Genomic DNA, 280037 nt, shown 5'->3' with positions numbered 1-280037 from the left:
CAGGTCAGGCCAAACCAAGCAGGAGTCAACCTGCAAAACCCTGAGTTTACATGGCTTTATTACTTATAGGCTGAACTTCTCATTTGTACGAAGACTCCAATTCCACACAAATGATCAATTAAATGGGAAAATATTCATCAGAATTATAGATTATAACTAATCATGAACTGCAGCTAATTCTCCCAGTGGAAACACCAGTGCAGCCAGTTCTCCCATTCAACAATCAGCAGCACACAGACGTCCCCACATGACTCTGAGACTGAGACTCACACGTGTTTATCTGAACACCTGTGACATTAAAACATCAGATAGGACGGCTCGAATTAAAAATACCCCCAGACTGACAGACGCCGGCCCGTTTTCATCGTCAGCGAAAGCATCAGTTGACTGATGTGAGGTTGTGGTGGTGTGTCTGCTGCCGTCTGTCTGGGACGTCTGGCTGGATTCAGCACGTCAGAGCAGCGCGAGGAGGTTTCCCGCAACTGACAGATGCGTTAAAGCCGAATCGGCCCTGGAAACCCAGCCGTGTCACCTCCGACACGCCGCTGTCAGCTTCCCCCTGACAAGCTCTGGAAGTGAAATGTGTCTCTTGTTGAATTCAAAACAAAGCATCAGCTTCTCGGGCATTTTCACCTGTTTTTGTTGTGAGAGTGATTGGGAATTTTCACTGAAATTTCAAGAACTTTCATATTCTGTTTTCAGCAGGAAGGAATAATAAATTTGATATCTTGCGTTATCAAAGCACTGAGTAATTTGGGTGATTTAATGACACTGTTTTACTGACATATCCATGATACAGTTTCAGATCTTTACGGCTTTTGAAACTACAAAAACTCCTGACTCACCCTAAACTCTAAACCCAACATTGAACTTAGCATATACAGAATTTTATTATGAAAAATGGCTTCAGTTCAATAAATCAAAATATACTGGAGGCTAGAAACAGATTTCTTTAAATATGCACCTCTATGCTCCAATACTGGTTACATTAATGGTAATAAAATGATGAAATTATCTGTGATGTGATGAGATGAATCTTACATTTAAAAGAGGATAAGGCGGCCCACATGTGGTAATAAGATCTGCTGCAGAATATTAATAGTGTTTGCCTTGCTGACCCACAAGGATCCCCATACATTATTGTATTTTGGCTGATTTACATTTATAGCTGTGGAAAAACTAACCGTGACCATCTCGGGCCTCGTCTCAGTGTTACGTGGATGTCACAGTTACTGAACATGACTGGCTGTAAGAGGAAAGTGGAACAAAAGCTCAGTGAACAACAGTGCAACCACCATAAATACTGCAGGCTTTACGGTGCATGTGGGTTATCTGGGTTTTTAACTGCTGTGGGTACTTTTGATGGATGCATATCCCAGAGCATATACAAAAATATATATGCATGCACTTTCATGTTTATAACTACAAATACATGGCTGAAAGATTGAAGTTTTGGGCTCATTAAATAGCTGTGGAAGTACATAGGTTTCTATTTTTAATTACACAATTATGCATTCTGTTAGGACCTTTTCACACATATATATATATATATATATATATATATGGTTGCTGCAGAATCTATAACTAAAATGTTGGAGAGCTTCACGTCATGGAAGGAAATTCTGCACTGCATCTCTGTTGCTCTATGGCGCTTTCACTTCTAAAAGTGTTATTCTGCGTAATGTTTATCAGGATGTCTTGTGCATTTGAGCACGTCGCCATTCAGCTTTGAGCATGTAAGCATCCCCATCTCCCAGAAATGACATCTATATAAGCTGCAATCACTGTAATTTGCAACTGAAAGTATGTTTCTGGTAAAAAAAGTGAGGAGATGTTAATGTTAATTAAAATTTTGCATTTGGCAATTTGCAAAAAAAAAAAAAGTATTTCAGTTGTTTTCCGCCAAAATTTTCAACCTTGCTATACAACAAATGTTGTTTGTCAGCATGAATCAGGCAGCGATTACAGTAAGCAACATAATTTAACTGGGAAAACAAGTCAGTAATTATATGAATGGAATTTGGACAGTGTTGACGCAGTGGACCGCTCTCAGTTTGCACAGTGTATGAACTGAAAAGTGCCACATAATGTTAATCGTCAAAGTTGTGACAAAAGCGTTGCTAATGTCCAGATCGCATGTAAAACACTATCCACAGATCAAAATGATTCCACATCCTCTGATGCACAAGTTCGGCACATCCTGTTAGCGAATGTTCCGGCTCATCCTCCACTGATTTAGCAGCTAGCCAATGAGCAGAGAGGCAGACAGGGAAGAGAGGCGAGAATAAAGGGACACGTGGAAAGACAGGCAGACTTTTAACTCTTTTAATTCTGCTGGAGGAAGCTGGTTAACCCTTAAGTGTTTCGCCCTGAGGACATCCATGAAAACTTAATCAGCCCCACCTGGGATGGGCAACTCCATAACAATGGCTGCCTGTGTGTGTGTGTGTGTGTGTGTGTGTGTGTGTGTGTGTGTGTGTGTGTGTGTGTGTGTGAAGTGTGCATGCATGGAAAGGCTGTGAGCTGTGGTCAGTGAGGTATGCAGGTCTATTTCTTATTGATGAGCGGCTGGCAGTGGATGGGCGGAGTCTGTGGTGTGGTGGCAGCACCACAGAAGAAGAGGAGAGTGAATCAGGAGATGAAGGCATCCCGAGGACCATATGCAACCGTTCAGATCGGTTAGCATGCCCAAAGGCACGAGAGCTTTCATCTGAATATGCCAACTTTGTACTGCATGCAAAACCACCACAGTAGCTGCAGGTCAGTGCGGTCTGTTCAGTGTGTGTGTGTGTGTGTGTGTGTGTGTGTGTGTGTGTGTGTGTGTGTGTGTGTGTACATGCATGTGTGTCCTTACAACAATGCGTGTGTCTGCCTACAAGAGATCAATACTTTCGGTGTCTGATGGTCTGCTGCTCATCAAGAGCATTGATCACATCATATTGTATCTATTCTGTATGGTAATGCATTGAAGCTAATGAGACTGCACACACACGCACGCGCACACGCACGCGCACACGCACACACACACACACACACACACACACACAGCGCTCATCCCACCTGAGAGGTAATTTCTTTCTCTTGCTGAGAGGCACCAGAACAAAACATTCATTTATTATTCAGAAATATATTATTCATCTATTCAATTAGCTACTGTTCTCCTCAGCCAACCTAAAGAATCAATGTGGGCAACGGATATGATATGCACAGTCCGTCTTCTGACACACACACACACACACACACACACACACACACACACACACACACACACACACACACACACACACAGAGGGAGAGGTCAGTCAGACTGTGATTGGAATTTGTAATGGAGCCTCCAACCTGAAACCACAGACCAGACCAGCAGGCCAGCAACATGGATCCTCACACACACACACACACACACACACACACACACACACACACACACACACACACACACACACACACACGTGCACTAACAAATACTTTCACGTCCAGAAAACACACACAAGACACACAAAGAGGAGGCCTGACTGTAAACTAATAACCTATATGGACATTTCAGGGACACATGCAGGGTTTCAGTCATTTGACTGTCTTATATTTATACATGTTATTTCAGCAGGTTAAAGAACTGTTTCGGCTAAAAATGTCAGTTATTAGCTTAAATTATTAGCTCAATAGTAGCTTTCCAAAACTCATGTGAGCCAAACCTGCTATGATACAATATGTCACACACCTGCCTGCTTTTATGATGTCATGAGCAGAAGGACAACAACGTGATGAAGCTGAGCTTTGCTCTGTTGCCTTGTTCCACTCTTCTAACTGTGGCCATTTTTGTCTGAATATGAAGCCGGCGTTCTGCCCATATGGAGCTTTGCCTGACAAAGACCTTGAAGGTTGACACATTGCATCATTAAAAACAATTTTGGGGCTGATGGCTTCTCCTTTTCCTTTGTAGGAATGCCAACCCCAACCCTCACTTATTGATAAGCAAAGGAATACATACATAAAAATGTTTAAAAAGCAGTTACCTTCGAGAAGAGCCGTGTTCATGAAATGAGTCCATTCGAACGACCCACTGATGTGATATTCACAAATTTTAGCAGTTGAGAATTTGCTAAAAAATGCGCATGAAACATCCTTGAGTTGCTGTTTTTTAATGCTAATTTGCATCAAACACCTCATAATTTTTCATTTGTTTTCAGAAAGGGAACAAGCCAACATCCATTTTTGCTCCTGCATGCCTGTAACAATATTTCATGACTTAACCCATGAAAACCAGTATTTTCTTTAATCACCTTCCCACAGCGAAGAGGCCTCACAGCATGAAGGCGAGACATGTGAGCCATAAGTGACTAAACAGCCTCACTTTATTTAGGCAAAATTCACATATTTGTATATTTCTGTTGAAAATGCACCACGCAAGTCAGGATACGAGCATGTCAGGTGACAAGATTTACTATTAAATTGCTGTCAGTTTCTATAAAATTAACAGAAATCCAAGTTCAAGCTCTTGAAACTGAGAAAATGAAAAGGCTAAAAATGGTGACTGATATTAAACTTCCCATAAGCTCTACGGGTGATGATAAGTTGCTGCGTTGAGCCAGCAGGGACTCGGCTTACTTTCTCTGTTTACACAGTGAAGTGATGGCTCAGCGGATGAACGCGTGGTCGAGAAATCATCCCCAAAAAAAAGCCCATTTTCATTTCAGTTAGAACTCACTGCTGCAGCCAATGGGGAAGCAGTGATGGATTCTGGTGTGTCGACGGGACAAAAACTTATTTTAGCAGGTTAGTTTTTTTAAAATTCTCCTCCCACGGCTTTTTAACTTTAGAGCAAAATTTTTTCAGCAAAGGCTTCTGTGGAGCGAGCACACCAACGCTCTGACACTGACCTGTGTGTCAGCGTGCAATCGATGTCAGCCTCCACATCACTTTGGGGATAAAGTCTTGACAAAACAGAGCTGTTTCCAGTAGCAATTCGCCAGAGGTTATATCCCCATTTGTTCTACTCGTCAAAATAAAAGGGCTCATCCATTTAATATTGTGCATCGCTCAGAGCCACCCGTCATCAGAGTATGTTGAAGAGTAAAGAAAGAGGTACAGAGGGGCAAACAGGAAGAGAGAGATGGGAGATAGAAACAGAGCGAAGTGTGTGTTCATGGGTGTGTGTGTGCGTGCATGGTGGCAAGTTAGCTTCAGATAGAGACATTGGGCCATTTTTTTGTCCCTCCTCGGAGGGGATAATTATCTTTTGCATATTCATATATGCAAACACGCTATGAATAATTTCCCTCTCCATCTTCCTCTCTCTCTCTCCAAAGGTTAGCTCATTAATTACAGCCCAACAATTAGCAGGAAATATTTTTATAATTAATTATTTGGTGTTTCTTTGGTGCCAGCGTTCGTGCATAACTTACAGTGGGGTCAGAGCCCAGGACAGCTGTTGAGGGCGTCTGCAGCAAATGGCGTGCCCATGCAAATGCCGTATATGTTTGTCCTGTGCTGAGCTGTTAATGTTATGTGTGTGTGTATATGAGGATATGGAGTAAAACTATTTCAAAATAAAAGCACATCAGCATACGTACCGTCAAGGAAAAACCACACACAAGCAACTCGACGCACATGTCAAGACAAAAACATGCACACACAGACCAAATGCTCTCTCTCACTCTCCCTCACACTCACACTCACACACACACACACACACACACACACACACACACACACACACACACACACACACACACACACACAGGCAGCGCTCTGAGTGTTGGTTGTTGCCTGTGGGCCTGTGGTCTTTGAACTGCCTCTCAGACTCCAGTCTGTCCAAATTCACTATGAGGGATCCAGCTCCATGCCTGCCTGAACTACTGCAGCTCAAACACACACAAAGAAAGAAACACATGCACATACATAACCCAAAGACAGACAGACAGGCAAACACGTGCACTGAAGCGCACGCACGCACACACACACTGAGGGAAACACACTCCGAATCGCTGCACCTTAGCTTCCTGCAGAAGTTCTTGGAAAGTGGTTTTGGTTTCTACCTGGAGTCAAACATCAAACATTATCACCCAAAACTTCAGGTAGGAAATTATTTAGGAGATCATTTATCAGCCAAATGTTTTCCAGTTCTTGTTTACAGCACCATTACGAATTCTACTGTGTTCTCAAGTCTAGAGAAGAAGCAACAGTATCTGCACAAAACAGATATAGTGTTTCCATTTCTGACAAACAAAAACCACGCTGCCTCCTTTGCTTTGTTGCTTCTGATTGTACTATAGAATTGATGCTGATAAGGATGCTTCAACAGCTCCGTTTGAAGGTTTGAATGCAAAAGTAATTGAAATTTGTCATACTGATTGGCCAGACAGTGGTTACCAGTGGAAAAACTTGTTGTTTATGTTGCGTAATCTTTACCTGAAAAGGTGAGTTGTAGTGAAAACTTCATTGCATAGCATTGGACGTTTCATTCAGTAGAACAGGGTTGTGTAGAATTGGATGGTGTGACACAGTTAATACGATTGTTTCCTCTATTTTGGATTCTCTTAAAGGTCAACAATGTCAAGACAAAGTTGCAATTATTCAATGATGCAAACTTTAAGTGCACCAAAGTCAAGCAAAAAAAAAAAAAAAAAAACTCCTTTCATGGGTCTCCTTGAGCATGAAATGACAGTAGGTCACTGACACGCAATATTTTATTGTTCAAAGTTTTTCAAATTATAATGACGTGAAGTGAATTTTCAGAATTTCAAAATAAAGATTAGAATTCCCACCTCTAATATGTAGCCCAAAAAGGGATTAAGAGAGGACATGTCTTCATTTTCCACATAATATATTATAGAGGTGTAAAGTTCAGAAAATCAACCATGCAGTCTGCATGTAGAGACATTAGAGCAAGCTGTTATCTTCATTGTCTTCTCCACCACACGGAGGCAACAGGTGCTTAAGGTGATAAAAGCTGCAGTTTAGCTCACTGCGTTTAATGCAAAGTGAACAATACGACATGATGGTAACAGATTCCTTTGGTCAATATACCAAAGGCTGTAATACTTTACTGTCACTGCAGTGTACGGCAGATAATTTCCCTCCTCTCGCGTGAAGGCCTGGCATCTTCTCACTTTGATCCTCACTCTCTCCTCACGCTGTGAAATGAGAGGTGATGTGACTGCGCCGCCGTACGCCGTGTGTGTAGTTTGTCTCTCAGCTTTAAAGGAGTGTGTTTCGGCGCCGAGCAACCTGTCCTGTTCGCTTTCTCCTGAAGACTAATTTACCCACGCTGCCTCTCATGTCGATGCCACTCTTACACCGCAGCAAAGGAGTTGTTGACTTCCACAGAGGCGGGAAGGTGTGCATGTGTGCGCTCGTCAGTCAGTGTGTGTGTGTTTGTGTGTGTGTTTGAGAGAGAGAAATAGAGACAGGGATGACGCGTGGGCGTTTGAAGAGTGAAAGGAAACATTCTCCCGCTCTCTCCTCCCATTAAACATATTTGTACATTTCATCGCCAATAAAAACAGCAAATCAATCTCATCCAGCACTCTTCAGAGGGCCCTTTGAAGTCTTCTTAGTAAATGACCTCCCACTTTCCCCATCAAGCGCAACCCCCCACACCACCGAAAAAAAAAGACTAGTGCAATATTTATCTCACTTCACAAAATTTTTAAGTTTTTTTCTTTTTTTTTTAAGGAAAATCCTTGAAATTTTCATCAAAAGCATTCTAATCAGGCACTCCTCAGGTCAGCTAATGAGTTGGCAGGAGTGGGGCCCTCGCCGGGCGGTTCTCTTCAAAGGGCTAGCTCATTAGCGTTAGCGGCTCTGATTATGATACTTTCACATGCTCCCCCTCACACACTCCTGCACATACACACTCGCCAGCTCACTGACGCTGTCTCTCTTGCTTCCACACACACACACACACACACACACACACACACACACACACACACACACACACACACACACACACACACACACACACAGAGCTGTCATTAGCCCAGTTAGCATCATTAGCATCATTAGCAGCCAAGGTCAGTGTTTGAAGCGAGAGACAGATGAGTGACCTCCATCTTCCTTCAACCAGCCTTTCAAAATGTCTCCTGGCTACTTTAACAGCTCCAAAGTTACACAGCTACAATTAGGCCAGAGGAAAAGAGAAAGGAAAGGAAAGGAAAGGAAAGGAAAGGAAAGGAAAGGAAAGGAAAGGAAAGGAAAGGAAAGGAAGACAAAGTGTAAACTGAAACAATCTGGTTGGGTAAAGGAAAAAAAACAAAACATTTAAGCTTTGCCCTTTCTGCCCTTTAGCTTTCCAGGTTTTTAGAAGCGAGTGTTTCCCACCATCTTTCTTTGCCGGCAAAGACAGAGAAAAGTTCACATGTGATTTGCCACAACTCCACTGAGAATTAATTAAAAAAGATGAAAAAAGATGTCACCCCCTCGTGGATTATTCAGCCTCCCATTTACCTCTTGATAGCATCAGTCTCGGTCTGTGTGGTGACTCTTCGGGGAAGTTTTTCATGTTTGCTGACATTCATTGAATCGTCATGGTGAAAGCCTGATGAATGTGAATTATTAAGTAATTTTCCACTCGTATATAACATCTCCACTACTGGTTCTCAGGTTGGAGTTACATTTAAGACTGACCGTTTAATGGCTGCACAATTTTAAATCAAATTTCACCAAAATAATCAACAATTTTTATGCGTCTATGTTGCAGAAGATGTGACAAGATCACATAATTAAACACGAGTACCTCTGGTACATCAAAGCATTTCACTGCAGCTTCACACTTAAGATGGCTCTTGTATTTTCTCTAGTTTTTCTTTTTCTTTTGTAATACTTGCTCGCTGTAACGACTTAATTTCCCCAGAGTGGGATCAATAAAGTCTTATCTTATCTTATCTTATCTTATCTTATCTTATCTTATCTTATCTTATCTTATCTTATCGCCTTTATTTAACCAGAGGTCATTAGGAGGAAGCTCACTCTGTTGCAAAAATGCTGTGATAACAACAACACATCTAAAAGTGATCAGCTTGCTCAACGGTAGTCAACTCTACTCAACTCAGTACTGACATGGTGATCCTCGAGGACCACATAGTCTTGGGACCCAGTGCAGTGCAAACTTGATTTATAGCCAAGACGACATTAAGAGATACTCATGTGCTTCATAGATAAGTTCTCTTCTGACTGTTAACGACTGCCATCCGAACTTTCTCATATAGTGAACATTGGTGTGTTCTAACACCATCCCCAGATATGAACCCGAGGGCAGAATGATAGACTGCATCTAGAGCTTTAAGAGCAGAGGCAGAAAAATGTATATAAATTACAACGTTGACTGAACAATTTGTTTTGTGCAGTTTTGACTAATATAAATCCTGTTTATATAAAAAATGTGAGTTTTCCTTTTAAGGACTTTGTCAGTTGATGAATATATTCTTTTAAAGCACAGCTGGAAACCACAGTATTTATGGGGACTGTTAATCAGTTTTCTGGAGAACAACATTCATTTTGTTTCATCTTGGTTTAACAACAATTTAAGATTAATCCAAGTTTGCTGTACAGTACAGAAACCAAAATGCTAATTTTGAACTGCCTGGGCAACTGGGGGTGCTGTTAGAATAGAATGGCATCATCTGTATACAGATGAGTTGAATGAATTTTAGCTTTTTCATCTAATTCATTTCTAAAAATTGTAAATAAAAGAGAATAGAACCATGTGGCACACCTTTGTTAGCACACTAAAACTGGACTGATAGCCACAACAGCTTGTGTTCTACCACTGAGATCATTTGTAAATCCATTACACGACCTGTCATCAAATCCAAATTTCCAAATTTCAGGCGTTTCCAAAGTATTTGATGATTAACAGTATCTAAAACTTTAGAGAAGTCAATGAAAAGGGCTACACAATCCTGCTTATTATAACAATAATTCAGAAACTGAATATTTTCATGTTTTCTCCAATGGTATATCTCAGCTTCCCCGAAAAAGGCAGTTTACTATATATTTATCTGCATACATATCTATATTTATATGAATGAAATTAAAATTTAATTTATGGTATATACCTATATTTTGGCTGTTATAATGCCAAACCTATAGTTTGGCATTATATTGAGGCCATTTATCATATGTATCACTTCAAATTGTGTGTAATATCTTAATATCTCTGAAATCCTTTATTTAAGGCGTTGGAGCTTTAAATAAGCTATTGAAATGGCATATCGGCATGTTCAGAATTTCATTGGCTATTCAAGGCATCAGTCAACTGTAAATTGGTTCGGAAGAGCAGTGCCCTTTCTGTCCAGCTCAAATTGTTATTGGCTTCTTTAGTTGCTAGGCTTCATATGGCTGATCGTGATTGGTTGATCACGTGAGGCGGCATTTGAATTGTTTCCGGAAGTGATAATGACAAGACAATTTGGAAGAGGAAAACATTCTTCTGTGGAGTATTGTTTTCATGTTTTGGACTGAATATTTTTATTACAGTGGATCGTCTGGACCTTTGTCGATGATGCCAGACCGTTTTTGTGGGAGTGTTATCATCTGCAGATCTCAGAGAGACATAATTGGTGAGTGGCCTCAAATTTGTTTGATTAAAAAAACGGCTGTTGTTCTGCTGTTAGCATTTACTGTGCCTTCTGTTGTGGTTGTATCCTGAAATGGGTAAATGGGTTTGCATCAGTCAGTGTACGTGAATATTATCTTTCTAACGCTGTATAATATGAGTACAAATGTGAAAGGAGCGTTTGTGTCAAAAGACGGAGAGCAACTGGCGCGCGTGGACCGTTGGAGCACTGCGGGTTCTAGCTTTAATGTTAGGACGTTAGCAGGCAGGCTAACTTCAGTTGATTTGTTGGTGTGTGTGTTTCACTGAATGTGCCTGTAACATGACTATATCATTAAAAGTGAGTGGGAAACGTGTTCAACATCGCTTTGCTTTGAGCCGTTGACTAACAAAAGAGCACAGTAGTTGTTTTGTGAGCCTGTGCGTGTGTGGCTGCTAGCCTAGCAAGTGGCTGCTGCGCTGTTGCTGTTGACATGGTTACAGTCGTGAGTGACGTTAGCAGTGCCCCAAAGCTCTCACCTGATTGTTTACAGGTTTCTCTAACGCTCTACTTCTACAGAGCTTGGAAAGTGGTGGATAATTATACAGCTCCTTTGATGACCTTTATGTAAAGGTGGGGCGTGGGCTGGCATCCAGAAGTCAGGGATCCTCTCTGTTTCCACAGTCAGATTAAAAATACAAGAAAAAAACATTCAACTAAAAGATGCTGCTAACATTAACAACCTAACAGCTCTAACTGATCAGAATTTTTAGGATAAATAAGAACATTAAACACTTCAAGATTTATAAAATGCTTCATTGAATAGGTCTGAGCATTAGGTTGGTTTGCCCAACACGGTGCACCATGTTTAGAGCCAGAGAGGGGAGATCTGGCATTTTCAAATGTATAACCTGAAGAAATATAATATGCACTGAATGCATCAGGTGCAGCTGAGAACCTTGAACAGTTTCACTGGGTGTGGATGAAGCATAATTATGTGGTAATGATTTAACTGATTTCCAAAACTTTGCTGGGTTTCTTGGACTTTCAGAGAAAGCAGAGGCCTAAAATGATGATTTTGAGTAACAGTGACACCTCTATTATGCTGCTAAGCAGCTGTTGATGTAGTTACACACAATTTGCACCTGGCGGCATCTCTGGTACTTAACATAACTACAATTTCTGGACAGAACCAGGGATTGTTCCTGTTCTTAAAATGCTAGTCTGCATTGGAATTAATGGTATGATATTGTGGTGTATTGTGGTGGTAAACCCAGTATCGGTGTAGTACTGACTATAAGCGGCAGCGTGGCATGAATGTTTAATGTTGTCCAGGAAAGTAGCTTCAAACTTTTTTTTGGTGACCCCTTAAAATTAAGTAATGTCCACCCCTCACCACAGGTATATGGCCTTATAGTGTGGAGAATAGCAGTTCAACCAAAGAGTCATAATCCCTCTCTGATGATTTCATTTGAAGCATTTTCAAAAGTCCCAAGAAGGTAAAAGTGTCTGATATTCACATTAAGAAACAACAAAACTTGGAGAAAAGTAAGAAAAATGAACATAATCTATGTAACAGAAATATATGGCTTTGTTAACGGCTTTGTTGTCTCGTGACCCCTTGTGAGAGTTGAGACCCCCAGGCTGGGAACCACTGGGTTTAAAGCAGAGCAAGAAGAAGTAGGAACTGCACTGTGTCCATCAATCTTTATGGCATCTTGTCTTTTTTAAATATAATGCTGTTTAAATTGTTGAATTTTGAGGTGCTGTTAGCCAGAGCAGCAGCAGCAGCAGGAGTGAAAAGTAGCTGCTCTGAAGTGTATTATGTGTGTATTCTGGATATCATGATATCATGGATTTCAGACTGAGGAGCTGGCATTTGTTAAAACCGAGCTTTAACCCAAAATTAGCGTGAGGGTAGACTTGTCTTCCTCTCCAGCAGCCTCGCTCTCGTTATCCGTCCATTCCCCTCCTCCTCTCCCTCTTGTTCTCTGTGGTCAGTGTGTGACAGAGGCCCCGGGCTGACTAATGGCTGTGGGCGAGATGTCTGGGAGACGGATCTGCCCCTCTAATTCACTGGTGGTGGACACACTGGATTTAACCCGGACTGACTGTGAGTGTGTGTTTGAAGCAGTGTGTGTAAATGTGTTTGAAAGCTGGAAAGAGAGCGAGAATCAGTGCTGCTGCTGCTGGTGTGTGTGTGTGTGTGTGTGTGTGTGTGTGTGTGTGTGTGTGTGTGTGTGTGTGTGTGTGTGTGTGTGTGTGTGTGTGTGTGTGTGTGTGTGTGTGTGTGTGTGTGTTCCCAAAGAAAGGAGCCTATTGAAAAGCCCCTCTCCAGTCTATCAGATTAGCTCCATTAGTGGATTAGCCGGATTAGCGGGTTAATTGCACTCTGCTGCTGCGTTGGTGCGCAGAGGCTAATGACGGCTAACGCTGGTTAATCACACACACAGCCGCGTTAGCCAGCTACCGCCACGTCTGGCAACATGGCACACACATTGGGGAAGCCAGCGTGCACCAGCTTCCCATGAGGATTAGGAACAAGACATGTTGGGACCACACATCTTTTGCCAATAGCATACTCTGCTTTTTTTTTTTTTTTTTTTTTTTTTGGCAAGGTTATCTATTTTTCATCAACTTCTGTTGTGTAGGTTTGTCTTTTCTCTTAATTGGAAAGCATTTTAAACACTTAATCACATTGTTTTCATTATTTTCAGCTGCTGGTTTTAGGTTGTTTTTAGTGATGTATGAGTGGTTCAGTGCAGTAAAAAGAGGATTTTGAAGTTTTTGTATAAGGAAGGGGGTCATATGGCAGTGGGTGTTTTACTGTTTCTGAAGCAGAAAGATTGCAGGTTTGAATCCTAGGACAGGCTGAAAAAAGTCAGCTTACTACAATGTGCTCTTGAGCGAGGAGACCTACCTTTAAAAACCTACCTTAAATATCATTTTTTGACTCAGTTGAAAAGTTTTCTTTCTGTTAGTATAATTAACTCCTAGTTTAAGGAGGAGAGTGACATATGGACATTTCCTTTTCTCCATCCAAAACAAAGCTCCACACTCCTCTATAATTTCTTCCTATAGGAATAAATTGTGCTTCTACTCTGAAGAACTTCGGTCAATGTAATCAAATCAATGAGAATGAACAACTATCTCCCCTGCATGAATATATTTTCAGGAGCGTACGCTGCAACATGCCATCGTTATGAAGCCATGGGAATGGTTTGACTTAATTTGCTTTGCAAGGTGAACACTGTCCGCATGCAATCCGCCTCAAACGACCCCCTGCTTATTGTTTATTTTATCACAGACAAAAAATGAGGAGATAAATATGAATGTTGGAAACAGCATGGAGCTGTGGGAAAAAGATCAACTTTTTGAAACGAATACGAATTAATATTTACAACATGTGACAGTGAAACAGCCTTTTACTGAAAGTCTGATCTGGTCCAGGTGGTGTGGCTCACCTCCGATATGATGCAGTTTGTTTTAACTGAATATGCTGGATTAAAGCTTAAGCAACATTCTGACCAGGTTTTCCACAAATATGGCTGTTATTTAATGTTACTGGAAGGAGTCTTTGTAATAGTAGTACTACCAGTTACTGCAGTATCCTCAGTAACAGTGGTTACAAAGTTTTGACATCTCATTAAATGCTGTTTGAATAATGGGTTGCAGTAATATATTAAGGTTATAGACCTTGGATTATTTATTTCTGTAATGTTTATTTTTATAGGAAGTATATATGTAGCATGGACCAATATCACACATGACTGTGTTTCCACATGGCCTAAGGTAAAGCCCTGCATCCCCAGATCAGCCTTTATAGGAATAAAAATATTCACAAGACAGTGTTACAATAACAATACCATAAAACTCAATGAGAAGCACCAGATCACATTCATGACTACGTGATTTCTCTCTAAAAGCTGTTTCCACGTGAGATTTTATTTTTTATTAATCAGCATTGTGCAAATATTCAATGTGTTCTGATCATTTTTATGAGCATGAAAGATGAAAAAACACCTTCACAGTGCTGTTTCTTCTAATAAACTCTTATAATTTGACAGACAATGATTTGACTACGTGCAGTACTGTCTCCTTCAGGTTCAGTGCTTCATTTGCATTAAAACAATGTGTGGATGCATACAAATGATCAAAACATATCGAACAGCTGCGTGAAATATTGTCTAATCCAAAAAAATCAAACATCAAAATAATATAATTCATAATAATTCATAGTTAAATTCTTGTAAAGCCACCCACATGTGAAATGTGGTCCAGCCCTGAGCCCTGCTGGATCAACAGCGTGTAAACAAAACCCAAATCAACCCCAATCACCGACACTGCAGAAATGAAAAGAAAGAGGTAATCGGTCAAAGCGGCGGTACGTGATATGTTGCCGATGTGGTGTTGGGAGCTGAGTGAGTGCGGTGTTATTGATGCGGTAGCCAATGAGGTCTGACACATGGCTTCAGGACAGGAAATGCCAGGGGTTATGGGTAAAATGGGTGTTAGCGAGAGTGTGCAGAAAACCAGAAGCACACCCACACCTATGCACATCGCTCGCACGCAAAGACATAAGAAGCAGGAACGTGAGCGAGCACGGACACACACACACACACAAACTAAGACCTTCCATATATTCTGTGGGCACCTCGGCCTCATTAAGGGGAAGTGAAGGGCTCCCTGCTCATCTTTTAAAGATAAAACAAAGTGCTGTGATGTCATACCTCATCAGCCTTCGCCAAGGAGACGAGAAGCACTTTAGCAGAAAGAGCCGAGTGTGTGATCGCCTGAACGCACAGACCTCCCTCTGACACTCTCTTTCTTGCTTTCTTTCCCTCACTCACACACACACACACACACACACACACACACACACACACACACACACACACACACACACACACACACACACACACACACATTCACTCACGATTGTGGCAGCAGTGGATGGTGGATGAGGGATGCATGTTGGTTTGGGGCTAAACATGATATCTCCTTTCCCCAGGGCCAGCCAATCAGAACAACCTGCCAGGGAAAAACAGCAAAAGCACTCAAGACCGGCCAGAGGAAAACACACACACACACACATAAACACAGACACACACTAACAGGCACATAAACCTATAAAACACACACTCCCGTACTCCTGCGTGCACCAAAACTCCCTCTAAGCAAGCATCCATCCAGACAAAGAAACGCTTCGGCAGATACACACCCCAAGTGCCGGTTGAATGTTTTACAGCATTATAAGGTCTGAATCCACTTAATCTTCATCATCTCCAACATTATGAGACTCATCAATCGCCAAAATATCAGCAGCTAGATGCTATGAGCAGTACAAGCGAGTACAAAGCTGAGCCGAGCCGTCGATGTTCTTAGAGTTGCACCAGTGCCTGCGGGGGGTGGGACCTTAGGGTGGGAGCTAGGGGGTATGGGGCACAGGAAGTAAGTACCTGGGAGGCAGCAGTCAGGGGAAGTGCCTAGAGGTCCAGGGCCCAGGGAAGACAGAGTCACCGCTATCGGCTCTGTTAAGGGGGAAGGATCGGGGCTAAGTGTTTCCAGGGGAAGTGTAACAGTGGAGGAGATGTTGTTAGGAGGGTGAAACCAAGAAAACCAAACTGCCACGAAGAAGAAAAGGATGGCACGCAAAAGAGAGCTAAGAGGTGGTGAGTGTGTGTCAGCGGAAGAATTTCACTTTGTCTCCTGAGGCGTTTGTTGTTCCCCTGATCTGATTTTTAGAGGCTTGTTTGGGGCCCTTTTTGTCGCCGGGTTAGTTGAGCTATGAGATATCTGTGTTGAACATGGACCAGTAAATACTGAACTCTTTCCAGGCCTATGAGGGACAGTGGTTACACAGTGAGTCGAAATAACAAAAATAAATAAATAATGATAATAATAATAATAAAAATAATATATTTTCAATACAACTTCAGATGTAGTTCAAAGGCAGCTCTACTTACAACCGTTTTTAATATATTTACATTATCAGCTAGTCTATCAACAGTGTTATCTATTATTAATTATTATTGTTATTAATCTACTATTAATTGTTCAATCTACAAAATATCAAGAAGTCATGAAAAATATCACAAGTTCACAAATTGCTTGTTTTCTCTGACTGAAGTTTTTTAATTTCACCATTAAATAAAAAAAAGATGAAATTAAATAAAATAAAAATCTTATTTCACATGCTGGAAACGGCAAATGTTTGGTATTTCTGCTTGATAAATAACCAAAATGTTTTATTTATTGTCATTGTGGATTCATTTTCACTTTATCTACTTAATAAATCATCATGTTAGCACTGAGCACACGCTTTGAGAAGAGGAGCACATGTTGATACCATGCAAACAGCCTCACAGACGACAATATATTATTATAGCATCAGAGCTGGATGCACAGGTGAACCAGGTAAACGTGTACAGTGCGTCTCATAATTAGACTGACAATTAATAATATGCTGTTGATTAACTAGTTAATCAAAAGCACTTTTGCACTTCAATACATACTGAAACTGTTCTTCTATCTTCTATAAGCATGTCTAAATACATTTACTCAAATACTGGACTCAGTACAAACGAGGTATTTCTTTTATTTGAGTATTTCTTTTTTATGCATCTTCATACTCATACTGCACAGCACTTTTCATACTTTTTACTCTGGTACGTTTATCTGTAGTTAGCAGTCACTTTGCAAATATTTTACATGCAAAACATACGATCAATATATGTAAAATATGATTAATTATTAAGAATTAAATCGTTAAGATGACTTCCACCTTGACCAGCTACAGCATTGAAATTCCATTGATATATGTCATTTAATCAAATAATAAAATGTGTAATATAAAGCACTTTTCCTCAGTTAAGGATCTGAATAATTCTGAATATCCTGTGTCAATGTCCCGATGGCAAACTGTAGAAATACAGCAAGAAGAGCATAAAGTCTGACAGTAACGAGTCGAACCAGCTTTGCTCTCAGCTCTGTGACTTTTATTTGAACCTTTCCACTACTTGTCTGTAAACTCAGAGACACCCTGAAAACAGCCACACGCACACACGCACACACACACACACACACACACACACACACACACACACACACACACACACACACACACACCAGAGGGAAGGCCAGTTATGCAACGTGAGGGCCGAAGCCACAGTGTACAGCTGCAGCTACTTGCTGGGAAAAATGATCAAATTGTGACTGGGAAGCTTCAGATTTGCAAATGTATGAGCAGCCACAGCTCAGGTGGAGCTCGCTGACAGAGCATTAGATGGTGCGTCACTCTTTGGTTTGGCTGTGGGTCCCGCTGGGTTGTTGACCCCTCATAGATTTGGACTTTTCTCTCACTTTCTGTAACGTCACATGTGAAGACGACAACAAGTAAATAAAAACATCAGTTTCAGAGCATCAACAGATAAATTTTCTCTCTTTACTTTCTTTCCCCTTTTCTCTGACAATTACCAATAATTAGTCCCCACATCAAAAAATAAAATGAATAAAACAGCAGCGAGACCATGCACGGTGTGAAGAATGGGGAGGGGGTGAGGTGGGGTAGGGGTATTTGGCGATGGCAGGGTCATTATAGGGTGTAGAACAGTGTGGAAGAGGGGGCATCGGGGCAAGGAGGAGGGACAGTGGGGGTGACAGTTGAGGGGATTTGCGTGGGGTGAAGGCTGGGTGTGATGGGGGGGTGCAGCTTGGAGGCTGGTGTGCGGCGGGGGTGAGGGTTGGTGGAGGGGGGGGTATCAGTGGGGAATGGTGTCAGCTGCAGAGGCAGCAGGGAAAGCCGACATCTTAATAAAACAGCCTCGGGCTAAATCCCATTAAAGGCCTCAGAGCCTGTTACCACTGCTGGCCAGGTAGCGCACACACACGTAACACACATAACACACATACACACACATCTTATATTTCAGCCTGCCCATACACACACACATACACACACGAATATATTATATATGGATCCATGTGTCCGTCTCTCTGTCTGTTCCTGTCTGTCCATGTGTGGGGGTCTTTCTTTGTGCTTTTTGTGTGTGTGTGTGTGTGTGTGTGTGTGTGTGTGTGTGTGTGTGTGTGCGTGCGTGCGTGCGTGCGTGCGTGGTTTCACCATCTGACCAGCACGTAATTATACCCTCTAAATCACACAATACCACACACACAAACCACCAAAACACACCTTCTCTCGGCCATTGTTGTGCAAGGTGCACGGTTAAATCACCACCCGCTCGACTTGTCGTGAACCGACATCGTCAGCTACGATTTCCCGTCCCCATCTTTGCTTCCAAACCTCTCCTCTGATTAGAAGAAGCGAGGAAGAGGTGGCCAGAATGTTCTCCAGGAAAAAGTGTGGAGAAATTGGACCTTGTGCTGTCCCTGAACTCACCACCAGAAGAGATATTGTGGTTGTCGCTGCAGACGAGGTTTCTAGGCCTCATCGCTGCGTAGATGAAAGGGCAAATGTGATAAGTGAGAGGTTAAAGAACACAAGAAATAAGTAGTTGTAGCTCACTCATTAATTTTGCACATCTTGTTAGTCTACCTCCATATGCTGTAAATCATCGCAGGTTCAGTTGGTCCTATAATGGGGCAGCAGTGCGGCTGAGCAGCGCTCAGTCGATCCCTGCAGCAGCCATGTGTCCTGTCACAGCGTTCTTGAACGCCTGCCAGTTCACTCATTATAAATGGCTCGGCATCACACTAAAATATAACAAGTGAGAGGGTGGAGAAGGGACAAGCGGTGGCATTAAACCTGGTTAAATTCAGATTAGTGGCTGTTGCTTTCAAGGAGCATCGTGTTATATCTTTGAAACAACATCAGGCTTTCCTTCTGTTTGGAGAGGTCTGATTGACCCCCAGAGGTCAAGCTCTTTCTCTTGCACTGTCCAGGCTGAGGGGTGCACACCGGCGTGCATCCACTCTTCTGCACCTCGTTCTACAGCGCCCCTTGGTGGCTACAGGTCAGACCTGTCTGTCTTCATGGGGCAAGTGGGGCAACTTTCAGAGGAGCTGCAAAACAAAATGCTGCAGTTGGAAGCGTCTTTCAAAGCCTGATTCTTTGCCTTGTTTTGGAAATGTGGGGAATCCCGTCCTGCACAGGCGATCTCAAGGCACTTTTGTAACCCCTGTATAATGAAGAGGAGATAAATAAATGGCCTGTTTGTTAATCAGTCTCCTCTGGAAGATTGTTACTTTGTACTGGTAATGTGAGCTTATGTTACTTTAGTGCTTCCCAATCTGGGGGTCATGACTCACTCAGGGGTTGCAAAATAAATCTGAAGGATCTAAATCTGAAGAACTTTTTAAAAATTTTGCACACTTTTCTATGATTTTTTTTCCTGTGAAATACTATATAGCTCCACCTCTTTAGACCTTTAATTCTTAATAAGAAACCACCCAAGACGGGAAAAAGACTCTGAGCTCGAGGACATGTGCAGCATGTGACAGGCGGTCACTTTCAGCGAGTCACAAGCTGAAAAGGCTGAGAATCGCAGCTCTGCTCTACACAGCTGCAGTCAGCCACCTTCAGCTGCACGGCTGGGTATAAAGCAGAGATGCGAAGTTGTATTTTTGAAAGCGAGGAAAAGAAACGGCAGAGAAAATCTTCACCGGTGCAGATGAGCTCTGGAGGAGATTTGTCAACGATGGCAATTCCTCCCTGGAGCACTACAGACGCTTGTATGATGAACAGTATCTAAACTGTCCTCTGAGTTTTTAATCCACACACACACACTCTCTGATTCTGGGCTGGGATCCAAGCATACTGGCCCAAATGAAACACATGCTCACACACACACGCACACACACACGCACACACACACACACACACACACACACACACACACACACACACACACACACACACACACACACACAAAGTGGGGGGAGATCAATATGAAAGAGGAATCTATATGTCCCAAAGTTGAAGTTCAGCCTCTGTCTGACAGAACACACAAGTTCCTGTTGTAGTAAACTATTGTTTTGACAGGATGTCACTTCAGTTCTGCCGAGTGTGTGTGAGAGCGCCGAGCGCCGCGCGCCTCCTCTTTATCTCAGGCCTAAGGCTACTGTCACTGAGCCGGGGGGAGAGTGGGAGACCGAGGCAGACAGGCAGAGGGAGAGAGAGAGAGAGAGAGGCAGGGAGGGAGAGGGAGAGAGGCAGGGAAATAGGGAGGAAAAAGGGAGAGATAATTCACTTGTCAGCTGCCTGATGAAATGCCATTTTAACTGAAGCTGCTAATAGGAGCATTACGGGGGTTCAGCAAGCCCGAGACAACTTGCTGATAGTGAAGTGTGTGTGTGAGTGTGTGTGTGTAGTGCCAGTGCCGACGTACTTTTTTGCCTTCTTTTATATAAAATCTCTTGCTGCCAACCGCCAGCATATCTCATCTCTGACTGGGTCAATGTAGATTTTTGTTTTCCTTCTCCACCGCATCACAACAGCTGCTCCATCGACCCCGGTTATTAATTACTCGGCTCGTCGGCGCTCATGTGAAACGATGAAACTTTCAGCTTCATCCAAATGGCGTTTGAACCTCTCAGTGCGTTGTGGTCTGACTTTGTTTGTGTTTCTTCAAAGTTTTAGAGGATTTTATTGCTCAAGGTGAACATTAGATAACTCACTAAATTAGATTAGACTCGCATCAACTTTACTGTCATTGTACACAGGATGCACCAGTGCAAAAAACTGCAGTTTTAGCAGGTACAATCAAAGAATGTTATGTGCAAAATGAACAATAAATCAGTGAGGCAGTGATAGCAGGAAGGGCTGTGCAGATACTGTATGAATACAAAATTAACACACAAAAAAAGATGTACAGTACAAATTAATGCAGCTATGATATGTCAGTAGTGTAACTATAATATGAACAGTATGGACAGAGCCAATAAACATTACATACTGTAGAATAAGTCCAGTTATGTGATATGGAATATAAACAGCAGGTGTGTAATAGTTGTGGTGTAAAATTAAAATTATCCATCATATACAAATTTATTTGCAAAATTTGGTAAAACTTTACATTCAGATACTCATGTTCACAAGTTGCTTATTAGCATACATATTAGTGGCATACTGTCTCTTTATTATAACACACATTATTAACACTTTATTCTGCATGGCCATATTAAATAAATACAATTATATTAACTCAGAGTTTTTTTCTTCAATAACCTCCAAAGTACTGCTTATTGATAGCAAGGAAGGAAGTTGCTGTGCAGCTAACTTTAACCTCCAGAATAAGGAATTAATAAGGGCTTTATAAGAACTAATAAAGAGCCAGTATGCCGCTAATATGTATGCTCTGGAGCAGCTAGTTAATAGTGAATATGTGTACCTTAATTTAAAGTTTTACCCAAAATTTGAATACACATTTTCAGACAGACCTGTAATGCTGAGTCCTATCATTCAATTTGTGAGTTAAAACAAAGTAGAAGAGGATTATTTTCTGATGTAACGTTTAAATTAAATATGATTTTGATTGAATTCAATCATCGGTCTGGTTGTTTGACTGTAGGTAGGAGCTCGATCCACCTTCTGCTCTGAACCGTAGAAAGTTCAGGTGACATATCTGATGTCTGTAAGTTACTAAGATAAGATTCAATAATCATAAAACATTTAGATATTTGTTACATATTGTTTGAGAATGCCTCCACCATGTTTATATAGCAGGATAAATATATTGTTTGATCGGGAACCCTTTGGAAGCCATCTGATGAATGTAAATGTATAAATCTGGAAATATTTGATTATTTCCTCTGTAAATCCAGGTATTATTAGCAGGAATTGAATGTAAAAAATACAAGAACAAGAAGCACTAACATAAGGAAAAATAAAACAAACGGTAGATTTTAAATGTAAAAAAACAAATATAAAAAACTTAATATATTGCCTCTCTCCCCCTAAAAGACGCTGTCATCATATCAGACATCAGTTTGATCGTTCTTGTGATCAATTCAGGTCACAAACATTTTAATAAGTTAACTTGCAGTGCAGCTTTACACCTGACGAACACACACAATTCATGATAAATGCAAGCAAAGTTTTATCAGCAACAATTAAGTGCCCAAAAAAAGGGGAAGAAAAAAAAAGGTGATCGTCGCACAGCAAACAAACACAGATTTAAGGAAAATTCATTTCCATTTACAGGGTTACTTTCTCCTCCCTTGAGAGCGCATCAGTTGATTACACTTCTGTAGTTCTGTAGTTCTCTAACACACTTTTAGCTGTTTATTTGGGGCGACGGCGCTTCCACGTCTTGGTGACATGTAGTTTGAGTTTTAATGCACTTATTGTAAGTCACTTTAGATAAAAGCTGAGCAGGCAGATGAGCTCTCAGAACAATTATTTTGATTATTATAGATTTGACTCAGACATAAGCTTTAGACCCTGTGATATTTACTCGTGACTATCTCCCGTTAAAAACACTTTATCTTATATTCTCGACTAAATATGAGCGTATGTGGCATGAAGCCTTGCGTAAAACGAGTTTGCATGTTATTGCTGTGAACTAACTTCCCTCTGATGGTTATTTGTTGTGTGTGTTTTGGATCTTTGCCCAAACAGTTTTGTTGCTGCATTGGATTTCATACAGACGCACAGGAAGCGTATGCAGCATCATCACAGCAGCCGGTTAGACTGTCCAGCAGCATTACTGTTTTCAAAGGGACATCTAACACACACACACACACACACACACACACACAGAAAGAGAGAGAGAGAGAGAGAGGGTTAAGAGAGCCCTGAGGCCAAGTGATTTACGCAAGAATGGGCTGAATAGTTACTGTCTCTTTCTGCATGAGTGTGTGCAAATGTGTGCGTGTGTGTCTGTGTGTGGGCACTCAAGTACTGTATTTAAATGAAATACTCCCAACACACAACTGCAAGGCCCATCCTCTAGCTGTAGAATTTCAGAGACGGTTTGATGTCTTCCTTCTGTCCTTTCTTACTCCATTTCTTCCTGCTTTCCTTCAGTACAGTGGAGTGAAAACACACACACACACTGACACACAGATGCATGAGCAGACAGTGAAACAGATAATCTAATGCACAGATTTATTGTGCACGTTAAAAGCTGCATTGTTGCCCTTATTTTGAACAACTAATTGAATATATTTTCATCTTCTTTAAATGATTTCATAACGTTGATGCTTCTTTCATCATATCGAGTGTGACTTGTGTCTTAAACATTGCAATACAGTGAGTTTCAGGTGAATTTTCGTGCACGATATCTTGATTGCAGGGCATCACAAGCACCATCATTAACAAAAATCTATTTTTTCTCATGAAAATGTTATCTTTTATTTTTTTGTACATTGACAGACCCTATCGTCATGTGACTCACAAGACTTCATCACTACTTACTGCTGGGCTTTCAAAATTGACCTGAAGATATCAACATAAGAGGCAGGACTTTCATTTGCTTTGGTCTCAGTCTGTAAAGAGTCTGAATGCCATCTAGTGGCTGCAGCAGGAGGCCGCGCAGAAACGGTGCACACAGCATCAGGATCAGAGGTCACACATGAAGCAACGTCAATGTCAACAGCGCCCCCTGCAGGCTGAAGCTCGCGCTCCTTTTTCCACACAGATGATCAGCTTTAGTTGTTGCATTTTCAGTTTGACGAGGATGGAAATCTTGATTTTTCACTGGTTAAATATTTGCTGCATCGAGTAGAATTTGAGCTCACGCACTCCTGTGAGAGGCGCATGAAGAGTTTATCTCTTCCAAAACTTAAAAACATCATCAACTGTTCATTGTTCTCTTCTGTTGATTTCTTTGCGAGGCCATCTGTTGAGCTGCAGTCCAATACATTCAGGTTTAATTTCTGTATTCAGCAAATACTGTGCAGCCACTGAAATGATGCAGTGGAGCTTTTAGATAAGAACTGATGCATTAGTGGTTTGAGTCGAATGTTCACCGTCCGGCTTACAGCTCAGTTTACAGCAGCGAGCGGCTCCTTCACACAACCAAACAGAACGAGGACTGTTAGCAAACTACAAGAACGATTGTTGACCTCAGTTAGAGCAGGTGCACGGTGTGAGAACACTGACCTGAGCCTGCCGCCTGTTAAACAGTACTTTATTCAGGTATTATGTATGGTAAAATACACATAAATAAAAAGGTTTTTATTATTTTGATCCTGGAGTGAAGGGCTCTGGACACTCTGAGACGCCGTTTACATTTCTCTCTTTTCTGAGATACTGATAAGATAAGATGAGATAGATAACTGTATTAATCCCCCAGTGGGAAAATTATGCTGTTACAGACAGCACACAATAGTAGCAGGACTAAAAATGGAGACAAAGAAGAGAATAAAAAAATGCAAAATACAAAATGAAAATCAACAATATACATATAAAATACGTTGATGAACTGTGAGATTCTGCAGTTGCAGCTCATGTCGTCTGTTCAGCCACGATGGTGATCGACTCTCATAACAGCCATCATCAGTTTCTTCCAGTCAAACTGGAGTCTAAACGTGTAATTTCCGGTGTGTCAAAGTATTTTTCCGTAGTAGTTTTCCATTTTTGCACACCTGAGTATTTAAAACAAACAGATGTATAATACTGCTCTCCTGTATGAGCAGTATGTATGTAACGCTATATAAGCTTTCATGCCCTGTAACCTATCATAGGTTGGATCACAGAGAGAAACAAAGTGGAATTTATTTATCTAACATTGATTTATTTCAGTCTGGTTTGATCAGTAATTGTAGTAGAAAAGGCAACATAGTCAGAGTGTTGTGTCTAATGTGCCACATCTCCCACCACATTAATGTCCCAGTGGCCGTCAACATTGAGCTGGTGAAGGAAAAACACTGGATGGGCCCTCAGTGTCTGACTGTGGAGGAGACTGACATGACACACACACACACACACACACACACACACACACACACACACACACACACACACACACACACACACACACACACACGTTCATACACGACTGTGTGTATGCACCTTACAAAACTGTGTGAGTTTGTGTAAATGTGCATTCTCTTAAGGTTGTGCTTGTGTGTGTGTGTGTGTGTGTGTGTGTGTGTGTGTGTGTGTGTGTGTGTGTGTGTGTGTGTGAGGAGCTGTGGATCTCCTAATTTAGCCTCTAGAGAGCTGAGACGTCGGGGTGTCAATCTCACTGCGCTGCTTTTTTCCCCACTTAACTTTTTAACCGAGTTTCCTCCTCTTTGCAATCCTCTGTATTTATAGCTGCCAAGCCTGGAGCAGCCACGTATGTCTCTGTGTGTGTGTGCGTGTGTGTGTCTGCGGTATTTACCAACATTAAACTCTTTGTGCTGCGTGCGTGTGTGTAGCTGCACAGCTGTTGATATTGTGGGGTTAGGGGTTTGGTATTTCAGTCAATTTCCACAGAGACGCAGATGAAGCGCAACGTGAGAGAGACAGAGGAAGTGTGGAAATCGCTGGAGGAAAAAGAGAGAGCAGAGGAAGAAAGGGAAGGAGGTGAAAGGGATGAGGAGGGAGGGATGGTGGTGGGGTTTGAAGGGGGTAGAGGGATGGATGGAGGGATGAGGCAGACTTCTGGCCGGGCGAGCTGCTCTGAGACTAATTAAGGTGAGGGCAGTGGCAGAGACGAGGTAATGATGAAGAAAAGGATTTACTCCCTCCATCCCTTCGTCTAAGACACACACACCACCACCTCTCCACCCGTCACTCAGCCCCTCACCTCTCTTCCCTCGCCCCCCTCTCCTTCCTCATCCCCTGTCCACCTCCTCCTCTCCTTCCTCCTCTCGTCTTCCAGTCCTGTCCTCGTTCCTTAAACCGTCTTAGGACAACGCACAGCAGTGACTCAGCTACAAAAACTAACGCAAGCAGAGTGAACGTCAACAGAAAAGTTGACAGATTTATAAAAAACACAATGACAGGAGCATTAACATTTGACTTCAGGGGCGAGAACATTTGAGGCTGCCCGCTGCCATCAATGCTGCACAAGAGTTAAAAAGGAAATTAACATCAGGCTGAAAGAAAAACGCTCCTGCACAAGCTATCCCATCGTCTCAGACCAAGTTCAATCGAGTTACTTCCTGAGAAGCAGAAGTTGTTTGGGAGTTATTAAGCGTCTTCGACACTTGTCAGATTGTACTGGTTTTCCAGTCGTTCCATGACGGGCGTCCTGGTGGTGTCGTGGTTGTGGTGCTTGCCAGGCACTGTGAGGCCTGCAGGTAGAAAAAAAAAACAACAGAACTTTTAAGGCGATAGAAAGTCTTTCTCAGGGTTCATCTCTGTCTGTCTCGCTCTCAGTCTGCAGCTTTGTTCCTCTTTGTTTCCCTCTAATACACTGTACAGTAGCACCACTCTCTGCTGACACCCTCACATCTTCCACATGTCAACATTTATTTTACAAACTGTGAGGAACAGGCTTGGTTTTAGCTTGAAGGCTGTGCAGTTTTGTAATGTTATCAAAAGGGTTTCCTTTTACAGAGGGTGGTGGATTTTCCTTATATGCACATCACAACAGAAATATGTAAAGCACACACTGCCTGTGGTTTACTGCACGTCTTATCAGGAAATTATGACAGTATTTTTTGCAAAAAGATGGAAATGACACATGCTTTTCAAGAGAGAGGCTAATTTTTGGCACTAGTGGGAATAATACGAAAGTGTTTCAGTAAATGTCTTGTGTTTCACTTCAGCCCCTTTAAACATTTCTCTGCATGATTCTAAAAACTTTCTTGACATTTAGAATTTATAGACAAATAATATTCTGGGCTCTAATTTATTTTGATAGAAGAAAATATCATATAAATATTCTACCGCAGCACAATTATGTTTGTATGTTTGCATGTCTTTATTGAAACACGTTGACTCATTAAAAAAATGAATGGATTCTGATCACCCCCCCCCCAGTAACTATCATCAGAACAGAAGAAGAAAATAAAACTTTATTGTACAGCACAAGAGTATGTGACACACAAAACAACAGATATTCCTACATATTCATAAGTGTAGAATACACAACAGAGCACATGCAAAACATTCAAAGCAAAGCATAAAATGTTAAAATATAACATAATTTGTGATTCAGTTTGTCTGAGTTAAAAATTCTGATTACACCTAATAATGCAAATATTTTTGGAATATTTTGCAAAATTATTTCACAAAACATTTTTACGTTTCTAACCTGGTTGAAAAGCTGTTCGCAAATAACTCTTTTATTTCAAGTATCTGGTTTACTTTTTAAAATATTAGACTGTTTTTTATAATGTAAAAATGCAGATTTTCTCATATTTATCCTACACATTTTGCACTTTCTGAGCACATTAAATATTCAAAGGAAACAATCAGAAGTGTGAAATATTACTGCAACATGGATTCACTTCTAACAAGTCCAGTTCCACTCTGGTCTGACCCTCATTTTTTTGTCCTCCTCCCATCCTCCCTCCCTCCCTCCCTCCCTCCCTCCCTCCCTCCCCCCTCCCTGTCAGGCAGGTTGTGTGTCTGCTCGCTCACTCCAGCTGTGACTCTTCCACTAGTCTTCTCCTCCCTCCATCTTCCCCTCTCGTGCTCCTCAGGCGTCTTTCTGTGGGCAAACAGGAAGCTACAGCGCGGCTTGTCATGAGGCCTCCTGTTCCAGCTCCACCAACTGTGTTCCTGTCAACCGACGGCAATGCTTCCCCTCTCCAAACGTTCACTTCCACCCACACGTACCTACATCTGCTTCTCGCCGTGTTTAGGCGTCTTCTTGTTATATATTTGCATACGATTTCTTGTCTTATCTTTTCTGTACATCCTCTCCTGTTGTCTGCGCCTGTCACTCCCTGGCTGGAACTGGAACGACGAGGTGAAATGTCTCCTCGCTTTAGTCTGATGGCCTCGATGGAGTGAGTACACCACAAGCGTATATTGACCATTTTTACATGATTTTGTTTGACCTGCACTAAAACAGAGGCCCCACAGTTCTAGGAATATTAATTTATTCGAACGTGAACAGGAATCAGCCCTAAAACACAAATGTTTACAGGTCTGAGGATACGATGCTCACATCTGATAGCAAAACTGAAAGATTCTGTGCTAGAAATATGTGATTAAACTGGGTAGGCCCAAAGAATTATACTCTCAATACATAATTTATCTCCTTGAAAACAATAGTGTCCACAAACACAAGTGTGTGTTTGAACACATGCAAAAACGAGGCTTAAAAGGTCACATATGAAACTATTTTCACAAAGGAGAGGGACTCATTTTTAAAGTCTATCTTAAAACAATACTCGTGCCCGTGTGTATACTGAAACACTTTCTCATGCTGTAATCATCCCTCCTGTTCATACTGGCTATTAAAAGATCCCCTCTTAATGTACTTCCTGTGGAGGAGTTGAGGGACAAAACCCACAGTCCTTGCAAAAATGTATCGCAAAGTTTATCTGAAGTTAATGAGTCATCAAATCAAGCACATTATGATCCCTTTTAGTACAAAATTCCCTCTTTTTAATGGACAGAGTTTTATTCTCTTATTAACAATATTAACCGCTTCAGGCAGCCAGCTTATATCTGGATTTCTAATGTGAGTACAGAGTGGAGAAAGCTGATGTTTGGACCCTCGTGGACAGAAGAGATTGGGTTGAATTGAGTGAAAAGAATGAGCTTTGCTTGAATGGGACAGTCTCCCACGAAATGTTATGTAGTACTGGTAAACAGCAGATGTTTAGTAGATGAATGTAGACATGTAGCGGTAGACAAATGACTCAGAGAGAACGAGCTAGTTTTGGGAGTGACGAAGCTTCACACTGTAGTTTGTTTAAAGACTGTCAGACTTTAATGAGGCTGCAATGTGCACATGAAGAACGAACTGTGCTTTGTTTCTCTGCATTTATGCCTTTTATATACATTCAATCAGATCTTATGGACTGCGAGGAAAAAAGAAAAAAAAAATTGGATGGCTTGCCTGGTGTGCAAACATCAAATCCACTTCAGGCAAACTCTGATGAAGATTATTTAAATCTTTTCAAATCTAATGGATTTATCTGTTTCTTGCAAGAAAGTCTAATACCAGCTCAGTAAATCTTCATAATGTTTTCTGCTCCACAATGCTGGAGCACAGTGTGAAATACCTGCATCACTAATAGATGGCTTTTAAATCGCAGGATTTCAATGAAAATATAATTCCTCCTCGCTTCACTGTGCACTCTCTTTCTCGCTCATTTTCCTAAGGTAGGCAGTGAAATAACTAGACGGAAAAGAACAGCTGCTAAAAAGTGCAACCTCTGTTCTTTCACATATAATGACGGGAGGAAGCAGCATGAAGATAGCATGTTTGATCACTGCACACATCAGACGACGAAGAAAAGCATCTCAGAGGAACTTTGGTGTCGGCTTTTCTCACAGACTCTTTCTGTAAACTGCACCACCAAAGTCGCTGTAAAAATGTGAGAGATCGCAGGAAATAAAACTTGGACGTGGATGTAGCCACCGTGTCGTCACCGGTTGGTTTGTGAACTGCCGTTTTGAAGCCTTGAGTTGAGGAAGGTCTGATGAGGAGAAGCTGGAGCGTGTTCATTAGTGCACTGCCTGCATATTGCTGTGTCTGGAGCTTACGTAGGTGACGTACATTAAGCATGTTACGTAGCTAAGTATGTTGAGAAACTGTTTCGGTTTAAGCACCAAAATTTGCCGTGGTAGTGACTTGTCAACCAGAAGGTAGCCAATCCTTTAAGCATGTCTATTTTACTCTAAATGGGACCATAATTAACAAAATGACCATCATGCTGTGTTGAAGAGGACTTCAAACTACCATAAACTCATTAGGAAACTGTTTATTGAGGTAAGCATCTAGTAAGAATTTAAGTAATTTTCTCATTGACTTCCATACCATCTGACTTTTTTAGGATTATGATGAATGAAAATAGAGTCTAGTAAAGCGATTGTGTATTTTGATGACACAGACTGATGCATTAAAATATGTACCAGGAACTCTACAATACTGGCATATACTAGCCTCCATTGAAGTAATTTCAAGTGAGCGAATAATAGAAGTCATAAATGTTCAACGTTTTGAATGAGAATATGGAATATGTTGGATATTTCTGTCTGCATACAACCCTGCAAGTGGGCCAGTGGGACAGTCATCATGAAGTCATGCAGCGCAGAGAAACATTGTTCAAACACACAAAACTTTATTTTAAATTCTAGTTGAGATCCCAAAGTTTCCAAATGTAACAAATCTGTCAGGCTCAAAAAACAGTAAAACAGGCAGCTATGCAGGGACTTGTTGCACATACTGAGTGCCGTTTACAGCAGCCAGTAGCACTGAATGTGCTTTATGCCGCCCGGACGCAGCCTCTGAGGCTGATGGAGGCCAGTTTGATGACAGTTGGCACAGTACCGAGGTGATTTTCTTGCCGGGTTTGGCTCCTGGCATCCAGCGGCTGCATCAGCTAATGAGATGGCTAGCTGCATGGCATACTGAGCTAAGAAGCTAACAGCAGCTACAGGAAGCTAGCATCAGTTAGCATTTACTTTAGCAACATGTAAAGCTATCTGTCCATCAGAAAACTATAAATCACAGAGAGTTGAGGCAGAGCAGCTGGAGGATATCAGAAGGAAAAATTACCCAGTTTCACCCAAATCGGTGAATAAAGTTAGAAAGTCGTCTTTTTGTATAGAATCAGTGAAGCCCACCCCCTAAATCTGAGAATGGGATGGTCATGGGATGGGTGTCATTAGCATTTCTTGTTCATTTACCAGGACATAACAAACACTTTTCTATCAGATACTGGGGTGTTGGTGACAATCAGTGCCAGACACGTGACAAAAAACTTCTGTTTTGATGTCATGGGAGCTTTAAAGCTTCAAACTGAAAACTGTATGTTCAGAACTGCTACGCCAGCTGTCACCATTTTATCAAGTCATCTCATATTTAAGGAAGAGCTAACCATTTGGCTTAGACCCGAGGAAGATCTTTGTTGGATCAAAACGTTGTCGTTTCAACACAGTGTTCCCGCACACATTTTTGCCGTTTGCACCAGCGATCGCTCCGAAGGATCGTTCTCTCAGGACGTTTCCAAAAGTCTGCAGAGGGACCACCTTTGATGAGCTGAACACTGACTTCTCTTCCTGCAGAAAAAGTAAAAGTGCTAATTCTAGCAGCAGGTCTTTTTTTTTTTTTTTAATAAGATTTTACTGGTTTATTGCAGGTTATAGCAGGTTTAAACAGATTTCAGTGGGTTCAGTGGAGTAAATGAGAAAGCTTTTACGGTGCTGTAGATTTTCAAATACGTGTATTTGCTAACGTAACAAGTACAAATAAATCTCAAACCCCTTAAGCTGAAGTGAGTGTACTGAATCACTGCTGTCGCTGACTGACGAGAGGCTGCAAATCTTTAAAACCTAGAAACGTAATTTTGTACTGACCAGAGTCAAACAGTGTGAGATAGAAAAAGACTGAGCTGAAGGCAGTCGGGCCAGTGGCTGAGTTGGATTGTGGTATTACATGTATAACTTTGTGTTCAGGTACACTTTCTCCAAAAAAACAAAGCTGTCAAACTCCAGAAAACTTTCCAGATTCCTAAAGGACCTTGATGATTTGTGCATGGTCAGCAATCTGTCACGTCAACTCCCACCTGCTGCCCGCCCCTTTCCGCAGCACTGTCTGCTTCTGGGCTGATGGCCGTTTTAAACATCCCCTCCAGACATGTTTTAAGATGTATGTAAAGTACTCGTCTTTGAATAATAATGTGTCTCTGATAGAGTTTTTCCACAAAACAAATTAAATTATCTTGTTAAAATCCCTAAAATGACATATATTCCTTCTCTCTCATTAAAAAAAAAAGCTGAATCTATGAATATGTTAATATGTTTCATGTCAGAAGTTTAGCTGCTGGGCGCAAGATGCCTCCTACTTCACTGTAAAGTGTTTCAGTTTCCACAGCAAACTGAAACTGGACCAGGCTTCAAAACCCACCAGTGATGTCACTAATTATGGTTGTAGGCCCCCCTTTAAATCTGGATTTTTGGTTGGTGCAGAGAAACTTTCCAGTTTCAGCAGATGAATGTGAAAACAAGCTTAAAGTGTTAATATATATAAATTACTGTTTGTGCAGGTGAAGCCTGAAGAACTCTGAACCTCCAATCCCAATCCTTCAGGATGTTGTGGAGACAGGATAGTCTATAAACTCCCTGATGAGGGAATCACACACCCTTAAAATCATTTTACATGCGTAACATTCATTTGCAAACCTTAACCTGCAGCCAGCCTATTATTTTACCTGTGCACCACACGCTACGCCCTCCTTCAACCTAACCTCAGCTCACACTAATTCTAATCTTAATCCTTGTGAGGCCTTGAAAAGAGTGCCAAAAGAGGGACGAGACAAAAATATCTCACTTTGCAAAAGATATCCTTTTCCAAAGATCAGAAACTCAAAGCGAATCAAAGCACAAGGACACACACCTAGAAATCAGCAATGGAGCCCACGTTTCACGCCGTCAAACGGCTTTTTTTGTGAGAGGAGGGGTGAAAACAAGCCCCCGACAAACTGAGTTTTTATCTGCAAAATGGCGGGAGGACAACCTTTGACCCCTTTAGATTTCAGCGATGAAGGGGCGGGGCCCGCAGCCCAGCAGGCGCTCTCATTGGACAAGGTCGTTGGACATTTGAGCCCTGTGGGGGGACGCGATTGGAGCGCGAGCCTTATGCAGAGCGCAGGATGCGGGCGAGAACAAGAGACACCAACACAGCATGAGATACATGCAGAGAGAGAAGGAGGCTGAGACGAGAGAGATGGATGGATGGAAGGAGAGACGGGGAGGAAAGTGTGTGTGTGTGTGTGTGTGTGAGTGTGTGTGCAACAGAAAAGCCCGGATAGCAGTGTGTCAAGAGTGCTGTCAGTCACTCATCCATCCAGCTGGCTAATTGGCTCCTTACCCTCTCTCTCTCTTTCTCTTTCTCTCTCCCTCTCGTTCCCTCACTCCCTCTCTCTACCTCCCTCTCTGCATCCCTCCCTCCCGCACTTGCCCTCTCTCTCTCCCTCCATCAGGCGTTGCTCCTAACTGCGCGCCGGAGGCCAAAATGCAGATGAGCTCTGCCTCGCGTCAGGGGGAGCTTCTGCTCTGCTTAATTATCTGAATGTGTGTGTGTGTGTGTGTGTGTGTGTGTGTGTGTGTGTGTGTGTGAGAGAGAGAGAGAGAGAGAGAGAGAGAGAGATAGCTTATCAGCTTTACCGGCCCACACACACACACTTACACACACACAGTTCATGCTGCTGCTGCTGCTGTTGCTGCTATGCTAAACAGCAAGGCATCCTGGGAATTGCAGTGACAGCTCATTTTGGTTTTTTCGCAGTCTATGTATGAAAGCTGCTGAGAGACAACCCTTCCCTCCCCCTGCCTCCCCCCTTTCCCTCTCCCCTTACAACACACACACACACAAACACACGCACACACACACACTGACATATACACACACTCTCTTTCCCTGGTGCTCATGGGAACAGGTCCGGGGCCTGTCACTAACCCTCCCCCAACCCTCCCTCCCCTCACCACCCAACCCTCCCCTCATCGCCGCGGTGACAGGGCTTGTTGACAAACGCCAGCAGTCATCAGGGCACCATGGGAAATCTTCTGCCACCATTTTGTCAGCAGAATGACAGAAGTTGTTAATGTCTCGCCTCTCGCCCTGACACGAGACGCCGGGGCTGACAGACTCTGACACGCGCCATACACACATACACACACACACACACACACACACACACACACACACACACACACACACACACACACACACACTCTCCTTGAGATACGCACTTCGCGCAGCCGTGCACCGACACAAATGTCACGCTCGATACTGACACAAACACACACGTCCATGCACACTCACACACACACACTGACATGCTGCACACACACCATTCATGTCCACATTTTATGCCCCCCCATCCTTCACTCTCCCCCCCATCTCACTCTACTAAATCAGTCAGTGTGTGCAAGAGTGTGTGTGTGTGTGTGTGTGTGTGTGTGTGTGTGTGTTGTCTGACAACTAGATGTGTATGGATGTTTAGTGTGTATGACTCGGGATTGTTAATGAGGATATGTCTATGAGTGTGTATGGCTCCTAATGAGTTGTACTCCAGTGTACGTTTGTGTGTGAAAGAGAGAGAGAGAGAGAGAGAGAGGGAGTGTGTGTGAGAGCGTGTGTGTGTGTGTGTGTGTGTGTGTGTGTGTGTGGAAAACAGTGTCTCAGCTCTCGTTATGGATGCGGCGTATGCGTCTGATCAATAACATTTACAATCCCGACAGGAGATCGAGCCTGGCGGACAACCCTAACTGACCGTTATGAGAACATGATGAACTCCGGACAGAGCACGCACGCACACACACACACTTACACACACACACTCACACATACATATGGGCAGCTTCTCTGGACAGCCAATTACCGTTCCTCATAATCCACTTGCTCCACACACAGCCTCTGCCATCCACCTGTGTATAGTCGGTGTACAACCGACAGACGTCTAGATGTATTTGTGAGTGTGTGTTAATGTGTGTGTGCTGGTTGCTGAGGATGCCAAAGTTCCCTCCAGAATCCACAAAGATACAGCGTCTTAAGCACACAGGCCCCGGATCAGATCAACACCGGTAGTTTACCACATTTCGCTGCACCGGCTGCACCTGTTAGGAACTGAACCATCGAGTTAATGTCTCAGGATTTCATGGGGTCGTACCTGCAGGAACAAACACTGAAGAATGTGTTGAAGGTGGGAAAAGTTGTGTTTATGTGGCGCTTCAAAGTGTGAATTAGAATTAGTTTGGGTGATTCCAAAGGCGAGAGAGAAGCCCAGCTAGCAAGAAAGATGTGGCGAAGTTGTGCATAGAGGGATAACAAAATCAGCGTTTTTTAAAATACAGGAAGCAGTGATGGACGGCATCAGGTCACAGCTGTAAAAAATGAAAAAGACACACAGTCTAAAGAGGTAATGAAACCAGACCAAAGCTCTAATGAAACATATACCAGCAGTTATCAATCTTTTTCATGTCATGCATACATGTAACAGAAGGAGTGTCATTGTTGGCACGTCACATGTACGTGCAAGGCTGTTAGAAAAGAGCATTGATGAACAGAGTAGAGTGTGCACAATGACACCAAACCCCAAATTCATGTCTAGAGACGACTTTTGACACATTCATGTAATGCAACAACATGCATCTGATAAGATTTCGTCTGTGTAGCCCACATGAGCAGAGCTGTTGATCCAGTTGGGGGTTATAGTGAAGCTCTGATTGTAATAATCATTTATGCATGTGAGTTTAAGTCAAAGTCATCTTTCTGGGGACGCTTGAGAAGCCTTTCAACATGAGCACAGGCACATCTCTTTTATTAATTTAAATATTTTGTAGTTAAAATATACTATTGAAAAAAGACACTACTGTAAAATCAAATGTACATCAAATATCAGCATGTTATAATCATGTAGCCATTACATATGCAGAGTAAGCGAGTAAGTCCTCTAAAGGTGTGAGAAGTGACTCTTCTCAGCGAGGTCCTGTCCAACCTGTTTGTATATTATAGCACTGAGGAGTCTTGCATATTATATAATAATCAGTGCTGGTTCCACATGAATCCTGGTCAAAGTGTTTTTGGGTATTTTAAAAGCCATTCCTAAAGCTGGTTCGGTCCAGTCTGTAAAAGCTTTTAACTCAAAAGTTGCAGACAGCATTTACCAGGCCAGTTGAACAAATACTTTTCTCCAAACTTCGATGTGCAGGTAGAGTATTCCTCTTAGAGCCCTCCAGCCTGCAACATATAGAGTCAACAAAAAGTTAGTCTGTGGTCACGGTGCACAGAGCTTGCTTATGACGGCCATTTGTTTGTAAGTCTTGTATAACTGCCATAACTGTCGTTTCCTGTCTACTCGGACTGGAGTTCTGACTGGTAAACAAATCAAACTGGTTATATTATCTACACACACACACACACACACACACACTCTCACACACACTCTCTCTCTCTTTAACAAGAGCTCTGTCACTTGTACAGTAGAGATACCAAAACTTTTAACATCCCACCCACCCACTCACATTCATTTTGACACTCGTACAGTCAGAGGGCTATGTAGAAACCTGTTACGCATCACTCACAATCTCACTGGCTGTGTTTACGTGGACCCTAATACTCCAGAAAAAAATGCCTCATGTAACCACCGAGATCAGAGTTTACTGCTGACCAAGCTAGCTTTAGCCGTCTGAGGCTAACGTGTCGCTAATACAGCATCCTTGGTGTGCCTATTGCTTATTGTCATGTATTTCACTGTAACTCTTGTGGACTTTCCTGTATGTATACTTTTGCTAGCTTAATTATCGTGTTGTGCATCTGCTGTGGGATCTTAAAGGAATAGTTTGCCATTTTGGCTTCCTTGTAGTCATGGCAACCTGAGGAGTTTCCAGGAAGTTGCTGCTTCTGCCAAGAAACAGATTGGTGCACAAGCCCCTTTAAAACCATGTTTTTTTTACACTTCTGTTTTTGTTCTTATTAAACAAACCAGATGTAGCTTTAGACGTGCTGGTGGGTGGACTTTGTTGCCTTTTTCAGGCTTTAAGCTGGTGGCTTCAAGCTGTATTTAATGTACAATGGCCGGATTGATCAGCAGAAAAAGAAGGATAAGCTTATTTCCCAAAACTTCACACTGTTGCCTTAATGTTGCAGGAGCAACAATGTGAAGCATAAATTGCTTCCACTCAATACTTAAAGCCCGACTGCTGCACACATACAAACACAGTGAGCACAGTGAACACCTGATTTATGTCGCAGCCAGAATTTTATTTTAAAGGTATTTCCACAGACTTTTGTTTAAAAAAAAAAATTGGGAAAAGTCAAACCCTGACCCTTGACTCCACTATATTCATTACACACATTTCAGCGTATTATACTACAGCGCGCTGAAACTTGTTTAACATCACGCACACACACACGCTGAGCGCACGAGCAGGTGGAGGAAGCGCGAGTCAAGTGCAGCTTTCAGCAGGTGCCGCCCCGCGTGAGCCGGCTAGGACGAGATGAAAGACACCGCTGCACGTCGACCCCCTCCCCTCCTCCCTCCTCCCTCCCCATGAACACTCCGAACCCCCCCGCCCTCCCCTCCCCGCTCCCCCGCGCGCTCGGTGAGGTAGATTTGTAGTGACAGCAGCGGGTGCATTCGCCAGTCATTCCCCATAAAAGGTTCCGTCTGATCAAAGCCCCGCTGAGGCAGGGAGGCGGCCCGCTATGTCGGCGTGTGTCGGTGTGTGTCTGCGTGTCTCCGGTGTCTCGCAGGGTTGAGGCGGTTTTGAAGCTTTAAAAACACAAAAAAAAACCCCTCTCTGTCTCTCTCCCTGCTATTTACATTCGAGCTCCGTTTTTCCTTGGCAGTAAAACATTGGTTTTATTCCCTCCGCCTGTAGCCCGTGTGACAGGCTCGGCTGCATTAATCAACTCCTCCCGCTCAGAGTCAAGGATTTCTTAAGCTGGAAGAATTAAATCTTTAAATACATTTTAAACGGAAGTGTCTGACTGAAGTTATGTTAACAAGCCCCCAACCTGAGGTGTGTGTGTGATGAGCAGAGCAGATTCCCCGGTGAGCGCTGAGGGGATCGCAGGCACCAAAGCAGAGAGGAGGCAGAGTGTTGATATAAATTTACCCATCCGCTGTCAATTAGACAAACACTTTAGCGGGTGTAAAAGTTCGGGTTTTCCACAATGTGAACACCAGATACCAGGAAGACGGCAGCGCAGCCTGAACTTTTAAGTAACCTGCCAGCCGTATTCCCAATTTTCCACACCCATGTTGTCTTAAATCACCAGGAAGCCCGAGCATCCCTCTTTACCTCCTCATTAACATCAGTCGTCTCGTCAGGAGCAGACAGCGTTATTCACCATCAATTAAGCGCAGAGGAATCCAAAGCCAGTCTACTGCTGACACATCTTCATACAGGATGCAAAAAAAATTTTGGCAATGCAAATTTTGAAATCCGTTAAAGAGCAGACACCTCCTTTCCCCAAATTCGCTCTTGTTGTTGTTGTTATCCGCAGCACAAAGCTGTCTATACGTTGATCTTTTTCCTTGCAACGGTTCCAGTCCCTGCTGAATTAAACATAAGCCATCAGCGCCGCTTGAAGTTGTTGTCCAGGCTTCAAGGCCTTCCATCAGCGCAGAGTGGAAAGAAGCGGAGAGGAAATGCAGTGAATTACCAGCCTATGTAATAATTCAATCTCAGCCTGGTTACTGCAGACATAACTACTTGCATTTACACATGAATGCTGTGATATAATTATCTTTATTGAGCTCAAAACGTGGTTAAACCCGCCGTTTCTGCCAAATCCTTTGATTCATGAGAACCCCTTGAAAAGCAGTGAAAACCTGTTTTCCAGTCAGTTTCCTTGGGTTATTTCACATGACATGTGTGTTCGTCTCGCTGGTTTGAAGCAGTGCGATCACGGATAAGTTTAGCCACATTTCAATCAAAGTGTGTTGTTGTGGGGTTGTTTGTTCAGATTGTCAGAACACGGTTAGTCACGTGATCAAACCACACCCACACAGCGATGAAGCAGGCTCGTTTTTGACTGTTAAACTCCTCATTGTCTTATTTAGTCCTAAATATTTACTGTTATAGGAAAACACTTTTTTCATGGGCTCTAAAGTATTTTTTTCTGACAGATTAAAGCTGCAGCAAAGTATTTTCATTATTGTGTCACCTGCCAATAATTTACTCAATTAATTGTTTTGTCTGTAAAACAGCCATCAAATTAATCTTGTCTTCTCTTTCCGTCTTTCCCAATCTTATAAAAAATACTCTAATTTCTCACTGGTTTACTTTAAGGGCCTGCTTGAAAATGGAATAAAATGCATAAATGTAAATATCTTCAAATTGCTTGTTGCAACAGTCAAAAACCCAAAGGTCTACTCAAATCGCTCTCATGTAAGACTCGAAGAAAACCATCAAATTTTCACATTTCAGAAGCTGCAACCAGTGAATTCCTGACATTTCAGCTCCTGATAGTCACTACAGCTAATCCGTCCTTTTTAATGGAAGATGTGGTATAACAAAATGAATGAGGGCTAAATTCCATTTAGCTCCTGTGCTGTTCTTACTGTGACAAGTCAAAGTGTCTGCTGTGAAAAAGGCTTATCTCAGGGGCAAACAAAAGAAACACAAACCCAGAAATGAATGTCAGTGTGATTATCATCACAGCATTTAATTCCAACTGTTGGTAAGAAAAAAAATATTACAGCGTCTATAAACATTAGAATCACTCCCGCTCCTCCGAGTGCTTCAGTGTGGCTATGTTACATTCCAATCAATGACAACGCTGGCACAAAGTCCACAAAATCCAAGGCAACGTTCCTCAACGACATCAAGCTATTATTTACGAGCCTCTAAGCAAAGCTGAATGTACAAAAAGATTCCCCAGACACACTCACAGACTCTATCTGACTCCTCCCAATCAAGGCAAAGTGGTGCTTGTTTGTACACTCAGTTGTTAGTGTGTGTGTAGCCGTCGTAATCAACCTTCAGATGGGGTTACAGGTGCCGTTTCACTTTAATGGGGGTACGCCTCGATCACCATGGCGTGACCCTGGAAAACACAAGAATACAATCAGTTTATCAAACAAACAAAACAAAACTAAATCTGAGCTGCCCACAATCAAAATACTATCTTATAGGGTTCACACCATGCAAACATGTACTGAAGTCAACATTTCCCAAACCTTTAAGACCTTAATTAGACCAAACTTTTTAAAAATCTTAATTAAACTCTCTCGTTAACATGCCGGCCATGAATCACCTGTCCTCCTGCAGCACAAGCCGCCACCAGTCCGTACTGTCCTCCCTCCTTCTTCAGCCGGTGGGCCACTGTGGTCACCAGCCTGCAGCCTGTGGCACCGAACGGGTGACCCAGAGACAGAGAGCCTCCCCACAGGTTGAACTTCTCCATAGGAGGCGTTCCCACCTGCACACACACATCTGGTCAGGACTGATATGCACACGAGTATTTCTTTGTATGAAATCAAAATTCAGCATTTAAACATACATTATTATGTATATAAAACTAAGCAAAAACATCTGATTTCTCATGGCTGTTCATTGATTACGGTCATGTTAGGCATGACATTAAAGCTACAATGATTCGTTATTGATTAGAAATGAATAACCAGCTGTTAATCAAGTAACTCTTTCCAGTCATTTCTAACAAAAAAATGCAGATGTTTGCTGGCTCCAGCTTCCTACATGTGAGAGTTTGCTGCTTTTCATGGTCATTTCTGATAGTAAATGAGGAATGTTTAGTTTTCAACTGTTTGTTGGACAAAAGAAGCAACTTGAAGACATCACTTTGTGCTCTGGGAAACTGTGCTGATCATTTCTCACATTGGTTTTTTTGACATTTTACAGACTGAACGGTTAATCGTGCAAATAATTGGCAGATTTATCTATGATGAAAACAATCGTTAGTTACAGCCCGACAGTACATCCATATAAAACTGTGATTATACCAATACCAAATATACAATTTTCTTCATAAGACTTGATTCACTGTCCATCTCTTGCAGTATGTTGTACATCCATACCGTATGGATCCACTCTGAGAAAAAGCCAGCAGCTGAGCAGCAGCGATCTTACCTTCGATTTCCTGCCCAAGTATGTCTGGCCGAACCAATCTGAGTCCATAGCCTTCAGATTTGCCATTATCTGGCCCTGGAAAACACAGATATATCCACAACAGTTACCATAGATACCAGACAGAAAACACATTGATTTGTACTGATTCAACATCGCAGGATATGAAGCAGACCGGTCAAATCGTACTCCAGCATCGATGACCATGAATAACACAGCAGGGGTTCAAGGCGGGCAGAGAAATTGAGAAATTCTAGTTAAACTTAACTTAAAATATCTATGAGATTGACGGGATATTAATAGATCGCTGTGTACAATCATCCACCGCTGCACAAATTTCTTCCTCCAAATGTGAAAACTCACTGCGAACGCCTCGTGGAACTCAAAGACGTCGATGTCATTCAGGGACAAGCCAGCCCGTTCCAGGACCTTTGGTGTGCCGTACGTTGGCCTGGAAGAGTCAAACAGGACAGAGAATCACTTTTTTTTGGTCAAACGAGTGGCCTTCAAAAGAGCAAAAGTGTCTTTACACACCAGCACAAGTGTACTCACAAGTTTAGCTGCCACAGTGAATCACAAACTGGACTGTTTTGCAAACGTTTGTAGGTTTTTCAGCTAAGCTAAATTTTTGTCAGCTGACATTTCAACCGAGGGACTCACCCCAAAAGCAGCTGATCTTTGGGGTCCTGGGACACGTAGACAAAGTCTCTGTCGGGACGAGAACAGAATGTTATCAGCACCTCAACTGACACAGAAGGCAGCTCAACCAGACACAGACAGGGTGCAGGTACCTGAGGTAGGCTTTAGGCTTGTAACCCATAGCCAAGGCTTTCTCCTCCGACATGATGAGCACAGCAGAGGCGCCGTCAGTCTGCGGACACACACAAACCAGCAGTTTACTGATGGAGTTTATGAGAGGTGGCAGCGCTTCCACTTGTGAGCGAAATCAGGAGACGTAGTTTGGGCCCGGCCGTGCAGCGTGTTTCATCAGTGGGCCCAAAATGTTATTATGCTGCACAAATAAGATGATTAAAAAAGCCAAAAGTGCTTAACAGCATTTTGCTTCAGGTAATTTGCAGCTTTGCTTTTGCAGCCTAAAGTGTGTGTAGCTCTGTGTGTTTGTTTTACACACAGAGACAGATGCTGCGCTGAAGGTGTTTTTGAACCAAGGAGGAGGAATTAAGAGCACTGAGAGTGCTGCAGGGTCCGATGTGTGTGAGAGGGTGTGTGTGTGTTTACCAGGAAAGAGGAGTTGGCGGCGGTGACTGTGCCGTGAGGTTTAACGAAGGCGGGCTTCAGTTTGCTCATTTGCTCCATGGAGGATGGGCGGATGCCGTTGTCCTTGGAAACCATATCACGACCTGGCACAGACAAAAATACACGGTCATCATGTAGACAATAAAAAAAGCCTCTGTATTGCATGATGTTTTCTGTGAAGCAAAAATGTGTAATTGACAACAAAATACAACCTCGTGTTGTGTTAGTGTAACATTAAAAAATTGCAATATGTTGCAACTGCACGCAATCCCATGCATCTCTCCTGCAATCACCCTCTGAGCTCATCAGTTATAATGTATTCTGTAAATATAAATGCAGTAAGACTATTTATGGGGGGCAGACGGCTGCCTAAACACATTATTGTGTATGTTACGGGGATCAAATGACCACAAATTCAAATGATATCTACTACCAACCTTAAAATTCCTGAACACTAGCACACATAACCGTCCATAAGCCTTTCATGTGTGATGTCTTAGCAGTGTGAACCTGGCAGTGCTTACCTGGCACTTTAAAGGAGATGACATCCTGTAATAGGCCGGCGTCCTGGGCCTTTTTGGCCAGAGTGTGTGATCGTAGAGCGAACTCATCCTGCTCCACTCTGGAGACCCCAAACGCAGCAGCCAGACGGTCAGCGCTGTGGCCCATCGTTTCAGCTGTGGAGAACTCGGCCACAGCAGGAAGCTACACACCACACATGATCAAAGGTTACAGGAGGAAACGGTGCAAGTCCAAGAGAAGAACTTCACAAGCTGGAAGTGGTGCAGCTCTTGGAGACTTAAAGTGAACATAATATACCTCTGGGGAGAGGTGTGCCATCCGGATGCTGCCAATCAGACTGAGCCTCTGGCCGAGGGTCTTTGCCTTGTTGAGGGACAGCATGGTCTTCCTCATCTTACGGCTGTGACGGATGGGAACGTCGGACATGAACTCCACCCCTCCTGCCACAACGGCGTCGCACTGGCCTGCAGCAATCAGTCCGACGGCTGGAGAGAGGGAGGGTGGAGGAGGAGACAAAGGTCAAACAAAGAGCGGGACAACCAAACTTGCAGCATACAGCATCAGAATGACACCAAACATTTTTTGCATCCACAATAGTTCACTGAATAATGGCTTCATGTATAATGATAATTATCGCCCAGCCTGAAATATACAGTACTTGTCAGGTGGAGGACGCTTGGTGTGGAGATTTCTTAGTACCTGAGGTCATTGCCTGGTTGGAGGAGATGCAGGCCATGGTGACGGTGTGAGCTGGGATCTTGTCAGAGAAGCCTGCACCCAAGGCAGCCTGAAATCACAGTAAAGAAAATGGAGGAGAAGCACAACAGAACAGCAGCTCAAAAATGTTCCTTTGGTTAACATTACATCTCGTCTGATGCTGAGGATCAAGGCTTAAAGGTGCAATGTGTAAGAACTGACCACCTACAAGATGCTGTTAGCGTGGGAAACAGAACCAGGTCGGGCTGCAGCTAGCCGGTTAGCATGCTAACTTCAGAAGATATGTCTGACATATTCATCTTTGACGTGACATCAGAGCAGTCACCTCTTCACATTCTGTTGATGTTAGTTTATATTTTTGAACCTTTCAAACAAACCTCCTCGCCATATCTTGCACATTGCACCTTTAAAGAGAGCACATGAAACTTATGCAAGGCACCTGAAGCTCCAGACACTTTGACCGTTTTGTGGTGATATTACCTCTCTGGCTACATTGCTGGTTTTGACCTCCTGAATGACTGTTCCATAGATGATGTAGTCCACAGCATCTTTGGGAATGTTGGTCTTGTTCAGCAGACCCCTGCGGGAACCCAAATGAAATATTTTAAATCACAGCAGCATTAAAACAAAAAAGTCATTTCTGTTATACATGAGACTTTCAGGCTTGTGACAGGATAAGATCGTTTCAACTGATCATCGGAACAGCGACACGCTATGTCAGCAATTACCCCAACTCATGGTGTTAATAAAAACTCCAGTGGTGGACAAAAGACACAACCTCAGCACACACTTACTGCAGAGCTGCTCTGGCCAAGTCATGGGGCATCAGGTCAGCATACCTGTAAACACAAACCAGGAAGGCTTTAAAGTCAAGGCTATCTCTGCAAAGATCATTTAGCAATTCAACATTTAAGTGCACAAAATGGAACATTTTGTGCACAAAATGGAACAACGGATGTCTAAAAAAGGCCGGATGTCTAAAAAAGGCCGGTTCAAAGACCCTTTTCCGAGCATTATAAATCTCTGCTGGCAGCGGGCTCCAGCCAGTGAACTTAGCCACAGAAAAGAGCAGAGACGTACGTGGTTCCAGACATCAGGAACGGGGTTCGAACTCCTTCCACCAGAACTATGTTCTTCACGCCAGGCCGAGCCAGTGTCTTTTTGCTCTTTGTCTGAACTGAAAGAAAAGAAAGACAGTAACAGATACATCAAATCTGACAGCCGTGAGCTGACCTGAGGAATAAGGTTGAGGTCCATCTTAATAGCAGATCATTTTTTTGTGAATGTAAATGATATTAGTTAGAATAATGACTTACCCTGAGCCTGAAGCTGCACTGTCGTACTGAGAGAGCGAGCCCCTGAGACGCAGAGATAAAATGCTGCTAATCATCCTCAATTAAATAATGTAAAAGTACTTAAAAGTACTTAAGTTGGCTTAAACATGTCAAATGATTTACAGTATATACAGTGCAACAGCGTAAGCTGATAACAGTGGTGTAGCTGCACCAATTTGTATAAAAATACAAATGCAAAGGCTAAATAATAAAAAAAGCAACTGGCCAAAGATCAGATTCATAATGACACATAGAAAAAAATCTATTAGCTGTTAGTGTATCTTGCATATCTGACTACTCTCTTGTCTGGTAGAATGTTTTCCTTGTTGCTTTGACATATATTGGACTCTGTTAAACTGTTAAAAAAGTGAGTATGTAGACAGCTTACCAAACCTCATCGCCCATGAAGGGCTGACGGAGCAGCTCCGCACTGAGTTCAGCAACATGGAAGCCATTATGTTCTGCAGAGAAACAAAGGGGAACTGTATTGTTTATTTATTGTTCTTTGCATAACATTCCTGTGTTTCCAAATTTTTACTACTTTTGTGTTGTTTTTAGCAGGGCAGAAAAAAAAACAGATTTTAGCTTAAACTGGACTCCAAACTAACAGCTAATGCAATAAATAGAGTATGCAGAAAACCCCATTTCTATCAGTGAGGGTGGACGAAATAACAGAATCACCTCTCTGCATGAAAGGATCATTAAGTCGAATCAACACCTCTCTAAAACAGTTTCAACAAAGACTGAACAGCATAACCTTTGAGAAGGATTTATAGCAGGGCTGCTGTATTAGACAGCATTTAGTTTCAGCAAGTGTAGATAATGAATTAGTAAATGTGTACACAGTGACAGATTCCCTGCTCCTCAGAAATCTTAACTCTGCTAGTCTGATTTCACAGTGACTGTGATTTCTCGTTTAATTCCTGAATCTGAATGACCCATGAAGACTATATATATCACCATTACTGTCCTGTGACAGTGTGTCCTGGACTGACACCACCACACGGCATCTGCTCTCAGGTAGTAGATCTACATATGTAGGCAAAAGGTCAACCAGTGATTTGAACGTCTGAATCACACCAGACATGATAAACCTTCGTCCCACAGTCCCATACTGGCTTGACTGACGTATGGCTGTGCAGATGATGTGGTTGGAGATGAAAATAAAATATTTAATTCAGGATTCACATTCAGCTTGGACCCCCCGAATCAGCTTTAGTGCAGTGTCACCATGTTCATCAGCACACACAGTCTTTACTGACCATAAACCTAAAGACCTTGAACGTTTCATTATGAGGCTCTACTCTGTTCCACATTTGCCCATAATATTTTAATTTGTGCAGTTTTAAAGGGCTAGGATTTAATGTTTTATCTATATATAGAGAGAGATATTGAGAGATTCGTCTCCGTATATAACATGGATATATTCATATATATTGATGGCTCGAGAGAGTCAAATGGATATGTATGTCTTGTTCTATGTTTTATTTTGTGGGAATAATATGATATATCATTGACGGTCACTCGGCCCAACCCCCTTACCCTAGCCTGACCTTTCACCTAGATTCTTACCCTGGAGAATGACAGAGACGGAAATAAAAAATCACGGGACTCGGTCAGGGTCAGAAATGTTAACAGATCGACTTAGTGTTTGATTCCTTAAAGTAACGTTTACGTCAACCATAAAACTCATTATGGAAAAAAATCTTAGCAAAACGATGAAGCTCTAGTTAGATGAAAGCTAATAAAGCTAACGTTAGGTAGCTAGCTATTTGTTAGCTCAAGTGTCCACTCAGTTGTGATTCATTCCGCTTCCGATGAAGCACTTGCAGAATCCGGAGCATATTTCTTCTCTTTCTAGTTTCATTAACAGTAGTGGTGAGTAAGTTGAAGCTTACCTCTACTTGTACTTGTACTGCCGACACTGCTTCCCTGTCAAACGCTCGGCCAGACTCACAAGCGCAGCTGGACTACGCTTTCAAGGACCCACGGATGAGTTAGCTGACTAAACTAATGCCTGAAAAAAACACACGAGCAACCACAAACAATTATATAGCTGCTCTCGTTTGAAATATCTTTTGACTATAGATTATAATACCGACTTCATAAAGAAGTTGCTTACTGCAAATATAATTTGACTTTTTGAAACGTTTTGAGTAGAATAACATTTAGGCTACGGCAATATTTCAGTGTGTTTTGAGGTCCTTATTGCCGTTAGCCGTTCGGCACTCTTGCGCCCTCATTGGTCAGAATATGTTGAGTGGGCTGTGTGTGAACAGGTGAGATAGCGGTTTTTCGTTAAGTTTACAACCAACAAATGTCCCTTATTGTCTGATGTGCGATGCGAAAATAGGAACTCATTATCTGTTGAAGACAGTTATCATCGTCATGGCATAATGTGGCACTTTGCTGTCACAGAGTTTTTGTTAAAAGTGGGTGTGTAGCCCCCCCAGCCAATAACAGCACACAGGTGAGGTGCCAGAATGTTGTGTTTTCAAATAGAAACCTTTAAATTCCTGTATAGGGTACCATATTTATACTGTTCTGCCGGGCTGTAATAAGCCCATAAGTCAAATTTCAGCTCAAATGAGTCTTTGCATGATCAATATCTCCTAACACCTGACTTAAAGGGGCCCAAAGGAGTTTGGAAAACACACTGTTTGTATACATGAGGCCTAACAGATGGGGCTGTTAGACATGGGGATGCTTTTCCTTCCTCTTAAAACATTTGCAGAGCCATTTTTTTACGTTTTGAAAGCTGTATGATGCTGGCAGTTTTCTTCTTCTCTGTCTCTGTTGGCAGATTTCTGCTTATATTGACACATTACCACCACCTGCAGGTCAGTAGAGTGCCTTTTAAAATGTTCGATTTTTAACTAAAACCTCCGACCTGAAGTGTTTTGGTTACTCCAGACAAGAAGATGATGAGCATCATCATTGGTGCCATCTACCAGGGAGTGCTTCACCTGACTTTGAGGACCAGCAATAGCTGTGTGAGAGTTCAGCATCTGCTTTTTACTCTTAACTTTCTGACCACAAGCGGATTTGATTTTAGGGTTTTCAATACTTAAAAAAAAAAACATTCAATGTTCATGCAGTTGTGTTCCAGCTGCTGACAGGCTGGTTTGCGGGACCCTCGCAGCTCCCTGTATGCCTGAGTGTCCTTGAGCAAGGACACCATTCAAGTGCTGTTTATGCTAATATTCTCCAGGGATCACGTTAAAGCAGCTGAAATTAGCATAAAACAACATGGACATTCTCTCCTCTTTTGTGCTGATTTCTCCATCAAGCCTGAACACACGTCAAGCTCAATGATGCTGTGGCAGTTATATGACTCAATGATCCAACAGCCAAAGTGTGTGTGTGTGTGTGTGTGTGTGTGTGTGTGTGTGTGTGTGTGTGTGTGTGTGTGTGTGTGTGTATGTGTGTGTGTGTGCACACAGAGTGTGAGACAGTATACATGTCAGAGAGAGAGGTTGTGTTTGTGACAGATTTGACTACCTGCCTCTGCCTCTCACTGACAGATGTGACGAGACTAACCGGCGTGTGTGCATTTGCGTGTATGTGTTGTGTGTAGGTGTGTGCAGGTGGAGGCACTGTTGGTGCAGGTGCAGTCACAGGTGATGGAGGAGATCTGGTCGAACAGAGCTGTGAAAAGGGGTGTTTTCATCTCCAGCGAGCTCGGCTGCTTCATCACCGCAGCAAATATCACGTAGGTTTATTAGAGCTCGGACAAGAATTTCCAAAGAAAGAAAATCAACAAAAGTCAGTAATAAATTCAGTCAATGAAATATGTTTCCTCTGCTCAGTGTACGTTAAACCCTATTTCCTTACAGTCCCGTAAGAGCCGAGAGGAGCGAGTCGCCTGTCTGTCCAGCGCCATCTATGTCCACTGCCTCCTGGAGGCCTCCACCGTGCGTGCGCCCCTGACACCTCAAGCCAGATTAGGTGTGAAAAACGCTGAAGACTTGACCCCCAAGTCCCGATGTTGTGTCTTCTCTGTGGTTAACGAGAGCCTGCCAGTGCCGAATCGCCACAAAGAGCAAAAAGACGGTCCTGGGGGCACCGGGGGTCAAGCTGGGACCGCTGCCTGGAGCAGGCGGCACTGAGAGACTGCCTAAAATGGTATAAATACACACACTCATATTAATCAGTTTCTCACTTAATGCCTTGAAAGCGCTGCCACAGTCTTGTGCTAGTGGCGACTGAGTTACACTGGAGTATATTAAGGTCAAGAGCCTCACTGGGGGGGATATCTGCTCACAGTGTCTGAAACCCACCCTGTGCTTTTGTGCCTGTGTGCGTGTGTGTGTGTAGGTGGGTCTCCCTGGAGCGTTTGACGTGATGCTGACAGGCAGATCATCAGGGTGGATAAAGCCATGAAGATGGGTGCAGTGCACCAGCTTGTGGACCCTCTGGGTATGTTTTACGTGTGGCATTTCCTCATCGCTGTGCTTCATGAGGAAGACTGCTGTTGTCTTGCTGGAATCGTCTGCGGTTCGCTCCTCCAGGCAAAGGTGGGAGGGGATTAAACCCCTGCGTGTGTTTACTCCAGGTCCCGGTGTGAAGCCTGCGGAGACGAGGACTTTTGAATACCTTGAGGACGCTGCGGCGGGCATGGCCGAGGGAATCGCCAACAAGAAGGTTCCCCTTAAGAAAACAGAAGAGCCTCATGCAGAGTGAGTGACGCCTGGTTCGCACTAAATCTCACCAGATCTCGTGGCTCGACTTGTGGCTGCGCACAGACTTTCAATGATTGACGTGACAGGAAGTGATGCGCAGCCAGTCAGCAAATCGTATGTGTGGAAGTTTTATCCTGCAACAGGAAACACAGACACGGGAGAGAAATACTGGAGAGCATAAATTCATTCGCAGCTTTTAATAACACAAACAGAATAAATGCATTTCCTGAAGTAGACTTTAGTGTCATTTTGAGGTATTTGCACTCATCGTGTGGACTCTCTGCTGCTTTATACTTCTACTCCACTTCAATTCAGAGGTGAATATTGTACTTTTCACTGCAGAACCTTGATTAATTTAAGTTACTAGTCACTTGGCAGGTTCAGATTGCTAACAAAATATAATCAACAAGTATACAGTGATTATTTTAGATCAATACGAGACCTGACTGATCCTGGAGTGCCTAAAAATCTGATGATGATACATTGGTTAATATTTGTTTTTTATAAGGATCCCTTAAAGTATTGTTGTTGTTTTTTTTAATAATTGGGACCAATGACAAGAACAGGAAGTGGTCAGTGCTCTCTGCTGGACAAACTGTATAATGGCAACACAGTTTCTAAATTACAGCAGTCTTATTGGGTGAAAATAACTCGGTCAAGTCTTATTAGGGGCATCCTGGAAACGCTCAGTCGTTCACAAGCGAGAATGGAGCGAGGCCACTAATCTACAAGCTGAATCAATATCTTAAACCATTAAACCATCCCTCTAAAATCAGTAGCTTTCTCACTCGAGTGTGGGTCCTGAAGTTGAAGAAATGTTCAGGAAATCAAAAGTCTAAAGGCCCATTTATACCCTCCGTAAATAACGGATACGGACGCTTTCGTCCGTATCCGGAGGCTGTTTCATCCGTCAGTTTGTCCGTCGGCTCTGAGCTTAGCCATCCGGAGCTCTCCGGACGAAACCACTCGAAACCACCGGAAGTCGTGGGGGCAGTGTAGAGTCAAAATGAGCAAAATGAGTCAAACTAAAACCGACGAAGAAGAGAACCGGTTCTACGTCTAATCTTTTTTTCCTATTTCTCAGTACTGTCATTATAATAACCTCCTCTACTGACGCCATTACTGATGCCGGTATATGCTGACAGAAGCGTTGACAAGTCATCGGCTGCCATGACAACGGCTCTGTAATTTATGACTCGACATTGTCCCCTAGAGGACACACTGACAAAACGCTGAAAATGGACGGAGGTATGAAGGCCCCCTACGGAGGCAACGTGTGGGACGGACGGATGGATTTCATCCGGATCCGGAGGGTATAAATGGGCCTTTAGACGACGTCCTCTGATCTCTCTCTCTATAAATCGTGGTGTGTGTTTGTTGCAGTTCTCCAGACTCTGACATCCAGCTCCGGCTGCTGTCTCGCTCTGTAATGTTTCGCACTTCAGTGTCTCCAGCAGCTGAGAGCCCCAGCAGAGGGAGACATCGGAGGCCTGTTCGGACTCCCCTTCTGCTGTGGTGATAGGTCTCATACTTACACACACATTCTGAACTGAAGTACTGCCATAGACTACAGTTTTAAAGTACTTGTGCTTTACTTGAGTATTGTAGTTTTATGCTACTACGTCTATCAGAGGAGATGTCCCCAGTAGTGACTGGTTACTTTTCAGATTAAGATTACGTAAAAACACCTCATGATGAGCTTCTAAAATACAAAATAAAACCAGTCATTATGCAACTTTGTGACCTCTTCCAAAAAAGTCCGTTCCAGATGTTTAGGAGTTGTCAGCAGTTCCATCAAAGAAACATTTCACTGAACTTCTCACATGCTTTCAGTCATGTAACTGTGCCAGGCTCCAAAGGATAAAACGATTAAATGTTTCACAGAAAACAGATTGAAAATGTGAACACTTCTTTCTTCCCCATGAATCATTTCTGGAACTGTCAGTTTTATCTAGTGACCTTTTGGAGGGGCCCGACCTCGAGGTTGGAGACAACATTAAGTGTTTGTGAAGCTCTTTGTCTGCTGTCTGTGATGGAAAGTGGTCCAAACCAGCTCCGACAGCTGGCGCAGTAAAAGTGCAGTAAAAGTAAAAGAGAAAGTGGGCGAGTGAGTCATCAGCCGCCGTTTTGTGAGAGACGAGGGTTTATCCCCTCGTAGAGGTCATGTGATGTCTTCTTCTGGTCTTTGTTGTTTTTCACATCTGCTTCTGAATCCTCATCCCGTCACTTCTGGGCTCAGCTGAGAGAGTAAAACCCTTCATGTCTTGTTGAACATGAAAGCCGATTTGGTTCTGAACCCACAAACATGACAGTGAAATGTTTGAGCTGCGCTTGTTGTATCTGTACCTGAAGTAACGTATATACTTGAGATGTGCATTTGTACTGTAAACCGCTCTGTTGTGTCTGCAGCACTGCCCATGTGTGAGATAACGGGCTGATCCTGGATTATTTCATTATTTTCAGTAGCAGTGGTGCTGAATCGGGTCTTGAACCTCACTGGCTCCGGTGTGCACGCCGCTCCGCCTCCCCTAAACCACAAGGCAAAACAAAAGAGCGTAGCTAGATTCTCCGAGGTCATTACATTTCTATTTATTTCGTATTCTCTTATTTCTTCAGCGCTCTTCTTACAGTGGCCTTGCAGTTACATGATTACAGAGAGAGACAGAGAGGGTTCGTGGAGTGTCTGAGGCATCGTGAGAATCAGTTTGGAGAAACGTGGCATCAGTCGGCAGCCTCTGACCCGGCCGCGGCTTTAGCAAGTTTTGGGAACGTTCTGGAAGATTATTTCAGATGCGATGAGAGAACAGCAGCTTGTATGGCAACAAGAGAATCACAAGAACTAATACACACGGTTACTTTGACATTTACAACAACATAAATTGCATTTTCACAGTTATCTGGTGAACTTGGATGATCGTGCTTGTTGGAGGCTGCGGTCCTGGGTTACACAACGCTACTACCATCAGTACCTGTGTGAAGAAGTAGTTTGTACTTTGATTAAAGCTGGATGTTCGTGTTAAATTCTTAGTACATTGTTGAGTCCTTCTGGTCATTTTTACTCAAGTTTGTTGTGATTTTTGTATTTTAATGATTTTGGGTAGGGCCTTAAATGTTGGCTGCAACTCATGATGATTGATATTAGCAATTCAGTTAGTCAGTTAATCATTTGGTGCAGGAAATTTAAGAAAACGGTGAGAAATGCACACAGAAATTTCCCTCAGCTCACTTTGGTGAGTGATCTATGAAAGGCCAAATCTCCTATGAAAGATTCCTTTTTATTATTAGATAACGGGCCAGTTTCAACACTTCTTTAAACATCTGATGCAGCGTTTCCTGCGCTGTCTGCTTTTACTGGACCCCTTAGTTCCAGGCAGGTGTGTGATCAGTGTGTTTCTTCTCTAGTGCTGCATAATGAGGTGAAAACAAACAGCTATGTGAACATGCGATGCAGTGTCGTTTCATTTGTTAACTTGCATGGCTGCATCAAGCAAGATGGTCCAGTGAATCATGGATCAGTACCAGAAACTCAGTCATTACTTCACTGGGTGCATTTTTCTTTTCTTTCTAGCTCCTTCTTATCTGAGGATCGCTTTGCTTTCTGAGCCACTTACACTCAGTGAGGGAGCAGGTTCAGTGATACATCTGTGCTGTTACGTGTCAACAATAGAGGCTGTAAATTCCTTAATGCTCCTTATATTGCAAAAACTCACGTTAAAGGACCAGTGTGTTGGATTTAGTGGTGTCTAACACTGAGGTTGCAACCAACTGAAGACCCCTCACCTCACCTCTCAGCGGTGGCCTCTAAAAAGGCGAAAGGCGCTCTCCAGAGCCAGGGTTTGGTTTGTCTGTTCTGGGCTCCTGTAGAAACATGACAAACTCTGTGGAAGAGGACCCACTGCCTCTATTTTCAGAAGATTATGCACTGATGAAAACATAATTCTGAATATTACATTTCTGCCAATAAATCCAACACACTGGCCTTTGAACCTTTACTGTGGTGTGAATAACGAAATATGTAAAAACTGCAAAAATTCATTTGTGAAAATATTTTTTATGCAAAATGAAGCCGTGTTTTCCCCTAAAATCAGCTTTTATGTGGGACCGCAGTGTGAAGGCCACACAAGTCCATGTAGTGCCCAAATCCCTTCGCTGTCTCCAAGCATGATGACACGTTGTGGTTGATTATCTGCCCCAGAGACGAATTCAAACAGGGCGCTTTCATCGTGTAGCTCTCTGTCATAGCCATTTGTTAGTAAACTAGTCCCAGTCTGTGATTCAGACAGGAAATACGCAGTCGGTCTGTTGGACTCGACGTGAGAGACAGTCAAGTGTCAGTTCTATAGTTTGGCCACAGGGTGGCGTGGTTTCCTTCAGCAAAGTCTGAGCTGGAGTCAGTGGGGCTCAGCAGCCGGGTGGTCACAGTGGAAGGCACATTGAGGATGGCTCAGCAGCCAACAGGCACATTATCAGGACAGTGTGTGTGTGTGTGTGCGTGTGTGTGCTAAATCTTGGGCCTCCAGCCCTGTATGAACTGTGTGATCTTGGTGACGTGAAGTCGGCTCAGGTGGAAGTCATGTGACAGGATGTCCTCCGTCAGCTGCACCAGGAGGCTGCCGTCAATCCGCTCCCTCTGGAACACGGCCACCGCTGCCTCTGATAGGCCGATGAACCGCAGGCAGGCCGACACTTCCTCCAATGACAGCACGGACAGGTCGGCAGGAGGTCGCCAGGTGGGGTCAGGGGGCGGGGACAACCCTTCGGTGACCCCTGTGGACATCCCACCACCCTCTGCGCCTCTGGAGGAATCTGTTGTGGGATTGGCTGCAGGTTCAGGCGAGGGGCAAGGGGACTGACGGTTGAAGGGGTTCAGCGCCCCAAAAGGAGCAAAGCGACTCTGTGGAGGCGGTGGCCTCAGTCGGGGTCCAGAGGAGGTGAAGGAGTCTACCCACGGTTCCGCCCACGTGGCCTGTGCTGGCTGAGGATTGGCTGTGTTGTCTGCAGGCATGGCAGAGACTGGCTCAGGACTGGCCGGGTTAGGGGCGGGACAGTCCGCCCAGGAGCACGGGTAACAGTAGAGGGAAGCATCTGGAGAGGGCGAGCAGCTGGGACGGAGCAGGACAAAGTGACAGTCAGCACGACTCCAAACACCAGCAAACTCATACGCAATTTTTACTTCAGAGTCAAAACATCTTAAAGCCAGATTTTACACAGCAAAGTGTGCTCGCAGGTCTGAGGGTCAACAAATGGTTCACACTGTACCTGTCCTGAAGTCCAGAGGAGTAGAAGGAGAGGTTGGGTCTCGGGGAGGTGGAGGTTTTGGGGAAGCGAGGCGGGACGGGAGGGCTGGGGGCCGGACTGGAGATGGAGCCTCCTTTAGAGCAGCGAGGGGGAACCGGAGGGGCGATCAAGTAGCGACACTCCTCTCTCACCTACACACAAACACACACACACACACACACACACACACACACAGAAAAATGAGAACTACAGCAGCAAAAAGTTAACTCCAAAAACTTGACTTCTCAGGAGGCTTTATGGGAGTGTGTGTGTGTGTGTGTGTGTGTGTGTGTGTGTGTGTGTGTGTGTGTGTGTGTGTGTGTGTGTGTCTCTGCTCGCTGGTTTCAGTGTTCTGCTTGGTAAATGTCAAACTCGATGACCTTTACACCTCAAACAAACTCCTTCACACACAGTAGCAAGCTCTCTCTCACACACACACACTCACACACACACACACAGTGTCTTGGCAGGCTAAATATCAGGGAATGAAGAACGCTGTGTGTGACAGGGTATAATCCAGCCGCATAGCAGTCATCAACACCCACACACTCTGCACCGCTGCTAGCTGCATCACTTAGAAAGAAGAAAGTTCATTAAGCAGAACAAGAGCGATAATTTCCCCCTGACCAACGCAGACAGACATACAAACACGAGTGTTGGCGAACAACTTAATAACTCAGCTCAGCTACGAGAACAACCTTGTTTTCACCACACGACGGTGTCATACGCGCGCGTAGCGGTCGTCTTATAGAGGAAGATAAGAGCCTTCAGCTGAACAGCGTGTGGATCGAGCAGGATGTTTAGACTGAGTCAGTCCTCATACAACCCTGAACTCACAAGTCACAAAACAATAAACCAGATAGGAAAAGTCAGGCCACAGCAATCTGACAAAGCAAATGCAGTTACACATCGTATGTTTCACACTGTGCTTCAGCACAGTGAAAGAAATACTCCACAAGCTTTCCATGAATGCTAAAAAAAGAGGCACCTCTCTCTATCCTGTACCACCGTAATGTTTCGACCACATGCTGTTTCTGAAAGCCTGACCTTTTACACGTCTACAGTCTCCCTCTCTGGTTGCTACAGCGCGAACAGGAAGTGATGCATTGTACATAGTCCCCTTTCCCAGCTCGTCACTGCTCTGTTGGCATCATGGGAGCTTTGGTTGTTGAATATGACTAAAATTATTATTATTTTACTTTGTTGAAATTATGAGTCATAATTCATCACAACATTCAACAATATCACAACAGTCAAAGTTGTGATAGCTTTTGTTTTCTGCTCTGATCATCAGAAATGGGTCTGATGTTGCTTTGTGGCCACCTTTTGTCAAGTAATCAATAATAATTTGGTCATTCTTAAGACCAAAGACTGCCTCTGTGCTATTTACTGAATTATTGTATTCCAGCATCGAACACAATGTACCAACATCCTTGGTGATGACATATGTATTTATTCATGTGCTGTGAGTGTATGGCAGCCTTTCCAGGAAGTCACTGGGTGTGTGTGTGTGTGTGTGTGTGTGTGTGTGTGTGTGTGTGTTTAAATGTGGTCAGTGAGGTTTAAAAGCTGTAACGTATGAATAATGCAAGCCAGGCATCCTGACTTCTAACAGCCGGATGCTGCTGTGGACAGATAAGAAGAGGATGAGAGACAGAGGGTGAAGACAACTCACAGCATCAGATTTTGGAGGTACAGGTGGCGGGGTGGACACTCTTGTCAACACGGTACCAAGAGAGCCGTCCAACGAGGAAGACGAATGGAAGGAGATGAGGTTTGGCTCCTTCCCCAAGCCCTCTGCGTTCTGATTGGTCCACAGTTCCTCATAAGGGATTTCCTCACTGGTCCTCATTTCAGCCTCAGTCCACTCAGGAGTCACATACTCCCGTTCCTCACCCGGCCCCTCCCCCAGCCGCTCTCCTATGGAGTCCCTGCAGCGCTGTGATAGGCTGTCCGAAACCCCACCCCCGTACCCGCACATGGAGAGGCGCTGCAGTGCCGGTGCCAAGGAGTCCTGACCCGACACGCACACGCGAGAGTGCCGCGGGCTCACGCACTCCTCCGTCATACACTCCAGCTCTGGCCGGGTCTCTCTGACGGCACGAGAGTAGGCATCCGGGTCGAACGCATGTCGCAACAGGAGGCTCTCTAGTGCCGCCGTGTGGACGGAGGCCTCGGCCACGTTGAACCGTGGCATGCAACGCAGCAGCAGGAAGTGGGAGGGGGAGACTTCTTGTCGGCGGAGTACCATGCAGAGCACCACCGTCTTGCTGACGATGTTGAGCAGCTTGTAGCGGTGGCCCTCCCGGACCGCGTGACGATCGTAGGGGTTCCGCGGAGGTCGTGACGGCACGGACACATTGACAGGGAGGCGAACCCTCTCGATGATGCTGCGTACCGTGTGCTCCCCTCCCAGCATGCCTTGCTCCAGAGGGGAGCGTGTGCAAAAGCGTCCACGGCAGCCAAAGGGAAGGCTGACACTCTGATTGGTGCGGTGGTTCATGCAGACCAGGCAGGGAGTTTTACCTGAGGAAGCAGAGCCAGAAAGGTGGATGAAGGCATGAAAGCGGACGAAAACGTGGAGTAAAATCAGTCTGTCAACTTCCTGTTCAATAAAACTGATCTGCAGTCAGCCCTGAAAAAGGACTGATGGGTTATAAACACACATTTTGCACAAAATGTGTCCACAATATATATAAATACTGTTATTCTGCTGAAAGCAGACTCCTAGGATATAGAGCTGAAAAGACCTGAACCCTTTTGTGCTAGCTGGAATTTTTTACTTGAGGAAGAAATCTCAAAAATAGACAACACATAAGGAAGAGAGGAACTTCTCATCCCACACAGTCCTGACACAGAGACTGTTTGGCCTTACTTACTTCTCGGAGTCTTGCCCAGGCGTCTCAGGAGCGCGCTCAGTCCTGTTTTTTCCTTAGAGGGCGTGGCACAGAGAAGCTCCGCCTTCCCCATGAGTGACAGCTCATCTCCAGCCTGCAGAGTGAAGCTGTAGGGCTCACTGTCCTCGCTGAACTCACCTGAAACCACCTGCGGCACACACGTGTACGGACATGTGGACATGACATTGCAGACAAAGACGTGCTCAAGAATCACATCTGTGAGAAACACGAACCTTAACGCTAAACGTGATCATCTCCATGACAAAGACCCGGTCAGGGAAGACTCCAGCAACTTCCTCCACACTGGAAAAATACTGGACCGGGTCCCTGACGTCTCGGTCTTCATCCAACAACTTGAACTTCCCTACAGAGAAGATGGAGGCAGGACAGGACAAAGAGAAGAGATGAAGGTTTAAGATGGGAGGAGGAAGAGGAAGTCAGCCGGAAAAGGAAGTGGAGGAAAGCAGGAAAGAAGAGTAAGGTGGGGGGGACATGGTGGAGGGAAGTGGAGGAGATGAAAAGTTGTTTTTCTGTCTTTCTTTTCTTTTTTTTGACTCTCCACAGTGTTGCTGTAAAGACACACAAACACACGCACACACACACATCTGCAGTACTCACTGTTTGGACGAGAAGAACACAAAGACACCTCCGTGACCTGTGACCTGGCACCAGCTCCCGGCCAATCAACAGCCGACGGGGTTGGCATGGCAACCAATAAAGGACCCCCATTCTCACGCAGAGCAGAGGCACATCACCATGGCGACACTCACACATACACTCGCACACACACAACTCTCTCTCTCTCTTTCACCCCTGCTTCCCCGGCTCGCCCCCCCCCCTCCGGTTGCCGTCCACTGACTGCATTTGAGTCCTGGCCTCTTTAAACTGTAAATGTTCTCTGATGTTGTAAAGAGCCGTTCCGGGGCTGCACAGCAGACTCCAGATCAGCCTCGTTCGACTCACGTCGTCCTCATTGTGCTTTACACGTTTATCGGGTTGCATTTAACAACGAACCCTCGAAGGATCCTTTCGCTTTCTCGCAGTGTTTATGCGTGTGAGGCAAAGAGAGATGAGAAAGTTTTTGTGTCTGGGAGGCAGAGCAGAATACCAAACTCCACCAGTCCTCCTCGCCAGCACCTCCCTCCTTTTCTTCCCCCCTTTCTCTTCCTTCTCCAACCCCCCACCTTCCAATTCAAACAGAGCCCCCAGGATAAGGAGCTTCCACCCACCGAACAATACCAGCAAGTGCTACTTTTCAACATGACCCACCACCCCCCTCCTTAAAAAAAAGTGACAGACTGAGGATGAGTTTCGAATTGAACAGCTTTGCCAAACAAAACCCCGGCCACATCCCGGAAACTCTTGCAAGCGGGATAATTATTTAGCTAGAGGTGAAAGCAACAGAGCTGAGATGTGACAACATATTAACAAGCTGCTGTTACTCTGTGAGAAAGTGTTGTCCCAAGAAATAAAAATGGAGTCACTCTGAGGCTTTTAAACCCCCACACACTCGGCTTTGGCAGCTCACTCCACAACCCAAACCCGCTCATTCAGCTCCTCTGTCCTCCACCTTTCAGTCATCCTTGCCTCTCACTGATGGACAGAGGAGGATACAGACAGAGAGGATTAGCAGGAGGGAGCATCCTGTTGTCCTTCCCCAGGGGGAAACCTATATTACTCTCCTCCTAAGCTTATTTAGACTTCCTGTATGAAGTCATACACACAGACATGAGCTCATCGCTGGCGGTGGCCTCCGATTCTACAACATCTCACCTGTCATATTTAAAGAGACACAAAGGTAGTCCTTTAATGTATGCATGCATTGTAAGCAGCTTTGTCGGCTGGCTTTTTCCTCTACCGGAATGCATCGTTAAAATGGTCGTAACTGAAAAGGACGTCGAGTTGGTGTAATGCTGCAGGGTCCAGCAGCATATATCTCAAGGGATGAGATTTTGCTAGCGTAGGTATTCTGGTTTCCGTCTATAGTTCGTTTGTAGTCCAGGTAGTATTGACCCATCAGATTTGAGTGGCTTTGAGTCGGTGTGGAGAGCAAAAGAGGCGGATGCACTGGCTGAAATGCAATCTTGGGACTATTGTCTGTCAAGGTTGCTTGCTTTTTTTAAAACGTATCGTCATTCATATGCAGATATCTCTTTATAGAGATTAGCTGAAATGTCAGAAAGTGCCTCAAGTTGCTAATCAGACTGTAAACAATGACTGGCACACAGAACAGGAAGCCTTGGCCCTGATATCTGTTATGCGGATGTCCACTGGCTACATCCCAAAACATAGGCCGTTGCCCCCAAAGGCTAAATCATCGTCAGACGATGGCCAAAGGGTTCTGAGATTAGCCCTTACGAGGCTGTTACTCACAGTTACTCCTGCCTAAAAAGTCTTAACACTACATGCGTCAATGAACCGACCAGTCAGGACAGAACCCCAACTGGTTTTGTCCATTGTGAGTTCTAATAAAGTCTATTCAAACAAAACAAATGCATCCTTAACAACGTTGAGTAGCAGAAAGAAATGCAGTGAAAGGAAAGCGCAGAAACAGACCTTTTGACAGCAGCCATGTGGGAACCTGGACCACTGAACTGTAATCCACCATAACTGCGCTTCCTATCGCTTACTCTCTCTCAGTTGTTCTTTGCAGTTGCTGTGGTGTGGTGGGAAGGCCGAAATGTTGTGTTCAAGCAACTTTTGTCGTTTCCGACATTCTGCACATAAAGTTCAGTTCAGTTAACTTGTCATGGGGAGTAAAAGTCATCCTATGAGAACAGATATTTAATGTCTGGAAAGAGTTTTGAAAAAGTAGCTTCATGCTAATGAATGACACTGTTGAGCTGCATGATGGGAAATGTAGGATTCAGTGTTTGCTGAGGCTTGACGCAGACACTATAAATCTTAGTCTATCGTAGCTTCTGCTTCTGTCTCAGCCGTTGTTTTTCAGTGTGTCTCTTCTAATGTGCCTCTCTTTATGCAAGTTATTGCTGGAATATCCCTTTGGGAACACCTCGTACAGCCCATTGTTACACTAACACAGCACTTAACATACGTAATTAAAGTCCTTCAACAATAGTGTTTACTCAATACATCTGTTGTATTTATATTTCTGATTCGGTTACTACTGTCTGAGCGCTTGGACTTTGAGCTGCTGCTGTTGCCACTGTTGGCGGTCACATGCTTCCGATGTGAAATGCTGAAGTGTCTTAAATGACAATGATCTCAGCGAACCCCCCTCCCACCCAAATGTTCTTTCATTCTTCCGAAAAGGAGCCTGAGAGGCGTCGGCAGTGTGAGGTGACATCAGCAGTCCATCAGTGAAGGAAACAGCGAAGAGGAGGCATTAGGATCCAGTTACACACGGAATAATGTGACTGGTCGGACAGTCGGAACAATGGGATTGTGGGGATTGAGCTCTGGTGAGGTCATAATGACTAGACTCATTCAGCAGGAAGAGGACAGGTCAATGGACAGGGGGAGTCAGGGAAGGTCACGTCTCCAGAAGCTGGCTGGTTGGTTGTGTGAGTGTATTTGTCTGAAGATTAAGGTTTGAAGTGCCATTATTCAGTATTTGTAAATGTGATCACTGACAGTACACGTTGGAAAATGATCATTTCATTTAAGATTTTAAGATTTCACTCAAAATCCCCCTTTTGTTCAGCCTGAGTAGCTGTCAGGTGATTAAAACCTTTATTCTGTCTTCTTTGAAGCTGCTGTATATTACACTGAGTAAAACATCCAAACCTTACATGGCCTTATATTTGTCAGCACTGTTCAATCAAATGGAAATATTCAAGATGTCTTGTGCATTGTTTTATACTCAAATGGCCAAAATTCTGTCGGAAATACTACATTTCTTTGGAAACTTTAGGATCTTCCCTAGAATTTCCACTTTCTTTCTGTGTGATGGAACAAGGTTGACTGTCTGGCTCGAGGTAAAGGTTTAAACAAGATAAATGGCAGACATATTCCTAATGCTTGACATGCATGCCTTTTGGGAAGAGGCCACACGAACATGGAAATAACATGCACGCTCTACAAAGAAAGGTTCCAGGTTCGAACCCGCGACCCTGCAACACGCAGCACACATGCACCGTTTCACCATTAAAATCACAGTGAAATCGTGCTCCGCAGCTGCGACGATCATGTGAGACTCATCCACCTTCTCCCTAAAGAAATCCGTCTTCATTCTGGGAGTTTATAATCTGGCTCTGTGTTATGTCAAACTTGAAGGGTCTAAGCTTTTTCAATGTTCGTCGCCAAGTTCGTGATGAGTCACCAGATGCAAAAGAACTGGAGACTGTTCCGCTTCTATTGTAAATATGTGTTCCTGTTTTATCTGAGCTGGACCAAGACAAATCCTTATCATCTGTGTTCACATGAGAATCAAGTGTTGACCTTTAGCTTACTATATTCCATCTTTGGATCACGGTGACCCAGTGGATTTATTTATTTTTTTGTATATTGTTTTTCCCTCAACAAAAACAGAGCAAGTGGAAAATGTACTTGTCGCAAAAATGTGCATTTAGTTTTTTCTCCTTCCCAGAGGACGTGGACACTTTAGGGTGAAAATGAAGTTTAAGCCTGAAGACATTTTTTCGTGCTCTTGTAGAAATGTGTGCGTGAGTGTGTGCGCGTGTGTGCTCACCCTGGTACTGCAGAGGGATGTCTATCTTGGGTCCGATGACGTAATGTCCCTCCTCTAAGCTGTGGGCAGTCACTGTGGTCCACTGACGACAGGAGTGTAACAGCACCACATCCTCCTCCGACAGACCCTCCACACATTCACCTGGAACACACACATCAGCACAGAGAAGTGGATTAGGGATGAACAAATAGTCCAACAAAAAGTTTTTAAGGTCACACTAAGTAGCTCAGCAATGGAAAACACTATAACTCCCCCCCCCACACACACACACACACACTCGGGATTCAGCGTCCATAATTACCACCATCAGTGACGGCTCACCACCCCTCACCTACTCATCAAGACCCTGCTTTGCAACTGGCAACCCACTATTACACAGCCCCCATACACACACACACACACACACACACACACACACACACACACACACACACACACACACACACACACACACACACACACACAGCTTTCACTAGAGCCATCATGTCGCACAACAGCATTGATTTCTGCTGATAGCACAGTGGTACAATTCAATCACCACACACACACACACACACACACACACACACACACACACACACACACACACAGCTCGCTCTCACAGACTCACACACTGAACACATGGAAACACAGCTTTTTCTTCTCGCTGCTGATGGATGGCTGCTACCACCAGACCTTTTAATGCTACAATCATGTTGATGGATTGACTACAAACACGAGGCAGATGATGATTGTCAGCGGAAATATACAGTGCTTAAGGAAAGTTTTCTAACCCTCTCAAGTTCTCCACATTTCGCTCCACATCTTTGTGTCAGGGAACAGATCTGGGGAAGGATACAAAAACCTTTCTGCTGCTCATCATTCTCACATCACGTTCCACCCAGTCGCCACCCAGCCAGACTGAGCAATCAGGGATGAAGGGTAATCAAGGAACCAGTAGTCACTGTGAATGAGACCCAGAGCTCTTCATAGAGGGCCTGACAGAAGGGCAGCCATCAGTGCAGAAGACAGAAGTCATCCTTCATTAAAAGGCACATGATGGCAGGCAAAAGGGACCTGAAAGGGAAACCAGGGACTGAGCATCACCTCGTTAACACCACCCTTACAGCCCCGCGGGGTGGTGACAGCATCATGCTGTGGGGATGTTTTTATGTGACAGCGACTTGGAGACTGGTCAGGATAGTGGGCGCAGAAAACTACAGAGCAATCCTGAGTGAAACCCTTTTCCAGAGAGCTCAGGATCTCAGGCTGCGGCGAAGATTTAAATTTCAACAAGACAATGACGAAGCACACTGCCAAGAAAACACAGCACTGACTGCGGGAAAGCTCTGCCTGCAGTGGCCCAGCCAGAGTCCGGACATGAACCCAACAGAGCATCTCTGGAGAGCTCTGAAAATGGCTCCGCATCCACGCTCCCCATCCAACCTGATTCTGCCAAGAGGAATGGGAGAAACTCGCAAAAGAGTGCCAAGCTTGTACGATCATTTCCAAGGACTGGAGGCTGTCATCGCTGCCAAAGGTGCTTTCACCAAGAAAAAAGTGAAGGGTACTTCTGAAAATGGATATTTCAGTGTTTTATTTTTAATAAATGTACAAGACGCTCCAAAAACCTGTTTTCGCTTTGGGATTGTGGAGTATTGTACAAAGATTGATGAGAAAGCGAATCCATTTTAAGATGCGTCTGAAACATAACCAAATGTGGAAAACTTGAAAGGGTCTGAAAAACTTTCCGTGCCGTACGCGGCCCTCGGAAAATAATATTATCAGCAGAGGACCTCGCTTCCTTTTGGTGTTTGAATGATTGTCACCTTCGGCTTGATACCAAACTCCAACATCTGTGTGTCTCAGATCGCTCTGGCCGGAGAACATGCTGAAGGTGTTGCTGCGTGTTAACAGCTCAGTTCATCCAAATCAGAAAAAAACAGATTTCCTTGTTATCCTGCAGGTTATGGAGACATCCTTTCTTTGCTGTTCTCACAGTAAAAATTGTACATAAAAGCAACGAAAGCCACGTGGTGAGTGTATAACTCACAGATGTCCCTGTCAAAAGCTTTCATGGGGAGCTATTTTCCTAGGAGTTACCACAAAACACTGCCAGTTAAAAAGGTTCAGGATGTAAAAAGAGTCTATGAAAGGAAGTCAGCTGCACACACGTCTCCACGCACACACCCAATTTATTATCAAAGCTCTGACAAATGTCTGACACAAAACCCAAACGTTAAATTGGGTCAAAAATAGTCAAAATATGCAAACTGTTATCAGTGAAATGTACCTCAGGTAACAAAGGTGAAAGTACTCCTTCTGCAGAATGGCTCCTTTCAAAGTACTGTAGTTTATCATTTATATAAAGTATTATGTAAAGAATACTACAAAGTACCTTACCTACTGTAACAGAGCATCATATCTTTTAAACTGATCATGTGTTTTGTAAAACCTTAATCTGCAAAGTAAATAGAAACTGCAGCTGTCAAATAACTAGTGAGGTAAATGTGCTGGAGATGAAGTATAAAATAATGGGAATACTCGAGTGGAGTACCTCAAAATGCACTTAACTGCTAAGTGCATTTACAGTATGAGTGACTGTACCAGTTGCTTTCCACCACTTGTTACACCCACAGCTGATTCCACCAGGGTTACAGGAGGAAATGTTGTTTTTGTGTGATTTGGGTGAACTTCCACTTAACGCACAGACCTGTAGATTGAGCCTTTGCTGCAGTCGTGGCTGCATCTGTGAGGCGAGTAGTGTGGACTAGTGTGGAAAAAAAAAAGCCCCCATCATACTGAATCACACCCCCACACTCACATACCACTGAACCACAGTCCCTCCGTGCAGATAACACACTGCTGCTGTTTGATGGTGTTCATATGAAATGAACGGAGAGGAAAAAGCTCGCGCAGATCGCTGACATCATGCCCTGTTGTAAATAACTAACCACCATCTGGGTTGGCTGGCTGTGCAAACAAACAGGCATCTGTGGGGTAACTGAAGCGCGGTTAATAAACACCTACAGCTGACAACGCACACGCGCGCTTCCGCCGGCAAGGTGCGTAATTTTCGGGGACCAGTGACGCGGCTCGGGCGCGCGCCTCTGTCCGCGAGGGAAAGTTGGAGGTTTTCCTTCTCGTCGCCGCTCGTTAGTATTCACCACATTCATCGACAGATTACAGCATTTACATATGAAAAGAATTGAGCTGCACTTCAGCAGCACAACAGACACTTTGTGGCTTTCCGGGCCTGGCTGGACTGGAACAAGTTTGGCCGTGACACCCATCGACCGTTCCCAAAGTGAAGACACCAAAATCTGGTCACTCAGATAATCATGTTGATGGCGGCAAAACACAAAACAAATCAACAGAAAAGCGAGCACAGATGCTACATAACGACTCCTGAATGCAAGTCGGTGTGTTGGTGAGAACTAGTGAAGTCAGTGTCCGTGAATACATGCTGCAGCTGCATCAAGGTAGCCAGATTTAACCAAAATGACAACGGAAATACAGCGATATTGGTTTCAAAATAAGAGCACCGTGCGTGCATTGTAATAGTATGAATCCAGAGCAAATCAAGCTGGTCCTATTACAACACAGTGTATCTAAGACTGAAGCAGAGATTCACATTTTTGATGAAGTGATTTCTGCCATCTGTCACTTGAGGAAAGTGTTCTGTTTAATCAAATTACTTAAGTGTAATGTAGGCTTATAAACAGCAGAGAGAGTCTCTAATGTCTAGGTGTCATTGGGTATTAACTCAGAAGCTTCATTATAGCTTCCAACTTGTAATGATCTTGCCAAGAGTTGAATAACAACTTATAGTTAATGTTAGGCTGGTTACTCTTCAAATTTTGGGGATGTGACTAAAGCAAGAACCCTGGGACAGTTTAAATTGCCTAAATTACAGGGTAATTTAATTAGTTTTGCTAATAGAAGTTGTTTTTCTTTTTATCCAAGATTACCATCTAAAATACTAATAATTTGTTGCATTTATTAATTTGATTTATTGAAATTTAAATTAATTTCTTAAGTTTTTTCCTCTGTATAAAGTGACGATAAATGATTTATTTTGAAAGTTTTGACCGGAAGCCCTACTCTTTCCTCCCGATCTTGACACCGTTAAAATACTCACTAAATTGCTACACTCGTCCCTCCATCCCAGCGTCGTTAAACTCACAAAACCCCTTGAGAAACACAATTTCCTTGATAAATATTTAGTTTTTTTTTTTTTCTCTTTTCTTGGCTGAAAAAACATATTTATCGTCACTTCACATCATTACTGAGATGACTATCTTACCTCCGGTGACATGAAACGAAGCCCGAGCGTTAGAGTTAGCTAGCAGCCGTCGAAAGAAAGCTAAAAGTTTTGTTACAGCCGGGCTGTGAAGTCCAGCCACCTGGCAGAAGTTGTCTCTTACCGTGGGCCAGGCGGACCAGAGTGGGCAGACGGAACTTGCTGACCACCGCGTCCAACGGCAGCGCCAACGGGCTCCAAGTGATCTCCGACAGGCTCGCCGACAACTTCTCCATCCTCCCGGGTCATCACGGTACCGCGGATAATGGTGATGATGATGATGGCGAAGTTAACGACGGAGGCGATAGTAGTGACGAAGAAGCGGAGGAGGGCGAGGGTGATGGTGGAGGTATATTGTCAAAGAGTTTCGCCATGTTTGAATGTGGGAAAGAGGGAGCGCAGTCACAGTGGGTGCGCACGAGCGGTGGGAGGGAGGGAGCGCGAGCCCTCTCTCGTTCTCACCCTCTGTCAGTCAGTGTTTGTCCACACACACACACACACACACACACACACACACACACACACACACAGAGAGAGAGAAAAAGACACTCGAGAACAAAACAGCAAAGTCAGTCAAAGTTTAATTCTGGAGAGTTTGTCGGTCTGATAGAGCTCAAATATCAAACATAAAACCTCTCATTTATCTTTACAAGCTTAGACCTGCCTCGTGCTCTCTCCATCACTTACTGCAGCTTCGTCCTCAGAGGTTCATCTGAGGCCTGTAGCCACCTACGCACCTGCCTGGATAGATGCAGGGACTTTTTCGGGCAGGATTTCCCAACCTTTTCCCGGCCCGCTGCGGGATCATTGACAGATTCCAACATTCTCATGAGCCGAGCAATTAGAGATAATGTGCAGGTAATGTGAACTTGGCAGTTTCAGGCTGGAATGGAACTCCGATGAAACACTCCAACACTGCAGTTTTCAGGTGCAGCGCTTCGCTTGACTTACTTTATACCTCCACTACATTTGAAAGGCAATTGATATCCTTTTCAAACACAAAGCCAGTATGTAGTTAAAAGTGATTCGCTGCAGCAGTTCCCAAACTCGGGATCGTGACCCCCCCAGTTCATAAAATAAACTTGAGGGTCACAAGATGACCCACGTGACAGAAAAGTCATGTACAGATTTCTGTATTTTTTCTGGCTTCCCTCTAATCTTTGCTCATTGCTGGTGGAAAACGTGGTACTTTCACCTCTTCAAGCCTCTCAAAATGATCCAGATGAAAGAGTCTGAGGAGGAAACAGATTTCTCTTTGGTGGAAGTGCTCATACTTTGACATCATCACATGACATTTGCAGCATGCGATGAGGGGTTTTAAGTTGGCATCGCATCATTTTCTGAGGTTATAAACTAGAAAGGTTAGGAAGCACTGAGCCAAACTGCCAACAGTTTGCAGTAAAATTAGCTCCACCTTGGCCAGCTACAGCGCTGAAATGGTACCACAGGTTAGCATGTCAACAGAAATGTACTTTATCACACATTTTGCCGATTTAATTAAGATTTAGAGGCCAAAACATTTTCTGTGAAGGTTGTACTTTGTATGTCTAGGCATCTGTGGCATGATGACCTTGGCACAAGGAGCAGGAAGCAACCATGGCAGCTCCCCCAGCCTCTCAGACCAGACATTTATTTAACGATGTAGCATTACAGGAGAGCAAGTTCACAAACGCCTACACACTGGACCAGTATCTCATTCCTGCCGTCAAAAGCAATCGATTCATCTCAGTCCCAAGAGGGTAACTCTACAAAAGACTACTCCATCTGTGACGCAGTCAGTACACAAAGTTGTAGGTTTCTACTTTTGGAAGAGTAATCAAAATGATATTTTTGGAGGCACCTGAGGCTGTTCTTGGGGTTGGTTTTATGTTTGTGATAACACCACTAATGAGATGCTACAGAGATCAATCTGCTAGATGGTTTCTAACTTCATGTGTGGAAACTAGAGAAGTTTTCTGCAAGTTCAGAATATAGAATTTGACACAGCTTTGTTTTAATAAGAGAGGTAATAGCATCTTCTGTACACCGGTTGTGCAGGTGTACATGAAGTATTGACACGGTTCGTATCAGTCACAATCTTTCGTACATCCGCAGCAGTGAAGTAGTGACAGTGGAATCGGTTTGCCCTCCTCTTCATCCAGCACTAAACTTGTGGCCTCAGGCAGAACATGTTAACTCAGTCGCAGTTCAGTGAACCAAACTGTAAACAGAAACTAATTCATTTGTCATCGATTTTAGTCAACAGACCAGCTGCGATGCTACGGTCTTTTGTGCCACAACGCAGAGTGAGCAGTTCAGAAGAATTACATAACTGATGTTTAACAAATGTAAAGCACCATTCACAACACCTCATTAATAGGGTTGGGTGTGTAAGTGCAGATTAACATTATCTCATGGGCTCATGCCATCACAAATATTTGGTTAAATTTTTGATGAGTGGCACTTAACGACCAACCACACCCACACTTACGGAACACCAAATATGGCAGCGGCGGCGTTTATGCCGTCTGCGCTATTAAAGTGTAAACCCAAACTGTGATTCATTGGCTATTATTAGCTCACTCATCTGGATTTGGCAAACACTAAATAAGAGAAGATTAAAAACATAAACCAACTGAACCAACATGGGAAGCGGTAGTTATTTTAACTTTCCTTATCAGTGTGTAATATCTGTTGATAATGAGGAGTCAAAACATTAAAGGCTAAGTGTAAACTAGTGAGCATCCCTGTAAAGACAAGTGCCAGAAAATGTGGAAATATACAAAACATTGAGACTAAACATAGATGAATTTGTTGTGGAGACACTATAATCTGCTCCCTCTGACATTTTTCTGTCTACAGTCACCACTGCATACAAAATCTCACTCATGTGGCATGACTGTACACAGTAAAGTAAGAAACACCAACAATGAAATGATCAAAGTTTTGGATAGAAACTTTATTTGTTCCATATTAACATAAATTCTAATATGAAGCTGAACTTCCGGATAAACGAATGGGGCCTTATATCACAGCAGGTGGAGGGGTGGTCATCATGGTGGAGTACTCAATGGGCAGGCTCTGCAAAAACACCACAAAAAAGATAAATAAATAAAACAAGACACACATTTAATGACTTTCCAAAGGAGCATGGGTACACTGTAGTGGATATCTAAGAACGCCAGCAAAGTCAGCCAGCAGTGACTGGATGAGCCATCTGTCAGTGACATCTAGAGGAGAACATGTGTAGCTGCACATCTGACACATGAGCCTCTGACCTTCTTTCCTGCTGCATGGCTCATGTTCACAGCTACAACCTTTACCCACAAAAACTACAGAATCGATCACCATCAAGGGTGAAGACTGATGGCTTATCTAACGCCTGTGTTTAAAACACCTTTACTTCAGAGTTTAATGACCTGTGTAGGCAACATACAGTAGAGTGTGGACAATAAGTACCCATGCATGGTGCTGCTGCTAATGTCTCTTCAACACACTGAAATTAAAGACATCACTGTGGACTTTCTCCAGTCAGATCAGGACAAGACAAGATCTAGATGACGATGCAGTCAAGAACTTATCTTTGTATTTAACCCAGGTGGTACTATTATACACATTATAGCCAGGACATAATGTACATAATCTTCTGTCTATGTCACTCTATCCCTCTGTATGTACACAGATATACATCTACATCTACCCATGTCTATCTTTCTATCCATCTATGGATAAAATGTAGTATATCTTATATGTTTAACTGGAAAATAAGTTGCTTACAGATAAAAAGCCACACAGGAATAACTATTTAGCTCATGCAGCAAATTAAATAGCTGATACATTTGTGAAAAATTGCCATAAATCAGTCTCTCTCCTTGATTTGCAACATTTCTTTATGTATATTAAATATACATGAATAAATTGCTGAACTCACACCATATAGTAAGAAAAAAATGTAAGTTAACTTACTGTCCTTCACTGCCTTCTTGCCTGGAATGGAAAGAAACATTTTATTAGTCACATTAAACCATACCACTGAGACACCGTGCTTTTAAAAGGCATTTAAATAACTACCACTGCTTACATTTATGTTTAATTATTCAGCACCATGAAAACTAAATTTATTTCACACCTGTTCAAAACGTCAGTACTCTTATAAGACAACATGAGCAGATACATTACCATTACAGCTCCATTATCTCACAGACAAACACACAGTACAAAGCAGTAAGTCTTGAACTCACCCCCATAGGAGATTTTGTAGTACGCGTATGTCATGAGGGCAAGTCCAACCCACATCTCCTGGTGTACCTTCCCGTAGTAAGGCCTCATCTTGGTCCACCAATTTGAAAAAAACTGTCCAGCCATCTGTAAGACACAGCAACAGCATAGTTTCAAGACAGTGCTCATGTAGTCGGTCAGAGCAACGACACAACTTCGGATTAAAGTTATTTTCAGTAGAGACACGGCTGAACATCAGGAGACCTGTCATGCAGTGTCTGTAGGGAGCTTAGACTTAGACCTGGCAGGATATTAAATCAGTCAGGACAATCATACAGTCACACTTCAGGTGCAATCCAATTAATACACTAATGCTGACTGAAGCTACGTTTTACAAATTGTTTCCTTCATTCAGAAAATGTTGTTACTCAACATGGACTTAATGTGGTTGCCGAATGCTGTCATGACCCTTAGCAGCGGCGGGCCTAGCCACTTAGTGATCAAGGAGGTAAAAGCGCCATTTCAGTTATCAAACGTTAGTATTTAATGTTAGTGGGATAGCAGTCAGCGTTTTTCATTGCCATATTTAATGACTTATGTTTACAAAAAATAACTGACGATAACAAAAAAAATAGCTGGCTAACGCTAATGTCACTGCTAACATTACAAACTCGGATCTAGCAAAGTCGGCGTTGGCGTTAAACATACACCAGTCGGTTACACGAAGGAAGAGAAAGTGCACAAGGAGTCACAAACCTGATATCTATATTGCATTCATGTCACTTTAACTTCATATCTAACTACTGCAGTCAATGAATGGGTCCTGACAAGTATCTGCAGTACAACCAGCACAGAACGCTAACTAGCCTTAGCAAGAAGCTAACTAGCCTTAGCAAGACGCTAGCTAGCTAGATAAGTACACAAGCAAACGTATCACACACATCATAGTCTGATAGAAGTTACCTTCATTTTAAGTAGCTGTTGTGAGGCAAAACTTTTTTTTTCTTACGATTGCAGTGATATTACCAAAAATGCACAATACCTCTCTTCTTTTACCTTTCTGTTTGTCTCGCTACAGGGGGAAGGTCAGGACGACGCTGCTGCTAAACGTCAAAGTCGTGGGAGAAAGTCTTCTTCTACGCTCAATAGTGTAGTATGTCATTCATGTTTCGGTGTGCAGCGACACCAAATGGAGGTCCGCGATTAGCTTTTTTTGTGTGTCTTGGCTCCACCTTGAGGATTTGGCCATATCTACTAAACAGTGTAATGTGTGCCCCTTTGATTCGTTTTGGTTTTATATGAAATCTGTGCGTTATGTAGTGCTGTACACCATCACTTGTATATTCACAGATAGTCAATTAATAAAAGTATTTGCAATACGGTACAGTTGATAGATAGTGTAGATATACTGTTATAATCTAATGAGTCAATGGTTTTTAAGCATAGTTCTGTCAAAAAAATGTTGATAAGAACAAGAATCCTGAGTATGAAGGTTATTTAGGTTATTCTCAAGATTCCCTCTTTTAATGCTAATGATTACAGCACAAAGCCACTGCAGTTTGATGACTGTCACATACTTGTTCACACCATTAAACCTGATATTAGTTTCCTCTAATTTTTGCTTTTGCTTTTGTAATCTTGGCTCTGTGCCTGTGCCACCACCACAGCAGAGGGGAATGTGAGGTGAGGGTGCAGCTGCCATGTGGCACACAGGCTGTCCACCAGCTCTGTCTGCTCACCATAGTGAAACAACAAATAAAACGCTGGCACTGGTCTCAAGGGTAAAGATGGCATTATGTGACATGCTCTGCTTTTCGTGCACCTCTTTCTCTTCAGGTGAAGCACATAAATAAGATTAAAAAAGAGGTGTTTTGGATCTGAATTTAGCTTAAATGAGTATCCCTTTCAGCTCCAGTATTCAATAAACCTACTTTGAACTGTAATTCTAATGAAAAATCCTTTAAGTATCACTGTAACTCAGTATGAAACCAACTGAGAAAGTTAAAACGAACCACATTTTTATGAAGTCCATGTATATTTCACAGTCATGAGTTGAAATGACCCCTAAGAGGAACCTGAAACAGTTTCACATTAATGCATCAGCCTCCCGCTGCCCTTGTTGCTCAGCTGTTACATTACTCACAAGCGAATAGAAGAAAAGGAAGACAGAATAGTGGACGCTTGTTCTGTTTTTGTTTCCTGAAATATCAACAACAAGTGAAACTGAAACCCAAACTACATGACTCTGGGATTTGTGAGGATGTGTTTCTTTTTTAGCCAAAGGACATTAAGTTTGTATGTGAGCTTGCAGGAGTGATTGGGCCTGCAGTGAGCGTGGGCGGGATTTTCCACCCTCTTTTTGTCCTCATGCTCCAATAGGCAAGAGGCACCTTGTTTCATTTATGAGAACCTAAAGGCCAAGTCCTATTTGAAGGGACACAACACAGTGAATCCACGCAGAGTTGTGCCAATATCAAAGGACACAGCTGAGGACATTTACTGGACTCATTCTACCAGGTTCCACATTGTAATGCAATATGCTGCACTAGCTGTCTTCAGCCCTGCGACAGGTATGTTGCAGATTTGCGAGCAGGTCATCTATTTTAGTATGTCTACATTATGTCAGTGTGGTGCTGGTGCTTTCCATACAGCACGGTTATTCCTCCTCTTTGAGCTCTTTGTTAAAGCGTTTGCATGTGTCTACTTGCATCTGTGTGTGGTAACGTAAGGGTGTGGGTGGGTGCGTTCTTACTGTAACATGACTAATCAGGCAGTGGAGGCTGCTAACTTAAATGCTTTGGGGGAAAAAAAAACTTTTCCTTTGTTGCATTGTGGATTTCACTTGTGTGGACGGTGCACTAATCCATGTCTCCTGGATCTCTCTGAGGTTGATCTGGTGCCGCAGTTGGCGACTACATGGCCTCAGGTGGAGCAGAGGAAGACGATGGAGGCATTCCATTGGACATTGACAACGTGCACATGCTCCTCCAAGGTCAGTCTATTCCTGTACTTGTATAGATGTGATGAGTGACGTGCTGCGGTGGCCAAACTATGAACTGTGTTCAGGAGATACTATTTCAGTGTGTCTTACATCACTCTGATTCGCCATATAACAAATACTATGAATTCATGACCTGAAGAAATGCAATGGGAGTGGCAGAAAAGGATAACTGGACTTTTGCTGTTTCACATGTGTGAGGATCAGACTTTTTAGGGCTTTTCTGACATTTGGAGAAATCCAGGTCACGGCTGTGTCCTCACTCGCACTTGTACTTGTCAGATCCCAGTTCATAAAATACAGCTTGCTAATGAGGGGATTTTTGCAGATTCTTTTGAATTTGCCGCTGCTGTATATGAGGAGAATCATGGCCTGTGTTTGGTATGAAGTTGTAAACTCTAATGCACAGAAATAAGGCTGACACGTACCCTTCGTTCCATAGAACACATGTATTTTGGAGAGACGCTGAGTGATTTAGTTGTTTCTTCATGCTGAAGTCAGAAAACCTGAGACGTAAGCTCAACTGTTACCTTATCATGAATTAGATGACACATTTAATTTCCTGGTCAAACTGGTCTTAAATTACATCACAGCACTGATTGATGTCCACACGAATTGTTCTTGTTACTGCAGGCTGCAGATCTACTGAACAGTAAAGGTGTAATGATGGCCGTGAAAGTCACCATATCGATTACTCAAATGTTTAGTTACCAAACATGCTGATTTTGTTATCTCACAGTTGAAAACAGTGTGAATTTACTGCACTTCTATAAGCAGTGCACATATTCAGAAGAGATTAAATCTTGTCCATGTTTAATGCAATCTGAAAATATTCATTCTGATGGTGAGACGTGCAGAATTTTACAATAATGTGACGCTGTAAGGAGATGTTTTAAATACAGCTGTGGTTTCATCAGGGTCCAGTAAGGATTGTTCTGCGCATCAGGGAATATCAGATATAAACACCTTTGACGGCGCATTAGAATAAAGTGTAGACTTAAAGAAATTCACTTGGTAACTAAACTGATGCTAAAAGGTTGAGTTTAAAATCCTCCACATGTGCACGCTCTCACAGCACTGAACCATGTTGGCGTTGTGTTTGTTGTAAACTTTGACTGAAGCTTGACCTGACAAAACATATTTGTGCGATGGCGTCTGACGGCGGCCTGAAGCAGGATGTCATTATGAACGTGTTGAGGCCTCTTACCTCTGTTTGTATTGGACATGTCAGGTGAGCTGGGTGGAGATGAGCGCTTAGCTTTGTTCAGGAGCTGCCTGCCTTGGCTGGCTCCTAAACAAACAGCTGACTCAGAGCTGATCCGAACTACAAGCCTACAATCTGAAAGTGACTGCGTGCTTTTCTGATTGGCTCAGACAAAACATCGAGCTCCTCCGTTTACCACAGGCTGAGTCATAAAATAGTCTCATAGCAGCTTGTGTCTAACCATGTTTTAGTCTGCAGGAAAAGAAACTCAGATGTGCAATTTAGCAGTTTGAATGCAAAAATGGAAATCTAAGCCTAATCATCTAAATCCAAATGTCGTACCAGGCAGCTTTAATGTGAGAGGATTTCGCCTGTTTCAAGCTTTGGTCCTTAGTTATCTTAATAAGCTATTCCAACTTGTTACTGAGATTTTGTTACTAGTTCTGAGTTACTTAATGTAGCTCTGGGTCTTTGGGACAACATATTTTCATTTGTTTTAGCTCAGTTTTTGCAGTGTACAACATTGGACACAGATACAGAAATTCTTGGTTAAAGGTTTGTGAAATTAATGCATTCAGATTCATCTAATTATGGGCAACCTTCAACTTTTCATGGTGGAAGCAGTTATTAATATCCAACAAACCATTTAAATTTAAATAGTTAAATACTTGTGGATACCAAATTCCAGGGTGATCATTGGCTCCACTTCATCAAAGTGTCAATGTCCTCATTATACTAAAGCAGACAAACGGGTGATCCTCCAAACTGCTTTCATATGTCTTTAAGCTTCCTGTCGCTTCCATTATACTGTAACAAGGACAGTCTTTATGCTGTTAAATATAGCAAAAGTTCATGTTTTGGCAACAGAAGCTTAGGATCTGCTCTAGTACCACTCAAGAACCATGTATGATCAAAATCCACTCTCTGCGTGTGTGCATATGTCTGTGTTGGAGTTCATCATAGCTGTGAGTGTGTGTCTGTGTGTACTTGCTGTGTGTGTGTGTGTGTGTGTGTGTGTGTGTGTGTGTGTGGGTTAGGGTTAGGGTATCTATGTCTGTCGCTGTCTTGGAAACCGTCCCGTCTTGTAGCCAGATCCCAGCCGGCAGCCTTACTGCAGCCTAAAGAGGAAGTCTGCCGCTCTGGGTCGTCTTGTTAATGAAGGCAGTTTAACGTGGTTCAAAGTCTCCTCTTCGCTCATTACACATGGAGTTGTTGATTATTAGCTATAAGCATGGAGGGTGAGAAAGTTCTTCAGTCCTCTGATGTCGGTGAGTTGCTTGACCTGCCTGCTGCTCACATCAAAGCTCCCACTGCTGTTATGAAATGTCTGGATTATTGTGGACTTTAAAGCAGCGTAATCCAGACAGCGAAGGCCAGAGGAGGAGGAGGAGGAGGAGGAGGAGGAATGTACTCTGATGTGTTTGTGAGCATCTGTTTGCATCCGTTGTTCACTGAATTAGGAAACACGCTCCCATAAAGAATTGTAATTTTTCACTCAGATTTCTGTGTTTGTTTTCATTGAACAAAAGGATCCAGCACTTCATCTCGATGCCTGAATGTGTGCACATCATAGTTTTCTGTCTGTTTCCTCAACAGTGGAGCACGAACAGATTCAGAAAAGGACATTCACCAACTGGATAAATGCTCAGCTCTCTAAGGTACGGTGACGCATCATATTTATGCGTGACGCTAAATGAACACAAAGTTTTGTTGCATTTGTTGAAGGAAACCACAAATCTCTTGTCTGCTTCTCAAAGCAGCATTTCGACTAAATGAAGACCTACTTGAACGCAGACAGTCCCGCACAAAAGTTTACATCCAGCTGTCAAATAGGACGTATCTTTAGGACATTACCTCCATGACGGTTGGAGTAAATCAGTGAGTGTGTTTGAGAGAGGATGCAGAAAGAGACTGATGAGAAGATGTAGCACAAGGCTGCAGGTCTGTGTGCAGCATCAGTTCACATGTAGGAAACTTCCTGCATGTACTGCATAAATAGTTAACAGCTGTCTTATATAAGTTCTGATTTGATGTTTTGCTCAGACCTCAACTGCCTTTCCACATGCAATATGTGGGCAAGAGTGAGCTTTCGATATTTAAAAAGTGGTTTTGGAGAAAGTGGCGTGACGTCATGCCGTGGCGGGGCTGTAAGTAATGTGAAGCGAGCTGCAGACACGCTGACTCACTGCTCGCCGTGGGTCTCAGCGGAAAGAGACCTTGAGCTGCTCGTGACTCTCGCCTGGAGTATAAATAGTGCCTCAGTGAAGCAGAACAGCACGTAATCTGAGTCCAGCCGCCACACTATGACTGCACATTAAAATCACTGGCTCATAACCATTTGTCCACCAACGACCCCCAGCAGGAGAGACTTCCTCTATGTCCAGTGGACAGCGGTCACTGTGGCCGTTAAAGCTTTCACACACAGACGTTTGAATGAATCCACCACAGTTTCAGTTCGGCTCAGTTTTGGGTGCATTTGTGGGCTCTGACCTTTTGGCTTATGGGATATATTTGTAAAGGGGCTCACCATAAAATAAATGTTGACGTTAGTGTTTCCCACAAAGTGGATCACATTTCCCATAAACTCTTTTGCATCCTGTTGCACTTTTTTCTTTTTGGGTTCGCAGAAAGATAAACATGTCAGAAATTTATTTTTCCATCAGCCTTTTACTTTTTATCACATGACACGAGGAAACCCTGAACAACTTCCTGTTTTCCTTAAACTGATGCAGCAAACCGTGGCCCGGGGTTATTTAGATTCATTTATTTATACACAGCTGTTATCTGTTTGGTTTTTGTAAAAGCCCTGAATGATTGTGATCGCACGCCACTTTCAGCAGCACAGATTAGATGCCTTTGTAAGTGTTTCTGCTTCCTGTTTTGAGGTTTCAGTGCAGATTGAGAGCAGTTATTGTGCATAAGGCCTTTATCTCCAGAGTCATATCAGTAACGCGATACTTTCTGAAACCTGCTGAATGAATCCTCTATGATTGTAGTCGATGGAGCAGGTGAAATTAATGATGGATTCAGCTGAACTCACCCACTCCTTTATTTCGATGTACTGTGCAGCTGGACAGATGAATCAGAAAGACATAATTGTGTGCGTTGTTACAGAGATGCCCTCCCTCACTGGTGTCAGACCTCTTCTCAGACCTCAGAGACGGGTCGCAGCTGCTCAACCTGCTGGAGGTGATGAGTGGCCAAACTCTGGTGAGTTACCACAATGTGCTTCTGAGTAGATTTCAAGGATCAGAACAACACAAAAACGTGCTGAAATGAATATGACGATGACAATAAAGCTGATTTTGTCTTCTTCCTCCACAGAAAAGACAGAGGGGCCGTGGGGTTTTCCAGCAGAGGGCGAACATTGAGACAGCACTCAACTTTCTCAAGAAAAAATCAGTAAGTTTCCATAAAAAAACGACAAAGACGCATCTGAATCTACCGTTCTGAACATTTGTTGTGTTTGGTCGATGCAGATCAAACTGGTGAACATAAACATCTCAGATATCATAGACGGACGGCCCTCTATCATCCTCGGGCTCGTATGGACCATCATCCTCCACTGTCACGTAAGCACCAGTGGTGAAGTAATGCCACCACATATGATCCTGCTTCTGCTAATATGTGAAAGGAAGCAGGAGGAGAAACTGAAGCAACAGCATCTTGTGATCCATCAGTAATAATTTAGAGAATACTGTGACTGTAACTTTGTAAATATTGGTCAGATTTCACACGTGTGAACCATTTTAAAGACACTGCTCATTTGCTATCCAACACATCGTCTCTGGTTTAGATTGAGGAGCTGGCCAGCACTCTCTCCTTCAACTCGTGTCATTCCTCCCTCGACTCTCTGGCCAGCCTGGACTCCTGGTCTGGCAGCCCAGTCCCACCCAGTCCGGTCCCCGCAGGCCGGACTTCGCCTCTCCACAGGCGCTTCCGAGTGTCCGCCAAGAAGGCCCTGCTCATGTGGGTCAGGGACCAGTGCCAAAGGTGGGTTGGCTGCCGTACACTGTATGTGAATGCTTGAAAAAAAGGGGCCTGAAAGGTTTCTGGACAGCGTGTTGGTCCGAGGATGTTTCATCGCAGGAGGAATGAACACTAGTTTACACCTTTCTTTATTGGGTTTGCATGTTTTCCCTGAGTTTGCATGACTTTCCTCTTTATCACCCTTTGCCATCCCACAGCTCAAAGACATGCAAAACAGATGTAGAATGCCTTGGAGTGAAAGCAATAGCTGAACAATGATTGAAGTTTTGCTGTTGCTATGAGACAGACCGGCTCAGACTTTTTGTTTTTTCTTCTCCACCTGTCTTCCTCTCTCCAGGGTTGGTTGCTCTGTCAGTATGAGGGACTTTAAGTCCAGCTGGAGAAGTGGAGAGGCCTTCTTGGCCATCCTGTGCTCCCTCAGACCACAGCTGGTGGATCTCTCACTGGTGCGGTCCAGAAGCAACCAGGAGAACCTGGAGGAGGCGTTTCTGCTGGCCGAGAGGGAGCTCCACATCCCCCGCCTGCTGGATCCTCAGGGTGGGGCTCATTGAGTAGTATTATTGAGTAGTTCTAAGTAGTATTTCACAGTATGAGCATGACTAAGTACTAATTCCAATCAGAAAAATACTTTCCGTTGATTCTTCACTTATTGTCCACAGACATGACTGTAACCTTGATCTTTGTACACAGGAGAAGGTGCAGTCTGTGGCTTCAGTGGAGCAGTTAGGATAAGCAGAAGCACTTAGAAAAAGTAGTGTATTATTTCTCATTAAAGCCTTTCTGTGTATTCACCTGCGCCTCAGATGTTGATGTGAAAGAGCCTGATGAGAAGTCCATTATGACCTATGTGGCCCAGTTTCTACAGTACTCCAATGACATGCCAGCGCCTGATGACCACCTGCAGGTAGGGAACCAAACCTTTGCTGCAGAACCAGCGGCACTGCTTCCAGTCAGATCTGCATCTTCCTCTCTCGAAAGCTTAAATTGCAGAGTCGTAGCCCTGCTGTTTCTGCCCCTGCTGCCTCCCTTTGTTTCGAGCCTGAACCCACAATCCGCTGCATGAAACTGAAGGGTGTTAATGACTTTCCCTCTTCTCTTGTGGCGGCATTGGTGCAGCTGTTTCCTCTGGTCCAGCCCTCTTCTCTCTCGCCTGTCAACCTGCCTTCTCACTTCACTCCAGCAGCTGCCGTCTCACCCTTACGTCAGGTAGCCGTACACCAAGCAAAGAAGTCCTGCTGCTGTTTCTCACAGAGCTCGAAAATCGTGTTTCATGTCAGTTAGAACAGAAATCTTGTTGCGTTTGTGTTTTGTGAAAGGTCTCTCCAAGTGAGCGAGCCGTAGAGGTGACTTGCTGGCTGCAGGAAGCCTACCAGGAACTGTCACAAGCACGGACGGCAACGGAGAAGTCGAGCTTTGCAGAAAAATATCAGGTAAAATGAAGCACAGGAGCTGAGTGTGTTGTTTTGTGTCGTTGTGCTGCAGTTAGAAGTTGTTTCCCTGTTCATCAGGTGCTTCAGAACCTCACTGACTCCTTCACTGAGCAAAGGAGACCAGTGATGACCCTCCTTGCTGCCATAAGACGCCGCCCTGGGCTGAGCCAGGAGCAGGGTGCTCTCAGGACAGCGTGGGACCGTCTGGAAGAGGAGGTCAGGGTCACACTCTCAGCCCTCAGCGGGGTTTCAGTCACTTGGTGTTTTTTTTATATGTTTTTGGTGTTTGTGCATTTGTGAGGGCATTATTCATCACGATGCAACATGTAATAAGTGAGGACGAATGAGACGAACATTTGCTCTTGCTCATTCACTCCCTCTGTCTCTCTCCAGGTGAATTAGACAATGTTACGGTGAGGTTTTGTGCTCATACCGGGATGTGCATGTTGCGTGTCGTTCCTCAGCTGCAGAAATGTAAAGCAGACCTGGACTCCAGCCTTCCTCCTCCTCTGGACTCGGTTGTTGTGTGGCTGCAGCGTGCGGAGGCGGCACTGACAGACGACGGAGGAAGAGGGAGAGATCACGCAGATGCTGCCAAAGAAGCAAGAACTCAACAGGACACACTGAAGGTTCTTCTTATGATGAAACTGCAGAACAAATTTCAGCTTTTCTGTCCTCAAAAATCTGAAATACAAAAATAATGATAATGTTTTCTGTGTTTTTTAGACTTTAATTAAAGAGATGAGCCATTACGTCAATATACTAGACACCTACCACAACATGGATAATTCAGGGAACGTAGTTGTGCCTCTTGAAAAGTTTGATGAGATAAAAAGACGGTATGTGACATCACTCAACGTCTGTATCTAACAAATTTAATTAAATTCCCATAATGCTGTAACACCGTCTTTATTTAAAAACAGTTTAACTAATATCCGAGTCACCGCCAAGTATCAAGGGATCAAGCTGGAATTCCAGGAATCCCGCCACACTGTACTGGATCTCCTGAGCCGCATCAGTGCTAAGGTTCAGACCTGGAGAGCTCCCTACAGATCCCAGGAGGGAGTATTTGAGCTTCTGCAGGACTGGCATGTACGCATCTGAAAGCCTTGTTACACCCGTTTCATGCCAGCGGCATGATATCAAACTAACTTAGAAAGTATTCAGGAGAAACAAATTTTGCTTCCTGAAAAATCAGAAAAGTGATGACTTCTGTTGGTTTGCTGTGTAGGAAACAGTGGAGCGCCAGGGCCTGGTTTTGATTCTGACAGACGCCCTCCAAAACCTGAAGGAGAAGGCGAACGCTTACACCAGCAAGGCAGCGCTAGGTAAACCAGCTGAATGTGTGTCTGACAAGAGGCCTGTAGGCACAAAATCCCAGCTCAGTCTTTGACCTCCGCACACTCCCCAGGTGAAGGCTCCCAGCGTGTTACTCGTCAGGTGAAGGAAGCAGACAGTGAGGCTGAACTGGTCACACAGGCCGTGGCGGCTGTTAGAGGGACGATGGAGAGAGTCGCGTCTGCGTGGGAGACTTACAACAACTGCCTCACTTCTCTGCAGACATGGCTGGCACAGAGGACAGAATCACACGTCCAGTGTCCTGCTGCAGGGACGCAGGTGACCTCAGCTGACTCAAAACGATGCCTTCATGACTCTCACTGTGAAGCCTAGTGTTTGAAAGCTGCAGTTTAATGTGCTAATTAATGCATGTCTCCATGCGGTAAATCACAAATGAAGGCTGCAAAGAGAAGCTTCAGATTCACCTTCTTTTTCATCTCCTGGTTTGCTCGCTGTAGGATATGAGCGAGTGGACGTCATGTCAGGCTAAGTTGAACGAAGCGGGGAACTTGCTCATCGAAGTGACAGAATCATCTACCAGCCTCGCTCTGGCCGGGCAGCTCAGCAAGGTCAACATGCAGTGGGCCGAATGCATGAAGAGGACAATGTTCGTAAGTGTGCATGTTCTCACGGCTCTTCCCACAGTGAAGGTCCAGATACGATTAAATGAATGCAGAGGATTTTAGTCTACAAGTCTACAAATTTACAGCAAAACCTACTTACAATGTGATTTATTCAATACTGAATGTGACACAGAAGGTAACTTCAGTGGGACATAAAGATCAGTAAAGGTTGTCAGTCATGAAGCTGGTGTTTCTTAGGAAGTGGCATCGGAGCCCAGCGTTGGTCCTCTGTGTCTTCAAATGGTGCATTCACTGACCCAGGAGGCCAGTCGGCTACTGAGGCAGCCACTGGAGGTGGCCTCAGTCCCACTGAAGGCTAGCAGACATAAACTACAGGTGGGCAACGTTACAAATGCACGGATGGGTAAATCCAAAAACATAGACCTGATTTTTAAATCTTTCTATTCTCTCTCTCTCACTTCATCAGCTCCTGAGTAAAAAGATGGCCGACGTGGACGTTTCATCTCTCAGATCATCCCCAGACTTTCAAACAAGCCACATAGAGAAACTCCAGCAAACTCTCCCACAGGTACTCAGCTGCATTTCAACAGGCATCATCCCTTCTTCCACATTTAACTGAACCCACTCTGACGCTGGACTTTATTAATATGTTATTATATTGATATGTTATCCTGTGCACGCAGAGCTGCCCTCCTGTGTTGTAGTATGACAAACAGTCCTAATTGCTTGCCTCTGTAAACAGATGCTTGCTGAAGCAGAGAGGACCTGTGAGGAGCTGCAGAGGGCTGCGTCCAGGCTGGAGGGCCATCTGGCTGAGCTGGACCACTGGAGCACAGAGGCCCTGGACTGTCACCAGCACCTAAAGGAGAGGAAGAACAAAGGACGCCCTGCACTGCAATCTACAGCCAAAGTCAGCAAACCAAAGCTTTGTTCACCCTCTCGTTAGTTACAGTTACAGTTCACAAATTTCACCTAAGTTTTAGAGTGGTACAGGTCTCTCACCAATCATTGATCTAAAGTACAGTGTTTGTTTTGATAGTGAAACACATCAATATTAGCAAGGTAATTGAACTCATGTTGAAAATTAGAGCTTGCATGTTGTAGAGAAGATGAAACAGGCCCCACAGTTTTAACAATACTATTTATGATACACGTTTTTCCACGGTTGATCTCGTGAGCTCCTTGTTGTTTGTGTTTCCCAGTGAATTCTTGTAAATGATGTGGTTACTGTAATGTCTTCAAATGTAATATGCAAAACGTGTGGTGTGTGCACAAACCCTCTATGGGCCAGAGGAAATGTTGAAGAAGTGGCATCTCTTCCACATCCCATAACATTCTGAAATAGTACTAAAACCTGGCGAGGTCAGGCCAGTGAGCCACTTACGAGCGCCTTTTTGCTGTGAATTCAGTGACAAATATGAAGCATAAATGTGTCCTGTAAGGTTGTAAAACTGTGCCAGTGTTTGGTTTGTGTCCTTCAAATTAAACACTGCAGCACAGATAATAAAACATTGGCTATATGATCTTTTTTAGGTCCTGGTTTCCAGAGGCTTGCAGCTGGAGAACCAGGTTGTAACTGAGGGACAGGATCTGCAGGACCTCGTGCTACGAGTGCAGAAAACCTCTCCTCTGCAGCACCTCAGCACTTCTAGCTTGCAGGACAGGATCTCAGAGGCAGTTCATCACTGCCAGGTGAGTTAAATCAGTCTAAATAACCCCTTTCAGTTCTTCTCTCACATTTTTATGACCTTTTCTATATGTTTCATATTTTTAGGAGATTCTTGGAGTGTTTGGCTCGCTTGGGTTTCTGCAGCATGTTGAAGCGGTCCATCAGACACACGGGCAAACAGAGGCAGGGTTATATGTTGTGGCCAAAACCAAAAATGTCGACCAGGTTGAGAGCATTAAGCATCAGACCTGGGACCCAAATCAGGTTTCACAAAGGACAAGAGAGCTCCAGGATGGACCTAAAAACCAGCACCTGAACACACAGGATGAACCAGCCATTGTTCCACCCCACATCCCAGTCTGCATGCTGACTCTGCAGGAACCAGGACCTCACACTCGCTCTCTTCATGCTCAAAGTGCAGAAGAAGCTCAGTCTGAGCTCATGATCGAGCTGGGGTCAGTTTCTGAATCCCAAACTCAAGTTTCAAGGCCCAGTCAAAATGATCAACTTCTGCCTGCTTTGACCCAAACTCCGGTTGGACCAGAGCATCCAAAAAGTCCAGTTCTGTCTAAACATGCAGCAGGTCCCGTCTCAGAGGAGAGGGAAAGCTCCTCTCCCTCACAAACTCATGTGTCCAGAAGAAGAGGGCAGCCAAAGACTCTGCAGAGTAATAAAACATCTCCGCAGCCACCAGTGATGGTCCGCAGTGAGGTGCATTCAAAAGCTCAGTCAATGGCGAGGAGCAGACTGGAGAAGGCCAGGTTTCGCCTGCAAGGACGCATCCAGCAAGCCATCAAGTTATTTGGTGGGAGAGATATTTCAGAGCCACAAGCCAAAAGGAAACAGGTACAGTTTTAATTATACAGTTTATTCATACTGTGAAGTTTGTATTTGTAACTTTAAAAGTCTTTTAAAGTAGTAAATTTTAAAGTATTTTTCAACTTGCTGCTAAGTGTGAGACATTCAAAGTGACTGTAAATCCAGCTTCCTGCCCACTTGTTGCTGATCAGTCGCTTAAAGCGGAGCAAATGCTTTTCACGCTGAAACATTCAGACCTTGGAAGCTCAAAATGTAATTTCAGAGTTCAGACACATTCTTTAAAGGTCTGTGGTGTTTCTCGTTGCACTGCCACCAGTTTTGTCTGTGCATGTTTGTCCAGCTTTATGTCTTTCTGTGCAGAGGGCTTTAAAGATTCTGCAGCCTGCCGTCCTCGAGGAGTTCCTGGCTGCAGTGGAGGGTTTGGGGGCCTTTTGCACCGGGCCCCAACTGCAGGACTTGACGCTCCTCTCTGACACAGTCAGAAAGCAGTGGGAGGTATGACAGGGACTGTGCACAGAAGACTAGACGAGGAAGGGTTCTGTCGTAAAGAAAGGTTTCATTGTCTTTTAAAGCCAGTCTCAAGATTTAAACCATGCACTATTTTCAGACCTGAACCTGAACCTAAAGTTTACTGGGTTTCTACAAAAATTATAATACTCAGAGTTAGAGGAGAAGTTTGACACCAGTCTCGTGCCTGTCTGTCAAAAGTTAGCATAGCTTAGCTTAAAGACTGGAAACGGGGAACTGGCTGGCCTGGTTCTGTCCAAAGCACCTCTAAATCTAAAAACTAATTAACACGTTATGTCTAGATTATTTAATCTGTACAAAAAAGTAAGTATGAAAATGGCGATTTCCAGTCTTCATATTAAATGGACAAGTATGAGAGTGGTGTTGATCTTCTCATCTACCTCTCAGCAACAAAGCATATAAACGTATTTTCCCAAAAGGTCAATGTGGTGTCATTTAACTGTTTTACTTACAACCTCTTCCTTGTTGAGTTGTCCCACCTGTAACACTCATTCATAACTACAGAGCCCATTTAACTCAGTATTTTACTGGTTCCCTTCAGCTCACACAGCTATAATATACCATGATAACTTGGCACCTGCTCACATTTTCCTCACAAACTTTCATTAAACATTTAGGTTTGTGCTTATTTGTGTCAAACTCAGGATGTACGCAGAGAAATGGCCGCCTTTGTTCCCGTCTTATGGTCTAAGATCAGAGAGGGAGAGCAGTGTTTTTCTGTTGCGCGGTGTGAAACGCAAACTAACGCTCTGCACGAAGCCACTGACCACACTGACCTTGACTCTGTGCTGCAACAACAGGTATTTGCGTAATAACTCTGTAACATTTGCATTAACATTCGACTTGTCTTGTGTGTCAAACTGTTTGGGAAACGATCAGAAAAAAACTGGATTTCAGTTTCTCAGAGGTTCATGTTTGTCGCAGGCCGCCATGGACGGAGCTGCGTCTGTTGAGGAACGTGTTGAATCGCTCCAGGAACTGTGTGAAACTCTAACACCACATGAATCCTCCTGCCTGGCAACAGACCAGCTGAGGGAGTCGGATGAAGCACAGGAAGCACAGCCCAGTGACACAGACTGGTAAGATAATATAAACAGAGGCATCAGGAGGTTTGAAACATTAAGCATTTAAAAAGGAAGCTGTAGGATCAGCCTCTTTAAACTTTGGACTTTCACACACGCCTCATTTGGATTTGTGTTATGACGGAATCTCAAGTGTATTGTTTGCAATGAACAGGGCCTTGAATTGAGTGTTGACAGCTGTTTGGTGCTTGAAAACCTAAATTTCAGCTCAGATTTCAGATGTAATGTTTCAGAAAGGAAGCTAAAGCCACTAACTGGTACATTAAACATTAGGAAGAGCATCAGATTTTAGCTAGAGAGATGTTTATTTTGATTGGCTAAAGTTGGACAGAAGTGGAAGAAAGTTCTGTGGCTGTAGAATTTAGTGTGCAGCATCTATACACAGAGAACTGAAGTCAAGTTTTAACTGAAGCAGACAGCTTATTTATTAACAATCGTCACTCTGTAATCCTTCAAGTCTATTAATCTTAACGAGGCGCCTGTAGGACTGAGTGGTTCTAACTGACCGGCCCGACGTCCCACTGATGAGCACCTCTTAACTCAGCAGGGGGCAGCAGCTCCAGGGAAACGCCCCGCTGGGAGCGACTGGCATGTTGGCCGACAAACAGCCGAGCGACAGTCTCCCGCAGAAACAAAGCGCGGACGGACCACAACAACCTGCGGGCGGCGATGCGTCGGTGCAGCCTGGCGGCGACACCCTCCAGCTACGAGCTCAGGACGTCCCGGGGCAGAGCGGCGACGACCCGACGCAGCGTAGAGGCCGCGGGGCGGGCAAACACCTGAAGCCTTCACTTCGAGCCAAAGAGCAGCTGCTGAAAGCTCATCTGCTGCACGTCGCAGAGGGCAGTCAGCAAACACAAACTCACATTCAGGTATGAGGAGATCGTTGATTCTCTCAGCTCGGTTGTGAGAGAAACAGCTATTTGCATCACATTTGAAGAACTTTACTTTGTCCATGTATGAATCAGGTGGTGTGAAGTAAAAGTTAGCAGCTTCCTTGTACTCAGGATGGAGGATGGTGATGATGGTCCACTTCCCTATGGATGTAAACACACACTCGCTGCCATTTAGAAGTTTAGATTCCATACTTCAGCTTTATTTGCTACTCCATTTATGTAAACATCGCATTAAAAGTGCATTGTGTTTTATAGTTTGTGACTCGGCATGCATCGAAGAAAGAAGGGGAGTGTTTGCAGTCATAACTTGGATGCAGTCTTTTTATTTGCATGTTTCTGCACACCTTTCCTTCTGCAGGATGCTGATGCAGAGTTTAAGTTATGGCTAAGCTACTTTGCACCTTTGTCTTTGATTTCTTCATGTTTTCTTTACTTAAACGTTTTGCTCATGCAGCTTTGAATGTGAGACAGGTTTTGCTGTGTGTTGCCATTCCAGTGAAGTGGTGTGATGTGATTTGTGATATAAGGCAAATTTTTGTTCAATACTTTGCATTCAAAGTGCACTTTCCTTAAGTCTTCCTGTTCTGAGGAGAACTCGGCCGTTTCATTGGCTGGGGCTGACCTGTACATGACACAGCACCAGCTGCAGGGCTCTAATCCTCAGTAATTGGATAGGCTCGCCGCTCCATCTTTTCCTCTTTTCTTCACCGGGCTGTTACTATGCCACTCTCTCATCTCTCAGGCGGTTGTCAGGGGCAACACTGTGGAGACCAAGCAGGAGGCAGAGTGGACCGTCATCGCAGAGACAGCCGCCCCGCCCCAGGAAGAGCTCTCCTCGGACCAGGAAGTACTGCAAAGGTGTGGGTTAATGTCTCTTTTTTTTACATTTCTGTGTGTGTTTGAAGATATGACTGCATGTTGAATAAAGTTACAACTTAGACCTGACAGATTAGCACAGTAGAAGTGAAATTTCTTTGGCTTTAAGGAGACCTGACAGTGACCGTTGTCTAATTCTAGATTTTCAGTATATGCTGTATTGAAACAACGTGTGAATCTTTCACTGTAGGTACAGAAAGTCCTGCTTGGTATTTCAGTCTCAACTCCAGAAGAACAAGAAACATTTGGAGGAGTTCACCCCAGACCCAATCTCCATCTCCACCCTACAGAACCAAGAGCAGCAACTACAGGCAAGCTGAAGCATCACTTCACTGCTTCACGTTCATAATCAGGAATCATTAGTTAGAATTTCATCTTCAGATCTTGCTCTTAAGGCAGACTAAGTTGTGGATCTCTTGTGCTTCTCTGCTTCTTGGTGCATTCCTTCATCCTAAAAACCACTCGTCAGAGGTCAAACGTCACAAAATCAAATTGTTGCTGCGATTCTTTGTACTCGTCTCTCCTCGGCAGACTTTAAAACAGGAGACAGAGGCACTATGGTTTGAGTTTGAGCTCCAGTATGCCCAGCTGTCCCAATGCTCCCATCTGATGACCAGGGAAGAGAAGGGTGAAGTGGAGAGGGACCGGCAGCAGCTAAATCAGCAGTGGAGAGGCCAACAAATGTGTCTACAGCGCAGGTACGGTGCAGCTCAGGGGTTAATCAAGGCATATGCGAGCAACACTACAGTACATCAGTGTCTGACATAATAATTAGAAGACTTTGCTGGTGGTGGTATTAAATGATCTTTATCAGCAGATGGAGTTAACTAATATCCATGTTTTAGTGCTACACATCATAACAAAATGAGTTTTTAAATTTGCTTTGTGTCAGGATGGCATCTCTAGAGACCACTGCAGACCTGATGGAGTCCGCAGATGACCAGCTGACACTAATCACAGAAAAACTGGACCGGATCCTCAGACAGTCTGTGGACATCTCCTCCTTCACTTTGGCTGATCCTAGACTGATATCTGATTTAAAGGTACTTCTATGCTTTTTTTCAGACAATTTATCCCTTGTATCTGACAGTGACAGTGATTATTATTAATCCTCCGTGCATTACCCAGGAGATGGACGACAGAGTGCTGTCTGAAATGAGAAAGATATCAGACCGAGGCACTGAAGAGGAAAGACAAGGGCTGGACGCCACAACCCCTTCATGCCTCTGCCAGGCTCTGCACGGCAGTGTCCATCATCTCGAGCAGCTCAGACAGCAGCTGGAGAGGATTCAGTCAGCTGCAGAGGCTCTGGATCACTTCCTGACCGCAGTGAGGGAAGTCAAGGCTGAGATCCCAACACTGCTGGCAAACCAGGACCCCAGCAGACAGCAGACCGAGGCAGACTGGGAGCAGGGGGGACAGCCTTGGCAGGCAGCAGTGAGGCAGAAGTTGCAGACTGCTGCGGAACAATCTGATGGTGTTGACAGCACTTTAAAGGCGGCGGGGATGACTCTGACCATGGATGGTGCAACAGCGACGTGCCGGGATGTGGTGACATCATTATCCCAGCAAGCTGTGGACGCGGGGAAAGAGCTGATGAGAGCCAGGAAGAGAAAAGACGAGCTGTTTCCACTGGGAAAGGAGCAAACCCGGGAGAATGAAGAGCTGAACCCTAAAGAGATGTGTCAGTCAAAGGCTGGGGAGCAGGAGCACCCCACTCCAAAGGGGATGGAAGAGGAGGCACGGATGGAGGCCAAAAGGAGCAGGCTGGAAGGAGAAAATGATACACTGAGGGAGGAGGAGCACAAGGCCCAAACATGGAAGTCTGAAGGGGACGTCCTAGAAGCCAAAGGCCAGAGAAGAAGAAGAAGCAGCCAGGTTAAGAAAGAGGGTGAAGAGAAGGAGAGTGTTGTCCAGAGGAGAGTCGCCTTGTTAGGCACCATGAAGGAGATACAGGGAGCAGCTGAGCAGCTGGAGTTACAGGAGCCCACCCTGCCTGCTCTGCAGCAGAGGTACAGCACTGATCTAGGGTCTTAGTGTCCGTTATCCCCTCCTGGGATTCCTGATTGGTCATTGTTTACTACATCAGGTCAATGAAGACTGCATTGTGTAACTATATTATCACCGAGTGGAACATGATCCACACACTGTTTGCATTTAAACAGCACAGTTTAGAGTTCAGTCCATCATATTAAACCCATGAATCTCACTCAGTTTCCTTCCAAAACATATTTCTATACATTATGTCTCATACACACAGCAAATGCATGCCTGCATCTGCTTTTTGCAGCACTTCATTGCAGCTTTTCTAAGGTTTTCTCAGTGTGATATAGCAATAATAAGTTTAATGTCAATAATCTCCGTTCATGCGTCCCCTCATCCTGTGATGACTGTGTCATCTGCTGCAGGACTCGTGCTTTGACTGAGCTGGAAAGTCGTCTTGCCGGCCTCCTCGCTGAGCTGCAGAACATGCAAGATGCATCCTCAGCATCAGGAATCCCTGATATGAGTCAAACCAGAGAGGTGCAGGAAGTCTGGGAGGAGGCGGCAAAAGCTGTAGCCGAGCGGTAAAGAGAGCAGTTTCACTCCTTCTTGATTTGAGGCTGTGAGTCCTGCTCCTTTGCTGAGTGTGTGTGCGTTGTGTTGTGAATCACTTCCAGGCTGGAGCGGTGTGGCGTCCTCACAGAGCTGCTGAAGAGGTTTCAGAGCATTCGTGGTGAGCTGAGTGGGACACTGCAGAGGGCAGAAAGCACCATCAGTGAACAAGCCTCCTACATGGGCAAAGACAACCTGCACAGACTGAACACCAAGGTATAACACGCTGTTTAATGAAGATGATGGACTACAACACAGAGCAAATCTGAATCCTCTGGGGGTCCCCTGTAGATCATTGGCTGTGTGTGTGTGTGTGTGTGTGTGTGTGTGTGTGTGTGTGTGTGTGTGTGTGTGTGTGTGTGTGTGTGTGTGTGTGTGTGTGTGTGTGTGTGTGTGTGTGTGTGTCTGTGTGTGTTCTCCAGGTCCAGGAAACAAAAACAGAGCTGAACGGCCTCGGGGACGCCATAGAGGAGGTCCGCAGTGTCTGCAGGCAGCTTCACACTCACCTACGTCAGATCCCAGGATGCACCGTCATCCCGTTTGAGGGTGAAGCGGATGCTCTCATGGACCGCTGGCTGGACGTGAGTTTTAAAAGTTTTGACTCCCAGTTATCTACCGAACTTTATGCATATTAATTAATACAAAGATCTGGTCGGTTGTTTTTTTGTTTGTTTTGAGGATGAGCCAATACAGAATTTTAATTTTTATCGTTGTGTCACAGAAAATGTTAGTATTGCATTGCATTTTTTAATGGATTTTAAGACTTTCTCAGTAAGTGTGCAAGTATTATTTGTTATTTCTTTGCGTTATCACTGCAAATGTCTAATTTCTAAGGTCTCATGTTGAGTTGGGTTGTGTGTTGAAAGATGGGAGCTACAGTAGCTACAGTCATCGCAACTCCAAATCTTGCAGATATCAGAAAGAACAGATTCCCACATTGAAAACATACACCGTGGCCTGACTCTGTGGGATGGAGCCCTCCAGCTGGGAGCAGAGGTGGAGAGCTGGACTGCTGATAAACTGGCAGTATTTGCTCAGTCTCCGTCCTTTCAGACAGAGGAAGACATCAGGACCCTGCAGGTAAAACCGTCGTCCTGTTTCATCCTGTAATGCACAGGTTCACACCTGTCTGGGCCATGTTATGGGACTTTGAATGTTCTCTAGACCTCTACTTTAAACAGTCATATCCTCCAACTGTCTCCAGAATGAAATTGTGGCCCAGGAGGAGAATATGGAACGTTTCCACCGGAGAGCCGCTGAGATTCAGACGCTGCTTCAAAGCACAGAGCCTCCTCTGGAGCTGCAGGTACAGCATGTGATGTAGTTTTCTGTTTAGGAAGTTTCAGACTGAACTAAAGCTGCTAGAATGGACAGATACAGACATAATGTTGAGTTTAGCTGTTCAGTTATATAACCCTGTGTACAGCTATCAGGAGACATTTTACTTTTGCAGGTTTTGGCACCTTGCTGCAGTACATTTTGGCTGACTTTTGAGGCGTTTAAGTAGAACTTTGTTATTTGCAGTTCACAGTGTAGAGGCCCAGAACAGCCCCAGTATCCTGTCAGTGGTGGGTCCGATGGGCTGACAACAGGCCTGTTGATTGATGTGTTTCATTTAGGTTGTGGAGACCCAGATGAGGAAGAAGATAGAGCAGCTGAGGGAGCTCGTGTCTGAAGCTGAGGATGTTTACAGGCAGATGGTGGCTGCCAAGGGACAAATTACTGCCAGGATGGCTGAATGCTTTAACTCCCTCCAGAAGATTCAGGACTCCCTTCTCACCCTCAGTGGCTCAGATGTTACATCAGTCCTTGCAAAACTTAAGGTGAGTACTTAAATGAGATTGCTTTCATAGAGGCATACAAAATGAATCTGGATCAACCTGAATGATGAAGAGACGCTGTAACATGGAAGGGCTTCTTACTCTGCCTCATTTAGACTCTGTACATTAGGTTGATTTGCTTGTATTTTGGTGTCAGGTTGAGAAACAGGTGGGAAATCTTTACACAGGAAGTGAAGCCGGACTCACTGCTGTTGGTGTGATTTCCCTTTTTCCTGATATCTTGTTTGTGAAGTCTCAAGTTCCAAATGCAAAATATTCACAAACATGAAGGAAACGCAAAGGACAGCATACATTATTCTAGTTAAAACACACAGAAGTTTGTGGTCCAATCAGCAGCAGAGTCAGACATGGACTGTACCACATCACAGGGGGGGCTGTCTCTGTACAACCTTCAAACTGTAACACAACAACACACAACAACAGTAGCTACAGTCTCATTAGAAGACAGCATCATCCTAAATAACCTGAACATTTTGAGCACCTTAAATAGAAAAAACAACCCAAACACCAGCTTAAAGTGAAAAATAAAAACACCCCTCGCTGTCTGATCACTTGGTTCCTTCTTGAACCTTTAATTTGGTTTTTGAACAATATGGCGACTTTTTTTTTTTTTTTACCTGAACAACCAGGAGAGGAGAGATGAGACGTGACAGCAGAAGTGAGTGTGACAGAGCAAAGACATTGTGTTTTTATTTGTCCAACAAACATGAAATCATTCATCTAAGTTATTTGTGCCATTTGGTCCCCACAGTGAAAAGCTAGCTAAACAAATTAGCTAAACACACAGATGGTGTTGCTCCTCCAGGCCCTCAGTTAGCGCTGCTCAGTGGTTGCTACAGTTTTGGCAAACCCACCACCTACGGCAGCAGTACACATGTAGACAGGGCAAAATTTAAGTTTTGCCATAGTTGTTGCCATAGTTGCCATATTGCAGTAAAGTAAGTAAGTAAATATATGTAATGTTCTACAATGCAAACAATCTCTAGTAAAAAAGAAGAGCTTTAATGCTCAAATCATGAAAGTCAAGCAACTGGAATTGGTCCTCAAGCCTTAATGTGGTCTTTAGTGTCAGCCATGTTTGAGTCTAGTTTCTTGTTGATGGAGGGCTCTTACTGGAGAAGATTTCTATAATGACAACAGCTGTGGAGTAGTTTAATGCTGCTCTTCCTCTCTAAAATGTTGATCACAAAATGACTTATTCTCCTCTGCAGGATCTACTTTTTCAGCTCCAGACACAGGATGAGCAGGCGGAGAGTCTGCTGGAGGATCTGCGCGTTATGGCCTCCATAGCGGGTTCGTCCGGCCTGCAGAGTCTGTCTGCGGACGGGATTCAGCTGCAGGATAAAGTCAGAAACTCCCATCAGCTCTTCTCTGAGGTGGAGGAACAGACTGAGAGGAATATCCAGGCTCTCGACAGGTAACACACATCACGCTTAGACGCATGCAAACACACATCATATGCAAAATGCACAGTAAGAGCATAAGAGAGCTTCTTTGCTGATCACTTTCACAGCGCGTTTGTGTTGTTTATTGCTAAACTAAATGTTGTGGCTGAACATATGTGTATAATCATTTTAAATATCTGCGGTTTCAGTGGTTAGTCTGATTCTAAATTATCTTCTGCTTTTTAAGGGTGGATTAAGAGTTATAGGAAATCAAGACAACAAAATGTGCAGTCTGTGAAGGCAGACCACGACATCTAAACAAAATCTGCGTTTGGTGTGCCGAGTGCTTAGATTCACAGCACTATAAATCTATAGCACAACCTGATTTAAAGGAAAACATTGGTGATATTCTATGTTTTTGTTTTTGGCAACAAATCCCATGAAGAGACGACAGTGGAGCTCTGTGCCACAAAGGAATATATGAGACTAGACTTTCCAGGAAAGACTTGTTAGTAGCATGAATTCATTGTTGGTTTTGGTCTTTTCATGGGATTTGTTGACAACAAGGAACATGCAGAATATCACCAGACTTGTTCTTCAAACAGTACAAACAGACAGTTGGCCAGTTAAACTAGTTTTCAGCAGTCTGTCTGGTATTCTGCACCAGAACCATTTCCTCACCTTGAAGTCACTTGAATCCACAGTGTATTCTCCGTTCTGTATGTATGTGTGTTGTAGGCTGCAACGAGAGAGCGAGCATTTGGAACGATGGCTGCGAGCCGCTGAGGAAAAAGCAGCAAAGGAGGAGGATCTCCATCTCCTGCGAGAGGAAGCACTTCAACAAAGGTGAGCTGCTTTCAGATTTCAGCTCTGTGTGGAAATCAGTAAATCTTACAAAGGTCAAGACTCTGCATTTATTTATGAGCTGCTACCAGGCAGCGTGCTCTGTATGTTTAGTTTAAAGTGGGCTACAGCTGATAAATAAAAGGATGAGGGAGATCCAAATGTACTCAGGTAGACCCAGATGATCATAGAAAGCTGTAATTAAAATCTGTATGATTCAGGGAGAGTAAAGAAGTCTGCAGTAGGTAGTTCAATCAAGCAAACCAAAGGTTTAATGGTTTAACCCTCATTAAACACACTGTTTAGAGAGATGAGGTGTGTAGCATAGTGCTAAAGCTTTTAATAAGGTTCAGCATCATATCACACACTGCAGCTCAGCTATAAGTGTGTGCTCCAAGTTCTCAGATGCAGACTCCCTCTCTCTTAAACTCAATGTTTAAAATGAAACTGTGGATGAATTTCCTGTTTTATTTTCTCATGCTCTGCACGCTCTGCACGCTGACGAAGCTGCAGATTGTGACAGCCTTTTGCCTTCTCTACTCATTTAACACGCTGGTTCATCCTTGGTAACCTGACGAAGCCAGAGCTCAGTTTCAGTCCCCTTCACAAACATTTTAAGTGTGAATAAGGTCTAACTGCCGTGTTTTTCCCCTGCAGGCTGAGGACACAGACCCTCGAGCAGCTCGTATCTTCCTTACAAAGCAGCACAGTTCAGCAGTCTGCTCTGGTGGAAGAGAGCTGCAAACTGCTGCAACGATACAACAACCTTCAAACCAACATACTGCGCAGCTCTAAGGAGAGGAGGAGCCCTCTGAGCAGGGACATCGAGGTGTTTCAGACCCAGTCAAAGTCCACTCAGTCCTGGGTCGCAGACCTGGGACCAGCTGCTGACTCTCCACTTGGTGAAGGCCTCGATATCCAGAGACCTCAGAGTGCTCGAGTAAGAAAACATGCTCACTTTCTCTTCATATCTGGGAAATTACATTCTGTTAATCTGTTCATATTATTTACCCGACAGCTTAAATCACTGGACACTTTAGAAATTAAATTCTTGCATTCAAAACAGGTGCTGAGCTTTTGAGATATGATGTTACCGAACAGTAAATACAAGTACAGATGAACAGGTTTGGACTGTTGGTTGAGCTAAACAAACCTCGTGAAGGTGTCACTTTGGGTAACTGTGAGGACATTTCTCACTATTTTTTAGAAGAAGCAAACAATCCATTAACGGAGAAAGTGATTAATCCATAATAAAAAATCATTAGTTCAAAACGAGCTCCACCTCAACAAGCTGCAGCAGTGAACTCCTGCTTCACATTAATGCGTAATAATCCAATGATGTAACAGTACAACAGTCAGTGGGTACATTTCTCTGCATTGAGTACTCTTACTTTAATTTTCCTGATTATTCTTACATACTTTAATAACCTTTTACTGGTAGCAGAGTGTTTTCACAGTGTGGTATTAGCGCTTAAGTAAAGGATCTGCAGTCTTTGTCCAGCGCTGTTCAAATGTCAGTTGTCACAGTGGTGTGTATTGTCACATGAGGGTGTGGTCACACAGATCTGTTGTTTCTTTCCGTCTCCATTTGTATCTACTTGTTCTACAACAAGGAGCGTCCATTCACTGCTGCTGAGAGCGTTTTGGAATGGCAGATTTGTGTGCACAGATTAAAAAAACGACCGCACACTCATCACGCCGTGCAGTGACAGACCGCTGCGATCGCGACGTAAAGAGTTAAAACTGATCTGTGAAAATGTTTGTTCAGGCAACGGCAGAGGGCGAGGCCGGCCTTGAAGAGCTCAGGGTTACTGGAAACGGTCTGAGCCACAGACTGCGCGATGGAGACGACCTGAAACGGGACATTCAGGAAGCAGAGGAGCAGCGGAGGGATCGTCTCCAGTCAGCTCAGCCTCATCACAGGTGAGAGGAGCCAGCGTGAGACTTTCCCTCACTGATGAGCAATACAGCATAAACTGTTTTGGCTTAATTAAAGGTTGAAGGACAGTTTTTTAGGTTTGGAAATGCAGATTCTTCTGGAGTTAAGCCGTGACTTTCACTAGGCCTATCGCTTGCTTGCCCCCCACACTTTTCAGCCCCTCCCAACAAACAAAATCCCACCATGTTTCCTTTCCGCATCTCGAGAGTTCACTTCTCGGCCCTTACTCTCAGTGGCTGCTGCTCGACACTTCAGCAGCACTTACAGAGGAGTTAAAGTGAAGCTATACCTGTACATCCTGGCTCCTTGTCTGTCCGTCTGCTCACATTTTGGGGAGATGGAAGCTCATCATAAATTGCTCCTAGCATGAATCTAATCCTGCCTGCTTCCAGTTTCCTCCAGTCTGCACATTCCCAACTCTTGTCTCTGAAATTCCTCTCCAACCGGTTTCCTCCTGCCCACTGCTGTTGCTCTGCTCTTATACTCAGTCCAAACCCCCCAAGCCCCCACTGTAGCTGCCCTACAGTATACCAATGTCTAACTGCTGCCTGAGCTTGTGAAACTGCCTCCCTTGGCTTCCACCTTCTCCCTGCTGAGACTGCCGGCTCTGAACTTCACGCTGCTACATCCTTAAACCCCACCAGCATCATCTCCAGCCTTGCTTTTACACATTTACATTCCAAATCCCTTTTCCATATAAGACCACAATGCTGAGGCGGCGTGGGGCTCCCAGCCAACGTCGAATGTAAGAGCCAATCATTCTCTTGGCTGCTCTATCTTTGAGGTAGGTGCATCGTACACTGTCAGGGACCACAGCAAACATGGCAGCTGACCAGACTGACCAGATCCTTATCACACCACCCACCTAGACATTTAACTTGCTCCTCTCACACTGTTGAATTGCCTCCTCATCCATATAAAAGCAAACCCTTTGCAACTGATATAGTCCTTGATTTCTCTGGGGCTTTCTCTGTCATACATGTTGTCTTGGTGCTTCAGTGTTCTGCAAGCTGATCAGGAGCCCACCTCCTCCTACCTGGCCCACAGACAGCTCCCCACTGCATTCCCCTGGCCCGGCACTGCTGAGCGCAGGCAAATCAGCCTTCAAGCTAGTCGACTGCAGGATGAGGCTGAATCCCTGCAGTTAACTGTAACCTGCCCGGCTGAACAGAGGAGGGAGCTGGCTGAGCGAAGCAGCGGCACCATCTGCAAAGACTCCTCCTCGGATGAGCTGGAGAGCCGCTGGTCATCGCTGATGGCAGAGCTGAAGGTAAAACTCCATGTTCTGCTGGTTTAACACAGCTGAAATAATTACCATAAAACAAAGAATAAACAGGTGAAAAAGTTTGTCCAGTGATGGATAACAGGTGAAATAATTAGCTAAAAGTAAGATATGAACTTGGTTAACATAGTTTTAATGATGATGGTGTGCGTACCGAAGAACAGGCCTCACTAAACTGAGGAGGGGGTTTAAGGCTGCACCTGTGCTAAATCTATATTTCTGACAGGTTGGGTTGATGAAGGGATACTTTAGCTCATCTTAAAGGCTGAGAACGCCTGGTTCGATATAATTACAATGAATGTGAAATGAAAAGCCGTCTGACAGTGACTCGGTGTTCCTGAATGTCCACAGGGTGTGTGTTCCCGCCTCGAGGAAGGTGTGTGTAATGAGGAACATTATGGCAACTTACTGCAGGTCTGCCACCATAAATTGACATCCCTGCAGGAAAGGATGTCAACCTGTCAAGCCCAGAAAGAAAGCTCACCTGGACTGATCACAGATCTACCAGCTCTGGAGGTCAGCTCCATTAAGTAAACTGACCTGCTGAATCATGTACAAGATCTCTTACAGTTTTTGTTTCATATTCATTCTGCGTTAATGTAAAAAGACGTTTCTGTGAAGGAGATTGTCCTAACATTCAGCCACCTGTATTGTCTTTCTGCATGTTGTTTATCTGTCATTCTCTCCACTTTTCAGGCTTTGCTACAAGAAGCAACAAACATAGAAAAAGACGTTTTGCAGATTGTAACACTCAAGGACTCCATCACAGCCAGTTGCACGGCGGAGGCCCAGGCCAGCCTCTCCCAGCAAATCAGCATCCACCAAAACCACCAGGGGGCACTGGAGAGCAGCATCAGACAAAATCCGGCACCGCTCACAGAAAACGGCAACCAGAGAGCTCAACAAGTGGAGGAAGAGGTCTCCTTTGTTCAGACAGCACTGAACGACGTGGCTGAAACTTTGGGGAGTCTGTGTGAGAACTGTGAAGTGCTGCCTGATATCAGCCAGCTCAAACAGGGATGGAACACAGTACAGGTATTGTTCAAGATCCTAGAAAACTGTGCTTTATCCCTTAGTAAGTTAATGGATTCGCCCGTCTGTCCACACGCCTATGATAAACACACACATGGGAGACAGTATCATCAAAGAAGCATTTATCTCTCTCTTAGGATTGTGGTGCCAGGCTGACAGATTTGGGGTCAAGAGTTAACGAGCTGCAGAAGACCGCTGAGTCGAGCATCACTCAAGGAGCGCTACCTGCATGTGTCCTTTTGACTGTTGATGCAGTTGCTAAAGACCTCGACAGGTACTTCGCCTCGTTCTCATTTCAAAACAGAAAAGTCACATTCAAACTGATTAATCATCCAAATGTCTCTCGCTCTCTTTCTCTCGCTGTAGCCTCTGGTCCATTGTCCGACAAAAGAAGCAGAAATGTGCTGAAAACACTGCGAACAGGGTGAGACAGGTCATCAGCCAGCTGCACAAGTGGAGCCAAGCAGTACGAGCTGAACCGTCATCACCCAGCCAGGTAAAACACACCACACGTGTGCCCACACGTGTCCGTTAATCCACTGATTCAAACTCAAAATATCAACAAGCATCCACTCTTATGTAACAAGCTTAAAGCCAAAAGGTAAGTGTGCTCGATGTGAACCGGCCCTCAATGACATTTTCTGTTGCCTCATGCTTGTGGAATGTAAGTTCAGGACAGTGAGTAGCTGCCACGAGTGCAACAAACCTCAATCCAACACCGTTTCACCTGCACTTTGTGTAAATACCAAGACCATTACCTTTTGCTATCTGTCAAAAAACTGATTTCTGGACCCAGCAGGACTTATTTCCTGAAGCGGTTCTTAAAATGCCACAGTCCCATCCCTTAAATGACACTCAGAGGGGAAGGGGTGAACATTGAAGCCCTCACAGGGAGCATGTGGCTGAATTTCATAAAGATTTGCTCTTTGGATTTACAAAAGATCATAAACATGTTGTGACTAATTTTTCCATCAGTCTTACATCTTAGTTAACTCAACAGTGCTGATCCTGTTTTTCCAGTCTGCTTACTGATGGTCTTCTGTTTGTTCAAGTGCAGTAATTATACTGACATCTATGAAATAATTATTAATGGTAAAATCCAAAATGATGCACCTTTTCAGCTCGTATATCCAACCATTGTGTCAGCTTGGTAGGTTAGAGGATTCATAACTGACTGCTATGTGTTGTGTAGCTCAACTGCTACTGGATCGACTGCTGTAACGTTATGTACAGACATCACAGAGGCCAGAGGATGAACCCTTTTTCATCTAGCACCACCAGCCGATCAGAATATTCACTTGTCCTGTGAGATATCTCTACATTTGCTGGTTGGTTTGGTGCAAAATTTTGTGCCAAGCTCTTTTTTTAACTTCATGTATTTGCGCTCTCGTAGGCGGCTCTGGACGAGGGTTTGTGGCTTCAACGAGCTCTTCGTCAACAACTCTCAGAACGAGACTTTCTGCTAAACTGTCTGGGAACAGAAGCGACTGAGAACCTGGAGGAAAGTGCTTCAGATGCACTTGAAACCGCTAAATGCCTGGTGAGTTGTACTTGTATCGTACCGTTCGGTGTAATAATGATGATGATGATAAAATGATTTTGTGGTTGATATCTTTATTAAATTTAATAGGTTTCACAGGTCAGTCACGATCACTGTGACAGAGATGTTGAAGAAAATGCATCATATTTAGCTTCACCTGATAAAACTACGGCCGTGTGTCCCCCTGCGTCTCCGTCCCTTTTTGCAACAGACAACGAGGAAAACTCTGAAAGTGATCAAAAAGGCCAAATTAAAATTAGAGGCACTCTGGAAACGGTCAAAGACGATGCCTTTGACCCTCATCAGTTCCCATGTGCAGAGACCCCTGATGTTTTCAGCTCAAAAACTCAAGAAGAATCTGAGCAGTTAACACCAGTTCCTCCAAAAATAAGCCGAGATAAAGTGTTCACAATAGTGCTGGACGTGGAGCCGCCTGGGTTTCAGCCACAGCACCTGCAGCAAGGGGAAAAGGTTGGAGGCAGCAGTCAAGATCTCCTCACATGTTCACAGGTAGCAGAGCTCTGTGATGCAAAGCTCACAGAAGTTTCAAGTTTAGGCTTTCCAGAGATGAAATCTGGACTTTGTACAACATTAATCCATCCTGAGTCAGATGAGACGGACCTGAAAATCCATGGTTTAAAGAGTCTTGCATTAAATGAGTCTCGAGTGGCAGACTCACTGCCAGAAAACCCTCTGGCGTTAGTAAGTGCTGAATTAGAGGAGGTAAAACCTGCAAGTGCCAAATTATCATGCAAAGAAAAGTCAGAGGCCTGTGAATTAATGTACAATGGCGTGTTGAGTTCCTCTAAATCCTGCGCCAGTGTTGTTGAGTGGCAGCTCACTGGTGCACATGCAGCAGAAACGGCATGTCCGGCTGTCAGACAAGAGTTGACCGATCGCTGTGACGGTGGAGAGCAAACAGTGAGCTCAGTCTTGTTCTCTGCGGAGGGAGATGCCTCGACTGAACCACAAATACCTGCCAGTGACAATAAACAGCCGACTGTTGCCGACACGGCACGGAGCGCAGACACGGGGCATTCTGGGATGGCAGAGGGAGAAAACACAGAAGAAGCAAGTGACCCTGAATGCACCGAACTTTCAAAAGTGCCAGGAAGACGAGACAAAGCTACGCTGCCAGTGCAAGAAAGTGAATCGCTGGAGGACGCACAGGTAGATGTTACTTCGTGGCTTCTGACCCCTCTAAAGAAAACAGTGTCTACAGCTAGTGAACATATTTCTGCTTGTTCTATTTGAGCATTTTTTTTACAAGGCCTGCAGAGGTCAGATTATCCAGTGAAACACCCAAAAATTAGAGGAAAATCAGAAAATGTATCCTCTTAATCATCATGTGACCCCACCAGTTTACCTTGTTACCCCACCAGGTACGAAACTGTGATGTGTTTTAAGTATTTTGGGCACATTTTAGCAAACACTAGCAGTGGAGAGCTAAGGTGCAGAGACAGTGGGAGGACATGCAGCAAAGGTCCGAGCTGGACTCAGAAAAGGTCCATCTCGGCCACCAGGATGTCTCATAAAAGATCCTGATGTGCAGTATGACGTAATCAAATGCTGAAAAATGGTTGCTTTCCATCTTTTGCAATCGTTACGGCCTAATTAATCTAAAATTTTTACTTGAATTTGAACAGTGGGGAAAATCTTTGTCACTCCTGTCCAAGCTAAATCCACCATATTTGGTTTCTTAAGTTCCACTCATTAACTGGCCTTTTTTGACATTTGCAAACCATTCCTCTTCTCTTCTCTTACCTTCCAACCTCGAAAGGTTGAATGTTCAGTGAAACTTGTGTATTTGTGACATTTTGCAAGTGTTATTTTATCCTAAATCGCCTTTCAGTATATTTATTCCCCCCACCAGTTGGCATTTGAAAGTCCTAACATTTTCCAAAGACCAGGCACACAGTTTTAGCAATCATGTTTTCAAGGAACATTCTTCATCCAGGAGGAAAAAAGTCTTCCTCTAATGACAGAGGGGTGAAATCCATCTTGCATATTGCCTTGTTAACTGCACAGAATGGATTTTAAACTGCATATCACAGCACAAAGTGATGTTAAACAGTGAAAACAAGCCGAAGTAATATCCCCCCAATGTTTGACCCTCAGGTGCAGGAAGGAAAAAAAACATATTAACACCATTTCAGAAAAGATCCCTCGCCAGCTGAGAGAGCAGAGAGCTCCTCCCAAGACACAAAGGATGAAATGAATGCAGAAAATGCAAAAATAAAGACGATGAGGCAGGAAAATGAGTCTACAGACAGCAAGGCTTTCATTTCACCAACATCCAGAAAAATCAAGTAAATACCTACAGCCACTGCCAGGAGGAAGAAACTAAAGCTTGAGAGAGTTTCCTGAAGGAGAGAAAGAAGTGCTGTTAGTACTTTGCTGCTGTTAATACTGTTTGACTTCTGCCTGGTAACTGTCAATGTCTACAGGGACGGTGCAGTGCAGTACCTCGCCAGCACCCTTTACTTTGGCACTTAAATCATCAGGAAGCGTCTCAAAACCAAACTCTACGTGCCACCGAACAGAAAAATGTCGAGCTCTTCAGTTTCTAGATATGTCTGATCGTACAAGCCACAATCCTCAAAGGAAGTGAGGAACTTCTCCAGAGATAACCTGTCATTATTGTGAGTAATGACAGCGTACCTTCCCTCTGTAACGACACACCCCTAAAATGTTCCCCCAAACACCAAAATATTCCTGTTTAAGAAGCCGCTGACTGGCTTTCTGGCTTTTTTGAGTATTTTTGAGAATTTGATCATGATTCAGAGGTCAGCTGCAAAAAATTAAGAATTAAAAAATAAAAGATTAATAAAGATATTTGAGTGCACTTGTTCTGTGATTCAAATGTGCGATGTCATACACTAATGCAGCAATGAGTGTTTGCACCACTTCTGAGAAAGAAGTACTTGTAAGTCAAACTTGACCTAAACGGTAAAAGTCATTCTTCCTTGTGCTGTTTTTTCCGACAGCCAATCAGATTCCTCAAATCCTCCACACGCTCCACCTGCACCCTGCGACAAGACACACCTTTGCTCATGTCTCAAATATGTCAAAAGCCTCCTCCCCCCATTCGCAGTCCAGTAGCTTAGCAGTTCATGTCATGTTTTGGTGATTCCCTGTCTAACCACATCATAACAGATCAATTATTTCTTTAAAGAGTAAAGGAGGCTGCCCTTCGTAGACGAATAGGCTTGAGTCCTTCCTTCCCTCGGGGCAGGCTGCTCCCTACTCGGGCACATTCTTCTGCTAACTGCACTGACTCGCCAGGCTGCCATGAACTTAGTAATGTTCACCAGCGTGGAGCAGGGAAAGAACAGGAAGCTCTGTTATTATCTGTGGACAAACAAGGAGAAGAAGGAGGTTAAAATGTGACACCACCCCTGTCTTCTGTGTCTGTAGCATCAGATCCAGGAAAGCATGGAGCCTGAGAGGACAGCGCCGGCTTTGGCAGCTGATCTGCAGGCCGGGGAGACGACGGGTGGATCGCCACAGTCCTGTGGACACGAGTGCACCATGCAGGATATTTTGTCTGAGATCCAGAGCTTGGTGGAAAGAAGTAACATAATAAATGTAAGTATCAGCTGGTTTTAATACACCTCTTTCAAAAACGTGGCTCTACTGCTGGTTTGCCATCACAAAAAGTCGCTGTGGGTTAAAAGACTGATTTTTAAAGTCTGAACTTCAGTGTGTGTGCACAAAAAGTTACATTCTGAACTGCTTGGAAGAATTAAATAAGAAAAACAGGCTGTTTATTCACTGTTTGTGGCATGGATGTGTTTTCTGTAGTTCCACGCAGTATGTTTAATGAACACTTTAAATGACTTTAAATATAACTGCATGGCTTCAAGTGTCCAGAAAGGGCAGGAGGTCAGTTATAATTGCAATAAACAGTGAACAGATAAGAGTGGCAATGTTTTGATGGATGTTTGTTTATTCCCATGATGCTGCTGCTGACGAGAGGGTCCACAGGAAGGACCTGTGAGACACAATGATTTCCTGCAGAGTCATTAGTGGGTGTAATTGCTGAAAGTATGCAGTCTGTGACTTGGACATCCAAATTTGCTGTTTATTTTTGGAAAGACTATTCATCATGTCCACATGTATTCACCTTGAGAAAGATGGAAACCAAGCAAACTAAGCTCGAAAGAAAGAAATGCAGCTCGGTCACTTCTGGTGTTGTTGATGGTCATGTTGTAAACAAATTCTTTAAGCCTGCAATTAGACTAATAGTTTGCAGACAGAAAAGCAGAAGTCAGGATTTTATTAATCAACTGATCTTGAAAATAATTGTCAGATTAATTGACAATGCAGAGCTTTAACAAGATTTTTCGCGGTCACCCTGTATTTTTATTTTGATTATTTTTACATTATAGCGGACTCCACACATTGATTTGAATTGGTACCTGAAGTCCTCCCCCGGTGAACCAGAGATTCGACTAATACGAACTGTCCAGAAAGTTCTGGCGTGTCGCTATCAAGCAGCACAACTTGATGTCTCTGCAATGGCCAAGCAACTGCAGGAGGCAGAGGTACTGAATGTACTTCTGCTCATCACGGTTACCGTCCTGGCACATGTACTTTGTACCAACTTCTGTTGTAATTGACCTCTTTTTTAATGAAATAAAATATAAACCTGTATCTTAAACATCTGTCCTATTGTTGCAACAATCGATATCTGTGCAAAAATGTCAAATCTTTTTTCGCTGTAGGACTACAGGTGCTGTGTGCAGGAGCAAGTGGCTGCCGTGAAAAGCACGAGCGCTGCCAGGATTTGTGACCCAGATCTGTTAAAAAGTGTTGAAGGGCAGTGGAGTGCTGCGCTGCTGGATGCCTCCGCCACAGTGCAGGTCAAAGCGGCACAGCTGGATCAGGTCAAACAGTATCACAAACAGATGAAGCTCATCAGAGCTTTCTTAGAGGTTCTAGCTGCTGAGAAGGACAAAATGAGCTTGTAAGTAATCCTTTCTGGTTAACATAGTATTTGTTTGTGTACCTTATGCATTATACTTTCTTAATTTTTTCTGATGGATCTGCCAGGAGTATTTTGGGAAGCAGTGCCCTTCAGGCTGACAAACTCCATGCCCTGCTGAAAACCATGGTGCAGAAAAAACCCATGATGGAAGAGCTCCTCCACTTAAGTAGCCAGTTGTCAGTCCACTTGAGCGACGCTGAAAGTTCAGGTGCTCTTCTTGCCCATCTTGGAGATGTTCAGGAGGAATGGAGGCTTTTAGAAGGAAGCATCAAAAGAGCTCTGCAGCACGCCTCAAGCTCCACCTCTCAGTCCTCTCTTCTGATTCAAGAGAGCGAGCAGCTTCAGGACAAGCTTGAAGCTCTTCAGAAATCCAGCTGTCAAAGCCATGACAGCAAAAGCGCTTTAGAACTGTTTTGTCTAACCACAGACCTAAAACTGTACAACCAGCTTTATCTGCACTTGCAGTCCCAGTCAGACGCTCTGGTCAACTTCTCTCTGGGTCAGAAAGAGAAGGAGGAGATCAAGCACAGTCTTCAGAAACTGGTGTCCTTGCTTGATGTCACCAAGAGCGAGCTTGACGCTTCCACGTACAGCAGTGGAGCCATTGCTTCAGCTAAGATCAACAAGAAATTTCAAGACTTGATCATGTGGGGGAAGCAGGCAGAAAACCACATCTCTGTTGGGAAGAAGTTAGCTCTTTTCCCAGAGGAGGCTCGTGTTCAGATTGCTGAGATGAAGAAGTTTCAGACTGATATTTGGTCTCGAAGGTCCAAGATGCAAGCAGAAGTTGAGCAGATGAAAGATATAGCCCCTGATACGGAAAAGGAGGAAAGTGACCAGGTACTGAAGACGGTAGAAGATCTGTACGAAGCCATTGCTGACAGCTTGGATCATGTTCTTGACACCATGAAGAAAAATCTACAGGACAGGGAGAAACTGTTATGCCAGCTTGCTAGCATGGATGCCTGGCTAGCAGAAACGCATGCTAAAAGAGACCCCTGCGCCCATGTTGACAATGTCTCCAAAACTGACATCAGAAAGCTGGAGAGTGAGCTGAAAAGTCACAAGTTAGCCACAGTGGAGGTAGAGAGACAACTGAAACTGGTGGAAGCGATGACAGAAAGTTGCAGGGTTGTAGCTGTGGGGTTGAGTCCAGGAGAGAGCCGCTACCTTGTCAACAGACTGTCAGGCCTTTGGACAGAATTAGATGGATTGCTAGCCCATGAGAAAGCAACCAGCTGGGAATTAGAAGAGCTGATTCATGAGAGAACCTCCTCAGATGCGGAGTTGTCAACCGTCCAGGCTAGTTTACAGCAAATTTCCACTGATCTGAAGCAGCAACGGTTCCCTTTAACACAGGAAACTCTTTCAACAATTGATCATTTGAAGCACATGCTAATGGAGCATCAGTGTGAAGTACAAGAGCTTCAGCACTGCCAGGAGGCCAAGAGAAGCGCCCTGCTGTGCACCATCGGGGAACTGCAAGACCAGTGCAAAGCTCTTAGTGTTAGTGCCTTTGAGCAAGACAAATACCTGCACCTGAGGAGACAAATGGAGGAATCTAGGGACATTGCCAAACAGCAAATCCAGCGTGCCAAAGATAAAACAATAAGTTTAGGTGAGAGGTACAGACTGTGCCAAACGCTCCTGGTTGAGCTTCCTTTGGTAAAGACGCAGTGTCAAGAAGCAGCGGACCAATTGGAGGCCATAGCTCAGGAGCTGTACCCGTCTGAACTTGAATCAGAGAGGCAAAGGATTCGCCGCACTGTGGAAACTTTGGTCTCCTGGGAGTATTCTGTCATGGATGATATCAAAAGCCTCGAGGCCAAGCTGCTGTTGGGACTGCGTTTTTCCTCTGAGCTTCCTGCCTTAATGGAGCTTTTCCAAAGAACGAAAGTGGAGCTGGAGGGAGCCGAACCAGTGAATCCAGATGAAAAAGCTGTAGATATCGCACTACGAAGGTGTTGGGTTCTTTGGAGAAACATGGAGTCTGGCATGAGAGTGCTGGAAGGTCTGGCACAGAGAGAAAAAACTAACCTCAAGACCTACAAGGAGCTTCACTCTCTCAGGGATGCAACCAAGCAACAGTGCCTTTTACGAATGGTAAGCTGAAACGTTCGAGGCTAATCCTGCCTACTTTTTAGAATACTTCACTTTTAATGCTTTTAATGCTTTTAATGCTTTTGTGTGTTGTTTCTCCAAACTATGCTTAAATCATACAATGTGTATTCAACAGGAGAGTTTATCCCAGGCTAGAGAATCCTTGAAGGATTACCAGTGGGCCGCTCAGGGAGCAATAGGCTTCCTTCATAATGCTGAAGCCACCTTCTTATCAGCCCCTGGAGGGTTTTTGGATTGCACCGAGGAACAGAGACAGACTCAGCAGGCTCTAGAAGCTCTTGAAGATGGATTTCAGGCTCATATCAACCACCTTACTGAACTGTTGCCCCACCAACCCTGCCTGTCCCGCCCAAAGACTGAGCAGCTCCACATCACCATCCTCAGTCAGTTGTTGGTGGGAAGAGCCACACTGGAGGCCCAAGCCCAGCTCAGACTGGAGACCTTGCAGAGGTACAGATATCACAGTGTTGTCATTATTTATGCTCTTTCTTGTTCATCATTTCAAGAAATTATAAAAATCCTAAAGGCCAAATTTCTCACAGGTGTGAAATAAGGCAGCAAAGCCACAGGAAGTATCATGAAGACATACGTCGGCGTCTTTCAGAGCTCGAAGCCAAGCTTTCGGACTGTGCTGCTGAACAGGTGACGTCATATGACAGATGTGTCGCCCAGCAAAAACGAGCTGAGGTGGGTTTGACGCAGCGTTACTTTGCTGATGATTAGTAAATGTTTCTGCATGCATGAGTTATAATTAGTGCTTATTAGCAAATGGTGAACATGGTTACCAACTCACAGCATTAGCATGTTAGCATTGTCATTGTGAGTTAGCATGTTGATGTTAGCATTTAGCTATTGAAACACCTCTTTGCCTATGTGCAGCCTCACAGAGCTGCTAGCATGGCTACAGATTTAGCCTGGTTTTGACCTGTTTGGAGTGCCACATGTACCTGGACCACTGTTACAGGAATGCACTGGACATTAGAAGGAATTACTGCCTGATTCAGACTTTCATTTGAACTTCATTTCATCTCCTCACAAAGCTTCTGATGGAGGATCTCCGCAGCCTCGCTGGTAAGATAGAAGAACTGAGAGCTGGATGTCCGATGCAGGGCTGTGGGGTTGGAAAGGACGGCGAGCTGGGTGCCCTCTGGAGGCGGTGGGCATCATTACGACGTGGTATCGGCCTCCTGATGGCGCACACAGAGCAGAGAGGAGAGGAATGGAAGGATATTACTACAAGTGTGAGTTTTACCGATAGCAAAAACAACAATAATAAAACAGATCAGACATGTTGGAAATGCATTGTTTTATTTATTTATTTATTTATTTCCTATCGCTCCTGAACTGTTTAAATCCTGGTTCAAACCTGCACCTTTAAAATAAATAATTCCAATTTGTTCAGATGAAGCAGTGCTGCAGCTTTTTGGCCAGTCTTCAGGCTGATGTTCCCGACTCCTCCGCCGTGAGCTTCACTCAGGAGGAGCCCCAGGAGCTTCTGGCTCAGGCTGAGATGCACCAGGCTGGGCTGGAGCAGGAGCAGCAGGCCTTAGCGTCCCTGGAGCATCGACTGGAGCACGCCCTGAGCTTATCCAGCTCCCAGGATCCCATCAGTCCTGGACCTGTTGGCAAAACACTAGTGAAGATCCAAGAGAATGTCAGGAGGTGGGATTTGATTAATGTGCATGTGGAAGGTGATGACTCATTAATGTCAGACATGCTGAGATGATCCTGTTCTCCACAGCTTAAGAGAGAGAAACCTGCTGGTGGTAGCTGCAGCCCAGGCGGAGGAGAGAGAGAGGCAGCAAGTCCAACAGGTGATAGGAGAGGTGGAGCAACACATGTCTGCCATTCTTCCCTCGCTGGAAGCCTGTTCAGACCCATGCAAACAGAAGGTCAGCCTCCTTTTTGTGCTTTATAGACTGAGCTTGAAAACTGGCAGTTGAAGAACATACGTGAGCAAAATGATGATACAGTCAAAAACTTGGTGTATTTCAGTCATCATCACTCTTACATGTTTGGTTATTTACCAGTGATCAAACGGTTTTTGAGGTTATAGTGAGGTATAATTTTATGTTATGTTTATTCACATTGCCAGCAAGTTTTTGCAGCTACAGTCCACGTGTAGCTTCAATAATTAGACTGTAAGGGGTCTTTTCAAGTCGGGGTCAGTCTTATGTGAAAAATCAGTGGGACGGTAAATAGCTATACCAGTCATCCCTCTTTTAAAGCTCTCTGAACTTGTGAGGGGCTGCTGTAAGCTCACCGTCAACCTTTAACTGGAAAATTTGTGAGTAGCTCAGCGTTCAACCTCATCTTGCATATCTCCTGTCCTACACATTTCCACGCTAACAGGAGCTCAGAAAGGATTTGTCCTCCCAGCAAGCCAAACTCAAGCGTATCGTGGAAGGTGTGCAGAGCCGGTATTCTGAGATACCTCCTGATATCAGCAGAAGGCTACAGGAAGTTCAGCTGTGTCTGCAAAGAGAGGAGGAGAAGGTAACTGAACAGAACTGAATCCACCCTCAGTGTCATCTCATCTTCCACCAGAACTTCATATATACTTCTAAATGTTTGCATGTGTGCTCATCCTACAGCTCATGGAGACGAGCGACCCAGTTCGGAAGCTGGATAATCAAGTGGTGGAGTTGGCTTCTGGTCTGGAGAAGGTGAAAGTGTTACTGGAGCAAAGGAGTCCAACAGTGAATGAAGCGCAAAATGTACTCAAGGTGTGTGTTGATTGATGTGTGCTTGTGTGTCTGTGTCGATGTCCATTCGCCTGCTGATGTGCACGAGTTTAAAGTTTGAACATGTTTCCATAATCTTCATCGATGTCTTGTAAGTTTGTTTAAACTTTATTTTTCTTTGAAGTCAGTCACTCTTGTCTTTAGGTAATAAAACATGCCACTTTTGAATTTGATTTGTTGGCGTAAAGGCTGCCTGCCACCAAAAGTAGCTTCTGCTAGCTATTTTAGCTATTGTGCTAATGTATGTAGGCTATATGAAGAAGCTACAAACTACAGCGCAGCAAGCTAGCAAAAAGTTCCTCTCAAATAGTCACTGTTTCCTGAGAGATGACGACAATCCAGGATTACATTGACCGTCCTGCACACTTCACGCTGTTTGTTCTGCAGCATGTGTGGGACGAGCTGGACGCATGGCACAGCCGCATGATGCTCCTGGAGAACGAGGTGCAGGATCTTGCGGAGGAGCATCCGGATCGAGCCCAGCTACTCATGGACCGACTCACCCAACCGCTGCAGCTCTACCAAAACACGGCGCAGATGGCCGAGCAACGCACCTCCTTCCTCAGCAAGGTCAGGCACGCTCTGTCACCTTTGCACTGTGCTGTATTGTAAGACACGGAGCAGGAACCATGGCATGTGTCTTGAAAGTGCACGTCATCACAGCTACATCAATTTGGAAAGTGGCCACTAAAACTTGGTTTATAAAACTTCTGCTTTCTTATATTTTGTACACTCCTCTGTCAGATCCCCGTCTGTCTTCAGGAGTTTGAAGGCATTGTGTACGGCTCCACCTGCTGGTTAGACGAGGCCCAGTCATGGCTCGGTGCTTCCTGCTCGTTCACAACAGCCAGAAGCCTCCAGAGTCATGCAAACTCCCTGCAGGTCAGAGATGCCAAGTAACCAGCAAACAGCAACTTACTTTCATGTTGCTCTTGTGTGTGTTTAAAAGTAACATTATTGTACAGCTCACGTTAATGTATCTCATTCATTTCCTGCTGCACATGCCGGCCTTTATCAGTCACCGTAATGCACACGATTCAGTGCTGACCGTAAGTGATGAACTTCATTTTAAATCTCGAACTGCAGCTGGTGCTGGATGACTCTGAGAGGATCAGACACGCCCTGCAGGACTTCAGGCCAGTCCTAGATGAGATTTCTGCAGTGTGTGACATGAGCGCTCAGGAGGAGACGCTGGACCAGGACGACCAACAAGTCCACAACATGCAACGCGCCATCGTGGAGCCGCTGGAGCAGCTGCTGCAGGCTGTTGTTGTAAGAATTTAAAAAGAGGAAATCCACAAATTTCAGGTTGTTTGAATCCCTAAAAAGCAGCAGGAGGAAACTGCTGCGATGTTTTCTCTTCCCCATATTTTGGTTCACTCCCTTCAGTGGCCAGATGTTTCCAGTCAGTGGAAACATGAAAAAGGTGCATGCAACAAAAGAATTGAACTGGGGATAGTGTTGCAGTGTGGTGTGCCTGGAGGAGGCCCCACTTAATCTAAAATTAAGACAAATGCAGCCAGTAGCATCTTGAAAGTGCGTTGCATTTGACCATTTTTCTATTCTTGTACCTGCAGCATGTGAATTGCTCTTTATCATAGAAGTAAAGTCACTGAAAAAGCTGCTGGAAATCTTCACTGCAGGTGGTGGAGGCGATAGAAGTGGAGCTGAAGACTCTGGAGAAGAACATCCCGAAGATCAGAGCCATTTTATCCTCCATGGACAACTCAGACATCACTCTGACGGAGCATCTTCACAACAGACAGGTGACACAGCGCCTTTGGAATATGATTGCGATAGCTAGGCACACATGGAACATGCCAACAGTAGTAAAAATATCTTAAACGTAACATGACGTCCCACAACTTCTTTCTATACGTCCACTAAAATAAAGCAGTGGTTTCACAGTGTTCAAAAAGTTTAACCAGTTTCTCCGTTTCACCCTGAAGGTGATCCTGGCCAGCATGCAGTCGATGCGGCGGACACTGGAGGAGATGGAGAGATGCAAAGGAGAGCTTCACCTCCCTCAGGGAGCAGAGGAGAACCTGCTGGTCTTCTCCAGAGCCAGACTGCTCCTGCAGCCCCTCGAGGAGCTGGAACAACTCACACAGCAACAAGCCGCGCTGCTGGAGGTACAGCATGAAGTGCAGATGGAAAAAATAATTGGCTTGATTTGTTATTGTCGAAAAGCAGCGAGGTTCAACAGAAAATGTTTCATGAGTGAGTCATATCACCTATTTTGTTGGTATTACTTCACATTGAACTGTGAGTTAAATTAAGCAAGAGGTCGTGTTTCTTGTTAGCGTAAGTAAGTTGTAGCTTTATGTAATGTTTCTTCATGCTTGAAGAAGAAGCAGAGTGTATCACCTTTTGTCACTTTTCACTCTGTCCCTCTGTGTTTCTCGTCTCTGTGACGAACACAGAACAAGATCAGTGAGGGGCTGTGCTTCGCCACAGTCTCTGACGCTCCTGAAGAAGCACAGCAGCTGGACAGATCCGCACACTGCGTCCAGGTAATAATGACCACGATCATAACAAGGTCCAATTCACCGTCAGCTGAAACAATAACACAAGTGAGATGTTTGAATCAATGATTTGTGGAGTTAAACCCACTAAACGTGTCCTCTTTAATCATTTCATGCTGACAATTTGCAGCAGCAAACTGATTATTGTTGTTTTTTTGGGAATTATTCAATCAGTGCCCGCCTGTACATACCCAAGTCCAGAACAATCACCTGCACTCAGTTCAGCTCATTTCAGCACAGCTTTTGGTTTCCAGGTTGAGACTGCAAATAGCAGTTAAATGAATATTTGCTTCCTGGGTACAAACTGCCTATTACGAATCTTCCCCAAAAAATGAACAATCCTTTTTGTTCATTAAATTAGCATGCGTTCCTCCACTAGACTCCATTAGTCAGGCCTTTTTCTTGTCACTCAGCATATTTAAACTGTGAAACTGCTTCATTAAATGTGCTTCAAATCACATTTGTCAGGTTCCATGTTAAATAAAAACATAACTAGTGCTAAGTACAGCAGAAATTAATGAATGTGTGGCTGCTAATGGAGTCGTGGTGGCATCCGTCTTGAACAAATAAACCCTCTGCTCACCACCCAGCCTTAGCATTACCTGAAGGAAAAGGTAAACTGAGCTACGAGGAGTCAACAGAAAGACAATTTGCTGTTCCACTTGCCTTGAAATGACAGTTTTGATCATAACATTCACCCTTATCACTAAAAGCAGGAGGCTTTTGAGGTGTCTAATTCAGAGGAAGAGGAGGATGAGGAGAACGAGAGTTGTCACTCGTCGTCCTCTGACACACTAACATGCAGTCTTCCCGAGGTAAATCTGAAAAATACTTACAGCTCAGGGGAGCATGATTCTGGCTTCCTCCTTCAGTTTGGCTTTCATTCCAAAATGTCACATTAATCAGTGTAAAAGCTGAAACTTTATTATTAAAAATAACTGAATTTAAAGTGCAAATCTCACACATCAATACATTTAAGACCTGATGAGAAATTGACACAAACTAATTTGATGAGTTTTGGAGTGAAACTCAACATTTCTTGGGCTCTTCTTTCTTTCGTTTTTCCTCCTTTCTTCATATTTTGATCCACTTCATAATTTCCAGCTGTAATATTGTTTGTTTTTCGTGTGTTGTGGAGGATTTCAGCAGATTTTTTGCATGTTTAGATGAAGCTTTATCAGGCAGGATGTCCTGTTACCTCATGAATCTACTCTGGCACTGTCAGAAGCAGCTGCTTGAAATATGTTGCACACACACACACACAGACACACAATGAGAACGGCATGTATACCTGCATGTGTGTGTGTGTGTGTGTGTGTGTGCATATAAATGATCTGATCAACTTGTCAGGACCCAGAGGACACACTCAACTCGTCTGATGGGCAAAGTGAGGATACTGCTGAAATCAAACTGCTCTCAGAGGCTCAGGTAGATTCTGTTTTTCATTTCAGAGACTGGATTACTATTTATCTACTATTTAGTCAGCCTCATATGGATAAACTGATATGTTTTTAATTCAAAGAGGTGTCCGTCCTCGCCTGTTTTCTGTAATCTTGTCTTCCAGACGCCGCACAGTCCGGCTGGGCAGCTTTCTTCTGTAATGGAGACGAGCTCAAAAGCTGCTGAATCTGAGCTTTTGTCTGTAACGTTTGGCCTTGAAACAAAAGAGTCCAAAGCTCATGTTAGCAAAGCCTTGAGGCCTGAAACTGTGACAGCTGGGTCAGTCCTCGCTGCAGCTGAAGACCAGTTCTCTGCCGCTGCCGCCCCGGACCAGCACCGATCACAGGCACGTGAAACCCTCGTCCCCCGCCCTCAAACGACGTCCCATCAGGCAGCAGCTGCAGCGGAAGACACGAGACTGATTCCTGCGAGACCTGTGACTCCGCTCCCTGCCACGAGAGCATCGGCTGAGTTTATAGAAGAGGGAGACAAAGACCTGTCTTTGTCCACAGCTCCGGTAAGTTTCTGAGCAGGAAAAGAGGCGCCCTTTAAGATAAGATAAGATAAAACTTTATTGATCCCACTCTGGGGAAATTTAGTGGTTACAGCCAGCAAGAAGAGAAAGGAGAGGTGGAAGATGAGCAAATTAAAATCAACTTTATATTATATACAAAAAGACTATAAAAATAATACTGCCCTCTGACAATTTCCTACAAATGTTCAACTTTTTAAAAGCTTGATTCACATGCGTTGTGTTAAATTAACACTGATTAAGTCTGAACGTGAATCATGTCTAATCTGATGCTTCTTTTATGTGACATTTAATTAAACCACAATAGAAACGATAAGAAAATGGCGTTGAAGTAACCTGATTTCCGTTGCTTATTTTCAACGTCCAGGATGCTCCTAACGTGTTAAAGGAGCAAAATGAAGACGGCGCCAGTCAGAGCAGTGTGGTGGAAGGATCCCAGGAGTGGCCTGAGGTGATAATCAGGTAAAACACACGTTGAAATTGATGACTCGCCCACAAGTAAGTAGCTTACCGTAGACTCAGACGTGCTGTGTGGTCCTCTAGCTTGACTGGACATGAAGAGGACGACGAGCAGCTGAGGTGGAGCCGACTTCATGCCCAGATCTCTCAGAAACTGACCACTTTGCAAAAAGTTAAGGAGGAGCAGCGAACTCTGAGCTCAGAGGACGAAGGGACGCATGAAAAGGTGGGACAACAGGATAGTTTCTTTTTTTAGGATGGTGAAGGCAGATTGATTCTGACTGATGTGATGTGGATGAGCGGTGAGATGGGACCACAATAGATAGAAGCAAAATGATTTCTAAGTGGATGCTAGGCTACCATCTCCACCATCATCACATCTGTTTCCAGGGCAACGGTGGGATAAACCTTTGGCAAGCAGGTACTGCAGTAAAGGAGGAGGAGGAGGAGGAAGAGCTGATTTTGTCTCTGCTCCTTCCAGTTTGAGAGATTTTAAGTTCCTAGTTTTCTGTAATCGGGGGAGAAATAGAAAGAATCATGAAAAATCTACAGTGTGATTGGCTGGAATAGATGGAGAATTATTGTGAGTGAGGATTTGTCCTGGTAGGAAAATGAATGAATGAGTGTCCTCTGACCGATGAGTCCCTCCATGCGCCCTGCAGTACTTGTCTCTGTTTTTGTTTAGGTTCCAGAAAGGGAACTGGTCCCGACCGGATCCGCCTCTGCTGTCCTGCAGCGGACACACGAGTCCATCACCGGGCTGAGACAGACAGTACGTACAGTCACACAGGTTCGGTTTTAACACACCTGTGCATTTCCGAGAGGCGGAGACTTTTTTTACACTCTGTGTTTTTCATAAATTGTCCCACCAATGATCAGCTGACGTGGTTTTAAAGAAATGCTTTGATGGTTCGATTCGCTCACTGCGAACATGTCATATGAGTGCGTTTAGCCCGATCACTGTGTGTGTGGTTGATTCCCAGGTGAGCTCTGCAGGTGGTTCACATCCAGGTGCGAATGAGGAGCTGTACCAGGCTGCCCGGAGGGTCCTCCTCTGTCTGGACGCCTTGACGGACCTTCTGTTGACTCCTGGCGGTGAAAGTGACCCCCAGCTAAGGCTGCTGCAGCAGGAGGTGACTGACTGCGACGGAACAGCCAACATGACTGCACATTTTGGTGGCCCTGTATTATTTAATCTAATCTTTAATCTGTGAACCTTTTCTTCCTCTCCTGTGTTTCCTGTGTAGTGTGTATCGACTGAGCTGGTGACTCTGGCTGAGCTGTTGCGTAAAGTGGAGTCAGAGGCCAGATCTGCATCCTCGGGGGAAGAACCAGAAGCTCTCCGCTGTTTGACCTCCCTTCAGGACGGCCTACACACGGTCCAGGCAGTCTTCACCTCATCCCACAGTCAGCTCTTTGAACATCAGGGCATCGCACTTCAACATCAGGTTTGAAATACAGATCAGTTCAGTATATTCCAGGAGTACATTATGCCCTTTTTCACACCTCCTACTGATAATTACCATTCACCAAATCAACCAGCTTTTAAAAAACTTATGCTTTTTGCTCAGCTTTGGATGTGATTTATTATTATTATGTTTAATGGCTGTAGAAATTTGAAGTCCTTGTACTTGTTGTACTTGTATTTCCATTTTTCCATTGTACTTTTTCTTAGCTCATGCTTCTACTTCACTACACCTCAGAAGGGAATAATGCAGTTTTTACTCTACTACATTTATTTCACCGATACCGCTGCAAGCTTCTCTGTATGTTTTGTGTGTGAAATGTAAACCTGCCGTCAGTTAATGAAATATGATGTCCATGCATCAATAATAATAATGAATAATAATGTAAAATTGAGTTCTGCTGCACAGTGACTATTACTGCTTTTTCTAATGTAATTACATTTTGATGATTTCTTTATTTTATATAAGTAAAATGTTAAATGCAGGATTTTCACTTTGTGGTTTTGGTACTTAAAGAAATGATCTGAATACTTGTTTCCACCACTGCTCTCAAACAGGAGTTCTCCTCCAACCAGCTGTGTATTTTGGACAAGTTTGAACTGGGGCCAAGTGAGATATTCCCCAGTATAAAGGATGCCCCCAGTTTGGAGGTAACCAGTGCTTTGCAGCTCTTTTGTGTGTGTATTTGTGCACGTTTTCCTATGTATTTCTAAGTACGCTGGTATGAAATGTTGTGTCTGAGACATTCTGCTTAACTCTCATAACAACAATTTCACATTGCATGAAAGGCCCTAATGGGAGAGCTGTTATGAAAAAGACAAAATTTCAACTATTTAAAGGTCATACCTGCTGCATTGTGATTTCTCATGTTAATGACTCGTGGGGAAATGCAAAAACAGCCTTTAAAAACAAGAAAAAGCAAGGAAATGGGAGAAATGTTGCATAAAATAAGCAAAATTAACTGCCAGCAGAACAAGGTTTTTAAAACAAGTAAAAATACCTTGTGTCAAAGAATCCACAGTTATCTTTACAGCAGTGCAGTTAGACAAAAAACAAACATGTTTATCTGGACACACAAAGAAATTCTGCCTTCAACAAATCAGTTTTGTTCTTCTTCAAGCCTTAATTTAAGACATTTCTTTGATTGTGCTTTTTGTGTATCATAATGGGCAATTTTTAAGTTCTCCAGTTCAAATAATACCCACTAAAATATGTCTTTGACTGCACACCTAGCATTAAAAAACAGCAGCTCATCAGTCCTGATTCGACACACATATCAAAGCAGGGGCGATGCAGGATCTGCGTTTCAAAAGTTAACAGTGTTTTCCTTAAACTTTGTGCTTTTCCTGCATCTCTCAGCAGTGTGTGCTGGGCAGACATCTGAGGGAGAGTCCAGGGGAAAAAGCCAAGCTACAGCAAACCTCCCGCTCCTTGCTTCAGGGGATAACTCGCCTCCTGGAACTGGGTGAAGAATGCATAAGAGGAGGGCAGACGAGCCGGGATCACAGCGGCAGCCGACTTCAAGCCGCTCTCTGCAGACGCAAGGTATCTCACTGCGCTTTCAACAAGTTCTTCAACAGGCAGAGGAAGCCCAGGTTTTAGATAGGCACCTTCCCAAGAGTGCGCAGAAGCCTCGTGATGCCTTTCAAAGAGGCGTCCAGTGTAAAAACAACTTAAAACAAGGAATGATTCGACTTAGCATGAAGATATTTAGACCTCAGTCACATCCAGCGTCGGCTTTTACCTTCCCTTTTTGATCAGTCCTGTGTTGCAATTACTCCATTTCCCTTCTGGTCTCTTGGTGATCCAGAAGCTCCTGCAGGTCCTCGGGTCTCAGCTGGCCTTTGTGCAGCATCTGTTCCAACGTGAGCCAGAAGCACTCGGGTGTCAAGAGGATGAGCGGGTACAGCTGGAAGCCAGAGCCAAAGCTTTGCAGCAACAGGCTCTGGAACAGGAAGTGGCTTCTCAAAGGAGGATCCAGGTTTGAAGTGCACATTTGCTGAGGGCCATATGAACTCATACATAAACAAAAGTGAATTTTCTTGCGGGATAATTTCTCGTATTGGACGTTTGTGCTGACACATGAAAAGTTCAAACTGATGAAGCGGGTTTGTGGTTGGACCTGCTGCAGGAGTGGACCCGGTGGGAGGATAATTGCGGTGGACTGAGCAGGCTGCTGGATGATCTTGAAGCCTTCATCAGCAGCGGGGAACCAGAGGGAGACGATGAGAAGTTAGTGCAGCGCCGACGTGATGGCTGCCAGGTAAACTCTGCCACACTGCACGTCATCTCAGCCCTTCTTTCACTTTGTTTTTACTTATTGCATCTCCTCAGCTTCATGTACCTCCTTTAATCACCGTCTCAGGTTCGCTTTGCCTCTCTCTCTTTCCCTACTATAATAAGTTTGCAATATAATGTTTTGTCCACTGTGTAACTGTCGAGTTTCCTGCATGCCTTCAACAGCCTGTAGAGAACAAGCCTGAACTACTGTGCATACAGTATGTTTAATTTCATATGGAGGTGAAGCAGTTAGCAGTGATAGCATTAGCACAGTCACTCATTGCGTTGTACTGAGCTTATTTTTCTGCTGCAGCTATGATGAGCTTATTTTGAACATTTGTGAAAAAAGGCTTGTTTTTTGGGCTGATTGTGAGAGAATGACAGATTTAAGGTTTACTGTTTGAGGTACTGCATCAAATAAAGAACATGGCAGCAGAATGAGAGTCTGAGTGTGAAGCTGTTTTGGTGTGGACTTCTTCCTGGAAAGAATACAAAGAATAATTGGGTGTGTTCTGCCTGAACAAGTAATGAAAGCCAGACTGAGGACCGTGGTGGTCTCTTTTGAACTGCTCTCTTTCCTTTGTTGGTGTCTATCGTTTCTCAGATGGCATCGGGCAGATTGGGTGTCTTTCCTCTGTTCACTTTCCTGACAAACTCCTTAACCCACCACGTCTTTACGTTACATTACAGCTGCTCCATGCTGTCAAATGTTAGCGTCGAATTGGCCTGTCGAGAGAAATCTCGCGGAGATTGACGCAAACTCGACATAAGCACTGTTGCTTCTCCTTTTCACCCAGCGAACGTTGGTCCAGCTGGATGAGAGCAGGGCCGCTTTAGGACTGCTCCTGGATCAGAAGAAGGCGCTGCAGGCCGAGCCAGAGTTTGCTGCCACAGTCAGTCATGCAGGAGGCGCCCTGGAGCTGCGATGGCAGAGCGCATACAGGCGGACAGAGCAGGAGATTCAACGCTGCGGAGACATCCAGGACAGCTGGGCCAGGTGGGAAATAGAAGACTTTATCTATCTGTTAGTTTCACATTTCATTGTGTGGAACAAAAAGGAAAGTCGATGCCTGCACACGTGCCAAAGTCACTGATTACTCCAGAGCCTCAAAAGGGAGTAAAAACAACACCCAGACATCCAGGATGAAGTGTTACCTGATGGAGTCCCAGGTTATACTGCATGTCTGAATGTATGTGGGGTTTGCACTGCAAAGGTGTGCCCAGTCTTGATTTTGTACGGATGTTAAAATATAATTAATTAATATATTCTAGTTTCAAGAGGATCATCAACATGTGAGTACTGTGAGAGCAAGAATTTGCATCTCAGTAATCTGTTTCGCACAAGTATAACTTTTTATTTCCAGTTGTTTTCATCTCCTCTTGGAGAATGATGGAGGCTGCAGTGAAAAATGTTAATGGATGCATTTTGGGTCGAATTCTTTAGCAGTGAGGCGCATTCAGAGACGGAGAAAAGCTTGAGCTCACATCCATCACAGTGTGAAATCTCCAAGGGCTTGATACGGCTTTTTACAGGCCCTGTTCTGCTGCATTAGGTTTTGGTTATATTCAGAAATATTTCCTGCCATTTAGTCTGTAAATTTGAGGGATGAATTCATAAATTACACTCTAATGTAAATCCATGACACCACAACAGATTAAACACACGCCAACCCTCTGCAGTGGTAGACCCATACCTGAGTCCTTAACTCACTCTTTGTTCAGCAGCATGTTCTGCTTCACTGGATGATCTATCTTCCTCATCCTCCTCGCAGGTTCCAGACTAACTTTGCCTCGGTCAGCGAATGGCTGACTGGTGCCAGCAAACACCTGAAGACTTGGTCTAACCTGGCCGACTCCCCTGACCTGAACCAGGAGTGTATCCACGACCATCTGATCGAGCTGCTGGTAAGTCTTTCACATCTGCTCTGCGCATTCATGCATCATCAACAGACGCTGACAGTTGTCCTCTGTGGCCTCTTCACCCAGGAAAAACACGTTTTTTCAGACCCTGAAAGCAGCATAAATCTGCAGGAGAACGTTTCAGGTTCAGACCTGCGTGCCAGTTTTAAAATATATTTGTCTGTTTCACATGACTAAATGGGTCTCCTGAGGTGCACCACTCCAGCTTCACTGACATAAAGTCAAAGAAAAATGACAGCACGTTACAAACCGACAGCACTCATATCACTGACAGTCAGGAACAGGAAGACAGAGAGATTTCTAATGGACGTCACATGAATTTGAAACTCAGGCAGCAGTTTGAAAGGCATCAATCACACATGATGACATGTTTTCTGGCTCTGACCACTTCCACCAGGACTTCTCCATGGAGACCGAATCCATGTCGGTGAAGAGGGAGTCCGCATCCAGAGGAGCCAGACAGCTGCTCCACCTGAGCGAAGGTGATTGTCCCGGACTGAGAGCTCAACTCGCCCAGCTGGAGGTCGACTGGAGCCGGCTGACCTCTGACCTCTCAAAGATACAAGAGCGGCTGCAGCAGGTACAGCGTTCCCAAAGAGCTTTCGCCTCTGCTGGAGAACAAACACAGAGCCGTAGGAGGAAGGTTCCACTGTGGTGTGACTATCTTAAATGATTGGACGGTCACAGTGATCTCCAGCCTTTAGCACATTTTTTAGTGGCTCAGTTTTTCTAAATTTTGGACCAAATGTCCGATAAACTATTATTTTCCAGTCCTCCAATGAATTAAAAAGCAATCATCCAAATTCCTTGGAAGTGCTGTTACTTTTCAAAGATAATTAGGCATTGAGAAACCCCTCCCGTGAAGGGGAGTGCACACCCTGTGGAAATCAGCTTCGGGGTGATTGAGGACAGGGAATTCGGGAGGACTTGAAAAGGAGGTGAAGGACACTTTTTAATTTTTCTGCACCATTTATCACCAGTGAAAGGAACCAGATATTCTGCATTATAATGATCAGAGGTTCGTCTGGCAGAGGGTTCATTTTGGCAGTAACCTCTGGAGAGGATGAAAAGATCTTATCCACCTAAGACAAAGTGATTAAGACAGGAGTCAGATAACACAACTGATGTAATGAAGGAGGTAGAAAGTTAAAATCGCTTTTTTCTCCGTCGTGTCTGTTAGCGGCTGCTGGCAGCATGGCCGCCGGGGAAGCTGCTGTCTGACCTGGAGGACTGGATGAAGAAGCTGGAGACTCGGCTGAACCAGGAGAAAGAAACGGTCCTCAGGGTCAAAGATGCCGCTCAGATCACTGAAAGCCTGCAGCAGTACCAGGTGCTAATAACACTGTCCACTTATTCCTGTGCGACTCATTCAACAGTGGTTCTGTGTCTAACTGACCAAAACTGGCAACCCGCTCTGTTTTTCTTCTTTAATGTGAGTGTTGGCTTTGAATTCTCTGTATGTTCTTTCTCAGGAGCTAAAGGCAGGCATGGTCAACGGGCAGCTCCTTCTTGATTTCCTGTGCCAGTCTGGGCCTCGGGTGATGGGAGGGGACGTCCAGGCTCTTCGCTCTGAACATACAAAGTTTGCAGAGACACTTGGCGCTCTCAAGCTGCAGTGTCTTCATCTTCAGAGAGAGCTGGAGAGCCAGGTCTGTGCTTCAGCTACGAATGTACAGTAGAGTCTGAAATGAAGCGATCCAACAAACCTTCTCTTTATTTTCTGTTCTAATATTTTTATTAAAACTATGTTGAGCTGGCTTGTGATTTATGTAATCACTGGAATCCATTAAAAACCATAAATCTGATCCAGTTTTTGCCAGCAGTGGTGGAAAAAGCTTGCGCTGCATGACTCTCCAAACTCACTACAAGAAACGTAACTTTTCGTTTATGGCTTTTATTCCTACACATGAATCAGCCACTGTTTGGCTTTGTGTCCCCCCCCCAGATTCGTGAAGCTGAACAGATGCATCACACTTGTGCAGGCAGAGAGAGGCGGCTACAGCGTCTTCGTGGCTGGATAGAGCAGCACAAAAAGCAGCTGAGTCAGACGAAACATCCCAGCGGTCAAACTCTGGCTCGTAAGGCTCTGCAGGAGCTGGAGGTACAGAAACACCCTGTAAGCAGGTGAATGTTTGAACTGTCTCCCTCGCTGCTGTCTTCTGATCTGCTTTGTTTTTCTTCCAGGCCGCTGTGGGCAGAGTGAGGGAGGTGGCTGCAGCTTTGCAGGAGTTGAAAGCCACACGAGTGCGTGTTGGGAAGGAAGAGGGTCACCCCTGTGATATCGCCTTCTCTGGCCAGACAGAGAGCGCTTGTCATGCTTGTGGGGATCTTAGTCAGCAGGTAAAAACACGTCTGTTAAGACATGGAAGCATCAGTGCCAGAAGAAAGTGAATTAAAGTTATTTATCTCGACATTTAAGATGCCTTTTCAAATAAACTACAAACATGGCATTTCTAAATTGAAATGTCTAGTAAATAACCAGATCAGTTGTTTCATGCTTGTATATTTTTATATGAATAATGATGAGGCAGTTGTTTCGGTTTTCCAGCCTTTCCAGTTTTGATTTACTCCCAATTGAAAAGCAGTGATAAACTGACTGTACATTACCTGCCCAGCATCAAACAGCATTCAAATGCTAGCTAGTGAACAAAGTGGAGCACACAGCAGGCTAAAGAGCCCGTCTTATTTATTGCGTTTGAAAAGACAAACTGAGCTCAAAGGAGAGTGAATGTTTGACTTTCAGTGTGTGGTGGCCAGGAACAAGACCCCAAATAAAGACTGAAGTTGCTCCTGATGTAAAATAGGCATGTCAAGTTAATAATACTGTATGCTAACACATTAGCCATAGTAGCTGTTTGCTAACACTTTGGCCATGGCATCGCCAAACAGCATCCTGTCTTCCTCTGTGCTAATTTGCAGTTGGGGGCTCTGAGACCAGCTCTGCAGCAGACTGTGGAGGAGTGGGAGCGCTTTGAGAGAGATCTGACGGAGGTTTCTCTGCACACCACTAGGGTGCACTGTGCTCTGCAGCATCAGCCTCTGCTCTCACTAAAGCAGGCAGAAGGATACATGGACCTCCTCCAGGTGAGCAAAAGCACTGATCATTATGTACACATAATGTGCACGTAACTGCTTTCCAGCTACATGTTGCATTTTGACATGATGGTCTACAAGCGACTATTTTGGAAAGCCAAGAAGTTGCTCTGAAAGAGGCGGTTGTAAATGCATGACGTTAAAAGCGCTTCCATCCAGTGTTGACAGATTCAGTGAAGGTGTGGCGTTCATGGACGTCAAGCTCTCCGCACTTGCCAGGCACTGTGCACAGGTTTCGGGAAAGAAAATGCACCTCTGAAGTGAAAATATGAAAGTTGTTTTTCATGTGCAGCTACTCCAGGAGCAGGCTGGAAAAGGGGAAGAGGTTTGGGCATCTGTGGACAAATCCTATCAGACTCTGGTGAAGACTCTTTGCCGTGGAACAGCTCGGGCTCTGCACGATCAAATGGAAGGAGAGCGCAAACGGTCAGAACAGAATACTGAGGCGTAATCGCAGTAACATGCAGCGCATTTATGGATAAACTTTATAGAGTCTTAGAGGACGAATGTGTCGTGTGTCAGGTGGAAGGACGTGGTGCAGGAGCTAAAGGACGAGCACATGAAGACAGGAGAGACGCTGTCCCTCTGGCAGGAGTTCGCTCGCCTCTCTGATCGATGCTTCCTTCACCTGCAAGAGCTGTGGCGTCAGTGGGAGGAGCTGGCGAGATCTGCACCTCAACAGGACGCACAGGCCGTGGTTCACTCAGTGGAGGTGAGTTCAGGGTCCTTTCAGCAGAGTTGGAATATGCAGACCTAGTGTAAGTGTGCGATTGTTGGTTTTAATTGATTTGCAATCAGGCAGCTGATAGCATCGCTCTACATCTACAATACAATCATATAGGATATTAGATTAGATATTAGAGCCAATAATAATTAACGTATTTCATAGTGTAAAATCTAAATTATATCTGTATCAGCTGATAATCTTTTTTTTTTTTTTACATTTACACAAAAGTCTTTTGTTAAAAAAAATTGTGTGAAGATGCTCAGTATCTTTTACAGTAAGACACAATTTCTGTGTTTGCATGGTGGTGCATTTATTTCCATATTGCATCCGACAGCAGCATTAAATAATGTGGTTTGAGTTGTCCTGAAAAAGTAGGAACTTCCTCCGCCGGTTGTGGGAAGCTGATCAAAATGTTCCAAGTTTTTGTATGTTGATATCAACAACAGTCAGTTTATTTAGGGCAAACAAACATCTGAGAATTCGATGTCCTTTCGGCAGTTGAATTGAAACTCATTTCTGGCGTTGGTGAAGATCACAGAGAGCAGGCAGTCGGGCAACATGCTTATTAAGCTTATCATCAGATTTCCTGCTTGACTCATCCTGAAACCTGGTGCCCATTGAGAGGCTCGATGCATTCACATTCACAATTTAATGTCTTTGGTCTCCGATTCTTGGAAAGGAGCAGACGGCATGCACTCATGGACGGAAATATCAGCCGTGGTCTGCTCCGTGTTCATTCACCTGATCTATTATTTAGTACAGATGCTGAATTACATGTTGTTTTGCACATTCATGCAAGAAAAACACGCTATTCATGGGTCCGTCCGTTCATTTTTTTTTCCATTTTCACCCTCTTCACAAATACACTGAAAAGTGTATTTTGGAGTACTTGAGTCAGAGCCATTCGTGGAAAACAAGATTTCTGTTTTTCAAGAGGGAAAAAAGCAGCTATGCTCTCTCATGTTTGGTGCACTGATGAATTACAGGTCACAGTATGAGCAGCATTCATAACATGATCGCTCCGGTCCTTGATTGTGATTGGCTGAGCCGCGTTCGAAGCTGTAAAATACTCAATAAAATGTTTCAAAATGACAGTTTGTTTTTTTTTAATTTACTTTTTATTCATTTTCTTTTAGTAACATACACATGTGCCAGCTGAGCGCAAAGACATACAGCATAAAATAGCAAAACATGACGAGGGGAGGATTTGTGCATTAAGTAAAACAGCATATACATAAATATATAAAGATGCTTCTTGAAAATAGGGAAAAAACATTTCTTATCAAAGGGTTTGACCGTATCTTTGCGATCTATAAGAAATCAGGTCTTACAGTTGACACATAACTGGGCCACTGAACAGTTCTCTTCAAAAATACCAGTTTGGTTTCTTAGTTTGAATGTAATTCTCTCCATAAAGTATCTATCATAAATTATATCGATCCACTCATTTATTGTCGGTTTGTCTTTCTTTGACCATTTACTGATCAGAGCCTTTTTACACCCCGCTAACAACACACTCAAAAGGTATTTGTCCCGCTTTGTGTATTCAAGTCCATCCAGATCGCACAGGTACATGACGTTGAAGTTTAGAAACATTTTCCTCTCAAAGACAGCCTCCAGGACCCCAAGAATTTCTCTCCAGCATGGAGTCACAGAGGGACAGCTCCAAAAAATATGAAAGGACCTCCAACATGCAGTCTGATTTGAATACTTTGTGCAGGAGAGCGAAATAATGGAGTCGCGTTTTTCCAGCTGAATTCCCTCCAGGAGGGGGAGCTTATCACTGACCACTGCTGTCTGCAAGTCCTGTCCCGTTCCTCTTGTGAAACTATGAAGCCTCCCTCTGCTTCCCATCTGCCCTTAATATCCAAAGTATGATCACCTCCAAGATTTTGGAGAGCTGAGTACAGTTTGGATATTATCTTTTGGAGGGTGACATTCTTGTAGCAAATGTCAGATTGTCTTGTGAATTTTGATTTACTGGATGGGCTAAACAGTGGTCCCATCACCAAAATGGAGCTAAACCAAGTTCTCCATCAGATTTATACCACTGTAAAACATGGCGATGGTGTATGCTGTGTCCACTTTCTGGCGCCCAGACTATGAGACAAGGTGCAGGAGCAAACACCCCCGTGCCAGCAAAGAGGGGTGCTAATATCAATGAACTGTTTCAACAATTGCTCGATTTTTTTGTGATATCCAGATTCATGTTAACAGTCATCTGTGCATCGTTTAAGGGCTCTTTGCTTTATTCTTCCTTCTCATTCCCGGTTTTTCTCACACTCACTATCAGCAGTTGCAGGATGCTGCTCAGGATTTGCAAAGCAGTGTGGGAGATGTTCTTGCAGCTTCCAAGCCTCTTATTGGACGGTTAGAACCTCTGGCTGCAAAGTTAATCCAATCAGAGACCAGACTGTTGTCACGTGATGTCCTGCTGCTGAGCAAGGCGACGTCAGGAAAAAGGAGAAGTCTTCAGGTGAGGAAATTTGGATGAATATCACCTTAATTCTACAGAAATAGCAGAAATGTTGGTTGTAACTGTACAGTTGTTTTGATAGTAGTGAGCCCAGTTCTCCTGAAGTTTTAATGTGATCCAGGTTAAGATTAACATCACATTTATCTTTGTGTGCAGGAAGATTTGGAGCAACAGAAACTGTTTCACTCTCGATTGGAGGCCGTTGAAAAGCAGACACAGAACATACAGGATAAACTGAAGGCCAGCGTGACTGACGCAGACTCTCAGAAGGTTGGTCAGAATCCCTCTTAGTCCCCATAAATTTCCTCTCGTTACTTCTATGCGTCCTGCACATGATACATATATTTTAGTCATATATATATCCAAAAAATGAGCAAAGAGGTGGAACCGACGCGTCTGAATGAAACCTGGTTGCTGAAACCTTGCAGCTAGCTGTCACTCAAAGCGGCCATGACCATAATTCCACACAACTTTAAGCCTTAATATAGTTTAAAGTTGCATAAAAATTCACCCCTGTACAGTTGTTATGAACTGGGAAAATGGCTTTGAACATATGTATTTAGCTGTAAAGATAGGCATTTTCATATTGAGGTCTATGGGAAGTGACTTGCTTTTGGAACCAGCCTCAAGTGGGTATCCGAGGAACTGCAGTTTTAGGCTCTTGATTTTTTTGCTGCTCCATAAATCCACTTAGAAATCATTCAAAAAAGACACTTAAAATCACATTTTTATGTTTTCATCAGTATCAGAGCAAACCAGTGATAGCTGTCTGTGCATACATGCTCATATTGCAAACAGGTGCACCTAAAGTGTAAACAACAACATGGCTTATATTATAACCCAGAGCTTAGGAACTGATACCTCCTGTTCACATTAACCAAAACAAAGCCAAATTATGGGAGCTGTATTCCAAAACTTGAGACCTTTTGCTCATGAACTGAAAATGTGCTGAATGTTTTTTATTTCCTGGATGTGTTGGCAGGTTCTTTCGGAGCTGAGTGGCCTGTTTGCGTCACTGGTTGATGTCAGGGAGATGAGTGGCTGTGTGACCATCAGCAGCCACGAGACTGAGAGACTGCACACGCTCAGCATGCAGTGGGTTGAAAGCATGACTCACCTGTTTGACTGTAGCAGGTGAGAAAGCTCAGCTCAGAAAGTGTGTCTTCATGCAGTTCAGTTGTGCTTTGCCTTGTGCAGAACTCCAAAACATCACTGCGCACGGCTTTAATGGCATGAAAACCTGTAACCAATCGCCCTTTAAGCTGAGTTTTATTTCATCTATTGTGATGTTTGTTTCTAATTCTCTGCTCCAGTGGAGATGTGTGCATTTTCAAAGAGGCTTCCAGTTACAATTGTCCCTGTAGTTTGCATAAAGCGACATATTGCTTATTTCCAGAGAGCTGCAGGCTGAGCATCAGCGCTCGCTCAGCTTTCAGGAGAAGTGTAAGAACCTGCGGTCGATCCAGAAGAAGCTTGAGGAGGAATCGGCGTCCACAAATCCTCAGAGCTGTTCCAGCCTCCAAGAGATGCTGACTGTCCATCAGGTGCGACACAAACGTACAACTCTTTCTTTTCAGAGACATTAATCAGCAACTGGGACCAATGTGGAACCGGCTTTAGGTCTTCACTTCTACACACCATGTTTTTATCTGATAACATATTCCGCCTCAGTCCGCGTCTGTTGGCATTTCGCCTTTCAAAAACAACATCTTCACAGTGGTCGAAAAGCTGTTTGCTCTCCCGCCTGCTGCACACAAAGGGAGGCACTCAGCAGCACGAAGGGCGGTCGAACAGCAATAAGCCCGAGGGCACGATTATAGTGTCATCATTATTTTATGCTTTTATTGGATTAGCGTGCTGCCTGCGTGTGTTTACACTGAGAAACTGATCAGTTAGATTCAGTAAAGAAAGGTGGTTGTGAAAGGCTTTCAGGGTGTGTGAAACTCCACGTTTGCTCATTAAATGGTGAATAATCAGTGCAAAGTAAGGCACAGGATACAAAGGGGCTGTATTTAGTCTCTCAGTTAATCATGTGTGTTTTGGATGTAACATTAATGAAACTAATAAGAGCGTCATCAGTCATTCCCTTTAAAAGCCAGCTGTGCCAGGTGAACAGTTTAGGCTACAAGCGTAGGAGGATCTTACCTGAACAATGCGCCCTTTAAATAGCAGCAGGAGACCGCTTACTTCTAGAAGTCTGAGTGACAGAAGCTGAAATTACTCGAACTGAAAGGACTGGAAATGATTTGTCTTCTTAAAAGCAAAGTTAACTCTCTGACTGTCCTAACCTGTTCTGTGTTAAATGCTGTGTTGATAAATTGCTCGTCAGTAAAGGCTTTTCCCTCCGCTGCGTCTGCAGATCAGTCTGCTGAACGGTTTAAGTAAACCACAGCTTGAGGTATTTGAATGAATGTGCTCATCAGGACAAACCTGTGATCATGGCAGGACATTAGGAAGCTTGTTTGACGCAGTGAATGTTGTTTTGTCTGCTGTCACTGCGGAGCAATGAACCAAATGAGAGATTTGATCCGTGAATCTCTCTCCTGGTGTTTTCTGTCGCTACCACAGCAGCTCGAGGCTGAAATGATGGTTGGACACCAGCTGCTGCAGGATCTTCTCCGTCATGCAGTCGAGTCCATGGAAAAAGAAACAGGAGAGAGGAGGTAAGTGATGGAGAAGTAAATGGGAGTTTAATACTTTAGAGAAATCCTTTAGACATGAAACGAGCCTGATGAGCGTTTAGGCTTGTACCACTTCCTCCTTTAAGCCCCAGTTTTCATCTACGTCTCCTTTCAGGGCAGAATAAAGTTCATAAATCCACCGAGGATCATTGCATTCCTCAGTTTCAGGAGCACGCTCAGTTCATCGTACTCCTCGGTTTGATTGCTCAGTCTGATCCTCTGGAGCAGCAGGTGTTTCTTCACCATATCAGCACCAAAACAGCACCAATAATTCTTAAATAGTTAATGATTGGAGGGTGAAATAATAACACCAAGAAGCCGTATTTTCATTAGAAAAAGGGGAGCGAAGACTGACAAAGATGGTTTTAAGGAGGGCTGGTGGTGCAGAAAGTAGTCAGCTCCTTTACTGAAGTAAACGTACTGATGCCACACTGTTAAAACACTCCACTACAAGTGAAAGTCTTACATTTAAAACCTCACTCAGGTGAAAGTATGCACGTTTATCTGCAAAATTTACCTAAAGTATCAGAAAAGTAAAAGCACTCATTATGATTAGAAATGATCACTGTCCTGTGAGAACCACCTATCTCTAAAAAGTACTTTGAATTTGTACTTCGGTACAGAACTTGAGTAAACGTACTGTAGCTCAGCTCTGTGTGGATGCCATGCTGCAGAGAAACTGGCAGTAGAGTTCAGCCGTGTGGATCTGTGGTCTTGTATTCTTCGCAGACCCTGTCACCTGATAAAGTAATTAGATTTGAGGTTTTCCGGTTGCATTCCTCTCTCGGCTTGTTGGAATCACACATATCAGTTGACACACAACAAAATGCAGCGCGTGCAGGTGTTTCCTGCCCTGGCACAGTGACAGTAGACGTCTCTTTCCCCGATACGTCCTAAATCGTCTTTTGCAGCCTTTGGAAAGCTCTTCAAGTTTCCTTTAGTTCCTTTAAAAACATCAATGCTTAAGGCTTTAAGACGCTCGTAAAATCCTGCTGATTCTGTGTTTATTCAGCATTTGCCTGTGAATGAAGAACGACAGACCCATTTGTAATTCTCCTGTTTTATTACCTCGACCGTTTTATGTGCTGGTTTTTCTTACAGGGAGAACGTTTTACTCTGAATTCCACTTCACTAAATCTAACATCTCCATAGAGATCACACAGTGTTTCCACTCGCCCTCCGTTTCATATTGAATTCATCACATGTCTTTGGATGGATGTCAGCGCGTGTGCCAGCAGATATTTTTCTCCAAGCACATCAAAGCTGGACCTCCTGTGTTTGTTCCTGCACAGGTCTGAACTGGTGGCACAGGTGAGCTGTGTGAGGGAGGGCTGGTTCCGCTCTGTGGCTCTGGTCAGCCAGCGCAGGTCCTCGATGAAAGAGCAGCTGGGCCAGTGGAGAGTCTACCGCCGAGGCTTGAAACTTCTGCAGAAGCTGTTGAGGGATGTTGACCCCTTGCTGCCCCCTGCTGGACCTGCTGTATGCGCTCTGCTTCAGCCGCGGAGCTGTGCAGATGATTACCAGGTTAGTATGTGTGCATGTATCAGCTTCTTATTGAAGCAGTAAAATTGCATGTAAAATGCTGAAAAACAGGCACCATGTCTCTGCACATCTTTCCAAGTGTGTCGAAGACACTCTGGGGCTGCACTCCGCCGTGTACGCGCAGACGCTGCAGGCTGGCAGACATTTATGTTCGACCACGACGGGGTCGGACTGTCAGAGCCGACTGCAGTCAGAGCTGCAGGCTGTGCAGGAGGCCTGGGAACAAACCAGCTCACTGCTGGAGAGGAGAAGAGAGCTGCTCAGCACTACTGCTCAGGTAAAACACAAACACTCCTATGCATTGTTTTCATTGTTTATGTTAAATCGTACATCATATATTTTAATATCTTCCAGTAAACCCCTATAGTCATACCATATATCTTGTTTAACCCAATCAAAGAGCAACAGGATAGAAAATCACTCATTCACTAAAATGTCTGTGAATTCATATTCAGAAACTGTTTTGTTAATACCGTGCAGGAACATTAAGACTCCTCTGCTGCAGATGTGCTTGAAAACCAGCTAGTTGTCCTCAACAGGAAGCAGAAACCTGCAGATTTTAACTTGCGGTTTCAGCGAATCGAGGAGTGCAGCTTTGGACTGACAAATCCAGACAAAGAGCATGTGTTACAGTATTAACGAGGGAGTAGGAGGTGTCAGCTCTGCATGACCCATATCCAGGATCTGATCCTGCCTGACACACACACACACACACACACACACACACACACACACACACACACACACACACAGGAGCTGGTGTGTTGCCCTGGCACAGACCTCCAGCAGAGGGATCAAAGAGAAGCTCAAATCCATCTATGATCCACGTCCAGAGACAGCTGGTTAGCGCTGACTGTCCCTTTCATACCGTCACTGTCATACTGCAGTGACACTGACATGTCCACAATCTAATGAAATACTGTCAGAATAAAGTAAAACACACACACATATAACGCGTAGGAGCAAGGCATGCCTCTGTTTTTCTGTGTTTTCCCTGGCTGTCAGGCAGAAATGTTGATACTGGTTAATGCTTTAAATGACCTTGCTGGTATATTAGCTGGTGGTGTCTGTGGTCACTGCGCTGTCCAGCTCCAGGAGCTCAGGTAATTACCGCATTTGGATGTTTTGGAAATCCCTCAGAGCAACATGTCAGAGATCACACAGAGTTACATGAATGCACACAGCAGGACTGACAGCAGGAGACCAAGCCGGTCCTCATGAGATGATGACGATGAGACGTTGTTTCTACTTTAACTGGGATTTTCAACAATAAATCTTAGATTTCCATAGCCGCTCGGGCCTTTTTGGTTACACATTGCAGATATTTGCTAATCTGACTCCCTCTTCTGTGTCCTGCCGTCTATTCAGAAGTGGTCTCAGTGTCAGGACGGGGTAGCCAGCATCGCGTCTCACCTGGATGAGCTGGAAGCAAAGCTGAAACAGCCGCTGCCTGAAAGACCGCCGGACTCTGAGGACGAGAAACGCGTTCAGGTAGTTACGAAAACAGGTCGTCTGTGTGTTTAAACAGAGCAGCATTTATTTAGGATGCATTTTCTGAAAAAGGCCAGAAATCACCACCTGAGCCCAGATGAGTTTGTCTGCATCAGTGCTTGATTTTTCAGAAAAGCAGGCAGATGTGCTGATTGCATAACCTGATATAATAACAGACTTTCATGGTTTTGGATGGAACTTGCAAAGGAAAAATTTTAAATAATAGTTTTGTTATTGTCCTCACACTTAGAATTAGTTAGCGTTATATAATGTGTCCCAGTAAATCCCAGTTATCCCAGTAAAGTCCCAATAAATCAGCAGCATGAATCTGCTGGAAAGTCAGCTGGTGTAAAAAGTTCCTCTCCCCCCTCAACTCCATCAGTGGCTACCCCCCACCCCACCAGAGCGCCTCTCAGTTTCCCCCCCTTTCCCTTATTTAATACCCCCATGCTTTCACTCCCCTCCCCCTTTCTACCCCCTTCTACCCTCCCCCGTCCCGTCCACAGCTCTTTAATCTGGACAGTCAGAGCGAGGAAGAGGGAGAGAAGCGTGAGCATGCAGCCTGTACATGGCTGTCTGACCGGCTGCTGAAGTGTGTGTGCGTGTGTGTGTTATGCAGGAGACGGAGCTCTCTCTGCAGCGTTTGGCCGGCGGACTGAAGGAACTGGCCACCATGAAGACGGACTTATCCCAGTATGTCGCCGCTGGTGACTCGGCTCTGCTGGAGCAGCAGCTGGAGCAGCTCCACGGCCAATGGGAAGAGCTGTGCATGAAGGTGAGAGCAGGTGGAGAGGCTGGAGGTGGTGCAGGTGGAGAGGAAGCACTGAGAGGAGGAGAGAGGGAGCTGCTACCAGTGGTGTCTTGGCGGTGACCAGCAGCACAAAGCTTCTGCACCACTGGGGCTGCACACACACACTCACTTGTTAGAGAAAAGAGCCACCATGTGCAGGTTCATGGAGGGAAAATCACAACCTCGTCTCTTCTGCCCAGTGCTTTCGCAGCTTTCCTCCCCACAGCTCAGTTTGTTTTCTTAACATTTCTCAGGCTTGTTGCTCGGGCTGGGTGCTCGCTGTGTGGGACCGGTCTGGATTTGGTTGCCTCCAAGTCTTTCCGAGTCTCTTTTTTTTCTGCTTGCATCAGCACAAAGGAAAGTGAAGCCTTCTGCGGTTCATTCAAATGTTTGGAAATAGTCACTTGACAGCTTTCCAGGCTAGAATTAGCTCCTGACTTGGACTCTCTGTGCGATCTGAACAATCACATGAAACCCTCAAACAGAACAGGCCGTTCATTCTCTCCAGTAACTGCATTAAACGTAGCTCACATTCCTATAGTTAAGTCTTTTGGCTTAAACACAAACGCGCTCTTGTTCGTCAGACCAACGGTGCTCGAGGCGTTTTTGTCAGTTATTAGGGTTACGGCATAATTGCAGTTGTGCTAATTGGGTGTCCAGTTAGGCCGGCTGCGTCCACCTGCTCCTGTCTTGGCAGGAGCTGCTGGGACGCACAGATGCATCAACAGCTGCCAGTTTGTGTTGATGTTTGGTCTTCTGTATGCTGCGGCCTCTTTTGTTATCTGTGCACCCGCGCTAACAGCTAACAAGACGTAGCTGTCAGTGTTTAGACCCTCTTTAGATTGTTGTTTTTTATTGGTTTCACATCACAGTGTACACTTCAGCTTTGGTAAAGTTAAAACTTTTATTAGAATTTTTGCTAATTACTGAAACTTTATTTATTTAGATTATTTGAGAAAGCACAGGCTAATTTCAGCACACAAGATTTTTCATCCTTATTAACTCCTGGCATGCCTGGGGGGCATGGATCTGAGCCACAACAGTTTCCTCTGCATAGCTAACAGGTTGTAGGTGGGGGAAGCCGCTGGAATGGGCCCAGTGAGCAGATGGCTGGCCTGGCTGGGCTGAAGGGATTCAGGGTTCAGAGGACAGGCTCTATTGTTCCAGGGGGAGCACAAAGTCCTCGCGGGGTGACAGCGGCTCACAAAGCACCCTAAATTCTCCAGAGTCCAGAAGTCCCAGCAGTGTTAGTACATAAACAGCAAAGCAGGGCTCATTTAAATCAAATAAATGCCACAGAGCTGTAAAATATAGCTGGTTCAAACGTGCCCCGTGGGCTCACTAAGCCCTCTAACCTCAAAAAGATCATCAGCCCCCTCCTCGGCTGTGTAATGGGCTGTTTTCACGGCATTAAGCTGTCATTAGGAAAATGGACTTTGTTAATTTTAGTCTCTTGGGGGGAATTCACTCAATTCAGTTGATTGTTGACTCTGACAGAGATTACTGCATCAATGCAGTAAAAGAAAACAATTTTAAGTTCGTTTCACTGTTGTTTTATGTAATCTGTTGAAATCTATGTCCCAGAGGCCAGCGTGCTGCTTTGAAGTTCAAACCTTTTATTAATGCTGTCTGTTTTTCCAAACAAAGTGTCTGCTTTTCTCAATGAGACGCCGTTAAATGAATCGTGTTTCGTACTCGGTGTGGTTGAAGCATCATAGTCACCGGTTTGTCCCACAGACACCCTGAACTAGCAGGAAAGTGGCATCAAAGCTTGCTGGTGTTAGCATTAAACAGATACTGTCAGTCCTGACTGCGCCTCAGGCGTCCTCCCAGCACAGCGACGGGTTTTATTTCTTTCAAATGAAGTGTTTTAATGGCTCTTGAAACTGCACCGGGCGGTTTTTACCATCCAAATACACCTGACTGCTCAGCGTGGAACCATAAAGCGGTGCTAATCTGAGCACTGATGTTAGCTTTGACGTTCATCCGGCTGCCATAAAGTGTGCCTGACGCCACTTTTATCGCTCTTCCCAGGTGTCCTTGCGCAGGCAGGAAATCGCAGACCGCCTCAACGCCTGGACCATCTTCAACGACAAGAACAAAGAGTTCTGCGATTGGCTGACTCAGATGGAGAACAAGGTGTGCCACAGCGGAGAGCTGAGCATCGAGGAAATGGTGGAGAAACTGAAGAAGGTACAAGATCTGAAGATGAAGACTAATGACAAACATTCAGTTCAAGGAGTCCCTGAACTTTAAATGAGACCTCTGGATTTGAACTGACATTATAAAACATTTATACAGGGCACCACTTGCACACTATTCTTCATACAGGCCCTGGTTCAGAGCATGGACACCACCTCTGTGGGTTCATCTCCATACATGAGCATCGTGCCTTATGCTGTTTATGACAGATGGCGGCCTGGAATGGAGTGGCTGCTCGCTCTTTGTTCATGAACAACAGTCGTCCTTTCTGGGACTGAGAGCCTTTTGTACCTTCCCGTCTCATGATGAAGCGCACTCGTCCGGTCACAGAGATAATGATCGGTTTGGACACTGCAGGATCGTTGTTTTGGGCTGTTAGATGAGATGAGAAAATTAGAGGCACACGATGGTCCCGTTTAGGGATTTGGTTCGCTAACACTGACAGTTTGAAGCATCCTGCTGTATTTTAAGATGAACCCAAATCCACATTTTGGTGTAAATCTGTAATAGACACAGTCACATCAGAACTTACCTTTTGATGCGATTTGCTCTAAACTGATCAGATTGGCCAACATAAACAACATCTGACAGATGCATTTTCTGAGGTTTTTCTGCTTACCCTTCAGGACATGAAGCAGCATGACCTTATCGCGTCTTTCCACAGGACTGCATGGAGGAAATCAACTTGTTCAGTGAGAACAAGAGCCACCTGAAGCAGCTGGGCGAGCAGCTGCTGTTGGCCAGCGACGAGGCCAAGCAGACGCAGGTCCACGGCTCGCTGCTGGAGATCAACCAGCGCTGGCACAACCTCTTCCACCACATCGAAGCCAGGTGAGAGCGGCCACAGCCGTTAAGGTTTCATCTAGGCAGCCTTACATGTATGTGTGTTTCCTAGACCACCCAGTGTATGTGTTCCAAACAAGCACCTTTCACAGCGAAGCCACTCTGCATTAAAGAGCATCATTAGCTGGTGGACGGCTTTAACTGGGAACCTGTAATTAAACAATAGCTCCAGTGTGAATCCATCCACCTGCTGTTGTCAGTCGTGCTCTGCAGCTGTCAGGAAGCATGGCTTCTAATGTACAGCCTGTAGGTTAAGCCCCTGCGTTGACACACCCCCCCCCCCCCCCCCCCCCCCAGACAGATGGAGAGTCCTGGAGCTAGACTCCTAAACCTGCAAACCCAACCCAAAAAAAGCTGTGCTTAAGTCTCAGACAGCACCATATGTCCCCATGTCCACGCTGACTCCCCTGTTCTAGAGTGGGACGACATCAGGGAGGGTGGGTTGATATGGGAGGGGCTGGGGTCTGTCGGCATGCATTCATCCATGATTCTCAATTCTTGATGGAGTAATAATTAATAAAAGTATAGTGATAATTCAACAGGAACTACTGGACTGACAATAATTAAACAATAATTCAGCAACAGCCCAAAGTAACGTGTGGAGTTATTCCAGCTAAAAGTGTCATTTATTTCAACACACAACGCAATTACATGACATAAATAATTAAGATTGATGTAATGGGTGTAGCGCAGTTACAATAATTAAAGCTGCATTCATTGATTTTTTGCCACAAGGGGGCACACAAACCCCAAAACACACACACACACACACACACACACACAGCTCTGGCTAACTTGTTACACACCCAGCAGAGACGGAGGAACATTATCATCCTGTTGGAGTCATGATTTTGGCTAACTAAAGAAAAATTTAACACTGCTTTTAGCTCAGTTTTAGGCTCCACCAACTCCTGAGAATAATCTGAGCTTCTTTAGCTGCTAGATGCTCCTTTCTTCAGGAGCTAGTTGCTAACTTGTTTAACGTGAGAGCGTGCAGCAGGATCAAAACTGAAATCTCTGCCAGCTGATAGCGATAGCATGTAGCTAACAGCAATGCAGCAAATATGTGACTTTTAATTCCTAAACAATGAGCTAAAGTTAGCAGAGACGTATATCTGAAAGCGTGGTATCCCCGTGTGTGTTGCACTTAACTATGCTTTTATTAGTAGAGTCGGGGTGCTTCCACACAAAGCACATTTATGCTTAGCTCACTGGCTAACAACAGCTAACTTGATGCGATGCAACAATTGAGTAGAAGAAACGGATGTAGCCTGATTACCAAAAGTCAAATCACATAAAAATTAAAATGATGGATCTAAACAACCTGAAAAAGCACACGTACAGTGCAGAGCTGCGTGATCGCAGTGACTGGAGTAAATGTCATTGCAGTTTAGCCTCTGAGTAGCTCTGAGCCCTCCTGTGGTCGGCTGCACTTTGTTAAATTCATCCTCCGGCCATATATCCTCTCTTATCCTTCAGCTCCTTTCTGCTCCGTCTTCTCCGTCCATTCTGCTCTTGTCCCTCTCCTCATCAGGGACCCCCGCCTGGGCTTTGTGTCTTTGTTGGGCCTCCGCATGAAGCTGCTGGTCTTTGTTAGGCTGTCAGAGGTAGAGAGGGAGTGAAAGAGAATGTAGTTGACCAGGATGGTTGCATCTGCAGAGGGAGGGGAGGGGGGTCTTTTCTGGACAGAATTTACGCTGACTCTATTATGTCTTCATTACACGGCCATAAACTTGAAGCATGAACACTGTATACACTCGCAGTCTGTATAAGACGTGGACGTCGTCTTCCTGACGTCACCCTCAGGTTTCTGAGGAGCCCTTGTGAAGCTCAGTGACAGCGGCTCCAGCCGTCACCATCTTGGCAGCGCCTGACTCCTCCGAACTCCTGGCTAGCACTAAAATGGGCAAAGAGGTGGAGCGTGGGTGGAGCTGAGGCAGCCCGAATGAAGCCAGCCTTTTTTTTTTTTTTTTTTAATATAGAAAGTAAAAAATCTGGGAAATTAGGTACAGAGACTAAAGCTGTAAATTGATTTATTTCTGCTGTGAACTTGGGCATTTAAATATGGGGGTCTATGGGGAGTGACTCGCTTTTGGAACCAGCCTCAAGTGGCCATTTGAGGAACTGTAGTTTTTGCCACTTCTGCATAGGCCCAGACGTTACTGCTTGTGTATGCTGATGTTAGCATTTAGCTTGAGTACATTAGCTCCTTTAAACAGAAGAAGCTAAAGCTCTCAAATATAGAAAAAAACGTAATCACAGTTCAACTCTTGAGTCTAAACTAAGCTTGAAGCATCCAAAATGACAGACTGAAGGTCTGCAGCTCGAGGCGGTCTTCATGAGACCAGATCTAAAGGGGCTTTCACACACTCAGTCGTCCCAGTGTGGGACATCTGATGGGACCCTTTCATGGCTCTTCATGCTGCCACTTCCACCCGCAGCTGTGTTTGGAGCTTATTATTTGGGTGGAGAGCGGCTCCCTCTCAGCCCGACGGGCTCAGATGGGGAAATTAACTCAGACTCCAGAATGGGCACACTTCAGGCTTTTACGCCCCGAGGAGAGCTCGTATTGTCCCCGGCGTTTCCATGGCACCAGCCAGTGGGGTGCAGTGTGCGTGTGTGTGTGTGCGCGCACTAACGAGGGGGTCAGTTGTCATGGTGACTGGAAGTTCTAATCTAAGATACCTGAGAATGTCAGTGAGAAGACAAACTTACTTTGTCCGTCTTTCTGTCTCTCGTTATGTCTTTTTGGCTTTATTTCTTTCTTTTTCTTTCTTCCTTTGCATTTTTCAGTCTTTCCTTCTTCTCTCTTTCTTTTGTTTATACTCTTTCTGTCTTTCTTTCTTTTTCCTCTGTCTTTCTGCTCTTTCCTTTTTGTCTTCTGTATCTTGTCTTTCTCTTTTGTTTGTTGTTGTTTCGAGTGTGTGAATATGAAAACATGTACAATACATAAGCCTAACCTGCGTGTGTGTGTGCATGTGTGTGTGTTCAGGGTGAAGAAGCTGAAGGAGACTCTGGTGACGGTGCAGCAGCTCGATAAGAACATGAGCAACCTTCGCTCGTGGCTCTCTCGCATGGAGGCCGAGCTGTCCAGACCCATCACCTACAGCGTCTGTCACCACCAGGAGATCCAGAGGAGGCTCGCCGAGCAGCAGGTACACACACACACACACACACACACACACACACACACACACACACACACACACACACACACACACACACACACACACACACACACACCTGTCAGGTCACACCTGGGATTCTGCGGTCATGGCCTTTTGGTTCTTTTTGAAATTTAGTTTGATTTCAGACTTGTTTCCCTTTTTCTCGCCGTTCTGTCTCTTTGTCTTCACGGTATCGTTGTGTTGTTAGATTTTAATTTTCACCGTCACTCCCACTCTTTGTCTCTTCATGGTTAATAATTCATATCTGTCCTTTGTGTCATTTTGGGAGTGGTGGTCTCCTGCAGTGAGCGTCTGTCCTCCGTCTGTGGACTGATGTTGAACACATGGTGTCACTGCTATGGACTGATGCCATGTCTGTCTTCGTGTCCGTCCAGGTGCTGCAGAGGGACATTGAGCAGCACACTGAGGGCGTGGCGTCGGTGCTCAGCCTGTGTGACGTTTTGCTGCGGGACGAGGACGCCGGCGGCGGCACCGAGGCCGAGAGCGACTCCCTGCAGGAGACCAGCCGCAGCCTGGACCAGCGCTGGAGGACCATCTGTGCCATGGCTCTGGACAGGAGGCTCAGGTAGGACCTGTCCTCACACCTTTCCTCCTTATGTAAACCAGGCAGATCAGTGCAAACACGCTTTGATGATGTTACGCAGCAGGAGAGCTGAGCTTCTTTGTTACTATTACTGCTGAGGTTTGTAACAGGTGATATCAGTCACTTAAATTTAAATGAGACTTTTTGATGAAGACCTTCATAGTGTTCAGATCCAGGCAGCGCGTACATGTTGGTCAGAAAAGCCTTCATCATCAGCCTTCGTGGACTAACCTCACAGCGGACTGTAACTCCACTGCGATGCCTCGTTGCAGGATCGAGGAGACGTGGAGACTCTGGTGCAAGTTCCTCGACGACTACTCGCGGTTCGAGGATTGGCTCAAGATGGCCGAGCGCACCGCCGCCAGCCCCAACTCCGCGGACGTCCTTTATACGGTCGCCAAGGAGGAGCTCAAGAAGTTTGAGGTCTTTTTTCTGTTTTTTTTATTTCCTTTCTGGTGTCTCTGTTCTGTATTTATGGTTCTACTCTTCTGTTAAATGAGCAAATTAAGATGCATGTGTAAGTAAATATATTAGTTTATTTGATGTCACGACAGAAACTGAGAACAGCAGTCGTTATCAATAAAGTATCAATCTGCTGACCATTCACTGTGCCAATCCATCTCTGATTCATCCCGCCTCCTCTGCTCCTTTCAGGGTTTCCAAAGGCAGGTTCACGAGCGGCTGACCCAGCTGGAACTGGTCAATAACCAGTACCGCCGCCTGGCCAGGGAGAACCGCACTGACCGAGCCAGCCAGCTCAAAGCCATGGTCCACGAGGGCAACCGGCGCTGGGACGCCCTGCACCGCAGAGTGGCCGCCATCCTGCGCAGACTCAAGGTACCGACACAGCGCCGCCGTTCACAACCGATCAGACGAATGAGGGGATCAGCTGAGAGTGGATCATCCATCTTTAAACGTGAAGCATAAAGTGACGAGACCGACAACTCAAGAGGCGACGTGTTCATCTGAAACTGTTCTGATGCTGTTCTGTTCTAACGTTACTCAGAACAGAGAAAAGTGGACTAAAGCAGAGCCGAACTCTTATGAGAATTACATTTACATGAGCTCTGACCTTCCTCTTACCACCCGTCTTACTTCTCCTCTTACCTTTATATTTTCTTAAATGGTTCATTTAAACCATCAGGCTTCACAAGAACCTTGAGCTCCGTCCAAGGAGATGAGTGTCGAGCTCCAAATAATTGACTGCAGGATTGCACAACAAGAAATGTCTTCCTCGACAAACTGATCTGTCTTTTAAGAATCAAGCAGCTGGACCTAATCTTCCAGTCCTGATTGATTCTGACTCACTCTGTCTCTCTCTGCCTGTGTGTCTTATTTATCTCGACCAAGCATGAACTGAGAGCTTTTGCTGTTACAGTAAAACATTTTATTTTAAAAAACAGCCTGTACTTCTCTCCTCCTCTGCTCATTTCCTGTCATCACTCTACTGTTTGCTGCGTAATGAAGTCATAAAATGCCAGTCATACTAAGAAATACACGTCTTCCTTTCGCCTTTCTCTCAGCATTTCACCAGCCAGAGGGAGGAGTTTGAAGGCACCAGGGAGAGCATGCTGGTGTGGCTGACCGAGCTGGACCTGCAGCTCACCAACGTCGAGCACTTCTCAGAGAGCGACGTCCACCACAAGATACAACAGCTCAACGTGAGGACATGCTAACGTCTTCTGACAACCTTTATTTCAGCTGGAGAGACGGCTGAGGTGTAGGACAGAGCTGAGAAACAGAAGAGCTGACGTAAAAACGATGAATGAGAGCTGAGAGTTAAAATACAGGATGATGAACCTGCAGAGTGATGAACGATAGAATGACAGAAAAGTTAAAAATATTTATGATCAATCACCGTAAGAAACTGATATTTTTCCTTTCCTGCCTTCACTGTGGGTAACCGGAGCCCTTTTGGAGACGCCACTAGCAGTCGTGTTCACTCCCTTCCGCTTTTCAACAGCCATGCTTCTTTCTGCCTCCTGCAGAGCTTCCAGAAGGAGATCACCCTGAACACGGAGCGCATCGACGGGCTGATCGTGTTCGGAGAGGGTCTGATCCAGAGGAGCTCGCCGCAGGACGCAGCGCTGATCGAGGACGAGCTGGAGGAGCTGCACACCTACTGCCAGGAGGTGTTCAGCAGGCTGGTCCGCTTCCACCAGCGCCTGAGCCAGCCCCCGGTGAGCAGGAGCGCACACAGCCGCTCCTCCATTCATAACGCGATGCATGCGGTTTCAACCCGAGCAGATCTCCCTTCTCCTATTCTTTCACTGGGTTTTACAGCACATTTGAGATTCAACTTTTTACTTTAAGCTCGCTTTGCAGGTCTATAGAGTTGCAGGCGAGTTTTGTAAGATTCTGAGATTTACCTTTTAGCCTAAATTCAATCCTACTCATGATTTTAACTTCACACAGCTTGAATCCACTTGTTTTGAGGCTGCGGGGTGTGTATCACAGAGAGATGACGATATCTTGCTGCACGTTTAGATCAAAGAGGAACCGGAGCTGTCTGGCACCACCTTTTCCCTGGAGTCCAGCTTGGAGCTGATTGGCCGGCCGTGGCTGGGGCGAAGCCTCCCGGCCACCCCCACCCACCTGCTGGCCTCTCCGCTGGAGCGTTCGGGCCGGGAGACCCCGGTGAGCGTGGACTCGCTGCCGCTGGAGTGGGACCACACCGGAGACGTGGGAGGGTCATCGTCCCATGAGGATGACGAGGAGGAGGAGGAGGAGGAGGAGGAAGATGAGGAGAGAACTTACTTCAGTGCACTCTCAGGTAGATTCACAGCGTCAAACATGCAGCAAGGTTTCACTTTTTTTTCTTTAAATCGTCATAAGGGTTTGAAATGTAAAGACGTCACAAAGCCGAGACGAGACTCCGACTCGACGCTCGGCCTGAAATTTAAACCAAAGTCTCTTCAGTGGAGACGAAAGTCAAACCTCTGAGCCTCTAAAAAAGTTCCTGCGGTGGAGAAGGGAAATAAAAGCTCTAAATGTCTCGTGAATGCGACCTCATAGACGTGACGCAGACGTGCACTCACCTCCAGTCTGACCCCTCTCTCCTCCCAGAGGTGGAGTGGACGGAGAGCCGGGAGGAATTTGTCGAAGCCCCGCAGGCCCTTCGAGCCTCCTCGCCCGGTAGGCAGCAGAGCGTCTTCACCTTCATAAATCCGCTCTCAGCTCTTTGTGGGGGGGTCCAGCTGCTCATGCCTCACTTGCATCTCACTCCTTGTCGTGTTGAGACTTCCTGGATGTCTGCTTTGGAAAATCCTTTGGACATTTTTACGTTTTGCAAAATCCACTAACTGACTTATGGGGTCGTTAAAGCGCTCATCAGACTTTTTTTTTTTTTTTTAATTTATTTCATTAGTTTGGGATCTGAGGAGGCAGCTTTCATTTATTTTCCACATACACACTGAACTTCCATTTGCACCTCTTCAGTCTGTTAATTTTGTGACCTTTGACCCTCCTCCAACATCCCGTCTTTTATCTTCCTCGTTTTTCGCTCAGCGCTCTCTGCTTCAGTCTGTCCGACATCACGTCACTTTCCTTGTGATCCTCTGCAGCAAAGTGTCACAGCATCTTTAGAAGTCATCTGTTTAATGGTTTGAGGACTGGTGTGAACTGGTTTTGATGCTTCCTGCTGCAGCTTTTCCCTGCTTGGGTCACCATCTCTCTCTCCTGCTGCTCAAACATGTCAAACAGATAAAATCTTCGTGGTTTCTCGGAGGTGGGGATTTACGCATCCGTGGCATTTTTATTTTGTTTTATTTTTCTGCCAAGTTTTGGCTGTAATTTAATATTGTTAAGTTTTACAGCTTGTTCTCATCACTAGAAACATTCTTCCAGTGTCCCTGTTTCCCATTAATTAAGGGGATGACAGTGTATTTGTGCCACATGTCATATCGTGGCACACAGTGAGTGAGCCAGGATTCACACAGAGAGCTAAAATTCAGCTGAAATTGTGTAGAGTTTATTGCTAACTCCCAGCAGGAAACATTCAGAAGTGACTCAGTCCACCAAACGTAGAAGTTTCTGGTGGATTAAGCGACTTTGCCGAAGCTGAAGGAGTCGTGCATTAACGCCTGTGGTGGTTTCTTCTTTGTTTTTCAGTTTCAAGCAGGTCTTTGGCTGCACTTGAGTCTCCAAGATGGCAATCGCAGGGAGACGCAGAAACTCGGTCTCTGCAGCTGGACTCAGAGGGCCACACCGAGGCCCTGCCCACCCTCACCAGCACCCCTCTAAAGCCGGGCTACGTACGTTTCAGATCCATCAACCAGCAATAATCGTTAATACGAGTGATCTCTGAAGGAGTCGATGCTTCACAAATGTTTGTTGTGTCTCCAGTTGCGTCTCATGTCTCAGTGCAGCGGCAGCATCGAGGACATTAAAAGAGTCTCGCTGATCCTGGACGAGGACGAGCAGCCGGAGGAGCTCGGCCTGACGGGACTGGCTGCCTTGGACAAACAGTCAGGTGTGACATCACGTGATGAATGGCTTGATGTTCACAGTGCTGATGGCGTAAATCTAAGCTAGGAGATCTGCTTCCACAAGCTAATGCTAACGCTAATCAATTAAATCCAGCATTAGTAAACGTCTGCGCTCTCTCAGGTGTGATTGAACGCTGGGAGCTGCTCCGGGCTCAGTCCAGGAGCGACCTGCACGCCGGCCCTCAGGAGCCACAGCAGCTCGCGACTGACCTCGACGACATCACGTCCTGGTTAGGAAACGTGACGCCGGAGCTGGAGCGCCGCCTGCAGTCCGACCCTGCAGCCAGCATCGAAGACATGGCAGCCAGAGCCAAAGAACTGAAGGTGAAACTCGAGGACCAGTGCGACAGATCTGCTGCTGAATATTCAGGTTTTCTGCTCAGATTCACGGATCTTCTCTTGCAGGAGACGCAGAGGACGTTCACTCGCTACAAGTCTGTCATGCTGTCCGTGAACCTGCGAGCTCAGGAGGCTCCAGAGCTCCAGGAGAGGCTGGCGGGCGTGAACCGAGACTGGAGCCGAGCATCTACAGGCCTCCAGCAGTGGGACACCAGTCTGAGGAAGACGCTGATGCGCTGCCAGGTGACAGGAAATACTCATGAGTTTGTTGCACCTCATGTTTATGCGCTGTACTGAAACAGAACTTATCTTCACCCTCCATGCAGGAGTTCCATGAAACCCTCCATTCTCTGCTGCTGTGGCTGGCCCACGCCGAGAGCAGACGCTACGCAGTGGACATCAGCCACCCCGACACACCCGTCACAGCCCTGCGACAACACCGCAGCACGCTCACGGTGAGCAGATATACCCACGCACAGTCGAGTGCTCGCTGTCCTGCTCGGACGCATTGTCACCACCTCGAATGCTTGTGGTTCGCAGGGTCTGCAGGAGGAGCTGCAGGGCAGGCGGACCCAGCAGGCCTCCCTCCAGGCTCTGTGGTCTCAGCTCCGGCCCGAGGAGGAGGCCGCGGAGAGCGGCGACGCCCAGGAGAAGCTGCACGTGACGGGCAGCAAGCTGAAGCTGCTGCTGAGGCAGGTGGACCAGGACCTCAGCACCCTGCAGCAGCGCCTGGTGAGACGTTTGAGCTGGTAGTTTGAGCTGAAAGCCAGATTCTGTCCGCTGACACGGTCCTTTGTCTTTCATTCAGGATTGTGAATCTGCATCGGACGCCCACGGCCAAAGTGCCTCTGCAGAGGCCACAAACTCAAAGCAAGGCCCCCCCACTCAGAGGTAAGCAGAAGACATCGATGTGTCACAAATACAGTTCAATGCAGACTGACTGCAGTTACTCTGACTTCATCTCTCAGCAGCATTTTTACATTTATTCCTGTCCTAAACTTTGTCCGTGTGTCTCACGCAGAGAGAAGAGGGACTCGTCACCTCCCCGGTCCTTCTTCTACCGGGTCCTCCGCGCCGCCTTCCCCCTCCACCTCCTCCTGCTGTTCCTCCTGCTCCTCCCCTGCCTCATTCCCCTGTCAGAGAGCGAGCCCGGCTGCACGGGGGCCAACAACTTCGCCCGCTCCTTCTACCCCATGTTACGCTACACCAACGGCCCGCCGCCCACCTGACGGAGACGCACTCGGACAAAGGAGGAGGACATTTTTTTGGTAGCACACTGAGAAACACACGCCACCTTTTTATCACACTGAACAAACTGTCTGACAAAGTAATGAAATTATTGTCCCCAAACAAAGTCAGTGCAGAAACACATTTCAACAACTGTTTTTTTAAAAATCTGATTGTATTTATTCCATAAACAAAAAAACATTTGTCAGCATTTCAAAAACAAAACAAATGCAGACATTTGTACTTATATTTGTGGCAGCAGAACAGTCAAAGGTTAGACAGTTTAAATAATAAAGGGACAGTTCACCCCACAGTCAAACAATCCTCTTACCCGTCGTTCTATTTCTACGTCTGTATTGTTAGAATTGAGCTGGATGAAGGAATCATGACCCAGCAACTCGAGATAATCCACAGTCCTTATTGTGAGCAGCTTCATGCAGGATCTACTTTCTTTCTACTCTCCTCAAAGACGAGAGGTTCATGACAGTGCCGGATGTAAACATTAACGGCGTCCTGCTCAGCTGAGCTGAAACAGTAGCTAGCAGTAGCGGTTAGCTACGCAGGCTAGTGCTATCAGACGAGGGGTAAGGGAGTAGACACGCTTCCCTCTGCAGTGATACAGTTGGTGGGTGTAGTTCCTACATGAAACTGCTCACAACGCAACAGGAGTAACCGGCTCATGATTTCTGGAAAGAGACGTTGCTGTTGAGTTTTTCTCGTGGATTTTTCGGCGCTTTGAGTGACACAAGCCGCGTTTCATGATACTAAAGAGAAGGCAGAGATCTGAACAGCTGATGTCTCCACAACTCACAGCAAAACACCCGCAGGTACGAACTGTCCCTTTAATTGACGGTCTGTGTGTCACCACGCAGACATCACAGTGTATCAGTGGACTTTCACCAAACACGTCGCCGCTTCGCTTTTATCTGATTTTTTTATTCAAATGTAAATGTTTTTCTTGTTATTCACATGTTTATTTTCAGATTTCACTCCCGCTGCGGTTACTTCATGAGCTGTTGACATTTCATTTTGTGTGACTTCACCCCGCAAACACAGAAAGTTTGATGCTAGCTTGAAACAGAAAAGGGTCATTTTTACAGCAGAGGACACTGGTTAAATCTGAATGTAGTCTTTGTAAGGCCAGCAGTACAAAGTTTTTTTACACACAATTGTAAATCCATATTTTTTTAGATGCTGTTTATCTTGAGCAGACTGTGACACTTTCATGCCTTCTGTGTTCAAACGCTGTAGCTTTAGCAGGACGATGTGTATGTACAGAATGTGATAATATAATGCTTATTTATAACATCAAACGGTGGACTTCTGCTCCTAATTTTCTGGTAGTAAACACTGATTGTCTTAACTCCATTGACCCAAAGCTCCTTTTTTTCCTGTCATTTCGCCCAAAGTCCTGATGAACAAATGCACATAAATATGCCTTTGACAGACAGATACAGTACACGCTTTGGTTACTTCAAATCAGAACAAGATTACTACAAAAATCTAAAACCTCTTACACAAAACAGCTGTCTTAGTTGTGAAATTACCTTTTAAATCCCTAAAAACGATTATTCAGGTTCTTTATCTGAAGAGAAGATCAATACCACTGATGACTGCACATGAAATACAGATCTACAATCTGGAGGCAATTAGCTTAGCTTAGCATAAAGACTGGAAGCAGGGGGAAACAGCTAGCCTGACTCTACTAATGATTTGATCTAAACACAAAGATGCACCTGGCTGTTCTCCTAAAACCACAAACCTCAGAGAGTCAGGCTAGCTGTTTCCCTCTGCTCCAACCATTTATGCTAAGCTAAGCTAACTCCGATCTTCTAGTTCAATTCTGCCACACACCCAGTATGTAACTAACGTACTAATAAAAAGGTAAGCGCACTTGTGAGGGTGAAAATTCACTCTTGACCTAGAAAACAGTAGTTTGAGATTTTAACTCGAGGTCCACTCACTCGCTTTCAGCCATCAGTGATCACTCAATTCATCACTCAGTATTATAAGCTGTCAGAAAGCACCCCTTTTTTTTATGATAAAATAATTTTAGTATAAAATTGCACGACTGCCAATTTCTTTCACCCATCAATCTGAATCTAATAACTTGATATTATCTGTACAGAGAGAACAGGCAAATGTCTAAAAATACAACCACAGCAAACGGTCATCTGCAGACTGTTTGTGTCCACAGTTACCATCTCTGTGCTGGATGGACGCAGATAATGTCTGATAACCGATGAAACGACCAACAGGTTTCCGCATTATGCCGTGATCCTGATCGCTGAAACTGCATCGCGACTGCGCACATGACGGCTACTGTAACAAGTTCTAAGATGTGGAAACAATTTTCCCTTTTCTTCAAGCAAAACTTGGCAAGTAAAAGTACGATTTTGTCTCAGGAGCGATACCGATTCTTCAACAGGAAACCGATGAGAGGTCTTAATAAAGCCAGGAAAGGCCTCTGTTGTGAGTGTTGTGTAACAGGCCCTCTAGTGGTCAACTGGAGGTATGCGACGCAAGAAAAACCACAAATTAGCCAATGGAACAGATTTCAAGTGCAGTTAATTTCTGGGCCTGTTTCTGATCGTAAACGTAAGTAAAAAAAACTGATCAATTTCCTGCTTTGTTAACATGTGACTGCTAACTTTCACTTGTCGATTACTTTGGCGATCTTTCAGCGTCCTCACTGAGAACTTTACTCTTACTATTGTATGTTTCTTTTTTGCGAGCCTGGTTCCCTTCAGTCAGTATTTACACACAGAAGTCGATGTGTGACTGCATGGACGAGATGGTTAGAAAAGACATTATTTATATATTTAGCCCACTGTCTTCACACGCTGCCTCTACCTGAGACGGCCGTCCAGGACAGTCCTGCCTTCGCACATCAAGCAGTTCTAACATCTGATATGAAATGAACTCATTACATGATGTTTAAGTGAGTGCTGGTGCTACTGGCCAAACCATTCCAGCCATTTCTTCGTGTTCCCGTTCCACTCTGGCTTTGGACTAAGTGGTGGTGAATCAATGAATACTGTGTGTCTTCAACGTTGAAGATGTGAAGGTGTGTCGAAGCGTAAGCGGTGGGCGTTCACAGAATTCAGCAGAAACTTCCAGTAAATTTTGTGGACTAGTTTTGTGCAAAGCTTTAAAAATTCATTTCCATGTGAATTCTGGTCCCACTACTGTGGTTCACCTCCACCTCCGCTGCTGCCGGCAGTCCAGGAGTCTGAGGGGCCGCCGCCGGAGCCGTTTGGCCGAACGGGAGCCTCCTCCTGGTCCCCGGGCTCCTGCTGGGAGGGCCGGCGAGGCAGACGGGAGCCGTGCATGATGTGGGCATCCAACATCTCCAGCAACAGGTCATACAGAGGCACCATGTTCTTCATTTTCATGCAGTGGAGGTGGTCCATGCCTTTGTTGCTGCACATTCAAAAACAACGAGCGGAGTAACATTACATTAGCATTACTGCATCGCTGTGTCATCAGAACATTCAACATGTCGGCGTCGCTGGCGTGACGCGGGGTCCTTTTACCTGACGTGGCGGATGTGTGAGAGCAGCATGAGCAGGTGGGCGAGGCGGGTGTACTGCTGGCGGAAGGTGAGGCCGGTTTTGGCGATGGCCCACACCAGAGCGTCCGTCACAGCGTCCAGAAGACGCAGCAGCTTGGAGCGACTCTGCAGCTCCTCGCTGCCCTCCGTGGAGCTGAGGCACATGTCTGGTAACACACACACACGCAGACATTTTGGAATTAACAGGTTAATTACGCGTCAGTGAAAGTGGAAATTCTAGTGTAATTGCTACTTTTATGATGATAAGTTGCTACATTTCCCCTTTATTTTAGTCATTTTTCAAAGCAAATATGTCTAAATACTGAAAAATTCCACGAGGCAGCGGAATCGAGCCATAATTGTGGAAAGAGCTGCGCAGCTGGTGAAAGCATTTCCTTCAGATTGTTGGAAAAACTGATTAAAGTCGGACTCCCAGCGCGACCGGAGAACTGCAGCTCTTTCAAATATTAACCTTGAACGGTAAAATGTGGAAAGTGGGCTCATAATGAGCAGTACGCACAATTCAGAAGGTGAGAATTAATGTGACACGGGGAAAGAACCGTCACATGATGTGACTTATAAAGTTACCGATTACATTAACGATGACTCACAGTGAACCAGCACGCCCGAGACCAGGACCCTGACCCTGAAGCAGCTACATGCAACTCATTCATTTAACAATGTGAGTGCTTCTGCTGCTGTGACATGTCAAAATGTCTCGCCTATATTTTGAGGAATCGATCACGCCCAGCTACCAATTATCAGCAGCCACAAATCTAATATTTCCTGTTGTTGGGGGAGACGCTGCGGGGGAGTCGGAGGATTTTAAGGCTTGAGAGACTGAATAAACGGCTGTCAGTCTAGTTGGATTTTCTGGGAATCAAATAAGACAATTCTGTTAAAGGTTCCTGATCTTCCTTTAAAAGGCTCTCCGTAGCTAAATATTATGTCTGAATGCGTTCTGTGGGACTCAAAGGTTGCGCCGCTCTCACTTGTTGCTAACACAAACAGACAGAAGCAGCGCTGAATGAACCCTGTTCCTCTGCCGCTGCAGGCAAACAGAAACGTTAGTCACAGATTAATTACTCCCCGGTGTGGCTGCTCAGCAGAGAGCCTCCGGACCTGTTCATCCTCAGACGGACGCTGCCTGTGACTCTGAGCATTCAGCTCAACCAATGAGAGCAGAGAGTCAACCTAGACGCCGTGTTACATGGCGTTACGTAGCTGGTCCCCTGGCCCACCCTGCACAGACTCACACACACACACACACAGAGCATTACATGCTGAGACCCCAGTTGAACACATACCTGAGGTTTCACACACCGGAGCTTCACACACACACACCTCTATCTCAGCCTCACACACACGTCACGCTCACTCACTGGAGTTCAGGAGGATCATGGCCTTCAGGCAGATGTACTCCTCCCTCTGCAGCTTGAGCTCTCTCACTCTGGACGTGGCGGCGATCAGCATGTCGAAGATCTCCACGAAGCCCTGCACACAGCTGCCCTCTTCTCTGCCGGACGCACACACAGGCGCAGGATGTGACGCTTTGCAAGCCAACAACAGTTCTACCAAGTGTTCCTGAGCTCGTGCAGTAACATCTTTTATACAATCATGTGTTCACAGTGGTGAACCTCGCTCCATCCTCGCTCAGGAACGACCGAGCCAGGATGGCCCTTTCATACTTGTTCCTCCTTTACAATCAGCTTCACAGTTATTTTCTACGTTATACTTCTACTTTACCGCACTTTGACGGGAAATATTTTTCTCTACCACTCATTTGATTTAATCACCTTTTCCTCTGAGATTAACACTGTGATGATTAAACTACCCAACAGTATATGAAGCAGGTAAAACCTGCTCATCCTCGACCACCTGCAACATTTAACCACTGATTAGATGTAAATGCATCACTAATAACGATCCAAACATTTAATAGTATCTCAAATGGCCATTCAGCTTAATCAGTAGTTTAAATTTGCTGATAATACCTTTACTCGTACAGCAGTATGTGCACGCTGCGGCGGTGCCGCTCTTACTGTTACTGCACTAAATTAATTACCTGAGCACTTCTTCCACGACTGATGCACTGCAGCATGCACAACGCTATTTCCAAGATATGAGACGATGACAGAGGCCACCACAAAGGAACACAAACATGCCCTCGATGAATGAGGTCAGGACACTTTGTTCGAGCTTTTAAAGCAGATAAGCACCAGCAGATATCTCTCGCAATCAAATGTGAGCACAGATGTGGTCAGAGCTGCTCGTATGTGGGTGATTTCACAATGACAACGACTGTAAACAGAGTGCCTGTCGAACAACATCAGTCGTCCTAAAAGTTAGCTGAGGACTGTAAATATCGAGCTGGAGCGAAACATTTCTGAACAAGGCTGAAGGTAAAGCTGTAACCCTTAGAGGTGTAATGTGTAACAACTCTGGATTAAAATGTCTAAAAACAACCTGACATTTCAAACAATGTTCAAACTCAGAGAAATACATACATTTATTCAAGTTAATGATGCATCGCAATCGGCTTTGCCAATAATTTACCTCCGTGTGTTTTAGTGCATGACATTTTTTCAAAGGAGGCAGTCGTGCATCCAGTGATGTCACATGCAGGTACATTGAACAGTTGTATCTCACATCCTGTGCACACAGAACGGGTGGTGCATCATCAATTTAAGACCACAGCACTGAGATGTTTGAAACATGCTTGAAGAAGGTCCAGAGGGACAGAAATGTTTGAATTAAGGGGCGAGCAGGATTTTTCTTTTCGTTTCTCAAGACTGAGGCGTAGAACAACAGACGCAGCAAGAAGGAAAATATGAAATAAGATAAAAAGCAAGTGCTGCGAGGCAAGAAGCAGAAAAAGAAAACAGGCAATAACAAAGGAAAACTAAAAAAATCAATGAAAACAAGAGTCATTTGTCTTCCGGGGGGAACAAAGGAAACAGCAGATGATTCGTCAGAGAGAGGAAGTAAGTCAGCGAGCGAGCTGACGAGCCTCTTTATCGTTTACTTTTGTCTGTGCTGCTCACTCGTGATGGAGTTAAACAGTGAAGACTCCCATGATCCCACCCAACTTCACAACATCATCACACATTTTTGTTACTGTGATTGGGAGACCCCTGGTGGCAGAAATGACATATGACAGCAAACTCTCCTGTCCCACAGGAAATCTGGATCCAGTGCGGGAATGGCGGACCCCGCCACTGACAATGAAAACGACTACGACTACTTCTTGTGACTCTTGTGAAGTGTGAGTTTCTGGCGGTGGTACCTGCTCAGGCTGAGGTCAGGGGAGAAGATAAGTTTCCCTGGATGGTCCACTGACCTCCACATCAGACCGATCATCAGCACCTCCAGCCAGCAGCACTCCAGCAGGTGCACCTGGTCCAAGAGACTGAGCTCCACAAACCCTGAGCAAAAGACCAAAGACTGAGTGCTGTGAGCTGCTCTGCTCTGCTCTGCACTGACAGCAAAAGACAAAATCCTGACTGTATTTTCACACATTTTTTATCCTTAACCGTTGATCAAAAATAGCAAAATACTAACAATAATAAGATAAGACAAATTACTCAAACGTTCACTCACGGTATGCATGAGGCCCCAAATTCAGGTACAACCAGGTTAATTTTTTGGCTGTGTGCACGCTGTCAGGAACAGCCTGTGCCATTATCTGATTTCAGTCAGGCAATGAATGACTCTGCCCGTCAAGGACGCTCATGTCACTTTAGGGTCAGGTAAAAACTTTCTGTCTGAAGCACGAGGAGAGGGCTTCAGCTTTGTTTGTCCAAAGCTCTCACACTGTGCACAGAAGCAGCCCGAATCGAGCAGCGTGTCTGATAAACACAGACGCTCTTTAATAAAAGTTACGTCACAGCTCATTGTCCCCCTCCAGCTCCACTCACATGCTAAATAAGCAGAGACAATTACTGTGTCTGGCCAGTCATTAACTGAGCCGACAGAGCGGCTCTGCGGGCATGAAATGATCTGCATGCGACACTCTGGGTATCAATGAAGCAGGTTTATCTTGATGCTGGAGATGTTTTGTGTAATCTTAAAGTGAAAGCTCGGACTGTGCATAGCTACAACAAACAAATGTTAGCAGCTGCAGGAGAGGAGGTTTTTGAAGGATTATGGACGTGTCTTCCAGTCTTCATCAAAAGTCTGTTTTTCTTCTTGCTCCTGCAGTCGACCGTTCGAGCCTCGCTGTGCAGAATGATGTATGTGCGGAGTGTTTTCACAATCATCTGCGGAAAGTGGAAAGTTTCTCTGTGCTCAATGGAAACCCAAGCTTGTGACATCACAAAAAGATCGGAGGCCGATCCTGGTTCAACGTTCAACTGATACAAGTCTGATGTGGAAACTTAAAGCCTCCAGTGCTCCAACACTGAGCATGGCTTTACAGTCATGTGCAATACATCTGCTGTGAAGTAGTTAAACTTCTGTACAATCATAAGGTTAGCAGCAGCTTATATACACCTCAAGACACGTCTAGAGGGGATCTGTAAGTGTGACTTGAAGGAAATAATCAATGCAAAACTCTTAAAACAACAGTCTGAATTTTGGAAATACTCCTCCTTAATTGCTTACTGACAGTTAGATGAAAAGACTGATGGCGCTAGCGCTAAGGGAGGATTAGCCTAGCAGAGCATTATGAGTGGAAGCAGGTGGAAATGGCTAACCTGCCTCGGCCCAAAAGTCAAGAACAGCCTCTAAAGTTTAGCAGTTAACATGTTCTCTCTTGTTTTAGTAATGCTAACTATTTCTTGGTGCCCTGCAGCCGAGTGCAATGACCAGTAAATATGCTAAACGAGCTAAAGCAAGGCGTCACTGAGGGATTCACCTGGAATCTTCTTGGCCCAGCTGATCATGTGAACCAGCTCCTTATCGGCCAGGTTGGTGAGCGACATCATGACGTTGGCTTCCGTCAGCGGCCTCCTCATGTCCTTCATCAGGTAGATCTCGGGCGGCTCTGCCTCCATTATTCGCTCGATCAGCTGCTCTGGGGTCAGTGCAGGAGGGCAGGGTGCGCTTAACGAACCCACCGCCGGTCCAGTTATCACGCTCGACCCGTTAGTCCTGCCCTGCGAGGACAGACGGGTCACTCGCCTCGTCTGGGGGTTCTTGTAGCTTCCACGTTCCTTTCGCATACCTGAGGCAAGGAAATGAAAAGGGCATATTTTACAAACCATATTTGGTGATGTTTTGTTGATTTTCATGGTTAAAATCTACTTGAAATTGCAATACAAACAATAACTATTAGTTATTTTCTGCCACTTTGCAGCAATCTTGGGCATAAAATCTAAATACGACAACCTCTGACGGGAACAGAAGGACAAAACTAAGACAAATCAGAGGAAACGAAGACACTAACCACACTTGGTCATGCCCACTTCGTAGCATTTGTGAAGTCGACACGCCTGGCAGCTCTTACGCCGGTTCTTGTCTATTGTGCACTGATTGGTTGCTGGGCAGATGTAGTCATTGTGTCCTGAAACGAAGAGAAGAAGAAAGACAGAACATGAAAATACATGGACAAATGCACGGAGAGAGACAGACAGAGCAAAGAGACAAAATGAGAAGAATCCAGATAAAGAAAGCACCCGCTGCAGGACGCTGATGAAACGCTCCTGTTTTTTTTCTTTTTCTTTTGGGGTTTACTGAACTGTGAACACGCTACTAAAACTGAAAGCTTAGTCAGTGAGTGCAGAAACTACAGTTCAGACTTCGAGATTCAGCTGCACTGAATGACGGAGAGTATTTGTGTATTCATTTTTGATGCAAGATGTAGTATCTGTGAGGCTGAACTGACAAGCTAAATGCTAACATCCTCACAGTAACACTCTTAACATGCTGAGGTCTGGTCCACATGCACACGGGTATGTTTTAAAACTGGGTTTGCTAATTTTTTTTGTTCTCAAAATAAAAAAAATCCTGCCCCAAACCAACAGGTGGCGATGTAACCCAAACCCTAAAGCCGTGTTGGCCACTCAGAAGCCTGAAAAAAGCTTTTATGGTTGGGCTGCCTTCAGCTAGAGGTCCAGCCAGGTCTCATTCAAAAGCACTGATGGTGGTGGTGGTGGGGTCTGTGCCGCATGCAGCGACCTCCACGGTGAATCCTGAAGCCTCTGGGCCTCAACATACTGAGTAACTGTACATTTATGTGTACACATGTTGAAACTCCTGTTAGCAAGGTTAGCACATGCACTATTTTTGCCATGTCTGCACAAAATCTGCTCATGTAAACAAAGCAGATAACGGCGCAGACTCCGTCCGTCGACACGGCACACAGTTTCTGAAACTTCCTTAAGTCCTAAAGCTCAGTGTTCAGCGACCTAACACTGTGTTTGTCTGTGGACCACAGGGCTGCCAAACTGACCATAACCGACTGTGACTGCAGGCAAACCGATATAACAAGAGACAAACTATCTTCACCTATCAAAATAAACAAATAAAATAATGTCCTAAACCTTCTTGACCCACATTTAATTTTCAATCAATGAAAGTGACGTTCTGTGCAAAGATTTCAATGTCCCGGACAAACGGGAGTAGTTCCAGTCGTATATTATCTGATTACGGACTGTGCACCGTCAAAGTACATCCACTAAAAGTGTCTTCAGATTGTTATTCTGAGTGTCTGACAACATTACTGGAAGGATCACTAGATGGACCTTTTGGTTAACGAGTTAGATCCTTTTAGTTTAACCAGAAACAGCTGCCATGTCACTCACGCCAAAGCCACCAGACTCCATTCACAGAAACAGCAATTTTATCATCATAAATCATCCAAACTCGATGTTAGCCTAAAGTTTGTGCCAATCCATCTGGTAGATTTTGACATATTGTATGTAACCCCTCCCACCCCGTGTTTCCACCATGCATGCAAAGATACTGTGTGTGTTTGTGTCTCACTTTGGATGCTCCTCTTGAAGAAGGCCTTGCACCCCTCACACGACCAGACGCCGTAATGGTAGCCCGAGGCGTAGTCGTGACACACGGCACAGAAGTGCAGGTCCGTCTTGCCGCCGGACGACACCACGCCCTCCTCGCTCTCCTGAGAACGCCTCCTCGCACTCTTACTAACAGACAAGTTTGAGTCATTGAGTCACAAAAACACGTGGAGTAAGCAGCAGCATGACAATCAGTGCAATGAAGCGTACTGCACCGTGCATGCTAATAAATGATTAGCACATCAGCAGAATAATGACAGATCGTTTAATTTTACTGCAGGTGTTAATTAAACAAAGCAGGAGAAGACTTCACACACATATTGAACAACTGCGATATAAAAGCAACTGAATGCTGGCTAGAGCTTTAACAGTTAGTCAAATAACCGATTGACATATATATATCAAGTCAGTTAAGTCCTTTATCAACCAAAGATGCTTCACATTTAATCAATTAACGGAAAAAATAACCTGATGCAGCGATGCAGCATCCTACCTGCTTGTTAACACATTGTCCAGCGGCGAAAGCTCCACCCACGGACTCTGGACCGGCTGTCTGTGCTGAGGCCGAACCTGGGAGTGGTGCACAGGTATGGAGGTCCCCAAGGGGCCGTGGCTGGGCCAGAATAAGGACGGGCTCAGCGACTGATGGACGGAGGCGCAGTCCGAAACGCCGGGACTGGCATAGCTGAAGATGGTCGGACTGTAGAAAGGTATGGCGGTGAGGTCGTGGCCGAGGTCGGTGTAGGGGGAGGGGATGCAGATGGGCTGGCTCGTTTCCAGGGAGGAGCTGAGGATCGGGGAGAGGACACGGCCGCCAACTCGACTGGAGTCCACCTTCTGGAGCTGGAGGAGGGGCTGATCCTTCTCTGGAGGGGCGGCGACGGCCATCGCAACTGCAGACGCTGTCAGTATCACTAGATTGTCCACATCATCGACGAAGAATACGGCGCTAGAACGGAGTCATTTTTTTCTCCTTTGTTCACTCTGGTAATGTCATTATCTACAAGCGCTGGGCCTGAAATAGATTAAAGAAGAGCCGGTCTACCTACACAGGCCGCAGTCGTTTGATGCGTCTCATGAGCTCACATTGTAAATTCCCAGAATGATGCAGAACTCCAGTCAAACCTGCGGCCGACTTTGATTTAACGCTGCAGGGACAGATCACATGATCAACCTGATGAGCGCAGAGAGTCGATGCTGCAAAACGACCCAGAGGACAGCGGACAGACCACAGGACCGACGGGACCGCAGCCCACCCGGCCCGGAGGAGGGAGGTGTTCAGCGCTCAGTCTCCGTCCAGCCATGAAGTCTCACATCGCCTCCACCTGAAGAGAAAAGCCAGAGATGAAGCTTGAGATCGAGTCTAGCTCAGATCTCAGGTCAGATTTTTGTCACATTGATCTGATTTTGATCAACTTTTCAAAGATTATGTTTTTGGTAAATTAACTTTTTTTTATATTTGACACGTTTATCCTTCAAGTGGTGTTTTAACCTGGAACTGTATATGTGCTACTGTCAGTTCTTTATATTCTTAGACTATTAAAATAATTCCATTAAAACCACCAATAATCCTAATCCTTAAACTCAAATGACTCCTTTCACAGTGTCTGGTTTAATGGGGGTAATGCATGGTCAAAAACCTTAAGAAATCTTTATTTCTTTCCTCTAATATTTCAAAGACTGATTTAATTTTCAGGTAACATTCATGATATGGATTAACAACAACTGCAGTCGTAATTCAGATTTGTAAGATCAAGACTTCATGAGAGCTACAGCTGCTGAATGTGAAAATCCAGCCTTCCAGATGGACTAAAATATTATCACTGCAAGGTGCAATGTCACTTCTTTTAGAGGGGTGCATGTCTGGAAAAACCACCAGCGGAGAAAGAGGAAATCAGGGTGTATGCCGTCCAGCAGACGGAGACAGCTGGCGGATCAATAAATACAACACACACCGGCACAAACTGCAGTCATGTTAGTTCACTCTTACGACATCAGATACAGCAACTCCAGCAGAGTTAATCATTCCTGGGTGTCAGGACTCTGTCTACAGTTGGTGCACATCGCCTCCACCTTTCTGGCATGAAGCTTGCTTCTGGAAGTCATTATTTACCCTGGAGGAAAAGGGCGCATTCATCTGGCCAAATGGGCGAGAGAAGCTGCGGTTTGGCTCGCCAGCTAAACCCGACGGTCCGGGGGAGGAGCTGGAGTTCGGTGCTGAACACTGGCAGTAATTAAACTCACAAAGCTGCAACGAGTATGAGCGACCTTTTACTGCTTTGATATGGTGGAAAGCGCCAGACTGAATTTTTGTTTTAAGACGTCAAATCAAGATACGAGCGGAGAAATCTCAAACAGAAACAGACTCCTATTAATGCAAACAAACTAAGAGAGAAATGCTTTTGTTGACGGCAGCCTGTGCTTCGATGAAGAGGTGCGACTGAGGAGCAGAGTGCAGACGCTGGCTCTGACATCAACCCAGTGGTTATTAAATGATGCTGAACACTGTGTTATTTGGCTTCATTTGACCTTACGAGCTTTTCATTTGATTTCCAGAGGCAAGACGCACTCAAGCCTGCTTTTTGCTGCTGGCTCTAGTTTGTTATTCATTATTATATGCACTGATTATAATATCTGAAACTGTCAATTGTAATTCTAATGATTGCTCGAGCCATCATGCCCATCAACCCATCAGACACTGCTTCTGCAACTGTCAGTGTTTCTCTGCACTGACGAACTAAGTAAATAAAGCATGGCCATAAAACAGGGGCAAACAAGGCAAAACTCCTCTGAGAACAGCCTCATTTTGTTTGACAAGAACTATGAGAAACAGTGTTTGAGGCTGAAGAAAGTCCATTCGCCCACAGTGTTCTTTGAGGAGGGGACGGAGAGGAAAGCATGCCTCCATCCATGAGCAGGGTGTGCCTCCGGGAGCTCAACTCAACGTCCGAAAGAGCTTTCATAAATTTCAGCTGCTGCATTTTAAAGACACGCCAAGGTGTGCAGGCACAGTCTTAACACACGATGAACCCGACGAATGAGACTAGCTGGTGGAGACGGAGGAGCGTTTAGCACAAAGACTGGATTTACGTTCATCAGGTGGACTCAACCACGACTCCAAATGAAGGCTGATGCTGATGATTGTTCTTCCTCAGTGATGTTTCAGACACAGCGAACAGTTTGGTGCACATTTCTCTCCGCTGTCTGACAGCTCCGAGGCAGCGTTTGCAGAATATTTTGGGCTTTTTGTCGACGTTTGGTTTGACAAATGATCAATTTTTGGCTGATAGCACTGAGTGTGTCTTGGCAGCCGGGGGTTGGCTTTACCTCTGTCTTCTATGCGTTTATCAGCTCTCACCTGACATCCACACTGATGACAAGCCAGGAAATGAAAGAGTTTGAGCCACTCTCTGACGTTTGATGACAGTGCATGCCAGCTCAAACATGACTCAGGCGCTCTAATTATAAACACGTGCAACAACAAAAACAGACACGAGTTTTATTTACACTCAATTTGAGGACATTACGTATAATCTACTGCTTAGATTGTTGTTGAAAGCATAAAGAAGTGTTGCAACAGTTGAGTTTCACCAAGTTTCACCTCCCTGTGCAGCCGATGAACTGACTCCTTAAACAAATGAGTCACTTTAAGAGAAAAGAAAAGCGATTGTGGCAAGATTTTGCTTCTTTAATTACCATCTGAGGGTAAAAGCAGATGTGGAAGAGTTCCCTTTGAAGCACTGACCTTGCTTTCAAACCCCCTCACTGTCACAGTCTCAAGCAGCTGGCAGTGCACTGTGAGAGAAAACCTCCCAACTCCTCCACGGCGCTGCTCGTCCTGCCACCGCTAAAGCCAGATTGCACAGACAACGAATGCTAAGACGCACACGGTGAGCGCCTGGTTTCTCTGTGGAGCTGGGGTCTGAAGGTGCTGCGTGTTAAACGCCTTGCTGAAAGGCACCACAACAGGTGGGAAATGTTACTCAGGGACAAGCAGTTCCACGGCCCTCCGGTTTCTAACAATTACTGCCTTACGGAGTCATTTTCAAAGGATACTGCAGCTTTTCTGCACATCTCTGAATTCACACGGTTATGCCACAGAGACTACAGGGACTTACAAAAATCTCAATCATGGAAGAAGATATCAGAGAGGGGAGATTAATACTGTGATTATGTACACTACAATGTGAACCACAGCATCCCAGCTAACTGCTTTGTATGACTGATAAAGTCCAGGCTGCAGTTTACTTTAAGCACTACCTCATATAAAATATTTGCTCTTGAAAGGTTCTCATCCAAACTGTGTTACAGATTTACAAATTGTAAAACTGGTTTTATCTCTAGGCTGATTCTAATAAAAACATTTCGATACTGGGCTGTATGTTTGGGTGCAGAAAAAAACAAAAGCAAACAAAAGTCCTCTTTTCTTCAGGCGTCTTGTCTATTTGAATTAAAATATGTTGCATTAAAATCTGTGATGAAAAGACATCTTAACCACCTCAAATCCTGTGAATTCCCCAAGAGCTGGAGGCTGAGGCGGCAGCTAGCCTCTGCAAAGCTAGGCTAGTTAGCTAGGTGTGACTTTTCCGTTCTACACACATTTAGCTGCTGCCTGATTTATGTGGGAAAACAAACACAATTGGAAAGAAGTTTGAGAATCAAAATAGATTTTTCAACAGCAGGAAACAGGAAAAAGTGGGTGGATTAGCTTTAGCTGAGGCTACGTCTGCAGCTAGCAGTAACAGCCACAGCACTGGACATTAATATGGCAGAACATCATACAGCAGTAGTTACAGTTTTCTGGCTTTAGACACCGAGGAACATCCTTATTCATACAATTGGCTCATGTAGCTTATACATTTACAAAAACACGCACATGCACGAAGCACGCCCCCCCCCAAAAAAAACTGTGCACAAAGGTCAAAGCCAAATAAAGCCAAATCTGAGGTGATGGAGCCGTTCCTGGTCATTAGCCAGAAGTGCATGCCTTTTACACAAAAGCTCAAGGCCATGTCGTTTTCCCATCCCAAAATCTCACCGCCTCCCTAAAGTCGGGCGGAAACGGATGTGGAGCAGCTCTGCCTGAGCAGCCGTACCTTACTATATACAGTCAGGGAGCGTGAGCGCGGTCAGAGCCGGAGAATGTGGGAAATCTCACTGAATTGTTGGTCCCGCTGCAGAAAAGCCTCGAGCTGACACTGAGATGTCTGTGCTTGACTTAAGACTGAGTGTGGTTACTTTTTAAAGAAAATTAAACTTTGACAGCGAGCACCAAAGACTGAGTAAGTCATGCAGTGACACACGAGCTGCCAAACACTGATTTACCTGTTCATCAGGTGTGCATGCCATGCCACACCAATCCAATACAACCACTCCATATGTGCAACTTTTTCCTCCATTCGATTAATTTCCATCATCGAGGTGAATCAGCACCTCCCTGACACTGAAACAACGTCAGCAGAGGCCTTGAATATAAAATATGCCACAACACAATGTTAACTGAGCTCAGCCGATGGCCGGGAACACAGCTGGAGGTCAGGGTAATTAAAAAAAAAAAAGAAAGACTACAAATATGCTTTTTTCCATCTATCTTGAAGGCTACAACCTTGGAAATAAAATCTCTGTTTGTAAGAGAAGGAAAAAAGGATTGTGTTTTCATTTCCCTGAAGAATTTCGCCTGTGAGTTCGCTGAGAGTCTGAAACGGCAGAAACCGTCTGCGTCAGGTGTGACATTATCGTTAATGTTTGAGCTCATCGGCTTCATTGATTCTGCTTATTCTGAGTTTGATGCAGCAACACGTTTCAGACAAGTTGGGACAGCAGCAGCTAAAGACTGAGAAAGATGTGGAACGCTCCAAAAACACCTGTTTGGATCATTCCACAGGTAAACAGGCTCATTGGTAGCAGGTGAGAGGATCATGATTGGGTGTGAAAGGGGCATCCTGGAAAGGCTCAGTCGATCACGAGCGAGGTTCACCACTTCGTGAACGCATGATTATATAAAAGATTTTACTGCATGGACTCAGGAACATGACTGCATTCTGCTTTTAATTACATTTCACTGAGAGTCCCAACTGCTTCAGAATCAGCGTTGTGCAATTCATCTATAAATCTTGAATTCTTTAATTTTGTACACAAAAACACACGACTGTTATATTAATTTCTCTCTAATATACTCTGTACTACAACTCTGCATACTTTTTAAGAATAGTCACAGTGAAAACGCCTTTGAACGAATGACATAACTGCATCAAAATGACTCTGAACACAAAAGCAGTGGATGCTGCGATAACTGCAGTGACGGCCACATCAGTTGAGTACTTTGCATATAAAAAACCTGAAACATGTTCAGCAGGGGAAAAGGGGATTCTCCCTGTGAGCCTGTATGTATCACAGCAGCTGGCTGACAGCAGCCGCATGTTTACACACTGATAAGTACTTTTTGAAGTAGGCTAGTATTTACAATAGAGCACCTTAGGCCCACAAACAGAGCTCGAGTCCCGGTGATGCATATGGATATCCACGTATGACTGTGCATGCATTTAAAAGTTAGAAGAGAGGTTAAAGGAGATGAATGTGGAGAAACACGTATATGATAATATGCATTTACTACCTGCACGCTTCAAGCACATTCAACATGCATCAAAACCTTCAAGAAGGCTCCTATAATAAACTCTGCTTCGAGTATCTCACCGCTCGGGAAACACTTCTGGTCAGTGTTTACTCCGTCACCTGTTAACCAGCCCAGGCAAAGACACAGCTCAAGTCTGGTCTGATGTTTGATGCACGCAGTTACAGGCCTACTTGTCGCCAAGTGGACTTAATATTTAACAATAAATCAGTGGCACCGTCGGGACTTTAGTTCAACATCCTGCCCGCGGAGCTGCACGTCGCCTCTTTTATCACAAACATCAATAAGTTGCACTAATAAACGTGGACATTTTCATACCTCTTGCTCCAGAAACGCCAGGTGCGGACAAAGTTGCCTATCAGACAGTAAGAAGTCCTTCTGCGGTGTCTTGTGATGGTGGAGAGTAAGATAAAGTGTCAGAGGAGCCGTTCAGAGCTGCAGAGAGGCCGAGCAGCGAGTAAGGTCAGCCGCAGCCAAACAGCGTTCATGTAAGAGTCGACCGCTGCCTCCAGCCCGCAGCCAAAGCAGCGGCCGCGGTCAGGGAAATGCTGTGAAGGCAGAGAGCAGAAGAACGACAAGATCCGGTCAAGACCTTCAAAATAAAACCCTCCCGCATGATGAGTCCGACTGGATTTAATCTTCATCAGTACTGGAACAAGTACTCAGATGTTTTATTTAAATACAAGAGTAGCACAGTGGTAAAAAGAATTAGCATCAAAATATTATTAAATATACGAGAAGTAAAACTATTCATTACGCAGAATCATGTATATTCTATTACTTGATGTGACGGAAATGTGACTTGAATGCTGCAGCTGATAAAGGTGGGGATACTTCAATACTTTATACTGCAGTTTGGCTAAACCTATACTAATATCATTATTATTAATTAATGGGTATTTTGTGTTAATAATGCAAATCTGTGAAGTAACTAGTAACTACAGTGTTTGCATCCAAAATGTACTTAAAATACTTAATTACTCTCTTATTTTAGTTTTTAAACCGGCTGTTCTTACAGCATAAAAAACAAAACAAAGTTCAGAATATTTTCTTTTTTCGTCTTATTGTCCTTTTATTTTGAAAGAACAACGTCTCAGTTCCGTCTTTTACATCGTTATGCCAACTGAAGTTGCTCTGGGAAACGTCCAAAGACGTCAGCGCAAACCACACCTTGCTGTTCGGTGTGTTATCACCGCCCACTACCTGTCAATCAAATGCTAAGTCAGTTTAAGTGTTTGCACTTACTGAAGGTCAGACACAAGCACAGACCGCTCAGGTAATTCTGGACAAACCACATCATTCGTTTATGTGTTATGATAATTTATTTTCCTCTATATTATTTGAATTTGCGAAATTTTGGAGGATGATTCAGTCACTTTAGAAAACCGACATAAAAAAAACCTTCTGAGAGAACATCAGCCAGGTGTGATGGGACACCTTGGTGCTACTCTGTGACTTAATCTGAGCTAATATGAGCTAATGAGGAAATATTAAGAGGACTGTCAGCCCTTTAAAAACTGACTGGCTGATGTCTACTTTTTGGAAAATATATGAAGAGCTGATAACTTGTGGGAATGTGTAATGTATGTAGAGTTATGATTTTAATAAAATCTAAATCGAGTGCATGTTTCAGTCCATGCAGCAGTGTGTTATGCTGGGTCTTACGAAGTTCTGGACTAGTGCTAGTGTTCAAAGCAGCACAGCAGAAGTCTGAACTCTGCTTTCCTCTGAGCTCGTCAGCATAGAGTTCAGAGAAAAAACTGCTTATGATTCTGGAGCCAAGACAGCAAACAGGCTGCAAAGTGTTGTGGAAAAAACAAACAAAGCCAAATATACTTTGCTATTTCAAGAGGGATGAAAAAGCAAGCAAAGGCAAATTATAAAAATCAGGACTCTACTGGAGGCTCAATCCAGATAAAGTGCCTGCAGCATCATGAGTTATATCAAGCAAACACATACAAAGAATTACTAAATTTTTGTTCCTCAGTGTATTCCTTCTGAGTGTCAATAGAGGTTGAATGAACTACTGGTTGTTTCACAGAAAAAAGCTTTTTATTTAGAAATACTGGCGGTTGTTTGAAACTGGAGACCATCATCATAAGAAAATTTGCATTAATGGGGACATTAGCTGGTGTTGTTATGCAAGAGTTCTTAATATGGAATGAACGCAGCAGTAATATTGACTTTTTTCAATTATATCATTTTATTTATACTAAAATACCTGAAAAACATGGAAAATTTTGGATGAGTTTTCTTGCAAACATAGAAGTTGTTTAGATTCAGTGTTTCCCTCCAAAGTGCATTCTTGAAGTCTAATAAATTCGTTGAATGCCGTTTTCTATTTTAGATTTTTGAATATTTTAAATGCACAGTATGATTTCTGCCACTAGGGGGCTCTCAATCAATCAAATCAGTGAAAAGGTGTAGTTTGATGACATCATGAAGTGGTGTGGGAAATGTAACAAACTATCGACTATCTTAAGGTACAAAGTGGCATTACGAGAGAGGACGGGTCGGGGCTAGCTGGTTAGCATGCTAACTTCAGGAGATGTCTGCAAAACAAGCCATGTACGTCTTTGATGCAACGTCCGCACGGATACTTTTTCACATTCTATTGATAATGTTAATAATAACATTGTACCTTTAACTTAGATGAGAAATCATTCATGAAGACTTTTACTGAATAACTTAATTAATCGCTATAGTAGTACAGCACAGTGTGACTCCTTGCTCAGTAAACTGACCTGCCTGCCTCACTGGGACTTTACTGTGGATTTATGTCACCGTTAATGTGTCTTGCTATTTAAAGTGTACCATCTCGCCTCCACGTCACCATCACGTCAGATTGCATGGGCTGATTTGCCACTCTGCTAATTGGAGGGCTTCTATTGTTTATGTCCCAGGTCCCTGCAAGCCATGAAGCCACAGTGATGCACATCAGCATGTTCATCAGAGCTTCAGATCGGATCCAATGTTCTTAGAGAAAGAAAGATGATGTAAGAAAAGCAAGAAATCTTTCTGTTGCAATTAGAGATGTAATATAGAACATAATGCACCATTTATTAGCCCTTGTAGTTGGAATACTTTCTCCAGATTCAATTCCCCCTCTACACCTGCTCTCCCCGGGGGCTGAAGGACAGAGTACGTGAGTCTGAAAGAACATTTTCACCCTTGTGATTTTCTTCCCAGTCATGGCCCACCACCACACCTGGAGAGATAATCTTTCAGAATTACGATGCGCTCATTTCTCACCTCTTAAAATCCAATTTCGGTGATTACATTTTGTGTCTGCGCAGCCTATCGGTGCTTCAGAAGCTTATTTGACATTGCCAGGTAATGGACTAGTCTTCACATTCAGACTAAACCTATGTGAGCAAGGTGCAAATTGTGCCAGAAGATGTGACTATGGCTTCTCCCTTACCGTCACCTGGTTATGGGGACCTGAGGAGCAATTTGCCCTTAAAATTGGGCTTTTAACCCTCAGTTGTAATGATGGCACATAACGAATGAACATTACTGAGATTTGGACCCAGTGCTTTCATAACCTCGCCGCTTCACTGCTGTGGCACAAAGGTAACTGTTGGCAAGATATTTTTTTATACCCAAGGTGTATTATTTCTACTTGGATCGGTCTTGATCAGCGTAACTCAAAAAAGTTTCTTACTCATTACTCTTTTCAAAAGTAATATTTGTTTAATTATAACTCTGTGCCAACACTGATTCGTTACACTACTTGTTATATTACTTTTCCGTGAGTACACCCCATGAAAATGGTAATTGCGTCCGTCCTCCTCAAAATTCAGACTTCATGTGTTCACCTCTTTGAACGTCAGGGTAATCGCTGGTAAGAGCAGCCAAGCTATGAAACCGTAAAAGTTAGAGGCAAGATGAAACATACAGCGAATGACTTTCTACCTGGAGGTCTTCAATTGCCTGTGACCGGTATTTTTCTCCAAGGATCCGCCCGACAGTCGGAGAGTCATCCACCACATGTCCAGCCACAAGCTTCATTGGTTCTTTGTCTGCTCTCCACAGTTTACATCCAGTTTTAGTTGTTAGGAAGCTGTAGGGCGACAGTCACCCTCTGCGGCCGCAGAGCGCTAATCTTTGGTGGGGTGTTGGGCTGTTGTAGCAGGTGACTTTATGAAAATGAATCCAGGATGAGTAGCACGTCAAAGCACTACTACCCAACACTGGTCTTGATAATCCTTCACCCCAGTGATGGCGCTGATGAGGTTTTAGTGGATCTCAGGTCCTTTAATTGCCGAGTCAGTGGCTCAAGAAGTCTACCTACTGTTCTGAGTGGAAATTCTCAGTTTGCTCCCAAAAAACAGAACTGCAGTTATATTTTGTGCTTCGGTGTCAAAGTCTTTTGAAGTGCTTCATTACAACTCTTTGGGTTTTCTCTCATGGCCTCTCAAGAAAAAGGACTGCATCAATTGCAAAATTTCCGAAAATGAGATGTTAACGTTCAAGGGACAAAGACGTCTCCACCATCAAGAGCAAAGAAGGTAATACTGTGACCTGCAGAGGGAGGAGGTCAGAGTGTTTGAAAGGGTCAACAAAACACATCAGGTTTTGACAGAAGAGAGCGCCATCCCCATCCTGTTGCTTTCCGAAAGCCAACGTTAGGTTGAGGAACAATATGACCCCGTTAGGGTTCAGGAAAGAGCAGGGTTTGGGTTAAATTTACAACTTGGTCAAGGTTAGGAAACAATCATGATAGTGGTTAAAGGAAAATTCTAGTCATGCTAAACAAAGATTCAGGGAAATGAAGACTTGCTGGCTTTTTCTCTCAGCTACAACTGCAATGTCAGATTGCAGTGTGTCAAGGACAGTATCTCATCAGATGCTGGTGTTTATAGGTGGTGAGTCCCGCAACTTCTACCATTAGACTGCGTATTACAACACCTGAAATAACTTGGTAAGTGAGCAGGTTTAGGCTGTGTTTTGAGTTTCGAAGATCAGGGATTGCTCCGTTAGCTGGCACCGGGTTCATTATAAACAGAGGGGCTATGCTCTGCTGACATGGACACTTGCATGGTTGCATTAGCTATAGAAACATAGTGCTGATGAGCATGGCAACATATGATGGTGGGAGGACAAGCTTTTTTTGTAAGATAGTGATTTTAGTGCGGAAACAGCTGGCACAGAGAAAGGAGAAGTCCCCTGTGCCTTCGGAGAGATGGATCCATCAGTAAGAGGAACACAGAAGTTCATAATCCCAAAGAGCTGCATTCATTTGTTTACGGCTAAGAAGTTACATAAGCTGGATTTTAGCTTATATATGACATTAAAGCTGCCAGACATCCAAGGACTGATCCACTATTACACTTCAGGTCATATGGACCCAAATATCCAAGATCCCAAACTCTCCAAAACGAGCTGTCAGAAGCATCTGTACAAACAATCCGTCGAACAGTTTATAAACAAATACATCAATCGCTGTTTACCCAATGCTGACCATCAAAACAAGGAATTAAAACCGCCTGACCCCCAGGCTGGAAGGGTCTTGTCAAGGACAGAGGTTCATGTTGACCTCTAAAGGCATGGCACAGGGCAGGCATCACATGCTGGCAGCTTTATAGAAGTGAGAGTGGGAAGTTGTTGCTCTTATTGTGGCAACCTGGCACATGAGGTGACACTGAGGGCGCTGCTTTGCATTTTGGGTAGCTGGATTCGTACACTGACCACGGTGGGAACTGTTGATGTGCTGGGATGAGTCAGGGCCTAGATTGATCCAGCTGTTTTATTAGATCCAAGGATGTTTAGGGGGATTATAAATGCCATTTGTTCGTCTCACCTTTACCTCTGTGGTGTTTACTTCTGTTTGCCTTCTTTAACCAGGAAGCACCAGAACACTTCCACTCTTGTCACAATTATTGATACTTTATACTAAATCTAAGAGTTATGGCATCCTATCCACCTCAGCTGAGCATCTGCTCCAGAGTTTTCGGCCTGAATTACCTTCCTAAACTCTGGATTTTGTGCAGGTCTGATTATCTCACATGCAACCTTGATCTTCAGCCAGGGCCTGTTCAGCCTGTCGATGAATCATGATTCATTTAATCATGTTTTAAATCACTTCTCAAAACTTAAATTAGAGGATTCTTACTTATTTTTGGCTTTTTTTATTCATTTATACTCTGCCCCTTGGCTGCAATTTATCAAGCTGTTCTTTCAGTCTTTTTGATATTTTTTTGTTTTACTTCATTTTGACTATTACTGAAGTTAATAAACACATGATGTTTGCTACAGTATGATGTATAATTAGGAGGCGCAATTGATTACAGTAACATCTGCACTGCACAAAGCATCAATACCCGGTGATGGTCAAGCAAATATTATGCACAATATAGAAGGATAGAGAGACAGTCAGCATGCATCAGCAGAGTTACATCTGTAGAGCATATACTACCACTCTGTAAACTAAGAGAATAACAACGGATGAAGGGATTACTAGAAGAAAAAAAACTGAAAAAGAGGAAGGAAGAGACAGGAAGAATTACTTGGATCAGAGGAGTCCAGGTCAGACAACACTGTAATCTAAAGATTTATGTCCTCAGACTTGCAGCTAGTTCATGGCTGAATCTTTTGCTTCTTATTCATCCACATGCAAGTTAACAACACAAAGATGCTGCAGGCGAGATGAAAGAGTGGAGCTGATAACAAAAAGGTAAACATGCTAAGTGGCTTGTGCTTTCCATAAAATAAGCAGAGAGGTGAAGAATTTGTACTCTGGGCCAGAACTCTTGATGAAAACAAACTAAATCTGGTGAGAAAACAGCCTCGCCACACGGCCCGTACCGTAGATGATCTGAAGATTTCTATCATATCAACATGATCTTCATGAACTGGGGGAATTTACGCTGTTGTCATGGAAGTGGAAAATTCCATGACTTTTTATCCATGTTGGCCTCATCGGCTGATGAAGATCATGTGATGAGATCAAAAGCTGGAGAACAGCTTCCAAATAAACCCTGTGGATCGCTCTGAAATTCAAAAACACCAGACAGATTATAGGAGGTCAATAATAAAAACAAATAATGAAGCACTGCCTGCTGATAAAAATAGATTGTTTTAAACACAATAATTAACCATCACTGTTGTTCTACAACCTCTTCATACACATTTGTTTTCCTGCTACACATTTTGGACAATCTCATGCGTAATATTAGTTTTGTATTATCAGCTCCCCGATCACACACCAACAGTACCTGTAGTATCCAATGTACACCAAAAGGCACCCAGCCATGAAGATAGTTTTTACTGTTAAATCTATTTGTATAACATTTTTCAACAACAAAGCGACTCAAAGTGCTTCACGTAAGATATCAAATAAGATAAAAAGTTAAAAAAGGAACTATTTATATGTACATTATGCACAGATTACAAAAATATTGTTGTCATTTAATAAACGCAAGAAGACAACATGTAACAGGACCACATGGCAATACAAAAAGACATATGTAAATAGGATTTAAAAGCATTGAAACAAAGTAAAATAGAATATCAAAATAAGCTAAACAGATAAAAGATAAAAATGCTACAAGTTAGACTGTTTAGATTAAAGCTGTTTTTTTTAATAAATGTGTTCTTTTGGATGACAGTAGCACTGCATGTGAGCAGTGCTGAGTATTCAACAGTCCTACACATGAACGACTTTAATGCCGACGATGTGTTTGTGTCATCTTACTCCCATTACACACACTTCAGTTTTGGAGTGGACTGATTTTATGACTTTCAATGTCAGATTTCAAAATATGTTGACCTCTACAGCGTCAGTGCAGCTAGACCAAACAATCCTCAAAATCTACAGCAGGAACCGTCTCGTGTCGAGCTGACCGTGTGACTGGACCGCAAGGAACTCAGGTAGTGATTTAACAGAAGAAAATGACAAAGAAGGATGGAAGGTGAGATACTGGATGAGAAGAAAAGGTTGAAGAGTGTGTGTGAGACTCTGTAGGTCTGTGTGTGTGTGTGTGTGTGTGTGTGTGTGTGTGTGTGTGTGCGTGTGTGTCGGTCGCTTGGATTTTTTGCTGCTGGTTTCCTGTAACAGGCTGAAGAGGTTATTTATTGCTGGAGAGCGCCGTGCCTGGCATTCTCTCTCGGTACACGTTGTGATGTGGGAGTAATACTGCTCTTCTGAAAAGCAATTAAAACCATATGGGATAAAAAAAAAGAATAAGATAGCAAAAGCAGAGCCCACGCCATTATTGAACTTTGAATTAAGAAATACGGTCAATGAGCAAAGAAGGAAAGTGTTCTTTTATGTTTGTACTGTGCACATTTATTACCTTTTAATTGTTTAAAATATAGCCGCACAGAACAAAACCTATTCATCTGAACTCTGGTGAAGCCGCATCTCATCCCCTTCATTCCATTTCAAAGCTAAGACTTCAAGTCAAACATTAAATCTCGTTACAGATTCAAAGCACTTAACCAACAACGTCTATTCCACTCAAATCAGATTCAGCTGAATCAGAGATTATATTTCTCCATCACAGAAGCCGTCCTGAGAATCCATAAAAATCAAGTGATTGTGTTTCCTCTGAGCGGAGTTAAAAGCCATTTAATGGTTCGATCCAGTCTCGCTTTGCAAATGAATCCTGAGTAACGAGCAGGAGAGAGACACTCAAGATGAGTTCATGTGATTTTATTTTGTTTCAGGAGTGGACTGATTTATCGGCCGCAAGCAGCTCAGCAGCTTCAGTCATATTAGAAACTTCAATCTATGCTATTCATGTCCTGATGACACAAAGTACGCAGCCTAGTCATCGGTGCACGTTGCATGATGAAGGCCCGGGGCATACTCAAACTAAAGACTGGACTCACATATTCAGCCAAAAATAGTCAAATAGATCTGGTGATTTGTAGAGCCTGAATCTCTTAAGTGCAGCATTCAAACTGTGCTGAGATTGCCTCAAGTGGGATGAAACACTTAACCTTCCTTTTAAAGGCTGCTGCTTGGTCCAAAACATACATAGAACTTTTCATTACAGTCATAAAAAGCAGACAAGGGAGAGCTGCTGAATTGTATTATCCCACTTGACTTCCCTCCCTGGCCACTTGGGGGCACCAGAAACAAGCTGCATATTCCTATTCACGCTCTGTTTTAGTGCCGGTCTCTTCAATGTCCCCCTACGGAAAAGCCCAGTCTGCTCCGACTGGTCAGCTCTTACTGCTAAGGGGAAGTGACTGTATAGTTGCGACACATACCTGTCGACACTGGGATCTGAAAATGGGGGAAATGTTCCAGCACCCTGCCCTGGACTCTCCGACCACCCTTAAAACCGTCCACATACCCCTCACATTTAGACTAGGGCCCACACAGTGAATCCTAAAATCAACACCAGGCAAACATTTGCTTTAAAATATCAGAGCAACAAGGACTGAGTTCACTAGTTTCTACATGAAGTAAGAGACTACAGTTAGGTGGTCAGACTGAGATGTATTCATCTGAGTGAAATGCTGCATTACATAAATGAAAACACAAATTCAGCACTTAGTTTAAACATGTATTACTTAAGGGATATGTACACATTATGCTCCCCTTGTGTTACTCCTCATTACAGGAGATTTACAGACATAACTAGAGACAGAAACTACATTAATGATAAAGGTGCTCTGTGTCTGCTGGACGTGTAAAGAAGCAACTGTTTGCCACAGCTGGAACACAGAGAACTGATTTCTGGTGGCACATGAGGTCACTACACCCACATGGAAATGATAAATTGAAACTTTACAATAACAAAGCAGCAGCTCCTGATAATCTGAGTGTACTCGCTGAGTGTCATGCAGAAAGCTTCCTGCATAGCTTCTAAATTATTGGGATATTTGCCTTGAACATAAATGTAAAGGTTTGAATGTAGAATGACAGTGCACCCTAGTGGTTGGTCTGCTCACTTGCACTAAGTTTGGACCACTGTTACAGATGAGGTCAAATCTCCAAGTATGTGTGATCAGTACACAGCCACCATTATAATACAGCTGTTATCACAAGCCACAAACCGCACTGTGTTCTTGTCAAAGTGGAAGAGCTTCATCCACAGCTTTTACACTGATGGTAAATGATATTTCTAAGAAGACAAGCTCATTTAAGTGGATTATCTCCTGATAGTAAAGAACTGTTTAAACATAATTAAAGGGAAACTTGAGTGTAGTGGCAGAGTCTGATTAAGTCTGATTATCAGACGATTGGAAAAATCCATTCAGTCAGAGGGATCAGTGGTTCTGAAAAGACATATATTTAAAAAATATATAGATCTATTTCTCATCTTATGTCTGCTTGAAATATTTTTTCTTCAAAAAACATGTTTATCACAAGAACCATTAAAAAAAAAAGCTGTTGGAAAGAGAAATAAATCTGTTTTCTGTGTGCCCATGTGGTTAGCAGATATCTGTATTGTCTTACAGAGCACACACACACGCACACACATGCACACACAGACAAGATGCTGATACAAAGGGAGGAGTTCAGTGAAGTGTAAAAACACTAATGGGATCCCTGACAATATAATTAACTAATGAGGCTGATGGAAATGACTGCTCTCTGTCACCAGACACCCACACTCCTAAATGAGCCCCCCGCCCCCCACCCCCCACCCCCCACACACACACATCTGCTGCAGCATGTTTAAAGGTCCTAGCTTCCACAGCCTGAATTTATCTTCTCCAGATTCATCATCAAAAATCAGTCATTTAAATTTCAACCTCAATCTTTTACTTTACAACACAGAAAACAGTAAGAGAAAATATTTAACATTTTAAATTGGAGCTGCACGGTGGCGCAGCAGGTAGTGCGGGTGCCTCACAGCAAGAAGGTTGCCGGTTCGATCCCCAGGTCAGGCGGGGCCTTTCTGTGTGATGTTTGCATGTTCTTCCCGTGCATGCGTGGGTTCTCTCCGGGTACTCCGGCTTCCTCCCACAGACCAAAAACATGCTCATTAGGTTAATTGATGACTCTAAATTGTCCGTAGGTGTGAGTGTGAATGTTTGTCTGTCTTTGCATGTGGCCCTGCAATCGGCTGGCAACCGGTTCAGGGTGTACCCGCCTCTCGCCCATTGTAGCTGGGATAGGCTCCAGCCCCCCGCAACCCCGAAAGGGATAGGCGGTATAGATAATGGATGGATTTTAAATTGGACTTAAATAAATAATGGTGAATAATGTAGTGTCTGTCAAGTGCAACTAACAAGTGATTTCATCATCTGCTGATTATTTTCTCCATCAGTTGATTAATCACATTGTCTGTGAAATAACAGTAGTAGTAGAAGTAGTGAAAAATGCCTGTTTCTCAAAGTCTAATGTGACCCAAAGACATTCAGCTTATTGTTGATATAAAACTGAGAAAAGCAGCACATGCTCATATTGGAAACCAAAGGATGTTTCGCATTTTGAGTGGAAAAAAATGCGGAAATGTGAGAAGAAAATAGCGATTGACTCGTCGATTCATGGTTTAACCTCTACAATCAATGCATCGATCTGATTGGACCTCTGATGGTGCATTTCTGCTAACACACCAACTGGTGTGGATTCACCGAAATCCATCCTCCAGATTCCTTCCTTGATCACACTTTCAGCACTTGACCAGCTGGTACATAAATCTGCTGCTCTGATCCGTTTGATTGGCAGCTTTTACCACCTGCCCATCCCGATTACAACCCGCACTCAGTGGGACGACGCGTTTGGCACAAAGATCGGCCTCGCATGTGTGTGCCCCTCTGAGGCTTAAACTGCAGGTGCAAGTTAAGCGAAACCTAACTCCTCTTCTGTTCAGTAAACAAGATTAAAGAGACTTACACTGTCTGCAAACAGCTTCTGTAAAAAACACATTTCTGCCAACAGACTCTGGTACAGCCATCTACACGTCGGTTAGATTTGGAAACTTTCCTGCTGTTTACTGATTGGCTAACTTCACTGCTGGTTAACATTTAACGTCTCTTCGCGCCCGATTTCATGGTTGGTGCAACAATACCTAAAAAAAGCAGTCAGGAGGTCAGAAATTTGTGATTGTGGAGCCGCCGACGCGGCTGTGGCGGCAACAGAAACGTCACTGTTACATTGTGTTGAAGTGTCAGTGACTGACTGACTTTACTGATTTATTGAGGAGACACAAACAGGCGTCCTTTGTGTCTCAGGACAAAAGCCAGGAATGCTGGACGCTCCATTAATTAGGCGGTTTGTTGTGCTTTTGCATGGGGACACTGGTAATCATTAAGCAGCTATGTAACACACACACGCACGCACGCACTATGATGGTCCATTGCTTTTTAGTTTCTTGGTATAATTCTATCCATGGCATATTATTTTTATAGAAATGGATGAAATTGTATCGTATGCTTCCAAATACCATGGAGTAAAAATACCTTATTACAACTTAAAGTCCTACATTTAATATCCTTGAGTACTAAGGTAGTACCAGTATTATTTACTTAAAGTATCACAAGTAAAAGTACACATTATGCAGCAGAATGGCCTCTGTCATAAGGCTGAATGTGCCCTAAACCTAACCCTAACCCACTTTGTGAACACATGATTGGATGAAGGATGTTACCACATGGGCTCAGGAACACAGTTTGCAGATGACTGCCTTCTGTTTTTTATTTACGTTTTCCAGCATCCGGGCAGTCCTTGACAAAGAAAGAGCTGTGTAGAGGAGAGTTGCATGGACCATTGTCCAACAGTAGAGGTCAGTGTAAGCATGTGTAGTTAACAGCACACTCAAGCACAAGTGCCTGTACCTGTAGTACTGTAGATGAAATACAATGCCACGGCAGTTTCCTCCTGTGTCTGATGATGAGCAGCAGTATTAGTACTGACCTATGTACTGCCTAGTACTGCCTTCATCTGCCTTGTGCTCGACACTCATGGCAGGATCTACAAATCTGCTGATAACTAATGGGAAATAACAGGAATGAGGTTGGCTGTTAGGGACCAGCTGAGCTCGGAGGCGGCTGATGTTGGTGGGATCTGGTGGATGATGGAGGCACCAGGAAAGTGCCTCAGATCCACAAAGTCTCTTCCACCAGGTGGCTGATGGGACATGCTGGCATGGGTGCCTCTAACAATTTTGATACTGAAATTGTGCAAAATTTCCCAAATTCTGGAAACCCTCCATAAATTTGCAGCAATACTCGTGCTTCACTGAAAACTCCACTCTCAGTGTATGTGTGTTGGAGGCTCCAACCTTCTGTCACACTTGAGTTGCATACTGGACCACGATTGGCTTACAGCTATGTCACAAACTCATCTTGCTTAGACGTGTTAAACTGAGAGTTAAGGTGGGAAACTGTCCCTTCAGCAGATCGTGTCCAAAATTTCGTTACTTTCCGCAACAAATTCTACAAACAGTTCCATGACGCTGACCAATAGGAGCACAGAGCGCTCCTCATGTGTAACCATGCTGACACAAAGAAGAACAATGTTGTTGGTGCTGTGAGGTGGAACTGTGAGACAGAAGAAAGGTCACAGCGTTGTTTGTCTTTCATTTTCAGGCTTTTCCGAACACAAGACAGCCGGTATCATACACACCGCTTTGTTCATTTCCAGCCTGTCTGCAGGCCATATGAACCATATGATAACATTTTTTACTCCTAACGGGATCTGTTCACTTCAAAGACAAAGCTAGTTTCTTAGAATAACAGACCACCCTGCACACCAACTATACGATCATTTTTACCTGCTCTAATCAAACGATGTGATCCTTACACCTCCATCAGCTCCTTCCCATCCACTCTACTATGATTCTTGTCTTGTTTTGTGTCATGTACCGTTGTATTTTCATGCTGAATATCACATCTTCTGTTAAATATAACAAAGCAAACTGACACATCTTCAGTCTCACACCAGGCACTCCACATTCATTTTTTCACTGCATCCCAAATCACAGATATTATCATATTCTAAAATGTTATCTCAGGCCACGGTTTAAAAATAACCAGCTCCCCATGAGACAGAAACCTTCCTTCATGCCTATTCTTCCCTTTATTTTCTCCTCTGTGAGTGTGTGTGTGTGTGTGTGTGGTAGAAATCCTTCCCTCCCTCCTTTGGCTTACTGACCCTCTTTGCTGCAGCACTAGTGCTCATCTCTGCATTGACTCCTCCTGTGGAAAAAAAAAAAATCAATAAACAAGGGTCAAAACAGCCACTGAAGGAAGGAGTACTGGTAACACTATAAAACCGTCAGCACAGGATTTATTGAGGATGCAACTGTGGTCTCAACGCAAAGTATCAGTCTTTACATGTATGTGTGTTTACATGTACACTGTACTGTCTTCTTTGCAAGTGATAGCTTGATCAAATGCTGAAAGTTACGATTGCTATCTCGAACATTACAAGAGCAAAACACTGAGAAAGAAGGCTACACAGAGACAGTAAGCGTACATTCAGTTTATAGTGACTTTGAAGCTCTCTCACAGATGCTTGACACCCACAGCAAACTTCTGATAGGCCTAATGTGAAGACATCAGCCTTTCCCCTTTCCACACATGCCTCTCACCTCTCAGCACTCTCAGCCCTCGTCACGAATGTGCTGCCGCCGAGTATCTTTGGCTCCGTGCCTGCTGGTGTCCATGCCGCCCTCAAGCTCCTTATCAGGTGTCAGATGTGGCTTTGGTGTCAGTGATGTCCCGTCCATTTCCACTCACACGCTTCTTTTTTAGCTGTATTATATGGACTGAACACAAAACAAACACAAGGCACACATCACTCTTCAGACCTAGACAAATGCAAATTATTACTTCATCAGTTTCTGGTAATATTTGCTAAATCGTGCTTTATTCATTAGTAGTATTCTCTGTTTTGACATCTCCTTTTATGCTGTTGTACATATGTCCAAATAAAAAGTCTAACATAAAGCAGAGCAAAGATAAACATAAACTAGTCTAAACATTTTTTTGGATCACGTTGCAAACATTCAGGACTAATTTTACTCCCTTAGAAATTCATGAACACATATGCTATATAATATTGCATCTATAATCTATAATCACACTGATCAAATATCATGTCAGTCAATAGTTGTTGCTCAACTTTGTCCCCAGCAGCAGAGATTATATACAGGAAGGATGTCTTACCATAAGTACTTAGTAGATTTAACTGTTATGGTTAAATGTACTCATCCTGTTTAGGCGTGGCTCTGTGATTGCTTATTATCTGAGTCAATGTATCCGATGACACAATGCAGTTGGTGTCATTGATGCATCTTTCTGTGGTCAGATGACTGAATGAGTAAACCATAAAACAGTGATTTGGCAGGAGGTCATGAACTTGACCTATTTATCAAGACAGTAAATTCATGGCTTAGTCACAGAGACTTCTGAGGAGGAAGTTGTTTTAAAACTCCTGCAGTCACCTGACAGGAGGAACATAAATATCCCAGCATCTGGATTATAAGACATACAGAATACATTAACATGTGCCAAAGATGAATTTACATTTTATGTAAATTTAATGGATAATAAAGTCATCTGAATCTGAATAGGTAACCACAGATGGTGTCAGAGGTGTCATCCATGTGTGCAGCAATACATCAGCGTGGTTTCCAGTTCAAGGTTCAGTTCCTACTGCATCATACAGGTGATTTAGTTTGGGTTGTTCCAATTATTCTAAATCTCAAAAAAAAGGAAATGATTTTCAGTAGGTTTGAGGCCAATGCTAACGTCTGCACAGATCGGAAAGTCCCGTAACACAACCGTGGGAATATGAGACATGAAAGCTTGTGTCTCAGCACAAGGATAAGTGAATGAACTGTTCAGATGCAACGGTGTCTCCTCAACATTTCTGGCAATTAGCTGCTGATAAGTGGGCAGGAAAGGCAGCAGACAGTGTGTGAATGTCACCAGAGAGCTCGGATACAACATAACGGTCTCAACAGAGCAAATGTTGTCACGCTATCACCAGTAGATGCAAAAGGCAGAGAAAATGAACATTATCAAAGGCTTTGTTCATTTGGGCAGCGGTTACAAAAAGGTATAATTAAACCAATCCTCTGAATTGGGCCAATAAAAATTGAGTCTTTCCTCATAAATTACACCTTGCGTTGTTTCCTGCTGGCGCCAACCACCTCTGAAACCAATCTTCACCAAACCATTCGTCATGAAACCCATCCTTTGCTCGTTATCTAGCTTGCAACCATGACTGATGTTTACAACAGATGACAGACACCAACATCTGTGTGTAGCTAATGTAAAGTAAAGGTAATGAAGAAGAAAAAAGAAATATGCAATTACGCCATGTCTGTCAGGGGATTGATTTGATTTGATTTTGTAGGATTAGAAGTCTAAAAATGCTTCTCCTTTGGCATGACCACTGCTAAATCTTTCAGGTGTTTCGTGCATTAACATCTGTGTCTTCACTGTCTGAATTGGCCACACTGATTGACTGATTTATTTAGTAAACTCTCTGAAGTCTAATAGCAGCTCAAACGCATTAAATTTATGAGACATCTACAGGTTTGTGGAGAGACCCCAGAGGTTGTCCAAATGTCACCATCAATCATCAAAACATCCTCTGCATGGAAGAATCATAAAACACAGTTAGGAGAGATCAATGTAATGTACAGTACAGTATGCAGCTGTGGTTTTGAAACTGCACAGAAGTCTGCCTGTGGAGGGCAACAGAGCCCACACGGCCTCGAGTGAAACCCAGACCTTACCCCCATGGTGCTGAAGCATTTTTGTGAAGAATGTGAGTAAATTTAATGTGAGTAAAATCATCAGCGGAGTGCGATCACAGCTGAATGCATGATGTCTGACGGAGACAACCCAATGCCAACGTGTCTGACAGTGCATGGATGACGGGGTTTGTGGTCACATTGTCCAGAAGGTTGACTGTCAATGAGGACACAGGAAACATCAGATGGTACAGCAGAGTGACTACAGGAGTACTTAAACATAGTGTGAATAAAACTTTAATACATTACCTCGTCTGTTTAGCTTGCTCTTGCTCATAGTGGTAGACACTACATAATGTGCATTTCAGTAACATTTTAATGTTGCAGCTAGCTGAGATGGAGCTAATTTTAACTACTTTATGGTCTTCTTCCTATTTAATAATGCATCATATTCTATAAAACTATTACAATTTTTGTGCAAGAACTTTTAATCTGTAAAGTAAACAATGATTACAGCAGTCAAATAAATGTAATGGAGTAAAAAGTACATTATTTTCTACTGAGATGTAGTGTAGCAGAGGTATAAAGAAGAGTAAACTGTGATTACTCAAGTAAACTAAAAGTATCTCAAAACAGTACTAAAGCGCAGTACTTAAACATACTTGGTTACTTTCCATGAATGATAATAAGGAATTAGGAATAAATTAGTGGTGAAAGTAAATTTCATGTAATGGTGAAAGGGGAAAAAAAACACTTAAACCTTGCCTTAAAAACACCTGACCCACATTTGTCCATCAAACTGACATCACACTGACATTTCTGAATACCGGCTGCTTTGAAATGGTTTGTCAGGTTTGGACTGGAAACCATAAACCAGTAAACACGCACACTTCATCCAGGCTGGGAATCTTGATCATCGGGTGGAATTTTCTCCCTCCCTTTGATGTTTCTCCAAGTGTGACTATTTATATAGCCACCACTTGTTGTCTGGAAAGTGCAAGCCTCTGCTGCTCCATAGAGCCCCACTGTACACAAGCATATAAACACGGCCCGGGCTCACAACGCTGCCCTCCTTATCGACAGGAACCCAAAGTTCCTCCAGTGGAAATGTCTTTGTTCCCCCTCGGCTGCCACACAATGAGCGCGACTCTCTGGAGTCGGCTGAAGGCTCTGCAAGCGAAGGCCTTCACTCATTCCACACATAGCACAGCGAAGGCGCTGACCTTGGCAAGAAGCTATTAAAAATGTTCTCCACCAAACACGCATATGTACAGTCACCTTGGTACACAAAAACACACTCCTGTGTGCAGCAAAACATGTTTCAGCAACGGTTTCTAGCTTAAAAACAAAGGGAGTTTTGTAGAAAGAGAAAATTAGAGCACTGACGACTGGAGGTTTCTATATTCTGGATGTATCCTTCTGTCAAATCACATCCATCTATTGACCTTTGATGTACACTACGAAATCATACTGTATCTAGCAGTCTTCATCCATGCAGAGTATTTTATCATTTGTATCGAAGGACATTAAAAATCTACAGCATTGAATCCATCTGCTATATTCCATCTCCTATACAGACAGGCATCCATCTATCCATTGACTACATTGTATCATACCTATATGAGCTGTAATATATCCATTTTTGTACGTCCTATATCATATCCATCAATCTATCAGCTGCATCATACTGCCAAAGATGCATGTCAATTTTTTGATGAACAATGACAGTTGACAACTTTCTGATTCACACATTCGTACTTGCGTAGCAGTTATGTGCACTCCTGCATATTGCATCTCACTGTATTGTAGCTCTCCATCTATTAAACATAATGTATCTATCATATATAAATCATATCATGTCTATCCATCTAGCAACCACATCAAGTCGTATCTCTCTGTCTTTGTTTCTTCAGGGCACTGTTTCTCTGTAGCCCATGTCTTAACATTTGTTATGACACATTTGACCCTCTGCCAGGTACAAGGTGGCATTACCGCACGACAGATTCGCCAACTCAGACCCTGAAGAATGCATAACTTCCTACGCTCGGTATCAGACCAGACACAGACGAACTCACACACAAACAAACACAGGCAGGTTTTCCCTAATGACTTGCCTCACGGCAGTAGTCAGTTGGAGCTCCACAGAGGATGAAATCCTGTTACAGCTGGCTTTTCATGATGCTTTTAACCGCATTACACTCCCTTCTCAAGTCGAGATCCAATTTCCCTATCAAACAAGGTGGCACACACAGCCGCACTGTGACAAGGCCGTCTGTCTTTAATGTTGTAAACAACAAAGTGTGTTTTTCTTCTCTCAGTATCTCCAGCAGCTGAGCTCTCAGGTTAGATGGGAACAGGAACTCAGTCAGACAGATGGGGGAGGGAGGGGGGAGCAGTTGTGAGTGGATACCTCTCTTGACTCTGGCATATGTTTACATGTGCGTCGTCCTCAAAATGGTAGAAAGATGCAGAAAATAAGAGTAAGAGAAAGGATGTTTTTTTCAGGCACCTGTTCAGTTATGTTGTGTCTGATTAGGATTTTGGGGTTATAATCAGGATTATGAATGAAATCTGAATTAAATTCACACAGAGTGATTCCTCAAAGGAAATCTGGCTCAACTTGAGCAAATTTTATTGGTGTTTTTCTTACTTTTGCCAAACATTTCTACATCCACATCTTCAGCTAGTGATCAATTAATTAATACATTTAGCAAAATGGTTAACGATGACAAAAATACTACATTTTCATTCTCAGTGAACAGTCATTTTAAAGTAATCTATCAAGCAAAAATGCTAAAAACTAAACTAAATGTTCACGTCACACGTTCTGGCCTTGCAGAAAGGCTGATTAAAACATGTAACATACGAGCTCAATAAAAACAGCTCTGCCCAGCTTTAGGTGTGTTATTGACAGAACTGGCAGAAGTGGTTGAATTTTACAAATAAAAGGTTATTTAGGTGAATTTTAGCACAATATTCAAGTAAATTTGACATAATGAGCTATAGAAAGGCACAATCAGCCTTAATGATCCTTAAGGGAAGGTGGGTCCACAGCAGGGTCACTTTCCCCTCCCCCCTGGTCCCAGCAGCAGAGAAACCGTCTGTCTGTTCAAAAGGCTGCTGCAGCATCGGCCACATGTTCGTCTGCAGGATAAAAAGCCTTCCTTATTAAGTCAGCTGTCACATCGGGCACCTTGCCAAGCGGCACATCCATTCACTTGCTATTCCCAGCTGTGGCCATATCGCTCAATGCCAACGCCGAGTCCTAGCATGACCTCACACAACCTCCATTTAGAGATATTCTCCATAATCTGATTCCTGCAAACACAAACATTGCAAATCTAGACTAATCAAATCAAAAAATACCTATTTGGTGGGTCCTGATATGAATTGGCAACCAAATGTAACTTGGATCCACGATCCCATGTAGTTTTAATGGATGAAAGGGATCACTGGCCTTAAAGAAGGCAATCAATTATCTTTAGGTGGGATTCCCCCTGTAACTTTTAATTATCCTTTCATTCAGACATTGTGATTGAATTGATTGAGTACAGATGGAGTTGACCTCTGATCAGCTATGTAAGGTCGCGTCTGTCAAGTGTCAAGTTGAGAGGATTGATTAAAGTATTGAATGGGTTTCTGATTAATTGATTTTTTTCTTCTGGCAAGTGTCACTTTCACCACCTTCCATCAACCCAGAGAGGAGAAACATTTAAACGTTAATCAGTCTTCCACGGCTGGTAATCGCACTGCTTTTTGAGAGATTTTTCTGGTTTCAGTTCAGAACATGCTCCAAAATCTTCTTCTTCTTTTGATTATTTTAAGAATATTGCCAGTTTGTTTGGCTTGCATTCAGTGTATTTAATCCTTAGTTAAGTTTGTGTTTTACCCTCACTAAGCAAAAATGCCAAACAGTCCCTAGTTTCAGCCTGTCCAGGGCTTATTTCCATTTTCCATTAATCTGTTATAGTGTTCTTGATTAATTGTTTCATCTAAAAAATGTCAGGAAATATTAAAAAGTGCTTGTAATAATTTCATGCTGAGTCCAAGGACATACTCAAATATCTTATTTTGTCCAATTTTAATTGGAATATTTTTAGCTTTTGAGCTGTTGAATGTGAAAACAAGAATTTAGTTTGATGAATTTACTTTGGGCTCTGACATTTTCTACACCACACACCAGTTAATCAAACAAAATGAATGGTCATCAAATTTATCCTTAGTTGAAGCTCTACATCTACTCTCGCTGATTATCTGAACATTAAAGGAGGACACTGTATGGTTGTGTAAAGGGAATGCAGGAAGTTCAAGAATTGTTTCTTCCAATAAATGCCCTTGAGCAAGGCATCAAACCCCTACATGCTGCAGTTGGGCTGCTTATTCAATGATTGTGGTAAACTGTTTAAATGAACAGTACAAAACACTTATTTTCATTCCCACTAGTCTGTGAAATAAAAACTCAGAATAGGTTTCAGTATGTATCATGCGTAAAATCACTTTCTCTTCTGTGTTATTTCAACACTTTGGCTCAGCTATTCTTTTCATGGCTCAAGGCAACATATTTCTGTGACATGCCCAAACCAACCAGGGAATGTATGATATTATGAAATCACTTATTCATTATTTCTTCACTCATTACAGACCAAGTGAGTCAAGAATGAGTCACACAGTAGGCGTGCCAGTCTGAAAATAGTTGCTAAATGGCTTAAATGCACAATAGACGGTTCTCCTCCTTTAAACATACTTGTGATTTTCCATTACCTTTTAAAACCTAACCCATGCTAACATTCACACTACTATGGATGTAGTACACTGGCTGAATTCGAGTTTCTACAATCGCTGACTTAAGGTCCGGGTGAAAAAGCTAGCGAATTCTTGTCTCAGTTGTGGTCTGATAAACGGAGAGAAAGAGCAAGAGCAGGGCAAGGACGGGTCGAATGAATCAATGCACTGTGCACAGCTCCACAATGAAATAAGATTTTACCCATTTTAAATTAAAAATAAAGGGAAATCAATATGTGGAGGTCAACGTTGATATTGTGGTGGGTCGGCACAAATGAGTCAATATATGGAAACCACTGTGGTGAAGCTGCACCATGGAGCGTTACATCAGTCTTACAATTCATCACATTGACAATGATTTCACTTTGATCCATCAAAACTGGAAAGATTTCAAGTTCAATAAATGCCTGATGTTTCCAAAACCAATGAGTTATCGTGTTAAGTAATCTCAATATTGATTACAATAATCTTGAGCAGCCCTTAGACGAACTTCAGCTTTACTACAAAGTCTACAAAACTGATACTGTTTTCTTCAGTAGGGTTGAACTGTTTTTTGAATCTAAAAAAGCAATATTAAACACTTTTCTGAACTATTTATGAGACAGCAGGAACTGGGGATGCCATGGGCCAAAAGGTTTACATTTTCTGTGATGTGCCAAACCCAACATCTGGCTTCCATTGTCAGTCTGTCTAAATCCAATTACAACTATTTATGCCCTCAATGCTGCTGCTGTCAACCGTCCACCTACATATATGTCAAACGCAAAACAAGATGGTACAAGATTCCAACACCTTTAACCCATTTCCAGAGATTTTCAGTGTTGCTGTGTTTTTTTCCATGTTTTTTTGGTATTCTGATAACTTCCGTACCTTACATATCAATTTATCCAAGAAATAATAATACTGGTGTCCATAATAAAGATATTAGTTTACATCTTTAATAGTTGCAATCCAATGTTAGTGGAAAAAAATATGACTGCATATCCCACTGTATACAAGTCATGTTTAACTTTTCAATGAGGCCAGTATGGCAGGTTTACACAATGAGCAACAGTTAGAAGAAAATATGCTGCACAACCAATGGTGGAAAGTAACTTAATACTTTACTCAAGTACTCCTCTGTATTTAAGTACAATTTTTAGGTACTTGTACCTGAGTAATTCAATTTTATACTGCTTAATACTTTTACTCTAGATTCAAATTGCATACAAAATACCACCAAAGTACAAATTATGGTGTAATATTATAGATTAAGATACACAGCAGAATACAAAGTACTTGCAATTGACGACACCTTTGTACCAGCTGCAACTCTGCACACTAATGCATCTATAGCTATGATCCAGTAATAATTATGATGCTCATACTTTTGTATTTTTAATTGTAATGGTATTTCTACAGTCATAAAAGGCTTGAGTAGTTTTCCACTATTGTGAACAGTAAATTAAACTCTAATTAAGCTACTCTGTAAACCTTTTCTTCCACACATCATGTAGATCAACAGCATGAAGGCATCATAATGCACCTGCCAAACCACAACCACGAGAAAAATGAGCTCAAACACTACAGGAGATTATTTTAACAAAAAATACAAACGCAAATACTGCCCACAAGCAACAAAACTGCTGGAATAACTAGCCTGGAGACAAACAAGACACAAGCAGAGCTAGCAGAGAACAAGCAAACAGTCACAGCATTGTTAGCTTACATAGCTAACGCTAATTAGCTAATTTTACCAAGTCCATAAACGCGACTTAACAAAGTAAACACGGACTTAAAATACACATGTTAGCATAAAAGGCAGGTGCTTACACTTGGTGAAGTGAAGCTGGGATTCCACACGTCTCAGCAGAAGGTAAATCCTTTGGGAAGACTTAACAGCAGAAAAAGAAACCGGAGTGAAGTAAGCTAGCTACTGAGTGTAGCATAAGCACGATTATTAAATCCACAGAAGCGCCGTGACGTAGGCTAGCATGGTCAGGCTAGCTTGACATTAAGATGCTAACGTTGTATAAACATTAGCCATAAGTTTTTACGGCAACATTACGGCAAAGTCAGAAAAACAGCACTTTAGCAGCAGCATAGGGCACAGCTAACGCCTACAGAGGGCGCTAGTACGTGAAGACCGCCATATTTAAAAGGGTGTGATCCAATCACCGGTGAAGTACTTCATTTTAAAGTGCCCGCCCTTTTCCGATCGGTTTCCATGGAGGACTTCAGAGATGGTTCTGCGTTACAAACCATCTGACGCGACAGGTTAAACAACTCATAGACATCTGAAACATGTTAGCAGGAGCCTCACCAGCGCTTTTGTAAAAAGACCGCAAGACAAAACGATTTGCAACCACTGGCCTGTGAGTAATCTGTATTGTTTTACATAACAATCTGAAAAGGAGAGCTGTAAAATAATTAATTTAATAAATATTATTCACACTATACTGTCTCATGGACACCATATGTGCTCGAGTGTTGCCAGAACTGTCCTCAGATACTGAGTGAAAACACAGAGAGCAGTGTTGTTCCTCACTGATTCTCGTAGTGCACGTACTGTAGCTTGCTTCACGGTAGCTCCTGAGGGTATTTTACACTCCCTGACATTAACTCAGGCAGAGAGGTTCAAATTGACCTTGCATATCACTGTACACGGTGTTGAGTTGCACTGCACACTGTCACTTGAGCATGTACAAACAGACATGCAAGGGATATGTGAAGACAAACATAAAAGAAGGAAAACTGCATGGTGAAATCTCAAAAAAGCCAAGTCTCAAGCACGCCATCTTTCCATCTGTGCGCTCATATAAACAACAGCTACTGTACATATCCTGAATATATATGTTCAGGGTGCTTTGGTTCCCCCACCAGCTGCTAAAGGCCAGATTCTCAGCAGAGATGTCCAAAAAGCCCAACAAGTGCACATGCACTGGCATCATGAATATGTGTGCAAGAGTGTGTATGTGTGGCCTCCAAGCTGAGGTAGGCAACATGATGCAAATTCACAGTTTGTATACCCTCCTGTGACCTTCGGCTTTTCCTTCTGCCCTGCAGAATCCAACGTGTGTTCTGGATGACTTCCCTTGGCTGCGATCGGCATGTGTTACAGCAGGGAGGCAAAACAGGCCAGCTCATCAAGGTAAAGCATTTCACCATCAGTATGTCGCTGTCAGGTTAAAATTGATTCTTCAGTATAAAACCATGGTCACAATGATCTCTATTATGCACCACTGGTATGGTTATTGTTTATGGTAAAAGTTTTTCTTTCTTTTTTTTTAGCTATTTATTGATTATTGAGATTCAGATCTGACTCTAAATTGTCCGTAGGTGTGAGTGTGAGTGTGAATGGTTGTTTGTCCTTACATGTGGCCCTGCAATCGGCTGGCGACCGGTTCAGGGTGTACCCCGCCTCTCGCCCATTGTAGCTGGGATAGGCTCCAGCCCCTCGCAACCCCGAAAGGGATAGGCGGTATAGATAATGGATGGATGGATGGAGATTCAGATCAGCATTGTTTTGAAGTGTGCTGTTTTCATGATAGTAGGCTACGTCCCCCAGCCCCCTTATTTTAATTCAAGATTCAAGTACACAGTAATGTTCTGTATTTGGTAATCCACAAAAATAATTTAATCTCTCAACACATTTGTTTATGTAGACATATGCACACACACACACTGAACAGTTGTCCCAGAAAACTGCTGTGACACTGTAAGACCCCCAGTTGCACTCCCTCCACCCTCTGCCAACTTGATGCACCCCCACCTCCTGGTGCAAAGGGTCCATTTGAGGGTTACTGCAGTGGCAAGTCAGACCTGTAGTGCCAGCCAAAACACACAGAGACACAGTCAGTACACTGTGGCTTGTTTCCCTGCCTCAGTCAGCCCACAGTGCCAGCTGCAGCCCGCTGTCCACCAGCACGTGCCAGCTTGTTGTCCCATAAGCACCATGTTTGGTTTGTGACTGTATGTGTGTATTAATCATGTGGTGGGAAGATAATTCTGTTTATACAGTCACCTTGTGGGGGCGGTGAAGACTTTGGTTAAGATTAGCGTTAGGCGTGTAGTAGTTAGGGTAATGTTTTGGGATAGTCTCCAAGGAATGAATGTTAGTCAATGTAATGTCCCCAAAAGCGATGGAAATACAACTCTCCCTGTGTGTGTGTGTGTGTGTGTGTGTGTGTGTGTGTGTGTGTGTGTGTGTGTGTGTGTGTGTGTGTGTGTGTGTGTGTGTGTGTGTGTGTTTAAAGGGACGGAGGGCTTAGCCTAAAATCCTGTCACCCAGCTGCTTCCACCGTCAGATGGTCCCAAAGACCCACATCAACAGATGTACCGAGCTGCGACAGGGAGCAGGGAAAACACACAAAATACCATCTCACAGTCGGTCGGTCTGCTGCAGCCTGCCTGTGTGTGCAGACGGCGCATGTGTGTATACAAAAGACTGCAAGCATCCCTGCTTTGATCCAGTAAAGTAAGAAGTCATGCCCTCTACATTTTGGCAGTTTCCTCTGCGAATGCTTTCGTCCATTTTGAGCTCAGTGTAGTAGTACTACGTGTTTACAAATGCAGCGTACTGAGATGTCCTTGGCTGTTGTAAGGAGCCACTTTTGGAATCTGGTGTCGGTTTACTGATGCAGTCTGGGATCGGAGGGGGTTGGGGGGCCGGATAACTGATGCTGACAGGCACAAAGGCAACTTGGCATCACATCACACGTCTACTCTGAACTCAGCAATGGCAATAAATAAACTGAGCAGTTATTAGACACAAAAGAGGAATCAAAACAATAATACTTGACATTACATTATGGATGGATAAACAACAAAAATAGGTTAAATTCAAGTCAAGCCAAGTCAAAAAAAAAAAGAAGTGTAGAGTCTGCTGTACACTATACAAATACAGACTACAAAGCTCTCTCTTTTGGATTAATACAGAAAGGTCGACTTCTGAAAGGTGTTTTGGGAAATGTCCAAAAATCAGAAACAATTCAGCGAGCAGTCCTCATGCTGTAAGTCACATTTACATATCCTCTTATGCAAGTCACTGGATATACCTGTAGCAGTGGATCCAGGACTCTCACAATGCCAAAAGTATGTGGACACCTGAACATTATACCCATTTGTGATTGTTGAACGTCTCATTCCAAAATCATGAGCATTAATCTGCTGCTACAACAGCCTCCACTCCGCTCATTTGAGGCTAGTGGCCTGAGGCTACATTAGCTGCTACTAGCATAAGGCTGAATCTCGGATCCAAGTGTCTGGGCTTGAGTTGTTTTGTGGGTGATATAGACAGCAAGTTTTGGCAAGGAAGAAGAATGTGTGAGAAAAATGATGACGTTTAATTTTATTTGCAATGATGATTTTTTTAACTGACCATCATGAATCTGCTGGCTAATTGGTGGATCTCTCTGTTAAGATTCCCTTCATTTGAACTAAGGGACCCAGCTTCAATTGTGAAAAAGAGCCTCAGACCAAAAGCATACAAAACTTTGGCCATATAGCACATCATAATTGTTGATATCAGAAATCATCAGAATTAGGAGCAGAAGAACTTATTTTAACTAGATTTCTCAGCTTGGTCTGGTGGTGTGATGATCTGACCAGTTAAGTCACATTATGAGAACCGAACAACAAATGCTGGACATTCAATATTATCCCTGCCAATAGTCAGGGACTGGGCCTATGTCCTAAGTGAGAGCTGGCCCCAACATGATGTTATACAAGTACAGAAAAACAAAGCACAATATTCTGATACACAAATGGTTAATATCCACCGTATATCCCTTTATAGGAACACACAATGCTTGGACTACAGGACCAAACCCTTCTTAAAGTGAATTTACAGTCATCATTAGATTTATACATCCGTAAAACATTATCCCTCCCTCCCCCTCTCCTCCACCACTTCCACAAACCTGCGTAAGTCGATCTGGCCTTTCCGACAAGGGAAGGTCCTATTAGCGCCAGCCAGGGGCACCCATGGGAGTGAGGAGGAAAAGTGTCCCGTCCCACCCCACCACCACTCCGCCCGGCATCATAATATTACTCATGAAACATTCACATCTTCATGTGGCGAGCGTGATCACGCCAGCCTCCCATTGGCGGAGGCTGAATCGGCCCAGAACAGGAGATGAGGTTCGATTGGTGTGGTGGGAGTGAGAGTGATGGCAGGACGGCGGGGAGGCTGGTGAGGTTATTGGATCGATCGATCCAGCTCGCCCTCAGCCCACACAGACAAGGGCAAGGACTGCAGGGTTTCAGAGGATTCTTGTGCAAATGGAAAAAGTTAGAGGCGGTTTGATGTATAAATACATATAAGAATCAATATAATTAACACATTTCCAGTTGAGCAGAGCTTAATTTACTTGAAAATTTGAAAAATCACATTTGAAAAGTTCAATGCTCTTGTAAAATTTGGTGTGAATAACACAAAAACTGAACTGCTTTCATTCCTAGCATGAGGTGAGAAGATACGCTTCTTGTGATTGGGGTCAGGTGACATCTGAAAGCATTTGCTGTGCAAGGCCATGTTTACACTGCAGATGAAGTTCAGATTTTCAGATGAGATCTTAAATTTTTTCTAATCAGTGTTGTTGGGAAAAGCTTGCAGCAGTTTATTTTTCATGGCTGTGTGATACTTAAGTGGATGAGGGATGTGTATACTCAATGCAAGATTTGTCAGTTTTAAAATTTAAACAGTAACGACAATAAAGGGTGAAAATCAAGTGAAATAGTTGACTCCTACACAGCAGACATGGAGCAACATTAGCATTCATTTGTACAAGTGTTTCTGGTGTTGTGATAAATGTAAATCCAATATTCCCAACACTCTCTCTTCTTTTATCTCTGTTTCTGGTCTCCACCAAGTCCCAAGGGAAATATCTAGCTCTTTAGCTTGCTATATGCTAGTCGTTAATTGCGTTAGTGTCAAAGTTGGCACAAACCAGACTGCCTGTTGTTTGGTGTTGGGCAGGTAGTGCACAGAATGTTTATCAGAGCCTTTATCCTGAAAACATCGACCTGATGCAGCTGAATGCAGCCTGAATGAAAACTGTAAAGCTGTGGGCCTTAAAACCAAAACAATGAGCTCAAAGGCGCTAAATCACTGCTATATTATGCAGTTATCTGATGAATTGTTAGCACAAAAATACTGCTTAATGCAGCATTAAGTCAGGACATGATGTCTAACTGCCTAATTATAATCGGATGATCGGGCGTTTTCAATATGTATCATGATACATAAGGCTTGTTGCATAATTAGCACCTGATCCACGGTGAATGCATGTGGCTGTGTGATATGGGTGAAAGCTCCATAACAGGTTAAGTGGACTTTTACTTCAAAGTGTTTTGTGAATTCAGATTTCCTCCCACAGAGTCACCATCACCCAGATGCTTAATGCTTACTGGACAGTAACATTTCCAGCAGTGCTTTTCCAGTGTCGTGTGCTGCAAGCCAAATACTACAAGTGTCATAAAGATGTCTCAAAACTGCTTTAATAAATAACTGGGATGAATATTTATAACAATGAAACATCCACTGAAATCATGGAAACCTTTTCACTCTGTGTAAAATTAACTTGCGTCCTTTGTAGAATAAAAGGTGTACAATATGCATATTCAGCTTTTAACACCAGCAGTGATGCATCTTTAATTCTTTATTTTGCTGTGTCCCATTTACAGAAAATACGATGGCGTTTTGAGACAATAACATGATATGAAAAGGGGCAATTTTGAACTGAGTTGGTAACTTAAAAAAAAAAACCCAAACACATCTGCATGGTAACAAAAAAACATCTGCAAATATTGTTCCCTTCATTAAAGCCTTTAAACCAAACATGAAGCTAATGCATGATGTCCACATTTGACCTTGGTGGACTCTTTTTTTTTAAATCCTCCATCAAGTGTTTTATTCCACAAATCTCCATGATAGCAAAGTGAGACAAGGAGAGCACTTTACTCAGGCGAATAAAACACGCCACTATACACCACACAATGTTTTAAAGAGTTACTTTCCTTAATAGTGAAAACAAACAAACAACATAAAAAAAGATGACCATTGATTACACAAATAAATGCATTACATTAAGGCACCTGAAACAAAAGGCTTTGTGACGGGTTTAGAAATGGTTTGAGGACTCTTTAAGGCTATAATGTTGGCAGCTCTGCGATGCTGCCGACCAAAAAGCTGCGGGTGGATTCTTTTTAATCAAATTCTGATGAAACAACCAAAATCAGTGACACCTCTGATAGAAGGCAAGTTCAAAATGAGAGTCAAATGGTGGGTAATGACTGGATCAAATGCTTCCTACAGGCAGAAAACAGGAGCAAGTTACAACTGTGACCACACCCCTATTTGTGATGTCACAGTAGACGTCACCTACTGTGACATCACTGATTGAGGCAACTTCCTGTGGAGTTTCTTTAATATGACCGTGTTGAAAATGTTTCGGATCTGTTTTGTAATGCTGTTATGACTAAAAACGTCTCGATGCCAGTACAGGTTTCCTTCATTAGAGACAATTAAGAGCAACAGAACTGGGATTTGTTTGCATCCAAAAAACTGACTGAGACCAGGTCGAGTAATGTTGGACCACATACATCCAGCAAAGAGACAGGACCAGGTCGGGGTATGATCTTGACCTTAATTACTAGCAATTAAAAAAAAAAAAGATGCGTCCTCAAGACAACCATATATAAACCCTTCAGAAATTCCTTCATTGGTGGTACCTCATTGTAAAGACTCTTTACTGTGGGACTCTGGATATGAAGTGTTATAAAATGCGCCTATTTTGACTGGCATAAATAAAAGGAATGGCATTGTAAAAAAAATAAAAATAATATTAATCATAGTAATAACAATAATAATAATAATAATAATAAAAATGTGTGACTTGTCTTTAAGTTACTTATTTCAAATATACACAGCGACTCCTTTAGTATTTACACATATGTACAGAGTATTCATTTCTGTTTTGATCAAATACCTTGAATGGCGTTGCTGTGAAATTGAACTCTTTAAATGTACACTTATATCCCTTTGAGATTTGAGAACAAGGAGGTCAAACTGGGCAGCGCGACTTGGAGCCTCGACGTGGCTCGTAGAAAGGCACTTGCTACCAACTCAAATACTGCAAAAAATCCTCAAACAGAGCTTTCAGCCAAGACAACTGAGAGACAGGAGAAAAAAAATGGAAGGCCACATAGTAGGCACTGGGGTTTCTGTCCCCTCTCCCCTCCAGGCCAAGAGTTTTGGTAAGGCTGGCGCATGACGGCCACAGGTGGATTGGTGGGCAATGCCGGAAAGAGACAGAGCAAAGGGAGGGTTTCCTCTGTTACTGTGGCTGCAACAGTCCATTTCCCTCAAAAGTCTTCCTTTACTGTCCCTTTAATGTGTATCTGCCCCCCACAGACACTGAAAAGGAGCCGGCTGACAACTAAATCATAATCATCTGTAAACAATCAAACAAAAAAACTTTATACAGGTTGTTTTTTTTCTCCTTTTCCATGATTCATCGTTTCTTTAAATTCCACAATTCCATAAACCAAAACTGAAGAGAGCCTATTTCGTAACATTTCAGCCCCTTTTGTACATAATTAAAGAAAAATAAGTGAACAGAAGCAAAAAAACGATGTTCACTGTGCTCTAGCCCCCTGAATTAAAAATCGTTTCAGGTGACTGTGACGAAAACATGAAAACAAAGCAAAGAACGGCTTATGAAAACACAAAGCCTTTTTTTTTCTTCCCAAAATAGTCCAAAAAATAAGAATAATCGCTGCCTTGCAGCTTCTTGCACTCACACTGCGAGTCCTTTGTTTAATTTTCTTATACACAATGGTCTCTGAGGTCTTTTTGACCAGTCAAGGCCGCACTAACATTTTTCCAGCGGTTGTCTTTGGGGCTGTAGCTTGGGGTCCGGTGGGGCGCTTTGAGGGGTGAACTGGAGCTGTGCAGGGTACAGATCACTCCCCCACTGGACTGCACTGCAGTCTTAGAGTATTTACTGACTGGCTGCTTTCCCGCCTCTGCTCCACCACACTCATCCTCGAGCTCAAGCTCGCCTTCCGTCTCCTCCTCCTCATCCTCCTCCTCCTCCCCCTCACACGTCCGATAAGAGGGGCCCATGAGCTTTTTGCGCTCCTGCTCGGCCTCCCTGTTACTTTCCTTCAGCTGCTGTTGTTGCTGCTGCTGACGTCCCACGACGAGCCGGAGCGGCTCCCACTGGTTGTTCACATTGTCGTCAGCCGCCGATCGTACATTCCTCTCGCGCTCTTTTCTCCGTTTGCGCGTCCACCAAACACATACGATGATGCAGAAGAGGCAGAGCAAGCAGAAGACCACACACAGGAGAGGCACCAGGTAATCTGTTGACATCAAGATGCACAAGACAGGAAATGAAGGACGAGGACAGAGAAATCAGTCACCAGTGAGGAACTACACGGGGCCGATGACAAACCCTTGTGGGACACCTTTGTTAATTAATACTCACCCACTGAAGGGGGCATGACCTGTGTTTCCACTTTGACCTCAATGACTGCCAGCATGATGGTGCTGTTGTGCCGCTTGGACAAGGAGCCCACTATGGCACTGGCTGCCTCCTGGATCAGGCTGTGGTCTGGTAGATCCTCTGGCTGGAACGACTGAGAACCAAACCAGAGAACGTGTTAACAATTTATAATTTTACACATATGCTTGTGTACAAACAAAATACAAGCTAGACATTTCCCCCTGCTTCCAGTGGGGAAGCAACACTGCTTCTCAGCTGAAGTTTCAATAATACTGCGCACAACAAGAGTATAGTGGACTCTGTAAGCCAAGAACAGGATGACGTACATCTTCAAATTCAATTGTGGATCATTCACTTACGATGGCCACGTCTACAGCATCCTGATTTGAATGAGAGAGGTCACAGAGCAGGAGAAGGGCGTGGTCCTTCGCCAAGCTTCGGGTGTCAGGAAGATACCTCAGCTCGTAGCAGATGTTCTCCACTGTTGTTCCCTGCATATGTGCACACACAGTCTGATCAGCAACAGCACAAAAGCCACCACTTGGTTCAAGTGGTTGGGAAAGGAAAAAAAGTATACGCGAGGAGATGACTCACTGGTGGCACTTTGTCTCTGTTGAAAACAAGTGTTATGCGGCCGCAGCTGTTGTCCAAATGCCCGCTGTTCGGCTGGCACTTGGTGGTTGCTTGTGGAGGTGAGGGTCCAGCCATGGAGCAAACCCCCCACTCGTGGCAAGGGGGAGAGAAGCAGGTGAGGTAGCTGTGCTCCAGACACTCTTGTCCAGCCGGGCAGGACTGCGGTCTCTGGTCTGATGACCGGAGCCGGCAGGGACGACGTCCACACAGCACCTGGTGTCACAGATCCACATTGTTCAACTACATGAACTCCCCCTTAGCTTTTATACTGATAAACATTGATGATGCTTTGTTCTGACAACCAGAAAATGTTAGGTATCATCTCATTTAGGGCTGCAAATAACATTTTCTTTATCGATTCATCTTTCAGGCTATTTTCTCGAGTAATTCATTGATTGTTTGCTCTGTAAAATGTAAAATACTGGGAAAAAAAGTCCTTCACAATATCCAAAAAACCAGTGAGACTTCTTCAAATTGCTTTTGTTTTTGTTCTATAATATTTATCACAATGTGCTGGCACTGCTGTTAGAAGGCCTGTGTTACCTTCGTACAGTCCACTTTGCCATTGATGCAATGGCAGCTGTTACACTCTTCCTCCCAGCGGCTGCTGTGGGGAAACTGCAGCCCAGCATAGTGGCAAGACTTCCCGATACCTATGACTACACAGAGGCAGAAAGAGACAACTGAACTTCTGCAGCAGGAGGTCTGCACCAATGGAGTCAAAATCCTGCATCAACAAGACATGAGCACCAAGTTTGACGACATAAACTCCAAGAAGGAGCGAATTAATGAGTTGTATTTACACTCTTGGCATCGGGCTCCTGTTCTGCCCAGCGGACAGATGCAGCGGAAACCGTTGATCTCGTCCACACAGGTGGCTCCGTAGGCACAGGGTGAAGACTGGCACTCGTTTATGTCTGTGGAGGGAAGAAGAGCATCACATTTAAGTCGGACACCAGACTAACATTTTCTATTTTATGAGCCTTTATAAGCCGGTAAAGGCCTGGTCACATCAAAGACTGGCACATCAAACCGAGTGAACGGCGCACATGTTTAACTACCAGCCCGCCGCCGATTTGAGCTGATCTTTGAGTGACACTAGCCATTGTGCCTTCCCACCAAAATCACTGCTAACCCTGGGCCATTGTCCACATGAACACAGTCTGGATGAGGACTCTCAAATTCAAGCCTGACAGAAAAGGTGAACGCTATCCGGCCCAAACAAAAGAGCAGAGAAGAAGAATTTCAGGGTCACTGGGTAATTTGTCTCTCGTGTGTGTTTGTGTGACTGTGAGAGTATGGAGGAGGGACGACCTCTGACCCTCGAGGCGTTAAAGGGCCGAGAAAAAGGGAGAGGGCGGCGTCCCGGTCTTATATTTAGGTGTCAATGTGTCCGTCTCCTCCTTGTCCCCCCCTTTTTTCTTTTCTTGCTCCATCCTCTTCATCATGGTACTTTGCTACGGTGAAGTTATGGTCTTCATTGGGGGGTTTTGCATATTTGCACTGCACCAAAAAGTGTGTGTTGCACAGTCATCACTCACTGATTCGGCAGTCCGGTCCAGCGAAACCAGGAGCGCACTCGCAGCGGAACCAGTTGACTCCGTCCACACAGATACCGCCGTTGTAACTGAGAGAGGAAAGAAATAAAAAAAGATCAGATGAGGCTGAACAAGAGCCACATCCTTTCCAGCTGCAACAAAGCTCATTGTGTGTGTGTGTGTGTGTGTGTGATGGCGGTGATGGTGGTGGTGGGGGTCACAAGGCTCAATTCAACTCATCAATACAAGCCTCCACCTTTCAGATGCTAATTGCCGTGTCCAGTCCCTCCCCTCCCCTCCTCTCATCACGCCTCTCTTCCATTCCTCCTCAAAGCCCGGCTCCCCCCCAGGTCGCACGGGAAGAATGGACACGTATGCCCCCCTCTGCCACTCCCCCACCTGCATTCACCACGGGGTAGGTGGGACTCCCCCTCCACCTCTAAAAACCGCTCTCTCCACCTTTCTCTATCCTATTCAATAGCCAAGCCCCCTGTTCTGAGAGATGCCCCCTTTGAGGCTTGGTTTAAGGGCAACTTCCACTGCTTTTAGCGGCCCTTCACCCCTCCGGCCTGTGTGAAGTGTGGAGATGAGGGAGGCAAGACGATGGGGATGAAAGGCGGGGGGCGAGGGGTGGGGGTTTGGCTACGCCACAGGAGTGTGTGAGGCAGGAAACGCTACATACCACGGATGAGGGTTGCAGTCGTTTATATCTGTTGAAGAGAGCGAGAGAAAAAGATATTTAGTGCTGAGTCACGTATTTGTTCACCCCATGTCACTGCTTCCATAAAATGTAATCGCTGAACATCAAATATTTGTCACATTTTAATGCTAGCTGCATGTGGCTCCTCGTGCCTGTAGCGTATGCTCAAGCATTAGCACAGCAGCAACGAGCTACTTTGAGTGCATTTCTTCAGTAAGTCAAAAAGATAAAAGTCAGTAAACAACTCGCTAAAACACATATCCTTTATGTACTCAAGTCATCTTGTGATGAAACTAACACTATTTATCTTTTCTTACGACAAATTAATGCTGAAATGCCACATCACATGAGCTGGATTAGAGTAGCAGGAGGTGATGGCGTCTGAGCTCACTCTGGCTGCTCAACACTGTTGCTTCCCATCAGAAACACGGTGCATGTGCACTTTAAGCTACAGATCACGGCGACTTTCATGTCAGTCATATGCAAAGCTACAGAGAGAAACTAACTTTGGCCACAGGTGGGGCCCTCCCAGCCCTCTTTGCAGATGCAGGTAAAGGTGTCTCCTCCACCCACACAGGTTCCACCGTTGGAACAAGGACTGGAGGCGCATGTGCTGTTCTTGGCTGCGGGACGAGAGGAAGCACTGGTTAGATCATAGAGGAGGACCAGATTGTTGACAGCATAGTTACACAATGGATCAAATATGACTGAACTACAACTTTGCTCTTTTTCCGGACCGATGATCACGATGGATTGTTTTAATGCTGGTGGACAGACGCCATCCTGAGGCCTCACCTGTGTTGCACGTGTTTCCACCCCAACCGGGCGGGCAGGCACAGCGGAAGGCGTCCCCGTGGTCGTAGCAGGTGCCTCCGTTACTGCAGGTGGTTGCGTCACACTGGCTCTCGCCTGGGCAGGATTACAAAGAAACACTGCGGTCACACAGCATCTTCACGTGACTATCCACAGCGTCGGTAAGAAAGGATCATACACGCTCAGTGTCGATGTCGTGTAAACATGTTTTAGCTGTCAAAACATACAAAGATGTGTAGCACGGTGGAGCTGGGGCCACGGCGAGCTCCGAACATAAACACACTCGTTAACACACGGTCAGCATAACTCACGGGAATGGCAGGTCTTGCCCTTCCAGTTGTCGGCACACTCGCAGTAGAAGTCGTTCACCAGGTCGACGCAGCGTCCGCCGTTCTTGCACGGGTTGTGTCTGCACTCGTTGACATCTGAGAAAGGTTGAGGCGATCTTTACCCAACTGTCTCCCGTTCAGTGCAAAGAAATACAGAGCAGGGCGAGCAGAAGCTCTACCCGAGACACGACTTCTTCTCTAAAATGCTGCACAGACTGACTGAAAAGACGAACAGTTATGTGAGGGGCGAGGAACTCACTGAGGTCGCACAGTCGACCCTCCCAGCCGTCAGGACAGAAGCACTGGAAGGAGTTCACGCCATCAATGCAGGTCCCTCCGTTTGCACAGGGGTTGTTGATGCAGTCGTTTATATCTGAAAACATGAGGTTAGACAGACGAAACACCTGTTTAAGCATTCAGACGCACTAAAGAAATGTCCATAAAGGTCTATAAAAGGTCATTTTAAGTGTGTATTGATGTCAACAGCAATAGCGAATTACACTGAATTTGATACGATTACAGCTGTGTTATACTGCACATATGTTACCAGACCGGCATGTTGAAAACATGTGTTTTGAAAAATGAGATATGGACTATTTTGTGGATTCTTCGATGAATCCGAACTCGTCGGTTGGATCTGAAGGTTAAAGTCTCCACATACTCTCATGGCAGTAGATGCCGCTGAAGCCCGGATCACACACGCAGGTGAAGTTCCCCGCCGGCTGGCTGATGCAGCGTCCTCGTGGACCGCAGACGTTGGAGGAGACCTGCCGCACTCCGGTTGAGTCGTTGGTCGCTATAGCAACAGTGCAGCTGTCAATGACTGCAAGAAAGAAAGAAAGAAAGAAAAAAAAAAATCAAATTCATCACTTTTCTTTGACCTGCTCACTCATTCGCTCGGTTTCACCGCCGCAGTCGACGTCGGTCACCTTGACACGGGCTGGTCTGGCAGCTCTCCTTGAGCCGCTCGCATGTTTTTCCCTCGTAGCCTTCGGGACAGGCGCAGTAGAAGTCCTGGTCCATGCTGTGGCACCTGGCCTCGTTCTCACAAGGGTTTGGATCGCAGGCGTCTGAGGGGGACCAGCTGGAGATCTGAGGGCGCGGTAAAGAGAGGAAAGTGTTGCCTTTACAAAAGAGACGACACACACAGGTCAGACTGAAGAACTGAAATTTAAAAACACCACTTAAAGCTGCAAAAATCAATATCAGATGGGGGTGCGGCACCGTGCTGAAGGCCACTTTGACAGTTGTCGTTGGAGGCGAGAGAGTTTCTGGACAGTCAATCGATCTGAGCTGATCTTTGGCCACGAGCCTGTTGTAGCCTACTGCTGTCACGCTAACTCAGCCTACCACCAGCACCTCAGTAAAATGGATAGTTGTTGATAATTAAAACAAGTGAAGCTAAAAGAGCAATGGAGAAAGAAGATCTAAAGTCTGTGTAGGTGAGCGGCTTAGCTCGGCTCAAGCCGCCGCCGCCATTCCGAACAAATCGAAAGTAAGCGTACGAGCAAAGTAAGCCTCAGAAACTTTCCCTAAGCTCATCAAGGGAATCCACGCTTTTGGTTTTACATCTCTGCCCGGCTTAATCTCGCAAGATTATTCTGAGACAGACGCCGGGCAGAAGAGAGAGAGAGAGAGAGAGAGAGCGAGAAACTGAGCAGGCAAGAGGAAGACGTTGATTCTGGTCTGGCGTCACGCAGAGCCACAGTGGACATAATACAGCTAAATCGTCTGTCATACCAGCGTGACACACAAAGAACCCAACTAGAGGCCACGGTGACATCTTTGTGGCCATTTCTACAAGCTGCAGCTCAGAGGTTGGAGTGAAAATCTCTCAGTTTATGTAAACAGAAGCTTACTGTGCATAAACTCCGGGTTGCACCCCTTTGCCATTTAAGGTGCTGAACAAGAGAGTTAGAATAGGGCAACAGCGTGGGTGAAGACTGTGGTCACGCACAGTTTATTTTACTCTAAGTGTCGGGGCCAGATACATTTTTCTTCTTTAGCATTTGCATGTGTGTGGTCAGGAGATCGTGTCTGAGGGCAAGAGCAGCTATAAATCTGCTGCACATTAACGTAACTGTTTGCACTGTTCACGGCACGAGGGCCATTTTTCACTGCAGCAGACGGGCTGAGAATTTATTTAAACCACAAGGCCACGTTATAATTTACATGTGGTCAACCAGGAAAATTAACATTGCGCTATGAGCTGACTTCTGAAGGTTGCTCGTATTGTTTGAGAGGAGATTTGAAACAAAATGCATTATTAATGACGTGCACAGCGGAGCTTTGCTTTTCCGCTAATATGGCTAAATATACAGTTAAAATCTTTTTCGGGTTGAATTTCGTAGTTAATTATACGTGGGACACAAAGGACTTCTCATAAACTGCTACTGCATGATCAAGACAAGCATGTCACCTACTAAGAGAGCAGATGTGGCTCTTTCTGCCGGGATTCATTTTGTCCTTATTTCCTCTAAAGCCACCAGTCAGATGAGGACTGGGCAAAAAACACCATTGCACAATCAATCCTTCCTGGACTTGAGAGGAGATACTAATCAGAGAAATATGATGCTGGAGGCGTTATAGTTTTGGCACTGCGGGGCAGGAATGTACACCGTGCCATGGCAGGTATCAGGGCTCTGTAGTATGTGGGCAGAAATCCAGCGTCACCTCATTCAGCGAGGCTCATATTTATAGTAGGGATGCTAAAACAGGACTGGGCCCTGACCAGCAATGTCCTCCATTCAGGGCCCAAGAGATGCAGCGAAGTGTCGGTTTCCTCACTGCTAACCTACATTAGCTTCAAACGTGCGCTTCAAATTTAAAAGCCATCAGCAAGGACACTGATATGTCATAATTAAATAAATAAAATGATCAGTTACCACTCAGGTTTGCAATGAAGCCCGGTCTTTGCTTTCTGGAGTGCACTAAACAGACAGGCCATAGCAGTAATTTGGCACACTGCAGAGGACAGTTGGCTTGGATCACTGTGTTGTAATGACTGCTGCAGTTTGTGTATTTGCACAGCGTTACAAGTCACTCAGTGTATATTCTCCTCAATCCAAGTGGCTGCCAAGTAAGCATTAATATTCTGTTCACTCTATCATTATCACGGCCTGCAGAGTTTCGTTTTCTTTAGATTGTTGATTTTACTGACATGTACACCTCTGTCGCACATCCGTCTCCATGGCTGTCTCCTCTCAGGTTATGGACCACTCACTGACCAGCTTTGGCAGCTTCATATTTTCAAAATGTTCACGTCCCCTAATCTGACTGCTGGCACTGCTGCATCTGCTGATTTCTGACCATAGCCTGAAGCTCCATGGTGGGAAATTTGCCCTCAAACAGAGCAGAAAAGGTCACCTTAGATATTCACTTTGAATCTTTGCTAATGATCAAATCTCACGAATGCACTCAGACTCCGGATTTTGTGGCATCTAAAAATGCAAAAGTCCACTCTAGAGCCAGTGTTTGGTTTGTCTCTTCTGGGCTACTGTAGAAACGTGGCGGTGCAACGTGGTGGACTCCATGGATGAGGACCCACATGTTCTTTAGATACTAAGCTAGAATGAAAAGTATAAAAACAGTCTAAAGGTGGTCAAACATGTGATGTGTCACTACTTAAATCCCCAGGCTATCAAAGAAATTGTACAAAACTGTCAATGCAGCCACAATAACCCCGTGGACTCACCTCACACAGCTGTCCAGCAAACTCTGCTGGGCACTGACACACAAAGCCGTCCAACACTGCGTGACACCGGCCGCCGTTCTGGCATGGACGGCTGTCGCACTTATTCCTCTGGATTTCACAGTGAGCGCCCACAAAACCTGGAGGACACTGGCAGTGGTAACCCCTCGGACCCTCCTAAAGACAACACAAATGAAGTGCTGCTGGTTTGGTGTGTGTGTGCAGCAGCAGCGCCAAGAGCAAACGTGGAGGTGGAACATACGGCAGATTAAGATGAAAACATCCATTACCTTGCATGTTGCTCCGTTCTGGCACTGACCGTGGCAGCCGCTGATGTCTGAAGAGGAGGAAGACGTGATTAAACATAATGAAGCACATGAAATGATTTCCATATGGGAGTTTATCAAATTATGCATCATCAGGGTGCAATCTACTCTGCGGGATGTGCACAGATTGAGTCAAAGTTTGGAAAAGACACAACTAGTGAAGCCAAGAGAGTCAGATAGACCTTGTGTAGACTGTAACTGGGCATGCATTGGATCCAGAGAGAGGAACTGGGCATGCAAGTTCAGTCATGATGAGGGCAGAGCTGGAGCTTCAGTTTGCCAAGACGAGAAAGAAACGGGTTACCACATGTGGGGAAAGTGAGTGAAGCTGAACTATGCCTACGTAAGCTGAGTGTCCGGGAAGTGAGAGGAGACGTTTGTAAGGGGCCAGAAGAAGAAGACGCCAGTGGAAGGACAGAAATTTAGACTTTTAAGGAAAGGAAATACTGACTGATGTCACAGTTTTGTCCAGACCATCCCCGAAAACAGTCGCAGTGATATCCGCCAATCAAATTTTTGCAAGAGTGAGCATTCACGCAGGGATTTCCTGCACACTCGTTTGCATCTGTAAAGGCAGGATGAAGAAGGAGACCGAGTCCATCAGTTGAAACAAACCAAGGAAAGGACAAAGAGAAAGAAAACAGACCAGCAATCCAACCTTTGAAGGCCAGCTAACACAGAAATGACAGAACTGGCTCCGTGTTCATGGTTAAAAATCAAATCAAAGTGTTTGCTTGCATTTTAAAGCTGCACTTTAATCATTGCTCATGTCAATAAAGCAGAACTATCAGGGAAACAGAGGCGTGAACTGTTTAATAGGCCAAAGAATAGTGAAAAGTCTTTGCATGTCATCTCTCCCTCTCCCCATATTCACAGCCTTAATCTGAACTGTAAGCTGGCCAATAAAGGTTAAAATACCCCCTTCAAACCCCTCATAAAACCTGCCGTCTATCACAAAATCTATCAATCGAGTGTCTCCTGAAGTATCAGATCAGGTTGAAAATTCATTTCTTTGTGGCCAAATATAATCAAAAAACATGTTGGTGTTGCAGGTCCTGTGTGCAGAACTCCACCACAGAGGCTTCTGTGAAGTTTCAGAGAGAGAAACAACCGCTGACACATCGCCGTTTTCGTCTGTTCGAGACGGATGAAATGAGCACAAAGGGCACAGCTTCACCCACAAACGTTCGCCACCTCCACCAAGTGTTCCCACAAAGAAAAGCAGCGCTGCTCGGATACTAAAGGAAAGGGGGGGGCAGTCTGCAGGGAGTCCTGCTGTGCTCACACACATGCACACACACACCTGTCTTTTCTGTGAAACCCTAAACTCCACACACACAATCGCCAGGTAAGACAGGAGGCCGGTGGCTGCCTGTAAGCCGAGATCTGAGCTGGTAAGATGACACTGAACTCTTGGGATCTCTTTCCGACCTTCAACCCCTGCACCACGCTCGCACACGCACCCCAACTTTGTTTACCGGTCGTAATCCATTTCCTGGCTTCACGCCGGTCACGTCCGCTTCTCGGGACAGGAGCGATACAGAAACCAACGCCAGCGACAAACAAACAGCCTGATATAGACACACTCGTAGCTCATAAAGTCATTGAGGGAAAAAAAAAAGGGCGGCCATGCAGCTGCCAGCTCGTCCAGGATATTGACAGCTTGTACTCTGGCCACGGAGCTCAGGTTGCTGGTTGCCAGTTTTAATCTAAAAACACAGTTAGCCTGAGCAATGGCGTGCCTGAGAGGCCATTTATTTGTTTTGGGAAGTGGAACAAACAGGAAAGAAATCACATCTCCCTGCAGAGATGAAGGAATCCTGAACACGGGAAATCCTTTTTTAAACAACCTCCTGACAGATGCGAGCAAAAAGGATGAAGCTGTGCGTGTGTGTAGGTGTGCGAGTCTCACCTATCTGGCAGGTCTTTCCCTCCCACTGCGGAGGGCACAGGCACTCGAAGCCATCCTCCAGGTCGATGCAGGTTCCACCCTGAGCACAGGGGCCGGAGGCACACTCGTCCAGATCTGAGAAAACACACACTTCAAGTCACTGATGGTGGGCGAGGATGAGGAGGAGATGAGAGGTTTGTGGTCTTAGGAGGGTTGTGACTGATTAAGAAGGATGATTCCTTCTCAATGAATCAAGGTCATGTCCATGTTAGTGGATGCTGAACTAGAGCGCGCTCGATTGGTTAACATCACAAAAGAGTGTCCATCAGTGGAGAGAGGGAGAATTATGTCATGCCGACAGATGAGAGGAAAACGAAGCGGCGACATGGAGATGATTGAAAGGGACTCACTGTTGGCACAGGTCGGACCCTCCCAGCCCGCCGGACACTGGCACTCGAAGCCTGTGGGAACCTCGTGGCATGTACCACCACTGGCGCAGGGACTGGAAACACAGGCGTGCTCGGCTGAAGGGGGGGCAGGGGGGGGCGTATGTTAAAAACGGCATCCTCTGTCAATGCTACATCTATCATGAAGGTGTATGCTTTCATGTCAGGCATGTTTTGATTGACTGTTGACTTATTATCTTTGGTGCTATTATTTACACATCCTCATAATGCTAGCACGGATGTTTTTCCCTCTTTACCCTAACCCTAACCTAAAACCAAACCTAACCCTAACCTATAACCAAACCTAACCCTAACCCTTACACATCAGTTGAATGTATATTCTCAATCAGTCAACTGATGTCCAAATTGTCAAGAAATCGTGACAAAAATAACCATCGCAGGTTCTCAAAGCTCAAGACGACGTCTTCAAATGGCTTATTTAAGTCAGCCAACAGTCCAAAACCCAAACATATTCAGTTTCCAATCATACATAATGAAGAAAACCACAAAATAAACACGTTTCAGATGCTGCAATCAAGGAGTGTTTGCATCTTTGCTACACAGCATAGGACTGTCTTCACGGAGGACTTTTAATCATAATCTTAAAGAGTGAACTAAAGAGGAGATACGGAACAGAAACAGGAAGTGTGGGTCCTTCTCACCGATGTGGCAGTTCTTGCCGGAGTATCCCTGTGGACAGGCGCAGTAGTACTCGTCTGGCTCGGTGTTCATGCAGGTTCCTCCATTGACACAAGGCTGGTGGCGGCCGCAGTAATTCAGGTCTGGAGGCAGATGCGCAATTACAGACATTTAGTCAGCCATTAATACGAGTATTTCACCCATTTTTGATCATATTTCCAGTCAGATTTGAAGAGCAGCACATGAATTCATTCATCCAGCCTGAATTCTCTGCAAAAACATCCCAATCTGTGATAGACTCTAAACACATGATCCTGAACATGAAGCTTTGTGTGTCTCCACACTGAACTGAACTGTGCCTCTGATCGTGCAGTGAAGAGCTGAATTCAAGCTGCAGACGCTCATCAGGTTTCCACTCAAACTCAGTGCAATTTTTAGCTACGTTTGTGGAATATCAGCTAAAGAAAATGCAAACTAATGGGAGCCATTAAATTACTGCAGAAGAGGAGGGTGCAACAAGATAACGAATGACAGTGATGAGGGACAATGATGGAAATGTGGCCTTTCTGCTGGTTAAGACTGCCCTGGTCAAAGCTTAACAATGCATATTATTAACATAACTTAATAAACTTTATTGATTCCGAGGACAAGGCCAGGCTATCAGACACAGAACACACTGAACCCTATCTGATCCCGGCACACCATCCTTAGGCTAAAGGCCAGGTCACCCTAAAGGCTGGTAAATAAAAGAGCAGGGATCTGTCTCCACAGGGGAACTCAGGACCCATTCTCATCCCCCGAAGAGCCCTCGGTGACGAAGGGACGCGGGGGGATCGAGTGTCCCTGCCGCTGCTCAGATCTCACAGACAGTAAAACTATCCAGCTGCTGGTCTCCAGTCAGAGAGGACGAGGAGCGGAGAGGACGCGGACCTCATGTGAGGTCAATTCTTGAGACAACTGAACACGACATGACATGAAATGGATGAAATGACGGAAACTCTTACATAACTGTGTCCAATGATTGTATAATATTTTGTCCCTGAAATACCAACATTTACTGAGTTTAAATACTTCCAATCATATGTTCGCTTTGTAAACACAGTGCCTAAAATATGCTAACATCACCTGAATGGCTGCAGCTAACTGTTATCCTAATTATTGATTATCTGTTTCTTTTGGATTGTTACTTTTCTTGACGATTATCAGTTGATAAATAAAAAAGTCTGATCGCTTCAGCTCGAATCATCTCCGTTAGGTGGTGGGACCTTTGAGCTGAATGTGCCTCAACTGCACTTTAAGGCACCAGGATGTGTTTTATTTTAACAACAGAGACCAGGACCGATGAGGCGGTTTCTCAGGCCACATAAAAGCTCACAATTGCAGCATTACTACTTTTACATGATGATACATTGCTTCCTCAAAAGTCATTTCTGCTGCTCGCTGCAACTGTAGCTCGAGGGGCCGTGCAGGATGAGAGTCTGCCAGCGTCCTGAGTGGGAGGTGATGAAACAAACCAAAAAATAAGAGCTTTTCCAAACCTTTATCGCACAGCAGGCCACCCCAGTTCCTCTCGCAATTGCACTGCCAGGGGGTGTTGCAGGTCCCGTGGACGCATCCGGGATAGAGCACGCATTCGTCGCAGAATTGGCCCTGCCAGCCGTAGCTACACCTGCCGAGCACAGGCACCGAAACATTAGTATAACCTTTATTTACATCTGGAAGAACCACGCCTTCACTTCCAGCCCATCAGTACAGTTAAAAGAGAATGAATACAAAAATAATTGAGGAGAAAACATACGGCAGAACACAGTTCAAACAGTAGTTTGTAGTCATGGTTGTGTGTACAAGTGTGTACAGCACTTTTCCCGCATGCAGGACTTTAAGCATTAGCCAATCACTCGAACAGGTCTAATCATGACTATGGGACCAGTTTAAAGGAAGTGATGCATGATGGCATGTTGCCATTAAGGGCTTTAGAAATAAATGTCTGTCACATTTTACTGAAAGGTGTCACTGCTTCTAAATTTTAACTGGTCACATCATCATCATCATCATCATCATCATCATCATCAACACCTTCAATTATGAAAGCTAACATTCGTCTTCAGCTTTGCTCTGAAACATCAAGCTCTCTTTTTATGTCTTGCGAGGGAAAAAAAAGTCAAGCTGTGCTGATTTTGTTGTGTTTCCTCCTTCTGCTGTGGATGCAGCCAAGACAAATTAAGTCAATGAAGCCCGATTAAAACATGATTTGTGCCTCTCTCAGTTTAGAAGAAGTGTCCAGTAGTCTTGTAAGTTTCCTGTTTTCTGAGAGCTGATTGTACTGGTTTCCAGTCCAGTGAAGAGCTCCCACAAGAAGCCAAGTTTCTCCATCACTGAAGTTATTTTATGCACCATTACGAATCATACAAGATTTATTTGGAAGTCTGTGGGAGACTTTCCAAGGCATCCATTAGGCCCTGATTCAGGATTCAAACCACTGAGGAGACAAATGAAGACAGATAAAGAGATTCTACGAGAGGCTGAAGCGGACACAACCTGCCCCAACAGCAGGAGCGCACCGAACACCGTATGGGCTCCTGCGTCAACCTATCCCACGGCCTCCAGCCAACTAATCTTAGTGAAGGGTGACATTCCAGGGCAGGAGGGGTTAAGAATACTTCCAGCGGCTCCCGTGCTCAGGTTAGAGTCTGGGGGCTGAGGGCTACCAGGGTGGCACGGCGGTTCTGAAAGCGAGCGGCTGGAGACGACACTGTGTGTGTGTGTGTGAGTGTGTGTATAAAGTGTATGTGTGCACACGCCTGCAGCTTCATGACAGCGCTCGGCTATTCCAAGGCTGTGGTGTCGTCGAACCAGCTGTCTTGTCAATTGAATGCTATTTTGAGACTCCTGCAGACGGCACCACTGTCTCTGTGAGAGACGAGGCCTTCGGAAATCTCAGGCTGGAGGGGGGCGAGGGGGCATCAGGGAATACTTGGCATGCTTCTTCAACTGTATATGATTAGCTTCAGAGGGTCTGACAGCAACGCAGCAATAACACTAACAGAACTCTGGCAGGAGGACTCGCTGACTGCTTTTTGAGCTTAAAGGTATCAAAAGAGGCATTCAGGGGCTTAATTCCTGGCCATAATGATATCATGATTACTCATAAACCCCTTACGGGTGTAGGCGTGATGCTGGATTCCAACATGTTGGAATGTCAAAGCAAAACCTCCAGAATGGTGGAAAGTGAGTTACACTGCTTACCCAAGTGATTCTCGGGACACGGCAAGCCTTTGACAAATATGTCAGAACAAGCCTAATGTGTGCTCATAAAAAGGCTCAATGCAGCAGCGCAACAACAGGCACGTACGGGCTTTTGTGTTTTCTTAAAAGCCCGTGGCAAGCGAGGCAAAGCCCATAAAACTGTGATGAAATAAAGGCAATGAAAGGAGACGGCGAGGGATTTAATGCCAGCTTTCTGTGACCTGAGGCTTCACTGAATTCACGCCGCTGCAGGAAGATTCTTCACTGCTGCTCTTCTATTCGTGCCACCTTTCCTGTTGACTGCGACTTGACATTTCATAAGAATGAGGTGCTTCCCCCTGTTGTCTGTCTGCTAACTGGAAGGAGGATGCAGCCTACTCATCCAGGCAGATAAAAAAAAAAAAAAAAAAAGGGAAGCAGTTGCCTAAAACTGGTCATCCCCGGTTACTCCTCGGCTCCGAGCCAAAGCCTTTTTTCCTAATAAAAGGAGGCAAGTGTCTCTTTCCATCTGGCAGGTGGGAGGGGGGCTTTTTATTTTACAAATGACGACGGGATGGACCACATCCTGGAAACGTGGACCTATGGGGCGATTCTACGTCACTTTATCTAACTGTCATTTCCACTTTGGGAAACGTACATAACACAGCGGGATATTCATTTCCTTTCCTGCCCCCTGCCCTTCAAGGAGGACTGCAATGCGGATGGGGAGGGGATATGACAATTCCCAGCACGTTTACAGTGGTCAAATTCACACTCCGGCAACTCCCTTTCTTCGGTCCGAGCCGCAGAGAGCTGATGAGATGCTTGGTATTCTGTGGAGGATTTCAGGTGGCTAAAAATACAAGAAGGCAGGCGCGGCGTTGCCCTTTTCTTCTGAACCGAGGTGGAGATGCCCACAAGGGAGGAAAAAGGCTTACACACACAAAAAAAAAAAACAACAGGCTATGACAAGTGAAGGTGCCTCCGTTTGGCATCTTTCACACATTTAGATCCACTGTTTTGACACTTATACTGACACCGGACACCTGATGTTATAGAAACCGCCTTTCTACTACAAACACACTGAAACAAAAGAGCATGTGCAACAATGAGGATCTGAACCAGACAACAGCAGCGCAACAAAGATATTTCTGTATATGAAAGATATTCGATCTTACCTGCACTCTCCTGGGACAGTGCAGCTGCCGTGTAACAGGTTGCAGCCTTGCCTGCAGATGGCTGAGAAGAAACAGATTAAAGGGATGTTATTTAAATTGCACTGGGAGACATGCTTCATTATATTTCTTATAATAATACAATAATACATATTGTTCTTTAAGAAAAGGGGCTAGAGAGAACGGAGGCAAAGGTGGGAGGAGGAGAAGCTTGTTTGTTTGCCATCTTTCTAACAAGTGCAACAAGACGTGAGAATTCATGGCTGAGGGGGCGAGGAAGGGACGACTTTATAGCCTGCATGTACAACACCACCCCCTCTTAAAAACAACCCAGCACCTCTCCTCTCCCCCTCCTCTTTTCACCCTTCGTCTTCTAAGGTCAGTTGGGTGATTTATTGAGGCCCCCCACTCGCTCCGACACCACCCACAAGCACGACCCCGACGCTGCTACGTGTTAACATGAGCTGGCAGCGCTCGGTGCATTTCCACCACGCTGTTCAAAGTTCGATTTCTGTGCTTTCTCGAGGTAACTTCAACACTTTAAGATTTTAATTACACAACTTTATACTTCCAACAAATAATTTGAGCCCTCTGCACACTACAGAGATGAAAAATTGGGTTCCAACTAATGATACTCATAATTAGATTGTCTACAGACTGCTTTTTCCAATTAACCCTCAGACTTTCAAAGGCTTTGAAGTATCCATGGAAATACTAATGGTAACAGTCCAAAACTTGAATACAGGAAGCAAAAACAGTGAAAAGCTGCAAATCTTTCCACTTGAGAAGCTCGAATCATTATCAGAACCATTCTTGGTCACATTTTTGTTCATAATCATGGCGTCTCTGATCATAAAAATAGCTGCAGATTAATTATCTCTAGATCGACTGATCAATTAATCATTGCAGCTCTCGAGAGAAGGTCTCAGTCGGGTCAAGGTCAACGTCTTTTCTTGAGGCTGCTCGGTATATTGTGTCACCCTGTCTCGAACATTTGCCCAGATGCTGGCAGCTCACCTGTCCTGCAGTCTGGGCCCATCCAGCCGTCCAGGCACACCTGAGCCCCCGAAGGCTCGCAGCGGTAGTGGCCAAAGTAGTCGTCCCGAGGAACACACAGCTTGTTGCACTTGTTGCTGTAGTAGTTCTCATCACAGCGCACTCGGATACGATAGATGAGGCGAGCCACCGGCCCATCGTGCAGGATGGTCTGCCAGGTGTCACCTGGGTTGATCATACCTGTGTGAACGCTGCGTTCGATCAGCAGCTCCTCCTCATCTGAAACAAAAACCGGAGGAAGACGAATCAGTCGCGTCAAGTTGTGAACATTCTGTTCAGTTTGTGACTGCAGATACACGTAGATGAACACTTAAAATGTCCCGTCATCCCTTACAAATCGCCCTCACTCCATTACTTTGGTTCACTGTCTCTGCTCTCATTCATCAAAAGGCAGTTAGATGCAGTTAGAGACTAGCTTTAGCCACTAAATGCTAACATAGTGGAGCATTTAGTGGCTAATGAGCCAGATATTTCCTTCAGGAGCTGGTAGAGACCAAAACAGAGCTGGAAGAGAGTGAATATAGGACTATTGACCAGGTGGCCAGAAGCAAAAAAACAAATAAAACATAATGTTACTTTGTGTCTTCCCAAGTTCACAATATCGACTTAAAAGTGATGATATGTCAATGCTGTGTTTGCAACCTTTTTCTGACAAGTGGCCCCAAAAAAACCCAACCACAAAATGATTTGATGAGTGTAACTGTAGTTTGGTGGATGAATAGCCTCAAATATTTTAAGCAGAAAATCACAATCTGCGAAGGGACACGACACTACAAGTTAACATTTAGCTAAATGCAACGAGTCCAGACAAACTGTGGTTTCCCCAAAGGTTGAAAACAGTCAAACAGAACCAGTGCATTTAGAAAGGAGATAAAAAGGAGGTTATTTTAAATCAGACAGTGGTAAGGAAGCTCCTTTATTCTCATGTAAAGTGACTCCCTCTCAAGATAAAGCAGCACATTCTTTTTCAGCAGACAGACACTTTGATATCACACAGTGTGTGATGCTTGTTTCTGTTACCTACTGGGGACCCAGTAGTGGTATAAACACCAACCCTGTTAGGACCATTAGTCCTCACGGGGACCAAAGCCCATCCTAATGAGGCACATGTCATTTATGAGGTCCTGGTAAAGGTTAGGGCTTGAGATAGGCTGTCCACAAGGAATGGAAGTCAATGCAGTGTCCTAACAAGAATAGCTGTACAAACTGTTATAACTCTGTGTGTGTGTGTGTGTGTGTGTGTGTGGAAAGTACCCACTGAATTTTAAGTATGCAATTGAAATTCATTGTCTGCAAATTGATCCATTTTCTGGTGACAGCACACATCACCAGTGCCTCTGAGCTCTCTGTGTGGGTACTGTCATGTTGGGGGGTTGCTACCATTTAGCCTCTAGCACGGCAACACTCGCGTTAAATAAGTTCGCCTCTGTCTGGCTCGCTGCAGCGCCAGCACCCAGAAAGAAAGCAATCTTTATCACAGTGGGATCGAAGCTGGCAAACAATCTCTATGGAAATGGGGGGTCTGTGATTTCCTTTGCTCCATGGCTTTGGGCTGCAATGCACCATAGACATTTTGAAGTGAGCAAGCAGGGAACACACACACCCATATGCACACACACCTTCCTCTGCTGGGGACTGACACAATGTCAGACAGAATTAAGCAACAATAACAGAAATAACCCCCGGTAGTTGCCAGATAGAGAACAATGGGCTCCGGGCCCAAGCCGGGCTCTGCTACCTCAGTGTCTAAACACTGAGCCCGGCCGCCCAGTCCACTCCACTTCCTGCTCGATAAACACAAGGAAAACAGCCGGCTGCCTTTCCTGAGGACACAGGGGGAAGGGGAGAGAGGCACACTGGAGGACGTGACGCTGGAGAAGAGGAATCTCACTGACGGACCAGCACACTGGTGGGGTCTTACGTAGGACCAGACATGCTGCTGACTCAGGCCGGAGAACAAGTTCAAGTGTCCTACAGATAGACAGTCATGAACCTCAACAGTTTATCTCACAAGTCTCTAAATAAATCTTAACTTTCTTTCCTTTATATCAATTATTCTTGCTAATTCACCAAGTTAACCGTGAAACCCAGTGACTGCCTGAGAGACAATAAAGACAGAAACAGCATTTTCAAAACTGGCCAATGCAGTCGAATAACAAAACTGTCTGCAGAGGCAACAATGAAAATATATGTGATACATCAATGACCATGAAACAATCTGATCCAAATCTGAGTCTGCCAGCCCCTCCTGTCCTGCAGCGCTGATCATTCAGGATATGGTTAAACAGCTATATTGTCTTTAGTCGGATGTTCACTTTTCCGTCAAAGTGTTTGGTGGCTCCGCTGTAGAAGCCGCCTATTGTTAAATGATTCTGACCTTTTGAAAATCTTGGCAAGAATCACAAATAGGCTCAAAATCAGAATCACTTTCATTCGTGAAATGCACAACGTAGACAGGACGCAGAGTTGGTGAGAGAGCACAGTGAAGCAGGACCTTTAAAAATCAAAAGGCTACGCTAAAAAGCTAAAGAAATACAAGAATTACAGTTGAGAATGATACAATATGCTACGTTACGCTACATACAAAAGAAGATGTGGCAGAATTCAGATTCCTGTTTTGTCTGAGTTTGACTGGAGGAAACTGGCGGACATCCAGTCTCCAGTGCTACTGGACAGCTAACTAAAAACCACATCAATGAGGATGTAGCCTGCATTACTATGAAGTAAAATGCCGTTCCTGTCGATGACACACAGCTCTGCAAACAAGAGCAAAGGGGGCAATCCTGCAGCCTTGACTCAAGGTATTTAAGATACTCAATCCAGCAACAGCTCAATCAGTAATAGTAGCGCAAACCAAACCTATACTGCCAAAAACCACACTGTGTACCTCCCTAAAATAGCTCAAACTTTTTCTCTCCAGGTACCACGTCTGATTCCGATTCCCAATCAGAGGCTAGTGTAACACAAACTAAAACTCTGAATTTTATAACGATACTGATGAAGTAACGATATTTAATATGGATCTGTCGCGTTAATACCAGATCCGCTTAAGAAGATCAGTACGTCCCCTAATACTGATCCGGTGGATCGGATCGCAGCCTCCCGATGCTGATGACTTGCTGACAACTCCAGGCTCTGCTCTGCGGTCATAATGTGGTGGCAAAGACGGCTTGTAGAGCCACAGAAGAGACATCAAGTTGTTTCGTTCAGTTCCTGAACATGATAACGTCCAAGAGGCAGTGCCGAAGAGTCTCTCAATCAAAACAATAACAAAAGAAGGAGTTGACGATTTCGTGGGAGTTGCGGTCTTGATTGTTAAACGACCACCATTGCTGATGAAAATTAATAATGGCGCTCCATCACCAGTGAGCAATAGAGTGGCTAAGCTAGTTCACCACCTTCCTTCCTCACTCTGATGTATCATCCAGTGTTTCCTCAGAAGTTAAAGCAACCAGAGGGGGTAAAGGGGATATGAAGCCAATGCCAGGTGACCAAGTGAAATGCACTACTTCCTTGAATAAAATTAAAGATTTGTCTGGGTTTGAACATTGTAATTTTTGCACATTTTAATGCAGAAATGTTGCATATACCTTTAAACTGAAAACCTTGCTTTCGACCTGCCCGGCCCACCTGCCAGGCAAAGGCTGCAATCCCTACTGCAGCTCACTGAACTTACAGACGGTCGGCACTATGAGCAGACTCCCTTGTGATCTTCCGCAGAGGTTGAAAGGAGCATTTGTTCCAGACGTTTGTGTTCTTGAACCCATGACATTAGCATCAGCTGATGTTTGCGACCTCATGGTAGCCTCAGTGTGATTTTCAAACACAATCCAGCCTGAATCAAACCTGCCCGAGCTTCTGTTTTATCAAATTAGGTCTACATTTTGTCATGAAATGAAAATCACTTCCTCATCTCACAAGTGCTGAAAATGTGTTTCTTCTTGCATCCTTCAAACCAGAAATGCATCTATGTTGCTACTTTAAAGCAGTTTGGCTAAGACTTAAGTGCGAGTAGCTGGCAGAAAATCAATTGGATGGTTTCTCAAGCAACATTTAAGCCTTACATCCATCAGAAATGTCAGAGCTAATTACTGTAAACGTACACAATTACTGGAGGCCCACAAGCAGAAACAGCGACTATGCCGTCTAATCAAAGCACTGTGATGTCAAAATCTATTTCTTCCCCATTGTCTGCATTCATGAGTGGAAGTGTGTTTGATGTAATGGACAAAACAGGATGTAGTGACCTCATATAAATAAGGAACAAGTTTAGACTGGAGAGGACAGTATGGATATATAAACGCATTCATGTACAAGCTTGCATGCACAGAAACGTATTAGAGACTCGTGAAAAATGCCACCGTCTCCACAGATCAAAGCCACATCCACACACACAGACATTATAGTCCTCAATGGGTCCTCTTCCTCCCAGACTGGGCTACTGCTCAGACGGGAAAAAGGGGGTTGTACAGGAGTCCACCCGGCGGACATAACCAAAGGAAAACAGGATACAGCTGGTCAGAACTGACCGCCAGAGCCAACATAGCCGAGAAGAACCGAGGACTTATATTCTATATGAAGCGTCTTGGTGGGCTACAGTGTAGACTGTTATGTTTAATCAAAAACCCAAAGATTCTCAGTTTACTATGATATAAAACTAAGGAAACCAGCCCACGTTTACATTTTAGAAACAGGCATCAGTGAATCTTTTGGCATTTTTGCTTGAAAAATGACTAAAAATAAAGATTCAAAAGTACTGCTGATTATTTATCTGCTGAGTGACTAATGGATGAATGGAAAGATCTTTCAGAGAACTGAAAACAAACATCATACAGTCTGTGCCACTTTACAAGACTGAAGCCAGAACTTTTAGAAATCTTCCTGAAAATCCTTTAAAACTGTCAAACTCTATCTCAAACAGTTCATAGAAGTTACAGTACTGAGATGTGTGCGACGTTCAGACTTACTGTTGCGTGTGGCGTTGTCCCAGTCCCAGGCTTCTACAATCAACGTGTACGTCCGCTGGAGGGAAAGGAAAAAAGAAACGTAAATCAGGTGAAATTTGGACAGAAAAGCATTTTATCTCCAACACAAGGCGCAACATTTTGCTCATTTCTGTGCAGGTAAGTCTACATGAGTATCACTTCAGCCATAGGTGAGGTAGGATGACCAGCTGTGTCCATATGCTGCTGCAGGGCAATGCTGCTACTTAGCTTAGCAGCAGTGAACGTCTTCCTAGCAACATGAGGAAACAAGCACCCTTCTTAGGAATCAAAAACCAATGCAACTCCAGTAAATGATGTCTCAGGTTACCCATAGAGCAAATGCATGGTAGGTTCTGATATGGAATGAGCTCACTTACATGCCAATATTTCCATTTCACGTGACTTGAGCTTGTTAATGCGACAGAAATTTGCCTTTTCATTGATGCATTTCACTGGCCAAAGTGTAAAACAAAATCTACGCCATTTACAAGAAAGAGCCATGCTCACAATATGCAAACGTTTCAGGAAAATGTCAACAATGTTTTATCGTAAACCTGACAAAATCACTGCTGTTGACTAAATGATGAATTGTCCACAAAAAAGGAAGATTTAACAGAGGGCCATTGTTATTTTGTTCCCAAATTCACATCCAGAGAGAAGTAAACATGACCAATAATCACAATGAGTTCATAACATGGACAGACTACTGTGGATGAGCATTTTAGCCATAGTCATGCTACTCTTCTACAAGCATCAGCTTACACACACAAACATGATGCAAAAATCAATTTCATTGCTACTACAGAGTCTCATATGCAACCAGGCCCTGTTGCCTAGAGGTGCTCTTGAGTTATGCTGCCAATGAAACCCAATGATTCAGAGATAAAAGAGAAAGAGACCTTAAGTACAACAGTGGGAAGAAGCCAAGAGACGCTGTAGGACTGAGATGTGGAAAGGGAGGGATGTAAGGAAAGAGCGAACTGCTGTACCAACTTTCCTCTGGCTCAGCATGCAATGTGTTTGTAGGAACCTGCATGTATCCCAGCTGGCTCATCAGTGAAGCCTGGCAGCTGTGATGCAAAAATCCTGGCAACAAAAGGCATGGAAGCCACAACGCTGAGATGTGTCATGGAGTTCAACTGAGGGAAAGGTCACAGATCCGCAAAGATAGTTGTGGTGAAGGTGATTGAAAAGGTAACTCTGTGCCAAAGTGCAAGAACATTCATATTTAGACAAACATCTATTTATCACAGTTAGCCTCTGAATATTAGCATCTGGGTAAATCTGATGCATTAACAATGTGGTAGCTACCTGACAAAATGCTGTGGTTGGCTATAGTAGATTAAGGTCTTATTTAGAACCAGATGTGATGTTTACCTTGTAACCTCTCACTAGACCTTTTCCCAAAGCCCACCACTGAAACCAAAAAATATATGTATCACAGTCAGTATATAAAACAAAATCATAAATGTAAAGAGAGGCAGATGTTGTTCCACCGTGTTTTCAGGAAAAATAAAGCCTCCGCAGGTATGATGTCCATTAAGAAGGTCACTTTTTTAAGAAGGCCAATATTAGCTGTGCGAGACAAACTCTGCCTGGCTTTGTCCTTGGTTGTCAGACAGCGAGGTAAATCAGCAGCTAAGGGGATTATCTTGTTTTACACCAAGTGATGCTTTACAGTTGAACAGTATAACAACAGTGGTGCATTGATAAATGTGTTTGCTGAAATGATTAGCTGATTAATCAATTAGTGTATCAGCAGAAAATCAATCAACAACACGTCTGGTAATCTACTAATGCTTTAAGGCATTTATCAAGCAGAAAACAAGTTTAACAAGTGTGTGAGAATTTGCCTTGTGCTCCTGTATTTTTTTGCTTTACAAGGGACTAAATGATTAATAAAAAATGTGAATGAAGTTGCAGCCTTAGGGACCCTGTACCGTATCATCACCATGACACCATAAACAACACTTCTGCTATATTATAGCATATATAACTGTTACATTTTCTCGATTCAAGTACACATTTTAAGAGATACTTTGTGGATATTGGGGATTTGCAACATGTAAACATATATTGCAATGATGCAGCGAAAAGATGCACATTCTGCACAGCTGAAATTAGTTTGAGTAAACATGAGTGGGCACACAGACACACACAGACACACACAGACACACACACAGATGGAAACCAACCAAGCTAACCAGCATCACAGGAGTAATCTAGCTGGTGTGCTGCAGGGCACACTGCTAGGCAACCAGCTGACCTAAATAACACTCATTACGTCACCACCAGTGACAGTTGTAGTAGCCACAGTGTGACTGCTGTGACCTCTACTGTAATGTCACTGATAGGACGTTGGCCTGAGGGGGTGGTACAAAAAAAAAAAAAAAAAAAATCAAAGGCAAGAATTTGAGGGACTTGTGGTTTCTTCAATGAAGCGGGAAAGAGAAATCACAGGGTGGGGGATTGGAAAATGTGTGTGTGTTGTTGATCTGTGGGACCAACAAGCTGGTAGGCTGGTTGCTGCTGGGCTGTGGGATTAAGTAGGCTTGTCTGGCTGTGGGTGGTGGTGGGAGGAAGGGGAGGGGAGTGTTATTGTGGAAGACCACGGGTGACAAGAGAAGGGGATGGAAGATGAAGGGATGGGGGTGAGCTAAAGGGCCTGGGTCAGAGTTTGGACATGGGTGGTACAGCTGTGTGAGGCTGCAGCTACCAGTAAGAAACAAGAGGGCAAAACCAAGCAGGGGCAGGGGAGGTGGGTGAAAAGGAAGGCTGCAGTTCGAGGGAAGGAGTGAGTCTGGGGGTTTTGTCAAAGGGGGAAGCTCATGCTGCTGTTGCCGGAAGCTCTGCCAACCCGTCCAACCTCAGACGCACAACAGATGCGGCCTCAAAGATGGATTATTTGACATGAACGTGGATCATCCCACGACATGTAGCTCGGCTTCTGACCTTTCCACCCGTTCCCCCTCCCCCCACCACAAAAGGGTGGGCTAGCTGCCCCAGTCTGAGCATGTGGGTGGGTGTGTGCATATGCCAGTGCATACAAGAGGAGCAATGACTGGCAATGCACGCATTAGTGGCAGGAGATCTTGCGATGATGCCTGCCTGGAGCATGAGACCGTGCTGCAGACAAACCTAGATATAAGGCAAAATCAAAGATCAAAGAAAGAACAGGTGGCCACATTGTGATCTCCACTTTTTAGGTTTACTAAAATCTAGACATGCTTGCATGCCTACGTGCTGTAAACGGTTGGGTAAATAGTTCCCTGAGTCAGTGTATGTTTGGGTTGAGCAAAGCCATGGACTAGTCTGGTTTCCCACAGACCATCCCAGTCTGTGATTAGCTGGATTAAGTGACAGCTGCCCAAATGGTTGGAACAAGATAGATGGATGGGCAGGGGGATAAAGGGGAGGAGTGGGGGAGGGAAGGGGGAAAGGCTACTGAACAAAGACCCTTGTCCCAACACCATAACTCACCCCCATCCCAATCAAAACCATTGTCCATGAAGAGACACAGTCAGCACGAGGACAATTAGTGTCAGCATGTGTGCTACTGAGCCCAGGCAGGACAGTTGCATGGGCGAAGTCAAAAAAAGCTGGCAGCGGTCCTTGCATGAGTCCTAATCTTATATCCAACTGTGCTACAACTCAGAAAATATCCTAATTTCATTAACCTGCTCTTTTCCCCTCGACTCAAAACACACACGTCAACTGTGACGGTGTGAAATACTTCATCCGAGACCACGAAGAATCCTCTGCCAGTCAAATCTCCAAAACCCTACCAAGCCCTTCCCCTAATGGATTAGAGGATTTACTCAGAGAAATCCTAGTTTTCAAGTCAAGAAGGGGGGCATGGTAAAAAAAAAAAGGAAAGAATGGGATGTTTATGTGTCATGTCCTCAGTGAATCTGTGTTTGCAAGGCGCCCTGATAGCTCACCTGGACGAGAGTGTGTCCCATATACTAAGGCTGTGTCCTTACTGGGTTTAATTCCAACCCAGAAGCCCTTTGCTGCATGTCACCCTACTCTCTTCCCCTTTGCTGTCTCTCTCCAGCTGCACCATCAAATAAAGCCAAAAAAAAAAAAAAAAAATCTGTGTCTGCTAAAAATGCCATCTTTGCATCGCATGGCACAAAATCGAATTCAGGTAGAGCGATATGGGCCATCGCAAAAGGCCATTTTGGGGGACGGCAGAGGATGTGGTGGCCATTTCTGGGGAGAGCCACAGGTGTAGGTTCCCACGCCAGATGAAGAGCGGATGGATGAGTGGACGGTGGCCATTGAAATAAAAAGGGACAGGGAACAGAGAGAGGTGGCAGTGGGAAGTGGAAGCTGGGGCAGGTTGGGGTCACTAAGCATGGGATCTGCACGCTTCTTTCTCAAAAGAGGGGTCAGCCCTCTGCATGTGGGGCGATGTGTGTGTTTGCATTCGAAGAATACTAAGAATGTGAGATCCAGGCCTGGTGTGTAATCCCATGCAAGATCCCAGCCTGCCAACAATTCACCATCAATGGAGGGGTGCGCCTGCATTGTGGATGTGAGGTTTGATTGACTCATTCCTGCCTCTTGGAGAAAGTTGGGACCTCAAATGCTGATTGAGCTTTGGGAAATCTTCAGAGGAGCTTGTTTTTGATGCCTTTCGTGCCCTAAGTATAAAATTCACTGATGTGTATTCCCTCTAAAAAACTTGTCTGTAACCTTGAGCTATTTCTGTTCCCATGTCATTGAGAGGTGACCTGAATGTCCACCTCCCTGTTCCCAACTCCTCCACAGGGAGTTCCACTGACATCTCCTGATTTATTGCCTTCTGATGGGACATGAGGTCATCACGATTCATCCCGTGGCCAGTAATAGCTGCATGTAATCTTCATTAATCTGTGATGTCAATCCCAGCTTTTGGTTTTACTAGGGCTGAGTCTACGCTATTCCAGCAAGGGCATTGAGCTGTGCCATCTCTGCTGCAGAGGAAGGGCAGTGGACACAACAGCATGTGATGCATCTTCTACCTTCTTCAGACACCAGTCTTTAGGATTACTGGTAAAAATATGGATGAATAAGAGCAGCACTCATTCTTAACAGGCAATAATGGATAATGGCTGTCTCCACATATGAGGAATAGAACAAAATAAATTATGTTAATGAACTCTGAAATGTTCAGTTGCATCTTTTATTCTAATTAGCCATTAAGACAATCTGGAAGAGAGATAATATGGTATCATTAGCTCCTAATGATATTAAGGGTCATTAATGCACTGAACAGGCTGAACATCTAGACACCCTCAACTAGACAGGCTTCCAATATTTGTAGGGGGTTTGTTTGGTTGAGGGAGCAGAGGGGATCAGGAATAAAAAGCTGAAAAAGTAGATGTGAGCTGAACCAGCACTCTATCACTTCTGCTTGGAGGGTGGACTCAGATGCAAATCTGTCTTGGTCAAGCTCCTCAATCTGTTCAGAGGCAAGGATCAAAGACCTCCGGTGGCAAAATCCTTGCAAATGTGATGGTGATGTTGGCAGGCAGAGAAGTTGGAAGCTTTTTGACCCTTTTTGACATCCATGCTAAACCTTCCTGTGCTTGGCTTGCCCCAGGATTCCAGGGAGACAATACTGGACGTCCACAATTTGTTCAAAATCAAAGCATGAAAATGCATTATGTATAAAAAGGATATTTGGCTCTTGAACCAAAAACTCCCTTCCACTTGTGTTGCTTGTTTACTCTTACAAAATACTGCATCCTTGAGCTTAAGTTCCACCACAGAACCACAGATAAAGACCCAACCTGTGTTTCCTTACTAACACACCTCACATCAACTGCCTGTGACCCTTGATGTTGATGTAGTGAGACAGGCCCTACATTGATCGGTTACTTTCTATTTACCCTCTGGGGTCCAAAACCCCAAATACTCAAATACTAAACCAGAAAACACTTCTCTAAGAGCTTATCCTAGTACAAAGTAAATCTGAACATATGAAACAGGACAACAAATCACATTTGGAAGGCTTGAACCACTGGACATTTAGCCATTTTTGCTTGACTGAATGACATCAATTCATTTCTGGTCAACCAATCATTTTAACCCCTGAGTGGGACTACAAGCAGTCTGCTTTTCCCAAATAAAACTCAGTCAGTCTGCATTTGCAGTACTGGTCATGTACTGGACATGTACACCTCATGCCAGAGCATCAATCAAAAAACTACAGAAGCTAGCAAATCTTCAGCCTAAGAGAATACGTAAGCCTTGCAGGCAAGAAAAGCACTGCTGACCAATGAGTGATTGGCATTACAAGCCACTACTATTACTATTACTACTACTACTACTACTACTACTTGTGTGGTTGAGAGAGCAGGTTACAGACTGTATAACAGTCATATCTCTGCTGGGTAGAGAGGTGGGGGGCCGCGAGTTCTGCACACAAATTGCTTGCCAGAGTCATGTGCCAAGAGATGTCGCACTGAAGGCAAGGCATTTGGCTGGCTGGTGTATACCGGCTGTGCACACACACGCACGGCCCATTGAGCATGCTGCTACTATGCCAACAGGGTCATTACCCATGCACTTCCAATACAACAAACCCCTCCCCTCCTGGCGCTAATTAGCCAGCATGATTCGAGAATATGCAACACGTAGACCAAACAGCAACACATGCACATTTGCATAGAAAAGCTAAATGACTTCACATGCAAACCACAGATATGTCAGATTTGTCACTGAGCGACTTACGGTTAAACACTTACTCCAAAACAAAGAGGAGGCTAGATAGTGGTTAGAGATGGAGAGAGATGCTGCCAAGATAGACGCAGGGTCGATTCATTAGAGCTGCAACAATTACTCATTGAGTTGTCAACTATTTTATTGATCAACTAATCGGTTTGAGTAATTTTCTAAGCAAAGAAAGTCAAATTTCTCTGATTCCAGCTTCTTAAATGTGAATACTTTCTGGTTTCTTCACTCCTCTATGACAGTAAACTGAAAGTCTTTGGGTTGTGGACCTTTGAGGGCGTCTTCTTGTGCTTGTGGCCTTCATTTTCTTACACCTCCATTTTTTTTGTATTCTTCAAAATGGAAACGTTTTTCATGCCTTAAAAAGGACGGATTGCTATCGTATCAGTGCTGAAGTTTTTAATTCGTATCTGAATAATACCAGGCTGGCAACCACAATCCAACTGTGCCACAACCTTTTTGACTTGGGTCAACGTCCTCATCACACGTGCCAAAAAACATTTGACAAACAACTTAAAGGTTTCAAACAATCAGGTTAAAGCTCATTTCTGGTGGACTTTTGCAATATCTGTCAGGTGCTTCCTCAGGTGTTAATTCGCCTGAAGAATTCTAGGAGCTACTACAGCAATAGACATGCTTCAGAAACATTAACAGGCTAATTCCTGATCCAAAGCAACAGGGCGCCTGACTGGAGAGCAATACAGCACCGCCTCCAGCCGAGCTCCATTATCATTTCAAACAGGTTCAACAGTACAGTGACAATTTAACTGCCCATGTAATGACATGCTTTAATTACCCCCACAAGGAGCCTCTAGCACCTGCACACCATTCATTTAACAAGAGGCAGGGGACGCGGTGGGCCACAGCAACACGCACGTACAGTGTATTCAAACAAACGAATCAATCCACACGCAGAGACACACCGCTCTCGACTACACATCTGTTGTGCACATAATGGCTGCAGAGCGTGTGTTGACAGCAGCACCTGAGCAGGCTGCTTCACGCAGCACTTTGAGTCATTTAGCGGAGGCTAGAACTGAGGTTTCAACTCATTTTTCCCTCATACACCAAAAACAACGATGGAGTGGGATGTGAGGAAATAGTCTGACAAAAGTGGACGTGATTGTAGGTGTGTTGCATTGTCATTGTTGTTGTGTAATTGTGCTGGTGGTGTATCGAATCCTTTTTCAGACCAGAATGTGAATAGCTGTTGTGATTCAGCAGCTGTTGGGGATCCACATGAATAAAGAAAACGAAAACAGACTTCTCGGGCTACCTTCCCACCCTCTTCAGCACTTTTTTTACTGTGTTAGATAATAACAACTTCGAACTATGCTGTTAAAACACTACTTGAAATTATGTTGCAGAGGCTTCCAGTCTTCTCAGCCTGTGCAAAGATTAATGCAGTGGTGATTTACTGATGTTAACAAGACAAATCTACAGCAGTGCCTTTGATGACTGCATTTCTCATTCTACATCTGTACTTTTGCCAATCCCCACTGCACCACCATCAGTCATTCAGCTGAGCTGCGACACTGATGAAGTCGTCAATGGATCTATTTTCCAAGAAGCCTTTTCCGCTCATGTTGTTAGTAAGAGAAACACAGCAATTCTGTTGTTGATTCTGCAGAAATAACGAGCACAAAGTCACCTCCGGAACAGAATCAAAGGGCAAACAGGTCAAAAGTTTCAACCAGTGCTTTGGTCTGCAATTTGTTGATCATCTTGTTGACTGTTAGGACAAGTGGTATCGATTAAGGAAGGTGAGAAAACTGAAATATGAAAATGTTATGTTCATTGGATGTGTTGGATGATGAAGGGTCAGCCAAGCCAAACACCTTGTACATTCACTGTAGGCAAAGATGCATTGCGCCGGTACATCATATAGGTACAGTAGCTGATTTAAAAACACAACAGCATCACTTTGGCCGGAGATACTGCAGACATAAACCTTTTGTAGAGCTCCCGCAAGCGTCACTAGTTAGGCTACTCTGGCAAGCATGCTTCTGAATACAGCTACAAGAATACCTGCATGCATCAGGAGGACTCGAATGCTGAATGCTGTCTGCACAAGATGGGGTGCTAGAGCCATCTGAAGTGCCCTCAGTCCATAGCATCAACAATCTAAACCAGTATAGCCACCAATTTAGAAAGATAATTAGAACACAGTGTATGTTTAGCTTGGAAAAATGTCTGCTTGCCACAAAGTCCTCATGATCCAGTTGCATGATGACCCCACTTAAGCTTCCAGCCACCTATCAGTATGATGGACTGGTAACCTGAACACTAACAAGATACAAAGAAATCTAGGTTTTACAAAGGTTGTTCACAACTGTTGATATAAGTGAACTCCTGGATAAAGTTTGGACTGGCAGCTTTGCAAGTTAACTAGGTAAGGAGGACAGTACCGGAGGGAAACTGGTCGCATTTTGGCACAGGCAGAATTATGTCCAAAATTAGTAGAAAGTCATTGAAACAGCTAATGCATACAGCATCACAAAAAGCCCAAATCATCTGAATGAAGTCAAACTTTGAAAAGGCTTTAAAATCAGGCCGAACATTAGCGATTGTTGAAAAACAGGTGATTCTGAAGAGACTCTTCTGCCGTAAGGCACAGAGTAGGAATGCTACCTTTTATTTATGGATCCCAAAAGTACCCGCTTGCACAAGCTGTACCTTCTGTGAAATCACAGAACGAACAAAACAAAGTGTTCTCAGAGGAAATCCCCGCTGCCTCCTCCCCGACACCATAACACAGCTCCATTTAATATTAAGAACGTAGCCAGAGTCAGATGGTCAGATTGAGTTCAGTGCACACGGGCTTCCACAGGGCAGCTGTCCAGATCACACAGTCAATGCTACACTGCATCTTTGTTGATGAGCGACGCAACAACACAGATGTCTGTCAGACCCGTAAACTCTGACGACAGGCAACGGTACGTAAGATTTCTAAGACACAGAATGTGCAGTGTCTGAGGGGGAAGGCCTTGCTGGGAAGAAATCAGGGCACAGGGTTAAAGCCATGGTGAATGTGAGGGAGCGAGAAGAAAGCCACCGACTGTACACACTGATGAGCATGAGAGGGAACGAGCTCATGGTTTTAAATCATTTTTAATTATTGATGCATGCAAGAAAGAGCATAACTCCATTTTGAATGAATCCTGTGCTCTTTGCAGAAATCTGACTTTGCATGCTGATTCTCTGACCAGGAGTTTCACACCGGGAACAATGCAACAAAAAACATCAGCATGAAATGTTTTTTGGAAATGTGTTAAGATGAATAAAATGCATTACTTTGAGCACATTCAGTCCTGAAATGATGCTGTTTCTGCAGAAAATCTATGTGGATCTGTTAAGGGATTAAGAAGCCGAAATATCACCGCAAACACACAATAAATAATTCCAACAGGGTGGCATTCAATTAAAAAGGTAATTCTAAGAACTTCAAACCATCAGTGCTATGATGATTGATGACTTATTGACCTAGATGGGAGAAAAATAAAAACTTGAGTGCAGTGTTCGAGAAGTACAAACTGATTTCAGGCAGTCTTTGTGGATGAAGCGTCAGCTTTTGATTCAAACAGGACAAGGGGACTGGATATTAAAATCAGTCAGTGATAACACAGGAAAATGAATTCTCACACTAAACACATCATAAAGGGCCCCTTAGGGAGCGAACAAGTGCTTCTTTGCAGCTTCCAGAGTCCCTAGAAGACAAAAACTCTTCTCCTTGATGGCATTACTGGAGAGCTTTTACAATAAAGAAGCTGCACGACATGTCGCATCCACAAGAAGAAATTTTTACTTCTAGCTGTAAGAATCTTTCCTTTGAGAAGATTTTAACATTATCGCCACCCCGAGTGCACTACTGACTCTTAAAATATGATAAAGAAAACTTAATACAGAGCAAACCTTCTTTCCAGCACATACAAAGACAACATGGTGAAAGTACAGTTAAATCTTTGTGTGTGTCAAATATCAGACCCTGAACGCCACTTTTAAGGAGAAGGGAGGTCTTTAAAAAAATAAAAGCTGTCATTTCTGCCTGACTTGGTAATTGCACAATCAATACAGAGCTGAATCACAGGTGAGACTCGTGTGTGTGTGTGTGTGTGTGTGTGTGTGTGTGTGTGTGTGTGTGTGTCCTCGCAGCAGCCCTGGGACCAGAAGAGGAAGGATGGGGGGAGGGAGCCACAGAGACGAAAGATAATTGTTTACTAGAGGCCTATGTAGCCGTCTCCTAGCAACAGCTCTGACGAGCTCCGCATCAGGTGTGGCTAACCATGGCAGCCGGCGTTAGCCTTTGGCTCTGCGAGTGTGTGCGCATCCAAAATATAGCTAAGTGTGGTGTCAGAGCAGAGAGAGGGAGGGTGGGAGATATACAGTACATGTACTGAGTTACAGCCTCTGTCCTACTTCTTGTCCTGATCCCCCCCCAGCTCAGATCTTGTTTTCTCATCTCTTGAAGTGTGAGTGTGGAAGACAACGAGAAAGAACAATGAGAGGAAATTGAGACAGCTGACTTGATATTTGCAGAGATTCCAACACGGAGTGAAATCAAACCTACGGAAACGAGCTTAAACGTACTGCTGACGGTCTTTTGTTGCTGTTGCGAGTTCTTCAAAGTTGGCACGGGATGAGGATTTGATTCTGGATATACTGCGTGTGAACTGGAATCCAGAGCAGAAAAAAACAATATGAACACGTAAGACGGTGGTGACGCCAGTGCATTTTTTGGAGTGCAAACAAATTTTAGTGGTAGAAGAGCTAAAATGATGAAATTTCCTTTGGACATCCGAAGAATCCAAGATGTTTTTTGTATTTGTAAATCTATACAAAGACAATAATCCAAAGGGCCCAGTTTCTGAACCTTTTATCCACATGACTTTTCCTTGCTAGCTAGCACATTTTGACACTTTCTGAAACCAACAATCACAGCCGCTACACGCAGCGACTGGATTCATTATGTTATGAAAGAGAGATCAGGGTCTGATCTGAACTGTCGGAAACAATGCTGTGGCCTTCAGGCATCACCCGACAACACCTCATAGAAGTAGTTTGACTCAAGCTAACTAGTACTTAAGAATATTGTGCTACAATCTCTTCTGTTAAGACAAGAAAATAACAACTCTGAAGACTTTTGCAGAAGTGGAATACAAGTAAGTCAAGTATTTGCGCTGTACGCGTCTACGAGAGAGCAGAAGACATGCTGAACAACGCGTGACACCAGCACCAATAAAGCATGAAAGCAAGCCAAAAACCATTCAGATAGTTTGGATTTGTTCCAAGAACAGCAGGTCGGCAGGTCGGTGCAGACAAACGCATTGTTTAAATGTGAATGAGATCGTCTAATACTTTTACTACTACTACGATCAGCATGAGCAGACGGCCAAATCAATGTCTTTACTGCTAAAATATTTAAGTTTCTTTGGACAGAATTAAGCCTCCGAATGACGTCGGTGGCTGCTGCAGACCAAATACAGCTCTGGCTAACTGCATGCATCTATTTACTAGCTGAGGGAGGTCTGATACATATCCGAGCTCAGAGCAGATACAGTTACAGGCAGGCTCACATCAAACGGACGTCCGGCTGATGTAGCTGGGGGGCGGGGATGGAGAGAGAGGCAGAGAAATTTCACCAGCAATTTCATTAGCGATCAAATGGAAGTAAGACGTGTCTCCCTCCCTCCCTCACTCTCCTGAAGTGCTCACACAGCACAACAAAATGGAAACTCAATCAGGCCTTAACGCAGTCAGCTGACTGCTGGACCATGTTAATGTTATAGAGGTACCATGTGGTCCACATGCTAATGACACTGTCTGATAACTTACATCTGAACACTGCCTTTGAGCACTGTTATTTCTTTCTTTCAGAGAGTTAGATAAGAAGACACCGGTCTCACCTTTTGTGCATTAGCTACAGAGCCTGAGCCAGGAGGTGATTAGCCTAGCTTAGCATAAATTTGCTCATTAGCATGTTGGATCTTGTTTGTTTGATCCAAAGCTGCACAAACTGAAAGGCAAAAACAACAATTTGTGGTTTTAGAGGAGAGTTATACGCTGGCACTATTTCTTCATAAACAGTACCTGCTGGCAGTCTTGTTCTCACAGTGGCGTTGCTAGGCAACCAGCGGAGCTGTTGTCAACAGTTGCACCACTTTCCCGCTTCTAAAACCACAACCTGTTTTTATATTTCTGTTTATGTACAGATTGTACAAACGAGATATGTGAGCTTTGGTAGGTTTATTATTTTAGCTATGCTAATGATGATTCATGTAGATTTAGCTATGATAATGCTAATTAGTACATTATCTTGTTTGCTGAATCCCTAGCAACACAAACAGAAATGTAAAAACAACAATTTGTGGTTTTAGGGGGGAGTTATGTGCCGTCACTATCTCTCGATGAGCAACCACAAACTATCTGTATGTCATGTTGATCGTAACGTTGTCCAGCAACCAGCAGACTGTTGACATTTACAATATTTACCTCCTAAAACCACAACTTTTAAGATTTTGGTTTATGTAGAGATTGAGCAAACAAGATATCCATACATAGTAAATTATGAGCTCTATAGGTGCTCGTAGGCTTATTTTTAGCTGTAAAAACAGCTGTACTTTTGCATATGGCGCTAGTTAGCAAATGTTAGCATACAAACATGCTAAACTAAGATGGTGAACATACCTGATAAACATCTGCAAGTTAGCACAGTCTTTGTGAGCACATTAGCATGCTAACGTTAGCCATGCAGACCTGCTAGCATGGCTGTAGACTCTTAGTCCTGTTACTGCTAAACTAGGCTTACCACATCCTGGCTCCAGGACTCTACACATGAGAGTGGTATTTATTGTTTCATGTCCATCCCAAACAGCTTTATTTACTTTTCTAAGGATGACAGTTTTTAAGCCATGACAAAGGTCAAATTGTGGCCTGCAACAGGCTAGGTTAGCCTAGTTTTTTGCCTAGCCAACTACTGGAAATGCCTTGTGTCACGTTGTCGATCACAGAAACAAGACTCTAAACCGAAGCAGTTCTTAATCCTTTGTGGTCCCTCTCCTGGCAAGATAAGAGGAGCCAGCAGTCAATGGTTTTATAAAACAGAGAAGTCAAAAAAACAGGTTTTCCCAAAAAATGTGAATCAGCACAGTCACAAGAGGTCCTTCAGCATACAGTCATAAATGTGTGCAAAAAGTATTAGCATGCTGGGTCCATTAGCGTGCCAGATCAGCTGCAGACTGATATACACACCCAGGAAAACCCAGGATAATAAGTATATAAACAAGAGGAAACTTTAAAAATCTAACATGCAAAGCAGTAACCATGTTTGCTTCATTAGTCAACCTTAAATACTCAATTAGGTACATTCTCCAAACTGCTTTCACTGTAAGGCAAATTCTCCACAGCCTCAGAAGTTTATTACAACTACAGTGACATCCTAACAAAAGACTAAAAACCTGCAAGAGGAGAAAGCAGAGGCAGCATGCATTTACTGTAAATTCAAGCCTGTGGGGAACACTGAGTGTAGGCTGAGCTCAGAGGTGGCAGCAGCATCAATAGTCAGCCTCTTTACCAGCATGCCGGCAAGACAAGCCAGAGCCGGAGAATCACTGGAAGACTTCCTAAGAATGGATAAGCATCATGCAATCTGAGTAAAATCAGCCATTAGCGACTGCATCACACTGGTGTGATGATAAATGGGCCGAGAGGAGAGGAGGCTATGATGTCTCAGTGTCTTCACAGAAGACGAAGCCTTTCCCAGAAACGCAGGATGAGTTTCACTGTTAGAGCCCGACTGTACCACACAGCACTGGAAGATGAAAAGTGCTCTCTGAGAACTGGCTTAAGTGCCAATTCAGAAAATTAAAAGGCACCACAGGGTATGGTTATAACTCAGAATTTCAGGGTCAATTTGACAATTACTGATTTGAGGGAAAAAATATCCAATATAACTGCATCAAACACATCAGAGTGATAAAAGACCTTATACACTTCAGCAGCTACAGCTCAGAAGGCACAGCCAGGATTGTGCCATGATACATGCAGACTGTCTAAATGTGTGATTGTGGACCACAACCTGCATTCATGTAGGGAAGATCAGGAAAAGGGCAGCTTAACTGTGTTCACACTGACATCTAAGGAGCAAAAAAAGATGTAATATTCCAGAACTTTACTGCATTCTTTCACTTTCAGATCATTTCAGATGCTGGCTTCAGGATGACAGAAGAGTCCAGCCCACACTGGTTTCCATGGGGCTTAAAATGGGCAGTTGGCCAGATGACACTGCCAACAGTACACTGCATCTTTGTTTCTTCAGGGAGGAAAGCGACAACGCCACAGCAAGTGACCCTGCAGGCTTGTTGTGACATCTGGCACTGGAATAGTGCACCGTTATCAGCCCGGGCCACTTAACAGAAAGACAACACACCAGAAAAGCCCTCTTCACCTCCGCCTCGAGGTGTCAGTCAAAGAGACGAATAAGAGGCTACGAGTGGTTCATATTCTGTGTGATGATGAATGTGAGACATGTGATGTTTTATATAGCTTCAGGGTTCGTCCAGGTGGTAAATGTCGCCCCTGACACACCGTCCCACCTGATGGTCTAAACAACAGCCTGCCTCATTAAATATATGACCTTTACAGTGTGAAATCACACCTTTGCCATTTTCCCCTGAAGCTTAAAAATGTTAGCAAAAGCAGCTGCTACTTCACTGAAGGTGGACCGCCTGTGCTGTCAACTGCGGTGGGAAACCCGAAATCTTTAAAATACACAAAGACGACGGATGAAGAAACGTGTGATGCATTCAAAAGAAAAGACTACAAAACATGCCACGTTTTCAAGAGAACGGTCCATTTTGGTTCAACGATTCCATTGATCTTCTGTTGCTCACCCGATCCAGGGCTGCAACTAGCAATTATTTCACTATCTATTATTCTGCTGGTTTCTTTCTTTGTTAATTGATCATTTGGGCTAAAATTAATATATATGTATATATCAATTTCTCACAATCAACTTCCTAAAACCCAACATGATGTTTTCAGATGTCTCTAGTCAACAGCCCAAAACCCAAAATACTTAGTTTGCCATCAAAGTTTTACTACTAAAAAGCCAGAAACAGAAAGTGATGAGCATTTTTGCTAAGAAAAAAATATTTAAAAGATTCATCAATGACAAAAATTTTCTGTCCATCAACTGATCATTTCAGCTCAAAGTAAAACAGCATTCACAGATGAGCTCCTTTGGTCTGCTGCAGCAGCACCACTACATTAAAAATCTGAATTAGATCACGAAGCAACAGAACAATGGCTGCATTTCTAAAAACACTCCATGACGTTCTTCAAAGAACAACAGGTTCGCTGAAACTCGATAGTGCCACACTGTTCAGTGCGACAGGACTAGTTCTTAGGATTCCTTTAACTTCGTGCACACCTTATTCGCATGCCTAATCCATTAGCTATCACTCATCTGCAGTCAGACGAGCTTAATTGCCCTGGAGGGGCCACCAGGGGCCACCTGGCACCCACAGCAGGAGAGGAAGAAGCTGTGGGGTGCAGAGGGGGGAAGAGAGGTGTCAAAACGAGGCAGCGTTACCACCGCCCGGAGGCATCGCTCACTTCAGCTGAGCACATATTTCACTCTCAGAGCGTAATGTCACTCGTTCATCATTATAATAGAGAATTAATTGGAGCATCCATCCGACACATGCGAAGCAGGCTGCACCTGCAAATACAGTACGTGCCATCCTCGCACATCACACCAGGCTCCCTTGAAAATTTGGCAGTTTAAAGTCACTTCGCATGAAAGTAAAAGTTCGACACCTCGCGGGTGTAGAAACTGTTTCTAATCAAAACACAAACCACTTTTTTCCACATTAAATCCACTTTTGCTTCGCCTGGTATTTCCCAAATCATCCAACAAAACTGGCAGCAGCAAACCATGCAGACCCATCCAAAAAGCTTCATCAATCAAATTCCACTTGACGGACTGTGTTACGATGAAATTGCCCTTCACACCCTCATGAATCAGTGAAACATCATGTTCTGAAGTAAACAGCTTTGCTATAACCGTCCTCCATACGATCAGTAACAGAGTTCCCCCTCCAGGGTCTACATATCAAAGCATTGCACCCAGGCTAATTACTCTATCATGGCCTTGGCAGGTGCAAGCCGGCGGACTGGAACAAAGCCAACCCTCATATATCAGGGCAACTTTAAAAGATGACCCAGATGACACTGCGAACCACTGTAGCTGCAATCGGATCCTTGTGAAGCGTGTAATCGTTTGGCCGTGATGTGTGCCAATTCTCATAAGGACAGGATGTCGCTAAGAAGACGCATTTAACGAGGTCCACCTCCTCTGCAAAGGCAGACACATGTGACCCAAAAACTTGACCAAGTCCTTGATGATTTATGGTAAATATGCCATCAGTGTGAGCCACTGAGCTGCAGCTTATTTGGAAAAAACTTCTTTCAAGTGCAGAGCTGTTGAGTTTTGTGCTCAGGAAGCTGGTTGCAATTAGAACAGCAACGATTAGTCGATTAATCAATAAGTGGCTCACAAGAAAACTAATCAGTGACTACTTGATAATCGATTAATCCTTCGAGAAATGTGCTGGTCGAGAGAATTAGCTGCTTTTCTTGATCTTACTTGGTCGTAAATCTAATAATTTAGTGGATTTTGGACAGTGGGTCCAATAAAACCGGACATTTAACGTCTAGGATTATTGTGATGGGTACATTCCACTGTTTTCTCATGTTTTATGGACCAAACATTCAGCAGGTTAACTGACAATAATGGTTAGTTGCAGCTCTAGTTTGCAATGACAGAAAAAAATTTAGTGTGAACTTTTATCCAAATAAGCTCTGCTGTCCTGTAGCTGATGTATGCAGAGGAGAAAAGTGGCTCCAAGCCTTTCAGACATGGTTGTGTGGTGCCTTCCCTCAGGCATGTGTTCACACACATCAAAAACTGAACATTAAATTGGCAAAATTCTGAATGGGGTTTGGTGCTGTGCTGTCTCCACAGAAGAAGGTGTCATGAAACACTTCTGTAGTCTGAACTGGAGCAAGAAACCACACTTACCGGCCAGGCGAACTGAAAGGGGATCAATATCTTGCCAGCATCGTCGACTTTATTCGCGTTGTTCTTGACGCTCTTAAAAGAAAACATATTTCCACCGAGAACTTGCGTAGATCCAGCTCCGAACGTGCAGGTGCCGCTGGTGGTGACCTCCATCTGGTACTCCTTCAGGCAGATTTTGAAGTAAGTGTCGCACTCGTCTCGGGTGCAGCGCAGGTCCTGGGAGCTCCTGGAGCCGTCGCAGCACTCCCCGTCCGCCAACTCGCCGTTTACATTCTCCACGGAGATCAGCTGCAGCTCGAAATAGCCGGTTGACTGGGACACCTGGAAGCAACATTTTAAAAGACAAAAATTACACATACGGGCCTTTGTGAAGAGGCTGCAGCGCGGTGAGGGTCGCTCAAATTGGTGCGTAAAAGGGGAGCAAGCGGCGCCTGACTCAGGGCGAATCATTATGGAGCTTATGAAGATCGGTTGGCTGAGTTACCCCAAAATTATTTCTTGCATGATGAACGGAGCGCGTGAACAGCCCACAGTTTGCTGGGTAATGTTTTTTTTTTGGGGGGGGGGGGGGGGGTTGGACAATCAGGGTACTCTCAGACTGGGAGCGAATTCACCGCTGCAGCAGCCAATTGATGCAATGCAACTTCCAACTTCTTGGTTCAGGCCTCATTTTGAGCCCCCCCTCAGGAAAAAACAATAAAAAAAACAAAACAACAAAAAACAGAAGGGCTCTCAGCATTGTAGCCAAAATGGAGAGAAGCCCGAATCAATTCCTCAGACTTCAATCTTGTCATGGTAACATGATCACATGCTCCACAACTGACGGCTACGTAATTCAATTATCGATTAATGTGATGCAGAATATGCAATGCCGGAGAGCAAACGCATCTGCCCACGCCCACCAACTTTTGACATTGGTCATTTTGAACATTTATTTTATTTGCGTGGAGCACAATTAAATATTCTTTAAGGAGGAAAGGATGAATTAAAAGCCTCCTTACCTCCGTCCATAACGTCAACAGCAGGCACACTATTGGGAAGCAATTCCTAATCCTGGTGCGATTCCACATGCCTCCGATTAATTAGAGTGACATAGAGGTTGGGGGGGGGAGAGAAGCGATAAGAAAAGACAAACAGCCGCGGACCCGGCGACTAGTTCCTCCTCTCCTGACATGCAAGGATGAAATATTCACATGCGCGTTTTCTCCGCCGTGTGCGTCCAGATTGCAGCGAGGCGTTACATGCGTGTGTGCGAGCAGGCGGCGGATTGCAGCGCATTGATGATGGTCCCCGCACAGGAGTGTCCCTCCGTCAAATCTCTCCACACAGCAACTGAGAGGCTCCGCAGCCACAGCCTGAGGAGAGGATGTCGGCTTTGATTGGCAGCTCCGCAAACCACTTACAAATTGGCCTGCGGGCAGTCTCTGAGCCAACCGGATTAAGGGGCGGACAATAGTATAATAACCCCACCAGCCCTCCTCCTCCTCCACCTCCTCCTCCTCCTCCCAAAACTTGAATTCTGCCGGGGTTTGTCCCTAAGCTTCATTTGGACAAAGCAGAGGTCGACTTTAATTAAGCGCAAAGATGTGAGGATAAGCAGGGTTTTTATTTCAAATTGTCTTCATTTTAATTAATTGTTTGCCTTCTGTTATTTCTGATCATCCCACACGAAGCGTTTAAGTATAATTTGTCACCGGGAATTCCTAAAAATAGTCGCGCAAGTGGACTAAAAGTGGGCTAATGGCCGATGACAGTGTGATTATGATTTGTATTAAATTTAAATTTGTATTGCGTGGATCATCTGTCCTGAATGCAGCTTGGTTTGTTTGATTTAAAATTTCGCCCTCAAATTGACTTGCTGCTTTTATTTTTGGCTCATATGTGATTAATATCTTTTCTCTTATCTTATCTCTTTTTTTTCTTTTTTTTTTTTTGGATCTTCTTGTTACCGCTCACGTGTTTCTGCAGAATTACTGGCTGCTGAAAGTAAACCTGCCCTTAAACACATCACTTTTTCAGGAACTAGACCAGACTAACCAAGGTGCTTTAAGTGCATCGGTCCAATTCATTTCAGCAGTGTAGAGCGCCCTCTACTGTCTGCATCAGACACCGTTTAACCTGATTCTCTAAAGCCCGGTAATATGAGGACATAGGATGTGCAAAAATAGATATATAATAAGAATATATGATGTCACACTTTTCTGCTTTTACACTCTGGTATTGAATAAATGTTGATATTAACATTTTTTCTCTTCTTTTGGTGCAATTTTTGGGTATTCTTCTTCTCATCAATGTACTCAGATCTGGATCACTGGATCATAATCAGTGATGCATTAATGTGTGAGCATTGCTAACGTTGCAGCAGGTGAAGGTGGACTTAATTTCAGTTACTTTATGTATTTCCAGGTGGATTAAACCATGATAATACATAATAATTTATTAGTTGATTTATATTTTGTATTAGTGTACGTGTAGTGCAGTAAAGTAGAAAATACTCAAGTGAAGCGTGAGTGCCTCAAAATTGCCCTTAACTACAGTACATGAGTAAATGCACCACCATTTTTCTCTGCAGTATCCCGTTACTGTGTGATGCTGCATCAGTCTAATATCTCACACTCTTCTTGTGCGACCTGCTGCCACAGCGCTGATGCACGACATGCAGCAGGTTTATATTAAAATGCAGCTCAAGCCGGTTGCAGCCGGTTTGCTTTCAGCTGATCTCCACCTCATTTGGATTGACTGGCAACCCCAGCAACAAGTCTTCCAACCCCCCTCCTCCGATACTGTACATACACAGAGACAGATGCTTGTCTCACTTTAGGACATCTGCATCACCTGACAGCATCTCCTCATGCTTTTGATTTTTCTTTCTTTCCCTCCTGCTGAAATTAAACCGGACTCCTTTCACTTTCACACAGTGGAAGGATCTGTGTGCAGACAGTTTAAGTTTAGTGATCTTTTCTTCTTCTTAAGCTTGCATTTATGATAATGACACAAGTGCAGACTGAAGTGAAACGTATTTACTTAAATAATGTGACTTTAAGCTGTTTAAGATGGCATTTTTCCCACGTGAATAAAGCTTTTATCATCTATAGACACAAGAAGTTTTGCAGCTCAGACGTAAGTTGTGTGCACCATGCGACCACTGAATTCACTCCACTCCAAGGGAGAGAAGCTGCCAATCAAAGTGTATGTGACAGCAGCCCCCCCCCCCCATGTCTCTGTCTCCTTCTCATCAGGCGACTGCCAGCCCATCAGATAGGCCTTAAAGGAGGCTGTCGATAGCCGGAGCAGCCGAGCCGCTTGGACTGGAACATTTCACACGCTGTCACAAGTGCATGCGAGTGCCTTAAGTTGCCTCACACCTAGTGAAGGGCCTCAGGTGGTGAAGGAACTGTGTGTGTGTGTGTGTGTGTGTGTGTGTGTGTGTGTGTGTGTGTGTGTGTGTGTGTGTGTGTGTGTGTGTTCTGTAGTGCTTGACCAGTATGGGTTTTTAGCCATGCTAGCAGTGAGGCTCTAGAGGAGGAAGTGTCATCTGGTTGGCCTGTCCACCACTTTCGTCCACTCTAGGGATGGTTAAAATTTTATTGGCACCGATGCCATCATCGATTCTGCTTATTGGTCCGATTCATTATTGATTCCCTTATTGATTCCTGTCTGTAGCCTGAGAGCTAATTGTAGCAATAGCCGGTCATCATCTAAAGTGGATGAAATGAGAGAATATTTGCACAGTATTTGTTTTCATTTTAAAAATCTAAACTAAGCCTGCCTGTGTGGCGCTAATTGTGATGTTGTAATGCTGCTCGGCTGGGAAGCAGTGGCACGCGTGCGTAGTGTCAAACACCAACATGGCATTCCTGGAATTGAAGTTCCTTTCCGCTTAGAAAGAAGTTTCAGCACATTGCTGTTGTTTCCAGCCTCGCTCGAAAGGATCATTTCACAGACATTACAGCTAGCACTGTTGTCATCTTGCAGTACATTGGTTTGTTGCCAAATACCTGCAAAACTAATGATATTCCCTTCAGTATTAATTGTGCCATTTAGCAAATGTTAGCATGCTAACCCACTAAATAAGATGTTGAACATATAAACAATAAACCTGTTAAAACACCAGTATGTTAGCATGCTGATGTTAGCATTTAGCACCAGTCCAGCTCACGAAGATGCGAGTGCAGCTGTAGACTCCTAAGCTGTCTTGAATACAGGCTGCTTAATAGCAATATCTTGTGCTGGACGTATACTTTTTAAGGACATTTTGCATTTTCATGCCCATAAAATGAAAAGCATTCAGCGTTTACCCCAGAACTGTTTTCATGTCAAGGTGGAAATGCCTCTGTAAAAGCCTTTAGACCTTAATGATTCACTAATATGCGCCTCGCCATTGAAACCGTGACTAATGACATTTGTTAAGCATCTCTTAAGCCTGAGTGATTCACCAGAGGAACCTGGGTACATTTTGCCTGTACGTACAAAACCGATCTATAAAAAACTACCTGGAAGTCTAAGTGACAAAAGGAAATATGCAAAACAACGACAAAAGATCAGGGTTTTAGACACTTTCATGTTTCATGAATAACATCTAATATGTGCTGAAAGACTAATATTAGTTCAACATAGCACCAAACTCTAGTATGGCGTGAATACTAACACCTACCAAAGGGCCTCGGGTGGTGTGTGCCTACCTTGTCTTCCTGTTTGCATACACCACATACATGTGTGTGAGGCACAGAAAGAGGAGTGTGTGTGCAGGAGGAGAAGGGATTATGAGTGGGAGCGCTGTGGGGGGTTTGCCAGTCTCCAGGGGGGAGGTGAAGTGGATTTCTTCTCTCATCCATTTTTCATGGCTTTTCTCCTTTCAGATCTCCAGTCTCTGTACATACGGCTGACGGGTCGATTCTCTTTTATCTTTAAGCATCTTTTGGGGCCTCAGTGTGTGTGTGTCTGGTGGCGTTTGGGGAGGGTTTGATGGTGGCGGCATGGGTCAAGGTTGAGACATGCTGGTTTTCATCAATCCCTAATGACTGCCTCACCACACTGCCTGCTAAGAGGATGCTCATTTGCTGATGTATTCTGGGTTTTAATTGTGGGCGGCTTCAGTATCTTTCTCTAATGTTTAAATCACTGAATTCTAAATACTTAGTGAAGATGATGTGCATGTTCTCGACAGTGCAAATGGATGCAAGGATGTGATGCAAGATCTCATAGGAATATTATGGAGGTCAGTCCAGATGGAACATACATAAACAGTACTGTTTAATAGCAGTTTATTTCCCTTGTGAATTAATTCAAACACATATGTCTTTTAAAAGGAGCTTTGAATAATTGATGACCTCTGTTTGTGACCTCTAGGGTTCATCACCATTGGCCGAACTTGTTTCCAGGCCTCCGTCCTTCCCTTTGAGCTGCAGAAGCCTTTGACTGTCAATATTTCCATAGTAGAGAAAGCTCCAGCAGATCTAATGATGATCCGAGTGCAAAACACTGGAATAATAATAACACTGATTTGCATTTTTTGGTGTTGAAATTTGAAGTCTTTTAAGCCTTTATTGGCTGTATCCAGGCTAAGGCAGATACATGTGGAAATGCTAGTATAGCTGTGAAAATGATCACTAGCCCCCAAGTGTTTTCAGACCATTTTTGAAATGCAATTAAGGCTAAAACAACAGAGAAACAGCTGATTTCTTTGAATCTCAGTTTGGATTGATTGAATAAATCTGTGCATTGAAGTCATTGTTGGCATGGTGTTGGACAGGTGCTACACTTCATCTCCCCTCCATTGAGAAGCACGTGTAGAGTGAAAGTGATCATGTGGAGAGGAAGTGCAATCAAAGAAGTTGAATGAAGGACGCCACAGTTATATGTTTTCTGAGCAAATCAAGATAATCTAATCAGAAAAAAAGCATATATTCCCTCCCATGAATCATGCTTTCATACCTGATAACCCTCACTGTTCAGGTGAGAAGAATGTATTTGTGTTTATCAGCTGCAGAAAGAATGGGGAAACTACAGTACGCTCTGCACAAAGGCTAGCAGAGGAATGTGGCTTCACCAGCAGATTGCCAGGCAAAACACTCACACTGTATGGCAGTTATGCAAATGCTGGTGAGTGAAATACCTTGTCACATTGTTGGCACAATATGTTAGCAGCAGTTTAAAGCACCAAAACAAACCTCAATCAGCAACATTTCATGACCAAAATGTCAGCTAACGAGCTAGTTCTGACTATAGCTAGCTTAGATATGGGACAAGCTAACTAGTTCAAGAGCTAGACATCTTCCCAGTCAGTGGTTAGTTCACTTGTAACAGGGAGGATGGCCCAAAACCAACCATACTTAATACTTAGCCTAAGCCTACACTAAAAAACTGGTGGTCGCCGGGTTTATTTTCAGCAGCACAGACTCTACTGAATGATCATGAATATTATAGACAGCAGTGCCTCTATGATCCTCACACTCTGTGACTATATGTTGCTGCTTTTCACTTTGATCATGAAGGTGAATCTAAGAATTGTGTATCTGTAGTATGTAGTTTAGAGAATATTATAGATCCAATATGAAAAGGGTGCGATTGAAAGAAAGAGGCACAATTACAAATCCATGTGCTATTTCAGCACCACAGACAGCACCATGGATTTATCAATACACAGCACAGTTAGACTGCTGATAAACCTCAGTCAGATAAAGGATCAATGAGCCGGGCAGACCAAACAACCCCTGCACAGTCTCCGCTACAAGGGGATAGAGAGGGGGGTGGCAGCTTAACAAGGGGGATGCAATTTGGGCATTTTGTCAACAAGGAGGATGAAGGCCCCCCTCGTACTGCCTACTGCGCTTACCTGAAGTCTGACGATCACCAGCCACAGGATTTGTAACCAGGCCAAGCAAGTTCGTGGCCAGTCCAAACTAGCATTGTCGCCTAGCAAGTGTTTTCATGAGCGAAATCACTTGAACAGCAAACTTATCGCAGAGGCTCAACAATTCATTCCTCTTTTACCAATGCTCTGCGACACAGATGGATAACATCACGGCTTAATTACAAACATTACGAATACCAGGTTTATCAGCTGGAATTACACTGAGGTCGTCAAGCTGGTCTGTAAACGAGGCCCTAGTGTTTCAGTGTCTTCAGTTACCCATTTTTATCCCTCACCTCCCATGGTTGACTGAGCTATGAAGTGTGTGGAAAGGGCATTTCCGCTGCGATAGCATGAGACATGTAGTCACCACTGACACTGAAGTGTACCTCTCTCGTACCCTCATGTTCTGCTCCGCTGATAGTATTGTATGCATTTGTGTTTTCTCATGCTGTCAGCTCAGATTTCATGCAGCACATGCCAGTCTGTGTGATGTGTTACTGTTCAGAGGAGGCGAAGAGACAGACATTCCCAAACCAACTGGAAATGCAACGCTGGGTTTCAATAACACGGGGTGAACAGGGAAGCAGTCCACCACCAACACACACGTTTGAGAATGATTTACAATAGAAGAGCCACAGTTACAATGTTAACCTGTTGGGCGAGTTAATGGCACTTCACACTGTGTGTCTTGCTTTTCCTGTTCGTGCTCTGGAGCTGATTTTGTCCCCGTTTAACCTTGTAGATACAGCAAAATTAATGGTTGCTCATGCAGAACCCCCCTTTAATTTAATGTATTTTCTGTGAAGGCATGGCAACACTAGATAATGTTTGATGTTTATATTCTGTTGCTAAAAACTCAGCGATCCTCTCCAACAGATGATGATTGGGAAAACGCTGCAGGGGATGCATCCTGAAGCCCTTTGAACCTAAATTATTGTTTCTTTTGCTTCCTCTCCTCTGCTATCGTGTAAGAGATGAGATACGATGCTCTGATTACCTAAAGCTGCCTGTCCGACCATAAATCACTGATTTAAAGGCATGATTAAAGAGCATATGTGGTATGTTTTTCAGATTTCTTTTCCTGCCAGTGTTAACATGGCAGAGAGGACTTTCCTATTTCACTCCTTCCACATATGGAGATACGTAAGGGGAGACTTGCCTAAACCCTCCGATCCACCCCAGCACGCATAGCCCAGGACCTCGTAAATTATGTCACTGATAAGGCCCAGCAGAAGCTGCACAAAGACTCACAACTCCGAAAAAAGCAGCATCAAAACCTTTATGACGACCTTGAAACGAGCCCTTTAAAACAGAAACAGGTTGCGGGTATCCACGTGGTTCCGATCGAGGCTTGCTTATCAGTTTAAACCTGCCCCCCCCCCTCCTGTTCTTCCTCAAAACATGATGCCATGTTAATCCAAGGTTACAACCTAACTGCTCAACAGCTGAGGGCAGAAGAGCAGCACATCTTGTATGAATTTCAAGGGTAGGTTTGGTGATAAGAAACAATGGATTACTTGATCTGATCAGGAGATTCGATTGTATTTGGTAATGTTTATGGCAGCGGCTTCCAGACTGGCAGTCGGGACCCACCTAAGGGGAAGCAGCAGGATAAATCCGATGGATCGTGATTGCCAAGAAGATTGGAAATAAGAAAACAACCCACTGTGCTATTATGAAAGACTTAACCTCACTCTTTGGTTGAACGTGTCATGACTCATCGACAAATGCAGCCTGTGATAACAAGGCAGAGGGGTTGCAGGTAGCTTCACTTTAAAGGAGACTGTGCTCCCAAGAAAAATGATTTTGATGAGTATCGGACATTTCAGCAAATGCCAAAAAAGTCCTCTTGTGGCAGCAGTAATTATGGCTCTTGTCCATCAGGAGCAAAAAAGAAGGTAGTGTGATCTCGTGGTGCCATAAAGTCCACACAAGAAGTAGGTCGGGGTGCATGGATGAGCCAGAAACTGTTGGACTTTTCCACTGGACTCTTTTAACCATGACCAAGCTCCCCAACATTAACAATGTGGTTATTATTGACACCACAAGCCAAGTTGTTTTTGTGCCTAAACCTAACCAAACCTTAACTCTACAGGTCGATGTCATCCCGTCATTAGCGGTGTCAGATCAGAAAACGCTTACATGTGTTGTTCTGTAGGATGTGGACTAACAATCTATTTCATTTGGAGGACTTTAAAGGGTAAAAAAAAAAATAAAAAATGGTTGGTGACCACTGAGTAAAAGAATTTCTTTAGCTTGCTCTAGCTACAAACAGTTAAAGCTGCAGTTTAAGTATGCACTCAGTCAAAAGCTCAGGTGAACTGCTAACTAGCCGAGACAACACAAAGTGCAAGCATCAACTAATGACTCCAAAAGACAGGCAGTAGATGTGTTAAGAAAGACAGGTTGACAAAGGTTAATAACACACTCCTCCTTCCCAGACGCTAAGATCTCATTTGCATACAGATGGAGAGTGTGTCACAGTGCCGGAATCACTCTGGTATTGTGCACATCAGTGCGTCGTCTAACTGCAGCGGTGGATCTTGTCTTTCCTTCAGAGGGCAGGTTTTTAGCTCCCACCTGTGAATGGACTGCATTCAGAAAGAGGGTTGGTAATCCATCTGCTGTGGTAACACACACACACGCGCACATGCACACACACACACACACACACACATCCAGATGGTCTCTGGAGAACACAGACGTCCCATGTGTCCAGTTACAACATGAAAGCAACAGGGACGCAATTCAAGTACCCATCCATCCACCCATCCCCACCACCCTTTTACAGATGGAGGGGTGGCGGTGAATGAGGGGTGTATTTACAGAATTGTTCATACACAGTCTCTGTAAGATTAAGCTTTATTTCTTCTCCTATTTGAGGGATGAGTCACTGAAAACATTCGTTTGACTCATTTCTTTCTGAGAGTTAAATGAGAGAATCAACATTACTCTCAGTTTTAGTTATTAAGTGTGGCACAAGAGTCGGTGAGTGATTAGCCTAGCTTAGCATAAAACTGGAAGTAACTAGCACATCTCTTAGATGTAAGAACTACACATGCTATCGCATCTAAAGCTCACTAATGAACATGTCGTATCTTAATTGTCCCATCCATACACACACAGAAATGTGGAAACAACGATTTGGGCAGGGTAACTTCCTGGAGTCTGGTTATCCAGCAAAGATGCTGCATGGAAGTACTGGACATCAAGGAACTGTCACACCAAGGAACTCCTGCTAAAACTAGAAATAATCATTTTTACATTTCTGTATATGCACAAATTAAACGAAGACGCTATGTTGTGTTAATTTCTGAGCATTAGAGGTGTAGTTTTGAAGTTTGGACAGAGCCATGTTAGCTGTTTCCACCTGCTTCCAGTCTTTATGCTAAGCTAAGCTAACTCCATTGTACCCGCACTGAGTTTAACACACAGATGTGAGAATGGTGTTAATCACATCTAACTCATACTGCATTTCCCTAATGCTGAACTACATTTGATGATGTTTCTAAATGACTGTAAGGTTAATACCTCAAATCTCAAACCGTAAAAAAGACCCTAATGTTCTTGTAAAGCTGAACATACCTTGGCTGACAACATTTCTAAGCCACCAGCTGACTCATGTTTCAAAACCACCCAGCAGAGAAGCAGAAGCACGCTGAGGACACAAACTGTAGAGGTCAAACATTTCTCTTTCAGTCTTTGTGTCATTAAGGTCAAAAAATTTTCAGGAAAATGAAATAAAAACCTGTCAAGCACTTGTCTGATGTTTCTGCTGCTCTGCACCAGTGACATTACCAGAGAAGCGTGTTTTGATACTGAAGTAAGAGGGAGTATAAGCGTGACCTGAAGTCAATTTGTTCCCAGGCAACATGCTTTCATGAGGGCCGCAGACGAGCGGTACTGGCATTTGAATAAAGAAAGGAAGAGTCATGGTAACGTGTGCTTTAGAAGAGTTTTTAATTTGGTTCATCTTATTGGCTGCTCTGTTTTAAAGTACTGTTATGAACTGCAGACTTCTCACTCATCTTATAGGTTTGCCTACATATATATCTACTCCACTCATATTCATGTCATCTGCATGTTGTCTCCTTGTCATGTCTCTACTCTCATGCATCCCCTGACACACCTGACGCCCTCTACCGACTGCACTCCTCCAGCTGTCGTTCCAACAATGACTCTGCAACGCAGAGTCTTCCTGTTCTTCCTGTTTCCCTACACTCGTGCACACACACCCCTGCAGAATCATCTTCGATAAAATCACCTCCACAGTGAATGTGACAACCCTGCTTTCGTTTCTGGGAAACCTATCGAGGGGCCTGTCGAGATCAGATTTTACAGAATTTACATTTGCTCTGCCTTATCGCCGCAGAGGGATTCTCTGCGTAAAAGTGTCGTCCTGTTTCCTGATCAGGATGCGCTTGTTCACAACAGGTGATGTATATCAACGGGCTGCATAAAGGCTGCTGACAGATTCATGTAAGCAGCAGGGAAGTGCTGCGCATTTCACGTTAATCACAGAATACTTGCTGATCTCTGCTCTTTCAGTTTCCTCTGGAAGACGTTTCACCACTTCATGCTAAAATGCTTTTTTTTTTATAATAAGTGTACAAGTATTTTTTTGTTGACTGACAGTATATCTTACACACTTATACAACTACATGTGAAAACCAGTTATTAAATGTTTACACAATATAATAAAAAGTGAATTTCTTTATTGTACAACTAACCTTATCCTAAATCCGTGCATTTAGTCAGCAGCATTTGAGGCTTTTAAAGGCTGCCTGGATCCCACTCTGGATCTATAGCCTTACTCTGGTTGAATATTTCCTAAGAGTGAGGAATAAGGAAAGGAAACAAAATAATATCTAACATACTTTGAACCATTAGACATTAAACTTGTACCATTGTGGAGCCCATAGTGTGGCAGCCACCTTGTCAAAAATGTGCAGGCTCTTTGTTCCTCTCAGTGTTTATCTGATAATATCTCATTAACCCCTACTCAAAGGAATAGCTCAACGGAAACACAGTATACCTGGCTTTTCCTCCCCTCATGTCTGTGCCTTAAACATGGAGCTGGAATCAGGGGTGATTAGCTCAAAAATGCAGGCTAACCGTTCCCCTCTGACTCCAGTCTTTATGCTAAGCTAGGCTAATCACCTGGGCTCCAGCTTCAGACTTAAAGCAAAGACATGAGAGAGTTATCAATCTTCTCATCTTCTCATCAATCTGATCAATAAATGTTCTACTGAGACGTCACCAAAAAATGAGAGGACATTGATAGTGTCGACGTGCTCAAAAACAAGACATACTCCTAAAAATGAACTCAAAGGTGAGTTAATAATTAGAGGACTAAAAATTGACATTTTGGGCATGAAACCCATTTTATTTCAACTTAATGCAGTTTAATCCAACACAGTTAGTGCACATGCAAAGTATCATATTTAAATATATACTGTATGTTTGTACCAAGTGTCATGTTTTAAAAGTTAAATATTTTAACATTTAGGTAATAAATTAACAAAATTGAAACATTACTGAAGACACTGCCCACAATGAGTATACACTTTCAATAAAGCATAAAATACATGAGAATTTCAGAAAATTGCAATGTTCGTGTTTGTACTTTTCTTCAGAAAATATTTTTTTTAAAAACACAAAATCAGTGTAAGACACCAGAAACAAAAAAAATCACAATTCGACAAATTTCTTTATGTCTTCACCATGAAAAAATCCTAGTACTTCTTTCACTTAAAGGTATTATGTGTAGGATTTTCACTAAATATTACACTATCTAATAGAATAACATGTGCTACACATCATAGTCACTATGAACCGCTTAATAGCAGCAACTCTGATTATCTTCCCCCTTTTGCTTCTGAATGTTCTGCTATCAGTCTGCCAATAAAGAAGCAACCATCTAAAATCACAAGTTCCTCTTCCAGGACTCATGAGCAAATCAAGAATCACTGAATATTTAATGCAACAAACGAATATTGAGTCGATCACCGGAGGTAATCTCTGAACGTCCATGGTCCAAGTCAACAGTAATACACCTTTAATTAGAGAATACTACACATAGCACCTTTAAAAACATGTTTGTGATCGTTGAAAATACAGTAAGAAATTGTCAAACAGTGCACAAACCATGAAAGAAGAAAAGAAAAAAACGATCACAGTTGAAGAAGCAACTACAGCATAGCCATGGGGGAACATCTATAAAAGTCTGGTACTAATGAATTAAGTACTCTGTCGCAGAGAACCGCTGAGTTTTCACATTTCTGACATGTTGCTGAGTATCTGATATGTCAGCGTCTTCGAAGCAAGCAAACGGATACGAAACTTTTTTGTTATGCGCCTGAGTGATGGAGGTAGAAATTTCCAATGCTGGGCTAATGTTTAATATCCAGCATAGGCAAGAAGGAGTTTTACAACCATTTACTTACCTCAAATATTCGTGTTAGATTTAGTAGAAGTAGCGTATGGCTTAGCAGTGGCACAGTCTGCAACCTCACTCTGGACTGTCAAAAGTGCATTTGCTTTCGTTGGAAAGGGGAACGCTGGGCTTGTCGCCGCAGGAGACTTCAAGGAATAGTTCAACATTTTGGGAAATGCACTTATTGGCTTTCCTGCTGAGACTGAGATGAGAAGATCGATACCACTCTCAAGGCTGTTCAGTAAATATGAAGCTACAGCTGGCAGCCAGTTAGCTTAGCTTAGCACAAAGACTGGAAACAAACAGCTAGCCAAACATGATAGCTAAAACTCACTAATTAACACACAATATCGTTCATTTAATTATTATTTGGCAAACTGTAACTAGAGCATAATCCAGGAAAACACTGGTCCCAGCCAAGAAATAGTCTGGTTTAAACCAGCTGTAAAAAATAATCTTTTTAAAGTTTTTGGACTGATTATAACAAACAAGATGAAACTTGTTAATTATTGAGTTTTAGAGGTGCTGGTGGTGACTTAGTAGATTTTTTATAACCTATCCCCTTGTTTTGAGTCTTTATGCTAAGCTAAGTTAGCCCGCTGCTGGCTGTAGCTTTATATTTACCCTATGCATAACAGCTGTGCCAATCTTCTCCGCTAACTTTGGGCAAAAAAAAGCTAAAAAGGCTTTATTCTAAAATGTCTGTTCCTTCAAGTCCTCCAAGAACACTGCCAATCCCCAGGTAGATCACTTTTACATGGCTTCCTTCAGAAGACACACGATGAGAGTCTTGGCTTCAACTCCAATTTTAGCATTAACCCAGAAAAAAAACACATAAGATTTAAACGAAATAAGATACACGTGTTACGTCTGAATAGCTTATAAAACTAATTAAAAAATGGCTAAGTATAAAATAGAAGTCTGATCAAGCTGGGAGTTTTGACTCCACAGGGTGAACAAAAATAAAATACAGGCCTCACATAAATTTAAATTTCCATAACCTGCCTATATAGCTACGCTGGCTGGACCAGCTGAACCTGAAGTGCTCGTGTTTCTTTTGGCAACCGAATTCTCTGCAACAATCAAGCTGAAATCACAACATCGCCAGACGTTACACTCGATCCCTCCCACCTGCAGCTGCTATCTATTTTTGTAAATGTCACTTTTGTTCCCAGCGTGTCAGTCATTAAGGCTGCAGCATGCCCTCGCCGATGTTCACTAAATGCACTCCGCTCTCAGATAATAGCTGGAGGGAAGGTGTGGAGAAATATGTACCGGGGTTGGCTCGCTGGCTGATGCCGCCCACGGTGACAAGCCTACGGAAAAGGCAAAGAAAAGCCTCGTTTCTGCACTAACTTTCCTCGAGAGGAAAAGTAATTCCAGCAAACAGCCCTCCACGTTTGACAGGCACATAAAGTTACAGACTGGCCTAAAGAGTTAAAATGGCTTTGTTTGTCACATTTTACATCAAGCCAAATCAGAAGCAGTCGGCCTCATGTCAGCAAACCGAGATGTGTTTTTAACAGACAGAGAGAGATTTGTTTTTGTTTTCTGTGAACTTTGGAAAGATTACGGCTGACCCCTTTAAAATCTCATTTTATAATGAGTCATTCCAAGACGAGAGGCGCCCACCTTCGTGACTTTGAACGATGGGTGCATCTCATGCTAGATAAGAAGGAGACGATGGAAAACTGCGAGCACCATTGGGAATCTTTCCGTGAGGTTCTCCATTAAACGTCTCTCCGCAAGTGTTGACTCAATTCAACCGAAGACTAAAGAACGAAGGCGAAGAAAGTAACAAGGGCCATGATCTGATGAGGATAAGGTGCCACATAAATTACTTGTAAAGATATTACGGCGCTGGTTATGGTGATGTGTAGTTGTTTAACAGGTCGTTCTGTGGTCATTTTGTGGACATTTTTCCATTTTTCCTGTAGTTTGACTGTGTTCGAATGTGATTTAATGTTGCACATCTACTGTTAATCAGGTTTGGTTGCAATCAATTTAGCAAGAGAGAGTCATCAAGAAAATCAACAAAAATAAAAATAATTCAAGCAGTTCCAGCTAACGATACAATCCTCCATCAAGGAATGGTCTTCGATGGACAGGAGGGCAAAGAAGCTCAACGATTGGGCGTAGAGGGAGATAAATATGGCTTCAAGGTTCTGCATATATTCTCACACAGTCTGGGTGGAAATAACCCAAATATTTGATTCAGTGTGTGAAACCAAACACAGTTAGCTGATTCAAGTTTGCCTGAATTTGTTTGTGTGGATAAGAAGGATGCATTTAGAGCTGAAGCGGCACCAGAAAACCACACTGAGATGTCTGAAGATGATTCAGTGGATGAAGACATAAACCTGATGAACCAATGACAAAAATGATCCATAAACACAAGGTTTTGTGGGTAAAAGAAGATAAATGTGGACATCTGATTGTCATTTATTCCTCTGCCTAAAAAAGCCTGAAAGACTAAAAACGAATAATGGCCTGATGCTCAAACTCACGTGCAGACAAATACATCTGCAGTCAGCTGCACTGTGGTGACTTGAATTTCCTTCGTGTTTAATGAGAAGGAATCATGATTTTAACATCTAATATATTATTAACACTGCACTTCAAACTCTTAAAAATACTACTGATAACAATAACACAGCGCTTTTCGTGATTTTGTAGCCAAGAAACCATCAAGTTATGCAGGCAGGTCATTCTTTTAACAACATAACCTTTAAATTTCACAGATATTTTCCAACTTTCAAACTCTGCAGGTGCATCAAGAAGAGCTGAACTCTCTCTCGTCACTGTAGCTGAACGTCTACAGTGTGTTTCTCTTGATGAATAAATATTTAGTGGCGCCGTCTGTTTGCAATGAGTGGTAATTTTCTAAAAACAGTATCGTCTTTGCATATTTCTATCAAAACTAGAGGCGGGGGGGATTTCTTCCTACTCACATATTAGGTAATGAATGAACTACCAGCCCTTTTTGAATGAAGGAAAATACTAACATAGTAAGAGTAATAAGAACTTTGCTGCCTTTAATGTAAAAACACGCTGGTCGTCGTCACACGCCCTGAATATGACCAACAGGTTGACTATTTGGACCTGAGATTTTGCTGATGAGATTTACTTTGTGTGATCAGGTTTGTGTGTTAATGACGACCAAGATTTACCTACACCGAACCTTCAGAGTGGATTATGATCAAGGCAATCTTTTGGAAGGTTTAAATCCTTTTAAATATGCTCCTAAATCGGCATCAATGTGTTCAAAATGTAAGCTCGACGTGCCGGGTTTAATGAACTCTCCAGAGGGTTCAGCCTCTACGCGGTCTGTCTTTATCACAGAAAAAAATATGACTTATGAAGAAATATGAGAAAAAGAAGAATTTCCATGTGTCCACGTCAAAGGGATTTCAGGATTGTGCTTGAGAAGGACGACGCGGTGCAGTAGTAGGCGTATGCTTTTTCTGTGAAGTGACACAATAGTGAACTCACGTTTGCCACTTTGCTTGTTGAATGAAATGTCTGCTAATAGGTCCACTGGTTCCACTTTATGACAGGTTTTCCCAAAGAGTGAGAGCTGACTTGACTGTGACACTGAGTGATTGTTTAGCCCGGGGCACTACGATAAGTCTTGCTTAAAGGCTGTGGGTCAGAGAAATTAACTGAGGCATGCTTGAACAAGTGGTGGTTAAAACACATCTGACACCTCGATCGTTACAAGGCCCCACCATTGACTAGCATAGTTTTTGCATTACTGGATCATGGCTTAAAGGAATGCTCCACTGTTTTGTTTTGGTTATTTTACCTTATTTCTATGTTTTAATGGTTGTAGAAAAAGGCAGCCATTTGTTCATGTGTTCATATTGTCATCAGATACAAAATTTCTCTTTGCACACTGAACTCCAAAGCAAATGTTAGCATGCTAAAATGTAACCCATGAGCGGTTAGCATCATGGCTTATAAACACGGAGTTTGCAATGAATCCTGGGTGTCGTAGCTGGCTGTCAGCTGAACGGCAAATGGCTTTTTTCTCAGCCAAGATCAGGTGTATTTAAAGTATTCTTTTGCGTTTATAAATGCAGTTAACATTCAAGAGCCTCTACTAAAAGCAGTGGAGTATTCCTTTAATCAAGGGCAGGCAAATGAAATCAGCGATATGCAGCCATTGATAACAGATGGCACAGTAAATGAAAAAAAAAAAAAGAGACAAACGTGCCAGTGACAACCAGCTATGGCAAATTTGTTTTCAGGAAAAAGATTAAGACTACATAAAGTTCAAAAGGTAGACAGGACGAAACGTAAAGATACCTGTTGGCAACAAGACAAGGGGCCCACCTTTCATCATGTACCAATAAGCAAAAAGGCAACACAAGATGAAGAGCCATGAGGGGAAGAGTGGGTGTGCTGGGCCAGTGCTTGATTCAATTTGGAACAAACAGTATAAAGACGGTTGGTTAATACTAGTTACACATTGGTGGAGATCTTGTACTTGGGTGACATGTTATTATGGAACCAGATGAAACTAAAAATGACGCCCATGGTCTTGGGTATACGCTCGTCGTAGGCAAACGTCATGGCCTCGTGCAGCGGGACTTTGACCACCTCGATGAGCTCTCCCTCCCGTGGCTCACCTCCGCCTGCGCTCACGCAGTTGTCGTCGGACACCTCGGCGTAGAACATGGTCTGCTTGGCGCCTGTTACACCTACACCTGACCTGTAGAGGGGGCACAAGGGAAAGAAACAATCAATTCACATTGGTATTTTGCAATTATTCTGCATCACTGGGTCCAATACGGCGACCAAATCCCAGCACTGATGCTAAAACAATACCTTAATTACCAGAATGTACATTTCCCTTTTCCCTCATTTACCAAAGGTGAACGTATCAGTGTTTGAAATTATCACTGCCATAAAGATGGACAGCTGCATGGTGGCGCAGCAGGTAGTGCGCGTGCCTCACAGCAAGAAGGTTGCCGGTTCGATTCCTGGGTCGGGAAATTTGCATGTTCTTCCAGTGCATGCGTGGGTTCTCTCTGGGCACTCCGGCTCCCTCCCACAGACCAAAAACATGCTCATTAGGTTAATTGGTGACTCTAAATTGTCCTTAGGTGTGACTGTGTTGTCTGTCTTGTTGTGATCACACCCTATCCAGGGTGTACCCCGGATAGGCTCCAGCCCCCCACGACCCCAAAAGGGATAGTCACTTGCAAGAGACTAATTATAAAAAAGAAAGATCAAAATTGGTGCAGCATAGACTGAAATAAGCCACTTTTTAGTCCCTATTATGGGAGATTATTATGGAGGCGATTAGCTTAGCATAAAGACTGGAAGTGGGGGGAAAAGCTAGCCTGGTTCTGTCTGAACACCTCTGAAGCTCTTAACTCGCTTGTTTACACAAACTGAAAGAAGCACACCGGATGAATTAATAAGCATTAGATGATTTTCATCTGAAAGCTGTAAAATTTTGAATGCTGGTAATAAGCTACACACACACACACACACACACCAGCGTAAACGAGGAATTTCTGCGTCCTTAAACCAAAATGACCTCGGCTTGCTCACTATTAGCACAGAACATGACTACACGGGATGCTTCTGTGAAACACGCCCTCATGGGGGTCATGAGGGTTAAGACGATACCTATGTATTTAATGGAAGCAGCCCACACATAACAACGGTCATAGACAACACCAACAAAACCAGAGGAGGCGTTCAAGCACAGTCATGAGAGCTGTCAGTCACAGCTGTCCAGGTGCTGCTGGTTCATGTGGGACTGTTCTTTTCCTGGATCTTCCAACGTCTGTGTCAAGTTATAGTGAGCTAAAAAAAAGACAGATGTTCCCCTGGTGCTTCTTTCCAGCTCACTTACATAACCTCAGCGCTTGTAGTCTCTCTGTTTCAGTCCAATCTCTTATCAGTATGTGACTTCCTCTAATATTCACCGACTTTAGTTTACATCTCTGACTGTGTAGATTTTCAGAGAGCTAAATTTAAATGACAAGATGTAAAAGTGTCTTAAATACGTACCTCATGGCTGCGTGCATGATATAATGCTAAAAGACGGAGGCTAAAGCTCCACATCCCAGCCAGCTAGCCAGACATGCTAACGTTTGCATCTTATGTCAAAGCAGATAAAGACGAAGTTTTATCCAATCCTCATGTTTGCTCTTGTGTTTTAGGTTTTTGAGACACTACAAAAAAAGACGCCACCCTCAAAACTCTTGAAAGTGTCGTTCTTCTAAAGAAACTCAATCAGTAAGCAAGTGACGAATCTGTCTTGGCGACAACATTTTCGTCAGGTCAGTAAGTCGGCCTACGACAACATATAAAGCTCAGTCTCATCCATACCAGACGCCATGTTTGTGGGCGTTTTTCTGTTACTGCTTTCTCATGGATGATGCTATTTTTCTGGCTCTGAGCCAAGACGGTAAAGAAGCTGGAGATGACTCAGAGGTCCAGAACCAGCCTACATCCCCAGTGCAGTGGTGGACAATGGAGAAGTGGATTATGCAGCACAAGTGGCTTCATACATTTCTGTAGACATTTAGATTCTTGTTTTCCACCATGAGAGTCGGTAACTCTCACAGGTTATCTGTGGTGGGCTTCTCTTCGTCCTTTAAAGGTCCAGTGTGCAGGATTTAGGCAGTTTTCCACTCACAGACTTTTTAAAGATGTCTTAACGCTACCCGGAGTTGAATTTTAGAACGAGAAGTCAAAGTAAAGAAACAAAGCTGGATATGTAGGTTATTTCTGAGGGAACATAGCTCAAGGAGGTTCAGAGATTATAAATGAAAAGGATACAAAATAGGACAACAGAAAATTAATTGTTCAGGGACAAGAACTCCGGTGGGAGTGACTAAAGCAGATATTCAAGAGACAATGAGAAGTCTTATCCTAAAACTTGTGATGGGAGCCGACAGCTCCAGAACTGAAAAAAAGACAGTAAAGGCCTCTATTCAGTGTATTTACACGTTATTTCTTAGCTTAAAGTTAAATGTGCAATCAGCTGACCTGTAGGAAGTAATCCTCTTCAGCTTAGAGGCAGGAACATCGTAGCCACACTCCTCCAGCACCTCCTGCCGGGCGATCTCCTCCAGGGAGAGGTCAGGTTTGTCCACCAGCCCGGCGCACAGCTCGTAGGTGACCCCCGCTGAGGCCGGGGGCCATTGAGAGGAGCTGTCCCCCTCTGCCGCCGACTGGCCCTCCTGAGTCTCGGGGGCGGGGGCGGCGGCTTCGGCGGCGCCCTCCTCAGATTTTTCGGCGGACTGCGGCGGCTGCATCTTGGTCCTTTCCCACTCACACATGTATACAGCTGGTGTGGCACAGAGAGAAAAGTAACTGTACTGATCACTCAAAGAGACCAGTGGAAACAACTTCAACTCAAACGTAGAATGCATTTTTTGGCCATTTTAAGCCAATTTTAAGCTCCGAAATGACCGATCCATTGATCAATAGTCAACCGAGAGAACGAATCTTTTATGTTGACTGTGGAAAACTGTGATGGGCCTTTTTTCTCTATTTTAGGACATTTTATACACTGTGATCAATTAGCCAAATGGAAAAATAATAGACAAATGAATCAATCGTGAAAATAGCTGTTAATCCTTGAAAGCTTCCCTCTATGGGCAAAATGCTCAACTGTTGCTTCAGTTGTAAATATCATTTGGGAAATGAAATGTTAAGCACAGGCAATATATTATTCACATATCCAGATAACACATACAAGCACAGTGATTTTTTTAATGGGCCTTGTAACAAGACCACATTTCTAAACACTTATTGTCTGATTCCAATAAGCTGACCAACGCATCGGACACTCCCTGTTTAAAAACAAATGTCACTCCAGGCTGTAGACAAACTGATTTCTTTCAGATAAAGGGAAGGTTTTTCCCAACAGCAATGAGAGAGAAAAGGAAATAAATATATCAATGCCCAGACTTCCTTGAATTTAGCGCACTGCGGTGTGGAACAGTCCCCGGCGACTTCTAACAAAGGAGGTTAGGCTGCTTTGTAACGGGGCCTGTTGCGGTCTATTTATGAGTCTGCATTGTTAGTAAGATCCAGCAGCATAAACAGGCTCTGTAATGGACTTTCTTAGTGAAAGTGGATATATCACAATCTAGATCAAGCTCTGTGATGAATCAACCAGAGGACACAATCAGACTCCTGCTTTGTACGGGGAAAACCTACCTGGACGGAACTGCTTGACGAGGACAAAACAGTGTGAGGTGGTGTTGAAGATCAGCACTGATACACTGAAGAGAGAGGAGAATAAAAAAAAGGTCAAGCTTAAACAAAATCTACTTTTTCAGACTGCCTTCATGAAGCATCACTGGTCTGGTAATCTCATCAGCAGCCGGTCTGGATCGGCTTTTAAAAACCACCAGTTATCAAAACGAGGGGAGTGGGAGTCAAGGGTCACTGGGATGGTGAGTCCATAAGTATTTTATGCTTGTGAAACTGAAGCAGAATCTCTTTTAAGATCAGCTTCCCAATATACGGGAAACAAAACACAAAAATCACTCTGGAAAAACAACACGGACAGTCCACTGAAGCAATGATAAGCAAATTAATCATTAGGACAAATGGACGGGCAACTACTGCTCTCACCCAATCAGAATACCCTGTCCCGCCTTTATCCTTCTATTGGGCAATTCCCATTGGACAGCAGCTACAAGGGCAGATATCATTAAGCGCACCCCAACTATGTTTATACCTCACTGGGTGTCTGCAAACACCTTTGTGTGTGTGCACGGTTTGTACGTACAGTCCATAAACCTTCATCGACGTCACGCTAACCTTCACAGCCACACAGATGCAGACAGTGCAATGTGGGTTTAAGATGTGGCTTAAAAATGTTTAAAAGAACTGAAATAAAGCATGAGCGAAAAAAAAAAAAAAGGAAGGACAACACACTCCAGCGTTGTATGATGAATGCTGATTTCCTGCTAACTCACACGCCATCAGCATCCCGGATCAAAATACACCACGATCCTATTTCAGGAGCAGCAGCAGTTTTAGCACATTTGCTCCCACGTTTGGCACATCCCAGCTACCGTACCTTGACTGTCAAAGCTGTCAAAGGTACAAATGATGTCTGAAACGTGGCAACGTGTGAAAAACGAAGAAACTAAACATTTAAAAGATGATTCTCAACACGCAGGATGAGGTGACAAATGAAGAAGCGGGTCACGGCGATGCTCTTCACCTCCGACATCCAGTGAAACGTGTGCACGCAGGTGCTTCACTGTGTGAGTGTGACTGTCGCTGCCGCTGGAGACTCCAGGCCTGGGGTCTGTGTTGGGAAAAGCGGATGTGTCCGAGGCGGCAGGAAGCCCTGCCCTGTCTTTCCCATGGAGAGACGGCACCAGGACATTGGTAGTACAACTTGATTCTTGCTCTAGCGCTCGGGCTGATATTAATTTAACATCCCTTTTCGATACAGATATTTAAAGCGAGGGTCTTATTAAACATCCAGGCACTGAAAAACTGGTACTGACAGCCTACAGCTGCGAGTGTTGGGGTATATCACCACTGAGGTGTACAAGTATGGATAAAACAACGTGGTTCAGAAGTGGGACACCCCGGCCTGAGGCGTGAAAGCTGTCCCCTGAGGCAGATCTGGGTCTTGTAGTGGTGTTCCACACCATTACTGCTGTTCTACAGCTTCCCGCCGAAAGAAAAAAAAAAAACCTCTAATGGTTAAACCAAGAAGCAGGCTAAACGGACGCTCAGGACTCTTCATGCACCGTTAAGCTTTCTCTGCGGGGCTTCTAGCTGGGCAGCGGGAAAACTGGGTTATGGCAGAAATATGAGGAGCAGGACTGAGGTGACGACTGGCTGGGCTGCAAAGATTACAGCATGAGGACATGATCATCAGGGCCCTGTCGTAATGAGCCAATGACAACAGGAGGACAACACCAAGAACTTCCTTTTAGTTCTTTAAACTTTTGCTCATTGAGATGTCTTGGATGCACTCTGCACTAATTTACATACACTAGTTCTCATGTCGATTAAGAACACATGAAAAAGTGCTGAACTTAAGTTTTTAGTTGTTCTTTCTGCTCATAATCCCCAATAAGTACAAGCAAAATGTGCTTTTAGAGTCCTTCTTAAATTTAATGAACTGAAAGATAGAAATTGTCCATTAACAGACATCTTTTTAAAACTTACTTGAGCACAGATGCATTTTATTTCCTCTTTGAAGACTTCACTGTGACTGTGTTACTGTGTCAAACTGACCCAAACTAACCCCAAAAGTGTGCCTTCCACATGTGCACTGGAGGAACTAAGCATTCAACATGTCCACATTTTTTTCATTAAACACATAAAAAGCGAACAAAGACACATGAGCAGGACTACAGTGTGTGCAGGGCCTCTATAAGCCACCCCCGCTGAGGTATTCCAGACAGATTAAACCAGGTGGGAGCCCAGAACATGCTGGAAAGATTAAACACTGAACATCCTGGAGAGCTAGAGGACATGGTTGGGGAGAAGGACGTCTGGGCCACCTTGCTTACAATGTTATCACTGGACCCAAAACCAGAAAATAAAATGATGGGAGATGGATGGATGGTGTAAAAGAGCAGTAACCACCTGACTGGTCACAGTGTAGAAACCCACATTTAAATATCAGCTTGCCCTATCAATTACAAATCACACCTAATGAAAGTGAAAATTCATGAGACAAACAACCAAATCACAGCTATTTCACTATAAGGCTGAGTCTTCATTTCATAATGAATCTGTTTCAAAGCCTTGAAAGAGGCAGCTCACAAATGAAAGTGACATTTAGAAGCATTTCAGCATCAAGCAAAGGACGAAACTCTTCGTTTAGATATTTTACAGTATGCCGCCCACATGTGTCTTCCACATTTTGGAGCACCTGAAATGTGACAACAACTATCCTGCTGAGAAGAAAATGTCATGCGCACTTACACAAAAATGCAAAACAACCCTGGGTCCATTCAGTACGCGTTACGGGGGGGGATAACACTTTGGCAGAATTTCCGCCTTAGGGGGAGAGATGGATGTCCTGCTGGAGGTTTGAGGTTTACTGCTTTTGTCTCAACGGTACTATTTTTCACAGGGACCTCTTTTTGGGGTCAAGAGAGGAGGAAAGAGGACTTAAATGAGCCAAGACTTACCTCAGGGCATTATGGTACCCTGGGCAACACAGGGAGTAGGAAGGGGGGTTTTGACATAAATGTGTGACATTTCTCTTACAGTGCCCCCTGTGAAGCTCAGACGTTTACAGTCCAGCAGAATAACAGGGCTGTTCAGGTGTGACCATCAGCCCAGTACCTGGACGCTCTTTAGAGGGAAGTCCTGGCTATGCAAACCAAACTCTACTCTGTCTCAGGCCGATTTTACATCAGTGTTTCTGACCCACTGTGTGCATGTTTATGTGCGCAAACATAAAATGAGTGTATCGGGTCACGGCTTCCATCCAACAGCAGAGAATAAAAGTCCTACCTGTCATGGGTTCGCATGAAGTCCCACGATTTCTTTGTGCCATTCTGTGAAGGAAGAAAGCAACAGCGTAAGTAAATGCAATAAAAGCAACATTATTTTAATCATCAAACACTGTGGTTTCACGACTGAGTAGAACAGAGGCATTAACAGTAAGTGCGCAAGCAGCACACAACTTCTCGCTCCCTTTGCTGTATGCAATGCAAGGATGTCAAACCACCTGATTTATTTTATTATATGATTACAGAAGAAGGAGAATCAGCTGGCCCACAACAGATGCTTGCTCGGGCCTGTTAAAACAATATACCAACCGCACCCAGCAGAAACATCTGCAGACGCAAAGCAAAGACCACCGTGCCTGCACCAAACATCACCGTGCCTGCACCAAACATCACCGTGCCTGCACCAAACATTACCGTGCCTCCACCAAACATCACCGTGCCTCCACCAAACATCACCGTGCCTCCACCAAACATCACCGTGCCTGCACCAAACATCACCGTGCCTCCACCAAACATCACCGTGCCTGCACCAAACATCACCGTGCCTGCACCAAACATCACCGTGCCTGCACCAAACATCACCGTGCCTCCACCAAACATCACCGTGCCTCCACCAAACATCACCGTGCCTGCAACAAACATGGCTTTGTTGAACTTCATCAACTGTGGTTCAGCAAAAAGCACATGAACGCAAAAATACAAACTAAAATGATACTTAAAACGGCGGCAGAAACACTGCATGTGTGTTGTTCTCCCTGTGAAATATACAGCTGATATTACTGTGGCTAATAGGGTAACCCACCATATTCAACACAAACACTGGCAGTAATATTCCATTCTGTCTGTCAAAACTGGGGATTTCTGCATTTTTGTCTTGTTTTTGCATCAATACTTGTTGATTTTTATTTACCAGCCCCCATAGACTACAGTGGGTGACTGGGAGTCTAACACAGGGATGTTTCTTATGCATCCCGAGTCAAAAAAAGGATGCACAGTGCACATGGAATAAGAAGAAAAAAAGGGCCTTTACAAGCTGGACTGAGCTGCTGGGAGAGATTCCTGATGACTCAGTCCTAAAACATGTTCTGTAACTATTGAACTGAAGCGACTGAAGTTGTTTCAACTGTTTATATGCCCTGTGGTCACACCATCACATCAACAGGATGTGCAGCTGAACACTCCTTCAGTAAATTTCCACCAGCACAATTACAATCAAACTGGCGTGGCAGGTGCGTGACCAGCACAAAAGAGATAGCGAGACCTGGCATACGGAGACCTTAAATACTGCATGTGGGCCGGGACACGCACATTGTCTGATTGTTGTCTCATCACTTGAACGTCCCGATAGCCCAGGTCAGGTTTGGGTTATTTTCATTCAAACCAGGTGAAGCAAGGAAAGGCGTCTGCAGCTCAGGGTGCTGAGCTGATTTAAGGGAACTCAGAAATATCTAGAATTCAGTATGAAGTATGAAGTCCACTGATGTGTAGCCTGCAGCTGCAGCTCAGTCTGCACAGAGGACTGACTGCAGCCTTACTGGTTTCAAGTTTAAAACACTGGCTTACACGTATGGCCAGAGTGAGTCTGCAGAGTCTGATCACAGAGCAGAAAGCAGAAGAAGCCTTTTGCTGTGCCGTACTTTCAACAGGCTCTAACCTTAGAGTCTAAAGGCATGCATGCTGCAGGTAACGCACATTTGGCACAAGTGCAGCTGCTGCATCTTTGGTTTATATATTTTTGATCAATTTAATTGTTAAATGAAAATTCTTGTGTATTTCAACTGGATCTTGACCAACCAATCAGCCCAAAATGCTGATATTGATAAATGAGCAAAAAGCAGCCTTCTGAAATGGTGATTAAGATTAACTGCATGGGGATCAGCTTCTGGGCCAACCTGCTGGTTGACGTCATTTTGTGGAAGTCCTTGCAAAGCTAATCGGTCAATCACCTGAACCTTGTTTACCTGGAGAGATTTAACCGACACAACACAGCAGAGGTAAAGAATAAGTCTGGTGGCTGAAAATAGCCTTCAACAAATTACTGCAGTTAAATTAAAATTAGCTATAAACTACAAATCAGCAAAGATGTGCGAATGAAACTGCAACACAAACTCAGCATACGCTCGTCTCTCCACATCGCATGCTGAATAAATATGGTAAAGTTGGCCTACATTTTCTATGCCTGAGGAAATATGGCCTTGATTCAAATTTAGGCTACACCTCCTCTCCACCCACAAGCTCTTTCAGATGCAGGGATGACAGCTTTACTAGAACAGGCTTAGTTCGTCTACAATGGATGTGCCTTCTTGTGTGAAAGTGTGGCGGTGCACTTTCAGCGCCACCCAAGAAATGGGAGGAGGTGGAATGGCGAACTAATTGCAGTGATAGAATCAAACATAATAAAACTACTGTTGTGGCAACAGGATTTGTGTTCAGGTGTGCCACTGTGCCAGAGATGAACTTACAGCTGCAACGTGCAACTTTATATTTATATCTAAACGGAACAAACATATACCGCTTTCCACTGCCACTCTATGACCTCAGAAGTTGTTGGAGTTGAAATAGAAAAAGACTAAAAAACGTGAAAATTCAAGCACACATTAGTCTAAGTTTCAAAATCTACTTTATTTCAGGGTTTTTAAGCTGTGTGAACCTTTAATACATCTGACAAGACAGACTTCCTATCAACAACAGGCTAACCTGCACTCTGTACAATGAATTGGTTCATTAAGTGACATTTTCAACTGGATGCTATCACCAATATCTCTATTTAACAGGGATGATGATACTAAATAATATATATATAATACTGAAGGATGTACCACAATGCCGTTTTGCCTAATTTAGCATCAAAACATTTACTGTTCATCCATAAAAGCAGGTCTAAATCATACTTTCAGCCCAGCCTCTGTTCTACAGCAGTGTTTAGGCAAAGAAATGACTCAGTTTGTAAAAAGTTCTCAAAATCGTCTCAACAAACGGTCACATGACTGGTGCACGACCTGACAGGTCACAGCCACAGGGCCTCAATGTGAAGCCAAGCTAGCATAATGCCATTCATGCATCATTAACTATCACGTTGTGGTGTGAAATGAGAGCATGAAGCCAATGTTTGTGTACGTTTGGTTATGGTATTGCTATAGTATCACCTTTATCGACTATAACAGCTGTTCAGGTCTGTGGTATGGGCTTACTGTGTGTGTATCTGAATACTGAGGTGAAGAGACCCTCTCTGAGGTCGCCCGAATCTTGACTGCAAAGAACTGACTTGAATCTAAACTGGCATCATTTATCGCTTAAGCATTTGCCAATGTAGAAAATTCCACTTTAGTTGTGCTCATGCTGTGATTCGGATGACTGACCATTAATCATAGTTGAAATATGCCTCTCAACACGTTGCACGACAGCGTGCACAAGTAGTGCACAGTGTCGTGCATGATAGTGCTGACACAGTTAGCAGACTGACAAGTTTGATAATTGATTGACCATTAAAGTCACTCAAAATGACAACATATTCACAGGTGTCGCTCTTTCTGCTCCCTCTCTCTATCACTTGTATGAAACGGTGTACAGTATGATGTACAAAAGATACAACGGTTTGCATTTAGTCTGCACATATTTTTTCCACATTGTCCACAAACCAACACGGCCCGCCCACTGCAGGGATTTCTACACCACGGCAGTAAAACCTGAAGCCAACGTGATACCATTCATCTTTCGTCCTGCTGTCATCCATTAGTAAAGTGTTGACATCATCCAAACTCCTCACTGTGCAGTTGTGTCATGAGAGATGCTCTGCCTGCCCTGCAGATAGTCTCCAAGTGTAATTACTCCTACAAAAACCTGTCATGTCAACAGAGTGTGAGTGTCTTACACGCCATCATTCCTCCTTGAGGCCAAGCCGGCCGCGCCCTGCTCACTTTTCCTTGGTGGAAGCAAAACTAGCGTGAAGGCGTGTGTGTGTGATAAATCACCTGTCGTGACTCGGGGGAGACGCACTTCTTGTGGCTGGTTGCTTTATAAAGAGTGCTTAGTGAATAATGCATGAGACAAAGCATTTTTACTGTCAATGAACCTTTTACAGGTAAATTGAGGGCTATTTAAATGGCTAAATGCAGCTTATTATCATTGATGTACACCAGGGCCGCCCTACCTCAGAACCAAATCCAAGTTATTAAACACTAGTTCATGTCAAACTGATGGCTATATTTTATTCACTTACACGGCATTATACTTTGCATTGAAGCTACAACCACGAGGCTACTACACAGTAGCATAATAGGACACTGTGGGAACATATAATCACGTAGCCACGTGAGTAACAGTGAACCAAGGTGCCTTAAGCTTTGGGATGTTCTTTTCCCGCTTTTGTTGACATTCTTTATGTAATTGTTTTGCTAAATGTTGAGTAAATAAATGGTGTTTTGTGAAGGAGTCAGTACGCAGCACACGGCAGCAATATTTGGAAAACAAACATACGGTTTGTGGTTAAAAGTTAAGGCAATCATCGGCAAAAATTGGTAAGCATTCCCTGTCAGCTCTCATAAGTCACTCAAAAGCCTATTGAGTCTTGCCTGACCACAATAAATGGATATGTTTAGTGACTACTGAAAGCTAGCTTAGCTCCGGTGGCTATGCAGCAGCACTTCAGAGGCTCTCACCCTACAATGAAACTTAAGGGTACACAATGGGTGGCCATACTGCCATACTGTCATTACTGTGATAAAAGTTTTAGCATACTAAAAATAATGTGGTACTCATAGAACTGGAGTTACACCCAGTAACTACCACTTTCTTTGCTAGAACTCTGACTCCAGAAACACAAAGATATGGAAGATAACAACAAGATAATTTGTAGGCTGCAAGAGCCAACACTAGCCTTCATCTACTGCCACCATCCGAGGAAGTGAAGGACAACAACAACAACAACAACAACAACAACAACAACAACAACAACAACAACAACAGCGGAAGCTATATATGTGTGTGTTAATGATTTTACTTCGGACTGCTTTGACAGCCAATACAAAGCAGGATTCACTTCTACTGAACAGCTTTTCTCTTGGCAGCAAGGCACTCAGTGGGGAAAATGGACTGAAGACTATTTTCACAAGCATGTTTGATCTTTTTAAAAGAACACCAATGTTTTCGCATGTGTTAGCTCATCAGCTATAAATAATACATAATTACCAGCAGCAATTAGATTTAATTTCATTAGTGGTGTTACAACATGTACACCATTGCTGACCATTTTCAGAGGCGTTCAAAGATCTGAAACTTTCCTGAGAAGGTGAACATATTGAACTGAGCGAATTTGAAGATACTGGCAGTTCTCCTGTTTTGGTAGAGGCTAACCACCAAATCTCCAGCCTCAAGCTAACAGATCCCGGGCCAGTCAACTGAGACCAAACTGATATTAACTTGCCGTCAAACTACATGTAAGACAGTGAAAAAGCCAACCACCAAATCGTTCAAGTCACAGAGCTTCACTGGGATTAGAAACTGGAATGTAATAACTGAATTTCACATGGTAACCCTTCATGCTGCTCCTTTATGAAGTACTGAGTCACTGCCCAACACTGGCTATAACCTGCTACATCACTCTGTATATTGGCATGTAAAATGTGTGTTTAGTTGACACACATCCTCCATAAAGTGTGTAGTGTGTAGCCGTGTGTGTGTATGGTCAAGGTTTTCCAAAAGTTCTGGTTTCCACTTTCACATTTATCCACTCTTTACGAAAAAAGCTTCGTATTTAGAGTCAATTTTGGTGTGACCGGAAGGCCGGAGCAGAGAGAAGAAGATGCATTTTCAATTTCGGCCACTTTAGATGAAGTATGAGACTGTTTCCCAGCACAAACAAGAAGTACGCAGTGTCTTTCACCGTGTAAATGGGAGCTACAGCCTTCAGATTTCTGGTAATAGCGGATGGTGAAAGGTGTGAAAAGCTGATGATAAGAAGGTCTTTCTGTTGAGAAGAGCAGAAGAGAAAATAAACTCCAAAGTGATACCAGAGAGGGGAAACAAGTCAGAACAATGTCTCTCCAAAGGGAAGCTGCAAGATTAAGAAAATGTGGTCTTAACTTTGGAAACCAAGAGGCTAAGAGACAGATTAACAACCATCTTAATTATGGTCTACTTTGTTTACAATAATTAAATAGAAATATCACAATTAATTTGGCAATGATTGATCACACTAATCAAACACTAAAAATATGGCAGGATCCTTTTCCAGCAACCACATACTGTAGAAGTACTCAGCATGAACACACGCACACGCACGCACACGCACGCACACGCGCACACACACACACACACACACACACACACACACACACACACACACACACACACACACACACACACACACACACACACACACACACACACACACTCTCTCTCTCTCTAGTATCCTGTCACCACTCACAGATGGTGGGGTTCCCCTCATTACTCGGGCCACTTGCTGAGAGAAGGGGGGCGGGGACAGCTTGAATGGCCCAGGGGAGATGGAGAATCATGGCTGACATGGATTACGACAGAGAGATTAGCCCATGGGGAGAGAGAGAGAGACACAGACAGAGACAGAGACAGAGAGAGAGAGAGAGAGAGAGAGAGAGAGGAAGGGAAGCAGGAACAGGCTATACAGGACCTTGAAATTAATGTGGTCCCTCTGGCTTTGAGCATCAGAAATGACAGACTCCTGTGTGAATGGCTATTGTAGGGGGGATGTATGGTCTTGATCTTTTAGGTGCTTAAAGTCTACCAACCATCACGCACACACGCATGCACACATACGCGCACGTACGACACCTCCTGCACAGACTACACGGTAAAGCCAGCAGCTGCAGCAGAGAGGGGAAAAAAAAAAAAATCAGCGACCATCCTCAAATACAATAGCACTCTTTGAATCTGAACACGTGCTCTCCAGTTTTTAGCTTCAGTCTCTGTCTTCTCACGAGCCTCAACAAAGGCGGCAGGGCTATCACACACACATCACGACCAGCGAGCTAATGATCGGCAGAGTTTAAAACCCACGACGACGACAAAAGAATCTGCACCTGCGTCGACTGACAGACCAGTAACCAGGAAATCATAGATCTGCAGCATTAAAACAACCTGGTAAGTGCTTCCCAGCCATGAGTGCCAAATCCAGTGTCAAGGACGCACTCTCTTCAAGTACACACTCATGTGACTGTGTCCTCCAGTGAAATCCACAGCAAGCATGTGAACCTCAAATCAAATCAAGTCAGTTCACATGCTAGTGTCCCTCCAAAGCAAACTGACTTGGACTTCTATTTCTGTTTTACCTTAATCCATGCAGGCTTTAATTTCTCACATCATATTCGGGCTGGTAAAGAACTGAAGCGTTAATTACAACTATTTTGATAACAGATCTATCGCTGTGGCCATTTGTCACAAAACACGACTAAAAGCCTGCAGCGGCGCTTTGGGCTAAACGCTCATCCTGCTAACGTCACTGAGCTAACATGCTCATAATGACAATGCTAACACGCTGATGTTTGACAGGTATGTTTACCATGTTCAGTGTCTTAGTGTAACATGTTAGCATGCTAGCATTTGTTAATTAGCACTAAGTACAGCTGAGGGTGATGGGGATGTTATTCACCAAATAATCTTTTGTCAGTACATAAATGCAACATAAAAACAAGGGAAAAATGTTGGTAGAAGCAATTTCTGACCGAGTGTAAGCAGAGTGTGAACGACAATGGGGGGTCGACTTGTCCTCCAGGGTGTAAAGGGAACCCAGTGCAGCACAGACATGCTTCAATGAACTGAAGTCCTACAATGTGTAAAGTATCTTGCTTATTTAACTTCACTTATCCTTATTTAATGTCTGCAGTCTGTACATGATGATAGATCAAAGCTATTGCACCAGCTCATGGCGCTAATCTTAATTAGGGGGGTCAGACCCTCCCAATGTCCCCCGCAATTCGAACCATGAGTTTAACAAAACAGTAGTCAACTATTCAACTCCACCGTTATCAATTACTTCACACAGTAACACAAGACTTTCAACAACTCATTCCGTTAGCTTTCCACTCAAAGGAAATAAAGGATCACACTGAATTATCGCCGTGCCTTAAATCAACATGCAGACAATCTTCTCTCCATCTACAGAACATATACTCGCACACATTAGGACAATTTTACTGCCATTACTCAAGCTCAGGCTTCTAAATAACTATTCATGTGGGAAAATGTGCTTTTTAAGATCATAATGGATCTAATATCCATTGAAGGAGCACTGGGGACTGTAAGCTATACAAGATAAATAATTCCAGATGAATAATTCAAATCATTATAATGAATAAATAGAAGGTAATTATCCTGCTCTAAGTAGCAACTCGTGATTCAACGTAAGCGAGAGGCAACAGAGATAAGAGGGGTTTCCCAGAGTCAACGAGGGACAATCACCTGCTTTGTCGAGAGAGGCGAGGGAGAGGAGACAAAACACCATTAAACACTAATGACGAAGAGAGCCTCTTATGCATGACATTATCTACTTTTAGAGTGTGTTCCTGTGCGTGTGAATAGGTTTCTGGTTGGTGACCAGTGGCTAAGCTGCAGACGTACTGATGAACATAAAAGGTTTGGGGAAGAGATGCTCCCTCGGTGTGACTGAAAAGCCTTTGAGGGGAGTCCCTGAACAGCCGTTCCCGAGCTGCACGGGAGATGAAGAGGATGAAAGGGAGGACATGACGGAGAGGGAGTCCACCATCATCTCCTTTGTTGTCCATCTGCTGTCTTAGCCGTTCCGCCATTCTCTTGACAAGCTTAGCACCCCCCTCCTGCCCCTCTGCTGTCACAGGTGTGAACCCCAAATGGACAAAACTCCTCACTGAGCTCCCCTCTACATGAGTGCCTCTGTACTTGGGTTTTCTGATGAAAACAAAAGAGCACCTTTAAATCATTGCACCAGTTGCAGTTCCTTTATGTTGTATGTCACTTTATAACATAAACTACAAGGACAATTTAAAGTATTTTCCACTTTGAGCATTTGTTCTAGCTCAGACTGAAGAAAATAGCCGTCATCTCACATGTGCTAGAGACATGAACCGTACTTCAGCAGTCAAATAACACCTTCTTATCATCTGCAGTGCAAGCAAAGCAGAGGTCCATGCATTTCCTGGGTGTCAAGAGCGACTTTTACCATTATTCTTATTCTGCACCACTGTCACTAACCAGATTTCACACAACAAAAGGCAGGAACAGAGATGCAGAAATATTATGAAAGCTAAAAATAAACGAATCCTGGACTGCAGCCTATGTTTGGGTGAGGAAGCATTTCTCACTTTGCGGGAGACCATCAGGGCATACAGTCATCACACTGCGTTTTCTTTTAGCAGGAAGACCTGGTTAAAAAAAACAAAGCATGATGATGGAAAATGATAGTCGTGCTTCAGGACTGCAGTCTCATGCTCTGTTAACAATACAGACTGCAAATCAACAAGGCACTTAATGTGAAACTTGACAGCTTTTGAACTCCTGAGATAAAATGTACAGTTAACGAGATGTCGGTCACAGATGATCCACTCAGCCCGTGCGGTTTGTTACCATGACCTGGACAGGCAGCTAAAACTGGATAGATGAATAAATGGATGGATGGATGGATGGATGGATGGATGGATGGATGATGGATGGATGGAGAGATGGAGGTATGGATAGCAACTATACCTGCACCCACAAGGCCAGAAGAATAGGCCAACAATATATGCTGGTATGAATGTGCCAAAATAAATGTACAGGATGACTGAATCTGCACAAGAAGCGCTTCAAAAGCATATGCATCTATGAATATAAAACATGCACCAACACATTTACATAAACGTACAGGAGGAAAAATGCAAATGGCCGATACCCAGTGACTGCACTGAGCAGTCACTATCAGAGCCGAACTCTTAATAACACCATCTTAAAGAGATGAACAAATCTTGCCAAAATAAACATACTGTATGAGTCCAACCTCTCACAAAATAGCTGACGGCTTCACTCAGGCAAAAATGTGTTTGTGTTTGAAGGCGCAGCATCCGGTGTGTTTAAAGATGGAACTTGGTCACATTCAGTGCCAATAAAATGCAATTTACAGGAAACAGATCCTCATTTTTTCTAACTATATGATGCCATGACTTCAGTTATCAACGTCACACTTTCTTCTGTATCACGGTGGGAAGACCAAACAAAAGTTGGCAATAAGAACTGCAGGACAAAGAGATTAAATCTGCACCTTTAAATAATTTCATATGTATGTAAATGACTGCAGCTGTCCTGACCTGTATGTACCTTGGAATTTCCCCTCGTGGGACTAATAAAGGAATATTGAATTGAATATGCATGCTGCCCTGCAGTGTTTCATGTTGTATCCTGGACATGTACTTTGACTGAAGAGTGGTAAAACAGACATTTAGAGGAGTTTTAAATCTGACTCCCCATAGGACGTGAACAGGCAAGGCTTTACAATGCCCCGCATACAAATGAGCAACGTAGCTCAGTGTGAACCTGAACTGTCAGGACCCCTGACCCGCAGACACTACAGCACACAGACTGCACTCACATGGGAGTCAGTCTGACAGCTGAGATCAACAAGTCTCGCCTGATCTGCTCTTTCCTTGTCACGCAACACCGTTAAACCACGTTATCTACACGTCCTTAGACCAATGTGAAGCATGTGCTGACGTTAACGTGATACTCCACCAAAAACCTCCTCAGCAAGCTAACGTTAGCATGCTAGCTTGAAGCTGTCTCTTAGCTGTCTCTGGTTTCGCGAACAGAGGCAACTGTTGAAGCATCGTATGTGAAAACACAGCGAGTACGGCGGGTTTGTCATTGTGTTGAAAGTAAAGCCAATTGCTGCTGTCACCGTTTGTGTTTAAGGTCAGTTTAGCCTTCATGTTATGCTAGCCTTCTAGCTGCCAAATGAATGGGGGGTTGGGCTAGCCTACAGCATCCAGCATCCTCTATCACCGGTTATTAGGCAGAAATCACTCACCTGGTTATAGTGCACCCTGAACGGTTTCAGATAGTCGGAATCTGTGCACGGAACGACTTCAATGTTATTTATCTCTTCCATAGTTCACAATTAGAGTTGGATTGGTGGCTCACCGTTGTTTGTCTGTCACCGCTTACTAACTGACAGCAAAGGAATGTCTACGGAAGCCGGGAGAGGACATGGGACTGAATCGTGAGCGCGAAAGGAGCAATTAAAGGAAAGAATGCAAATCATTTGACTGTTCGATACACACTGATTCAATCTTTTCTTAGAAGTACAGTACACATAGTACAGAAGACAAATACTGTTTAGAAGAATTCGATTTTTATAGTAAACTGATTATAATTCAGCCCAATTGACCCCTTTCTCTGAATAATAATGCTAGTAATTATTTTGGATAGCACCATTCATACAATGCAGCTCAAGGTGCTTTACATTAAATTGTTTACATGTATACACATAAAAAAAATCAACAAATTAAACAATTAAATTGTGGCACACAAAACATGAAAATCCAATAAAACAGGGTGGAATAATCATATTAAAATCTAATATGAGATTAAATTAAATAAGAGTAAACTTGCAGTAAGAATTAGGAGATATGAAAAGACTACTTAAAAGCAAGATGAAAGAGGTGAGGCATAAGTTGTTTTTTAAAGCTGACTGAAGTCCCTCTTGTTGCAATAAAGTTCCATAGCATAGGATAATAAACTCATAACTAAATGCAGAATACCACACAGCGTCAATCGATTTGTACGAAAGGCGCACTCTTCCATTATTTCTGCCTGCTTATCTTGAGTAAAAGGTCGGGTACACCGTGGACATGTCTCCAGTCTATTGGAAGGCAGGCACATATAGACAGAGAACCATTCACACTCACACTCACACCTACGGGTGAGTTAGAGCCACACAGGCACAGTGACAGCAGGTGGATTTTGCACCTCGAGCTGTCTTGCTGATGGTGCTAACCACTCCACCACCTGTACAGTCTTATGTGTGCACAGTGTTTAGTTTGGTGGACTACACCTGCAGTTGTACTCCACATCTGCAAAAGGTTCAGAATGTATGCCGACAGCCGATGATCTGAAATGAAGACAAAGACAACGGACTGATGCTGCATCTCACTGCTGTGTTTTTAACATTCCTCTGATTGGCTCAGGGGAACCACCAGTCACAGGTCAAATAAAGGTGACGTCACTGTTACTAATTGGCCCAAAGGGGGACTGCATTATTCATCAAGGACAGCATGTTTAGCGTTGTTGTGTGCTATTCCGTGTTAGAACGAGCTGCATCTTTTGAGTCAATGCAATGCAACAAGATTTTAGCGTGTAAGCTGCTGACCATTTAAATTATAAATAAATTATAATTATAATTATATGTCCACATGATGGTAGCCCTTTAACAGATGAAAATATGGGTTTGTTTACTGCTACTACTACAAAACTTCAGCAGATGATCAAATTAAAAGAGTTAAAGAAAAAACTAGATCCACTTACTGGTCGTTTGTGGAGCTTTTAACTGGTCGTCACCATCTTCATCAGCAGTTCTAAGACTGAGATGCAGCTGAAATCCTAACCCTAACCCTAACCAGTAAAAAAGTTTCTAAGATGTCTTCGTCAAACAACTATTTCCAAAGTCAAGAATGAACTTTCCCATCAGTAGTTAGACATAAGGCGACATTTTGGGAGATTCGCTTGCTCACTTTCTTGCCCAGATTTAGATGAGAGGATTGAAACCATGTTCATATCTGTCTTTTAATATGAAGAGAAGATGATGTGTTGCTGTACAGGGGGGTTGTGTGCCAGGCTATTTCCTGGCAGGGACAGGTTGCCTGGCAACCATGCGGAGACTCCAGGAAGTTAGTGTTCCTGGCCAAAAAAATAGTCCACCACAACCCTCTGTAAAAACCATAACACTGGTTTTTGCACGGATTGAACGTGTTATTTAACAAACTTCAGAGGGCGTTTCCAATCTTTATGCTAAGCTATGCTAACAACTCACTTGCCAGAATTAACAATGGCACCCACGGATGTGTTGAAACTTTAAGGGTCAGGAAAAGACCATGTTTTGGCTAAAATACCCGGTTTTATTGTCACGAACATGGCTCATCTAAGATAAGATAAGTTTATCAATCCCCCGCCGGGGACATTAGGGTGTTACAGACAGCAGCAATAGTAGCAGGAGTATAAAAAAATATAATTGCTAATTGGTAAATTTAGAAAATTGCACATGATAAGGTATGGATAATTAAGTACAGTGTTTTGTACTATTGCACAGTAGATAAACATATGTAACACAGTAATTAGTAGTTGTCACACAACCACCATCCTCTCCTCATCCTTACGAGAAACTCATAAACATGTACTGATAATCTGAACTACATCACTTTTATACCTACTGTAAAAATGTCATGACACATCTGAAAAGAACTGATTTAATGTATCCGTGGTTCGCAGAAATGCCAACATTTAATTCAGGCGACTGGGCCGCCAACCAGCTTATTTCCCATAATGTCGTTCTACTCCCTTAACAAATCAGATGCAACAATTTAATCATTGTCCAGCATCCTCACCGTGCTGAGTAATGAATAAGAAATGGGTGTGGGGGCGCTTTCTCACCAACCCTGCCTTGAAGGGTGAGGCTACATGATGTCACCCCCTCACATCAATAACAGCCTTATAATGGAAAACAATCTGCAGAGCTCCAATCTCGATGGGGCTGACTTCCTCCAACAAATGAGCCCCAGTCTGCCGCCCACTACACAAGGACAGGACGTAACACTCTTTTGCGAGCTGATTTACATCTAAATAAATACAGGCCTAGACCAAACAATGTGCGGACCCAAAAGAGGAACCGGCGTCTCTCCTCTGGGCACGTCCAATTTATATTGACCGATCCAGCCAAGCTGCAGGGCACGATAAGACGGAGATGAGGCATTGTGCAGGAGTCAGCCTGCTCTGATTCGCTGCCACACTCACAAAGTGAGCACAGAGAAACTATGGCAGGAGAACAAGGGGATGAAGAAGTGAAAATACATAAGTATACAAGAGTATTCCCCATTGTTAAAACCAGTATTTGCCACCAATCAGTTTTTTGGGTTTCTGAAGGCTGATTTTTTTTTTTTAGTTGTGGTTGTTAACGTGTTTTTAAAAGAAGAGGAGGTGTTCATCGCTTTCATTAGCTTTATGTTTATTTACATAAGACTATATGTGGTCATTTAGGTTCAGGCCTTTTGCAGCTTTCATCTCATTAATCCAAACTTTTACTTACAATAGCAGTAGCAGTATAAAGATTTTATAACATGTATGACCTGTGTCATTACAAGTTTGTTTTCCTACACTATCATTCATATCAGCCTCCTCTTAGAGGTGCTGACAGACACATTCATAAACACTTAAATCTGCTTACAAAACATTACAGTGTATTATTAAACATGCATTCAATCTTTATTATGCCTGTACATGCTAAACAGTGGGCGTTTAAGTGAAGTGTTACCCAGAAACGTACTGTATTTATATATCTCTGGTGGAATATAGGTTGACAAAACGCTCCTTCAAAGGGAAATCATGCAAGGTTGCATGTTCCTGTTAATAAAGACTGCTTAACATGTCTGCACTGACACCTCCATGTGGAGCATATGGTGCATCCAGTCACATTTACAGTATATTTCTTATCGGCTGCAAGAGGGCTGGAGGTTATTGTTGCTGTTACACATTGTATGAAAGCAGCCTCTGTTTGGGCGCTCCATCACTTCTTTGCATCTGACCTTGTCTTAGCGCAACATCACCACAACAAATGTGAATCTTACAGTGCTTTTTTATTCTACATGGTGGAGTTTCCTTTTCCTTGCAGCCTCTCCGGGGCCTCATTTAAGCATCACCCACAAAAAGGCCTCTGAAAGTCTTATCAGTTCCTCAGCTGGGTCGTGAGGCACCCATAACGCGTTAATCCCGTCCTTCCACGAACAAGCGGATCCAGGGTCCCCGCAGTCGCAACCAATTACTGTCTGCAGACGGCTGATGCAGGCCAGACTTCACCGGGCTTAGCTCAACGCCAAACCTGGAGCCTCCTGAAGCCACCGAACCTCCTCTTCCTGTCTGTCTGTGCACTTCATCCTGCTCTGTCTTCTTAGGTCAAATTATGACTGCCACATGTTCATTTTTCTGCTTTTTTGCTCCATTAAATCAGAACTTTTCTAGCAATGTTACCACATTTCAATACTTAAATCACATACTCCCTTATTTATAAGTCATTTTATTTTTATATCTACAAGGTCGATCAATAGTCAGTGTCTAAATACCTTGAACATTATGAGTAAGATGCACTTTGATGAATATTTATCAATCAAACCAAATGATCTGCAGTATCCTAGTTTCTATGTGAGGCAGATAAACTCTAATGCAACATTCTGATGATGAGTATTTTTATTTTGAAGCTTGGTTTCAGTCAAGTTTTAAGTTTTTTGCGTTGTGGAGTTCCTTTGTGTTGATGCTGTCCACGTTATCCATTAAGAAGAACACATTTGTGGAGGAGCTTGACCAGAAACCCATCAACTGTAGTTTCAATATATTAATAAAATAATGTTGACAAAGACAGATCTAAAATTCATAGTGCTAGGTTAATTGGAAAGTATATGGAGGCTCCAGAAACTTTTATAGGCCACAATATGAGCTGTAGAAGCCCAAAGAGCCATTTGTTGCTGTGGAAACTTTGGACTTATCCTCATTTTAAAGGGAAAAACTCTCCAGTGGTCTATCCATAGCATAGTTTATCAGCCAGGGTCAAGCGGGGATTTGGGCCAGTGGCTCGGGGAATGCACTTAGCTAAGGTGGCTGCTCTACCTCTGTTAGCGGGCTCAGGGTGTGGGTCAAGATGGCCGGCATCCACCCGTCCGGCAGTCTGGACCATCAGCCGCCACTCGCTTTGTCCAGGAGACGCTCCTACATCCTCCAAGGCGAGCTTGGATTTCAAAATAGCGCCTTGTGTCAAAAGGGCGCTCGATAACGCAGCGCAGACATCTGCATGGCGTGTGGTTGAGGTGTGTGAGGATCTTTGGTGAAGACATGAAGGTGACAGGACCGCTGTTATCAAGTTCCATTTGAACTGATCAGGCAGGTTCTTGTGTTGTGGCACATGAAAAAGTTTAACCTTGTAAAGTGATGATATATCAGTGTGGTGTTCAAAGCTTGCTGCGCTACCCAGAAATAACCCAAAAAATGTGTTAATGCCACAAAAATGAGAACAGGACTTGGACTTGACTCATGTATGGATTGGCTTACTGGAAACCTTGACTCCCTAAAGAAGTGACTCAACTTGAGACTGAAAGCAACAAAATCAAACAATAAAACAAACTGCGACAGGAAGACCCTGAATGGCCACACGGGGCTGATATTAAAGTATAATGCATTGAAGTACTGCATAAAATACAGTACATAGAGCAGAAACAATCCAGGCAGGTGTGTGTCACGTGGCTGGATGAATCAGCTTCTTCAGTACTCCTCTTCCAGGCAGAGCTTTAAATGGATCTGATCTATGTTGAACTCCTGCCCCCCCATATCCAAAGCTCAATGCCATTGTAATGGAAACTCTCCTCTGTCAGGCCCTTATATTTTTAGGAAAAGCTATTATTGTTCGGCTCCCTTGTCGCTTGCGTGCCCCAGGATGTGTTCCCCCCAACAAGGTCAGGATTCCTGTTTTGTCGTCATTATTCTGCCAGAGAATAGGCAACTCACCCACAATGCTCTCTGTTCGCTGGGGTTCCTGGTTTTGACTTGTTTGTCTTCCATGGATACAAATAGACCTGAGATGGCATTTGGCCGAAGCGAAGTGAAGCCATTGTGGCAGAGAATAGTTTGAATTCAGCCCATCCCAGCTGGAGGTTACACTGAAGTCATCTACTTTAGATGGACCAGGATGTGAGAAGAATGTTCTTATAGTTTATTTCATCCCTGAAGTCTCTAAAGGACCAATGATGCTTTAATAATCAATAATATTACTAATATGTCAGATTCCTGCAGGTGGTAGATATACAATTAACTCATACTTATTTCATATTAAATGACCGACATATAGGCCCATAGCCCATAGATTTTGGTGTTGAAAGCCCCCCAGAAGGACCCTATTGATCCGAGAAGACACGTTTAAGAAGCCACCAACCAAACTCAATACGATTTTTTAAGAATTCATGAAAAAATAAACAAAACTTCACATTTTCTTTATTCATTTAGCTTAAAAAAGTGCTTATTGCCGTCGTACATCGTGGTCAAGTTGAAGCGACGCAAAGACACTTTTTGCAGTGGTTTGATTAATGAACGCTCCTCACATTTTAATTAAGCAGATTTTATAGTATCACGCTTCACTTTTCAAAGAGCTTTCAACAGTCTGTGGACGCTGTGTAACAGTCTCTCCACAGGACAGCACAGGGATTAAGGGAACATTTAAATTAATACTTCTTTTGTATTCCCCTGCTAATGAGATGTAAATATGTCCCCACAGAAGTTTAAAAAAAACCTCTGGACCGGACGAGATGCTGTCTGAGGAGGCTGCTGGGACCATTGAAGCTTGATACTGTGGGACAGCTGCCGCGGCTCCTCTGTCCTCCTGCTGAGAGGGAGCCGATTTTAACAAGCCAGACCCATTGTCTTTTTCCAAGAATGACCAGAGAATGTGGCAACTCCTCGGGTCACATAGTCTTCGCTTGTATGTGTGTGTGTGTGTGTGTGTGTGTGTGTGTGTGTGTGTGTGTGTGTGTGTGTGTGTGTGTGTGTCAGTGTTTGGGGTGAGGGGATGTGGCTGTGGCCCTGTCATTCGCATCTCTATGGGGAGTACATGCCATCAGAGCTAATTACCTGCCTGGAAGGACCAATTAAGACGGCCTCTAATGCCCCCAACAGGATCATCTGCAGAGGGCTTACAGCAGTGCAGGATGGCCGTGAGTGGGAAGAGAGGATGAACCTAAGTATGGGACGGTGGCATGAACAGTGACGCTTGACGTCAACTGTGCAGAGACGCGACTCCTTGTGTCCCATAAACAGCATGTAATCAGTACGAGAGACATCATTACTGCAGAAGGTCTTTGTACTTCCTGTAAATGTACTCAGATCATGCTAAACAGTTTTACTGGACTGAACTCTTACTGTACTTCTTAAATGATTTGAATGTGCTCTCGTTCTTCTAAAGCTGTACTTCTGCCATGAATAATGGTTTAAATGAACTGAGTCAGGGCTGTGTAAAACTCTGCTTTGTAACAACTACATCTGACTGTAGTTTTAATGTTGATTTATTATTTAGTTCCGGCCTTTCTCGCCACCATGAAATGTTGTCATTGTACGTTTCTGGAATGGATGCATTAAATTTGCATGTTTCATACGTATCATATCAAAGTGACGTAATTCAGATTACCGGTACATGTGCCGTATGTGAGCTGAGTTTCTCTTTGAGAAGAGGAGCTGAGTAAGACCACTGAAAGCACAAAATTGGCTATTTTCAATGAGACATCAGGATACTCTCCAACTGTGATTGTGGTGAAAGAACAGGTTATGGTTCTGGAGACAGTGGGACATTTTACAGCTGTGTTTTTGCTTATAAAACCACACATTTTGAGCCAAAATATGTCATGTTTTCTGTCTTTTCATAACCCTAACCAAGTGGTTTTTGTGCCTTAATTACAGCGTTGTCCCTTTATTATTATTCTGTACAGTCACTTGAAGTGTTTCTTACATCAAGCCATATATCAATGTGTGACATTGAGGCTTAATGCGATGCCATTATTTCCATCAATACACAACACTGATAACCTGCTGGATCTTAGTATTATCTGCTTAAAGTAAACATGACTCCTTTTTCAGTCTCGTCTTTGTTTTCATCCAAACAGAATAAATCTAGCAGGATCACACTTTATGAACTGGCGTGTTGTCTATGTTATGCAGTGGCTGCTTTGAATAAACAGTATTGAATAAACAGTCGGCCTCCGCACTCCACCGCCTGCAGTGAGCCATGGGACTGGACAGTTTCACCCTTATCCTCAGACCACGCTTAGTGAAAGTATTATGTGCTGTGAGTGCACAGCGATGCCTTAAGAATGAATCCATTGTGTTTTGGATTCAATGCAGGCCTTTCCTCTGGACCTGCTGTAAAACCCAACACTTTGTTTTTTAAACTGCGCTGCCTTTATTTCTAACAGTACGAGCGTAGCGGTCACAGCTGGACTCCAGCAGCACGGTGAGACAATTACGATAAGACGTGGCCGAGCTGTTCTGTGAACAAACATGGCCACCAAGGCCAGAGGAAGGGAGGAACAATGGAAGCGAGTTACAGCAGACTGGAGGTGTTAGCAGTCTGTCAGTACAGTTACAGCAGTGCTTGTTGGTTTACTGCAAACGAGCTGCGGCTCTTTAAATAGCGACTGTGCATGAAACTCTGCTGATGAGCTTCTGCACATTCAAAAGGTTAATGTCTTACCCAAATATCTGGTACAAATATTTGCTCAGTGCTCAGGAGAAAGCCATTATTGTTAACCCCGAGGTACAATAAACTCATTACTAAACATTTTATTCTTGACTTGCTGCACTGGTGCAGTATGGAGCACTGGTGCCTGTCAACTTCCATTTCTATCACACCTCATTCAACCAAATTGTCATTTTTTTAAATAAAAAGGGACATATATTGATAGAGATCTGGCCAAGCAATACAGATACAGAAACCATATTATGTATATATTAAAATATAATGTGGTAACTGTAACTAAACCATTGTGTAGGTTTATATTAAATAGTAAAACGCTGCAGCTAAATGTTGGTCCTGTAATGAACAATATATTTAATATCTGTGGACTCTTTTAGTATTCTCATTAACATGTTATCTCTTGGGTACATCCATAAATGAATATAATGCACTCTTTATCATTTTATTTCTAGAATCAGAGATGGTCCTGCTAGAAGAAACTGGATATGCTCTTCATTTTCCTTTCTTATTTTAACACAAAGGAAACCTTAAAGCA

At 43.9% G+C, this 280037-nt stretch overlaps 8 protein-coding genes across 16 annotated transcripts; 2 read left to right on the top strand and 6 right to left on the bottom strand.

Moving 5' to 3' along the window:
- Positions 1-39702: 39702 nt before the first annotated feature.
- Positions 39703-46970, bottom strand: hadhb (hydroxyacyl-CoA dehydrogenase trifunctional multienzyme complex subunit beta). The gene is made up of 16 exons (XM_070987871.1): positions 46883-46970; positions 45373-45445; positions 44967-45008; positions 44731-44827; positions 44445-44489; positions 44131-44230; positions 43633-43720; positions 43231-43418; positions 42936-43116; positions 42394-42515; positions 41946-42025; positions 41815-41862; positions 41518-41605; positions 41158-41232; positions 40325-40489; positions 39703-40114 (listed from the first exon to the last, which is right to left on the bottom strand). Exons 2-16 carry the CDS (start codon positions 45437-45439, stop codon positions 40079-40081), a joined length of 1422 nt encoding a protein of 473 aa, XP_070843972.1. The 5' UTR covers positions 45440-45445; positions 46883-46970; the 3' UTR covers positions 39703-40078.
- Positions 46971-47905: 935 nt separating this feature from the next.
- Positions 47906-49667, top strand: hadhaa (hydroxyacyl-CoA dehydrogenase trifunctional multienzyme complex subunit alpha a). Its single transcript, XM_070988098.1, is given in 6 exon segments — positions 47906-47977; positions 48821-48898; positions 49008-49109; positions 49302-49341; positions 49344-49403; positions 49540-49667. Coding segments are annotated over 6 exon segments (480 nt in total).
- A 2567-nt stretch (positions 49668-52234) lies between these two features.
- On the bottom strand, positions 52235-67206 carry gareml (GRB2 associated, regulator of MAPK1-like). The gene is made up of 7 exons (XM_070987350.1): positions 66898-67206; positions 62492-62632; positions 58074-58204; positions 57823-57988; positions 56619-57469; positions 54926-55095; positions 52235-54768 (listed from the first exon to the last, which is right to left on the bottom strand). The coding sequence occupies exons 1-7, from the start codon at positions 67007-67009 to the stop codon at positions 54168-54170; spliced, it is 2172 nt and encodes a 723-aa protein (XP_070843451.1). The 5' UTR covers positions 67010-67206; the 3' UTR covers positions 52235-54167.
- A 2486-nt stretch (positions 67207-69692) lies between these two features.
- atp5mj (ATP synthase membrane subunit j) lies at positions 69693-72116 on the bottom strand. 3 transcript variants are annotated; one of them, XM_070987456.1, is made up of 4 exons: positions 72027-72116; positions 70994-71117; positions 70719-70739; positions 69693-69833 (listed from the first exon to the last, which is right to left on the bottom strand). In XM_070987456.1, exons 2-4 carry the CDS (start codon positions 71115-71117, stop codon positions 69820-69822), a joined length of 159 nt encoding a protein of 52 aa, XP_070843557.1. In that variant the 5' UTR covers positions 72027-72116; the 3' UTR covers positions 69693-69819. The 3 variants fall into 3 exon arrangements, with proteins under 3 accessions (XP_070843557.1, XP_070843558.1, XP_070843556.1); XM_070987457.1 differs by having other exon boundaries at positions 72013-72102; XM_070987455.1 differs by having other exon boundaries at positions 71934-72088.
- A 1756-nt stretch (positions 72117-73872) lies between these two features.
- syne2a (spectrin repeat containing, nuclear envelope 2a) lies at positions 73873-148352 on the top strand. Its single transcript, XM_070988094.1, is given in 115 exon segments — positions 73873-73962; positions 76769-76830; positions 78287-78382; positions 78497-78574; positions 78652-78744; positions 78969-79165; positions 79500-79699; positions 79966-80066; positions 80279-80368; positions 80479-80592; positions 80671-80808; positions 81057-81221; positions 81319-81431; positions 81516-81684; positions 81824-81920; positions 82004-82209; positions 82389-82541; positions 82752-82889; positions 82981-83082; positions 83257-83424; positions 84048-84206; positions 84289-85029; positions 85363-85497; positions 86175-86330; positions 86455-86609; positions 87160-87484; positions 88251-88366; positions 88575-88695; positions 88916-89082; positions 89277-89427; positions 89513-90396; positions 90793-90951; positions 91045-91195; positions 91402-91560; positions 91892-92059; positions 92184-92285; positions 92599-92802; positions 94032-94237; positions 94944-95051; positions 95706-95988; positions 96784-96971; positions 97987-98257; positions 98621-98785; positions 98966-99304; positions 99439-99575; positions 99668-99797; positions 100695-100841; positions 100941-102017; positions 103142-103150; positions 104259-104429; positions 105233-105388; positions 105569-105810; positions 105897-107934; positions 108068-108402; positions 108495-108639; positions 108993-109193; positions 109355-109614; positions 109694-109844; positions 110305-110448; positions 110547-110678; positions 111084-111266; positions 111441-111578; positions 111783-111968; positions 112340-112462; positions 112646-112828; positions 113120-113209; positions 113935-114036; positions 114572-114649; positions 114786-115190; positions 115561-115655; positions 115737-115878; positions 116338-116424; positions 116636-116785; positions 116900-117100; positions 117676-117768; positions 118478-118663; positions 118929-119099; positions 119250-119381; positions 120196-120395; positions 121171-121303; positions 121716-121898; positions 122499-122648; positions 122791-122967; positions 123264-123419; positions 123503-123658; positions 124238-124402; positions 124704-124837; positions 124934-125117; positions 127432-127614; positions 127771-127884; positions 128597-128748; positions 129011-129158; positions 130183-130277; positions 131588-131819; positions 131917-132114; positions 133206-133328; positions 133948-134103; positions 136153-136311; positions 136985-137151; positions 140156-140318; positions 140726-140916; positions 141207-141357; positions 141589-141771; positions 142458-142595; positions 142923-143114; positions 143422-143707; positions 144001-144069; positions 145045-145187; positions 145279-145405; positions 145543-145745; positions 145827-146003; positions 146087-146215; positions 146301-146492; positions 146569-146651; positions 146782-148352. Coding segments are annotated over 115 exon segments (22389 nt in total). The 5' UTR covers positions 73873-73886; the 3' UTR covers positions 146990-148352.
- Positions 148353-149796: 1444 nt separating this feature from the next.
- On the bottom strand, positions 149797-158429 carry esr2a (estrogen receptor 2a). Of its 6 annotated transcripts, none has more exons than XM_070987972.1 (8): positions 157996-158429; positions 157465-157631; positions 155927-156043; positions 155396-155704; positions 153827-153965; positions 151923-152056; positions 150524-150707; positions 149797-150410 (listed from the first exon to the last, which is right to left on the bottom strand). In XM_070987972.1, exons 1-8 carry the CDS (start codon positions 158388-158390, stop codon positions 150173-150175), a joined length of 1683 nt encoding a protein of 560 aa, XP_070844073.1. In that variant the 5' UTR covers positions 158391-158429; the 3' UTR covers positions 149797-150172. The 6 variants fall into 6 exon arrangements, with proteins under 6 accessions (XP_070844073.1, XP_070844075.1, XP_070844076.1 ...); XM_070987974.1 differs by having other exon boundaries at positions 157465-157625; XM_070987975.1 differs by having other exon boundaries at positions 158008-158429.
- Positions 158430-192944: 34515 nt separating this feature from the next.
- On the bottom strand, positions 192945-236582 carry jag2b (jagged canonical Notch ligand 2b). 2 transcript variants are annotated; one of them, XM_070987370.1, is made up of 26 exons: positions 236270-236582; positions 235269-235589; positions 217448-217502; positions 212442-212699; positions 211428-211488; positions 208563-208693; positions 207048-207167; positions 206350-206463; positions 205961-206074; positions 204500-204613; positions 204013-204059; positions 203726-203899; positions 200961-201123; positions 200693-200854; positions 200291-200404; positions 200014-200127; positions 199685-199798; positions 199396-199512; positions 198872-198899; positions 198193-198278; positions 197455-197568; positions 197195-197310; positions 196613-196864; positions 196378-196509; positions 196001-196151; positions 192945-195875 (listed from the first exon to the last, which is right to left on the bottom strand). In XM_070987370.1, exons 1-26 carry the CDS (start codon positions 236336-236338, stop codon positions 195337-195339), a joined length of 3780 nt encoding a protein of 1259 aa, XP_070843471.1. In that variant the 5' UTR covers positions 236339-236582; the 3' UTR covers positions 192945-195336. The 2 variants fall into 2 exon arrangements, with proteins under 2 accessions (XP_070843471.1, XP_070843472.1); XM_070987371.1 differs by lacking the exon at positions 204500-204613.
- A 13515-nt stretch (positions 236583-250097) lies between these two features.
- On the bottom strand, positions 250098-271199 carry nudt14 (nudix (nucleoside diphosphate linked moiety X)-type motif 14). The gene is made up of 5 exons (XM_070987623.1): positions 271040-271199; positions 260036-260079; positions 256751-256815; positions 255572-255872; positions 250098-253274 (listed from the first exon to the last, which is right to left on the bottom strand). The coding sequence occupies exons 1-5, from the start codon at positions 271118-271120 to the stop codon at positions 253025-253027; spliced, it is 741 nt and encodes a 246-aa protein (XP_070843724.1). The 5' UTR covers positions 271121-271199; the 3' UTR covers positions 250098-253024.
- Positions 271200-280037: the final 8838 nt, after the last annotated feature.

Source organism: Chaetodon trifascialis, chromosome 19 (genome assembly GCF_039877785.1).
Source record: "Chaetodon trifascialis isolate fChaTrf1 chromosome 19, fChaTrf1.hap1, whole genome shotgun sequence".
In the NCBI taxonomy this organism is placed as follows: domain Eukaryota; kingdom Metazoa; phylum Chordata; class Actinopteri; order Chaetodontiformes; family Chaetodontidae; genus Chaetodon; species Chaetodon trifascialis.
Note: the sequence above shows the minus strand (reverse complement) of the source record. Positions and strands in the feature narration are given on the sequence as shown.

Excerpts from the sequence above, each read along its gene's own strand:
- hadhb (XM_070987871.1), bottom strand. The coding sequence starts at position 45,439 with ATGGCTTCCATGTTGCTGAACTCAGTGCGGAGCTGCTCCGTCAGCCCT. Across the intron at positions 44,231-44,444 it reads TTGGCCAGAGCAGCTCTGCA|GGGTCTGCTGAACAAGACCA; the intron begins GTAAGTGTGTGC and ends GGGTTCCCGCAG. Across the intron at positions 42,516-42,935 it reads CATCTCCTTTAAAGTGCCAG|GTCGTGATATGGTTTCCAAG; the intron begins GTAAGCACTGCC and ends TGTCTGTGCCAG.
- gareml (XM_070987350.1), bottom strand. The coding sequence starts at position 67,009 with ATGGAGAAGTTGTCGGCGAGCCTGTCGGAGATCACTTGGAGCCCGTTG. Across the intron at positions 62,633-66,897 it reads TCTGGTCCGCCTGGCCCACG|GTGAATGTGTGGAGGGTCTG; the intron begins GTAAGAGACAAC and ends TGTGTGTTCCAG. Across the intron at positions 58,205-62,491 it reads CATCCCTCTGCAGTACCAGG|GGAAGTTCAAGTTGTTGGAT; the intron begins GTGAGCACACAC and ends TCTTCTCTGTAG.
- atp5mj (XM_070987455.1), bottom strand. Across the intron at positions 70,740-70,993 it reads CTACAAAATCTCCTATGGGG|GCAAGAAGGCAGTGAAGGAC; the intron begins GTGAGTTCAAGA and ends TTTCCATTCCAG.
- esr2a (XM_070987973.1), bottom strand. The coding sequence starts at position 158,390 with ATGGCCGTCGCCGCCCCTCCAGAGAAGGATCAGCCCCTCCTCCAGCTC. Across the intron at positions 157,660-158,011 it reads GGAGCTTTCGCCGCTGGACA|GACTCAATGACTCAAACTTG; the intron begins ATGTGTTAACAA and ends ACGTGTTTTTGT. Across the intron at positions 152,057-153,826 it reads CCTGACCTCAGCCTGAGCAG|AGAAGAGGGCAGCTGTGTGC; the intron begins GTACCACCGCCA and ends TGCGTCCGGCAG.
- jag2b (XM_070987370.1), bottom strand. The coding sequence starts at position 236,338 with ATGTGGAATCGCACCAGGATTAGGAATTGCTTCCCAATAGTGTGCCTG. Across the intron at positions 199,513-199,684 it reads TGGAAACACGTGCAACACAG|CCAAGAACAGCACATGCGCC; the intron begins GTGAGGCCTCAG and ends CTCGTCCCGCAG. Across the intron at positions 198,279-198,871 it reads GACTGCAACCCTCATCCGTG|TTACAACGGCGGTATCTGTG; the intron begins GTATGTAGCGTT and ends TTCCTCTCTCAG.
- nudt14 (XM_070987623.1), bottom strand. The coding sequence starts at position 271,120 with ATGGAAGAGATAAATAACATTGAAGTCGTTCCGTGCACAGATTCCGAC. Across the intron at positions 260,080-271,039 it reads TCAGGGTGCACTATAACCAG|AATGGCACAAAGAAATCGTG; the intron begins GTGAGTGATTTC and ends CTTCCTTCACAG. Across the intron at positions 255,873-256,750 it reads CGTCAAGCAGTTCCGTCCAG|CTGTATACATGTGTGAGTGG; the intron begins GTAGGTTTTCCC and ends GTGCCACACCAG.